The 243,793-nt window shown below is 48.3% G+C and overlaps 1 protein-coding gene and 1 long non-coding RNA gene across 4 annotated transcripts; one reads left to right on the forward strand and one right to left on the reverse strand.

Annotated features, from left to right (window-relative positions):
• Positions 1 to 74,829: 74,829 nt before the first annotated feature.
• Positions 74,830 to 95,779, reverse strand: LOC111179117 (uncharacterized). Of its 2 annotated transcripts, XR_016393399.1 has the most exons (4): positions 91,952 to 95,779; positions 91,203 to 91,395; positions 89,006 to 90,052; positions 74,830 to 80,956 (listed from the first exon to the last, which is right to left on the reverse strand). It is a non-coding gene; the product is annotated as an uncharacterized LOC111179117 (long non-coding RNA). The 2 variants fall into 2 exon arrangements; XR_016393398.1 differs by lacking the exon at positions 74,830 to 80,956 and having other exon boundaries at positions 85,391 to 90,052.
• Positions 95,780 to 105,902: 10,123 nt separating this feature from the next.
• On the forward strand, positions 105,903 to 243,443 carry PPP2R2C (protein phosphatase 2 regulatory subunit Bgamma). 2 transcript variants are annotated; one of them, XM_022582451.3, is made up of 9 exons: positions 105,903 to 106,437; positions 189,503 to 189,600; positions 191,778 to 191,943; positions 194,431 to 194,543; positions 199,869 to 200,046; positions 217,629 to 217,793; positions 226,746 to 226,915; positions 232,201 to 232,292; positions 240,683 to 243,443. In XM_022582451.3, the coding sequence occupies exons 1-9, from the start codon at positions 106,410 to 106,412 to the stop codon at positions 240,972 to 240,974; spliced, it is 1,302 nt and encodes a 433-aa protein (XP_022438159.1). In that variant the 5' UTR covers positions 105,903 to 106,409; the 3' UTR covers positions 240,975 to 243,443. The 2 variants fall into 2 exon arrangements, with proteins under 2 accessions (XP_022438159.1, XP_022438158.1); XM_022582450.3 differs by having other exon boundaries at positions 105,903 to 106,360.
• Positions 243,444 to 243,793: the final 350 nt, after the last annotated feature.

Raw genomic sequence — 243,793 nt, forward strand, 5'->3', positions numbered from 1 at the left:
TTTAGAGCTTCACTTCTTATAATGTACATAGAAAAAGATGAATGGCTCCATCTCGATTGCTACCAAATTTTTATTGGCAAGTATCAGATTTTGCAGGTATCAGTATCATTCTGATATTGCAAGTATCAATGCTTCCAGCTTCAGGAAGCCTAAAAACCTGCCTCAATATAGCTGAAGCAATAAAGATTTACTGTCTCACATAACAAGAAGTGTTGAGTGACCCTGGAGTTGGTTAATTCTAACCAACTTTCTGTCTTTCTGCTTTGCAATTCTTAGCAGGTCCGGTTTGCCCTGAGGGCCCAGTTCACCCTGCAGTCACAGCATGGGTGTTACAGTTGCAGACATCACAGCCAGATTTGGCAACATCTAGTGGGTGAAAAGGAAAATCTCTTGTATGGTCCCTACCATGGAGGAAACCTAGACCAATCCCTTGCAGGGCCATGGGGGCACCATGATTACCTGAGGGAAGCTTACTGCTGTGTGGAGAAGGACGGAGGGCCTGAACGAAGCTGGGATTCTCCCAGCAAGGAAGAAAGGAGAAAAGACAGTTGGGTTGACCGCTCACAGTGTCTGCCTCTTCTTCGTCACAGGTTTTGTCTTATTTTCTTCAGAGAAGAAAGGAAATAGTTTCTTCAGATACATAAATGGATTTTCTAATTAATCAAATCAACTCCGAGAATTCTCCAGTGGCTGGTGTGGGAGAGAGTTCTACAAAGATACATTTAGGTCAAGTTTAAAGGCAGTTTTAAATGTTTAGTTTATTCATTTATCTCACAAACAGCCATGTGATACAGGTACTGCTATCATCCCATTTTAGAGAGGGAAGAACTGAGGCATACCGATGTTAAGTAACTTGACTTGCAGTTAGGTAACCCGGTCGCAGAACTCACAAGGAAGTGGCAGAGGCAAAGCATGAAGCCGGGCAGCTGGGCTCCAGGCTGCTCTCCTAACTACACTTATGGGAGCTCCTCTCTCCTCCTGCCCTTCACTTCTTCATGCTCTCCACAGGGTAAAACCAACTATTAGTATCCTTAGTCTAAGTCTTCTTTCCCTTGATCATTTGCTTAGCCAGCTAATCGACTGATCTCCCAGGCCCCATCCCTCCTCGGTCCAATCCATGCGATACTGAAACGGAGTGGGGCCCTGTGGGGCTCCCGGGCCTGGAAGCCTTTTTGTCCCCCGTTTCTTGTAGGCAAGACTCCAGCCTCCGTGACCTTCCCTGAGTTCCAAAGGGCAGATTCGAACAGTTGCTAATCAAGGGAGGAGCAGCCAAGAAACCACCTGAGGCCAGATTACAGGGACCAGAGAAGCCCATCAAGATTAGGAGACGGACCACCTGAGACCCTGCACACACCCTCATCCTGTCAGCAACCCCGCCCCTGAACTACCACCATAAAACTCATCACATCCTCCCAGGTTGGGACATATGGTTTTCTGAGGCAGTAGCCTGCTGTGTCCCCCTTTGCCTGGCAAAGCAATAAAGCTATCCTTTTCTGCTTCACCCCAGACTCTGTTTCTGAGGTTTGATTTGGCACCGGTATCCAGAGAAGCTGAGCTTTCAGCGTATCCAGACCACCTTCCTGCAGTTTTGCTCTCATCACCTTCTGCCCTGACCCGGAACTTCCACCCCCTCTGCCTTGATTCCAGTTGTAGCTTCTCCACCCCATCTTATTTCTCATTCCTCACCCCCACCACGTGCAGCTCCCTCAGTGATGAGGTTTCACTGCCTCTCTGTGGTGGCACCGGCGAGGGTCATGTGATGGACGGGACCTGGGCTCTGCCACTGTCCAAAGGACAGCGGGCTTTAGACTGCTGTCTAGCAAACGTGGATAACACCTGCTGCACAGGGTTGCTTGGGGATTGTAAAGATTGAGCTTTTGCAGCCCCTCCTCCCTCCCTGAGCTTCTTCCTTCCCCTCCAGTCACTCTCACTGCCTTCTTGTCTTTAGAAATGCCAGGCTTGCTCCAGCTCCCCTCTCACCTGTGCGCGTCTTTCTCCCAGATCCACGTGGCTCCCTCCCTCGCCTCCTACAAGTCTTTGCTGAAATGCCTTCCTTGACCATCCACTTAAATTACAGCACCCTCCTCTCCGCAGCATCTCCGAACCCCTTTACCCTCCTTTCTTTTTCTCCAGACCACTTTCACCTTCTAACTTACTATATAATTTCATTATCCATTATGTTTGTTCACTGTCTTTCTCCTCTCTCTAGACTATCAGCTCCAGGTGGGCATGGATTTAGTCTGTTTCATTCACTGATGGATCCTTAACATGAGGCACATAGTAAGCACTCAATAAACTGAACGGGAGTCCACAGATTGTAATGTTTAAGAGAGCTTTCGTAATCATCTTAGATTGAAATCCCAGCGCTGCCATTTCCCAACTGTATGATAAAACCTCTTTATGTTTCAGTTTCCTTACTTGTAAATTTACATTAATAATGATACCTTAAAAAAAAAAAGATTGAGTGCTTGACCCATGGAGCAGACTCACTAACTGTGTCCTTTCTGCCTTGGAATGCCACCTTTGGGGGGTGGGGTGTGGAGGGGGCAGGGGAAGCTGGCCTCACTCTTCATGACCTGCCCTCACTGCCCCCCCCCCCGCCGCTTTTCTGCACCCATGGACATCACGGGCCACACTGTATTCTCGATTGTTTAATGAGTGAAACATCTTGCTGGCCTCCCCCTTAGATGACAGGCTTCGGGGCCAGCAAGTGTGTCTTTCTGGATGCATACAAAGCATTCTCCAAATACTTGATGTAAGAATGACTGAGCTGGAGTGTCGTTTTAAAAAAAAATCATTTTCTCGGCTTGCTCATTCAATCAACACATATTTCTTACCATGTAGCAGTCACTATTCTAAGCCATTAACAAATTGGCAGTGAACAAAAACAAAGTCCCTGCCTCGTGGAGCTTACGTTTTCATGGCGACCCTGATCATGAGCCAGCAATGGCTGTAAGTGCTATGGAACAAGGCAAGGGGTGTGGCGGTTAGATGGGGGACCGCACTGAGGGAGGGAGTGCAAATCGGGGGGTCTGGTAGGGTGGAGGCCAGGGCTGTAAGAAGAAAGGGCCGGCCAGGTGCTGTGCTCAGAGGGCAAGCAGGAACCCAATTCTATAGGGGCCCCCAAAGCCATTTTAAGGACTGGGTTTTTAACTCAGAGTGGATGGAAAGTCAACCGATGACATGAACCACTTTTGTGTGTTTTTAAAAACAAACCAGCTTTATCCAACTTAGTTTCCTGAAGGTTCCAAAAACGCTGTTGAAACCGTAATTGCCGTTAGGGCTTCAATTGGAGGGCTCTGAAGGGAAGAGTGATAAGACTTGCGTTACTTGTGTGACAGGCTCACCTTGACTGTTCACAGGGTGCAGAATAGCCTGGAATGAGGGGGCAGGGAGTGGGGTGGTGGGCAGGTGGAAACAGGAAAAACAAGATGATGGTGGTTGGGACACAGGGGCGATGGCGATGAGTGCTTGAACTGGGGCTACACCATAAAGGCAGAGATAGTAGGATTTGCTGAGATGTGGGGTAGCCATTTTAAGGTGTTGGTCTTATTATTTCTCAGGTACAGGGAGGCCAACAGATCAGTGCCGTGGAAGGAAAAGAGAGCTCATTACTCACAGTTCCCAAGGGGAGGGGACACCAAGCCACAGGGGCCACGCAGGGAAGCGCCAGGGTCGGTCAGGAGGCAGAGGGAACAGGCGAAAACAGGGACAAGAGGCTTGATTATGCTTTCTGGGGGAAGAAACAGGCAGGAAGGTTTAGAATTAGCTTGAATAATTTCAATGGGCTCTGCGGTATAGGGGCTGCTTTTAGTCACCTGGTACCTGGCCTTGGGGTGATAGAGGCCTGGGCTCTTCTTTTAAGAGCCCTGAAAGAAGCCGGTTGCAAGATGGGCTCTGGATTGGTTGGTTTGCGTATGAAAGGACGAGTTGTTTGCTGTCTCAAGGAATTGGTGGCCCAGGGTCAGCAAGGCCCCAGATGGCAAAGCATCAGAAGAGAAAGACAGGCTTAATTCATTGGGAAGTAAGGAATCAAGCACGACTCTGATCTTTGGTCTGAACAACTAAAAGAATGGAATAATCACTTGTGAATATCACTCCTGCCAATCCTGATGGTTTTACCCTGAATCACCTGCACTCTCCCAGTTTTTATTTCTATTTCCAAAACAACCCATTAATTTCTTCGTGGTCCAGCTCCCCCTTGTGGTGAGCATTTATTCTCATACTGTTTCTGACAGGAATCCGAAAGAACTTTAGCAAAAGGATGATTTGATACATTTTGAAAACAAACATGAAAACTGGGCTGATGTCTATTTATTCCCATTATCAGGTTGAACTTTGTATAGACAAATGAAGACACAATTTCCAGGGCTTTTTTTAGTTTTTAAATAAGCCCAAATTTCCAAAGGTCTAATAGCACTTTTGGAGCTTGCAATAAAACTAAGTTGAACAAAGCTTGGTTTTCTTTTAAAACAAACCGGAAAAAAAAGCATTTTTAGGTCATGTAGCTCTTTAAAAGCACAGTTTTCTGCAAAACATGGGTTATGAGTTCACTAGTCCTAAATCAATCTTATCTTGTACTTCCCTGACCTATCATTTTATTTATTAATTATTTTTTTTAAAATGAGTCACCCGTGGGGTGGTGAAAGGGTCATGGATCACCAGGGGAAGTTATCTCCTAGTTAACCACATGCATGAACTATACAGAGTAAATGGAAGCGTGTAGATACCTTCACTGACAACCAGCTTCCTGAACTTATTCTAAACTCTAGAATCTACTCCTGACTGGGGCAGAAGAATATAGTTTCTCCAAAATAAGGAAATCTTAAGTAGCTTGAAATAAAAAGAGTCGTATTCAAGCTTACCATGTGAGTGGAATGCACACTGGGGGGGGGGAGAGTATGAATGTTTATCTCATAACTACTGAAATTGGTCCCTAAAAGGAAAATATTGGGCTGGCCAAAAAGTTGGTTCGGGTTTTTCCCATAACATTGAATGGAAAAACCCGAATGCACTTTTTGGCCAAACCTATAATTTATCCCAGTAGAATTGAGATATTAGAGAAATTTCTCAAAGTTTTGTTATATAGTAGAACCATTCAAAATATAGCACTCTAGAAGCATATGATCCAGCAATCCCACCCCTGGGCATATATCCAGAGAAAACTGTAATTTGAAAAGATACATGCACCCCAATGTTCACAGCAATACTATTAACAATAGCCAAGACGTGGAAACAACCTAAATGTCCATCGACAGATGCATGGGTAAAGAAGATGCGGTATATATATATATATATATATATATATATATATATATACAATGGAATATTACTCAACCATAAAAGAGAATGAAATAATGCCATTTGCAGCAACATGGATGGACCTAGAGATGATCATACTAAGTGAAGTAAGTCAGACAGAAGAAGACAAATATTTTATGATATCACTTATATGTGGAATCTTATAAAAAAATGATACAAATGAATTTATTTATAAAACAGAAACAGACTCACAGACATAGAAAACAAACTTATGGTTACCAAAGGGGAAAGGCAGGGGGCTGGGGGGAGAGATAAGTTAGGAGTATGGGATTAGCAGGTACACAATACTGTATATAAAATAGATAAACAACAAGGACCTACTGTATAGCACAGGGAACTATATTCAATATCTTATAGTAAGCTATAATGGAAAATAATCTGAAAAAGAAAATATATATGTGTGTGTATAAATATGTGTGTACACACACACACACACACATATAATGCTTGAATCGCTTTGCTGGACACCTGAAACTAACACAACATTTTAAATCAACTATACTTCAATTTTAAAAAAAAGCAAATCTAGCACTCTGCTTGTGTGTGTGTGTGTGTGTGTACAGGAACACCACTTACCTAGGTAAGACTTATAGCACCCACAGTTATGTGGGACACAGGCGGAAACTTGAAAGTAAGGGACTTCTGAGCCGCCAGTAGCTATTTCAAAGTTCATGCACTCTGCCCTGCAGAACTGCCTTGACACAGCCAGTGAGGAGCACGAGATTCCAGCCTCAGGTCCTCTGAACCATGAGGTGTGACAGCCAGCGACACAGGGAAGTGGGAAGTATCAGAGAAATGCAGCTGGTTTTCTAAAAATCTCTTCCAGGTTTTTAGCACCATGGCTTGAAAGCTCCGTACCTTAGCAACCTCTGACAGTGTTCTCAGCCAGTCCTCCTCCAACCTCAGGGACACAATCACCTGGGAAATTGTTACCTATGCAGATTCTTGGACCCCACTCCCAGAGACCCTGCATATGGATCACGTCGCCTGGGCAGAGCACAGAAGCCTGGCATTTCGGCTTTGCAGTGTAGCCCAGTAAGTGATGCTCAGAGTGATATTCCTGAGTAATTAAGAAAAGGTAAAAGTAAGTGGAATGTACCCTGCCTAATGATAATGGTAACTGTTTTCAGAACCATAGGCTTCCCTCAAGAACTTAAAAATCACTCTCTGGGAGCCGTTTTTTTAATTTATTTTTGACTATGTTGGGTCTTCGTTGCTGTGCGCGGGCTTTCCCTAGTTGCCTGAGCGGGGGCTACTCTTCATTGCGATGTGCAGGCTTCTCATTAAGGTGGCTTCTCTTGTTGCGGAGCACGGGCCCTAGGTGCGCAGGCTTCAGTAGTTGTAGCATGAGGGCTCTAGAGCATGGGCTCTAGAGCATGGGCTCTAGAACACAGGCTCAGTAGTTGTGGCGCATGGGCTTAGTTGCTCCACTGCATGTAGGATCTTCCCGGACCAGGGCTTGAACCTGTGTCCCCTGCATTGGCAGGCAGATTTGTAAACACTGTGCCACCAGGGAAGCCCCCTGAGAGCTGTTTTAAGATCAGAGCAGAGCTACCTAAAGTCACCAGAAAAAGAAGAAAAATGGCGCTCAAACCAGCAGGACTTGATTCAATAAAATATCTTTAATAGCGATCAGGATGGACAGGCCAGTGTACATAGTTTGGATTTTATTCTAACTGCAATGGAAAGAGATTCCATAGAGCAATGGCATGATCTGAGTCACTATTTTTTTTAATAAATTTATTTATTTTATTTATTATTTTTGGCCATGTTTGGCTGGGATTAGCACATACACCCTAACATATATATAAAGTAGATAATCAATAAGGATCTACTGTCTAGCACAGGGAACTCCACTCAAAACTCGTAATAACATATATGGGAAAAGAATCCAAAAAAGAACAGATATACGTCTATGTAGAACTGAATCAAGTTGCTGAACACCTAAAACAACACAACGTTGTAAATCAGCTATACTCCAATATAAAATAACAATTAATTAAATTAAAAAAAAAAAAGAAATGCCTACTATGTTCCCGACAGACCTCGGTGACCTGGGCTGGAGTCACATCCCTGGAGCCTGAGCAGGCTTGGGTTCCAAGGCTGGATTGTCCTGGGACTGAGGGTACGGGGAGAGATGTGCCAGCAAATGAGCCCTTCTTGGACCTGTAGTGCCTGGTGCCCTCTTCATGGGACCACAATCTCCAGATCCAGGCAGACTCTCTGGGCTGGAAGAGCTTTGAAAAGTCAGCTGGTCTCCAGGTCTCCTGCTGGTGAGTTTCCCACCTCTAGCCTCCTCCCTTACAGTCTCCTCGCCTCCAGAGGACAGCTCCCTCAGCAGAGTGGTTTTCCGGAGGTTGGAATTTGCCCCAGGGGTAAAGAGTAACGGGGAAGAAGTAATGAGAATCAACCCTTGGGTTGTTTGTTTGTTTTTGGCCAGCAGCACATGGGATCCTAGTTCCCCGACCAGGGATCTAACCAGCGCCCCCTGCATTGGCAGTGCAGAGTCTTAACCACTGGACCGCCAGGGAAGTCCCCTTGGGTGTTTGTTCTGGCACATAACACTCGAATTTACAACCCATGAGCACAACTTTCTCTAAGGCTCTTGTTGCCAGAATAACCAGAGATGAGTATGAAGAAATCCTGTTAACTTGGGGCCTCTCATAACATGCTTACGGGCACTTCATATTCACAAGGCCTGGGGGGCTGTAATTGACACCTACCCTCTAGAAATGTCCTGCCATAGGGAATGGAAAAAGAATTCAAAACAGGGCAGACTGTCAAGAAGCCAATTTCAAGAGGTCATTTTTACTCACACTGTTTTAAAAAAAAAGCACATGACAAGATGCTCAACATTCCTAATTATCAGAGAAACGCAAATCAAAACAACAACAAGGTATCCCCTCATACCAGTCACAACGGCCATCATCAGAGATGGAGAAAAGGGAACCCACTTATGCTGCTGGTGGGAATAGAAACTGGTAAGAGCTATTATAAAGAACAGCATGGAGGTTCCTTAGAAAATTAAAATAAAGCTATCAGATGATCCGGCAATCCCACTCCTGGGGGTATATCCAGAGAAAACCAGTATTCGAAAAGACCCACGCACCCCAACGTCCATTGCAGCAGTATTTACAACAGTCAAGATGTGGAAGCAACCAAAATGTTCACAGACAGATGAAAAGATACAGAAGATGTGGTACGTATAGACAATGGAATATTGCTCAGCCATAAAAAAGAATGAAATAATGCCACTTAACAGCAACACAGTTGAACCCAGAGGTGATCAGACTCAGTGAGGTCAGGAAGGGAAAGACAAATATCATATAATATCACTTATAGGTGGAATCCAAAAATTGGTACAAATGAACTAATTTACACGGGGCTCCTGAGCATCCCCCATGGGGAACAGCACCCCTCCCTGGCTGTCCCCCAGGGGGAACTCCCATTGATTCAATCACTGCACTCCCATTGATTCAATATGCCTTCTTAAATGGGTGACCCTAATTAAATCAATCATCCTTCTTAATGAGTGTAGGGAGAGTTAAGAAGGAGGGTTGATTTAATGGGAGTCAGGAAATCTAAGGCATTTGATTGGTTTAATGAACCTTAACAGATTTTCGGAGGACGATTGATTTAACAGGGGTCCCAATAGTTAAAGGAATTGACTTAATCAATGGGAGTGAGGCTATTTAAGGATCTGATTCAATCGATGGGAGTTGTGTATTTTGGGCGGCTGATTGAATCAACGGGAGCCTCTTGATACAAGAGTCCTGACTGAATCATCGGTAGTCCCATGATTTAAGAAGACTGTTTGAATCAAAGGCATCCCTTACAGGTCTGGCTCTGACTGCTTTGGAGGTGGGAGAAGGTGGAGTAGTGAAGCTGCTAATCAAGAGGCTTGGGTCTGGTCACCTGTTTGAGTTCCCTAGGTCTGCCATGACAAATTGACAGAAACCGGGTGGCTTAACACAACAGAACCTTATTCTCTAACAATTCTGGATACTATAAGTCCAAAATCAAGGTGTTGGCAAGGCTCAGGCCTCCAGAGGACAAACTGTTCCATGCCCGTCTTACCTTGTGGTGTTGCAGGCAACCCTTGGTGTTCCTTGGCTTGTAGATGCATCGCTCCAATCTCTGCCTCTGTGGTCACATGGCATTCTCCCCTGGGTCTCTGTCTCTTCTAAGGACACTAATCACATTAGGGCCCACCCTAATGACCTCATCTTAATTTGATTACATCTGCAATCGACCCCATTTCCAAATAAGTTCACATTCACAGGTGCCGGGGATTAAGACTTCTATCATCTATCTATCTATCTATTTATCTATCTATCTATCTACTGGCCTTGCTGCACAGCTTGTGTGATCCTAGTTCCTGGACCAGGGATTGAACCCACACCCCTGGCAGTGAAAGTGCGGAGTCCTAACCACTGGACTACCGGGGACTTCCCAATATATCTTTTGAGAGGGCACAATTCATCCCATAACATCACTCATAGCGAGGAAAAGGAGATAAAGCCTTAAGCCAGTTCAGGACAGGGAGTTAGAACTGAATGTTTTGCAAAACCCCAGAACCCAAGGAGTGCAGGGATCTTAGTCATCCTGGCAACTCCGCTGCCTGGAACAGGCCTGGCCCAGGGTACCTGTGTGCTCATTTGTTTAACTGGGCAGAGAAATAAATGGACACAGTGAAAAGAGAAGAGAGAGAGGAAAAGACTGAGGTAAGTTTGGAGAGGAGGCTTAAGAGAGAGAGAAGACATTCACTCCCTAGGTTGTCACAGGCCACACCCATCCCTCCTGTCTCACACGGGGGTGGGGCTGTGTGGTTCTCATATTTAGATTCCCTCCTTAGTCCCTAAGGCCTCTTAAATGTGTGACTTTAGCCCCTAAAGCTGAGGGAGAACTTGGTCCCTAAGGCCTCTTAAATGTGTGACTTTAGCCCCTAAAGCTGAGGGAGAGTTTGAATGGGTCTCCCAGAACTCAACAGGTCATCTTTTGTCCATAAGCCATCTTTGAGGTTTGTTTTCATTACTTTTTAAATAAATGTGGGATGAGGTATTCCCTCCCCTCCATACTCCCAGTTCAGGGTGCTCCAGTTTGCACCATGATGCTGAAATGAATCAGGACCCTATAGTCCTTTCCCCCCATGTCTTCAGCCTGCCTTTTGTCTGTGGAAAAGTTTTAGCCAAAGAATAAGTTTAATCAGAGAAGTGAGAAAATGCAGAAACAAAGGAAAACAGTCAAAGGAGACCAAATAATAATAGTTTAGTCATTAAGCATAGTCAAGGACCTTTAGTTCCTTCTCAAGGGCTACAGATAACATTCTGAGCCGCATCCTTTGAGCTGTCTTAGAGATACTGAAACCCCCATCAGGTGGAAGAAGTTAACTACATGACAACCAGAAGGTAAGCATGACATAAGCTGCCACAATTTGAGAATTGGCCTCAAAGAAATGGAACAAATCGACCCTGGAGCTGAAGATTAACCGTACTTAAAACAATCAAGATGACGCTGGTCAGACCACCGCATGACCAATTTCAAGACGACTGTCAGAGCGGACGGTGCTGTTTCTGCACGTAGCCCCCTCCCTCCGCCTATAAAAGCTCTTGCCCACTGGTTGGGGTGCGGGTGAGTCAGCCTTTGGGGAGGAGTCCGCCCCCAACCCACTGTCGCCAGTATCTGCAATAAAGCAAACTTTCCTTTCCGCCAATCTTGCCGGTTTATTGGCTTTTGGGTGGCAAGCAGCCGGACCCCACTTTCGGTTACAATGCTGTTAGTAAGTTTTAAATTTTATTTATCTTTTATAATCAAACCATAGTCTGTTCACTCAAACACCTGTAGCAAGGACAGGGGCTGGTCACAGTATTGGGCACTGTGGCAGAAACAAGGAGAAAACATGCATGGCATCTGCCTGATGGAGCCCGGTTAGAGAGGCAAGTATGCAGCAAGTTGTGTGAGTATGCTGAGGGCAATGGCCAATTACAGTCTTGCTAATCAGCGTGGTCTCGCCACCCCACCACGCCTGCATAGCACCATCTGGGAGCCTGGTAGAAATGCAAAACCTCAATCCACCTCCAGACCTAAATCAGAATCTTCATTTTAACAAGATTGCTAGCAGGTGATATGTATGCACACAGGAGCTTTTGTCCAGGAGACAGAAATCACTTCCCAGCAGGGTGTCCAAAAATGGTATCAACTCAACCATCATCACCAGAACAAGGCCCTGTGCTGGGCACTGGGGACCTAGAGAAGAAATAAATGTGTCCTTGCCCTCAAGGAGCTTGCAGGCTAACAGGGAAACAGACACATAACCACACAACCTCGTCCTACAGAGGAGGTAGCTCTGAGATGCTCTCGTGCTAGGTGGAGGCATAATTTAAGAAAACTCCTTATAAAGCATGAAGAGTTTATCCAGTGCACCACTCAATTTCCTGTAGGTTCCAAGTAACATAAGAGCTTTCCAAGGGGATCATCTCACACAGCTCTTTGTTCAGTGGCACCGTGCCTCTCTGAGCCTCCATTTTCTCAGCTGCAAAATGAGACAATTTGTAACTTTTTTTTTTTTTTTGGCCACACTGCACTGCAAGCATGTGCGATCTTAGTTCCCCAACTAGGGATTGAACCAGTGCCCCCTGTACTGGAAGCATGGAGTCTTAACCACTGGACTGGCCAGGGAAGTCCCTAACCTTCCTGGCTTTTATTAGAGCCACAAAGCCACCTTGTGAGAGAGAAGGGCAAGTAAGGACTAACATGAAAATTTACTGAATGGAAAAAAAGAATGCTGCTGGACAGTATGCGCACTGTGAAATCATGTTTAGAAAAAAAGTCCCACACATATACTATTTTTTAACGTGTGCTATATATAAAGCTATACATAGAGAAAAAGTTCTGTAATAACAATGACTTTCCTGGAGGGCGGAAGTAGGCCTTTATACACCTCAATAGCAGTTTATTTTCAAAGAAATGTACTACTTCTTAAACGAAAACATTTTAAAAGTATTCAAGTGCATTGGAAATTGGAAGTAATGTTAATCCTGATTATATGAGTGGCGTGATTACGGATGACATTTTCTCCTAATTATGCTTTCTAAATTTCCTACAATGAACTTGTATCCATCTGGGCCATTTGATTTGTGAGACGCCCTAACCTCCACCGCCCCCCGCCCCGCCCCACGCTCCCCCAGCCCTCTTTCTTGCTGAGTCTGCAGGTCTCTAGCGCCCTCTGCCGAAGCATCTCTACGTTTTGTCCTTTCCGGAACGAGAAGGTGTAGGTCAGTCTCCTGGGAGTCATGTTAAAAGGCAGATTCTGATTCAATGGGTGTGGGGCAGGACCGGGGTTCGGCGTTTTAAGAAATCCCCGGGGAAGCTGATGCTTGACCTCCCCCAGTGGCAAGGACTGAAACTGCTAGACCACGAAGAGTTATTCTACAACGGCTAGCACAGTACCACTGTCAGCCTCGGACAACGGTCCGGGAGGGCTCCCCGGAAAGCCTAAACCTAACCCGGCGGCGGCTCACCTTGGGGACAAGGGCAACAGGACCGCAGCCGGCGGCCCCGCCCCTCGAGGCCCTCGCAGAGCCTCCATTGGCCAACCCGCTGACGTAAACCTCGCGTCACGTGAGGCCACCGTCCAATGGCGGAGCGCACTCCGCCGGGCCGGTGGCTGGCGCAGGGGACCCACGGAGGTGTGGCGGAGCGCACCGTGGCGGCGAGGTCGCAGGCTGCTGGCGGCTGTATGTGTGCGCTACCCTCCCCGACACCTCCCCCCGATTCCCCCTGCGCCTGCAGGCCGGCGCGATGCGGCGCCGCTTCTGGGGCATGTTCAGCTGCCTGTGCGCCGGCGCCGGTGCGTTTGGGGCCTTGGCTGCCGCCTCCGCCAAGCTGGCCTTGGGCAGTGACGTGGAGTTGGAGCACGGCTGTGGCGGCCGGCCGGTGGGGCTGGGTGGAGGAGCGGCGCTGCGGGGCTGCTGGGCTCCAGGGTGGAGCAGGGCTGGGGGCGCCAGGGCCGCCTCACACCCTGTGGTCCTTTTGGTCCCCTCGGCTGCCGGCCACTACAGACAGCGGGGTTAGGAGAGCATCTCTGCCCTGGAAGTCACACCTGTCGACTCAAAAATATTTTTACAGCCTCAAAGTTGAAAGTTTTATTTGGCAGGAATTTTTAGGACTTCAAGCTGGGAGGCAGCACGTCAAGTAACCCTGAGAGAACTGCTCCGTGAGCCAGCATATACAGGAGTTTTGCGACAAAGGGCAGGTAGTCTGGATGTCAAAAGATTGTTGTTAGTTAAAGAAAGACAGATATGTCAAGTTAAGGAATTTAGCGCTTTTGTGTGTATGGGAAGGTGCAAGAGTCTGGGCGGCTCACTGAAATCATTCCTTTGATGTGCACCTCAGCTATCTGGGCCAGTATCCTGTGTTTTCACATCCTGAGATTCCTCAGGGCTCACCTTTGTGAGTGGCTGCAGTCTGATGGCTGCTAGATGTCAGGTATTCTTTTCCTTCCTGAGCTCCCTCAGGGTTCACCAGCTCACCATGAGGTGGCTGATGCCTGTGACATCTTTTGTTTATTGATATGGCAGGCAATATTCCATTTATCAGTTCCTCCTCTTGGTCTGAAATTCGACCAATATTTGGAAGACATTTCATGACCAATTTTTGTCCCTTGGCGCTAGGAGGCTCATCCCAGATCTGGCGAAAATTCGTTTTGATACGTCACTCCAGGTGCTAATTTCTGGGTTAGGCCCTGTTGATAAAGATTCTCTGGATCCTCTGTCTTACTAGTCTATTATGATCCAGGAGATATTTTCCCTTGTTGCTTGTTCCCATACCTCGGATCACACTATTACAATTATTCTATGTAGAGTTACAAATGTGATTTATTTCCTCAAGATGTTTAGCCATCAATTTTGTTGGAGGCCTGGTTACACATTGAGTACTGTAAGAGACAGCAAAATAGGCAGGGTATAAGTAATGTAGGTAGTAACACTGACAAGGTCATAGTGCAGCAGGGAGACAAATCATAAACAATTTGGAAACAAAGACCAAATTAAAACAATGATTAGTATAACTAGTTGTAATCCAGTTGTATTGGGCTGGCCAAAAAGTTCGTTCGTTTTAAGTTAAAACACTTTTTTCCTTTTTTTTTTTAACATTGAGCACTTACTTTGTGCCAGGCTCTTTTTTTTTTTAATTTATTAATTAATTAATTTATTTTGGCTGCACCATGTCTTAGTTGCGGCACATGCCTTCGTTGAGGCATGTGGGATCTTTAGTTGCAGCATGTGGATCTTTTAGTTGCAGCATGTGGACTTCTTAGTTGCGGCATGCAGACTCTTAGTTGCAGCATGCATGCGAGATCTAGTTCCCCGACCAGGGATCAAACCCCAGGCCCCCTGCTTTGGGAGCTCGGAGTCTTACCCACTGGACAACCAGGGAAGTCCCAAGACACGTTTTTCATTTTCACAAAGAACTTTAGTGAACGACGTATTCACTAGCCGAACGAACTTTTTGGCCAACCCAATAATAAACCATCAAGTCCACAAGAGAGCCAGCTGGAGAAGCCAAATTCTGGAAGGATCAAGTAGAGAGAAAAAGATAAATGTTTCATCTTTGTTTACAAAGGTATGCTTTATCAACTTGTTGTAGGTCATAGCATAAGAGAAAAGGTTTTTCTGGAAAACAAAAGTTCATTCAGTCCCATGTAATTAATTCCTGTTGATCTGGATGAAGTAATCAGGTTTTCCATTAGAGTTTTGTCATTTGTTACCCAGTTCAGTGGTATTATCTAAAGGCTATCAGAAACTTACATCTGTTTAAAAGTTCTTTTTATGAGTCTTCTTGAAAATCTTCATTTTATAAAAGCATCAGTGTAAAATAATGATTGTCTGTAAAGGACAAAACTTAAAAGAGCATGGTTAAAGATTTGAGTACAGTGCAATTATCAGGAAACTGGATATTTCTGTGACATATAACATTTTAGAATAACTAGGATTATGGCTGATGACATTATATTAGATGTTAGGAATTTCATATAAATTTTGGAATAGCTATATTAGTAACATCTATCCATACACTATAACCTAAGGTTCATCTCCCATCACTTGACAATGTTTTGAAGTAAGTTAACATACCAAATAAACTTAGTTAGTGTAACATTCATCTCTGAGCTGTCTCAGGATGCTCCTTAAAGCACCCCAGAGTCAGTTGGAGGCTAAAAGAGACTTAGTTAGATTTTGATATTTGGGAAGTTTGTTAAAAATATCAAAAAGGTTTTAAAACACAACAGGATCATAGGTCTCTATGAAACAATACTTATTTAACCAAAGTCACAAAAAGATTAAAAAAAAAATACAGATCACTTAAGGCCACAGAACCTCACGCAATCTGTTATCAAAAAGGAAAACTGTAAGAAATTTTGTTCAGCTTCCAGTCTTGTACTAGCTTACTAGTACAAATCCATGTACTTAATTAACTCCAATCTAAATTTAGTTAATCCCGACCATGCACAGAATTTTTTTTCCTCAATAAAATGTAATTCCATTCCTTGTAACTAAAAACACACATCCTACTTTCCTACTGTGTACTGAAATGTTTCTCTTTTATTCCTATTAGCTTTAATTACGTGTTTAAATTAGAATCCTCAATTCTTTTTTTTTAAATTTAAATTCCCTTCATGAGTAATAACATCTTATGACTCTTAAATAAGCATATTATACACTTATTGACCATTTTGATACCCTCTTTTGTGAAAGAGGATCTTTCAAATCTATTGTCCTTTTTTCTTTTTTCTTTTTTTTGGCTGCCGTGGGTCTTTGTTGCTGCGTGTGGGCTTTCTCTAGTTGCGGCGAGCAGGGGCTACTCTTCGTTGCAGTGCGTGGGCCTCTCATTGCGGTGACTTCTCTTGTTGCGTAGTATGGGCTCTAGGTGTGTAGGCTCAGTAGTTGTGGCACGCGGGTCCTAGAGTGCGTGGGCTTCAGTAGTTGTGGCTCATGGGCTCTAGAGCGCAGGCTCAGTAGTTGTGGTGCACGGGCTTAGTTGCTCTGTGGCATGTGGGATCTTCTCAGACCAGGGCTCGAATCTGTGTCTCCTGCACTGACAGGCGGATTTTTAACCACTGCACCACCAGGGAAGCCCTCTATTGATTTTTACTCTCTATTTTACTTATTTCTTTTCTAATCTTTATGATTTTTAAGAAAATTTTTACTAACTGAGCTTTGTTCTTCTTTTTCCAGCTCCTCCGGGTGGAAGGTTAAGTTGTACAGTTCAGATTTTTCTTGTTTCCTATGATAAGTTTGTATCACTGTAAACTTCTCCTTTAGAACTGCTTTTTTTGCATCCTGTAGATTTGAACTGTTGTGTTTTCACTTTCATTTGTCTCTAGGTATTTTTTTTTTTCCTCTTTGATTTCTTCAGTGATCCATTGGTTGTTTAGTAGCATATTGTTTAGCCTCCATGTGTTTTGGGGTTTTTTTCAGTTATTTTCTTATAGTCAGTTTGTAGTTTCATAGCACTGTGTTTGGAAAATATATTTGATGTGATTTCAATTTTCTTAAATTTACTGAGGATTGTTTTGAGGCCTAGCATGTGATCTATCCTGGAGAAAGTTCCATGTACACTTGAAAAGGAACTGTATTCTACTGCTTTTGGAGGGAATGTGCCATATATGTATATATCCGTCCATCTGGTATAATGTGTCATTTAAGGCCAGAGTTTCCATATTGATTTTCTGTCTGGATGACCTGTTCATTGTTATAAGTGGGGTTTTAAAGTTCCCTATTTTTATTTTGTTACTGTCAATTTCTCTCTTTATGTCAGTTAATATTTGCTTTATGTGTTCATGTGCTCCTATATTGGGTGCATAAATACTTAGTTTTTATATCTTCTTCTTGGATTGATCACTTGATCATTATGTAGTGTCCTTCTTTATCTCTTGTAACAGTCCTTATTTTAAATCTAATTTGTCTGGGAGTTCCCTGGTGGTCCAGTGGTTAGGACTTGGCTTTCACTGCCGAAGACTGGGTTCAATCCCTGGTCGGGGAACTAAGATCCCAGAAGCTTTGCAGCCAAAAAAAAAAAAAAAAGGCTCTTTTAAAAATCACTAAAATCTTGAAGACATTGGTACGTGGAGCCTGAAACACTTATTGGGGTATACTAAAAGATTTGAAAAACGAAAACTGGAACTACCATATTACCCAGTGATTCCACTCCTGGGTGTATATCCAAAAATACCCACAAAACACTGTTTCAAAAAGATGTACCCCAATGTTCATAGCAGCACTATTTACAATTGCCATGATATAAGAGCAACCTCAGTGTCCATGAACAGATGAATGGATAAAGAAGATGTGGTGTGTGTATGTATGTGTGTGTGTGTGTGTATATATATATATATATATATATATACACACACACACACACACATACATACACACAGTAAGTCCCCTACATACAAACCATCAAGTTTCAAAGATGCGAACGTGCATCTGGTTTCAGAAAGGAACCAGAACCTGTGCCATCAACGTCAGGAGCAAGTGAAATTGCAACTTGCCCTCCTCCATCTCCTATTGCTGACGATCCTTCAGCTCTACCATCTCCCACCTCCTCTCCCTCCTCCAGTCAGTAACTCTTCTTGCCTGTTCACTCGATGCCGGCCCCTGTAGGCCAGCTGTGGTACTGCACTACTGTACTTTCTAAGATACTGTACTGTGAGATTAACAATGTTTTATTTTTTGTGTTTGTTTTTTATGTGTTTGTGTGAAAAGTATTATAAACCTATTACAGTACAGTACTATATAGCTATTGTGTTAGTTGTGTACCTAGGCTAACTTTGCTGGACTTACAAATTGGACTTACGAACGTGCTCTCGGAACAGAATTTGTTTGTATGTAGGGGCTTACTATATATACAACACCATGCTACTCAGCTATGAAAAAATAAAATTTTGCCATTTGCAGCAACATGGATGGACTTGGAGGACATTATGCTAAGTGAAATAAGTCAGAGAAAGGAAAATACTGTATGATATCATTTATATGTGGAATCTAAAAAATACAACAAACTAGTGAATATAACAAAAAAGAAGTAAGCTCACAGATACAGAGAACAAACTGACCAGTGGGGAGGTGGGAGGGTCACTGTAGAGGTTGGGGGGAGGGAGGTAGAAACTCTTGGGTGCAGGACAGGCTCAAGGATATATTGTACAGCATGGGGGAAATAGCCAATATTTTATAATGAATGTAAATGGAAACTAACCTTTAAAAATTGAAAAAAATTTTTTAATAAAATTTTCAAAAGATTCAATATTCTCAAAGAATATTCGAAAAGTAGATATGCATTTCTCTAATTTTTACCTTAATGAATGCACTTTAAAGATGTGAGAAAGTATAAATATGTGACAAGGGTGGGGGGAGAACAAACTGTGGCACCACAATTTATAACACACACACATAGACACACACGCAATCAACAAAAAATTCTGATCTGTTGATTCAGTTATAATATGCTTTATTAACATAGATCATGACTTCCTTTGTGAATCATCAAATATGCATTCATGGCATCATTTTCAAAGGCTTCTGTCCATTCCCAACACAAAGTGTTAATCCACCCTCCACTGCTGCCTTTGATTTACTTTCAGACAAATCTGTGATGCAAACGACTCCATGCTCTGAATCTTTTGGGGTATGGGCTCTCAGCTCCCCTGAGGACAGGTGGTCATGCCCTCCTCCCGAGTACTCCTGCTGGTCAAGTGGGCCCTGAGAGGAGAGGGGGCTAAAGGACCTGAGGACTAAGGGTAGATTAAGGGTATCTTTGGGTAGATTTCTAAGGGCCACCCTCACACAACCCTAAACCCAGCATGTGATCCCCACCAACCCAGCAGCGTGTCCCCTAGGCAACAGCAAGCCCATACCTATTCCGGAAGGAGCTCAGCCCCTACGAATCAGGCCCAGGGAACCTGCACTTCTGGAAGTTCTTACCCCAGACCTTCACGCTACTCAGTGGTCTCAGGTGCCCTCTGCCATATAGCTCTAGCTCAGTGCTACTGAATACGGGTCTGACAGAGTAACATCGGCACCAACAAAAAGCTTGTTAAAGATGTCATTTCATGAGCCTCACAGGAGAATCATAATTAAGAGTGGGGCCTGGGCTCCCCCCAAATTTGTAAGCACTTTAAAGCTTTGGAAGAAATGTTTGCTACGTGGCTCCCATGCAGTTTCTCATTAGTATTACATGATGAGTATTTAGCAATAACATCACCTGTACCCTCCCCACAGAATCTATTGATCTGGGTGGGAGCATCTGCGTTGTTTTAACTCCAGGTGATTCAAAGGTTAGGCCCGGTTTAAGCATGAGGGCTGCTTGGGTACCTTGATGAGAGTTGCTTCCAGTCTTTGGTCCTTTTGCCTCTGGGGAGGTATCGGTGTCTGCTCTACGTGGGATTGGAAGGGGCAGGGCGGTGCAGCCCACTTGCTCTATGCTGTAGCAGAGTTTCTGGGCATCTGTGTGAGGGGAGAGCACGTGCAGACAGGAAAGAAAAAGCTCACAGTTTGGTCTCCACGCGGGAGCTCATTGTTCCTGAATCTCTCTTTTTCTGAAGGTTGGCATTTCAGCGTTTCAAGGTCTTTTGCCTGTGGGTATGGTGGGAACAGGTGAAGGAGCTGTGCTGTTGCCGTTGAAGGCATATTCTCAAGATGCTGATGGGATTCCTCAACATGATATCAATGAGAAAATGATCAAGAGCAGGAGGTAGAAGAGGACGAAATGGCAGCTTCTCAGGTAAATATCCTGTCCTGGGTCAGAGGCTGTGTCTTCTTTTCCTCCTGAAATGTCATGGATTGAGAACCTGCAAACCTTTCACTTTCTAATTCTGACGTTCCTCCCTAGCAAGGTTGTTTTCAACTACTTGTTTTTTTCCTTCTTATGATAGTCATAGTCAGCTCTTCAGAATATTTCTCCCCTGTTTTCCAGAGCCTTTTCCCCATTGTCTGCATCCAGGCTCCCTATAGAGCACGGAGAATTCTCACCATGAATTAATGACCTTCAACTATCGAAATTCCTATTCCTTTTGTGAAAGATCAACATGGGAAAGCATTAGTATCCAAACTTCCCTATGGGATAATTTCAGGTGTTGAGATATTAGTGAAGAAGGGGAAATGGAATGATTAATGTACATCTGAATGCAACATCAACTTATCACAACAGGATTAAGAAAATGCACTTTTAAATGGGATGGCATTAGTGCTCCAGATAACTCAAAGTTCTGAAAAAAAAAGTAATTAGGAGAGACTTGCTCTGTATATTGATAAGAAAAACTATTTAAATACAGCATTAGAGTCAGAGAACATGGGAGGTATATGTGGACTGAAATTTGCATAAAATTGACATTTTTTCATGTTAGTTTCAGATTATGTTTTTCTTATGTATTTCACCTAGAATACCACAGCAGTGATAATGTGTCTTGTGTGCTTCAGTCACCTGATAATCATTTGTCCCATTACTCCTGCTGTTCACTGGTTCAGGTGCTTTCTGCAAGATTCCTTTGCTATGAAGCTCATATATTTCTTGTATCTTTAGTAAGGATTTGGTGTGATTCGCTGAGAAATGTGCATAAGCCATCATGGTAGATCTGGAAACTCGAATTTCTTCTTAGTTTTCCTTTGCTTGTAGTTTGCTTTGAAAAATAAACATTATCACCTTTGTTTATTAAAGACATTGGCTTTTCAAGTGGAGTCTGTAGTCAGTCAAGCCTTGCTCTTGTAAGTTTCCATTATACTCCACACTCATGCAACAGACATATGGTTCTTTTTCACTTCTTTGTATTTTGAAGAAAGTTTACAAGAATCATTTTATTAATGTATGCTCAATTGTGTTAAATTTCTGAAATATAGCCCAACTCAAATGATAAATATTTTCAGACATCAAAGATTCAGAACCAATAGCTCTAACTTATTGTATATCGTTGAGTGTATGTCTCCCCAAGTAAATTTATAAAATGCAAAGTGTATCATCCACAAATAGCTTCGTAAGATTTATCCAGTTAAAAATAGTTAGTATTAATTCTTCTTTAAAAGTCTGGTAGGATTCACCAGTGAAGCCATCTAGTCCTGGTATTTTTTTGTTGGGAGGTTTTTGAGAACTGATTCAATGTCCTTAATAGTAATTTTGTCAGTTTGCGATTATTTTATTTCTTAATGATTCAGTCTTTTTATTTTATTTATTTATTTATTTATTTTTGCGGTACGCGGGCCTCTCACTGTTGTGGCCTCTCCCGTTGCGGAGCACAGGCTCCGGACGCACAGGCTCAGCGGCCATGGCTCACGGGCCCAGCTGCTGCACGGCATGCGGGATCTTCCCAGACCGGGGCACGAACCCGTGTCCCCTGCATCGGCAGGCGGACTCTCAACCACTGCGCCACCAGGGAAGCCCTATTTTGTATTTTTTAACTCTTTCTTTGGCCCATTGATTCCTTAGGATTGTGTTGTTTAATTTCCACATATTTGTATATTTTCCAGACTCTGTCCTGTTGTTCATTTATGGTTTCTTACCATTGTGGTTGAAAAAATACTTAGTAAATGAAGTAAATCAGAAAGAGAAAGACATATCATATGTTATCTCTTATGTGGAATCTAAAATATGACACAAATGAACCTACCTATGAAACAGAAACAGAAGCACGGGCATGGAGAACTGACTGGTGGTTGCCAAGGGGGAGGGGTTTGTGGGACAGTGGAGTGGGAGTTGGATTTAGCAGATGTAAGATTTTATATATAGAACAGATAAAACAACAAGGTCCAACTGTATAGCACAGAGAACTATATTCAATATTATATGGTAAACCATAATGGAAAAGAATATTAAAAATATAAAAATATTAAGAATGTGTATGTGTGTGTGTATATATATATATATGTAACTGAATCACTAAAAAAATACTTAGTATGATATCAGTCTTCTTAAATTTGCTAAGACTTGTTTAGTGACCCATCACATGATCTGTCCTAGAGAACGTTCAATGTGCAGTAGAGAAGAGCATGTATTCTGCTGCTGTTGGATGGACTGTTCTGTTTTTGTCTGTTAAGTCCATTTGGTCTAATGTATTATTCAAGTTCAATACTTCCGTATTGATTTTCTTTCTGGATGATCTATTCATTGTTGAATGGTGGGTATTAAGGACCCCCTACACTTTTTTTGTATTGTCTAGTTCTCTCTTCAATCTGTTAGTATTTGTTTAATACATTAAGGTCCTCCACTGTTGGGTGCATATTTATTTGAGTGTTGTCTTCTTGATGAATTGACAACATAATCATTATATAATGACCTTAAATTTTTTCTTCTTGCAGCTTTTGCCTTAAAGTCTATTTTGTCTGGTATTTTGTCTGGTGTAACTCTAGCTACCACTGCTTTCTTTTGGTTTCCACATGTATGGAATATCTTCTTCTAAACTTCACTTTGAGCCAATTTGTGTTTTTAACCCTGAAGTGAATCTCTGGTAGGCAGCACACAGTTTGATCTTGTATTTTTATCTATCTAGCCACTCTGTGGCTTTTGACTAGAGAATTTAATATATCTCTGTTTATAGTAATTATTGATAGGTAAGGACTTACCACGGCCATCTTATTGTTTCCTGGATGTTTTGTTGTTTCTTGTTCCTTTTTTCCTCTTTTGCTGCCTTTCTTTGTGAATTAGTGATACCCTGTAGTGGTATGTGATGATTTCCTTCTCTTTATATTTTCTGAATCTACTGTAGGTTTTTGCTTTGTGGTTCCATGAGGCTCATGGAAAATGTCTTGTAGATACACCAGTCTATTTTATGTTGATAACAATTTAACTTCCATCAGATACAAAAAATCTACTCTTTTACTCCCATCCGCGAATTTTTGTATATGGTGTTACAATTTACCTCTTTGTATACTGTTTACACGTTAAAATTATTATAGCTGCAGTTATTTTTAATAATCTAATTCTTTAACCTTTATATACTAAATTTAACTGTTTAACATGCCACCATATCACACTATTAAAGTATTCTTACCTAACTATATACTTACAAGTCTATTGTGTATCCTCATATGTTTTCATGGTCCTATTTAGTGTCCTTCTATTTTAGCTTGAGGAACTCTTACAATTTCTTCTAAGACAGATCTAGTGATGATGAACTCCCTCAGCTTTTGTTTTTTGAAAAGAGTTTTTAATCTCTTCATTTAAGAAGGATAGTTATGATGGATAGAATATTCTTGGTTGGCAGGGGGTTTTTTGTTGTTTGTTTTTTTAATTGAGCAATTTGAAAATATCATCCCACTCTCTCCTGGTCTGTGAGGTTTCTGCTGAGAAATCAAATTTTAATCTTATGAAGGTTCTCTTGTAAGTTATAAGCCTCTCTCCTCCTGATGCTTTTAAGATTCTTTGTTTTTGATAGTTGACAATTTTACTATAATGTGTTTTGGAGAAGAATTTTTTTTGAGTTAAGTTTGTCTGGTACCCTATGAACTTCATGAACTTGGATATCCAAATCTATTCCCTGACATGGAAAGTTCTCAGCCACTATTTATTTAAATAAGCCTTCTGTCTATATCTTTTCCTTCTAAAACTCCATAATTTATAGGACGTTTCTTTTGATGGTATCTATAGATCACATAGTCATTCTTCACTCTTTATCTTTGCTCTCCTCTGAGTGTATACTTTCAACTTACTGTCTGCTAACTCATGGAAAATTTCTTCTGCTTGATCTGTTTTGATATTGATGATGCTTATTGCATTTTTTTCTTGTAATATATTGAACACATAATATTATTTGAATTTAAGGCGTACAGCATGGTGATTTGATACATTTACATATTATACTATGATTGCCATTGTAGCAATATTTATCACCTCTATCATGTCACATAATCATTATTTCTTTTTTTAAAATTTTTATTGGAGTATAGTTGCTTTACAATGTTGTGTTAGTTTCTGCTGTACAGCAGAATGAATCAGCTATACGTATACGTATATCCCCTCCTTTTTGGGTTTCTTTCCCATTTAGGTCACCACAGAGCATTGAGTAGAGTTCCCTGTGCTATACAGTAGGTTCTCATTAGTTATCTATTTTATACATAGTACTGTAGATATGTCAATCCCAATCTCCCAATTCATCCCACCCCCCCTTTTTCCCCCGTAGTGTCCATACATTTGTTCTCCAAGTCTGTGTCTCCATTTCTGCTTTGCAAATTCGTTCATCTGTACCATTTTTCTAGGTTCCACATATATGTGTTAATATACCATATTTGTTTTTCTCTTTCTGACTTACTTCACTCTGTATGACTGTCTCTGGGTCCATTCACGTCTCTGCAAATGGCACAATTTCATTCCGTCTTATGGCTGAGTAATATTCCATTGTATATATGTACCAGGCCTTCTTTATCTATTCCTCTGTTGATGGACATTTAGGTTGCTTCCATGTCCTGGCTACTTTAAATAGTGCTACAATGAACATTGGAGTGCATGTACCTTTTTTAATTATAGTTTTCTCTGGGTATATGCCAAGGAGTGGGATTACTATGTCATACGGTAGCTCTATTTTTAGTTTTTTAAGGAACCTCCATACTCTTCTCCATAGTGGCTGTATCAATTTACATTCCCACCAACAGTGTGAGAGGGTTCCCTTTTCTCCACACCCTCTCCAGCGTTTATTGTTTGTAGATTTTGTTTGTTTGTTTTGGCTGTGCTGGGTCTTCCTTGCGGCATGTGGGCTCTTCTTTGCGGCGAGTGGGCTCTCTAGTTGTAGCATGCGGGCTCTAGAGCAGGGGTCCCCAACCCCCAGGCTGCACTGATCTGCAGCCTATTAGGAACCAGGCTGCACAGCAGGAGGTGAGCAGTGGGCAAGCAAGCAAAGCTTCATCTGCCACTCCCCATTGTTCCCCATCACTCGCATTCCCACCGGAACCATTCCCCCCTCCCCCATCCATGAAAAAATTGTCTTCCACAAAACCACTCCCTTGTGCCAAAAAGGTTGGGGACTGCTGCTCTAGAGCACGAGCGCTCAGTAGTTGTGCTGTGTGGGTTTAGCTGTGGTATGTGGGATCTTAGTTCCTCGACCAGGGATTGAAGCCGGCCCCCTGCATTGGGAGCATGGAGTCTTAACCACCGAACCACCAGGGAAGTCCGTTTGTACATTTCTTGATGGTGGCCATTCTGACCGGTGTGAGGTAATACCTCATTGTAGTTTTGATTTGCATTTCTCTAATAATTAGTGATGTTGAGCATGTTTTCATGTGCCTCTTGGCCATCTGTATGTCTTTGGAGAAATGTCTATTTAGGTCTTCCGTCCATTTTTTATTTTTTAATTGAATTGTTAGTTTTTTTGCTATTGAGCTGCATGAGCTGTTTGTATATTTTGGAGATTAATCCCTTGTCAGTTGCTTCGTTTGCAAATATTTTCTCCCATTCTGAGGGTTGTCTTTTCATCTTGTTTATGGTTTCCTTTGCTGTACAAAAGCTTTTAAGTTTCATTAGGTCCCATTTTTTTAATTTTTGTTTTTATTTTCATTACTCTATGAGGTGGGTCAAAAAAGATCTTGCTGCAATTTATGTCAAAGAGTGTTCTGCCAATGTTTTCCTCTGAGAGTTTTATAGTGTCTGACCTTACATTTAGGTCTTTACTTTTTCTTTTTTTTTTTTTTTAATTTGGCTGCACTGGGTCTTAGTTGCTGCATGAGGGATCTTCATTGCAGCATATGGGATCTTTAGTTGCGACATGCAGGATATTTAGTTGCAGCATGTGGGATCTTTAGTTGCGACATTCGGTCTCTTAGTTGCGGCATGCAGGATCTAGTTCCTTGACCAGTAATCGAACCCAGGGCCCCTGTATTGGAAATGCAGGGTCTTAACCACTGGACCACCAGGGAAGTCCCCTACATTTAGGTCTTTAATCCATTTTGAGTTTATTTTTGTGTATGGTGTTAGGGAGCGTTCTAATTTCATTATTTTACATGTAGCTGTCCAGTTTTCCCAGCACTCCTTATTGAAGAGGCTATCATCTCCATTGTATATTCTTGCCTGCTTTATCATAGATTAGGTGACCATAGGTGTGTGGGTTTACCTCTGGGCTTTCTATCCTGTTCCACTGATCTATATTTCTGTTTTTGTGCCTGTACCGTACTGTCTTGAGTACTGTAGCTTTGTAGTATAATCTGAAGTCAGGGAGCCTGATTCCTTCAGCTCCATTTTTCTTTCTCAAGATTGCTTCAGTGGGGACTTCCCTGGTGGCACAGTGGTTAAGAATCCACCTGCCAGGGCTTCCCTGGTGGCGCAGTGGTTGAGAGTCCGCCTGCTGATGCAGGGGACACGGGTTCATGCCCCAGTCCGGGAAGATCCCACATGCCATGGAGCGGCTAGGTCCGTGAGCTATGGCCTCTGAGCCTGCATGTCCGGAGCCTGTGCTCCGCAACAGGAGAGGCCACAACAGTGAGAGGCCCACGTACCGCAAAAAAAACAAAAAACAAAAAAAGAATCCACCTGCCAGTGCAGGGGATACGGGTTCGAGCCCTGGTCTGGGAAGATCCCACATGCTGAGGAGCAACGAAGCCCATGTGCCACAACTACTGAGCCTGCTTTCTAGAGCCCCTGAGCCGCAACTGCTGAAGCCTGGGTGCATAGAACCTGTGCTCCACAACAGGAGAAGCCACCGCAATGAGAAGCCTGCCCACCACAATGAAGAGTAGCCCCCGCTTGCCACAACTAGAAAAAGCCCACACGCAGCAATGAAGACCCAACACAGCCAAAAATAAATAAATTAATTAATTAGTAGTGTTCCTCCCTCTGCAATTTTTTGTATGAGTTTGAGAAAGATGCATGTTAGCTCTTCTCTAAGTGTTTGATAGAATTCGCCTGTGAAGCCATCTGGTCCTGGACTTTTGTTTGCTGGAAGATTTTAAATTACAGTTTGAATTTCATTACTTGTGATTGGTCTGTTCATATTTTCTATTCTTCCTGGTTCAGTCTTGGAAGGTTGTACCTTTCTAAGAATTTGTTCATTTCTTCTAGGTTGTCCATTTTATTGGCATATAGTTGCTTATAGTAGTCTCTTGTGATCCTTTGTATTTCTGCAGTGTCAGTTGTAACTTCTTTTTCATTTCTAATTTTATTGATTTGAGTCCTCTCCCATTTTTTCTTGATGAGTCTGGCTAAAGGTTTATCAATTTTATTTATCTTCTCAAGAACCAGCTTTTAGTTTCATTGATCTTTGCTACTGCTTTCTTTGTTTCTGTTTCATTTATTTCTGCTCTGATTTTTATGATTTCTTTCCTTCTACTAGCTTTGGGTTTTTGTTCTTCTTTCTCTAGTTGCTTTTGGTGTAAGGTTAGGCTGTTTATTTGAGATTTATCTTGTTTCTTGAGGTAGGATTGTATTGCTATACACTTCCTTCTTAGAACTGTTTTTGCTGCATCCCATAGATTTTGGGTCATCATGTTTTCGTTGTCATTTGTTTCTAGGTATTTTCTGATTTCCTCTTTGATTTCTTCAGTGATCTCTTGGTTATTTAGTAGCATATTGTTTAGCCTCCACCTGTTTTGCTTATTATAGGTTTTTTTTTCCTGAAATAGATTTCTAATCTCACCGTGTTGTGGGCACAAAAGATGCTTGATACTATTTCAATTTTCTAATCATTGTTTCATTATTGTGGTTGGAAAAATTAAGATCTAGTCTATTAGTAAGTTTGATTATAATACAATACCATTGTTTATATTCACTATATTGTGCATCGATCTTTAGGAATTATTTACTATTAGTTAAAAGTTTGCACCCTTAAACATCTCTCTTATTCCCCACATCTCAGCCCCCTGATAACCAACATTCTTGTGAGTTTGGCTTTTTTTTTTTTGGATTTTACATATAAGTGATATCAGGTAGTATTTGTCTTTCTCTTTTTGATTTATCTCAGCATTATGTACCCAAGGCCATCAATGGTAGAAAATGGTAGAATTTTCTTCTTTCTAATGGCTTAATAATATTCATTGTGTGTATGTATATGTAGATAAATATATAGATATAAATATCACATCTTTCTTATCCATTCATCTGTTGATAAGAACCTAGGTTGATTCCATATCTTGGCTATTGTGGGTAATGTTGCTGTAAATATGGGAGTGCATATATCTTTTCAAGTTAGTGCTTTTATTTTCTTTGAATAAATACCAGAAATTGGAATTGCTGAATCATATAATAGATCTATTTTTACTTTTTTGAGAAACCTTCATATTGTTTTTCATAGTGGCCGCAAAAATTATATCCCCACTAACAGTTCCTGTGTTCCCTTTTGTCCACATCCTCACCAATGCTTATCTCTTGTCTTTTTGATGATAGCCGTTCTAACGGGTGTGAGATAATGTCTTATTGTGGTTTTGATTTGCATTGTACTGATGATTACTCATGTTGAGCACATTTTCATATGTCTATTGGCCATTTGTATGTCTTTTTTGGAAAAACAAAAACCATTTCCTTTACCCATCTGTACATTGGATTAGTTGGTATCTTGTGGCATTTTATGAGGTTTTTTTAATGTACTTTGATTGTATGCCCCTTTATTGAATATATAGTTTGCATTTTTTCCTATTTGGTAGGTTAACTTTTCATTTTGTTGATTGTTTATTTTGTTGCACAGAAGCTTTTAAGTTTGATTTATTCTCAGTTGTTGATTTCTGCTTTTGTTGTTTGTGCTTTTAGTGTCATATCCAAAAAAAAAAAAAAAGTCACATCATCAAAACCAATGTGGAGGAGTTTCTTACATTTTCTTTTAGGACTTTTATGGTATCAAGTCTTAGGTTCAAGTCTTTGATCCATCCTGAGTTAATTATTGTGAGTTGTTCTATATAGGGGTCCAATTTTATTTTTGCTTACATTTATCCAGGTTTTCCAACACCATCTATGGAAGACACTATTATTTCCCCATGGTTGTTCTTGGTTACCTTGTCAAAAATTAGTTAGTAGTGTTCAATGTAGAGACTTTTCACCAGCTTTACTAAATTTATTCCTAAGTATCATATTATTTTTGATGCTATTGTAAATTAGATAGTTTATTTTTTCAGATGTTTTACTACTTGTGTGTAGAAATACAACTGATGATGTATGTTGATTTTATATACTGCAATTTTACCTACTTTGTTGATTAGTTACAACATTTTGGGACTCCTTTGGATTTTTTGTATACAAGATCATACCATCTTCAATGAGAATTTTCTTCCTTTCTGATTTGTGTGCCTTTCTTTGTCTTTCCTGATTTCCCCAGCTAATACTTCCAGTACTATATTGAATAAGAGTGATTCAGTGGACATCACTGTCTTGTTCTTGTTCTTAGCAGAATAGCTTTTACCTTATTACCATCAAGTATGATGTTAGCTGTGGGCTTGTTATGTATGGCCTTAATTATGTGGAGGTATGTTCCCCCTATACTCAATCTGTTCAGAGTTTTTAATCATAAAAGAATTGCATTTTGTCCAGTGCTTTTTCAGCATCTACTGAAATGATCATGTGATTTTTATTTTTACTCTATTAATATGGTGTATCCCACATATTTGTTTGTGTACCATTGAACTATTCTTATATCCCAGTGATAAATCCCATTTGGTCCCAGTGGATAATCCCTTTCAGGTATTGTTGAGTTTGATTTGCTCATATTTTGTTCAGAATTTTTGCATCTATATTAATCAGTTTTATTGGCCTCCAGTTTTCATTTCTTGTAGAGTCTTTATCTGGCTTTGGTGTCCCGGAAATCCTCCTCTCATAGAACAAGTTTGGAAGTATTCCTTAGTCTTTGATTTTTTGGAAGAGTTTGAGAATTACTGGTGTTAATTCTTCATAGGTTTGGTAGAATTCACCAATAAATTCATCTGGTCCTTGAGTTTTCTGTGTTGGGAGCTTTTTTGATTACTGATTCAATCCCTTATCATTGGTCTGTTCAGATTTTCTTTTTTTTTTTTTTTAACATCTTTACTGGAGTATAATAGCTTTACATTGTTATTCAGATTTTCTATTTCTTCCTGATTCAGTCTTTGTAGGTAGTGAGTTTCTAGGAAGTATCAGTTTCTTCCTGAGTATCTAATTTGTTGGCATACAATTGTTCATAGTAGTCTCTTATCATCCTATGTATTTCTGTAGTATGAGTTGTAATGTCTCCTCTCTCATTTCTAATTTTGAGTCTTCTATTTTCCTAGTCTAGCTAAAAGTTTGAAAATTTTATATTTTTGAAAATCCAGCCTTTAGTTTATTGATCCTTTCTTGTATATGTTTTATTTATTTATTTCCACTCTAGTCTTTATGATATCCTAACCTCTGCCAACTTTGGAATAAATTTCTTTTTCTACTTCCTTGAGGTGTAGAGTTAGATTGAGAGCTTTCTAATTTCTTGTCGTATGCACTCATCACTATAAACTTTCCTCTTTGAACTTCTTTTGCAGCATCCAATAGGTTTTGGCATGTTGTGTTTCCATTTTCATTGGTTTTGAGATTTTTTTTTAAAAATTCTCTTTGGCTTTCCTTTTTGACCCACTGAAGTGTACTGTTTAGTTTCCACATATTTTTAGATTTTCCATTTATGCTCTTGTTGATTTCTAGTTTTATATAATTGTGTTCAGATATTTGGTATAATTTTGATCTTCTTAAATTTGCTAAGACATGTTTGTGTCCTATCATATGATCTTTCCTGGAGTATGTTTCATGTGCACCTGAGAACAAGTTGTTGGATAGAATGTTCTATATATGCCTGTTAAGTCCATTTGATGTAAGGTATAGACCAGTGTTTTCCTGTTGGATCTATCCATTGCTGAGAAGGGAGTATTGAAGTCCCCTACTAATACTGTATTGTCTATTTCTTTCTTCAGATCTGTGTTTGCTTAATATATTTAGGTGCTTTGATGTTGGGTGTGTATATATTTACAATTGTTAATATTTTCTTGATGTATCGACCCTTGTGTCATTATATAATGACCTGCCTTGTGTCTTATTATGGTTTTTGGCTTAAAGTCTGTTTTGTCTGATATAAGTATGGCTACCTCCACATTATTTGGCTTCCACTTGCATGGAATATAGTCATCCATCTCTTTACCTTGACCCTAAGCGTGTCTTTAAAGCTTAGGGGACTTCCCCTGGAAATGAGGGGATTTCCCTGGTGGTGAAGTGGTTAAGAATCCACCTGTCAATGCAGGGGACATGGGTTTGAGCCCTGGTCCAGGAAGATTCCACATGCCGCAGAGCAACTAAGCCCGTACGCCATAACTATTGAAGCCCTAGAGCCCGTGCTCCGCACCAAGAGAAGCCACTGCAATGAGAAGCCCGCACACTGCAATGAAGAGTAGCCCCCACTCACCACAACTAGAGAAAGCCACGCAGCAACAATGACCCAACGCAGCCAAAAAATAAACAAATAATTTTTTTAAAAAAGTTGAAATGAGTGTCTTATATGCAAAATATAATTGGGCCTTATATTTTTTTATCCAGCCAGCCACTCTATGGCTTTGATTTGTGAATTCAATCCATTTACATTTAAAGTGATTTTTGATATGTAAGGACTTATTACTGCCATCTTATTAATTACTTTCTGATTGTTTTGTAACTCCATTGTTTCTTTTTCCCCTCTGTGTCTATCTACCTTTGTGAGTTGGTGGTTTACCGTGTCAGTATGCTGTGTTTAATTTTTTAATGTTTGTGATTCTACTAAAGATCTTTGCTCTGTAGTTACCATGAGGCATACATAAAACATCTCATAGTTAAAACAGTACATTTTATGCTAATAGCAACTTATCTTTGTATGCCTATAAGTGTTTCATTCTTTTATTCTTCTCCTTTCATATTTTTATGTCATGAGGTACTTCATTTTATCTGCATATTTGTTAAAACACTATCATAGCTATAAATTTTTCTGTTAATTTTTTCATTTCATTCATTTCAGCTCCAGATTTTTTTTTTGGTTCTTTTTTACAATTTTTGTCTGTTGTATTTTTCTTTTCTTCATGTTTTTTCTGATTCCATTGAATTGTCTTTCTGTCTTTCCTTGTAGCTCACTGAGCTTTCTTATAGCAGTGTTTTTTCATTATTTATTAGGTAGATTGTAGATTTCTAAGTCTTTGGGATTGATAAATGAAAGACTGGCAATCCTTTAATGTCATTAGATTACTTTGATTTTTAAAAAATATTCTTGGGGTTTTCTGCTACTGTTTTCACTTCTGAAGTAGTAGCCACCTCCTCCAGCATTTACTAATTGTCTTCAGGAGAGAAACACCTTCTGTCAGCCCTCTAGAGATTCTGAAGCTTTCTCAGACCTTTATGGATAAACCTGTTTCACGGTTCCTATCACATCTTTGGCAGAATTCTTGAGCTTATATGCTGTCTTTTGATCTTGCAACACAATAGGCTGGGTACTGACAGCCCCTCTTTTCTTCTCCTAAGGGTGGTGCTAATGCAGAAATTTATGGTCTGTCTCTGGCCTGCAGATGTGAGCCATCTACCTGTGTGTGTTCTCAAGCGGTGTGCCAAATCTTTCCCTCAGTGCCTTGGTTGGGAGCACACATGCTGAACTGACCACAGTGTGAGGATTTGTGTTGGTACAATTTACAGAGGACCGAGGGTGCCCATTGGCCAGTTGGGAGGATCTATGGGTGAGGCCTCCCTATTGGCTCAGGGATGGGCTTCTTGATGGAGTCTGTGATACAGCTAGTAGAGTCTGCAGCACATTAATGCCTTACCAGAATCCTATCTGCTACGTCTTCCCCACCCCCAGTCGTGCAGCTCATGATTCAGCACTCTGGAAGGGGCCAGAAAATAACAGGCCTTTTTGGCTGCATCCCACACAGTTGGAGAAGCTTCATGCTCACTCACATGCTTTCACTTGCCCCTGCAGGGGAAATCATGGGCCAGGAAGATCTCTCTTGGCCCTAAATTGTGCAATCTTGGTGGGGGTGTGATGTTGGTAAAGTGAAACTATTCCCTTTACTTTGTCCAATGTATCCAAACTCATATATATATATATATATATATATATTTTCCCCCTCCAACATTGTGCTAGCACTTCTCTACTAGAAACCTGGATATCCTCAAAGCCTCTTTTATTCATGAGTGATGGATTAAAATAGTATTTTCCAGGTGCCCCTGGGCTTTATCCAAGAGAAGCCAGTTAACAGATGACTGCCAAGTCCAGAGCTGGGACTGAGGTCTCTATGCCTATTACCCTGTGCACAGATGGGTGAGATTCCTCCTGGTCCCCTTGATGTATGGTGCTTTATACTACACCTCCCACAAAGACACTTGTCTGTGAATGAAGCCAAGTTGTTGTTGAAGGGGGACATGAAGCACATGTTATTCAAACTTAATGCTGATGGAACTCCTCCCTGAAATATATTCAAGTCAAATTGAGTAACTCAACCTGAGCTTCCTTTACTTTGCTTTTATCTTTTCTTTGGTCTTGAGACCTCAACCAGGAGGCCGTCTGGAGTCTTCCTCACTAAGGGAAGAAATCCTAGAGAGAGAGAGAGAGAGAGAAGCTTCCCTGAGACAGATTCTCACATGGAAAAATGATTAGACTCTTTGCCCTTCCTAATACAATCCCATTCTCTAAAAAAAACACCCACACTTTCTTGACCCAGGTCAAAGTTTCTTCCCATGTTGGATAAAGACCAGAACAAGTCAGGGAACTGTTTCCCTTGCTCTTCACCTATAGGAATTCTCAGACTTTGCCTCACATCATTATTACTTGGAAAACATTAAAAAATTCCCATGCCCAGGACTGAAAATGATTCCGTAAAATAGTATTTCTGGGCATCAGTATTTTTAAAAGATCACCATGTTATTCAAATTTGCTGTCAAAGTGAGAATAAGTATACTTCCCCTACTTAGTAAAAATTGTGCATGTGAGTCACCTGAAAATATTGTTAAAATGCAGTTTTTGTTCCAGGAGGCCTGAGTTGTGCCTAAGAGTTTGAATCTGACACAATTTAGGGACATAGACTACACTGAGACTACTAACATCCTCTTTTACACTCAAGTCAATAAAACTTGGTGACAAAACAAAACCAAAAAACCATACAAGACATGACTGGAAGTGAAAGTATCTGTACAATATGTAACATTGAGAGGATCTCATTATCATGAAGAAACTAACCAAATACAATTTCTAGTGAATTTTAATAACCAAAATTTATAAGATGAAGACAATATCCTCTATTATGGTTTTCAGTAGAACTCTCTCTCAGAGACAAAAATTCTAGGTTCAGGAAAGGCTCAGCTTAAAAAACACAGAAATTTTCATCCCCATAGGTGTCTATTTTATCCTGTTTCCCAAATTCCAGTCACTTGCACACTGAATACAAGTAAATGTTAATTAATTAATAGCTTCATACTGACATTATAACTTAATATTTTCCTATGTGTTGACTCAAGTTTCTTATTAATTTACTAATATTTTCCTTTATTTTTCTTTCAGTTCTATTGAGATATTATTGACATACAGTACTGTAGAAATGGTGGGTGTACAGCATAATGACATATGTTGTAAAAGGATCAGCAAACAATTTAAATTTTTAAAAAATTTACTAAATCATATGACAGTTTGGTGACCTCCATTTAAAACAAATTAAATTTACACAATTCATAACATTACATGAAATGGGCTGTGCAATTCTCAATATTATCTGGTGTTCTGAAATTTGTACATAAACCACAGCTGGGGAAGTGCTAATTCATGAGACAAATTCTGCTCCTTTCTTCTTTCTTTTACTCCAGTAGTCGCCTCTGAGCCCTGTTAGCCTGGAGGCTGAATCTTCCATGCCTTGGGGCAGGGCGGGTCACTCCCCTCAGAGGAGACCAGAAGGTCCTCCTGGAGAATGTGGACTGGGACATGGGTCAGTATCACCCAGGCTCCTCTAAGAGGTGAAACATCTGACTTGTAGGAGAAGGCTTCTTAGGAGGATGAAATGAAAGGTGTTCTGAACCTGGAGCCCTCCCCGCATCACTTGTCCCATCATGAAGACAATTCTGAGGGGTTGGTCTGGAACATGCATAGATGGTAGAGGTTGGGGGACAGTGCAGGCCTGGATTGGGCTCAGGTGAGGTGAGTTGGGTAGAGGCTGGGAGTCAATGCTTAGCATTGGGGCAGGTGTCCTTATGGTCATTTGGTGTGCCTGTGTGAATCCAAGTCCAGTTGTACTGGGAAGAGGATAAAGGCTGTGGATAATTCCACAGATCAGGTCTCTGAGTATCCTCAGAGGATAAAAGGGTCCTGAGTCTTACTTTTTTGTGAGAAGGGGGTAGGTAGGAGGGGAAGATCTAGCAAAACAGGATGGAGACCAAGGCAGATCTCTTGCCTGCTGCCTGAGTTTGGAGTCCTGATCACATTTATGTTTGAGATTCTCTGGTCTGCACATTGAGTCTACACTTCAGTGCTCTGTGGTTGGTGACATGGTCCAGACCAGATGTCTTGGTGACAAGCTGGGGAACATCATAGGAGAAGCTCCCAGGCCTGTTGGCAAGGATGTTTGAGCCTTGACCAATGTGCTTCGCTGTAGGTTGTGAGGTTTAACGATATCCTCATCCTGTCCTTTAACTGGTCCACAAGTTGAGAGCAAAGAGCTCAGTACAGAGCTCTTGATGTAAGGCTGTGCATGGCAGATGGCCCTCATATCAAGTGTCTTGAGTGATGGATGACCTGTGAAAACAAGTTCCTTGACAAATTTTTTAGTGACTGTGTGCACAGTAATTGGCTTGGAAGGATGTGGGAGAAGACACCACAACTATAAAGTATATTTGAAGTGCCTCTCAATCAAGAGAAAAAAATAGAAGCAAACAAATAAAAATATTTGGAACCTATGGAATTAAATTTCACAGTAAAAGAAATAAAAACGATCATTTTACATGTGAAGAGGACACAACCTCAATGATGGTCAGGGGAAAATACATTACAATGCCAATGTTGTAATAGTTTTTTCCTCCCCATTATATTGGAAACTTAAAGTGCCTTTGTAGCATCTCTTGTCAACATCAGTGGAAACGAGCCCCTTGATATACTCTTGCAGGTGGTATACATGACTAACGTCCTTTTTAAGTCAGTTTGTCCCCTCTTTTGCTTCCTCAGGTTCTTGGTTTTAGGGGTGCTCTGGGGCTGAAGTTTGTGTGATGACTTTGATATTTCTTGTGTCCTTGGGCCTCTGGTCAATCTCCTTCAGGCACTGATAACCTGATTTCCTGAAGTAGAATTAAAAAGGCAAAAAAGTCATATAGAGATTGAATCAAGATGGTGGAATAGAAGGACACGGTGTTCATCTCCTCCCATGAATATGTCAGAAAAAGCCTACATGTGGAACAGTCCTCACAGAATACCTACCGAACGCTAGCAGAAGATCTCAGACACCCAGAAGTGCAAGAAAGGTCTCCATGTAATGAGATAGGATGAAAGAAAAAAAGAAGAAAACCTGCACCCCTGGGAGGAAGCTGTGAAAGACGAAAGGTTACCTCACCCTGGGAAGCCCCTTCACCAGTGAGAAGATCAGCTGGGGCAGAAAAGGAGCTTCAGAGGGTTGGAGGAGAGCACAGCAGCGTTTGCAGCAGACAAAACAGAGACCTGCACAGAGGATCTGTGCTACCTTGTGCAGTCCCCAGCCCAAGAAGTGTGCCTACTGGTATGTGGGGTGGGGCTGGGTGTTAAAACTGGGGCTTCAGAGGAAAAACCAGGGGAGAGGACTGGGGTTGGCTGCATGAAGACAGCCTGAAGGGGCTGGAGTGTGGTACCGGCCCAACCTGGGTGTATGCAGAAGAAGCACAGGCCAGCCATAGAAGCAAAACACCATTGTTGGGGGGCGGGTGAAGGGAGGGGCAGAGCTGCCATAGCAGCCTCCTTCTTGGTGCCACCTCTATGAGCTCTGGGAGCTCACAAGCAACTCTTAACGAAAGTGGGTATTGAGGGAACATATCTCAACATACTAAAAGCTGTTTCTGACAAACCTACAGCCTATATGATACATAATGGTGAAAAGCACTTAGCCTCTGGAACACAGACAAGGATGCCCACTCTCACCACTTTAAGTCAACATAATATTGGAAGTCTATCCATACCAATCAGATAAGAAAGAGAAAGAAAATGTACGCAAATTGGGAGGGAAGAGGTAAAATTGTCATTATATGCAGATGACATGATACTATATATAGAAAACCCTAAAGACTCCACACAAGCTACTAGAACTGATAAACAGATTCAGCAAGGTAGCAGGATACAAGATTAATGTACAGAAAGCAGTTGCATGTGTTTACATTAAAAATGAAATATCAGAAAGGAAATGGAAAAAAAAATCCCTTTTAAAATTGCATCCAAAAAACTAAAATACTTAGGAATAAACCTGACCAAGATAGTGAAAGACTTGTATGCTGAGAACTATAAAACATTAATAAAGGAAAGTGAAGATGACTCAAAGAAATGGAAAGATATCCCATTGGACTGGAATTATTGATAAAATGGCCATAGTGCACAAAGCAATCTACAGATTTAATGCCAACCCTATCAAATCACCCATGACATTTTCCACAGAACTAGAATAATTCTAAAATTTGTATGGAACTACAAATGACCCAGAATTGCAAAAGCAATCCTGAGGAAAAAGAACAAAGCAGGAGGCATAACCCTTCCAGACTTCAGACAATACTACAAAAGCTACAGTAATCAAAACAGCATGGTATTGGCACAGAAACAGACATATGAATCAATGAAACAGAGCCCAGAAATAAACCCACACACCAATGGTCAATTAATCTTGAACAAAGGAGGCAAGAATATACAATGGAGAAAAGACAGTCTCTTCAGTAAGTGGTGTTGGGAATGTTGAACAGCTGCATGTAAATCATTGAAGTTAGAACACATCCTCATACCATGCACAAAAATAAACTCAAAATGGCTTAAAGACTTAAATATAACACATAACACCATAAAACTTGTAGAAGAGAACATAGGCAAAACATTCTCTGACATAAATCGTACCAACATTTTCTTATGTCAGTCTCCCAAGGCAATAGAAATAAAAGCAAAAGTAAACAAATGGGGCCTATTCAAACTTACCAATTTTTACACAGCAAAGGAAACTGTAAAAAAAAAATGAAAAGACAACCTACTGAATGGGAGAAACTATTTGCAGAGGATGCAACCAACAAGGGCTTAATTTCCAAAATATACAAACAGTTCATACAACTCAATCACACACACAAAAAAAAATCAAAAAAATGGGCAGAAGACCTAAATAAACATTTCTCCAAAGAAGACATACAGATGGCCAAAAGGCACATGGAAAGATGCTCACCATCACTAATTATTAGATAAATGCAAATCAAAACTGCAATGAGGTATCACCTTAAACTGGTCAGAATGGCCATCATTAAAAAAGTCTACAAATAATAAATGCTGGAGAGGGTGTGGAGAAAAGGGAACCCTTCTACAGTTGGTGGGAATGTAAATTGGTGCAGCCACTATGGAAAACAGTATAGAGGTTCCTCAAAAAACTAAAAGTATAGTTGCCATATGATCCAGCCATCCCTCTCCTGGGCATATATCTGGAGAAAACTATAATTCGAAAAGATGGATCTCCTGGGTGGAGGGCTAGATAGTCTGGTGGGACAATCCTTCATCCATCATCAGTGCCTGCAACCTCTGCTCCTTCACCTACTCCTGCTGTGGTCAGCAGTGGTCTGAATGACCTATTGGACCTCTCCATGAGGATAGGCATGGCGCCTGGTGGATATGTGGCTTCAAAGGCTGTCTGGCTGCCTGCAGTAAAGGCTAAAGGAGATTTCGGGAATATTTACTCACCGCCAAGGGCACATCTATATGGAAATGACCTTCACCAACAGAGCTCTGCAGCACATGACAGACTTTGCAATTCCGTTTAACAATAATAGGTTTGGCGTCATCCCCAGCACTCCTCTGGCCATCCCTACACCACTGATGCCAAACCAGAGCGTTGATGGCTCCCTGCCTCTCAGCATCTTGGGCCCATTCATGAAGATAGAACCTCTGAACAACCTGCAGGTGGCTGTGAAAAACAACACTGATGTCTTCTACTTCAGCTGCCTCATCCCACTCAACGTGCTTTTTTGTAGAAGACAGCAAAATGGAGTACCAGGTCTTCCTTGCAACATGGAAGGATATTCCCAATGAAAATGAACTTCAGTTTCAGATTAAGGGATGTCATTTAAATGCTGACACTGTTTTCAGCAAGTTGCAAAACAACAATGTTGATACTATTGCCAAGACGAATGTGGAAGACCAGGACATTCTGTATCAATCCGTGAAGCTCACTAATGGCATTTGGATTTTGGCCAAGCTCTGTAGACCAGCCAGGAAACCCCAGTTACACGCTGTCACTAAGTGCAGAGCTCCTGACGTCTTCCAGTACATCTTTCAGGTCTACAACAGCGTTTTGAAAAACTAATAGACTGGTCCGGTGCCCTCCAGCTACCGTCATTGGTGCAAGCCAAGAACTCTTAACTGGAAGAAATTGTATTGCCATGTACAATCTGAAGCCAAAAATACTGAGGCCACGCACCAAGGTAGTGACTAGTCTAACCTGTACTAACATTAGGGCACAATCTGTTGGATAGTTTTAGCTTCTTGTGAACATTTGTAACCACTGCTTCAATCACTTCCTACCTCTTGCCACCTGCTGCTATATGTCCTTACTTGTGGGCTTCTCCATCCTGTGCCAGTGGCTGGCATTTTTAACTGTCATTTTTGTTTTGTTTTGTTTTTTTGCGGTACGCAGGCCTCTCACTGTTGTGGCCTCTCCCATTGCAGAGCACAGGCTCCGGACGCACAGGCTCAGCGGCCATGGCTCATGGGCCCAGCCGCTCCGCGACATGTGGGATCTTCCCGGACCGGGGCACGAACCCGTGTCCCCTGCATCTGCAGGCGGACTCTCAACCACTGCACCACCAGGGAAGCCCTTGACTGTCATTTGATATTTTGTAATCAAGAACTCACTTCAAAGGCAGAAAAAGACAAATATTAAAGCAAAGCAAAGTGTCATTGAAAATAAAATCAGGTTATTTGTTGTTTTTTTCCTACTCAGTTGTTTGAGCATATTATGTATTTTATCTATTAGATATGTTTTTCAAATGTTTCTTCCCATTTTGTAGGTACACTCTTCTCTCTGTAAATTGTTTCCTTTGCTGTTCAAACCTTTATAGTTTTTTTAAAAATAATTTCCCTGGAAACTATGCGATCTTTTTTTAAAAATTAATTTATTTTATTTTATTTATTTTTGGCTGCATTGGGTCTTCGTTGCTGCGCATGGGCTTTCTCTAGTTGCGGCGAGCAGGGGCTTCTCACTGCGGTGGCTTCTCTTGTTGCAGAGCACCGGCTCTAGGCACACGTGCTTCAGTAGCGGCGGTGTGTGGGCTCAGTAGTTGTGGCTCGCGGGCTCTAGAGCGCAGGCTCAGTAGTTGTGGCGCAGGGGCTTAGTTGCTCTGTAGCATGTAGGATCTTCCCAGCCCAGTGCTCGAACCCGTGTCCTCTGCATTGGCAGGCGGATTTTTTTCTTAACATCTTTATTGGAGTATAATTGCTTTACAGTGGTGTGTTAGTTTCTGCTTTATAACAAAGTGAATCAGCTATACATATATATATATATATATATATCCCCATATCTCCTCCCTCTTGCGTCTCCCTCCCACCCACCCTATCCCACCCCTCTAGGTGGACACAAAGCACCGAGCTGATCTCCCTGTGCTATGCAGCTGCTTCCCACTAGCTATCTATTTTATATTTGGTAGTGTATATATAAGTCCATGCCACTCTCTCACTTCGTCCCAGCTTACCCTTCCCCCTCCCCATGTCCTCAAGTCCATTCTGTACGTCTGCATCTTTACTCCTGTCCTGCCCCTATTGTTCTTCAGAACCTTTTTTTTTGTTGTTTTAGTTTCCATATATATATGTTAGCATACGGTATTTGTTTTTCTCTTTCTGACTTACTTCACTCTGTATGACAGACTCTAGATCCATCCATCCACCTCACTGCAAATAACTCAATTTCGTTTCTTTTTATTGCTGAGTAATATTCCATTGTATATATGTTCACATCTTCTTCATCCAGTCATCTGTCGGTGGACACTTAGGTTGCTTCTATGTGGCAGGTGGATGCTTAACCACTGAGCCACCAGGGAAGTCCAAACCTTTATAGCAATCTATTTTTCAATTTTTTTTGTTTTTGTTTTTGTTGCCTGTGTTTTGGGGGTCATATCCAAAATTACATTGCCCATACATACCACTGTAAAGAAGTTTTTTTCCCCTATATCTTTTTCTATTAATTTTACAGTTTCAGATCTTATATTTAATTCTCTAAACCACTTTGAATTAATTTTTGTGTATAGTGTGAGATATGGGTCTAATTTCTTCCCTGTGCTTGTGAATATTCAGTTTCCCACTAAATTACTGAAGAGAGGATCATTTCCTAATTGTATATTCCCAGCACTTTTGTCAAAGATCAATGGATTGTAAATATGTGGATTTATTTCTGAGGTCTGTATTTCGTTCTGTTGTTCTATATGTCTGTTTTTATACTACTACCATACTGCTTTGATTACTATGCTTTGTAGTATGGTTTGAAATTATGAAACATGATGCCTTTAGCTTTGCTCTTTGTGCTCAAGATTGCTTTGGATATTTTGGGTCTTTTAAGGTTCCATATGAATTTTAAGATTTCTTTTTCTATTTTCTGGGGAAAATGTCTTCAGAATTTTGACATGAATTGCATTAACTCTGTAGATTGCTTTGGATAGTATGGACATTTTAACAGTATTAATTTATTCAATCCATTAACATGGGTGATCTTTCCATTTTTTTGCGTCTTCAAATTCTTTCATCAATATTTTATAGTTTTCAGTGTATGGGTCTTTCACATTCTTGGTTAACTTTATTCATAAGTATTTTATTCTTTTGGGTGCTACTGTAAATGGGACTTGTTTAACCTTTTCTGATAGTTTCTGTTGTTAGTGTATAGAGCCACAAATGATTTTTGTATGTTGATTTTGTATCCTGCAGCTTTATTTATTTATTAGTTTGAACAGTTTTTTGGAGGTGGCATGTTTAGGGTTTTGTAGCTATAAAATCATGTCATCTGCAAACAGAGAAAATTTAGCTTTAATTTTATGATTAGGATTTACTTTCTTTACTTTTCTTGCCTACTTATTCTGGTTAGGAATTCCAGTACTATGTTGAATAGAAGAGGCAAGAATAGGTAACCATGTCTTGGTCCAAAACTTAGAAGAAATGCTTTCATGATTCATAATTCAATATACTGTTAGTTTTGGCTTGTCATATGACTTTTAATGTGTTGAGGTATATTCCTTCTATAACTAATTTCTTGACAGTAATTTTCATGAAATGAAGTTGGATTTTGTCAAATAATTTTTCTGTATCTATTAATATGACCATATTTTCCCTTTATTCTCTTAATGTGATGTAACACATTTATTGATTTGCATATATTGAACCATCCTGCATCCAGGCATAAATCCCACTTGATCATGGTGAATGATCCTTTTAATGTGCTGTTGAACTTAGTTTGCCAGTGTTTTGAGTATATTTCATCTGTGTTTTTCAGGGATATTGATCTGTACTTTTCTTCTAGTGCCCTCATCTGGTTTTGATATTGGAGTAATGCCTCATAAGATGGTTTGAAAGTGTTCCCTTCTCTTTAAATTTTTGGAAGTATTTAAGAAGTCTTAGCTTTAATTTCTCTTTAAATATTTGGCATAATTCACCAGTAAAACCACCTGGTCCTGGGATTTTATTTATTGAGAGGTTTTTCAGTACAGTTTCATTCTCTTTACTCATTACTGGTCTGTTCAGATGTTCTCTTTCTTAACTACTTAGTCTTGATAGGTTGTATGTTTCTAGGAGTTTGTCCATTTTTTTCTATGTAATTCAAGTTGTTTGCATAATACTTAGTAGTCTTTTATTGTCCTTTGTATTTCTGTGGCATCAGTGTAATGGCTTTATATATATATATATATATATAAAAAATATATGTATATATACTCGCTTTTTCTTAGTTATTCTAACAGTTCGTCAATTTTATCTTTTTCCAAAAAAACTCCTTAATATTATTATCTTTCTACTATATATGTGGTCTTTATTACTTTTTTTTTTCTTTTTTTCTTTTTTTTTTTTTTTGCTGTACGCGGGCCTCTCACTGTTGTGGCCTCTCCCGTTGCGGAGCACAGGCTCCGGACGTGCAGGCTCAGCAGCCATGGCTCACGGGCCCAGCCGCTCCGCGGCACGTGGGATCTTCCCAGACCGGGGCACGAACCCATGTCCCCTGCATCAGCAGGCAGACTCTCAACCACTGCGCCACCAGGGAAGCCCTTTATTACTTTTTAAAAAAAATTTATTGGAGTATAGTTGATTTACAATGTTGTGTTAGTTCCATGTGTACAGTAAAGTGAATCAGTTATACACATATATATATATATATCTCTACTCTTTTTAATATTCTTTTCCCATATAGGTCATTACAGAATAATGAGTAGAGTTCCCTGTGCTATGCAGTAGGTCCTTCTATTACTTTTATAACTGCTAATCCTTATTTATTTCATTCTGCCAATATTGGGCTTAGTTTGTTCTTTTTATAGTTCCTTTTGTTGTAAAGTTAGGTTCTTTATTTGAGATATTTTTTCAGAGACAAAAGATTTTATTACTTATGGCACAGCAAGCGTGAGCACAATATTGTATTGGGTTTCCCTCCCCCGCCAGTTCCAACAAGGATGACACAGAGGGATCCAGTTGAGTGTTATGTGTACTCAGTTGTGTCACATTGATGAACTCCACTGAGTTTGAGGACTCCATTGCTTTTAAAATGAGAGGTTAGCAAGCTTACTGCTTGTCTGAGGGAGACACATAACCTCACTCCTCAAGGCTGTTTGTTACAAACACACTCCCAAGAAATGGCTCCGTTAAAATGCTGTCAGGCATGCATTCCTTTTCTTTTTTTTTTTTAATTGAAGAATAGTTGACATACAGTAGTTATGTTAGTTTCGGATGTACAACATAATGATTCAGCATTTAAGTTTATTACAAAATAATCACCATGATGAGTTTAGTAACCAACTGTCCCCATCCACAGTTATTGCAATATCATGAACCATATTCTTTATTCTGTATATTAAATTCTTGTCAATTTTTATTTTATAACTGGAATTTTGTACTTCTTATGCCCCTTCACCTGTCTTGTCCAACACCCACTCACCTCCCCTCTTGCAACCACCAATTTTTTAACTCTGTCTATAAGACTGGTTATTGTAGCTTTGTAGTCAGGGAGCATGCTATCTCCAGCTTTGGTCTTTTTCTCAGGATTGCTTTGACAATGTGGGTATTTTGTGGTTCTATATTTATTTTAGGCTTATCTGTTCTACTTCTGTGAAAAATGTCATGGGTATTTTGATAGGGATTGCTTAAACTCTATAGGTTGCTTTGAGTAATATGGCTATTTTAAAAAGATTAATTCTTCCAATCCAAGAGCATGGGCTATCTTTTCATTTATTTATGTCATCTTCAATTTCCTTCATCAATGTCTTATAATTTTCAGTATATAAATCTTTCACCTCCATGGTTAAATTTATTCCTAGGCATTTTATTATTTTTATTATAATCATAAATGTTTTTGCCTTAATTTCTCTGATAGTTTGTTATCAGTGCAGGGAAAAATAACGGATTTCTGTATATTAATTGTATATACTTCAAATTTACTGAATTTATTTATCCTAATTTGTTGGTGAAATCTTTAGGGTTTTCTTTACATATTATCAAGTCATCTGCAAACAGTGACAGTTTTATGGCCTTTACAAATTAGATCCCTTTTTTTTTTTTTTTTTTTTTTTTTTGCGGTACGCGGGCCTCTCACTGTTGTGGCCTCTCCCGTTGCAGAGCACAGGCTCCGGACGCACAGGCTCAGCAGCCATGGCTCACGGGCCCAGCCGCTCCGCGGCACGTGGGATCTTCCCGGACCGGGACACGAACCCGTGTCCCTTGCATCGGCAGGCGGACTCTCAACCACTGTGCCACCAGGGAAGCCCCCAATTTTAATTTTTATTTTTGTCTTCTTGCTGTGGCTAGGACTATTAATACTGTGTTGAATAAAAGTGGTGAGAGTAAGGATCCTTGTCATGCTCCTGTTCTTAGAGGAAATTCTCTCAGCTTTTAACCATTGAGTATGATGTTAGCTCTGATTCTGTCATACATGCCCTTTATTATAGAAATGTATGTTGCCTTTATACCCACTTTGTTGAGAGTTTTTATCATAAATCAAAATTTGAATTTTGCCATCTGCTTTTGCTGGAGGTATGAAGATGGTAATATGATTTTATCCTTTGTTCTGCTAATCTGGTCTGTCACTTAAATGATTTGCATATATTGAATCATTCCTGCATTGGCAAGATAAATCCCATTAGATCATGGTGTATGGTTCTTTTAATATATTGTCGAATTCAGTTTACTAATATTTTGTTGAGGATTTTTGCATCTATGTTCGTCAGGGCTTTTCACCTGTAATTTACTTTTTTTGGTAGTGTCTTTATCTGGTTTTCATCCATGGGTGATGCTGGCCTCAAAATAAGTTTGGAAACAATACTTCTTCAATTATGGGGGATAGTTTGAGAAGGATAGATGTCAACTTTCCTTTGAATGTTTGGTAGAATTTATGAGTGAAGCCACCTGGTCCTGCACTTCTGTTTATTGGGAGTTTTTCGATTACTGATTCAATTTCATTTCTAGTAATTGCTATGTTTAGATTTTTTATTTATTCCTGATTCAGTCTTGGAAGATTGATGTTTCTGGGAATTTATCCACTTCTTCTAGGTTGTCCAATTTATTGGTGTATAATTGTTTGTAGTAATCTCACGATACTTTGTATTTCTGTGGTGTCTCTTGTAACTTCATCTCTTTCATTGCTGATTTATTTGGACCCTCTCTCTTTAAAAAAAAATACTACTTTTGTCTTTTATTCTTTACAGAAGCTTAATAAGTGTTTGATCTACTACCCTTACTATATGTATACTTTTTCAGTGAGATTTTTACTTTTGTGTGTTTTCTTGTTACTAATTAATGACACTTCTTTTAAGCTTAAGTAAATTCCTTCAACATTTCTTATAAGGCTGCTTTATTAGTGATGAACTCATTTAGCTTTTGCTAGTCTGGGAAACCTTTTTTAAAAAAAATATTTATTTATGGCTGCCTTGGTTCTTTGTTGCTGTGCGCAGGCTTTCTCTAGTTGCAGCGAGTGTGGTTACTCTTCGTTGCGGTGCACGGGCTTCTCATTGCGCTGGCTTCTTTTGTTGTGGAGCACGGGTCCTAGGCGTGTGGGCTTCAGTAGTGGCACGCAGGCGTCAGTAGTTGTGGTGCACAGCCTCAGTAGTTGTGGCTCGTGGGCTCTAGAGCGCAGGCTCAGTAGTTGTGGCGCACTGGCTTAGTTGCTCCGTGGTATGTGGAATCTTCCAGGACCAGGGATCAAACCTGTGTCCCCTGCATTGGCAGGTGGATTCTTAACCACTGCGCCACCAGGGAAGTCCCAGGTATAGGAAACTCGTGATCTCTCCTTCAATTCTGAATTGTAATCTTGCTGGTAGAGTATTCTTTTTGTAGGCTTTTTTCCTTTTCGCCCATGGAATATATCCTGTCGCTCCTTCCTGGTCTGCAAAGTGCGCTGAAAAGTCAGCAGCTAGTCTTACAGGAATACCTGGCACATAACTAGTTGTTTTCAGTTCAGGGCTTCTATGATCTCTCTTTATCTTTAATTTTTCATACTTTAACTATAACGTGTCTTGATGTGGACCTGTTTGTCTTCACCTTGTTTGGGACTCTGTGTTTCCTGGACCTGGATGTCTGTTTCCTTCCCCCGGTTAGGAAAGTTATCAGTTATTATATCCTCTAATAAGTTCTCTGCCCCTTTCTCTCTTCTTTTCTTTCTGGGACCCCTATCATGCTCATGTTAACATTCTTGATGTGACCTCACATTACCTATTGTCTTAATTCTTTTTTCTTCTTGCTACCCAGCTTGTGTGATTTTCACTACTCTGTCTTCCAGATCACTGATCTTTTCTTCTGTATTATATAATCTAATGTTGCTTCCCTCTAGAGTGTGTGTTTTTATCTCAGTTACTTTATTTTTCAGCTGTTTGGGTTTTTTTGATATTTTATTACTCTTTGTTGAAGTTTTCACCATGTGCATCTATTCTTCTCCTGACTTGAGTGAGCATGTTTAGAATCACTACCTTGAACACTTTTCTTGGTGTGTGTGAGGAGGGGGTAGAATGCTTATCTCTGTTTTATCTAGTTCTTTTTCTGATGTTGTGTCTTGTTACTTCATTTGTAACATACTCCTCTCTTTCCTTATGTTTCCTAATTCTCTGTGCATTTCTATTCATTAGCTCCAGTTCACTACCTTTCCTGGTCTTGGAGAAGTGGCCTTATACAGGAGATGGCCTATAGGGCCCAGCAGCACATTCTCCTGTGGCCAGCGGAGCCAGATGTTCCAGGGGTGTCCCCTCTCTGGGCTTCATACACCTTTCTGTTCTGGCAGAGACAACTACTGTGGACAAGCTGGGAGGCAGTGTTGGACACTGACCTAAACTGACGTGAGGCCCAGCATTATGTGATTGCCGTGGGTGCTGGTAGGAAAGGCACACCTCCATTATGGGTGGCTGTGTGGCGCTCCAGGTGCACAGGTAGATAGGGTAGGCCCCCAGTGTGTCTGGTTGTGAGGCCTGGTGGTGCAGAAGTGCTGTAGGCATGGTGGTTGATGGGGCAGGCCTTTGATACTAATCAGTTAGAGGGAAGACTCTAAAATGTTGCCTGCCAATGTCTCAGTCCCTAGCAAGAGTCCCAGCTGCCTCTTGCCTTTCCAAGAAGCTCTCCGAGATGAGCAGGTAGGTCTGACCCAGGAGTCTTTCAAACCACCAGCACTGCACAGGGACTGAGAACACGTGAGATTTTGTGTGTGCCCTATAAGAGCAAAGTCTCGGTTTCCTTTAGCCTCCAGCTCTCCTGAAAGTAAGCCCTGCAGGTTTTCAAAGCCAGACCCGCTGTGTTCTTTTCTTCCCAATGCAGGAACCCTGGGCTGAGCAGCCTGGTGGAGGGCTCAGACCTTGCCCTCCTTGTGGAGGACCTATGCAGTGGTGAGATCTTCAACTGTGGGTCACTGTGCTGCAGGTGTGGGCTCTAACTAGACTGTGTTGCCAATCCTCCTACCCGCCTTGTGGTTTCTCCCTCTTTATATCTTTAGTTGTGGAAATTTTTCTCTGCTAGTCTTCAGGTCATTACAGAGGTAATTTCTGTGTAAGTTGTAATTTGGGTGTGTCTGTGGGAGGAGGGGAGCTCAGTATCTTCCTACTCTATCACCTTGATCCCCCGTCAAGAACTCTTTTAAAATATATGCATTTATAACTGTAAATACAACTCTTTGAATGGAATTGTTTTTTCTGTATTCCATAAGTTTATGTACTTTGTGTTTCCAATTTTGTTTGCTTTATCTCTTTTATTTCCCTTTTGATTTATTCTTGTTTCCAATTTTGTTTGCTTTATGTCTTTTATTTCCCTTTTCATTTATTCTTGTATGCATTGGCTCTTCAGAAGCTTGATGTTCAATTTCCAAGTGTTCTTGAATTTTCAATTATTCTTCTTAATATTGAATTTCAGCTTCATACCGTTGTGGTTGGAAAAGTTACTTGATACGATTTCAATCTTCTTGGATTTTTGAAGACTTCTTTTGTGGCTTAACATTTGATCTATCCTAGGAAATGTTCTATGTGTACTTAAGAAGAATGGAAATTTTGCTGCTGTTGAGTGGCATGTATTATATATGCCTGTTAGGCTCACTTGATATCAAGTGTGTGTTCAAGTTTCTGATTGATAATCTGTCCGGATGATCTATAGTGTTGAAAGTTGGGTATTGACATTTCTTACCATTATTTCATTTCTGCACATTTTCCCCTTTATATGTGTTAATATTTTCTTTATATGTTTAGAGGCTCCAATGCTGGATACATACATATTTATAATTGTCATACGCCCAGGAGTGGGACTGCCAGATCATATACTAGCTCAATTTCTTGATGAATTAATCACTTTATCATCATATGTTAACCTTTGTTTCTGTGAGAGGTTTGACTTAAAGTCTTTTTTGCCTGATAATAGACTAGTCAGGTAATTATCATTTGCATGAAATATCTTTTTTCCAATCATTCAGTTTTATCCTACGTATGGCCTTAAAGTTCACACGAATCTCTTGTACCCAGTATATAATTGATCTTTTTTTAATCCACTCAGCCACTGTATGGATTTTTAAAATTGAAGTATAGTTGATTTACAATATTACATTAGTCTCAGGGGTACAACATATTGACTTAATATTTTTATAGATTATGCTCCATTTAAAGATATTACAAAATAATGGCTATGTTTCCCTGGGTTGTACAATATATCCTAATTTGTTTATTTTCTACATAGGGGTATTGGATTAAGAGAAACAAACTACCATCATTCCCTCCCCCCTTCACTCTCCCCACCAGTGACCACTAACTTATTCTCTGAGTCTATTTCTATTTTGTTGTATACATTCCTTTCTTGCATTTCTTAGATTCCACATACAAGGGAGAACATAGAGCATGTGTCTCTAACTTATTTCACTAGATATAATACATTCCAGGCCCATCCATGTTGTTGCAAGTGGCAGAATCTGATTCTATTTAATGGCTGAGTAACAGTCTATTGTGTACACATCTTCTATACCCACTCATCTGTTGATAGACATTTAGTTTGCTTCCATATTGTGGCAATTGGAAATAATGCTACTATGAACATTGGGGTGCATGTATCCTGTCAAATTGGTGTTTTCATTTTCTTTGGACAAATTCCCAGCGGTGTAATTGTTGGCAAATATGATAGTTCTACTTTTAGTTTTTTCAGGACCTCCGTATTGTTTTCATAGTGGGTGTACCAATTTACAATCCTACCAACAGTGTACTAGGGTTCCCTTTTCTCCATATCCTCAATAACATTTGTTATTTGTAGACTTTTGGATAATAGCCATTTTGACAGGTGTGACGTGATGTCTCGTGGGTTTCTTTTTTTGCCATTCAATAAAATTTTGTTTACAAAAGAAGATGGTGGGCTGGATGTGATCTGCAGGTTTAGTGTGCTAATGCCTGGTACAGATTAATTGGAGGAGAATAAATACCTTTACAATGTTAATTATTGCTTATTTTTTTCAGGTTGACATTTAATGACCTGTAATAGATTTTTAAAATTTTCTCCCTAAAGGATATTTGAAGTCTGTGAGTCTCTTTCTGTTTTGTAAATTAGTTCATTTCTATCATTTTTTAGATGCCACATAAAAGTGATATTGTATGATATTTGTCTTTCTCTATCTGACTTACTTAGTATTATCATCTCTAGTTCCATCCACGTTACTGCAAATGGCATTATTTCATTCTTTTTTTATGGCTGAGTAATATTCAGCTGTCTGTATGTACCACTTCTTTAGCCATTCATCTGTCAATGAACATTTTGGTTGATTCCATGTCTTGGCTATTGTAAATAGTGCTGCAGTGAACGTTGGGGACCATGTGTCTTTTCGAATTCTGGTTTTCTCCCAATATACGCCCAGGAGTGGGGACTGCCAGATCATATACTAGCTCTATTTTTAGTTTTTAAAGGAACCTCCATACTCTTCTCGATAGTGGCTGTTACCAGGCTACATTCCACTAACAGCATAGGAAGGTACCCTTTTCTCCAGGTCCTCTGCAGCATTTATTGTTTGTAGACTTTTTGATGATGGCCATTCTGACGGGTGGGAGGTGATAACTCGTTGTAGTTTTGATTTGCATGTCTCTAATAATTAGTGATGTTGAACATCTTTTCATGTGCTTTTTTTTAAAAAAAAAAACAGAGTAAACTTTACCTCATGAAATTGGCCTCTTGAAAGTCTGCCCTGTTTTGAATTGTTTTTCCATTACCTACCCCAAGACATTTATTGGGGGCGCCTGTCATTTACAACCCTGAAATCTTTGTGAATATTAAAGGACCCAAAAGCACTGGTTTTAAACTTGCTGTTACAGTAAATGGCCACAAGGTGGAAGGATTTCTTCATACCCAACTCTGGTTCCTGGGGCTCAAGAACCATAGTGAAACTTGAGTTCCTGGGTTATAAAATAGAGTGGAATGTGCCATAAAAAACACCCCAAAACTTGTCTCCTTACTTCTTGTTTTTTTAATATATTTAGTTTTTTTTATTGGAGTAAAGTTTATTTACGATGCTGTGATTTGTAGGTGTACAGCAAGTTGATTCAGTTATACATATACATATATCCATTCTTTTTCAGATTGTGTACCCACGTAGGATATTACAGAGTGCTGAGCAGAGTTCCCTGATCTGTACAGTTAGTCCCTGGTGATTATCTATTTGATATGTATTAGTGTGTATATGTTAATCCCAACCTCCTAATTTATTCCTTCCCCCCACCAGTCAGCTTTGTTAACTGTAAGTTTGTTTTCTAAGTCTTTAAGTCTGTTTCTCTTTTGCAAATTAGTTCATTTTTTATCACTTACTAGATTCCACCTATAAGTGATATCATATGATATTTGTCTTTCTCTGACTTACTTCACTTAGTATGATCATCTCTAGGTTGACCCGTGTTGCTGCAAATGGCAGTATTTCATTATTTTTTTATGGCTGAATAATATTCTATTGTGCCCATGCGCCACTTCTTCTTTAGCCATTCACCTGTTGATGAACATTTTGGTTGCTTCCATGTCTTGGCTATTGTAAATAGTGTTGCAGTGAAAGTCGGGGAGTAAGTGTCTTTTCAAATTCTGGTTTTCTCTGGCTATATGCCCAGGAGTGGGACTGCCAGATCATAGGTAGCTCAATTTTTAGCTTGTTAAGGAACCCCCATAGTGGCTGTGACCAGTTTACATTCCCACCAACAGCATAGGAGTTTCCCTATCTAGCATTTATTGTTTGCAGACTTTTTGATGATGGCCATTCTGACAGGTGCAATGTGATACCTCCTTGTAGTTTTGACTTACATGTCTCTCATAATTAGTGATGTTTAGCGTCTTTGCACGTGTTTTTCTTTAACAGTGTAATATTTACCTGTTGAAATTGGCTTCTTCAAAGTCTGTCCTCTTTTGAATTGATTTTTGATTGCCTACCCCAAGACATTTCTTCCGGGCAAGTTCATTTACAGCCCCACAGTACTTGTGAGTGTTACATGCCCAGAAGCGCTGGTTTTTAACTTGCTGTTATGGAAAACGGCCACAAGGCGGCAGCATTTCTTCATGACCAACTCTGGTTACTCAGGCAACCAGAGCTTTAGTGGGATTCACGTTCCTGGGTTGTAAATTAGCGTCAACTATACCAGAACAAACACCCAAAAGCTTGCGTCTCATTACCTATTTTTTAATTTTAATTTAATTTTAATTTTTTGTTGGAGTAATGTTGATTTACAATGTTGTGTTCCTTTGTAGGTCAACATCAACTTCTTCAGTTCTACATATACATATGTCTATTCATTTTTGAATTCTTATCCCACATAGACTATTACAGAATGTTGAGCAGAGTTCCCTGTGCTACAGTAGTTCTTTTTGATCACCTATTTTATATGTCTTAGTATGTATATTTAATCCCAACCACCTAATTTATCCCTTTACCCCACCTTTCCTCTTTGGTAAACATAAATATGTTTTCAAAGTCTGTGATCTGTCTTTTGTAAATCAGCTCATTGGTATTAATTTTTAGAATCCACCTACAAGTGATATCATATGATATTTGTCTTTCTCTATCTGACTTACTTCACACAGATGGACCTAGGGATGATTATACTATGTTGCTGCAAATGGCATTATTTCAGTCTATTTTATGGCTGAGTAATATTCAGTAGTCTCTATGTACCACTTCTTTATTGATTCATCTGTCGATGGACGTTTTGGTTGCTTCCATGCCTTGGCTGTTGTAACTAGTGTGGCAGTGAACGTTGGGGTGCATGTTTTTCGAATTCTGGTTTTCTCCAGGTATACGCCCAGGACTGGGACTGCCGGATCATATGCTAGCTCTATTTTTAGCTTGTTAAGGAACCTTCATACTGTTCTCCAGTGGCTGTGACCAGTTTACAGCCCCACCAACAGTGTAGGAGGCTTGCCTTTTCTCCACACCCTTGCCAGCATTTACAGTTCGTAGACTTTTTGATGATGGCCATTCTGGCTGGCGCGAGGTGATACCTCGTTGAGATTTCGCTTTGCGTGTCTCTAGTAATTAGCTAGCTATGTTGAACAAATTTTCACATGCTTTTTTTTTTTTTTTTAAATGGTGAGAGTAAAATTTACCTATTGAAATTGGCATCTTGAAAGGCTGCCGTCTTTGACTTCTTTTTCAATTACCTAACCCAGGACATTTCTTGAGGGTAGGTGTCATTCATAGCCCCGGAGTGCTTGTGAATATGAAGTGCCCAAATGACCTGGTTTTTAACTTGCTGTTAAAGAAAATGACCACAGGGTGGTGGAAGGATTTCTTCATGCCCAACACTGGTTACTGGGGCAACCAGAGCCTTAGTTGCACTCCTCTGTGCGTTGTAAATTACAGGGGAATTAACCAGAACATACACCCAAATGCCTGTGATAATCGCTTCTTGTTTTTTTTTAAATTTAATTTTTGTTGTTTTCCTGGAGTAAAGTTTAATTACAATGTTGTGATTTGTAGGTGTACAGCAAGTTGATTCAGTTATACATATACATTTATCTATTCTTTTTCGGACTCTGTTCCCAATAGGTTATTAAAGAGTGTCGAGTAGAGTTCCCTGAACTATACAGCTGGTCCCTGTTGATTAGCTATTTCGTTTGTATTAGTGTGTTTACATATATCTCAACCTCCTAATTTATCCCTTCCCCCCAACGTTCTCCTTTGGTAACCATAAGTTATTTTTCTAAATCTGTGTCTCTTTTACAAATTAGTTCCTTGGTATCACTTATTTGATTCCACCACTAAGTGATATCATATGACATTTTTTTTGTCTCTATGTGACTTACTCCACTTAGTGTGATCATCTCTAGGTCTATCCACGTTGCTGCTAATGGCATTATTTCATTCTTTTTTATGGCGAATAATATTCATTTGTCTCTATGTACCACTTCTTCTTTATTGATTCATCTGTTGATGGACATTTTGGTTGATTCCATGCCTTGGCTGTTGTAACTAGTGTGGCAGTGAACGTTGGGGTGCATGTTTTTCAAATTCTGGTTTTCTCCTGATACACGCCCAGGAGTGGGACTGCCGGATCATACGGTAGCTCTATTTTTAGCATGTTAAGGAACCACCCTACTGTTCTCCCTAGTGGCTGTGACCCGTTTACATTCTCACCAACAGTGTAGGCGGGTTCCCTTTTCTCCACTCCCTCGCTAGCATTTACAGTTTGTAGACTTTTTGGTGATGGCCATTCTAACTGGTGCAAGGTGACACCTCTTTGTAGTTTTGATCTGCACGTCTCTAATAACTAACTTTGAGTCTGTTTCTCTCTTGAAATTAGTTCACTGGCGTCACTTTCTAGAGTCCACCTACAAGGGTTATCACATGATATTTATCTTGCTCTGTCTGACTTACTTCACTTAGTATGATCGTCTGAGATCCCTCCGTATTGCTGCAGATGGCATGATTTCCTTCCTTTTTATGGCTGAATAATATTCTGTTGTGTCTGTGTACCAGTTCTTCTCTATCCATTCATCTGTTGATGGACATTTCGGCTGATTCCATGTCTTGGCTATTGTAAATAGTGCTACAGTGAGGGTTGGGGTGAAAGTTTTTCAAATTCTGGTTTTTGCTGTTTATACGCCCAGGACAATGGAATGTTACTCAGCCGTTAAAAAAAAAAATGAAATAATGCCAGTTGAAGCAACAGGGCGGACTTAGGGGTGATCATACTAAGTGAAGTAAGTCAGAAAGGAAAGAGAAATATTACATGATGTGACTTAAAGGTGGAAACCAGACATTAATAAAAAGGAACCAATTTACAAAACATAAACAGCCTCACAGACCTAGAAAACAAAAGTATGGATACCAAAGTGGAAAGGTGGTGGAAAGGGACAAATGAGGTATAGCATGTTCCCCATAATATATGTGAAATCGATAATCAACAAAGACCTACTGTATACCACAGGAAACTCTACCCAACACTCTTTAATAAACTATATGGGGAAAGAATCGGAAAAAAAACCAGATATATTTCTATGTAAAACTGAATCAACTTGCTGAACACCTAAAACAATACAACATTGTTAAACAATCTACTCCAATATAAAATAAAACAAATTCAAACACGAAATGCCTCCTACGTCCCTCTCAGCCCTCGGTGACCTGCGCTCGTGTCACATCTCCGGCATGGCTTCCAAGGATGGACTGACCTGGGACAGAGGGACCTGGGAAGGATGGTGCAGGAAATTAGCCCTCCTTGGACCTGTAGTGCCTGGTCCCGACGGCATGGGACCACAGTCTCCAGATCCAGGTGGGCACTCCTACCCCTGAACCAAGCCCAGTGCACCCAGAGGATGGTGGACTCTCTGGGCTGGAAGAGCTCTGAAAAGTCAGCTGGTCTCCAGGTCTCCTGCTGGTGAGTTTCCCGCCTCTAGCCTCATCCCTTACAGTCTCCCCACCTCCAGAGGACAGCTCTCTCTGCAGTATGGTGTCCCAGGGGTTGGAATTTGCCCGGGGGTGAAGTGTAAGGGCAAAGAATTAATGAGACGCAACCCCTTAGGTTGTTTTTCTCTTTTTTTCTTTTTCTTTTTCTTTTTTTTTTTTTGGCCACGTGGCATGGGCAATCCAATTTCCCAGACCAGAAATTGAACCGGAGCCCCTATACTGGAAGATCAGAGTTTTAACCATTGGACCGCCAGGGAAGTCTCCTTGGTTGATTGTTCAGCCCCATACCACTCGAATTTACACCCAGAAATAACAACTTTCTCTCAGGTTCTTGTGGCGAGAATAACCAGCTTTGGGGATGAAGAAATCCTGCCACCTTGTGGCCGATACCGCAACGACAGCTTTAAAACCAGTGCTTCTGAGCACTTTATATTCGCAAAGCCTGGGGGGCTGTAAATGACACCTGCCCTCAAGAAATGTCCTTGGGTAGGAAATGGAAAAAAGAATTTAAAACTCTGACTACCGTGAAGAAGCCAATTTAAAGAGGTAACTTCTACACACACGAATAAAAGAAAAAAAAAAAAGCAAAAGTCAAGGTGCTCAGCAGCCCTACCTATCAGAGAAACGGATATCAAAACTACAAGGAAGGGGGCTTCCCTGGTGGCGCAGTGGTTGAGAGCCCGCCTGCCGATGCAGGGAACACGGGTTCGTGCCCCGGTCCGGGAAGATCCCACATGCCGCGGAGCGGCTGGGCCTCGGACCAGTCACAATGGCCATCATCAAAAAGTCTACAAACAATAAGAGCCGGAGAGAGCGTGGAGAAAAGGGAACCTGCCTACGCTGCTGGTGGAAATGAAACCTGGTAACTGCCACGATAAACAACAGTATGGATGTTCCTTAAAAAATTAATAATAAAGAGACCAGATGACCCATCAGTCCCACTCCTTTGGAGATATCCAGAGAAAATCAGCATTCGAAAACACCTGCGTACCCCAACGGCCGTAGCATCCGTATGTTCAATGGCCAAGACATGGAAGCAAAGAAAATGTTCACAGATCAATGAATGGACAAAGAAGATGGAGTACATGTAGACAATGGAATGCTGCTCAGCCATAAAAATTGAAATAATGCCACTTGCAGCAACACGGATGGACTTAGAAGTGATCATACTAAGCGAAGTAAGTCAGAAAGGAAAGGGAAATCTCACATGATATCACTTATAGGTCTAATTCAAACACTGATACAAAGGAATCAATTTATAAAACAATATCCGGCTCATAGACTTAGAAAATAAACATGTGTTCACCAAAGGGGAAAGGTAGCAGGAAGGGACAAATGAGAAGGTTGGATTAGCATATATGCCGGAATATGTATGAAATTGATCATCAACAAGGACCTACTGTTTAGCACAGGGAACTCTACCCAACACTCTTTAATAACCTATATTGAGAAGAATAGGAATAAAGAACATATATATGTCTATGTGCAACTGAATCAACCTGCTGAACACCTGAAACAACACAATATGATAAATCAAGTAAACTGCAATATAAAATAAAAATTAAATTTAAAACAATGCCTCGTGTGTTCCCCTCAGGCCTCAGTGACCCGGGCCGCTGTGCCATCCCTAGAATATGAGCCGGCTTGGGTCCCAAGGCTGGGCTGACCTGGGACAGAGGGACCTGGGAAGGATGGTGCAGCAACTGAGCCCTCCTCGGACCTGTAGTGCCTGGTCCCATCTGCGTGGGACCACAGTCTCCAGATCCAGGTGGGCACTCCTACCCCTAACGAAGCCCCATCCCCCCAAAGGACGGTGGACTTTCTGGGCTGGAAGAGCTCTGAAAAGTTACCTGGTCGCCAGGTCTCTTGCTGGTGAGTTTCCCACCTCTAGCCTCCTCCCTTACAGTCTCCCCACCTCCAGAGGATAGCTCCCTCAGCAGAGTGGTTTTCCAGGAGTTGGGATTTATCTGGGGGCGAAGCGTGAGGTTGAAGTAATGAGACAGAACTATTTGGTGGTTTGTTTTTTTTTTCGTTTTGAACTCCACGTCCTTCTATTCCACTGTCTTGTTTCAATGTGTATATGATTTTTTTTGCCTTTTTTCTTCTACTTCAGGAAATCAAGTTATCAATGCCTGAAGGAGATTGACCAGAGGTGGAAGGACATAGCAAATTTCCAGATCATCACACAGACATCAGCACCACAGAACCCCTAAAGTCCAGAACGTCTAGAAGCAAACGAGGGGACAAACTGCCTCAAAAGGGATATTAGTTATGTATACTCCCTGCAAGAGTACATCAAACGGCTTGTTTCCACTGATGTTGACAAGAGATGCTACAAAGGCACTTTACATTTTCTATATAAGAGAAGAAAAATGATTACATTGGCTTTGTAATTTATTTCCTCCTGACCATCATTGAGGTTGGGTGCCTCTTCATATGTAAAATTATCATTTTTCTTTTACAGTGAAATTTAATTTCATAGGTTCCAGATATTTTTGTTTGCTTCTATTTTTTCTCTTGATTGAGAGGCAATTCAAATATACTTTATAGTTGTGGTGTCTTCTCCCACATCCTTCCAAGCCAATTACTGTGCACACAGTCACTAAAAAATTTGTCAAGGAACTTGTTTTCACAGGTCATCCATCACTCAAGACACTTGATATGAGGGCCATCTGCCATGCACAGCCTTACATCAAGAGCTCTGTACTGAGCTCTTTGCTCTCAACTTGTGGACCAGTTAAAGGACAGGATGAGGATATTGTTAAACCTCACAACCTACAGCGAAGCACATTGGTCAAGGCTCAAACATCCTTGCCAACAGGCCTGGGAGCTTCTCCTATGACGTTCCCCAGCTTGCCACCAAGACATCTGGTCTGGACCATGTCACCAACCACAGAGCACTGAAGTGTAGACTCAATGTGCAGACCAGAGAATCTCAAACATAAATGTGATCAGGACTCCAAACTCAGGCAGCAGGCAAGAGATCTGCCTGGGTCTCCATCCACTTTTGTTAGAACCTCCCCTCCAGCCTCCCCTCTCCCCCCACAAAAGTAAGACTCCCCCCACAAAAGTATCCTCTGAGGATACTCAGAGACCTGATCTGTGGAATTATCCACAGCCTTTATCCTCTTCCCAGTACAACTGGACTTGGATTCACACAGGCACACCAAATGACCATAAGGACACCTGCCCCAATGCTAAGCATTGACTCCCAGCCTCTACCCAACTCACCTCACCTGAGCCCAATCCAGGCCTGCACTGTCCCCCAACCTCCACCATCTACGCATGTTCCAGACCAACCCCTCAGAATTGTCTTCATGATGGGACAAGTGATGCGGGGAGGGCTCCAGGTTCAGAACACCTTTCATTTCATCCTCCTAAGAAGCCTTCTCCTACAAGTCAGATGTTTCACCTCTTAGAGGAGCCTGGGTGATACTGACCCATGTCCCAGTCCACATTCTCCAGGAGGACCTTCTGGTCTCCTCTGAGGGGAGTGACCCGCCCTGCCCCAAGGCACGGAAGATTCAGCCTCCAGGCTAACAGGGCTCAGAGGCGACTACTGGAGTAAAAGAAAGAAGAAAGCAGCAGAATTTGTCTCATGAATTAGCACTTCCCCAGATGTGGTTTATGTACAAATTTCAGAACACCAGATAATATTGAGAATTGCACAGCCCATTTCATGTAATGTTATGAATTGTGTAAATTTAACTTATGTTTTAAATGGAGGTTACCAAACTGTCATATGAAGTATTTAGTAAATTTTTTTAAAATTTAAATTGTTTGCTAATCCTTTTACAACATATGTCATTATGCTGTACACCCACCATTTCTACAGTACTGTATGTCAATAATATCTCAATAGAACTGAAAGAAAAATAAAGGAAAATATTAGTAAATTAATAAGAAACTTGAGTCAACACATAGGAAAATATTAAGTTATAATGTCAGTAGGAAGCTATTAATTAACATTGATTTATCTTCAGTGTGCAAGTGACTGGAATTTGGGAAACAGGATAAAATAGACACCTATGTAGGGATGAAAAGGTCTGCATTTTTTAAGCTGAGGCTTTCCTGAAACTAGAAGTTTTGTCTACGAGGGAGAGTCCTACTTAAAACCATAATGGAGAATATGGTCTTTATCTTGTAAATTTTGGTTATTAAAAATCATTGGAGGGCTTCCCTGGTGGTGCAGTGGTTGAGAGCCAGCCTGCCAATGCAGGGGACACGGGTTCATGCCCCGGTCCGGGAAGATCCCACATGCTGCGGAGCGGCTGGGCCCGTGAGCCATGGCCGCTGAGCCTGCGCGTCCGGAGCCTGCAACGGGAGAGGCCACAACAGTGAGAGGTCCGCGTACCGCAAAAAAAAAAAAAAAAAAGGAAACACAGCAACATGGTAAAGCACCAATTTACAAAGGTAGACACAGAGGGGAAAAGGAAACAATGGAGTTATAAAACAATCAGAAAGCAATTAATAAGATGGCAGTAACAAGTCCTTACATATCAAAAATCACTCTAAATGTAAATGGTTGAATTCACAAATCAAAGCTATAGAGTGGCTGGCTGGATAAAAATGTATAAGACCCAATTATGTTCTTTATATAAGACATTAATTTCAGTTTTAAAGACACACATAGGCTCAAGGTAAAGAGATGGATGATTATATTCCATGCAAGTAGAAGCCAAATAATGTGGAGGTAGCCATACTCATATCAGACAAAACAGACTTTAAGCCAAAAGCAATGACAAGACACAAAGAAGGTCGGTATATAATGATACAAGGGTCAATAAATCAAGAAGCTATAAATATACACAGCCAACATCAGAGTAACTAAATAGATTAAGCAAATACAGGTCTGAAGGGAAAAATAGACAATATATTAATAGTAGGGGACTTCAATACTCCACTCTCAGCGATGGATAGATCATGCATATAGTAAATCAACAAGAAAACACTGGTCTATATGCTACACCAAATGGACTTCACAGGCATATATAGAACATTACATCCAACAACTTATGCTCAAGTGCACATGGAACATACTCCAGGATAGATCATATGATAGGACACAAACATGTCTTAGCAAATTTAAGAAGACCAAATTATACCAACTATCTGAACACAGTGATAGAAAACTAGAAATCAACAGGACGACATCTGGAAAATCTACAAATATATGAAAACTAAACAGCACACTTCCAAAAAATAAAGTAGGTCAAAAAAGAAAGCCAAAGGAAATTTTTTTTAAATCTCAGAACCAACGAAAATGGAAACAACATACCAAAACCTATTGGATGCTGCAAAAGCAGTTCATCGAGGAAAGTTTATAGTGATAAGTGCATACAACAAGAAATTAGAAAGCTCTTAAACATCTAACTCTACACCTCAAGGAAGCAGAAAAAGAAGAAATTTATTCCCAAGTTGGCAGAGGGAAGGATATCATAAAGACTAGAGTGGAAATAAATAAAACATATACAAGAAAATCAATAGAAAGGATCAACAAACTAAAAGCTGGATTTTCAAAAATATAAAATTCACAAACTTTTAGCTAGACTAGGAAAATAGAGAAGACACAAAATTAGAAATGAAAGAGCAGACACTACAACTGATACTACAGAAATACATAGGATCACAAGAGACTTATGAACAATTGTATGCCAACAAATTAGATACTCGGGAAGAAACTGATACTTCCTAGAAATTCACTACCTACAAAGACTGAATCAGGAAGAAATAGAAAATCTGAACAGACCAATAACAAGGGATTGAATCAGCAATCAAAAAATTCCCAACACAGAAAACTCAAGGACCAGATGACTTTATTGGTGAATTCTATCAAACCTATTAAGAAGAATTAATGCCAATGATTCTCAAACTCTTCCAAAACATTGAAGAGAAAGGAATACTTCTAAGCTTGTTCTATGAGGCCAGCATTTCCATGACACCAAAGCCAGACAATGAGTCTACAAGAAAACTAGAGGCCAATAAAACGGATTAATATAGATGCAAAAATTCTGAACAAAATATTAGCAAATTCGACAATACATTAAAAGGATTATACACTGGGGCCAAGTGGGATTTATCACTGAGAGATAAGAATGGTTCAACATACACAAATAAATATGTGGGGTACACCACATTAACAGAGTAAAAATAAAAATCATGATCATTTCAATAGATGCCAAAAAAGCACTGGACAAAATACAATTCTTTTATGATGAAAAATTCTGAATAGATTGAGTATAGGGGGAACACACCTCCACATAATTAAGGCCATACAAAACAAGCCCACAGCTAACATCATACTCGATGGTAAAAAGGTAAAAGCTATTCTGCCAAGATCAAGAACAAGACAGTGATGCCCACTTAATCACTCTTATTCAGTATAGTACTGGAAGTATTAGCTGGGGCAATCAGGAAAGACAAAGAAAGGCACCCAAATCAGAAAGGAAGAACAAAAATTCTCATTATTTGAAGATGGTATGATTTTGTATATAAGAAATCCCAAGGAATCCCAAAATGTAACTAATCAACAAAGTGGGTAAAATTGCAGTATATAAAATCAACATACATCATCAGTTGTATTTCTACACACAAGTAGCAAAACATCTGAAAAAATAAACTAATTTACAATAGCATCAAAAATAAGATACTTAGGGCTTCCCTGGTGGCGCAGTGGTTGAGAGTCCGCCTGCAGATGCAGGGGACACGGGTTCGTGCCCCGGTCCGGGAAGATCCCACGTGCCGCGGAGTGGCTGGGTCCGTGAGTCATGGCCGCTGAGCCTGCGCGTCCGGAGCCTGTGCTCCACAATGGGAGAGGCCACAACAGTGAGAGGCCCCCGTACCGCAAAAAAAAAAAAAAAAAAAAAAAGTAACTATCTCAACGCCCGCCATTGGTAGATTCAAAGAAATCTCTCTAAAAAATCCAACAGCCCAACCACCTCACTACAAATAACTCAATTTCGTTTCTTTTTATGGCTGAGTAATATTCCATTGCATGTATGTGCCACATCTTCTTTATCCAGTCATCTGTCAATGGACACTTAGGTTGCTTCCTTGTCCTGGCTATTGTAAATAGAGCTACAGTCAGAAAGAGAAAGACAAATACCATATGCTAACACATATATATGGAATATAAAAAAAAAAACAATGGTTCTGAAGAACCTAGGGGCAGGTGTTTATCCTGTTCTGGTATTTATCCATCAACAGATGAATGGATAAGAAAGATGTGATAGCTATACGTATATATACATACACACAATGAATATTATTCAGCCATTAGAAAGAAGGAAATTCGACCATGTTTTATATTGATGTACCTTGGGTAAATTATCCTGAGATAAGTCAAAAAGAGAAAGACAAACACTATGTGATATCATTTATACGTAAAATAAAATTTTAAAAAAAGCCAAACTCATAAAAACAAAGAGTAGAATGTTGGTTACCAGGGCCTGAGGTGTGGGGAATAGGAGAGATGTTGTTTAAGGGTACAAACATTAACTAATAGTAAATAATTCTTAAAGATCTGATGTATAGTGAACATAAACAATGGTATCATATTATGATCAAACTTGCTAATAGACCAGATCTTAATTTTTCCAAACACAGTAAAGAAATAATGATTATGTGACATGATAGCTGTGATAACTACTGCTACATTGGCAATCATAGTATAATATGTAAATGTATTAAATCACCATGCTGTACACCTTAAATTCAAATAATATTATATGTTCAATATATTACAAGAAAAATAAAAGAAACACAATAAGCATCATCAATATCTAAACAGATCAAGAGGGCTTCCCTGGTGGTGCAGTGGTTAAGAATCCGCCTGCCAATGCAGGGGACACGGGTTCGAGCCCTAGTCCGGGAAGATCCCACATGCTGCAGAACAACTAAGCCCGTGTGCCACAACTGCTGAGCCTGTCCTCTAGAGCCCACGAGCCACAACTACTGAAGCCCACGCACCTAGAGCCCGTGCTCCGCAACAAGATAAGCCACCGCAATGAGAAGCCCGCGCACCGCAACGAAGAGTAGCACCCGCTTGCCGCAACTAGAGAAAAGCCCGCACGCAACAGCGAAGACCCAATGCAGCCAAAGATAAATGGATAAATTTGAAAATAAATAAACAGATCAGAAGAAATTTTCTGTGAGTTAGAAGACAGTAAGTTGCAAATATACACTCAGAGGAGAGCAAAGATAAAAAGAGTTGAAGAATGACTATGTGATCTATAGATACCAACAAAAGAAACATTCTGTGAATTATGGAGTCTTAGAAGGAAAAGATAGAGATGGAAGGCTTTTTTAAATAAATAGTGGCTGAGAAATTTCCAAATCTCGGGAGAGATTTGGATATCCAAGTTCATGAAGCTCATAGGGCACCAGACGAACTTAACTCAAAAAAAAAAATTCTTCTCCAAAACACGTTATAGTAAAACTGTCAACTCTCAAAAACAAGGAATCTTAAACGCAACTAGAGGAGAGAAGCTTATAACTTACAAGAGAACCCTCATAAGATTAAAAGTTGATTTCGCAGCAGAATCCTCACAGGCCAGAAGAGAGTGGGATGATATATTCAAATTGCTCAATAAAAAAGAAAAGACAAGAAAAACTGCCAACCAAGCATATCCTATCCACCATACTTGTCCTTAAATGAAGAGATAAAAAACTCTTTTCAAAAAACAAAAGCTGAGGGAGTTCATCATCACTAGATCTGTCTTAGAAGAAATTCTAAAAGAGTTCCTCAAGCTAAAATAGAAGGACACTAAACAATACCATGAAAACATGAAAATACACCATAGAGTTGTAAATGTAAGTACACAGTTAAGGTAAGAATACTTTAATAGTGTGATATGGTGGTGTGTTAACCAGTTAACTTTAGTATAAAGGTTAAAGGATGAGATTATTAAAATAACTGCAGGTATAAAAATTGTAATGTATAAACAATATTCAAAGAGGTAAATTGTAATACCATATACAAAAATTCACAGAGGGGAGTAAAAGAGTAGGTATTTTTGGATGTGATGGAAGTTAAATTGTTATCAACATAAAATAGACTGTTGTATCTATAAGACATTTTCTGTGAGCCTCATGGAACCACAAAGCAAAAACCTATAGTAGATTCAGAAAATATAAAGAGAAGGAAATCATAACATACCACTGCACAGTATCACTAATTCACAAAGAAAGGCAACAAAAGAGGTAAAAAGGAACAAGAAACAACAAAGCATACAGGAAACAATAAGATGGCCGTGGTAAGTCCTTACCTATCAATACTGTAATCATAAATATATTAAATTCTCTAGTCAAAAGTCATAGAGCGGCTAGATAGACAAAAATACAAGATCAGCCTACATGGGAAAAGAATCTTAAAAAAAAGTGGATATACGTATACGAATAACTGATTCCCTTTGCTGTACACCTGAAACTAACACAACATTGTAAATCAACTATACTCCATAAAAATTAGGAAAAAAAATACAAGATCAAACTATATGCTGCCTATCAGAGATTCACTTCAGTGGAAAAAACACAAATTAGGCTCAGAGTGAAGCTTTAGAACAAGATATTCCATACAAGTGGAAACCAAAAGAAAGCGGCGGTAGCCAGAGTTACACCAGACAAAATAGACTTTAAGGCAAAAGCTGCAACAAGAAAAAATTTAAGGTCATTATATAATGATTATGTTGTCAATTCATCAAGAAGACAACACTCAAATAAATATACACCCAACACTGGAGGACCTTAATGTATTAAACAAATACTAACAGACTGAAGAGAGAACTAGACAATACAAAAAAAGTGTAGGGGTCCTTAATACCCACCATTCAACAATGAATAGATCATCCAGAAAGAAAATCAATACGGAAGTATTGAACTTGAATAATACATTAGACCAAATGGACTTAACAGACAAAAACAGAACAGTCCATCCAACAGCAGCAGAATACATGTTCTTCTCTACTGCACATTGAACGTTCTCCAGGACAGATCATGTGATGGGTCACTAAACAAGTCTTAGCAAATTTAAGAAGACTGATATCATACTAAGTATTTTTTTAGTGATTCAGTTACATATATATATATATATATATATACACACACATACACATTCTTAATATTTTTATATTTTTAATATTCTTTTCCATTACAGTTTATCATACGATACTGAATATAGTTCTCTGTGCTATACAGTAGGACCTTGTTGTTTATCCATTCTATATATAAAGTCTTACATCAGCTAAATCCAATCTCCCACTCCATCTGTCCCACAAACCCCTCTCCCTTGGCAACCACCACTCAGTTCTCTATGCCCGTGATTCTGTTTCTGTTTCATAGGTAGGTTCATTTGTGTCATATTTTAAATTCCACATAGAAGTAATATCATATAGTATTTGTCTTTCTCTTTCTGACTTACTTCACTTTACATAGTATTTTTCAACCACAAGGGTAAGAAACCAGAAGTGAACAACAGGACAGAGTCTGGAAAATTACAAATATATGGAAATTAAACAACATTAAGAATCAGTGAGCCAAGGAAAAATTTTAAAATACAAAATAAAAAGACTGAATAATGAAGAAAGAAAACAATCTCAACAGACCAAATTACTGTTAAGGAGATTGACTACTGTTAAGGAGTTCTCAAAAACCTCCCAACAAAAAATACCAAGACTTGACAGCTTCACTGGTGAATTCTACCAAACTTTTAAAGAAGAATTAATATGAATTATTTTTAACTGGATAAATCTTATGAATCTATTTGTGGATGATACAATTTGCATTTTATAAATACACTAGGGGAGACACAATGATATAAAAGCAGTTAGAGCTATTGGTTCTGAATCTTTGATGTCTTTGAAAATATTTATCATTTGAGGTGAGCTATATTTCAGAAATTTAACACAACTGAGCATACATTAATAATATGGTCCTTGTAAACCTTTTGGAAAATGCAACGAAGTGATGAAGAACCATATGTCTGTCGCATGAGTGTGGAGTATCATGGAAACTTACAAGAACAAGCCTTGACTGATTACAGACTTCACTTGAAAAACCAATATCTTTAATAAACAAAGATGGCAATGTTCACTTTCTAAACCAAACTACAAGCAAAGGAAAACTAAACAGAAATGGGAGTTTCCAGGTTTACCATGATGGTTTATGCATATTTCTCAGCGAATCACACCAAACCCTTGCTAAAGATAAAACATAAAACTTCATAGAGGAGGAAGCTTGCAGAAAGCACCTGAACCAGTGAACAGCAGGAGTAATGGGACAAATGATTATCAGGTGACTGAAGCACACAAAACATTATCACTGCTGTGGTATTCTGGGCAAAATACATAAGAAAAACATAACCTGAATCTATCACGAAAAAAATGTCAGTTTTAAGCAAATTTCAGTCCACATATACCTCCCATGTTCTCTGACTCTAATGCTGTATTTAAATAGTTTTTCTTATCAATATACAGAGCAAGTCTCTCCTAATTACTTTTTTTTTCAGAACTTTGAGTTATCTGGAGCACTAATGCCATCCCATTTAAAAGTGCATTTTCTTAATCCTGTTGTGATAAGTTGATGTTGCATTCAGATGTACATTAATCATTCCATTTCCCCTTCTTCACTAATATCTCAACACCTGAAATTATCCCATAGGGAAGTTTGGATACTAATGCCTTCCCGTGCTGATCTTTCACAAAAGGAATAGGAATTTCGATAGATGAAGGTCATTAATTCATGGTGAGAATTATCCGTGCTCTATAGGGAGCCTGGATGCAGACAATGGGGAAAAGGCTCTGGAAAACAGGGGAGAAATATTCTGAAGAGCTGACTATGACTATCATAAGAAGGAAAAAAACAAGTAGTTGAAAACAACCTTGCTAGGGAGGAGCGTCAGAATTAGAAAGTGAAAGGTTTGCAGGTTCTCAATCCATGACATTTCAGGAGGAAAAGCAGACACAGCCTCTGACCCAGAACAGGACATTTACCTGAGAAGCTGCCATTTCGTCCTCTTCTACCTCCTGCTCTTGATCATTTTCTCATTGATATCATGTTGAGGAATCCCATCAGCATCTTGAGAATATGCCTTCAACGGCAACAGCACAGCTCCTTCACCTGTTCCCACCATATCCACAGGCAAAAGACCTTGAAACGCTGAAATGCCAACCTTCAGAAAAAGAGAGATTCAGGAACAATGAGCTCCTGCGTGGAGACCAAACTGTGAGCTTTTTCTTTCCTGTCTGCACGTGCTCTCCCCTCACACAGATGCCCAGAAACTCTGCTACAGCATAGAGCAAGTGGGCTGCACCGCCCTGCCCCTTCCAATCCCCCGTAGAGCAGACACCGATACCTCCCCAGAGGCAAAAGGACCAAAGACTGGAAGCAACTCTCATCAAGGTACCCAAGCAGCCCTCGTGCTTAAACCGGGCCTAACCTTTGAATCACCTGGAGTTAAAACAACGCAGATGCTCCCACCCAGATCAATAGACTCTGTGGGGAGGGCACAGGTGATGTTATTGCTAAATACTCATCGTGTAATACTAATGAGAAACTGCATGGGAGCCACGTAGCAAACATTTCTTCCAAAGCTTTAAAGTGCTTACAAATTTGGGGGGAACCCAGGCCCCACTCTTAATTATGATTCTCCTGTGAGGCTCATGAAATGACATCTTTAACAAGCTTTTTGTTGGTGCCGATGTTACTCTGTCAGACCCGTATTCAGTAGCACTGAGCTAGAGCTATATGGCAGAGGGCACCTGAGACCACTGAGTAGCGTGAAGGTCTGGGGTAAGAACTTCCAGAAGTGCAGGTTCCCTGGGCCTGATTCGTAGGGGCTGAGCTCCTTCCGGAATAGGTATGGGCTTGCTGTTGCCTAGGGGACATGCTGCTGGGTTGGTGGGGATCACATGCTGGGTTTAGGGTTGTGTGAGGGTGGCCCTTAGAAATCTACCCAAAGATACCCTTAGTCCTCAGGTCCTTTAGCCCCCTCTCCTCTCAGGGCCCACTTGACCAGCAGGAGTACTCGGGAGGAGGGCATGACCACCTGTCCTCAGGGGAGCTGAGACCCCATACCCCAAAAGATTCAGAGCACGGAGTCGTTTGCATCACAGATTTGTCTGAAAGTAAATCAAAGGCAGCAGTGGAGGGTGGATTAACACTTTGTGTTGGGAATGGACAGAAGCCTTTGAAAATGATGCCATGAATGCATATTTGATGATTCACAAAGGAAGTCATGATCTATGTTAATAAAGCACATTATAACTGAATCAACAGATCAGAATTTTTTGTTGATTGCGTGTGTGTCTATGTGTGTGTGTTATAAATTGTGGTGCCACAGTTTGTTCTCCCCCCACCCTTGTCACATATTTATACTTTCTCACATCTTTAAAGTGCATTCATTAAGGTAAAAATTAGAGAAATGCATATCTACTTTTCGAATATTCTTTGAGAATATTGAATCTTTTGAAAATTTTATTAAAAAATTTTTTTCAATTTTTAAAGGTTAGTTTCCATTTACATTCATTATAAAATATTGTCTATTTCCCCACGTTGTCCAATACATCCTTGAGCCTGTCCTACACCCAAGAGTTTCTACCTCTCTCTCCCCACCCCCTATAGTACCCCTCCCACCTCACCACTGGTCCCCACTAGTTTGTTCTCAGTATCTGTGAGTCTGATTTTGTTTTATTGTTATATTCACTAGTTTGTTGCATTTTTAGATTCCACGTATAAGTGATATCATACAGTATTTTCCTTTCTCTGTCTGACATTTCACTTAGCATAATGTCCTCCAAGTCCATCCATGTTGCTGGAAATGGCAAAATTTCATATTTTCATAGCTGAGTAATATTTTTTTTATATATATATACACATACCACCTGTTCTTTATCCATTCATTGGTTGATGGACACTGAGGTTGCTCTTATATCATGGCAATTGTAAATAGTGCTGCTATGAACATTGGGGTACATGTATCTTTTTGCAAGAGTGTTTGGGGTATTTTTGGATATCAACCCAGGAGTGGAATCACTGGGTCATCCGGTAGTTCCCTTTTCAGTTTTTCGAATCTTTTAGTATATCCCAACAAGTGTTTCGTGCTCCACATACCAATGTTTTTAACCTTTCACCCACAGGAGCTGTGCAGCAAAGTGGCCTGTGGTGCAAAGGTTTGGAACTGGATGTTCTGTTGGCACATCAGAAGCATTTGGGCACAGGGCTCTGAGTCAGACAGACTTGGAGTCAACACAGCTCTGCTGCTGATGCTGTGTGGCCTCAGACTAGTTACTTAACCTTTCTGAACCTTACTTTCTGAGCTTTGTGCGTTTCAGACTCTGTAAATTGAGGGAGTTGAATTTGTTCCTTACCCGAATTTTGCTCCATCAGGACAAGGAGGTTTGTAAACCCCAGAGGTCCCCAAGGTGACAGTAAGAATACTGCAATGACATTTCTGGAGGACTCGCCAGGGGCCAAGTAAATTCTAAAACCTTCATGTCATCTCAGCCAGTCTGCACCAAGGCACAAGCCACAGAAGTTGCCCTCGTTAGGCCCATTTTACAGATGAGGAAATGGAGGCCCAGGGAGGACATGTAACTTGCCCATCGTCTTCACCTGTATGTGGTGAGGTCAGGATTTTGACCAGAGCATGCAATCTCCCACCCTCTTCTGCCTCCTGTGAGAGACATGGCAATAACATCTAACATTTGTGTAATGATTTTGAGCCTCCAAACTGGTCTTGTGGGTTCCTTTCCATTTAAACTTGCTCTTCTCAGAATGACCTTATAACACAGGCTCAGCCTCCCCATTTCACAGATGAAGAAACTGAGCCTGGGTGAAATCAACGTGGTTGTCAGAGGGAGGCAACAGAGCATTGTACAAAGAGTGTGGAAACGGGGCATGCTTGGATTTCCCTTTCGAGCCGTGGGTCATTAAGAGATGTCCTTTCCCTCCCATGCCTCAGTTTCTCTATGTGCCCAGTGCAGCTGGGGGGTGGGGGGGTGCAGGATGTGTGCCTCCTCATAGTAGAGAATACTCCACACACACCGGGGCACATCATGGCCCTTCCTAAAGTGGCAAGTCTTCAGGCTCCAAGTCCAGCGCATCTTGCATCCCGCCCGCTGCCCTGACGTGGGGGTGAGGAGTGCCCTGGTGGTGGGTGGATGGTGGCTCTCACTGTGTGCCTGTCAGACTTGAATCATGAGGCTCAGCCGAGCATCAGGCCAGAGTCTTGCTGCCAGGTTCTATTTGTTGGGGGCTGTGCTTGGCACTCCAGGACGGCCTTGTCATTATCTGTTTCAGGCAGCCCCTCATCTGTGTGTGGCCGGGTCGTTTTTCACCAGGATGGTATGGCAGGGCTGTCGCGAATGTGGGACAGAGAGATCTTGTCCAAACGGAGGGGTGGACGGTGACACACACGGACAGAACTGCTCTTTCCCTGGGGCTTGTAGACCCATCACCTGGGTCTCTGCCTCGTCGTCACATGGCATTCTCCCTGGGTCTCAAATCTCCCTCTCCTTCCTCTTGTAACGACCTCCCCACAAGATCCGTAACTTAATTACCTCTCACAGACCTCCTTCCCAGGTTTCAGGGTTTGGCACGAATGTATCTTTTTGGAGGGTCACCACTGACCCTGCAGCAGGATCTGACACCAGCTGCCAGTCTCCCCATTCGGCTTAAAACCGTGCAGCTGGCTCAGAGCTGGGAGCTGAGCCAGGTCTCGAAGATTTGGGAGTCCAAGCTCTTTTCCACTCCCGTCAGCCACCTCCTTAGCCTAAGGAAAGGGCGTGTGATGTGCTGGGAAAGAAGCCGGGCAAAGGGCTGTGGGAGGGTGTCTGTAGGGGGATCTGTGCTGAGCTGAAGCTGGAGGCGCCTCCGGAACACCCAGAGTAGGGCCGCACCTGGGACAGTTTGTGCGCCAGAACCCAGCCTGCAGGGCTGGAGTGACAGGAAGCCGTGGGTAGCCTGCGGGCTGAGGGCAGGGGCGAGGGCTGATCAGCACTTTCCATCCAGGTACTCCAGGTGAGGGGAGACGCCTGGGGGAGAGGCTGCAGCGGAGATAGGAAGAGGAGAGGAGGGAGAATGAGGCTAGGCTGAATTCCAGGGTCGTGGAGAGGGAAGCAGCTGAGGTGCCCTCCAGGGAGGGAGGGAGGACAGGCTCCGGAGGCCCAGGTTTGTTCTGGGCAGGTTAAGTCCATGCCTGTTGGCTGTAGGTTTAAGAGGGAGTGGAATACCAGGGGCCAATAAATCACCTGTTTGCCAGGTTTGGAGCCAATTAAATGGCACACACAAAAAGGGGGCAGAAGGGACATCAAAATAGCAGCCTTGTGACCAAGGAAACTGACAATGGAAAATGTGGTTTATGTCTGAGGACAAGCGGCTCCCCAGACTGAGCCCCAGAATTGGCTGGACTCACCCCAAGCCCAGGCAGCCCTGGACCGCAGGCATCCCCACTGTGCCGGGACACCCAGGGCAGGGAGGGGCAGAGGCTCAGTCGTGCCAGGAGCGCAGCAACTGCGATCCGAACACCGTCTGCCTGGTTTTCACACCCACGACTTTTCCCTCCTTCCCAAACCAGGGGTGCCTGCTAAAATGATGAACGAAGGAAAGGAGGATAGGGAGGGATGCGTCTCTGTAGGAGAGCTTCCCAGGTAGCCTGTGAGGTAACACCTTCTCTCTCCTACTTCCTAGTGATGCAGAACCTGTTTCCTCGTCTGCAAAATGGGGATGATATGTACTGAGACTGGTCGTAATAGCAGTGCCTAACACATAAGCAGGGCTTTCTGTGTGGTAATGTTTTCCCTTGTCACATGTACTCTTCATATGATCCCTGGGAAGTAGTCACTCTCGTTACCATTTCATGGAAGAGACGGCGAGGTTCAGAGAGGTTAAGTAAGTTGCCCGGGCTCACCCAGCTGCCAAGTTGCCTAGCCTGGCTTTTGACGACATGACGTGGGCTGCTTCTAGGGTACCCTGCTGCGTGGAGATCAGGTGAGCTGTGTTTGCGGCATGGTGCCTGTCACACAGGGCAGGTACCCGGCAGTAGTCCCTGGGGGTGGGCGTCATCAGGGAGGGCCAATCCCACCCCTGACCCAGAGGGTCTGCCCACCTTCTGCCAGGTGAGCCACCTGGTGGCCTCACTGGGGAGGAGGGTGGGTATCCACATCGTGCTCTCTTTCTGGCCACCAGGTCCTGGGGAAGGGGAAGGCCCACCAGGTCGTTTTCCAGGAGTGTGGGGAACTGTGGAGGAGCCAGCTGCGACAGAGCTTTTTAAAGACAACTGTGCTTATCTATAAATAGCCCCTGACTCCTTCTGAGTTCCTGACACTTCTGGGATGGCGAGATAGGTAGCGCCCTGCCTGTGCACTGCGCACCATGGCTATTGGGTGATTGTACAGTGGAAAGGAGTCCGGGGCCAGCTGGGGCAGGATCTCATGAACCTGACACATCTTCCATGGAAACTCAAGGTCCAGCCATGTCGCCAGCTGTTCCTTTTGTCAAGTAAGGACTTGTACAAACAGGATTACTTATTATCACCATCGTGTCATAAAAGAAACACTCTGTTAATGCCAAAAAAAGAAGAAATTGCATAATCTCAGAATGAAGGGCCGGCCAGGAAACTGAGTACATTTTTAAATGGAAAATTCAGTGCAGGGTCGTAGCTGTTCTAATCCTTCCAGAATCTGATGAAAACAGTGATGGACAACACGTGCCCCTGGGGCCTGGTGGTGGGGAGTCCCAGGCCCTAAAGCTTTGAGGTGCTGACCACACCTAGGGCAGAAGGGTGGACAGAAGGACAGACGGCCCGAGATCGGGAGGCTGGGCATTATGCTGGGTCCCGTGGGTGTGGGGTGAAGAGGATACCTAGCCCCTCTCTGAGATGCAGCTGGCTTATCTGCAAATAGGGATGCTGCCTCCCACCTCGCAGGATGGTACTGAGGGTGAGGCGGGGCAAAGGATGAGAATTTGCAGTAGCTCTGTTGTCCGGACGAGAAGTCCTCGTCATGATCCCCTTTGCAGGTTGCACAGTTAGGGTGGTCCTGGGGCCCCTGGAGTTGCCTGGGTCAGGGTTCTGGGGGTGCACTGGAGTTAGTGGGCAGCTGGGAGCACGCAGAAGTGTGTCCTAAAGAGGCCTGCCAGAAAAAGAAATTACCAATGCTGATATGAATTGAATGGAGTCCCCTCAAAATATATATTGAAGTCCTAACCCCTGGTGCCTTGGAATGTGACCTCATTTTTATTTATTTATTTCTTTATTGGCTGTGTTGGGTCTTCCTTGCTGCGCGCGGGCTTTCCCTAGTTGCGGTGAGCGGGGGCTCCTCTTCGTTGTGGTGCACGGGCTTCTCATTGCGGTGGCTTCTCTTGTTGCAGAGCACGGGCTCTAGGCACCCGGGCTTCAGTAGTTGCGGTACATGGGCTCCGTAGTTGTGGCTCACAGGCTCTAGAGCACAGGCTCAGTAGTTATGGTGCACGGGTTTAGTTGCTCCGCGGCATGTGGGATCTTCCCGGACCAGGGCTTGAACCCGTGTCCCCTGCATTGGCAGGTGGATTCTTAACCACTGCGCCACCAGGGAAGCCCCATGACCTCATTTTGATATAGGGTCCTTGCAGATATAATTAGTTAAGATGCAGTCATACTGGATTAGGGTGAGCCCCAATCCAATATGACTGGTGTCGTGGTAAGAACAGACACACATGCAGACGGCCATGTGACAACAGAGACAGCGATCGCAGTGCTGCAGCTACAAGTCGAGGAAGCCAAGGGTGGCCCAGGCGAAGGCCACGAAGGATCCTCTGACACCTCTACTTCAGACTTCTAGCCTCCAGAATTTTGTGGCAGTACTCCGTTACGGCAGCCTTGCAAACTGACACAAACGCCTAATGCAGGTAGGGCACAGAGTGGGAGCTTGATAAATGTTTGCTGAAGGAATGATGTTTATTGAGTGCCTGCTGTATAGCAGGCAAAGAACTGAGGATTTGATGAGAGATGAACTTCCCCGTGTGTTTGCTCCGTGCCGTGTGCTCCTGTGAGCACTATAGGGTACTCATTCATCGATGCACAGGACAATGCTTTGAGGAGGGTACTACCGCTCTTCTCATTTTATGCAGGAGAAAACCAAGACACAGAGTGACAAGCCACTTGCTAGGGTCTTGTAAGCTGCTCTAAGTCCAGAGCCCTGGCTGGTCAGCACTGCAATACTGCCTCCCTGCTGGTGGCACGGTATACAGTAGGTGCTCAATAGATGCTGACTACCCCATATGTGTTCACTGCTTTTCCCCAGCTCTGCTGAGAAGGTTCTGGGATTCTACGACAGTCCTTGGTTTTCAAACAAGAGAAGGATTTCCTTTCCCACCTCAGGCTGCCAGAGCCTCTGGTTTGCTGGTTGAGATACACTGAATAAGGGCTGATTTGATTCTGTCTTTAAAATTGTCACTTCCTCCAAGAGGCCTTCCCTGACCGGCCCTCATCTCTATTAGCATCCTGTTGTAGATTGAATTATGTCCCCCCCAAAAGATATTTGAAGGTCCTAACCCCTGGTATCTGTGAATATGACCTAATTTGGAAATAGGGTCTTTACCAATGCAAGCAAATTAAGAAAAGGTCATGTTAGATTAAGGTGGGCCCTAATGCGACATGATGGGTGTCCTTATAAGAAGAGGCACAGAGGGCTTCCCTGGTGGCACAGTGGTTAAGAAACCACCGGCCAATGCAGGGGACATGGGTTTGAGCCCTGGTCCAGGAAGATCCCACATGCCGCAGAGCAACTAAGCCCATGCACCACAACTACTGAGCCTGCGCTCTAGAACCTGTGAGCCACAACCCCTGAAGCCCGGGCGCCTAGAGCCTGTGCTCTGCAACAGGAGAATAGCCCCTGCTCACTGCAACTAGAGAAAGCCAGCGTGCAGCAACAAAGACCCAATACAGCCCAAATAAATTAATTAATTAAATAAATGAAGAAGAGGCACAGAGATACACAAGGAAAATGCCATGTGATGAAGGAAGCAGAGATTATAGTGATGCATTCAAGAACCAAGGAATGCCGAGGATTGCTAATCAACACCAGAGCTAGAGGGAGGCCTGGAAGAGAGCTTCCCTGGGCCTCCAGAGAGAGTGTAGCCCTGCGAGCACCGTGATTTCACACTTCTGGCCTCTAGAACTAAGAGAGGACATATTCCTCTGGTTTTAAGCCACCCAGTTTGTCGTACTTTGTTATAGCAGCCCCAGGAAGTGAATATATACCCCAAGCTTTGCCACAGGCTGACTGTGCCCATCCTCCTCTAACTTCTACCCCACGTGCTTCCAGCATATTCTAGAACTCAGGTATCTGACCTTCCCCAAGTTAATAGTTCAGATGACACGAACATTCTCCCCTCTGTGCATTACATGTCTGTGTATGCAGGGCAAGGAGGTGCAGTTCTAGAAAAATCAAGCGCTCTGGAGTCAGCCAGTAGTGGATTCAATGCTCAGCTCTGTCACTCACCAGCGCTAAGAACTTGGGCCCACCAGGTAACACCTCAAGCCGCCTCTTCCAGAAAAGTGGCCACAATGGCACTGCCTTGAGAGATGTGAGGACTAAGTGGGACAGATGTGCAAACACCTGGAGAGTACCTGATTCTACCTGATCTTCAACAAACGTTTCTTGAATTGAAATGAATACAATAAAAAAAACCCAGTGGGGTGGTTCATTCAATAGATGAAATTAAATTTCTGTTAATATCATAGGCTCACAAAATTGAAAAGATTAATTGCACCATATTTTCACCTGCAATTTAGATACATGGGGAAAGAATAACTCAATTATACCAGGTTTTGTACTTTCTAAAAAGAAAAAAATGTGAAAGGGAGGTAAGTTATTCTTTCTCTACATAAAGTGAATTCACTGCTCATTAACATGGCTCTGCTTTTGTATTCTTCAGCTTCCTAAATAAGAGGCCCGATTTATACACCCCATTTGAACACTTTTAAAATGCCTCAAAATTAGTGTTGATTTAATTTATTTTCACCAGAGATTTGCAAAATATTTGCCTATTTTGAACTGTAGGTGATTCATTCGGGGAGAGAATAGGTGGTGTCTGCAGGGCGGGTACTCCCCGATGCACAAAACCGAGCAAGCGGGGAGGAGATGGGGGCTTGCAGGGACCCTTCCCCAGCCTCCCGCCTCTAGGTGCACCCTTCCCAACCCGCCAGGGGCTTCTCCTGGGTGCAACCTTGCCCTGAGTCTGCATCACCCAGAGCAGAAAGCTGAAGCTCCTTGGCTCGGTTGGGATGCCCTTCATGAACTAGCCCAGGCTTGTCACACAATGCACCTGTCCCCTCATGGTCACCTGCCTCACTCCAGCCCGCCACCTAGTGGCTGAGAACCGCACAAACAGGCATCAGTCTGCGCAGCCTGGTTACCAAAGCCCCGCCCTCCAAGTTCCTGTGGAGCATCCCATTTCCTAGGAAGGCATTCATTTGCTCACCCCTCCCCCTCCTTCCCAGCCCAGGAGGGCTCCTCTGGGCTGACACAGCCCCCCCTCTTCCTGCTGCTCCACAGCTCCTGGAAGGCAAAAAACCTTCGGACAGACCCCATCCCAATCCAGTGCCTGTTCGTCCCACTGAATTGAAAAACAAGACCTCCAGTAACACAATCGATTCATTAATATCTGAGGTCCTCGAAATTGAGCATATTTTTGAGTGGAAGTTTATTAAATGTTTGTGAATGAATGAATGAGTTAGTGGGTAAGTGAGTGACTGAATCAGGTGTTCTCCTTCGGAAGATTTTTCAAGCCCTAAGATGTAATCAAATTATATTAGCTGCAGCAAGTCTTTTTAAAACCCTCACATTGAGAGCAAATTTAATTATATTATTTTAAAAATTCCCCAAGATGCAATAAAGTGCAGTGAAGTCCTTTCCATAATCCTGATATGACCAGCTAATGCTGTTAAATCAGAATTTTATAAGCATGGTTATATTGGATCTGATTTCACTGAATTTTATTATAATTTGTTTTGAACTGAATGGAATGGAACTGAAGTCTATAGTTCTTAGGCACTTACCCTTCGTCAAGCACCACGCTGGGCACTTTTATATACATTCCATCATCGTACGGAATGCTGGGCCCAGGTGATCCTTCATCCTGAACGTTTTCTTCATTAGTCATCACCATCACCATCAGCACCACCACCATCATTACCATCATCACTATCATTATCACCACCACCATTACCACTGTCACCACCATAATCAACACCATCATCACTGTCACCACCACCATTATCACTATTACCATCACTACCAGAACAACTAATATTGGGCACTTACTCCATGTCAGGCACTTGCCTCAGTATTTCACATGTTTTTTCAGGTAGACCTCACACACCCCCCATAAAACAGACACAATTATTATCTCAATTTTTAAGAGAAGAGGAAAGTAATATTAGGATAAACTCAGGGATTTTCTCAAATACCCAGCTAGTGAGTGAAAGAGCTGAAAATCAAATCAGATGCTCAGTCTCATTCATTCATTCAGCAAATACTTTCTGAGAGGGTCTCCTAGTATCAGGCACCAATCCAGGGGCTGAGAGGTACAGAACTAAGAAGACAGAGGCAGGAGGTTTACATTCCACAGTGCATGTGTATGTGTGTGTGTGCATGTATGTGTATGTGCATGCCTTCAAGCAAGCATGGGTGTGTACATCTGAGTGAGGCAAAGACACAGACAATGAAGAAGTAAACAAATAAATGAACAAAGACAATTTCAGAGAGATACAAGTGCTGTGATTCAATTAAAGCAGGGTGATGCGACAAAGGTGACGAGGCAGGGCTACTTGAGACTGGCTGGTCAGGGAATACCTGTGTAGGTGACATTTGAATTGAGGTTGAAAATACAAGAAGGGGTTGATCTGTTGGCGGAATTCCAGGGAGAGGGAACAGCAGGTGCCAAAACCCCACACCAGCCGCAATCCAGCCATGTTTGGAAGAGAAAGAGGCTAGTGAGCCTCCAGGGTCCTGAGCAGGGGAGAGAGTTGGGAGTAAGGTTGGGATGAGGGGCAAGGCCAGGCCATGTGGGTAAGGGTTGGAGTTTGGGTTTATTCTGTGTGCAGTGGGAAGGGTTTTGAGTAGGTCAATGGCATGGTCTTTCTTATGTGTTAAAAGGCCATTCATGCTGCTGTGTAGAGACAGAATTGAAGGGAAGCAGGATTAAAGATGGGGAGACCAGTCTGAAGGAGCCTGTGGTCATCCAGGCAAGAGACGGTAGTTGTCCAGACTGTGGTGATGACCATGGAAGTGGGGGAATAGAAGCATTTGAGATCCATTGGGGAAACGGAGTCAACAAGAACTGATCAGTTAGACATGGGGGGGTGCAAGAAAGAAGGCTAAAGACCCTGATGACAGCGAACACTTACCCAAGGCCAGACACCGTTCAGGTGTGTTGTTGGAATAGAAGAAAAGAGAAGGAAGGTACTGCTGTTGGCACTGTGGAAACAAAAGGAGGAACTGAGGTATGGAGAGCTCAGCTCACACAGATAGAAGGGAGCAGAGACAGATTCAAGGGCAGGTGGAAAAGTGAGTCCAGGGTAGCCTTGTTCACACCTGATGGCTGTGAGCTCCTGGCAGGGGTGGCTTCATCAGATCAGAGGTAGGTGGGTCCCTTGAATGCAATTGGAATTTGTGTGGTTGGATTTCTGGGTAGATTTATTGAACGTGCCATTTCCTCTAGTGTAAAGGTTTATCTCCCATTTACTTATGCCACAGTCTGAATTGGTTTTTTTTTCATTGCACTTACTGATTTCTAAATTTCCCATTTCAACTTTCCCTCTTGAACATCTCTTGTGTTTCAGCTCACAAATCCTTGACACACTGCTCTAGCCCTGTCTTTGGATTGTTATGGGAAAAACAGAGATGCAGACTAAGTCACCATCTCTCAAGAAGGTCTCCTGTTTGAGCCTTTTGTTTTCAAAGTTAGAGTGTTGTAACTTTGTAATTGTCCTTTCTCAACCACAGGAAACCTAGTTTCACCTAGCTTCCTGTCTGAAAAGTTTGAGATGTTTTCAACACTGTGGTTAAAACAATGGTTGGCTTTATCCTTCTTAAGAATTGAACACTACGTTGTCGTTGTTTTCACACCCTGACGTTCACTCTAACTTTGAGTCAGGTCTTTCAGTGTTATCGAATTTTCAGAGCTGAAATGTACTTCAGCAACTATGATCAACCCTACCTTGTGATAGATGAGGAAACTGTGCTCTAAGCAAGGAAAGTGATTTTCCCAGAGAATGAGGGCTGATCTTGAACAGGACCAGTTTAGGATGGGACACGGGGAGTGGATAGATGGGCCTTACTTAGTGTGTCAGTTAGATGTCACTGTTTAACAAACCACCCCAGAATCTAGAGGTTGAAAACAACAACCATTTATTTGCTCATGATTCTGTAATCTGGGCAGGTCTCAGCTGGGTGGTTCTTCTGCTGGTCAACCTGGGGTTGCTCAGTGACCTCCAGCAGTCATGTGGATGCTGACTGGGTTTCAAGATGCCCCAGCCAGGCTGGTTAGAACAGCTGGAGGCAGACTGGGCTGCTCTCTTTCCAAGGGAGAGTCCAGCAAGGTAGCCAGCCCTCTGCAACCTCATGAGGAAAGTCAAGAGGAACAGCTCGGCTAAGCCTAGTCAGTCTAAGAACCAGGGAAGGTGAAAAGACACAGTTATTTAAGGAAGAGCTTGTAATGCAGCAGGAGCTGACTGGAACACTTACCCAAGATCTTCCCTTTTCTGTCTCCATGTCTGAAAATTCTTTCCTCAGATCTTTCACAATTGACCCCTTCCCCTCAATCATCTCTTCAAAGGTCACTTCTCAAAGGCCTCAACCAGTCCTGTGTGCTGGTTGCCTCAGTAGCTGCCTTGTGCTCTGAGTTCATGGGAACAGGATCTGGTGTGGACATTGGTGGAGCTGTGTTACAGGTGGGGCTTGTGTCAGCGGCTTGTCTTCTGCCTAAATGCCAAAGTCATAACACAGAGATCCATGTCAACATTTGAAATAAAAAAATTTTTATTAAGGTATAATTTCATGCAGTAAAGTGTATCCTGAGAGTACAATTTGATGAGTTTTGACAAATGTGTAACCTTTACCCAAATCAGCTATTGGACACCCCGTCACCTCAAAAAGATCTCTGGCTCCCCTGTCCAGTCAATTGTCCTGTTCTTGAGACTTTGGTTGTTATTACTTTAAATTTCCTCCTCTATTCTTCAGATTGGGTAAATTCTGTTGATCTCTCTTCAAGTTCACTGAGTTTTTCTTCTCGGATTTGTACTGCTTTTTAGTACATCTAGTGAATTTTTTATTCCAGGTGCAATATTTTTCAGCTCTAGATTTCCCATTTAGTTCATTTAGTAGTTTCTATTTTTCTGCTGAGATTATCTTTTAATTCACTACGAACTTATTTTCCTTTACATCTTCGAGCACAGTGATAACAGCTCTTTTAAAATTATCAACTGCAAATTCCAACATTTGGGGTCAGTCCCAGTTGATTCCTATGTTTCTTCTTATGTCAAGTGATTTTGGTTTGTACCCTGAACTTTGTGAGCAAAATGTTGTAGACACTCTGGATTCTATTATGTTACACCTAAGAGTGTTGCCTTTTTTTGTTTTATAGATAGTTAACTTCTGAATTCAAACAGTAAATGTGTCCCTTGCAGAACGGAGCAGCTAAAATCTCAGTTTAGTTCTTCTAAGCTTGTCAGAGCCGTTTGGCATCTGCCCTGTGAAGCCGCCTTCTCCTGCAGGCAGGAGAGGGGAAACCCTGGGAGACCCAGAAGAGGGACTGGACAGGTGTAGGGGCCAAGGGGCCAAGGGGCTGGAGAGGAAGGAAGGGAGGACCCTGTGCCCGTGTGACAGGGGAAGCTCCAGGGCTCACTGGTTCCAGTGCTGAGAAGCTCTGAAGGCAGGAGTGTCATTCTGACGTGGAAAGAAGCCCTCTGTCCCGTTTGTCCTCTCCCCAGAAATCCACCACACCCAACTCTGCTCATCCCACTGCTCAGGCAGCCCTTCAGATCAGAAAGGACAGAGATGGTCCCTAGCCATCTCCTTTCCAGGCCAAATCCCTCTTGATTTCTGGTTTAGATTTAGGGGCACCTGCTGCAATACCAGCCTCATGAAGATAGATAATGAGGTCCCTCCCAGGATGGAGAAAGATGACAAAAGTAACCAAGGCTCAGGGAAGAGACCTTTCCCTTGTTGGTAACTGTTGGAGTCACCCTGTGTCCCCCCCACTGGCCCTCGCACAGCCTGGGAGCATCTTGGGCTCCACAGGTGTCTCTTGCACAAGAGAATGAGCCATCTGCTTGGGTGGCTTCTGCTGCCCTGGTTTCCCAGGCTCTGTACAGTCATCTGCTCCTATGCCTTGGAACGAACACTGAGGGTGTCACCTCTCACAGCCCCCTTGGCAAACTGCTGTCCCTCATTAATATTCCACAGCAAACCCAGTGAATCATTCCCACCTCACTTCTGTTTTAAATCCTTGGCACTTTTAGTTTCTATTTTTATATATTTTAAAATTAAGGATTATTTGATACATACAAATAGATATACCATAATGCTGTGTAGATCATGAAGCAGAACAATAAGTAAAAACAGCTGTGGGGTTTCCCTGGTGGCACAGTGGTTGGGAATCCACCTGCCAGTGCAGGGGACACAGGTTCGAGCCCTGGTCTGGGAAGATCCCACATGCTGTGGAGCAACTAAGCACGTGCACCACAACTACCGAGCCACGTGCCACAACTGGTGAAGACCGTGTGCCTAGAGCCCGTGCTCCACAACGAGAGAAGCCACCGCAATGAGAAGCCCACGCACCACAACGAAGAGTAGCCCCCGCTCGCCACAACTACAGAAAGCCTGCGTGCAGCAACGAAGACCCAACACAGCCAAAAATAAATAAATAAAATAAATTTTTTAAAAAATATAATAATAAAATTAAATTAAAACAGCTGTGAACCCTACCCTGAGCCTAGAACATACTATTCTACGTGATCCTTCCTGCCCAAACCCTCCCCCTCCCCCTCCACAAAAGTAACCACTCTCTTGAATGGTATCTCTACCATCACCTTGTTTCTTTACAGTTTCATCACAAAGCTGAAGCCCTAAACCATCTAGTGCTTAGCTGAGCCTGGCTTTTGAACTTATGTAAACAGAACATTCTGTGTGTGTCCTTCAAGGAGTTGCCTTTTCTACTCAAGGTTATGTGTTGATATGTGTAGCGTTCTGCATTTCACTTTTACTGCTGTGCACCATTCCCTTATATGAATGTGCCAGACTTTATCCATCCTCTTGTGAGTGGACATTTGGGTTGTTGCCCATGCTTTGTTCTTAAGATGATGCCCTGTGGCCGTTGCTGTACGTATCTCCCAGGATATGGGCTGTAAGAGTTTCTCTAGAGTGTTGACTAGAGAGAGATTGCTGGGTTTGGGGTGTCACGTCATCAGCTTTATTCATGGAACACTGACAGTGTTCTGAATCCATTGTGCCAGTTGACTATACCCAGCAACGGAAGACCTCACCAACTCTCCATATTCACAGACCTTCTAGATTTTGCCAGTCTGGTGGGTGTTAATGGTCTTGCCTATGAATTTAATTTAATTTTCCCTGGAGATCTTTTCATATGTTTCCAGGCACTTCTCATGGTCTCCTGTAGGAGATACCTGTTCCTGGTTTGGGCAATCATTTTTATCACCTTCTTTCACTTCTTGTTGACATTTACAAGTTCTTTGTATATTTTCTGTATTAATCACATGTTCATCGCATATGTGGCAGATGCATTCTCCCTGCATGTGTCTTGTCTTTGTTTATGGTGTCTTAAGTTCTCGATTTAGTGTAGTAGAATGTCTTCCTCTTTTGACTTAAGAAATTCCATCCTACCCCAGGGTCAAAAGGATACTCTTTTATAATATCAAATGAAAGTTTCAAGTGCAAAATGTTTTTCACATTTAAATCTTTAATTTGCTTAGAATTGATTTTTCTGTAGGGTTTGAGGTAGGGATCTAAATTATTTTTTTCCAAAGGGAGAACAAATCTTCCAGCACCATTAGTGAGTGGCCTACTCTTTCCCACTGATTTATAACATCCTCTCCACATTACATCTAGTCTCCTTACATGTGTTGTCTGGATTCTATTCTGTTCCTAATTGTCTACCCTTGCACCAATATCACACTGCCTTAAGGTTTATAATAAGCTTTATAATGTCTTGTTATCTGATCGTGCAAGTGCCCCTCCTCCTAAATCCATTCCTCTTCTAAAGATAAGTAACTAGCTACTCTATTCCTGCATTAGTGAACACACTCAACTGTTTGTCATACTGCCTTTGCACTGGTGCTGTTTCACTTCTCTGGGGCTCCCCTCTCCCTCTTTCCTCTGAGTAACTCCCGCTGGATCATAGGCTCAAATCAAGCCTCATTGCCTGCAAGCCTCTGGAACCATCTTGCAAGACGAGCCAGGTAGTTATTCTTTTGTTATAACCCTCCTGCACTGAGTTGTTCTTGCTACTTTCTGCTCCCTCCCGCCTTGCCTCCCACTAGCCCTGACTTGCTTCATTTTCACACACCCATCAGGAGAGAGCTGGGAAAACTAGCCTAGAGCCTTCCTCCCTCCTGGACAGCGGTGCTGTTCCAAAGCCTTTGATCCCTTCTCTTGGAGCTGATGTTCTCCGCAGCCCGAGGAGAAAGGCTCGGGGACCTCTATCTCTATTTTCCAGGCAGAGGAAGTGTCCTCACCCCTCTCCCCTCCCCCCACCATTGCTTTCCTTCTGAATCAATGCTAGAGCCTGGGATGAGCCCAGATGGGACCTCAAGCCTGTCCCCTCACTGGGAGGACATGGGGGGCAGACAGAAATGTCACTCAGCCCACATGGGATCAGTCATCTCTCTGCACCAGGCCCTAGGCCTCCACCATGTGCCAGCACCACGCCCGGCACTGTCCCTTCTCTTGGGTCTCAGTTAGTGGACCTCATGTCCAGCCCATCAACTGCCTTGGCTGCCCCTGCCACCATGTCCCGGGGCCCAGCCTCCTCGCTGGTTGGTGTGGCCTTCACTTCGCTGACACCGACCTGCTGTCACTAGGGTGGGCTCTGGTGAGGCGGCCGTGCCAGTGGCAGAGGGGCAGGCTGTGTGGCGGCCCCTCCGTAGCCTGGTCCAGGCTCTCACACCTGGACCCAAAGAGCTGCTGGCTGGCTCAGCAACACCATGGCCTCGGCTAGAGGACTCTTGTCCTGGTTGTGGAGGCCACTTGGCAGGCGGGCTGGCAGCTGGAGATAGGGCCCTCGGCCGGTGGGGAGCTCGTGGGCGGGGCCAGGCTCTCCTATGCCTCTTCCCGCATTTGCTCCCTCGTGCCCAGCTTCCCTCGTTGCACAGGCACAGGGTTCTCCCTTCCTCCCCCACAGCCCCTCTGTCCCTGCACCAGTCCAGTCCAGCTTCTGGGACTTTCAGTGTCTCCCCTCCTCTTGCCTGCAGCGAGTCACCAAGCCAGGCCACCAGCACCCCAGGCCCTGCAATTGCAACATCCCGGTCAGCAACCTGCCTCCGTCCTCACCCCCACGGCAGCCTCTGCTCCCAGCAGCCAGAGAGAGGCCTCCGGATCAAAACTTTCTGCTCCTGTCTCCCACCGGCTTCAAACCCTGGTGGCAGCAGCTCAGCACAGCTCTTCTGCTGGAGTCTGCACTGCGGGGTCAGCCCCTGATTCTCCAGCCACACTGGATGGCAGGCAGCTAGGGAGGGGCCAGGTGCACCGTGCTCCCCTGTTTCCCATGCCTAGAGGCCAGCTGATGCCTTCCCACTCCTTCAGCCTCAGTGCAGGCAGCCCCCACTCCATGAAGGCTGGTCTGGCCTGCCCAGTCATGTGGCCCTTCTCCAACCCACCCTGTGCACCGTGAACATCTGTGCATGGTGCGGCTTGCCACTCTGTCGTGCAAGCATCTAGAGTTTGGTATGGGGTTTGTCTTGTTGCCTCTTGTAGCCTGAGTGTCTGCACTGAGTATGGCCTCAGCCTGGGAGATTGTGTCGCTTCTGCATTGCTGTGTTCCGGTCAGCTCCTCCCCAGTGGAATGAGAGGTCTTTGAAGGCAGGGACCAGGCCTTATTCCTCTCTGCCTATAGAGGCCTAGCATGAAGGAGGTGCTCTGTAACTGTTTGTTGAATGACTGAATGATTGAACGAACGAATGAGTGAATGCAGGACAGACGTCATTGTGAGGGTACCCAGGGGAGGGACTTCACATCCATACCAAGCCACTCAGGGTACCATGTGGACAGGCTATTTGGGGACCTGCAATAAGGACCGAGATCCCCTGTGTCCAGACACTCTGCAGGGTTGATCCAGGTCCCCTGGCTGCAGGGCTGAAGTGCAAGCATGCAGGCTGGACAGACAGGCCTGGTCCCATTCCTGGGCAATGGCCAGAGTTCTGAGAAAGCACAGAAGATTCCTGCTGCAAAATCAGACTGGGCATAAGATAGTTTAAAAATATACAAACCCAGGCGCTCTGTGAAGCCAGTGGTGGAAAGGTGGGTGCAGAAGAGGCATGGTGGCAAATGAACATGTTTGGGTTTAAAAACAGCCGAAGCGTCTAACAGCCGGGGAGGTTGGCTTGAACATTCCAGCATGTTCTGTTGATTTATGGCTGTTGCTAGGTAACAGAGTACACTGAGGCGGGTGTGATTTTAAAGCTGCGGCTCCTGACGAAAGAAAAAACCATTAATCGGGCTGCGGGCTGGGGGGGGACTGTAAATGCAGCCCAGAGGACAGGAACGGTTAGCAGCAATTAGAGCAAAGCCAAGGGTAGCCAACCCTCCATGTCTGCAATCCTTCCCGGGTGCGTTCAGCTGCGAGGGTGGAGAGCCAGATGCTGACATGGCTTCTCCTTCAGAAAGACACCAGCGTGAATTTATCTTTTAGTTTGCAGTAAATTGATTTAGTACGTGTCCGATTTCTAACACAGCACTGCTAGTGTGCAAAACTAGCAGTGTGTGTGAAGTGTGTCATCTTGATGGTCAGGATTCATTGTCCTCACTTAGCTTACAAAGGGCTCCAGCCTCTCAACAGCTCTGTTCACTTTCTGAGCACTCACTGATACTTCTGTGTACCCTGTTGGGGTTCCAGGGTGAGTGAGACAGAAGTCCCCACCTGGTGAAGCTGACATTCGGAGGAGGGGTTGGGGGGAACAGATACTAAATAATAGTCACACTTAACAAGGAAAGTGTATTTTATGCTACAAAGTAAAAAAAGCAAAGCCAAGTAAAGGGGTCCAGGAGTAGGGGTGAGTGTCTTTTGTGTGGGGGTTGCAGTCATAAATAGGAGAACCCTGGTTGGCCTCACTGAGAAAATATTTGAGCAAAGTCTTAAAGGAAGTGAGAGACTAAGCCTTGGAGATAAAGGAAGAACAATACAGGTGGAGGGATAATCCAGCAGGTGCAAAGGCCCTGAGGCAGGTTGGAGAAACAGCAGGGAGACCAGTGTGTCTAGAGTGGAGTGAGGTGGGAGGAGTGGGGAGAGGGAAGCAGATCATGTGGGGTTCTCAGGCCACTGGGAGGACATCGTGGCAGGAAGAGGGGGGCACTTGGTGGGGAGGGGAAACCGCAGTTCACTGGACCATTCTGTGCCAGGTCCTGTGCTGGGGGTTTGTGCATCTGAGAGGGGTGAGACTCACTTACTTAGTTCATGGACAAGCAGGCTGAGGGCCCTGGGGAAGGGCCAGCAGGAGGTCCAAGCTGCTGAGTGGTGGAGACTGAATTTGGGCCTTTACCTGCTGGCTCCTTACCTGCATTTTCCTCCCACAAACTCCTACTTATTCTTCAAGCCCCAGCTCAAATGTTCGCTCCCTCTGAAGCTTTTGCTGAGCCCATCTGTACTCCTTGTGTTTGGTGTCCCTGCAGCCCCAGGACCTCCCCCCGACACACACACTTATATTAGGGCTTAGGATCCTTCTTCTGGACCATGGGCCCTTCAGGGCCTGTCCCCAGGCTGATTTACACCTGGTCCCCAGAGCTCACTCAGCAAGTGGTTATTGAACAAATGAATGGGAGGGAAGGGGAGAGGGAGCAGGTAGAGGGGGTGGATGGACATGTGCAGAGCAGCCTGTGAGAGAGAGGGAGAGAGACGAGTGATGTATGGGGCAGGGGGTTAGCTGGGAGGAACGTACACTGCAGTTTGTGTCTCTCCCACACTCACACGCTCTTTGCAGGCCCATGTGTGTCCTGTGGCTCCAGGATTCCATCTTTCAGATGGCAGGTGCTGGTCCCAGTCCTGGAGAACTGGGCTCTGTCCCATCATACATATACATACGTACATACATACATACTTACATATGTACATGCATCTTCACTGTGTACACTGGTAGCTGCCCCTGGGAACCCTAACCTTGTACAGACCCCTGCAGGCCCCCCTTGTCTCTCTATCCCACCTCTATCACCAATACAGGGACTTCCCAGGGGCCTGGAGGCAGCTGGGCTGAAGGGCGGGACAGCACGGCCTCCAAGAAGCTAGGATGTGCCTTCTGGGGTCTCAGCCCAGCTCCAGTTCCTCTGGCTGCATCCTCTCTGACTCAGAGCCCCCTTCAGTCTCTGCTTGGAGGGGGGATTGCAGCAAATGTGTAGGACTTGGCACCTGGACGCTGGTGACTGTGGGGAAGTAGGAGAAGAATGAACTCTACCTCTGTTCATTCATTCATTCAGTCAACCCCTCAGAAACGATTGCACACTTACTATGGCCTAGTACTGTTTTAGCTGTGAAGCCCTGTGCTCATGAAGTGTATATTCTAGAGACACAGATGGAGAGTGAATAAACAAACAAGGAAATGATATTTTGTCAACTATGTTCTTCTAAATTATCACATAATGCTAAGTGCTGTGAGAAAAATGGAGCAGGGAAGGAATCGGAGAGTGACAGAGCTGCCATTTGCAACGGCGTCACATCCAGGAAGGCCTATCTGAGAAGGGGATATTTGCACAAGGACCAGAGGCAGAGAAGGAGGCTAGGGAGAGCCTGAATCCGCCCGGGGAACTTACGGCTGCGTGGACGCTCCACTTCCTCAACTGCAAAGAGGCTCCCGTGACACCCACCGGGTCTATTGCCAGCAAAGCACCTAGCGCCATGCCTGGCACGCAGTAGGTGCTCATCATACGGCAGAGAGGACAGCTGTGAGAGCCTCCAGTTCTGGGAGTGGCCATCCCTCTGGCTCCCTGGGCGGGAGCGGCTCATGCAGCGCCCCAGCCTCAGCGACCGCTCGGTGCTCCTCTCATGCTGGTCGCAGGTCAGAATCCCGACCCCGAAATCCAGTCCCAGACCCGAGGCCCGTGCCCTGCACACAGGCCTCCCTGCCGCGGGGGGGGGGGTGCGTCTTGCTCCTTGTGTCCACGTTTCAGCGTCTCCCAAATGCCCTGGGCCCTCTCGGTGATGTGGCTGAGTGTGAGGTCCTGGCAATCAGAGCCTGGAAAGCATGTGGGTGCAGGCAGTCTACCTGGGAGGGGATCCCAGGGCTCATCGCTTGCTCCCTGCTGTGGGGAAAGGGGGTTCCGGTCCACTGAGACGTGGAAGGAAGGTTCTGGAACTGATCCCTGAAGGAGAGGGGCAGCAGCAATTCTCCAGGGATTCTTCTTCAAAATAAGTCAGGGGTGCCCAGGTGGCACTGACTCCCCGCACTCCAGGTTGCATGGGCTCAAGACCCAGGGGTGTTGGTGAGGCCTGGGAGCAGAACGCAGCATGACGCCAGAATGCTAGAGGGGACCTGGCAGCCGGGCGAGTCGGAGCCTGGCCAGTGGTCCACCGCAGCTGTGGCTAGAACCAGAGGACGGCGGAGGCTGTCGTGGCGTCTTTCCCAGCACCAGTCTCATTCTTCAGCACCATGACCCTGGGCAGGCCAAAGATGGGACCTCCCTGGCCTCAGGGACTAGTCCAGGAGTGGGCAGGTGTCCAGGCTGGGGTCTGTGAGTGCAGAGAGCGGGGACGGCTTTCCTGCTCCAGCAGAGATGCTGTGAGATGTGAGCTGCTGCTAGCCGTGGTCTCCCCACACCCAGAGAAGTCCGCCTGTAGCAGGCGGAGAACGAGGCCAGCCCCTGGGAGAAACAGAGAGGAGAGGCGGATGAGGTCCGATGAAGTTCACGCCCCAGGGGCCATGTGTCCCCCAGGTTGGGTCTGCTTTCTGAGGCTTGAATTCATGTCCCCTTTTTGCTAAGGCAGTTTGGACCGCCTTTCTGTCACTTGCAACCCGAGGGTGCTGGCCAACTCTTCCCATCATCCCTGGCACCATTGGGCCCTCAAGGACCCTAGTTCTCAGGCTCTGCAGCAAGGTAGTAGGTAGATCCCAGCCACAGTGACAGATGCCCCAACTCCAGCCCTGCTCCGTGACAGGCCCAGCTGCCCTCCCGTATGAATCTGTTGCCTCTGCCTTGGCTCTCCAAGGCCCCCTGGGTTCTGACAGCCCCACTGGACTTGCCTCTCTGGTTCCCTGAGGGATGCTTGGGATGGTCCTGCCACCCAGCATGGCCCCTGGCTTGACCCACCAAGACACCTGAGCCAGCCCAGCACCATCGGCCCATGGCAAAAACTTTGTGGGGCAGCCTGCACCACTCCCTATGGGAGCCACTGTGGTGGGAGGGAAGGAGAGGGGCTGGCCATCTGCGTTGCTGACAGCCTTCCCCAATCATCCATTCATTAATCCATCCAACAAGTACTGCATGAGCTTCTACTTCCTGCCAGGCACCGGGGGTGGGGGTGGGGTGGGGGGGATGGGGCGTGGTAGGTGGGTGGGAACACAGCACTGAACACACAAGCAAAAGTCCCTGCAACCGTGGAGCTGACATTCTCCAAGGTTGAAATGGGGGAAGCGGGGGAAACAAACAACACTAAGATAAATTGTTAAAATATATGCTATGTTAGTGATAATTACTAAAGAGATAAAAAGTAAAGCAGAGCAGGGGGTATGAAATGATGGGGCTAAGCCTGCAATTCTAGACGGGGTGGTGCCCGTTTTTTAGCATGGGGAGAGGGTGGAACCCAGTGCTAGAGCCAGGCTGCTGGGCTTCACCTCCCATCTGTTGCTCATGAGTGATCTGACAGAGATTACTCAACTGCTTTAAGCCTCAACTTTCCCATCTGTGAAATGGAGACACTAATAGTGCCTACCCATTGAGGTTTTGGAGGTGGAGTGAAATAATGCATTTAGAGCATTTGCACAATGCCATGTGAGTGGTTCCCCAATCTTACCTTCTCTTCGTGGCCTGAGATGTGTAGATTCCCTCATGCTCCGTGTTCAGGAATGTTACGCTCAGGAGAAGCGAGGAGTATGATCCTCATTTTTGAGGTTTAAACGCTAATGTGGTCTGTGATCATCTGGATGGCTCTCGTCCATCTGTCCGTCTGGTTCCCCATGAATCTGTCCCTCGAGTTTACTTGAGACCTTGAAGTCAGGAATGTGGGTTAATCATTGGTCTCTGCTCCAATGTCCATTGCAGGCCTGATACTTAATGGTGATCAATAATTTCTAATTAAATTAATGGATGGTGAATAAATGCTGTAAGGACTCAGCAATGACTTCAAGCATTGAAGTAATCAATGAAGGCTTCATGGAGGAAGTGTCATGAGAGGGTGGCTTGGAACTGCCAGTGGGAAAGAAGAACCCCGTCTCACTGTGGAAGGCTGGGTCCTGGAGCCTCCCCTTGAAAGATGAACGTGTGTCCCCAGATGAGGGTCTGGCTCTGGGCTGCTGCACCGATCTCCTGGGAGCCTGCCCTCAGGAGACTTGGAGTCTTTTTCCCTGATACCGCCAGGCCTGGGTGGGACATGGGGATGAGCATGGGGCCTTCAGGACCCTCTCGCAAGGTCTGGTCAGAGGGGAGGCTGAGTGGAGGCTGCACGCTCGGCTGGCAGTGCTGTGAATTATTGATCACCAGAGAGTAATGTGTAGGCAAGGTCATTTCCCTCCTAGGCCAAACTGCTCCATCGTGCCTAATTACCTGTTTTCCAAATTTCCCTAGGGCTGGCCTGGTGTGTGGGGATTAGTTCTGTGCCCATTTATTTTGCTTGAATCCAGTCTGTGGGGTAAAACGGGATGCCGTCCATTTCTCTTTGGTATTAAGTTTGAAAGCTGTGGATGGGATTAATTCAGGTGCTTAAATGGGGGGAGGGACTCTTGCTTTACCTGGTACTGCAAAGAGGTGTTGCTCTGAGCACCCCATCCCCTCAAGGCTTGACTTACTTGTTTGAGCGGTGGGCTGGCAGAATCTGAGAAATGAGGGGCAATCTATACTCCCTGAGCACCTGTGATGTACCAGGCTCTATGTATATCATCTTCTTTAATCCTCACTGAGATATCCAGATAAAATAAATATAATACACCAAAGTGGGGAACCAGATGAAAAACGGGTTTTCAAAGAAAAATGTTAAGAGCAGGTTGCAAGGATTGTTCTACCCCTTCCTAACAGGGTAGGGTGCTGGGTAATGATGGGAAATTGTGAGGAGTGTTGCTCTGGAGGGGGCTGTGCTGAGGCTCCTAACACTGCTAAGTGGGAGGAAGAGGAGGTACCTGCCCATTCTCTGGAGCCAAGTGTGGATGGATGACTCAAAGCTTAAAATGTACCTGATGGGTTTCCAGCCAAGAAAGAATAACAGGGACCAGATTTACCTTCCCACCCAAAACAACTGAAAAATAAGACACAACATTGGAAACAGTGGTTTTCAAGAGACTGGACAATAGGCAGTAAAGGACAGTGATCACTGAGAAATGAAAACACACAAGGAGAGCCCATGATTGCTCCAGCTTATGCCTTGAGAGTTTCCTGGCCATGTGTCAGGGAGACATTGTCCAAGCTGAGTCTGGTAAAATCCTCAAGCTGAGGAGACTGAGCTGAGATTCTGGGGAAATCAAGGAAGCTAGAGTACCCAGGGCAGAACAATGTAGAGGAGAGAGCTACAAAGAGAGTTCTGGAGGTATGGAGAGGTCCAGCATGAGCACTCAGCTCAGAACTGTTCAGCCCATACGTGGGAGGAAATTGCCCAAAGTCAGGGAGAGAACCACCCAAAAGGACCAGAGGGAACAGTGTTTCGAGCACACACAGATTTGGGAAGAGCGCCTGCTGGAAAAATTCACATTTCACAGGGCATTGGGCAGCCTACTCAGGCAAGCCTTGGAGAATAATTTGTCCCAGATTGAGAACTGGTCCAAATGTGCTTAGCAAATCACCAAAGTAAGACTTGAAAGGATCAAACTGTCTCTGAGTTAACAACAAGCCAGAACATAGCTCAAGAATAGCTATAGAACTACAAACATACCCAGCATCCCACACGGTAAAAGTCACAATGTCTGATATTCAGTAAAAAATTACCTATAATGGAAAAGAATCTAAAAAAGAATCTATATATATATATATATACACACACACATATATATATGAATCACTTTGCTATACACCTAAAACTAACATAACATTGTAAATCAACTCTATTTCAAAAAACTTGTTTTCAAAATTAAAAAAATAAAAGACAGAAAACAATGTAAAAATTACCAGCCACGCCAAGAAGCAGGAAAATACAGCCCATAATGAGGAGAAAAGTCAGTAAGTTGAAGCTGATCCAGAATTGACACAGATGTTAGAATCAGCAGACAAAAATGCCAAACCAGTTATTATAACTCTATTCCATTTGTTCAAAAAGTTAGAGGAAAGATGGAACATACAATAAATATAGGTTTGGATATTAAAGATATTTGGTTTAGGATATAAAAAATCCTAAACCAAGCTATTGCAGATGAAAACTACAATGTCTAAGATGCAAAACACAACGGATGGGATTAACAGCAGGGTAGACATTGCAGAAGAACAGATTAGTTAACTTGAAGACAGCAGTAGAAACTATCCAAAAAGAAACAGAGAATAAAAAAACAAAAATAATAATTTAAAAGAGAGACAGAGCTTTGGTGAGCTGTGAGACAACTTCAAGATGCTTAATATATGTGCAATTGGAGTCCCTGAAATAGTGAACAGGGAGGAATAGAAAAATATCTGAAGAAATAATGACCAAAAACTTTCCAAGTTTGATGAAAACTATACACTTACAAATACAAGAGTGTCAATGAACCCAAGCACAACAAAAATGAAGAAAACCCACACTAAGGCATATTATAAGTAAATTGCTCAAAATCAATAATAAAGATAAAATCTTAAAAGTAGCTGGAAAGGATGAGGGTGGGGGGAGAAGAACATGTTACATACAGAGGAACATAGATAAGGATTACAGTAGATTTCTTGTAGAAAACAACGCAAGTGAGAAGGCAGTGGAGCAACATCTCTAAAGTACTGAATAAGAAAAAATATGTACTGTCAACCTAGAGTCCATATCCAGAAAAAAAAGGTCTTTCAAGAATAAAAACAAAATAGGGCTTCCCTGGTGGTGCAGTGGTTGGGCGTCCGCCTGGCGATGCAGGGGATGCGTGTTCGTGCCCCAGTCTGGGAAGATCCCACATGCCGCGGAGCAGTTGGGCCCGTGAGCCATGGCCGCTGAGCCTGTGCGTCCGGAGCCTGTGCTCCACAACGGGAGAGGCCACAGCGGTGAGAGACCCGCGTACCGCAAAAAAAAAGAGAGAGAGAATAAAAACAAAATAAAGGCTTCTCAGGCCTATGAAAACTAAAAGAATTCACCTCTAGCAGATCCTAAATATAATATGTTAAAGGATGTCCTTCAAACAGAAGGAAAGTGATACTAGATGAAATATGGATCTACACAAAGGAATGAAGAGCATTACCATCAGACGTGGTAACTGCACAAGTAAATATATAATATTTTCCCTTATTATTTTAGTCTCTTTAAAATATAATTGGCTCTTGAAACAAAAATAATGACAACAGAGTTGTGGTTTATGGCATATATAGCACAATGTGTCACAATCTGTGACTAAAATAATACTTAGAGGGAAATTTATAGCACTAAGCATCTATATTGGAAAAAAAGAATGTTCTCAAACCAATTATCCTAGGCTCCACCTTAAGAAACTAGTAAAAGAAGAGCAACTTAAACCCAAAGTAAGAAGAAGAAAGGAAATCATAAGGATCAGAAGAGAAATTAACAAAATATAGAACAAAAATAATAGGGAAAATTCATGAGGTCAAAAGCTGTTTCTTTGAGCTTTTGTATCAATAAAATTGATAAACCTCTTGCCAGACTTATGAGGACAACAAGAGAGAAGACAGTATTACCAGTAGCAAGAATAAGAGGGTGACATCACTACAGATCCTACAGATATTAAAAAAATAATAAGGGAATATTATGAACACCTTTTTGCTAATAAATTCAGTGACTTAGATAGAATGGATAAATTCATTGAGAGACAAACTACCAAAGCTTACTGTAGAAGAAGATATCCTGAGTAGTCCTATAAGTATTAAAAGAAATTGAAGTGATCATTCAGAACCTTTCCACAAAGAAAACTCCAGGCCCAGTCACTGATGACTTCTATGAAATATTTAATGAGTAAATAATGCCAATACTACACAATCTCTTCCAGAAGATTGAAAAAGGGGGAACAGTTCCCAAATCACTCTGTGAGGCAGCATTACCCTGGTATCAAAACCAGACAAGGACATTTTGAGAAAAGAAAACTACAAACAAATATCAATATCCCTCATGAACATCAGCACGAAAATCCTTTTTTTTTTTTAACATCTTTATTGGGGTATAATTGCTTTACAATGGTGTGTTAGTTTCTGCTTTATAACAAAGTGAATCAGTTATACATATACATATGTTCCCGTATGTCTTCCCTCTTGCGTCTCCCTCCCTCCCACCCTCGCTATCCCACCCCCCCAGGCGGTCACAAAGCACCGAGCTGATATCCCTGTGCCATGCGGCTGCTTCCCACTAGCTATCTACCTTACGTTTGTTAGTGTATAGGGGGAAGGGTGAGCTGTGACAGGGCGAGAGAGAGGCATGGACATATATACAATACGAAAATTCTTAACAAATCTAATCCAACAACAGGGAAAAGTGATAATACATCATGACTGAGTGGGTTTATCCCAGGCGTGCCAGCTGGGTTTAACATTTGGAAATTGATCAATGTAATTCATCATATTAACGATAAAAAATCCAAACTATACAATCATCTAAACAGACACACAAAAAGCATTTGGCAGTACCCAACCTCTATTCCTGATTAAAAAAAAAAAATTCTCTCAACAAACTACAAATAGAAGTGAACTTCCTTAATTTGATAAAGAACATGTCTGAAAAACCCACAGACTTAATGGTCTTAAATATGGAATAGCTCCCCACAAGACAGAGGACAAGGCAAGGACAGCCACTTGTACCATGACTATTCAACATTGTACTAGAGGTTAGAGCCAGTGCAACAAGGCAAGAAAGAGAAATAAAAGGCATTCAGATTAGAAAGAAGGGAGTAAAACTGTCTTTATTCACAGATGACATGATTGTCTATGTAAAAATCCAATGAGATCTACAAAAAACTACCAGAATTAATAATACATTTAACAAGTTTGCAGGATATAAGATCAATCAGAGTCTAAATTTTAAAGATATCACTTACAATATGAAGTATGGAGAAATAAATCTAACAGATGTGAAAAACCTATGCACTGAAAATTATAAAACACAAGATAAATTAAAGAAAACCTAAATAAGGAGAAAGTGTTCTATCGGTTGGAAGACTCAATATTGTTAACATGTCAATGCTCCTCAAGTTGATCTATAGACTCAACACAGTGCAAATTAAATCTCAGTAGGCTTTTTTTTAACTGACAAACTGCTTCTAGAATTCATATGGAGATGCAAAGGATCTAAGATAGTCAAAACAACTTTGAAAGAAAAGAACAAATTTGGAGGACTAATATGATCTAACTTCAAGAACTTATTATAAAGTTTCAGTAATTGATATTGGTATTGGTGGTATTATGTCAAGGTAAACAAATAGATCAATGGAACAGAATAGAGAACCCAGAAATAGACCCACACATTTATGGCAGCTGATACAGCTGATTTCGAACAAAAATAAAAATGTAGTTCAGTGGAGAATAAATAGACAATTGGTGCTAAAACAATTGTGTGTGTGTAAAAATGAACTTCTATACTTCAAAAAAAATGAAACTTATCTCGCATCATACACAAGAATTAATTCAAAATGAACCATAGACCAAAACGGAAAACCCAAACCTATAAAATTTCTAGGAAAAGTTAACAGACTTTTCTGAAAAAAACAGATTGTAAATATTTTAGGCTTGTGGACATTATGGCCTCCATTGCAACTATAAAACTCTGCAATTAGTGGCCATAGAAAATGCATAAATGAATGAGTATGGCTACGTGTCAGTAAAACTTTATGACTATGTTGAGTCCACTCTGGGAATGCAAGAATGGTTTAAAGACAAACTATTAATTTAACTCACTCCATTAATAGATTAAAAGGAAAAAGCCAGATAATCATATCAATAGATACAGCAAAACAAAGCAACTAGCCAAACAAAAAAAGCCCACATTAGACAAATTTTGACAGTAATTCTTGATAAACTCTCCCAGAAAACTAGGAAGGGTGAGAAAGGGCACCTATCAAAACCCAACAGCAAACATTTTTTCATGTGGAAATTTAAAAGCATTGCTAGACCAAAGACAAAGATGCCATCTGTCACCACTGCTATTCAACTCTACCTTATACTGGAACCAGCTGAGCCAGACATAAAATGGGGAAAGACTGGCAAGAAAAGGCACAAATTGTCTTTAATTGCAGACATGATTGTCTACATAGAAAATCCAAGGTAATCTCTCAAACTATTTAAAATCATATAACAGTTCAACATAACTGCTGGGTACAAGACAGCACACTAAAGTCAATAGCACTTCTCCTGAACAGGAATACAATTGAGAACATATAAGAGAGGCAAACTCCATTCACAAAGGCAGTAAAATCTATAGGGTACCTAAGATGAAATCTAAGAACAGATGTACAAGCCCTGTATGGAAGCAATATAGCAGCACGGGTCAGAGAAGAGCCTCCAACTCAGAATGCCTGGTTCTACATTATAGCCCTACTGTTAATTGGCTTGGGTAAAGTACTTGACCACTCTCTGCCTCAGTTTCCCCATTTGTAAAGGGAGACAATAATATGTACCTCTGAGTTAAATATAAGAGTTTAGAACAGTAATTGGCACATATAAATGTTTGCTATTATTGTTGGGAAGAAAATTACAGCACAATTGAACATGAAAGAATATCTGAATAAATATAGAGATAGATCATGCCCATGGATGGGACAATTCTGCATTAGAAAAATATCATTTTCCCCTGGTTAAATTTATAAATTCTTTGCTGTTTCAATGAAAATGACAACGGGCTTTTTAATGGGATCTGATAAACTGAAAATTTCTATAGAAAAGCAAAGGTCCAAGAATAGTCAAGACAATTTTGAGAAAAACAAAGACTATACCATTTGATCTACTTGATACTGGCTTATGATAAAACTATAATATCTAAGGCACATAGGCCAGATAAAAAGACCAATGGAAAAGAATAGAGAGTTCAGAAATAGACCCACACATATACAGGAACTTGGTATAGACAAGAGCTGGCATTATAATCAGAGGGAGAAAGATGGATTAGTCAATAAATGATTTGGATATTACGTACTTCATGTGGAAAAAAAGTGTATAATTAGATCCCTACCTCACCCCAAACAGAACATTATGTATAGATGGGCTAAATGTAAATATAAAAGAAAGACATTCTATAGCTCACCTTCATAACTCAGCAGGTAGAGAAGTCTTTACTGAAGAGGACACAAAAGGCAAAATACTTAAAAGAAAATATTGATAAACTTCACTACATCAAAATCAGCAACTTCTGAAGGAAAACAATACCATAAACAAATTTAAGAGAAAAGCAACAAATTAGAAGAGAATGTTTGTAACACACACGATGAGACAAAGGATAGGTAGTAAAATTATATAAGAAGGGCTTCCCTGGTGGTGCAGTGGTTGAGAGTCCGCCTGCCATGCAGGGGACACGGGTTCGTGCCCCGGTCCGGGAAGATCCCGCATGCCGCAGAGCGGCTGGGCCCGTGAGCCATGGCCGCTGAGCCTGAGCGTCCGGAGCCTGTGCTCCGCAGCGGGAGAGGCCACAGCAGTGAGAGGCCCGCGTGCCGCAAAAAAAAAAAAAAAAAAAAAATTATATAAGAAGCTCCAGGATATCAGTAAGAAAAAAGCCAAAGGAGCAAAGGAAGATCAGGCAATTCTTAGAAGAGGAAATGGAGATTCTCAGCCTCACTAGTCATCAGGAAATGCAAATTAGACAACCATCATCTATCAGCTCACCCACCAACTTGAGGTGCATTTACTCAGTTTCAAGTGCTACTCAAAATTCGATACACTGCTGTAGGAGTGTAAATTGTTTCTTGCTGTGGCAACATGTACGAAGTTAACTATATACATATACCATAACCCTGCCTCCAGGTGTCCATACTTGTTATGAGGAACCAGGTAAAATGATGTCACTGTATTGTTGTTTGAAATTCCTACAGGTTGGAAACAACCTAAATATGCATCCAAGTGGGTGGAGAGGATGGGAGAAATAATAAATTAATTGCAGTCACTGCTCATAAATGTTTAACAACCTACTATCTAAGGGAAAAAGCCTGAATCTGTAGCATTTGCTGATTTCCGGGCTGTAAATAACTCCCACCAGAGCTGATTCCTAGTTACCACCATGACATCACTGAACACAGAGTCTGGAAGAGAAACACACAATCCGTTCCTGCAAGAAGGTTCTTGGGGCAGGCTCCGGCACACCATTGTTTGTTTTCTCCTAGCATTCGAGATCAATAAAGAAACTAGGAAGAGCTGAAAAAATAAGGCTTAGGGAAAAAGCAATTTGCAATATGGTGCAATCAATGTGATAATGTTTGTATAAATTTTAAAATTACACAAAATGATATAATGCATGTACATGTGTTAAAGAACAGAGCATGGGTGAGAAGAAAACATAAATTTGGGGGCAGAATTTGGAAAGAGAATGGGAGGATTAAGACTAGGAAGGGATGCAAAGGAGCTTCAATATCTCTGATTTTATTTCTTACATTAAAAGATTCTAACATATTAGATGTCAGAATCTATTTTTTTTTTTTTTTTGGATGCATTGGGTGTTCGTTGCTCTGCGCGGGCTTTCTCTAGTTGTGGCGAGTGGGGGCTACTCTTTGTTGTGGTGCACGGACTTCTCATTGCAGTGGCTTCTCTTGTTGCGAAGCATGGGCTCTAGGGCACACAGGCTTCAATAGTTGTGGTGCGCGGGCTCAGTAGTTGTGGCTCGCGGACTCTAGAGTGCAGGCTCGGTAGTTGTAGCTCACGGGCTCTAGAGTACAGGCTCAGTAGTTGTGGCGCATGGGCTTAGTTGCTCCGCGGCATGTGGGATCTTCCCAGACCAGGGCTTGAACCTGTGTCTCCTGCATTGGCAGGCGGATTCTTAACCACTGCGCCACCAGGGAAGCCCAGATGTCAGAATCTTAATACTGATTCCTTTGAATCGATATTCAAAAGGTGGGGGATTGTAATAATATACTCTAGTCTCTGTTTATTTACATCTCATTAAAATAAATACAATACAAAAAATAAAGTATGATCATGATTGTGTAAAAACAAAACTCTCTCTTGAAAGGCCCCAGAATCAGACACTCCAAAAGGTTTCTGGTAATTATGTTTGGATTCAGGACAACACTCTTCCTATTTTCCTTTCTTTCCACATTTCCTATCATGAGTGTTACTTTTGCAGTGGCAGAAAATCACTAAACTTTGAGTGTGTGGCCAGATGACAACCCTGGGTCCTTCCCTGGTAACATTGCTCTTTGATGGGTCTTAGCACATTTCAGCGTTCTTAGACATTCTCTATCCAGAGGCACTGTGACCTAGACTAAGGTGGGTGGGTGGGTTTTTGTCTAGCCTTTCACTGGAGAAAAATCCATCTGGGTACTGCTTCAGGCCACCTCTCCAGGGAAAACAGATAGTTCCCAGTGGCGAAAAGAACCAAGAGACCACCTTGAACTCCCTGTGAGACCTGGGTAGTCACAGAGGGGAAAGGTGGCAGAGAGGTAGTTACATTAGTACCAGCTAGTATGGGCTGACTGTACAAGATTTGGATTCACACAGACCTGGGTAAATCTCAGCTCGGCCACTTACTAGTGGGTGACTTCGGAAGTGACTTGGTGCCTGTTTATTCATTTATAAAATGAGTACTGTTGTAGATTCTGCTATAGTGCAAAATATTTGTAGTCCCTCCTTGGGGGAGGATTGTACTTATATGTGCCCTTGAGGTCATGTGGTCATGTGACCTATAGTGTCCCTCCCTGCCCTTTGAACCCATGAGTCGTGGTTATGTGACTTACTTGGGCCAATGAAGTTGTAAGAGTGAGCTCATGACACTCATCTCTTGTTCACCTCTATCATGACCCCAGCAACGCCCAAATGTAGGGCTGCTTGGTCAGCCTGGCTCCCAGAGTAAGGATGACGATGATCAGAGCTGCAGCCAACTTGTGATGGGCATGTGGCATGAGTGAGAAATAGATTCTATAAGGCACTGCATTTCCAAGGGTCATGCATTGCTGCAATACAACCTAGTCCATTCTGGCTGATACAGAGTCCTCATGTTTTGAGGACAAAATGAGATAGCACCTGTAAAGTGTTTAACTACAACCAGCTGGCATACAGGGTTGGAGCAGTCGGGATAAGTGAGGTTATGTTACAGTAGCAAATAACCCACAAATCTCGGTGACCAAGCACAGCACATGTTTATTTCTCACTCACACTACACATTTAATGTGGTCCCTGTTCTTTGTAATCATTCAAAGGTAAAGCCATCATCAAGATAAAGATCATGGTTTTATCTCGACATTTGCTTTTTCAAGACCCTAAGTCAGGAGGGAAAAAAAAAATCTGGCAAACCATACTCAGGCTTTTAAAGTTCTAACTCAGAAGAGACACCAGTCACTTTCTTTACATTTCACTACACCTTCTTATGACTATGCCTAATTTTTGAGGGGACAGAAAGTGCAGATCTATCCAGTACGCAGGAGGAGGTGGGAAGCAGGACATGTGAGGTCAGCACGAAGACCTCCCTGTGGCCATTCGATGAATGGGAGCTGCTGTTAGAGTTACTGTTCATGATGACATTTAGGTTGATTCCAAATGGGGACAAATGGATGTGGGAATGGCATTCTAGGCAGGGGACAAGCATGTGCAAATGCACAGAGTCTTGAAAGGGCCAGCCTTGTTCAGAAAATTGCAGAACAGTTCGAGCATACAGAGAATTGGCTAGAGATGCAGTTTGGGACCACATTACAAAGACCTTAGAATTTAGACTTTAGCGTGTAGAAACTGGGAGCCTTGAAACATTTTAAGCAGGAAAGTGAATGGTCAGCTTTCAGTCCACATGAGGGAGGGGTGAGCCCCTGAATGCTGGTGGGGTGGTGAGGCTGGCATGAGAAGGGGGAGGGTTTGAGAGCTCTGAGAGCAGGTCAGCAGGACTGAAAGATGGACAGGCTGTGAAGGCTTAAGGGTGAGGGGTCGAGGATGACTCCAGCTCATCCCGAGTGGGAAGGAGGACGAGGGCCAGTCTCGGTTTCTGGAGAGGATGCCTAGTGCAATGCTGGAGGTAGTGAGTAGCTAAAATCACAAACAACGGTAATATCTTGTTTGACAAGGTTGTGGAGCAACAGGAACTCTCTTACATTAGTTCTTTGGTAAATTCTTTGATATCAGTTACTGAAGCTCCACATACACAGATCCCAACATTTGGCAATTTCCTAATGAGCATATACGCCCAACGGAAGTAAGTCCAGGCAGACCTTTATTCATCATAACCTCCAACTGAAAACAAGCTAAGTGCCCATCACAAGGAGGGTACATTGCAGTGTATCTGTACAATGGAATACTATAAAACAGTGGAAAATGAATAAACTACAGCTGCATGTATATAATAATGAGTGAAACTCAGACACATAATGTTGAGCAGAAGAAACCAGCTAGAAAAACATTCACACTCTATGATCCTACACAAAGACACCCACCAGCAAAATTATAGTGTTAGAAGTCGAGATGGGGATTATCTTTGGGGTGGAGAGAGTGGGTCATGAGAGAGGCCTTATGAGGATGGCAGTGGCCTCTTTGCCTGATGTAGGTGGTAGTTACACAATTTCACTTTCTCAGAGAGGTCCTCTCCACTCACCCTTTATAAAATAGACCCCTCCATCCATCTCCATCCCTGCGCCCTGCTTTCTCTTCTCACTCATCATGACCTCCATGTTATACGTTCACATTGTCTTGTTGACCTCGCCCCACTAATACGTCAACCCCATGGGAGCAGAGAGTTTGGTCTGTTCTGTTCTCATTACCCCTGTGCTGGAAATGGGCCTGCACATAGTAGATGCTCAACAAATAGTCTTCGTTAATGAAAGACAAGGGAGGAGGCCGTACAGAGAGAGAGGTTGGGGTCAGGAGAACAGAGGGGCAGGATGTGCCGGGGGCAGGGATGCCTGCAGATATAGGAGAGGAAGCGGTGGATGGCATGAGTTTGAGTGGGGTGGAGGTGGGCACGAGCAGGGGATTGAGGGAGGGGCCTTGGCTCTGACGTAGGGGTGCTTCAGGAGAATGGAAGAGACAGTCCAGAGGAGCCCTGAGGGAGTCAGAGGAGACTGCATGGGGGTACAAGGGGCTGAAGCTGAGCCTTGGGGCCCAGCAAGGTTCAAGACCACCAACTCCTGGGTCCCCAGCCTGGCTTACAGGTTGACGAAAGGGATGGATCCTTGTGTTTGGCCAGGGCAAGGCCCTTTTCACTGTGATCCAGGGCATCCTGGAAGACAGGGTGGGTATTTCAGCGGGACTGCCAGATGGGGAGGCTGGGGGTGAGGGGGTCTCCCCAAGATCAGAGAGGCGAGGGTCAGCATGATGATGATAATGTCTAACATTCCAGAGCACCGATGAGGCCAGGCCCCTGCTAAGCGTGAACTAGGCACACCAGCCTGTGATCACGTCCATTTAACTGACAAGGTTGTGCTTGCCTGGGGCCCCTTCGCTGTTAGGACTTGAACCCAAACTGTCCGGTTTCCAGTACCTGAGGCTGCAGCCCCTTGCTATATGAGCTAGAGAGGTGAGTGGGGAACAGACAGACAGTGGGGTGCTGAGTTCTGCTGTTAGGTGCGGGACACTTGAGCAGATCAGGCTGGTGGGTGATAGAGAACTGGATGTCAGCCTCTTTCACATTCTGAGGGTCCTTGCGTTTACCTGGCCTTTGAACTGGATCTGCACACCTGTGCTATGAGGTGGACCTTGTGAGAAAGCTGAGGTGGGGACAGGTGCGGGACCTGTCCTGGCTCACTCAGCAACCAGGTGGTGGCGCTGGCAGAACCCCAGGCCCTTCCTGGGTCCTGCCCTTTCACTTATGCCCTCCAGGGTGCTGGGGCGGGAGGTGGGGGGGGTGAGGGGGGAGAAACTTTCACCTCCTTATAGGTTCATTCTGGGCATTTCTATGGAATAAAAGCTCATATCTAGCTTCAGAAACTCCCTCTCACCTCCCAGCAAGAAACCTCAGGTGGCTTCCACCTTCCCCAGTCTCTCCCACAAACCCATCCTCCTACCCCAGCCCCTTCTGGACTCTCCTGTCCCCACTGCAGTTTGGGGAGATGCCTGGAGTCCCCAGAAAGCCAGTTGAGAAGAGGAAAGCATCACAGAATTGCAGGAGTGAGAGAGACCAGTGGCACCTCCCTCCTGTGGCTTGAACCACCCCCCAATCTCAGGCCAAGGGCCCCTTCAGCTTTGGTACCCCTTGGAGGCAGTCTGAACCTTTCCTACTCTCCCTTTCCAAACTGGTTTTGCTGAGCACCTAGGAAAGCCTGCTGGTGTGTGTGTCGGGGGAGGGTGCTGGGGGGGGGGTGTTGATCCATACCCAACACCTCTGACACACCCACTGGGGGCTGGGCTCCCTGCAGGCAAGGGGTCAGCTTGGAGGAGGTGGCAGCTCGCCAAAAGAGGGAACAAATAGCTTTTGAGCGCCTGCTCTATGTGAAGCACTGTGTAGGATGCGAGGGGGTGGCGGGTACACTTATGACTAAGGGAAGGGAGGGGGTAGGTTCCTGCCTGGCAGAGGGAGGAGGGACCCGCACTTCCCAGCCTGTTTTTGGAGTGTACCCAGCACTGTTTCTCCACTTTATCTCACCAGTAAGTAGAGAGGTGAGCATGAGAAGAGATCTCGGCGCTCTGCCTGGAGGAGGCCTACTACCTCCAGCCATCTCATCCAGAGTTTTGCCTTGTTTGTAGGGTGCTGATTCCCCCCGCCGCCCTCCCCCAGTCCGTCCCCTAGCTTCTTCCCACGGGTCCAGTTTTGCGCTTAGGAGGTTCCTGGAAGTGCGTCTGCCTACCCTCTTTTACCAATGAACGGGGGCTCTTGTCTCTACTCCCCACCCCCGGTCTTCCGCCGCTGTGAAGTCTCCCATTCTCCAGATTCGCCTTCAGCCGCGCCCCGCTCCCTTCCCTGTTCTTCTGGTCGCCGCGGCCCTCGGCCTTGTGAGGCTGCCCACCTGTCCTCCCCTTTTCTAATCTCCCCACCCATGGGCCATACACAACTGGAGTACCTGGGCACGCAAGGTGACCCTCAAAGGCTCAGCTGACCGTGTGCCCCCCAAGCTGGCCATCTCCTTCCTCCCTCCCCCGCTGGCAGACCCAGGGACCAAAGGTGCCCACCCGCGAGGCCGGGAGCGCGGAGACGCAGCCTCTGCCTGGGCGCCGCCGCACCTGCAGGGTGCCGGGCTGCCCGCGCGCGCGGCGGGCTGCGCGGGCCATGGGGGCGGAGGAGCGGGCGGCGCGAGGGAGGGGCCTGCGAGAGTGGCGGCGGCGGCGGCGGCCCCAGCCCTAGCAGCCTGGCTCGGCCTCGGCTCGGTCGGCGCAGCGCCGCGCGCGTCCCCTCCCGCCGCCGCCGCCGCCGCCGCCGCCGCCGTAGCCAGGCGCACCGGCACCAGGCCTCCGCCGCCGGGCGCACCGACGCAGCGCGCACCGCCGGCCGGGATGCGCTCCCGGGCCCCGGTCCGCCCCCACCCGCGGCCGCCGCCCGCCCGCCGCGCTCAAGCCTGACCGCGGCGCCCGTCCCGGCCGCCCTCGCCCGTCCCCGGCTGCCCCCGGTCGCGATGCCCGCCCCCCGGGGCCCCGGTGGCCCGCGCCCCTGCTAGGCTGCGGCGGCATGGCCCGCGCGCCCGGCGCGACCTCTGCGGATTGCAACGGTGTGCGGCGGCGGGGCATGCCCAGGGCACCGGGCACGGCCTTCAATGGGCGAGGACACGGACACGCGGAAAATTAACCACAGCTTCCTGCGGGACCACAGCTATGTGACTGAAGGTAACGTACGTGTTGTCTGAGGCCCCCTCCGGCCGGCCGCGGCGTGGGGATGCCGTCGCACCGAATGCCCTCCGAAGGTTTGGACCGCGCGCTGTGTGTCGTGTCCCCCCACCCTACCCTACCCTACCCTACCCCGCCCCGGGTCCGGGAGGGAGGGAGCCTGAGGGCGCCGGCCTCCGCTGCCCAGCAGCCCGAGAGCGCAGCGCCCTCCTCCGCGCCGCCCTCCGGCAGGCAGCTTTCCGCCCCCAGGCCTGGTGGCATCCTGAATCGGCCCTGGCCCTCATTTTTAAAAAGGCCACCTCTGCGGCTAATCTGGTGAAGAAATACCGGGGAAATTTAGTGGCTTAGAATACTGGGTTTGCCCTGTCCAGAGCCCGCAGAATTTTCTAGGCTGCCCACTCCCTGGAGACGAAGTGGGACCCGGGGGTGGGGGTGGGGGTAATCCATTGCCAGATTCCCCTAGAGGCTCGCGGTCTTCGGCCCCTCCCTGTACCTCGAGAAGCAGGGCCCCTTAGTGGGTGGGAGAAGGTGTCTGGTTTGGGGTTCATCTTTTATTCCTGGCGAGTTGAACTAAGACAGGAACAGCTGGCCCTAAACTGTCAGAATTTTCCCCCAAAGTGGGACATGCCACCCCAAACAGGCCCTGCATTTGAAATCCCCTAAATTGGCCCTACAGCCCAAGCCCAACCGCCACTCCGAGGCTGGTGGGATCTAGAGGGTCAGCGGCCCTCTCTTATAAGCCTGTAACTTCCAAGGGTCCCTCTGCTCCACCTTGCCCAGGGAACGGTGGGGACAGCTCCCGGGCCGCAGCCGGGGGCCCGCGGAGTGGAGCCTCCCTTGAGGATGGGGAGAGCTAGCCGCGGGGTGTCAGCATGCAGCGGTGGGGACACTTGTGCTGGAGACCTTCCCGGGTGAAGGGGCCGTCTGCATCTTCCCTGGGGGCTGCTGGACTGGCTGCAGAAGTGTTTGTGGGTTTTTAGCAAGAGGTCCCCTGATGGGTGCCTCGGTGGGAGGGGCCCTGGGCATTGCGTGCCGCGGGACTGGTGCGCGTGGGAGCCTGTGTCAGGAACCCGTGTGGGCTCGGAGCGGTGACTCGACTCCAGGGTGCTGTCCGCCGCGCTGATGCCTGGCTCCGCCGGAAATGAGGCCGAGGAGCCCGTAGCCCGAGCCCTGAGGAGGCCTGGGGAGCACTGGGCCAGCGCGGGGTCGGCTCCTGGGCGTCCTGACCCAGGGGAGCAGAGGCTGGGTGTGTAACCTGGGCGGACATATGCTGAAGAGTGGCGCTCCCCGCTCCCCGGAGGAGAAGTGCTGAGTCACGCTTTGCTGATGGGTGTGTGTGTAGGGAGAGGGGGCAGGGCTGCTCAGGCCGGGTGAGGGCTCTGCCCCAAGCTAGGGGTTTCGGGGTGGGGGGTGTCCCCAGGCAGCTGAAAGCGGTCTTTTGTCGCCTGCCTTGGAGAGGCTGAGGAAGGATCAGCGTGTTTCCTGGTGTTCTTTCTGCTGGCAGCCTGCTGAGAGGCAGAGGTAAAAAGGCTGCTGGGTTGCTGGCAGGTGCCCCAGTGGTCTGGCTGGGGCCAGGAGAGAGAGGGGATCTTGGCAGGTCATTGTGGTCTGGTTTTCTGGAGGAAGCCTCCGTTTTCCCATCTCTACATTGAGGATGATGGGACAGGGCACTGGGCGCGGTGATTTAAAGTATTTAAAAAGCACTGCCTGACTCATAGCGGACATTTGCAAACCCTAATTCCTTCTTTATTCTGTCTCCCGCTGTTTCTCGCACAAATTCAGCAGCTCTTAGAAGGGAGGAACAAGGGAGAAGTGCATAGTTATCAGAGTAAGAAGTGATGATTTTAATTCTTCATTCATAGAATGCATATTTACCGAGTACCTACTATGTTCTGGTCAGTTTTAGCCCTGGGGACTGGACACAGTCCCCACACTGTCCCGTGGGCAGCCTGTATTCTAGAAGGGAACGCCGTTACGTGGATGGATCTCTTTTCCCCATCTGTGAAATGGGAGTGAATAATACCATTCTGCCTAGAGGTATTAAGGTTTCTGTGAGGGTCAGATAAGATGGTGGATGAAAGAGCCGCCTCGGAACTACAAATTGTGAACTGGCAGCCCAGGTATGTGGAGGACCCATTATGTGCTGAGGCCTCACAGGAGCTCCACATACCCCGCATCCCTATTTTATAGATGAAGAAACTGAGGCGTGGCCTTTGTCCATGTCCCAGATTGAATGCCAGAGTGTGGAAGGCACAGAGCTCAGGTCCTAGGGAACCTAGGACCAAGATCTGAAGTTCCCGCCCTTGAGAAAGCAATAACAATAATTATTAGAATTATATGAGATTTCTGGCCTCCCTGCATGAAAACAGACTTTCACACTGTTGCATCTTGCCTGCATTTTGTGCTCAGAGCACAGAGTAAGTTACAGATTTGGATGTCAGACAGACTCGTATTCGAATCCTTCTGACTCTTCAGGTGCTGTGCAACCTCGGACAAATTACTAAATGTTTCTGGGCTTCACTTTCTCCCTTTAAAGGGAGGAGTAATAGTGACTCATCTTACAGGGCTGTTGGAATGATCAGTGGTTTTGCTAATTTAGGAAGCACCTGGTACAGTGTTTGGCCTGTTGGAAGCACTTAATAAATGGCATTGTTATCATTTAAAAGTATTGTTCCTGGAGGAGCTTCACAAGCAAATAATGGATGCTGGGAGTTTGTAAAAGAACCAGGTGTACAAATTCCTGTTCCACCTGGTCACTTGGTCACAAACACTCACAATACCCCAGTGGCTCTGATCTACTTCCTGTTCCTTAAGCAGGAAGTTTTTTCTTTCTCTTGGGGTATTTGCACTGGTTACATCCACTACCTGGAACACCCACTTCCTGCTCTTCCTTCTCATCCTTTAGGTCTCAAGTTAAATGTCATCTTCACCAGTGCGAGTCTTGCTTGAGTTCCTCAATTTCTTCTTGTAAAATCTCAAATACCTCGGGGAGAGTTTAGGTTTTGTTAGTCATTCACACCTTAGTGTGAATTAGAGCAGCTTTTTCCCCTCTAACTCTTAGCTCAGCTCAGCTGATTGAGGGCTGTTGTGATCATAAGGCATGAGTGCATGTCACTGTGGGGCACAGAGAACTTGGCAAGGATGGGTGAGTGTTGGGGAGAACAATACAGTTGACAGTGGACAGTAGAAGGACCTGAGCCCTAGGGAAAGGGGCCCCAGGGATAGGAGAATGCCAAGGAGTCTCTGTTTAGGCTTTTCTCAAGAGCCAGATATGGCTCTTGGAAGGACTCTTCCTAGCTGTGATCTCTTGCTGCAGCCCCAGGACTCAGCTTTAGGGTGGTTAAATAGACATTTTTAGGCTAGATTGAATCTACAAAATACATTCATCCTCCTTCATGCAGTAGCATTTACCAAGCACATCCTTTTCTGAGTCTGGCCCTGGGCAGGCAGTGATGGACCAGTGTACTCCCATCCCCCTTGCAGTGACTGGTCCCAGAATGGACGTGGGAGTCATTTCTGGAGGTTGAGTGGAGAGTAGAGTGAGCTGCAGGAAGCTGGTCCCTCTCTTGTGATGGAACACAGAAGCCTCCATTGCTGCTGGCGGCCGCCTTGAGACCATGGAGGGAGCCAGTATGAAGCCAACAACACCGTTGCTGGCAGAGCAGACAGTGAGTGAGAACTGGGGACGTTGGTGACATCTGTGACTCCTGGATTAACCAGGCCTGATGTCCACCCCACCTCTGGGCTTCCAGTTCCGTGAGCTGTTACATTTACTCATTGTTTCAGACTTTCAACCAAGCCTCCCGACGCGTACAGCCTTTACTGACTATCTGGAAAACAGAAAGACTGCCCTGTCACTCACGAACGAGATGCGAGGTACAGAAAACCAGGAGGGATGCTGATTTGTTTGCTTTTTGTTTTAGAAATCCTCTTTGATTTCTTTCACGTGCTCAAGTCCAAGCTGCAGAGTTCTGATTTCCCCTCCTCGCGTTTACAGCCAGATGAGGTATCCCAAGATCTGGTGTCAGGAGATCTGCGTTCCTGGTGGGGTCTGGAGACCTGCCTTCCCAGTGGGGTCCGCTCTGGGTCTGTAATCTTGGGCAGGTTTCTCTGAGCCTTAGTTTCTTCTCCAGGTTGCTCCTTAGATCACTTGAAACAAGGGACGTGCAGCTATTTGATGCTGTAGCATCTTCTCTGTGGACTCCCCACCGTGCTTCATGAATGGAATATGTTCAGTGAACTCATGGCATTAAATGGCTTGGTGTGTGTGATTGTGCCCAGCCCAGGGCCTGGGGCACAGTCAGTACTTAATAAATATTGTCCATAAATAACTATGTCTATTCTTTAGGGGTTAGAGTTAGACTAGCCCTTAGAACTGTCATCAGACTGGCTAACCTAATTCCATCTCCACCCCCAGAGAAATTGTGCTGAGAGGGGAGTTATGTCTGGCAGGGACCTGAGCCAGCCCAGTAGGAGAGCGGAGAGCCAGCCTTTGATTTTTGAAATATTTGTTCCCTTTGCTTCCACTTAGGAGCACCCCTTCCATAAGTTTGCCTGGGTTTTCACGAGCTCATGTTGTCTCCACTTCAGGGAAGGAGGCTGCAGTGGGACACCGGTGGCTGTCCCCCATTAAGTCACATCACCTCTCTGAGCCTCAGTTTCCCTGCATTGCTTCCTGCCCTGGGTTGTCACAAGGTTCTGAGGAGTAAAGACCATGTGGACTCCAAAGGTCCACCTTTGGGAAGGGGTTATTGTTATCAGTTTCCCCAAACTGTCAAGGAAGCCAGACCTCACTTAAAGGTTGGTGCAGTAACCAAGTAGGGGTTTTCTCATTTTCTTGCTGCAAGATGGAGATCAAGTGCTAATAAAATGTTTCCGCATCATCTCCTGGTTTTTACTTGCTACAGTTTTGGGGTTTTATCCTTAAAGTCAGCAGAGCTAAGGGATGTTTCTCTAAGGTGTTTAGGTCTTGACACCTGAAGCGTGGCTGTATGAAATACTGGGGCTTAAAGGGGAGGATTACAGAGTAACAGTGCAGATGAAGGGGAAAGACCAGCCTCTAGATACATGTTGTTAGCCATTTGCCACAGCCCCTGCCCATCTCTTTTAAATGCCCATGTCTGTTTTTAATAAAAGCTTTAATCTCTCCATATAAACCATTTGGAAGGGTACTTTTAAGTGTGAGGTTATAAGAATTTTCCAGTGCTTTGCTGCAGAGCTGGTGTCCTGAGTGTGCAACCTGTGTAGGTCCCATATTCGGAAGGACCAAGAACCCTGCGCTCCGTTTAATTCTCTGCTGTCCCCATCTTGAAATTTTTAATAATTGTATCTTTGGACCCGTGTTTTGTAAGTGACATCTGATGGGACAGTGGAGCACACCTGTGAACACAAGTGACACATGCAACAAGCGATTCCGCTGTTCCTTGTGTGGCTTCCGTAACATGCTTACCTTGTGTCACTTTAAGTGTCATGGAGCTCCCCAGCGTCCTGGGGCCACCAGAATTCTGTGCATAGGCACTGATCAGCATGTCTGTGGTTGCGTAAACAGGGGCACTGACAGCTCGAGAGGCCACGCTTTACTTTTGAATCAGAACTTGTTTTGAATGCAGAAAGGAGGCAATGACATTCTAAGAAGCATAAGGACCAAGGAACCCTATCATATCCTTTGTTACTCGTGTGACATCCTTGGGCTAGCTAATCAACGCTTCTGAAAATGGCGGCACCAAAAGAAAGGGAAAGATGGACAACCATAGTTCCTGTTCCCTTCAACCGTCATTCATCGAGGGTGGAGGTGTGTGCCTAGAACGTGCAAGCGTCAAAAGGTGAAATAAAACGTGCAGTGTTCCCACTGCTCTGGTAAGAACAAGCTACGTATGCCTGTAGGAGCTACCAGATACGAATTGTGTAATTCAGGGATTCTGCATTCGAGTTCAGTGATCTTCTGTTTGCATTTAAAGCTGGAATTACACAACAGAATGAGCGATACAATTCATGCTAATAATTTAAATTTTTTTTCAATTGTCATTAAATAGCAAATAACTAAGACAAGTCATGGGAAAAAACTGAGGAAGCTTTATATTTTTGTACCTTTAATGATACTTTTCCCTGCTTTTTATCCTCTGCATTTTCACTTTGCTCCGGGCTCCGCAAATGCTATAGTTGGCCCTATTTTGCTGTAGGGAGGAGGCTGGAATTCCTGGGATGGTGGAATCCTTGGCCCCGCCTCTCACCCCCTTGGCTTTTGTGATTGGTGGAACTGGTGAGAACCTGTCACTCATTGGACAATTTTTCTCTGTTGGGCGGGGCTGTAGTATTGAAAGTCTCTGCTTCACCTCTACCCGTGGGGCCCCAAGAAGAAGCCTATGTTTCCCTCATTTCAGAGTCCAGCCTTTAGACCTATCTCTCCCCACAGGCCCAAGAGGAGGGGCAGTGGAGTAGGGTTCCCTAGCTCATTCCCCGCCGCGAGTTTACCATCAAGGAAGAAGAATTTTTTTGATTTCCTTCTTGTCCATCTTCCCTGTGTGTTCTCAAGTCCTAGCAGGGAAGGGGTGTGTAACTGGTTACCTCGGCCCCGCCCCCAAATTCCACCATTTTATTGGCTGCACACTCTTCCTGTGATAGATGTCATAGTTCAACTCTTCACGCCCGATTGATGGATAACTAGGTTGTTTATTTTCTTTTATAGCTAACACTGAGGGAAGGAATGCTATGTGTGTAGGAAGACACCCTATTCCCATCCCTCCCCCCAAATCTGGAATAATTTTCTTCAGAGAGAGTCCCGCACATGCAATTTTACCTAAAAATCATGAACGTGTTTAATGTTCTTGACACACGTTGACAAATTTTACCTCATGCTGATCAGCATTAGGTATTCTAATTGGTTTGACCTTTGCCAATATCAAAGGTGAAAAATATTTGTTTAAATTCATGTCTGAATACCAGTGAGGTTGAACATTTTTCCCCTTTTGTTCAACGGACATTTACTGATCCCCCTTAAATGCCAGGGGGAGGTTAGATGCCAGACGTACAACATTGAAGGACAAGGTCATTCATTCATTCGTTCACTCAACAAACATTTCTGGAGCACCCACTACGTGCTAGGCAGAAAAGAAGCCCATGTCTCTGGGCAGGGAGAGTGAAGTGGGGGTGAGAGGAAGGAGGGAAGAGAGCTGAGGCCAGAGCCCCACGGTTCACCAACATCTAAGGCACAGAGAACGAGAATTCTTGGTGGCCACCCAGGTGGGAGATAAAACAGGAAGGCTCTGGAGTCACAGAACGAAGAGAATCCTGGAAGGGAAGGGAGAGAGAGGGGGCTGGCAGGAAGAAAGCTGGATCACCCAGCCTTAAATGCTGCCAAGCAGCCAGGACAGCGTTGGGAAGCATCTCTCAGGTGCCCATACCCACCCAGCACCTGGTTCCCTTGCATTCTATTTGGTGATGCCATCTCTCCATGAGCCTTTATAGTCTGCACCCCTAGTTCTCCCCGTTGGCACGCAGAATAGGTTGCTCTCCAGGATGTCTCCTCACGCACCTGACACCCCCGCCCCAGTCTTCCTGACCTGGGACAAATGCTCCAGGCCCCAGAAGGCACCATTTCTAGAGCTCCACGCTCCTGGTTTCATTTCGTGGACACAGGCCAGGCTGTGTCTTTGAAACATGGGCTCATCTCTCCCAGGATCTTGGATGCCAGTGAGAGAGTGGGCTGCCTCAGGATGGAGTCTGGAGTTGCTGAAGCAATCTGCCAGCCCCACAGCACCCTGGGGTGTCCTGTTAATTAACCTTGGTCTCCTCACCAGTCAGCCCTTGTGCAAAATTACTCACCTGGTCTTCAGCATTAAATAATTATGAAACGAACATAATAGCCATTATTATGATTGACCATTTACTGATGCCAGATGTGATACTGAGTGCCTCATATTATTGGATCCTCACAAACCCCGGTGTGTGTGTGCACGTGTGTGTGTTTTACCCCATTTTACAACGGAGAAAACTGAGGCTTGGACACTTGCCCAGGGTCACATGGTTTGTAAGGGGCAGAGCTGGGGTTTGAATGCCGGCCATCTGCCTGCAAACCCATCCTCCTAACCTCCACATTGCCTGGTTGTTGGACCAACAGGGAAGGGACAGGTGGCCCATTCAGTTCTGGCTCTGCACCCAGCTTCAGAGGGTCTCACAATTTGAACCCAGGACTGCCTGGCACGGTGCTAATGCTGGACATGTAGCAGCACGGCATCTCTCCTAGCCACACGTGGTGAAGGTAATCCACGTGGGTCAGTGGAAGAAGGGATCCCCTCCACTGCATCAGTGGGGGGATGATCACAGTTCTATAGAGGACGGGTGCTTTGGCACTAAGGGGAGTGGCATTCACAGGGTCGGGAGTGATGGAGTGCTGAGACACAGATTTCTAGTGCATTCCAGGCAGAAAGAACAGCATGTGCAGAGTTACACGTGCTTGTCCCTTGACAGCATCTAGGCTCCTCTACCTGAGCCCAGGTTGTAGTTGCCAGCCTGCCTGGGGACCAGGGCCCACCTGGGGCCTCTGTGCTGCCCAGGATGGCATTGCCTCCTTGCACAGTGGGATCCATTGTCCTCCAGAACCCTGGGCTGAATGGCACATTGAGGCAGAACAAAGGCTGCTCAGAGGTTCCGGCTGCCCCAAGCAGGGATGGGATCTCCAACTGCAGACCAGGGCCTCCTCTGAACCAGCCTGGCCTCCTGCATCCTCCCGCCCCCACGCCCTGCAGAGGTTGCAGCCCTGACCCCCGGGGCTGCCAGCCCTGCGCTCTGCTCCTGGGCATGGCTGTGAGCCTTTGGCAGGTTCTCCAGCCTCTGAACCAGTCGACTCATCCCTAAAGGAGAGGGAGAACTACTAGCCACGTGGGCTTTTTGTATTAAGGGCAACAATGTGCGCATTGCACTTACACCTCAATAAAAGGGAGCTACTTGTGTTGTCATTATCAGCTTTTGAATTTCCTTTTATAATTTCAGTAACGTTTTAATGAAAACTTTCAAACATGTACAAAAGTAGAGAAAATCGTATGTTGAATTGTTCCTCATCCATCCCCTCGCTTTTCAGCTGCTCTCAAGATTTTGCTGTACTTTCTTCATTTACTTTCCCATCCTTTTGGCTTAAGAATATTTAAGTAAATTCAAGACTCCTGTCATTTCACCCCTGCGTCAGCAGGCATCTCTGAAAGTACCACTATCTCACCAAACAAAATGAGTACAAATTTCTTTCAATCTAAATTCTGGTCCATCTTAGCAAGTCAACTATACTTCAGTAAAAAATAAACAAACAGGTTGATTGATTCTGGTTCACCTTAGCAATGTCTCCAGTTATCTCAAAAATGTCTTTTTAAAGTTGCTTGGTTTGACCCAGGATCTAAAGTCCTGCATCTGCATTTGCTTGTTCTGTCTCTTAAATCTTTTCTGATGGAGATCAGTCCTCCATCCTGACTTGATAAAGACATTCGTTACTGTTTCGTAAGGATTACAGTTTCATCCCCACAGTCTGTAATCCCTTTCTGAGTCCCAGTTGCCTGACGGGACCGGAAGCTGACAGGTGTTTGCCTGGATCCTGGGAATCCCCTGGGCGCGCCCCTCTCTTTTAAGGACCCCTCCTCACCACTGATCAGCCGAGAGATCCTGGGCAGGTTGTTCAGCAGTGTACACCATCTCCACCAAGAGCTACCCAAATTGCAGACTCAGGAGCAAAAGGTTTCTGTTTGAAGACATTGAGTTATAAGGTTATTTGTTACACAGCGGTAGGTAACTGGAATAGTCATAGATCCCCGAAATTGAATTCCCAGTACTGTCCGGCTCCTTCTGAGGCCCCTTGTCCAGCTGCTGTACTCTCTCCTAGATTCTGTGGCTCCCTCAGGACCTTCCAGTAACTTCCTTCTTGCTTATGTTAGCCTGAGTCAATTTCTGTTCCTTATAACTTAAAAAACCTTAATTCCCAGTCCCAGCCAGGAGGGGTGACTCAGCTCAGATCATAAGACAGGACTGGAACCTGGCCTTTCTGAAACATTGGACCCGGAGTCCTGCCTCATGAAACATCAGCGGATATATATCTTGGACATGCCTGTTTCCTCTGTACACAGCTCAGCACCTGGTACCCACCTGGTGCCCAGTAGGTGCTGGATAAATGTGTGTTTGAATGACTGAGTGAACAAATGGCCTGTCTTCAAATCTGACCCCGGAATAGTCCAATTGTTTTCCCAAATGCCACACCTCCACCCGGCGATCTTCACTTTGCACAGTTCCAATGTGTACGGATTTTCAGTCACCACAGTTTTGTTCAGTAATGCCAGTCCCCCAATCACATAGCCCAGATTCCAGCTACCACAGAATGGTAACTGTGAGTAATTGCATAAAGTAGAAACTTCGCCACTTGCTCTCTAGCCCACAGATCACTAAGTAAATAACAGATGAGTATTGTGATCTGAGACCAAGTCACTTCTTTCAGTGTCTGTCTCTGGTTGGTCCCTGTGTATCTGTTGGTTCACACATAGACAGCAAAGCATGTGGTGATGTTGCCTCCTTGTTTCCTGGTGATAAACCCACATGACATTTTACAAAAATGGATAGTCAAAAGAGGAAATTTGGCCCACAAAGATGATGCTCAGCAAAAAAGAAATAAAAGGAAGAAGAAAAGTAATAATGCTGGCAGAGAAATTTGGATTGGATGTAAATGGAGTTATAGAGGAAACTGCTGATCCTGGGAATGTTGAAGCTGTGACCATTCTAGACTCTTATATGCAGCCAGCGGAACTAAGTAACTAAGTCAAGGTGAACTTATTGACATAAATGAGAGAAGTGCCTGTGACAGAAAAAATGAAGATGTCCCAGGGGAGGTGACACTGGCAGCACACTTCATGTTAAAGGAACTCTTGAAGCTATTCCACAGTGTTGAACGTGCAGAGGATAGAATCTTGGAAGCGGATCTGAACTTAGAAAGGCAGTTCTTCAAGGCATAGAAAAGATGTTTGCCCAGCATCGCAAGTTATCCAACAAGCAGAGGAAGCCAGCACTGTTGAAACTAGTCTGGATACATTTTTTACAAAGAAATAAAACACTTGAATTCTCAATGTTTCTAAGGTTTTACATGAATGTGTACTAAATAAAATATTAGTTTTACTCTTTTTTTATTACCCTCTACATTTATAACCATCAGTAAGAGAGTTTTTCATGTCTTTAAAAAGTTTTTTTTTAAGATCGTGGAACTTTTGTAATTTCCACATTGATTATTAAGATCACTTTGAGTGTTTCAGCTTGCACGGTCATTTTTAGGGTTCCACACAGTCGTGCAAAGTGAGGTCTCCCTGAACTCATGCCAAATGGGCAGTGTCTGTCCTGTGTGGCCCTTCCACATGTCAAGGGCATGGTGATGTTGAACCATGGCTGGAGGATTGGAGTTCATATCCTCCTTATTGAAATCAGCAGCTCAAGACAATTAGATAACTCAGATTCCTCACTGCAAAAATGGTTAGGCAGCCAGTAGATCACTGGGAGAGAGGCACTTCCGTCCACTGTTTTCACTGTGCAGATCGCTAGCCAGCCTGTCTGCTTCGGGAACAATCCGTCATGGAATGAACTGGCTGAAGGAGTCAAGGGCTGAGTGATAGTGGTTCCTATACCAGCTTTCAATGTGAAAGGTGATTAAAAAAAAAAACAAAAACCTGAATATTTTCCCCAAGGAGAGGTAAGCCTCTTTATTGAAGCTGTGAAAATATAATCCATCATCATAAGGTGTCCCATATTGTCATACTCTGGGAGCTAAGGTGCATGTATGTGAAGATGCTCCTTGCAAGACTTTAATTTTATTTTATCTCATTGCAGAAACGTTTGAAAATGCAGAAAGTAGAATAAAGAGGGGGAAAAAATAACATCCTTGACTCCATTGCCCCAGAAACATTGTTCCCATTTTGTTATATTTCTTTCTTACTGCCCCCCTGTAGATTGTAATATAAATACAGTTGTTTCTTTTAAAATATTTAACGTGCTGAAACATTCCCCTCTATTATCACAGACTCTGAGTAAACAGTTTTTAATGGCTGCATAATAGTCCATCATGTAGATTTAATTACTTATTCAGTAGCTATGTAGGCTTCATCCGCCAGCCTGGGGTTTGTTGCCTACAATGGGTATGTGGGTGGGGAAGGAGGATACAGGAAAGAGCAGGAATAAGGCACAGCCCATACCTTGAGAACCTCTGGAGCCAAGGAGACATGAACAGGTGATCATAATACAGTGTGATGGGAGCTGGGATGCAGTGGGGTCCTGTCGCAGCCTGGGAGCAGATGGGCGGAGAGGCTGAGTCCAGAGCAGAGGAGCGGCTTGTCCAGCAGGGTAGTAGCGCGCAGGGGAGAAGGCATCCCAGGCAGTAGGGGTGTTATGGACAGAAGCTCGCAGGTGAGAAACAGTGTGGCTCTAGGGTTGCCGGAGCATTAACTTGTGGGTCTTGGAGCTCCTGGGCAGTCGTGGCGGATGAACAGACAAAGGGGCCTTGGTAATCTGTCCAGGCAAAGAAGAAAGAGGGAACCGAGAGTGACCAGAGGTCTCTGGGAAGATTAGAGAGTGAAGTGGGGGAGTGAGGGTCAGAGGGGGACGAGAGCACTTCCAGGAGAGGCGAGAAAGCCCCAGTGAGGCGCCCAGAGCCGGCAGTGGAAGGGGATGGAGGTGAAGGCGGTGGGAAGGAGGGTTGTCGAGGCAGGGCTGGGGCAGCATGCATGGTGGAGAAAGGAGGGTTGAGCCTCCTCTCCTCGTCTCTGGTCGATACCAGCGTGTTCCCAAGGCTGGTAGGTGTGGATGACAGTGTGTAGAGAGTGGAGAGACCTCCCACTCTCGGACACTCATAGCCCAACTTTGGGTGTTTTTTTTGTTTGTTTGTTTGTTTTGCGGTACGCGGGCCTCTCACTGTTGTGGCCTCTCCGGTTGCGGAGCACAGGCTCCGGACGCGCAGGCTCAGCGGCCATGGCTCACAGGCCCAGCCGCTCCACGGCACGTGGGATCTTCCCGGACCGGGGCACGAACCTGTGTCCCCTGCATCGGCAGGTGGACTCTCAACCACGGCGCCACCAGGGAAGCCCCCAAGTTTGGGTGTTTTAAATTAAGATATGTTGAGCATCCTTGAGAATGTACATTTTTTCTGTATTTCAGGTTATTCCTATCTCTGACTATATGGGAATGCAATTTCTTCATGAAAACATAGGAGTGTTTTTAAAGGGCTTAAATAAGGATTTGAATATCATGTCTACTAAACTAAAAATAAAATGTATCAAAATTTTTCATGTGGTGATCTTTAAAAGAGTCCACATGTATAATGCAGCTCTGGAGTAATCTGTAGATTATAGCAAACCCCTCAGTCTCTGTCTCTCTTGCTTTAAAAAAAAAAAAAAGGATCAGTTTCAGCTCCAGTACATCGTGACTTATGGCTGTGATCATTGTCTCTTGATGTGTGTCTGATGGGTGATAGGGCTTTGACTGCACAGGAGAGGAATTGTGCTGTGACCCTTTTCTAGCGTGTACAGGTATCTCGTCTTCATGGTAGAATAGTAATGGTGACGGCCATGACGAGGGAAGCTGCCGTTTCTTGACTGCAACGATATCATGAGACACATGTTTTTGATCTCATTGGAACTTTATACCCACTATGGGAGGTGGTGGGAATGACCCCCTTTTATATCCCAGGAAACGGAGCCCCAGAGAGGTCAGGTCACACACCTAAAGTCACACGGTGGTGTCATGGTTACTACAACTACGCAACAAATCGTTCTAAATCTTAGTGGTTTAAGACAACAGCGGTTTTATTATGTGCCCTGGATTCTGTAAGTCAGGAATTTGGGCAGATCTGTCCTACATGGCAACTGCTGCATCTTCCTTCTAGGCTGCTGGGCAGGCTGCTCTGGGGGCGCGAGGGTCCAAGACGGTTTCGCTCACGTGTTCCGTGTGTGGTGGGGCTGGTTCCCTGGGGACCATAGACGTGGCCTCTCCAGCATGGCGGTCTCAGGGCACTGGTTTGCCAGATCAGGTGTCCCAGGATCCAGGTGCGAGACCCGACTTGCTGACCTCCTCGGAGTCTCCCATCACCAGTTGTGTGACTTTAATTCAGTCAAGTCACAGGCTGGCCCGGGGTGGAGGGGAGTTAGATTCTGCCTTTGGATTCGGGACAGGCCAGGTCACACTGTGGAGAACAGATGGGATGGGAGACAGTGCTGGGACCCGCTTTGAGAAGCAGTCTGCTGCAGACAGCCAGCTGAGCCAAAATCCGTACTGGGATGTGTCTGACCTTGAAGGTGCTGCACCTCCCTTGTCTCCCTGACCAGTAACAGGATGCAGAGGCCTTGTCCTCTAGACCATTTCTCTGTCCAAAAATATGAAAAGCATCCCATGCTTTTGCCTATTAAAATACAGAATTTGTGACAATGTAGATCAACCTTGAGGTCATTATGCTAAGTGAAGTCATACCGTATGATCTCACTTATATATGGAATCTAAAAAAAGCCAAACTCAGAGAAACAGGGACTAGAATGGTGGTTGCCAGGGGCTGGGAGTGGAGGAAATGGGGAGATGTTGGTCAAAGGGTCCAGTTATAAGATGGATAAGCTCTGGGGATCTAATGTATAATCTATACATTATATAATCTATAATCTATAGTATAATCTATAGCATGGTGACTATAGTTAATAATACTATATTATATATTTGAAAGTTGCTAAGAAAGTAGATCTTAAATATTCTTACCACAAAAAGAAATGGTAATAATGTGCTGGGATGGTGATTCAGCTAACAACATGGTGGTAGTCATTTTGTAACATGTAAGTATATTAAATCCACACATTGTATACCTTAAACTTATTCAGTGTTATTTGTAAATTACGTCTCGATAAAGTTGGAAAAAATAAATACAGAAAACAAGAGGTGAGTAAAAGCTTTTTTTAGGAGGTAGAGTAGATTCCCACAGACCCGCCTCCCTGTGTGCATCAGGCTGAAGTTATTGATAGAAATGGGGGTCACGGGGCTTCCCTGGTGGCGCAGTGGTTGAGAGTCCGCCTGCCGATGCAGGGGACACGGGTTCATGCCCCGGTCCGGGAAGATCCCACATGCTGCGGAGCGGCTAGGCCCGTGAGCCATGGCCGCTGAGCCTGCCTGTCCGGAGCCTGTGCTCCGCAACGGGAGAGGCCACAGCAGTGAGAGGCCCGCGTACCGCAAAAAAAAAAAAAAGAAGAAGAAGATGGCTTGTTCTGCGGGAGGGAGAGGCGGGGAGGAGGGACCCCACCGTGCACCAGCCGCAGCCCCGTCACACACGGTGTCCTCCTGAGTGGACAGCTTCCCAAAGACCCTCCTCTGCCCCAGCCAGGGGACACGGTGGGGACAGATCCACCACCCACCCCTGCCAACCATTGCATCTTCTTGTTGTGCCTCATCTCACTGAACTGTGAAGAGCCCTAGAGGAGGGGGTGGTTCTGTCCATTTTACAGATGAGGGAACTGAGGGTCCCAGAAGTTAAGACTTCCCTCAGCCAGGAGGCGGCAGAGCTGGGGTACACTGGGGCTGGTTCCCGATACCGCAGGCACTCCGATGCCTTCGAACTCCACTCCTTCCCTTTGGGGGCCCCTCCCCCCCGTGCTTTGTCCCTGGTGCGTGTACCTCTGTAGAGCGGACGGGCACCAAGGGACTCAGGTACCCACTGCCCATGCACAGTTGACCTGCCTTGGCCCCCCTCCTGCCTCCATATCTTCAGCTCTAAATCGGGGCCAGAGGACTCTTGGGGTCTCCTCAAGGGTGGTCTGAGATTACATGTGCACCTGATACTCAGAAAGGTCCCATCAGATGTTTGTCTTTCTGCTGAGCAGTGGAACCAGAGGAGGGAGCCACACCCAACACATCCACGCCTATCAGCATCCCAGGAAAGGGTGCTCCAGGGTGGCTCCAAAGGCCTTGACCCTTGACTCTGACCCACCAGAACCCCAGTCCTACCTTTTAACCAAGCGAGGGTGACCTGCAGCGTGGCCGTGAGGAGCTGGAGCCGGGCATGGGGGGGCAACCCATACAGGCGGTGGGTGGCAAGCCTGCCAGGGTGGCAGCCTGGCCACCTGAGCCTCTCAGTCTCCTGCAACCCTGTGGTGGTCTAAGAGGGTCCTGATCTGTGCTGGGCCAGAGGGTGAATTGGACCTCCAGGAGAGCTTTGGGCCAGGACATCCACAGGACAGCAGGACCCCAAGGACCCACATGGCTTTATGCCAAGGACTCAGTTGATAACTTTGCTTCCAAATGCTTTGGAGCATTTGTTGGAGCTGGGAGCCCCTGTGGTCCACCCTGTGAACCCCAGGCATGCCTTGTTCTGGCATCTTCCCTACGAGTGACCCAATTTTCATTACTCCAAACTGGGACACTTTTCTGGCTACATGTGCTTGTCCATATGGGGACAGTGGGACGGCAGGTGATAAATTGGGGCAACGGCTGAAAACTGTGGGGTTGGACTTGTATCCTTGTAAGGGTCTGTGCAGCATGGTGACAGGTGACGACGCTGGGCCTAGAGACCCCTACACAGGCCCAGGCTGTGCTGCTGATTGGCTGTGTGACCCCGGGGGAGCCGCACAGCCTCCCCGGGCCTCAGTTTCCTCATTTGTGGAATGAAGACTCTACAGTGAGGGCGTAGATGCCAGTGTGTTCTCTGAAGCAGGCGCGTGTGTCGAAGGAGGTGGCATATGGGTACGAGGCACACTTGCGAGCAGGGTCCCATGCAGACCCAGGGAAATGACCCAGGAGGACTTAGATGGGACGAAGGGGAAACGGGATGTGCCCCAGGAGCTGGGAAGTGCGGAAGAGCCGGCTGCACCCTAAGGGTTAAACTTCCATGTTCATAACGCTGGGGATCTGACTGGCGGATGGATCTGATCGGGGGACATGCAAGTCATTCTGAAGGGACAGATGGCCCACGGGCCAGCAGGAGGTGGCTAGATCCATTTCTGTATCTAAGGAAGGCACAAGTCTGGTTTTGCAACAAGCAGAGAGGGATCTGGTCCCCCCTGTCTCCCATCTAGGCTGCTGGGGACCCCACTCCCCAGCCCTCATTCTGGGGGGAGGGCGCTTCCGGACCCCCTCTACCCTCACTTGGCTACTGCTGGGCAGTGGGGATGGGGACTTGACTCTGATTTGTGGGTTTAGGATGAGTTGTGACATGAAGTACAGGCCTGGGTTGGGTCAGTGCTGCGTGCTGGGTGAGGCCCTTTCTGGGTTCTGGGAGAGCAGGTCCCACTGGGGTTTGCATGTACACCCCGTATGCCTGATGTATGCCTGATTCTACGTACCTGACTCTTCTCTCCCCCTTGAGGCGTTTCACACTTGGACAGGAACAGGGGTGCCATTTACTGGGTCGCCAAAGCAATCCAACCAAGTCCCTCAGAGGACTGGGGATGGAGGTGGAGGTGGAGGGGGAAGGGTACTTAATACGGTTGATGGGGCGCAAAGGAGAGAACATCCTTTGTCCTCCTTCAGCCTGGCCACCCCAAACCTGGCTGCATGGGACAGCTGGCACTGCGGGAGGTGGCCGAGAATTAATTATGCTTCGGCTTTGTAAACAGGCAGCTATAAAAACCTATCAGCAGTGGAGCACCTTCTCCATAAAACAGGCTCAGCTGGATTTATAACCTGAGGCCTCTTCTCCAGGGCTGCGCACAGAGAAGGAACAAAAGCCACAGCCCCCCACCGGCCAGCTGGCCTGCCCCCTCCCACTCTCCCTGCCCCTCCCCTGACTACTCAGAGGTCCGATACTGTCCATTGCAGAGAGCACAGAAATCCAGGAAATGGAAGAGAAGGCACATTTGCTGTTAATGTTTTAGATGGAATTCATCACAATAAAAAGTTAGATTTAGTTGGAGAGCATGGGATGTTTAGGAGAGGAACTATCCGGAATAGGAAAACTTAATCATGCTGAGAAGGCTGGCCATATAGGAAGGGAAGGAGACTGACAGGTTTGAGAGAATTTACAGATGTTCAGGAATCTTTGTTTGTGGATTCACCCAGACAGCCCACAATTTATTAAGCACATACTATGTGTCAGGCGCTTTGCTGGGAGTGGGGAATATGGCCATGGACATGACTGACAAGGTCCATGCCCTGAGGAGTCCCTAGAACAGACCAGATGGACAAGGGGTCAGTGACCGGACAGTGGCAGGGAGGAACCTAGGGGCTGGGCCGCCCAGAGTGGGGCCCGGGTGGTGGGAAGTCAGGGAAGCCTTCCTGGAAGAAGTGAATTCATTCAGTGCATATTTATCAGTGCCTGCTTTGCACCGCCATTGAGATTGGTGTTGGAGATACAGGACCCCAAGCAAGTTCTAGAATCTAAAGGAGGAGCATGAGTCGGGGGAGAGGGGAAGAGGGTTCCAGAAGGTGAGGAGGGATCAGTCAGTGTGAAGGGCGAGGCAGCGACAAGCCTTGTTCAAGCCCCCCCAGGATGTGGAATTGTTATCTCTAATTGACAGACAAGGAAATGGAGGTGAGGGCTTCACAGCTCCTAAGTGAGTGGGCTGGGATTTGAAGCCAGGTCTTCAGATGCCAAATCAGCCCTCACTTAGGTCTGCACGGACCTCCTTACACTGAGGGCTCGGGGATGGGTACCATGTCCAGGATGGCACATGGGTTCGTTGGCCGGCTCTGCCATCAGCCTTCCTTCGTTACTGGCTGGGCTGCTGAAGGGCCGGAATTCCCTGAGCTGACCCACTGTGCAGATCATCTGGCGTTTCCCTCCAGCGCTTGGCAAGTGTTGAGAGTGCAGCTGAGCCATTGCTTGATCTTTCTTGGACCCAGATGAAGAACTGGGTAGCCATTCACCTGTCCTTTGTTTAGCTTAAAGCTGGGGATGTTGATGGCAGGCAAGGGGAAGCCAGTGTTTGTGGAATAGGTGCTAGACACTGGCCAGAGGTACCCCGATGCTTATCTCAACAGGCCTCTGCAGTTGGTACTGGTACCACCCACCCCCATCCCCTAGATAAGAAAACCGAGGCTCAGAGAGGTCAGGCTCCTTGCCCAGGGTTGCACAGCCAGCAGGGTGGTGGAATTGGGATTCAGCCTCAGCCTTGCCTGACTCCAAAGCGAATGCTATTTCCACCATACCCTGCACCTCCCAGAGCTAATTTTGCTGCTGCAGGAAACTCCACCCCCCAGAGCGATCTAGGACAGGCAATGTGATGAAAGAAAATTAAGAGAGGGCATCGCACAGAAACTCGGCTCAGAGGTTCCCATGGCAGCCTCTGTGGGCAGATTGGGATCGGCCTCTTTTCAGTCCTCGCTGGCCCTGGGAGCCCCATTCCCGCGTCCAGGACTGGCCGTTTCTCTGGAAATCATAGCCCACCAGCATCTGGCATCTGGTGAAAGGAGAAGAGAAAATTCTGGCTTCTCAGACCAGGGCCTGTGGGGGACGTCATGCGTTTCCAGAACTCTCAGGCAGGGGCTGGAGGGAGCCTGCACGTGCTGCCCCGGTGACACGGATTTCCAGGACTTAGAGATTCTCCTCCCTGCTGAATATATTGCTGTCCTGCCTGTTTTGTGCACAGGGCCCAGATGGAGAACTGGGTAGCCAGAGGAAGACCTCCTGCCACGCATGGAGCGGTGGACATCGTGACCCCGGGGCCCCGACCCACGGAGTTGGGGGCCAGCTGAGGGGCACGGGGTCGGGGAAGGGGCTGCAGGGTCGCGATGCCTTCCGTCCGTACGGCTCTATGTTTTACTTTCTCTCAAAGACATATTTCATGGAATTTTATTAGCCATTGCTTTTATAGTCATTAAAAAATCAAACTCGTTTTATTATTAAAAACCAAAGTCATGTATTCATATGGCAACAAATATTTAGAGTAGCAGAGTGGTATAACGTGGCAATACGGTTCTTCCTGAATTGGCGCATGGCGTTTGCACCGTTCTCTTTAACAGATGCAGAGATTTCGTTGTGGGAATGGAGCACAGTTGCTTAAACAGTCACCTAGAGAGACTTTAGGTTGTGTCTAGTTTTTTGTTGTTGTTGTTTTTCCTCTTTCACATGATGCTGCAAATTAACACCCGTGCTGTGTATCTGAGGACTAATTCCCACAAGTGGGTACTGGAGGGTCAAAAGGTACATGTATTTTTATTCTGATTAACGTCACCAAGTTTGCAGTGCCTGTTTCCCCAGTCCTCACCCGCACAAAGCCTTTCTTTCTGAAACAGTCTCGGGACCTCCTCGGTGCCCCCGGCGAAGTCCCCGGCTGCCCATGTGGGAAGACGCTGAGCCGAACGTTGTGCCCCGTCCCTGCCCTCAGGTGCCCTCGGTCACAAGAGCTGGCCAGCTTCTGCAGGGATACCTCTTAGGGGTGCTGGTTGGCTGGTTGGTTAGTAAGGCCGAGCGTGGGGGCATCTGCAGGGGCCGCGAGGGGCTCCCTGCTGGAAGGATCGTCGTCATGGACATTTCAGCCATCTGCCAGGATGAGCACTGAGCCCCCATCCCAGGTTTAGCAGGACCTTTTGGGTTAACCAGTGGGCAGCCTCCCCTTGCTGATGCAGGTGCCTCTTAGTGGAGCACGGCCCTCTGGGGTCACGGCCATTGCTTTGTGGTCCCTTTGCTTGTCTGGGACGAGGGACCAGCCAGGCACAGATGAAAAGGGCTTGGAAGTGGCAGTTCTCCAGGAGTTCTGCTCCAGGAGTTCTGGCTAAAGGCCCTGGGGAGGGTCACTTGGCTTCCACAGCCCCAGCTTGCCCCTCCCTGGGAGGGAGGAGTGGGCCCTGGGACCAGGGGGAGGGACGGGGTGATTCAGACACAAGGAGACAGAGACGTGGAGCGGCGTGCTCGGAGGGCCTCGTTGGGACCCCAGCCTGAGCCTTTATCTCCACAGCTCGGTGGGCTGGGCCAACCCAGGCAGGGCAAGGAGGTCCCGGGACCGCTGTTAAGAGGGCTGCCTGCAAGGCCAGGTGACCTGGGCCTAGGTCCTGGCCGGCCACCCGTCTCTGTGTGACCTCTGGGGCCTCAGTGAGCCCATCAGCAAAGCAGGGATAACAGATCTCACATTAAGGGTGGCTGTGAAAACCACGTGGGAAACAGTGGAAAGGGCTTTGGAGGTGTCTGGTGCAAAGTGCCCGGTGTTTGCAGGAAAGACTTCTCAGCAGCTGGCGGTCTTTGGAGACCCTGCTGAGGCAGGAGTGCTCTTCTCATATGACTGTGCGTGACGGCCCACTGCATCCCACAAGGGCGTGCAAGGAGCCGGCCACTCTCCTGCCCCCAGGAGGGCTCGACGGGTATTTGCTGCATGAACCAGAGAAACTTTCCATAATATTTTAGGATTATTAGACAAACGCATACAGAAACCAGTGCGAGGAGAGGGAACCAGTGATTTCGGAGCTGCAGGGGGTGTGGGTGCTTCTGTATCCCTCTGCTGTTACCCAAGGCACTTGAGAAAAGGGGACTCTAAGTTCAGGGGCTTGTCCAGGTCACGCTGCTGGATTTGACCCCGGGCCATGTCCCTGCAAACCTGGGCCTTCCTGGGCCAGTGTGAGCCTTCTCCAAGGGAGACAGATGGACGTTGTTTTAGATGCAATTGCCAGTCTTCTCCTTGTCCTTCAGTTGCCAAGGAAACGGTCTTGTTGCCCCCATAGAGGCGGGAGTGAAGGCCAAGTCTTCCCCGAGGCCCTGGTCGTCTCCGCTGGGGAGAGTGGGTAGGTGGCGTGGGGCTGGGCCTTGACATTTCCATGGCGTCCTGAGCGCCAGCGAGTGCCTGCCTCCCTCCGTCGCATTTATCCTGAGCTCTTCCGCTGCAGAGAAGAACAACAGCCGTTATGGGGTTATTTCAAGGGGATTCCCATGGAAACGGAGAGTGGAAGGAGGCTCCTCTGAAGGCTTGTGCAGTGGGAGTTGCCACGGCTGCGTGTCCCCCCACCGAAGGGTGTAGGCGCCTCTGCCGGGACCTTCTCTGCACCCCCCTGCGTGCTCTCCTCGGCCAGCAAGGGTGAGCCCAGCCAGCACTGCCCACCCAGGCCTCCAAGGCTCCTTCACATGAGACCCCAGCCGGCTCTCAGGGACCTCAGGACCTGGCTTTCGCCTGCAGCTCCCTTTTCTGCAGCGGCTCTTGAGCTGCAGCCAGCAGCTTCCCAGCGTTCCTTTGGAGGGCCTCTGTGCTTTGAGCCCATTAACCAGCCATTGCCTGAAGAAGTCTGTACACCCCTTGGTTTTCTCCTGCAGCCCTCATGCATTCATCCACTCACTCCTTTATCCGGCAGATTTGTTTTTGCACCAGAGAATCCTTTGCTCAATGAAAGAGTGCTGACGTGGACTGCATAACCTCTCTGAGCCTCACTTTTCTCATCTGATTAATGGGAACATGGGTGCCTGCCCTGCTTGCCTCATAGATGACTGGTGAGGGGCAATGAGAAGGTGGGCTGTAGGAGGGGAGTGCTGTGCAGGTGTCATCAGTATTTCTATGGCCACGGGATCGTGGCTGATGGACAAATCTCCTGGAGGCAGGGAGACCCCTGGGAAGTGCGTCAGGGTCTCAGACCCCTGCACAAGAGCCCTCAGGATGGTGAGACTCTCATAAGCCCCTGCGTGGGCACAGCGTGCAACGGGCTTCCCACCTGTGGTTTTCATTGATCCTTGCACCAGTCCCATGAGGTGGGTGATGTTAATTTCCATTTTACAGATGAGGAAACTGAGGCTCAGGGAGGCAACATGATCTTTGCTCACACCTGGGACTCAAGCCCGGGTCTGACTCCAACTCCACTGCTCTTTGCAAGGGTCCAGTTGCCTCCCAGTGGCCTGGTTGCCAGTCCTGCAGTGGAGGTGGGTTAAGACCACACTGGGGGGAATATGAGTCTCAGCATGTGCTTAGAAAGGTCTCTTGTGCCACTTGGATTAGTGATGCTTAGAACTCTGTTTTTCTAAAACTTTACCATCTCCGCAGCCTGTTTACAAAGCTCTGCTTTTGTGGGAGATGAGAGCAGTCGCTTCACTTGTTCTTGGAATATTTGGTTAACAAGTGTACAGGCTGAACTTCCTCTGACAGTCTGTCCTTTTACAAACTTAGGTAATTAAATTCCCCTAAATTGGTTCCAGTCGGATTAATTAAGTGCACAGTTGCTGACGCAGACATGCAAATCATCTTGGCGTGTCCTGTCTTACCTGGGGAGCAAACACAAGAATCTGGAATATTCTTAGGTGTTACAGAGAGATTACTAGGAGTCACCCTGAAAAGGCTTGGGGAGAGGTTTTTGATGCTGCTGGGCAAGGGGTGTGAAGGTGCCGCACAGAAATGACCCTTGCAGCCTACTTATCGGCTTAGTGAACGTTCTCTGACCTCTGCAGGATTGTCACGTGTGTCACAGTAGAAACTGCTGAGTGCAAAATCATCTGCCCAGCTAGTCATCGCTTGGAAACATGGAGACGTCTTGTCTTTTTGCACCATGATTCTCCTTCCATATGCAGCTTCCTTGTAGTCAAAGAAATTAAGAAACTCAGCCTCCAGCCCCATTAGTAGCCTCTGAATTGCAGAATCATTGGTTTTTCTGATCGGGTGTTTGGGTCCCAAACTCCATCATAGGCAGAGAGCACAGGCAGTTAAAATATGTGGCCGGGCATGGTGGCTTGCACTGCTGTTGGATTGGGCGGACTCAATACCGGCCTCATCACACCGCCTTCAAGCCTGCGTGGGCCGAGCTAGGCAGCCGGGTAGGATGCACCCAAGGAGCCATCTGTTTGCAGCCCTTGGACCAGATGGTCTGCAAGGACTCCTGGGAGGTGGAGTTGGGAAGGAATACATTAACTGAGCACCCAGAATCTTCCAGAGCCTCTTTATAGCCCTACAAGCTGGGCATTGCCATGCTGTTTATACAGACCAGGAACATGAGGCTCAGAGCAGCTGAGTCACTGGCGAAGGTCCCACAGCTAGGAAGTAGCAGGGCGGGATTTGAACTCCGGGCTTCCTGACCTCTTAGCTCATGTTCTTTTCACCAGTCAGCTAAGGTTCGTGATCACTGTTCCAGCTAAGTGCCGCGGTAGTGACTTGTGGGAAATATCCATAAATAGAGAGTGACTCACACAAGAGTAAGGTGGCTCCTCTCAAGGTGCCTGATGACCCCCAGGTCCCAGGGTGCCCTTGGGCTTTTGCATGCCAGTTTGAACTGCTTCCTGCAGCAGTATTGGTCAGCCAGAAGGGCAGGTTTGGTCGGGAGGGCACCCTGTGTGTGTGTCGCAAGATGCCTTTGCCTATAAAAAACCTTTGTAATAAAATCAGTAGGAGATGGAGAAGCCAAATTCAGTTTTGAGAGATGGCAGTGGTCCTGTTAATGCTGATCCGGCTGGAGTATAGAGTTAGTCCTGGCGGCTGTCAGGTGCGTGGCTGGGGTCATTGTGAGAGTGGGGCCGAGGAGGAGAGAGGCAGGGACCTCATCTCTGCTGGAAGTTTAAAAAGTTGGGGCCACCGTAGGGCTTTGTCCTCCAGGATCCCTGGGGGGAAAGCAGGGATTCCGACAATGTGTGGAAATGGATGGTGGATGACAGCAGGCAGGGGGGCCGCCAAGCACAGTGTGATTTAGGATGTGGGCTTCAGAGCCCAGCAGACTGTGGCCCTGGGCAAGTCATGAGAAATCTCTGAGCCTCAGTCTCCTTTCTGGGTTAGAAATAATATAGGTGCCTCCCTTGGGTGAATTCTGGGGACCCAGAATGCATCACGGAGAGCACTGGGCCCAGCCGTGCAGCCAGCAGCTGCTCCATGCTGGGGCGGCAGTAGGAGCCTAGACTCTGGAGTCAGACAGACCGCATGCATTCAAAGCCCCGCCCCTCTTATCGCTGTGTGGCCTGGGGTGGGTGGCTTAATCATTCTGTGCCTCCATTTCTTCATCTGTAAAATGGGGATAATTAAACTGTACTCAGGCCCTAGGGTTGTTGGAAGCTTAAAGGAGCTAATTCACGTAAAACACTTAGGGAGTGCCTGGGACACAGCAAGTGCTCAGTTTATGTTGGCGGCTCTGATCCTGGCCGTGGTCATGATCATCCTCACCGCATCCTCTCCGCTGGGGCCTTGCTGTTTGTGGTGCACAGTGGGGCCTGATGCCGCCTGAACGAAATTGAACTGAATGGTCAGCAGAGCGTCATGATCACGGATCGGTGGCCCGCTTCCTGGTGTGGGTTCCGGAGTGTCCAAGTAGGTTGGTCCTGAGCCCGAGCCTCTGCCCACTCGCCCACCTTCCTGCCAAGAGCAGGCAGAAGCTGATGCTCTCACCTCCCACCACCCCAGGCAGGAGAATCGTCTGCAGTGTGACGCTTGCAGGGGAGCGCAGGCCTTCTGCTGGGGGCGGGGAGGGGGGCAGATGGCTGGGAGTGGCAGGCCAGGTGCTGGGACCCAGTGAGAGAGATGGCATGTTAGTCTGGTGGCCTCCTTGCCCTGGGTCCACCTGAGCCGCTGTGGCAGTCTCATCGCTTGCCAAGATGCCACGTGTCACAGCCTCCTGAGTCAAATCAGAACATGACAGCCTGGGCTCAGCCGCTCAAGGAACAGGATGAATCCGAGAGCGAGGTGTCATCTTGGCCAACTGGCTTCTCCCACCCACAGTCAGTGTGTGCCTCAGACGGGCTGTGTACTGGGTCCGACCAGGTGGTTGGGCGCCTTCTGCCATGGGCTGTGAGCTGTGCGGGGAGGAAGTAGGGTGGAGAGGGAAGAAGCCACATTTGACTGAGAGCTGTGAGCACCAGACATTTACCTCCGGTAGTGCTGGGAGCGTCTGTGTCCCTGAGTTACAGATGAAGACATTGAGACTCAGGGGCTGGGTCCTTGCACGGAGACATGGTGCCAGGTGGAGTCATGATCTTTCCTGGGTGTGAGGGCCCCATCTCCTCTCTTTCCACAGCACCACCCCTTATGACAGATGCAGTTCACCTCTGAGGTCCCTTTCCTCCTCTCTGAGATGGTAACGAGGGGAGCAGAGGCCTGGCTGAGGAATGGAGGTCTAGGCTGGGGCGAGGGGCAGGGACCCGGGCGTGCTGAGTGGGTAACACAGCTGCAGAGCAGGAGGTGATGCCCCGACCGTGAGCCAGGCAGGCATGCCTCGGGGGGCGCTCCAGGAGGGGGTCACAGCCTGAGCAAAGGCCAGGCAGTGAGAAAGTGTGTGTGTGTGGGGGGTGGATTGCAGACCATTCAGTAAGCAGGGTTGTAAAGTGCAGGGTGGGCGTCGAGGTGCAGGTTGTGGAGGCTTTGAAGGGCAGGCTGAGGGGCTGGATTTCCCCTGCAGCCAGCAGGGTCAGGCAGGGCTTTGAGCTGAGCAAGAGACCGGAGCTGGGTTGAGAAGGACCACTGCAGTGGTCAGTGTGGAGAGGGGCTTGAAGGTGAGGAGATCGGAGGTGGAGGCTGTGGCCGAGGTTGTTCAGCCTCTGCCCATGTCCCCTCAGACCCCGGCACTGTTTTCACGCAAAGGGCTCCCAAAGTGCTTTCTCTTCCAGGAGCCTGCCCCTGGGTCTCCCTCAGGCAGCTGGATCCCCCTTTGCCTATGCGCCGGGGAGCCAGAAGCTCCTGGGGATCTCTGTCTTCCAAGGGGCAGCCCTCACCCAGTGCCTGACAGGTGTGGTGGCACAAATACCCCAGCCCCCTCTCTCCTGATCTGGACACTCTGATGGTGACCTACGGCGGTCCCTAGAGCTCCCCACAAGATTGAGCCGAAGTCGCCCTCCTTGGGACTTTTCTTGGTCTCACTCCCCTCTTGGCCTCCTTTTCGTCCTGGTCACATACCCCACACCCTTCCTGGTTTTTCCTGGGAACACTTCCTCATCACTTCCTCGCAAATCCTTGCCTCAGGTCTGCTTCTGGACCCAAGCTAATACAGGACAGCGAAGAGGCCAACTTCGTGCTCATTCAGAAGGAAGTTCAGGGCTTCCCTGGTGGTGCAGTGGTTGAGGGTCCGCCTGCCGATGCAGGGGACACGGGTTCGTGCCCCGGTCCGGGAAGATCCCACATGCCGCCGAGCGGCTGGGCCCGTGAACCGTGGCCGCTGAGCCTGCGCGTCCGGAGCCTGTGCTCCGCAACGGGAGAGACCACAGCAGTGAGAGGCCCGCGTACCGCAAAAAAAAAAAAAAAAAATCTTTAAAAAAATAAGGAAGTTCAGGGACATATCAAGAGACAGGACCCAGGAAGTGGCTGTCAGCCGTGCCAGGAGGCTCTGAGGTAATGCCAGGTGGGGAGGGAAGTGCTGGGGCTATGGGCTGAACCCGAGGCCGGGAGTCAGCACCATGGACAGAGCCAGGAAATGCCGTTGTGTTGCTCTGCATCGTGGACAGCTCCAGGGAAGCCCCACCCGCTGCCTACTACCTAGGGTCTCTCCATTGGCTGGGCCCCAGAAACCACAGTGGGGTTTAAAGAATCGAGCGTGTTACATCCAGCCTGTTTTCCTACCCCTGAAAGCCAGGTCATCTTCTGGTCAGTACCATGGTGCCCAGGGCCTTGGGCCTCCCTTAGAGAGTGGCTGTTCCACCCTCCCGACACCCACCCTGCAAATCCTTGGCCCAGAGGGACAGGAGCTGACAGGACTCTGGGTTTCCCTGTTTCTGCTTTCCTGTTTATAGGATTGAGATTCTGGCTTGAGCTTGGCAGGGCATAGGACTGATTGTTTAGGCCTGAAGTTCTAAAGGTAGGTACCCTTTTCTAAGATCTTCCCAGACAATGAATCCATGGGGCATTTGCTCACCTGTCCATCTGTCCATCCAACTTGTGTTGCTTTCCAGTTTTTGGCTGACCCCCTGCTAGGCACTGGGGACCTAGAGATCGCTAGGTCCCTATAGTCATGCCCTGGGGAAGTACCTGTGGAGAGAAGGACAGTTGGACAAAGAGACAACTACAGTGTCATCTTGGCAATTTCTAGGAAAGAAGGGGCCACGGGGCTGTGAGACCTCTGTGTAGTGATGGAGAGATGGACAATGGTGGGGCAGTGGTCCTTTAGCTGGTCAGGGATCAGTAAGAGTTTTCCAGACAGTGAAGTAAAAATAGAGGGCAGGCTGGGTGGAGGTGTTGGCCCCTAAAAAGTGTGAGATGGCACAAGGAACAGCAGATAGCAAGGTGTGGTTTAAGCTCAGGCTGGCCAGGATGGGGCTGGAAGTGTGGATTTGGCTAGTAAGGACTCTGAGAAGTGTGTGAAGGCTCTTGGACCTGACCATGGAGGTAACCTGGAGGGAAGAGTGGACAAGATGGGGGAGTCTGGAGGGAGGAGGGCGGTGGGGAGACTTGCAGATTTTCCAGGGGAGGGGAGTGGGTCCAGGGCCTGGTTGTGACCAGAAGTGTCCATCAACCCAGATCATGTCTCCCTAATTTAGAAGAAAATGAGAAGATACTTTTCATCTCTGCTCTTCTGGAATGGAAATGAGCTATTTTGAACCATGCTAAAGTTAGAGTTCTAATTTTCCTTTTAATCCATGTCTCATTTAGAGCATTAGAAACTGGAAAAGCAGCCCTGTATGAATGTAGTGCCATAAATCAGTGCACGTCACGAACTGCAGAACAAGTCATTTCGACAAGAGTGCACACCCTTGAATTTATAATAAATCTAATTCTTTATGTTTTTAGGCTTCAGACTAGAGTAATTAGTCATTTCTGCTGATCCTGGCAAACCAATGCTTATGCAGGGTTAATGGAAAGCAAATTTGTTTGAACTGCTTTTGCTGTTGCCGTGAATGTCACCACGGGCTCTTCTGCCTGTTTCTAGAGAGGAAGCATCCTATTTATTTCACTCTTGCCTTTTCTTTTTGGCAATCATAGTAACAAACACCATTTATTGAGGTCTAACCACATCCCTGGCACTGTTCAGGGATTCAGTGTGAAAGGGTCCCTTGTCCACAAGTAATCTGCCCTGTGTGTTCTGAGGTCCTCTGACTGAGCACGTCACATACTATGTTTTCTCTGTGCCCACATCGCGCCATGTCAGGTTTCTACCCCCTAAACTATAGTGAGTCAGGGATCACCTGTATACCACTCATATATTCACTTCGTACTTTTCGTTAAAAATTGGCCCTCTATCATAAATGGAAGCCAGCAAATCGGGCCAAAAACAAAAAGTAACTACGAAGATAAGTGCAGGTGTTTCTGCCCAAGTAGGATATACGCATTCCTGAGAAACCTTTTAATCTGCAAAATTGCGTGCTTACCGCCATCCAGGCTGATGGGCAGAATAAGGCTGGGGCAGACCACCGGAAACCCGTGCAGCTTCTAACCAGAACTAACAAAAATAGTAACAACCCTATAAACATCTAGCACGGTTCTAAAAAAAAAAGTTAAATTCCTAATAAATATTCCAGCAAATTATACAACTTTATCTCGAAAACAAGCCAAGGGTTGTGTGATGGAAAAGGCTATAAAGAAGGGAGCTGAAGTACAGATGGTAACAAGTCCCAAGTACAGAAGGGGGAATGGCCCACCAAACACTTCCAGACTGAGCCATAAGGAAGAAGTGCAGTGAAGGGCGTGGTTTCCTATGCTGGGTTCCTCTGCAGCTGCTAGGTAGGTTCAGCCCTCGTGTGTTTCACGTTCAGCGGCTTCCACTGGCTGGCACAAAACACACTGAGACAAATTGTGTTTGAACCAATCCGACTTTCACATTAAACTGACAGCATTCTCCTGTTTGCAAATCATGTATGACCTAATTTGCAGTGGTTGTAGCAGAGCTGGCTGTTCCGTGGCAAGCAGCATGACTCAATGCAGGCTAGAGATGGCTGTGACAGAGCTGTGATTCGGGACTCTTAATCCAGTTTCTGGGACGAAAAAGGACAGGAAAGAGAGGTTTTATGGGATTTCTGGCACAGATCCATGAAATGCAGTCTGTTTGCCTTCCAGAAAACCTCGTGAAACTGCAGCTAAGCCAACAGCAGGACTCTTTGGTCCAGAAGCTTGAAAGAAGAAAAATTAGCCCAGAATTTCTATACCCTCCCTGCCAAAGGTCCATGGTTCTGTTATGGTGGGAAAACTTACTTATAGAGACAGGAGACCCCGGTTCACTTACACAAAAGTGAAGGCAGTTTATCTGTATGGGGTTGTTGTGAGGATTCAGTGAACACGGTGTGAAGGAGAAGACAGTGGAGGTGGGGACGATGGCATTGAAGTGGTAAAGGAGATGCTCTCACATGCCTCAAGTGACAACGCCTGTTGTTTCCATAGGAGGTTGGGAGAGGATGACACACACCATTGGCCGCTGCGCCTTTCTCTGTGCACTAAGTTCCAGGGCCTATTTATGAGTCTTTACAAGTACATTTCAGTAAACACACAGAAGACAGATGGCAAGGGACACAACTCCTTCTGCTTCTCCTCTTTGCCACAATGGAGTTCAGTTTTGAAGAAAGGGCCCCAGCAGATTTATAAATGACAGAGTCCTGGATGAGCTCTGTTCCCAGCTTCCTCTGGCTCTGGTTAAGTCCTACTCCTCTCTGAGCCTCAGTTTCCCATCTTTAAAAGAAAGGGTTTGTGCCGGATGGACCCAAGAGGTTTTTTCAGGCCTTACGTCTCAGTTCTCCTATTGCCGGCAGAGTACAGGGATGGCTTAAGCGAGAGATACAATTTACTTCTGAGCAATTCCAGTTGCATTTCTTAACAGCCCAGCCTAGCACTTCACCGGCTTTTTTTTGAGGAAATAGAGCAAGATGCTTGTCCTTCACCTTGGTGACCACTAAACTGGGATGTCCAAAGAAACCAGGAGGGGCATGTCAATGAGCAAAGTGATGCTGGGAGAGGCAAGGTGACATCCAGGCCTCGGAGTGGTGGGGACTGTAGCATGGGGGCGAGCATAGCCTTGTGGGGCTCTAGAGTGGTCAGCTCTTACAATTTCTGAAAAGAAATAAGAAATTTGGGGTTGTATATCAAATCTTTCCATTTTTAAATGTTCCCTGAGAAGCTTTTAAGCATTCAGGTGTGGGCTGAGTCACCAAAAGACAACTTGGGCATTTGCACTCTGCTCTGTAGTCTATATAGAGAGATGTTGGTAAACTGTGGCCCACTGGACTGCCTCCTGTTTCTGTGACTGAAGTTCGAAGGGGACACAGCCACACCGATTGGTTCAGAGATTGTGGATATTTTCATGATGTAGCGGCAGAACTGAGTAGTTGCGACAGAGACAGTGTGGTCTGTGAAGCCTGAAATGTTTACTGTCTGGTCCTTTATAGAAAACGTGTGCTGACCCCGGTCTATATTATAGAGTCTTTATGGGGCAAGGGAAATATTCTGGATTTAGAGCCCGGATGACCCAAGTTCAAAGCCTGGCTCAGGGAATTCCAGTTGTAAAATGACAGAGTAAAGACAGCATTTCCCTTTTCTCCTTTTGGAAATTATCCTGAAGCAACAGGTGGAAATGCAAATGCCATCTTTGATGAAACCAGAGCATCTGGAAACTCATACATGGGGAAGTCCAGTAAAGGTCAAAAATGGATGCAGGAGACGTCCAGAGGGAGAGGAAATTCACAGCTGCGGAAGAGCTCAGACAGAGCAGGAGAGCAGAACGCTCTGCACCCCGTGTTGTGCACACAGAGGGCAAAAGCTGCAGCCCCTTTTGTGGAGCAGGACTGAGTGCATCTGCTAGCGTGGGAGACCCCCCCCCATACCTAGGGTTTTGTTTCTAATTGAGGTATAATCGCCATACAGCATTTTATTAGTTTATGACACAATGATTCAGTATTTGTGTACATTGGGAAATGATCACCACAGTAAGCCTAGTTAACATCTGTCACCACACAGTTACAATTTTTTTGTGTGTTGAGAACTTTAAAGAACTACCCTTGGGGCTTCCCTGGTGGCGCAGTGGTTGAGAATCCGCCTGCCAATTCAGGGGACACTTTTCGAGCCCTGGTCTGGGAAGATCCCACATGCAGCGGAGCATCTAAGCCCGAGCACCACAACTACTGAGCCTGTGCTCTAGAGCCCGTGAGCCACAACGAGAGAAGCCACCACAATGAGAAGCCCGCGCACTGCAACAAAGAGTAGCCCCTGCTCGCCGCAACTAGAGAAAGCCCTCATGCAGCAACGAAGATCCAACACAGCCATAAATAAATAAATTAAATAAATAAATTTATATAAAAAAAGAACTACCCTCTTAGCAAATTTCAAGTATACAATACGGAATAATTAACTATCGTCACCATTCTGTACATTGCATCCCGTGACTTATTTATTTTATAGCTGGAGGTTTGTACCTTTGAACCACTTCATCCATTTTGCCTACCCTCAAACCTCTGTCTCTGGCAACCACCAGTCTGTTCTCTGTATCTCTCAGTTTTTTGTGTTTTTAGGTTCCACATATAAGTGAGATCATAAGGTATTTGTCTTTCTCTGTCTGACTTATTTCACTCAGTTTAATGCCTACAAGGTCCATCCATGCTGTCAAAGATGACAAGATTTCCTTCTTTTTATGGCTGAATAATATTACATTGTATCTCTCTCCATATATACACACACACACACACACATATAGGTACACACATATATATATATCACATTTTCTTTATACATTCATGCATCAGATCTAGTTTTAAACAAAGTAAAAGCAGAGAAGTTTGGACTGAACATGGTCTCACGTGGACAAACCATAGTTTATAGGAGCATCTCCTGGGGAGACAGGGTAGGGAAAAGAGGCTTTATATGGGGTACAGACTTGCAGCCTCTGTTCCTTGCCCAGAAAAAAAGTAAAGGCTGAAAGAACTAATCCTCACACCCTAGATCATAAGAGCTGTCTCACTTTTTGGACTATCTTACACGTGACTCTTGTATAAACTGATGGCTCAGGAAGAACTCACCTCATACAAAGATGAGTCATAATCTGTAAGAATTGGCACAGGCTCTATATTAAGTTACCATAAACAACCAAGAAAGTAACAGGTGAAGAATATGCATAAGAAAAATATTGCCACAACACGGATGAACATTTCAACTGTACATAATGTCTTCAATTAATGAAGACATGCTGGAGGCAATCCCACCTATAAAACAAAAGTACAAAGTTGAGATACAAGAACTCAGGAGAGGTGGCAATGTGACAGAAGAGGATGAAACCTGATACAGCAGAGCTCAGTAAAATAGATGGGCTGAAAAATAAGCCCAACAACAAGTGAAGCCCACAGTGGAATTTATCACAGCAGGAAATGCAGGAAACACAGCGAGAGATCTGGAAGAGCGGGTGTTGGTAAAAGCAAGGCAAATTCATGTAAGTAAAGAAGGGGTAAAGGAGTAGAAAAACAGTGATACAGAAGGTAGAAGGGGATCCAACATCCACATAATTGGTGTCCCTGAAGATGAGAATGGAAATAATTAAATTTTAAAATATCTATACAATTCAAGAAAACTTTCCATACATAAGATGTGAATTTATGGATTGAAAAAGAATATAGTAAGTGACTGAGGATATATTGATATGGTAAAGTCAACACAAAGACATATCACAGAGAAAGGACTAATTTCCTTATAAATCAAAAAGAACACCTCCCAAAACTTCAATAGAAAATAAAGGATATAAGAAGACTGTTCAAATAAAAGGAAATATAGATATCTTTTACATGAAAAGATGTACTCAATCTCACACATCATAAGAAAATTTCAAGTTAAAATGAGATACCAACTTCATCTATCATATAGACAAGGTCCAAGATATCTGATAATATATCATGGTGGTGAGGATGTAGGGCAAGCAGGAACTCTCAGGAACTTTTGACTCAAAAATTTCACTTCTAACCATTATCTAATAGAGATACACAAGTGAGAAATGACATTTGTCCATGAGATTCATCATAGCATTGATGGTAATACAAAAGGAGGGAAATAGCTGTAATGACTGTCAATAGGGAACTAGTTAAATCAATTATTCCAGAGTATGATAATGTACAGCAATGAAAAGAATGAAACACATTGATGTACGCCGATACAGAACAATGTGTAAGATTCTTAGGTGAGTTGAGCAGGGTGCAGAAGTGTGGATGAAGTATGACACTGTTTATGATTAAAATATGGTATCTTATGATCGCTTGTGCATCGAGTATTCCTAATAGGGTAATGCACTTGAGACTGTTAACAGTGGTTGCCATTAGGCAGAAGAGCTGGGTACAGAGGGAGAAGGGTGTTAGGGAAGCTCATTTTCACTGTCAGTTTTGTTGTACCCTTTGCATAACCAAAGGCTACACAGCTTAGAGAGCTTCTGACCCTAAGCTGTTTGAGTCCAAATGCTGGCTGGTCCACATACTAGATGTAACCTTGGGAAAGTTACTTCACCTCTGAGGATCTCAGATATGTATAATGGAGTTAACGATAGTACCTACTGCTATAGACTGAATGTTTTTGTGTCCTCCCAAAATATGTATGATGAATCCTAACTCCCAAGGTGATGATATTAGGAGGAAGGGCCTTTGGGAGTTGATGAGGTCATGAGGGGAGAGCCCTGATGACTGGGAACAGTGTCTTGTCCAAGAGACCTCAGAGAGCTAGCTTGTCCTTCCCACCATGGGAAGTTATAGTGAAAAGACAGCTGTCTATGAGGATGTGGGCCCTCACCACACATTGAATGTGTGGCACCATGGTCTTGGACTTCCCAGCCTGTAGAATTGCAAGAAACAAATGTTTGTCATTTATAAGCCACCCAGTCTAAGGTATTTTTGTTATAGCATCTCAAGTGGGCTAAGACACTACCTCATCAGGTTGTTGAGGATTAAGTGAGTTTATTCAAGTGAAATAATTAGGACAGAACCTGGCAGTAACAAGTATAGTCAAATTAACTATTCTATTACCGTGTCCATGGTTGAACCCAGGGTCTGGATTTGGAGCCCATAAACCTCTTGGCCCAGTGGAGATGGCTGACCTTCCAACAGATCAGCCACAGCCAGGCAGTAAGAGGTCTGGAGAGGGGTGCTAAGGAGGGGACCACCAGCTCATGCTGAGGGAGGCAGCCCAGGAAGCCCATCTTGCTGGGTCTTAATGAATGAATGGGAAAATGGGGCAGTACCATTTCACACCCCTCAGATCTGCAAAGAGACCTTGAAGTCTTGTAATACCAGGTGTGGGATGGGGGTGGAGAAATGGAGGGTCACATACACTTCCATCGGAAACATAAATGAGAGGAAACCACTTGGAAAGGAATTTTCCAACATGTAGAAATGTGAAAGATGTCCCAGGCCTACAGCCCAGCTAGTCCCTTTCTGGGTAAATAGGATAGAAAAACTCTTGCAGCTACACACATAGAAATCCATTCAACAGTATTCTAAAATCCCAAAAGCTCCAAAAGCCAAAAGATATTTTGTAACTTGTTTGGCAGGAAAACATGACTTAAATTGATGTCTTAAATTGATTTAAAGTCTTTATTTATCTTTTTAGTGTAAATTTTCATGTGTTTTGCTACCAAAATAGAAGTGCGTTTGAGTATGGAGTGCTGGCACACCCCAGATCCTCCCAGGGTGTGATTGTGGTATACAGAAGCAGGGCCGGGACCTGGTCTGACTTGTGCTCGGCAAGGTCCCTGGAGGATGGCTCAGAGCAGACAAGTGTGGAAGGGGAGCGGGGAGACCAGAAGGGCCAGTTGGTTTTTGTTTCGTTTTGTTTTGTTTTGTTTTTAATTTAATGGCTGCGTTGGGTCTTTGTTGCTGCGCGCGGGCTTTCTCTAGTTGCGCCGAGCGGGGGCTACTCTGCGTTGCGGTGCACGGGCTTCTCATTGCGGTGACTTCTCTTGTTGCAGAGCACGGGCTCTAGGCGCGCAGGCTTCAGTAGTTGTGGCTCGTGGGTTCTAGAGCGCAAGCTCAGTAGTCGTGGCGTACGGACTTAGTTGCTCCACTGCATGTGGGATCTTCCCGGACCAGGGGCCGAACCCGTGTCCCCTGCATCAGCAGGCGGATTCTCAACCACTGCGCCACGAGGGAAGCCACCAGAAGGGCTAGTTAAACGCTGGCCCATCCTCCACCCTAAGACTGCACAGCTGGACAGTGTCAGGGGCACGCTTGAGATCTTGGGGCTCCAGGCTCTCTCAGCGGGTTCCCCAGAAGCTGACCCTGAGTTGAGGGTGGGAGCGCAAGTGATTTGTTAAGGAAGTGTCGCCAGGGGAGACCAGGCAGGAGCAAGCTGAGGGAGACAGGCTGGGGGAGGGTGTGGCTGCATGTGAAGGGAGTTTCAGCCTGAGCTCCGCAGATGTGCCCTGAGCTTGTCCACACTGCTGTGGGCCTGGAGTGTGGAGGCCTCTGGAAGCCGCTGAGGCCCTGCCTTATTTTACCCGGGAGGTGGGCCTCATCCAGGGGCATTCTAGGAGGCTCATACTAGCTGTTGAGAGCCAACTGTGAAAGCTTTGATTCTGTGAGCTGGTCGTCATCTGGCTGGTAGTTTGAAATTGGCTGTGGTGGGAATATTCACACCATGGACGTGGGCAGATGCTACAATTCAGGGCCCAGCCAGTTGTTAAACTTTTGCCAGCGCGCTCCTGCCTGCCTTTCAGACCTTCCCCTCCCTCAGAATTCCTCTCCCCCTTTGCTAGATTGTGCTGACTCCTGGCCTTGAAAACCGAACTGTATCTGTCATCCAGAATCTCAGGCACCCTCCCCTCATGAGTGGGTTCCCTTAAGGCCACTCTTCTCAAAGTAGGGCAGGTGGCTGGGTGCCCAGCTATAACATCCGCCTCTTCTAATATTTACATTAAATAAAACAATGATAAGTATCTTCAAAGTTGTAATTTGGTGAAAGAAGGAATGAATAGATTACAAAATTGACCTGAATTTTCTAAATGAACGTATCAAAGACATTTTATAGTGGCCAATGGCCACGATTTTTCCATCCCCATCTGCAGGAGATTCACTGTGAAGTTAAGAGTGTTCAGTATAATGGGGAACCTCTGGCTTTGGGCCTTTTCTCACACTGAGACTTTGAAAACCAGTTCTCCCAAGCACCCTGGGGGCAGGGATTGTCACATACGGAATTCACCTCTCTCTTCCAGGACCTGTGGGCCCCTTGGGCATTTCACTGATACAAGGCAGTAGGGGTGGAGCAGAGGAAGCATGGCCTTAGGAGCCAGACCACTGGTGCAGGCTCTGTGACCTCAGGGTACTTGCTTCACCTCTCTGGGCCTCAGCTTCCTTCTGGGAAATCTGGATGATCCTCATGGACCCCCAGGGTTCAAGGGAGTCAGGTGAGACAGTGCAGGTGGCTGCCATGAAGCACTGTACCCATCAAGGATATAGTTGTGGCAACTTTCATTGATTCTGGTGCAGGGGAAAATGCAGCTCATCATGGAAAAGGACACAGATTCACACGGCCACTTCTTGGGAAATTCACATCCCCAAGTTTGATCCTGGCCCGGATACAAGGTGGTACGACCACCTAGGCCCTGGGTAGCATACTAAGATTACGAAGGATACTGGAGGATACAGGTGGGGGTCAGGCTCCTGTGGCTGCAATATATGACCTTAAGCAAAGCATTTGGCTTCTCTGGGCTTCTGCGTGGAGCAGGCCACCTCCATAGAGGGTCCTCAGACCTTCTCGGATGCAGTGGAGGCACAGCTGGCCCTCATTCCACGCCCTGCTCTTCAAAGGCCGTCCTGCACTCTCAGACCCTTGCTTCTTGGATGTGACTGGGTATTTGTTTATCTCCCACCAGGAGTTCGATCAAGAATCGATGTCCATGGTGTCAGCACACAATAAAGCTTCAAGGAGCTAGTTAAAGAGTATGAGGCGGGTCATAAGTTTGGCTTTTCATTCCTGTCAGAGCTTTCTTAGTACAGAAAGCGAGAAGCCAGACAGAGCAGCGTGGTATATTCCGCAGTGTGTTTGATTTAGAGCAATGGTCAGGCCTGCCGAGCACTTCATGCTGTTTGTAACTTCAGACTCTCAGCTGTAATTCTGATCCACTGTGTGGGAATTTATCATCATTCTCAACTGCTTACTTTTAAGTTTCTTTTGAAAATGTGTTGTTGACTTCTTTAATGATTTTTCTTCTTTGCTGTCTTCAATTAAAACCCATCTTAGTGAGGCTTTTGAACTTCGTTATTGTCTTCCTACCAGGGGCTGGGGCCTGAGATTTACTGTTAATTGGTCATTGATTATCTGATTTGAGCCACACATTAATTATTTTAAGGGATGTGAAAAATTAGCTTAGAAATGAAAATTCAAATGGGGTGCTTAAGTTAGAAAAAAGGTAATGTCGTGGTCAGAAATTAAGGCTGCTTCTGCGCTGTTGTGTGGTTTAAAACAAGGGTGGCAACAGCAGCCTGTGAGCCAAATCCGGCTCACCACCTGTTTTTGTAAATAAAGTTTTATTGGAACCCAGCCATGCCTGTTCATTTACATATTGTCTGCAGCTGTTTTTTCACTACAAGGGGAGAGCTGAGAAGTTGCAACAGAGGCTGCATGGCCTGCAAACCTTACATATCGACTATCTGGCTTTTATAGAAAGACTGCCAATTGCGATTGTTAATTTTGTCTGTCAACTTGGCTGGGCTGTGATGCCCAGTTATTTGGTGAAGCATTATTCTGGATGTTTCTGTGAGAGTGTTTTTGGATGAGATAATCATTTAAATCAGTAGACTTTGAGTAAAGCAGATTATCCTTCATAACGTGGATGGGCCTCATCCAATCAGTTGATAGCCTGAATAGAAGGAAGATTAACCTCCTCTGGGCAGAGGGGAGTTCTGCAGCAAATGCATTTGGACTCAAACTGCAGCATCAAGTCTTTCTGGGTGTCCTGGCTGCAACTTTGAGCTGATCCCTTCACCTCTCAGGGCTCTGTTCCTGTACCTATAAATTTCAACCAGATACCGCCCACTTTGCAGGGCTGTTGTTCGTGACTGACACGTTTAACAAGGGGCCCAGCACCTGCTGGGTGCCAAGTTCCCATCATTGTCAATTACTGTGAATGAATTGTCTGGCTTATTCATCAGTGTCTTGTGCGTTTGGCCCAAATGAGTCAGCCCTTCAGGCCTGCTAAGCTCCAGCTGCCCTGACAAGATGTGGTTTCTGAACCCGAAAAATGGTGGCCCTGACCCTTGTCAGCAGTCACAGGTGGCTCTGTGACATTGGTCTCTTCCCTGTCCCCGAACCCCCTCAAGAGAACCAAATAAGCCCCTGGACTGTGCGGTCACCCAGGCCCAGTGGGAACCCATGGCTTGCCTGCAAATGACAGCACCAAGGACACGGTTGTTGAGTTAGTTGGGAGGAATTGTCCTGCTAGGATCTCCCAGGCTTCATTTGAGCTCCGAGGTGCTGAACTTTGAGACTTTGTTCTCCAGCTCAGTTCTTTCATTCATTCAACAAACATTTATTGAGTACTTGCTGTGTGCCAGACACTGTTCTAGGCATCAGGTATACAGCAAGGGCCCACCAGACTGGTCCTGGCCCTCCAGGCTCCATGCGTGCAAAGCATAAGTACCAGGGCTTAGAGTGTTACCCTCACCCAGTTTGGCACACATTGACACAGACTGTTTCCAGGTCAGATTTTCTCTTCTTGGACTGCAGTTCTGCTCTGTCCCTGCTGGAGGTGAAGGTGCAGGTCAAGGTGGAGCAGACCTACCGGTGTGAGCCCCACCCTACGAGTCATCTCCCTGTGGCAGCAGCTTACTACGGGACCACAGACCACCCCCCCGCAGACGCACCCTCTGTGGTGTGTGCCAGGTTCCAGCTCACTTTCAGACCCATGGAAAAGATTATTAAAGTTAGCTTTTGAAACTGGCTTCTCCCCTTTGGGGCTCTCAGGGACAGTGCAGCCCGCAGAGGTGGGTGAGCAGGAATCGCTCAAGTGTTGTGCCTGGTGGGCACTGTTGGACCAAACCTGGGCCCAACCCAGCCGTGTGGGTCTCACGAGCAAAGAGAAGGGCTCTGGGCCAAAGAGGGGAGTGGGAGTGACCTGCAGTGAGGTGGGTGAGATGCAGGCTTGCAGTCAGGGCTGGGCACAAATCCCACTCTGCCAGCTGACCGCTGGATGACTTTGGGCAGGTGGGCCAACCTCTTGGGGCTTGTCCCTCTTTATATAAAACTAGGAGGCTGAACGCAATTTTTCGATGGTGCATCCAGCATCCACTTTCCAGAATGCTGTTCCAACGCTGCTCCACGGTAGTCCATCCTGTGTCTTCTAACCTGACACTGAGTGTTTCGGAACGCTGGCAGGGTGCACGGAATGAAGTGGGAGCGTTGCAGGCTTTGTGGGGTGATACTGTCCTCGTGTCTGAAACATAAAGACCGCCCTCGTCGCGTACGTGTAAATGGCCGCAGCAAACTTTTGCATGCTTCCCCGAGCAGACTGAGCAGGCCACCGCCAGTCTGGGTCCCAAACCCTTTGAGGACATCTGTCCCGCCTGGCCTGAGGTCACAAGCACTAGGGCAGGACCCCTTCTTGTGTCTCTCCACCCCAGTCCTCAGCCTGGAGCCTGTGGCACGCGGTAAGCAAGCAGGAGGTGCCTGCAGAGAATGCGCATGTGGATGGAAGGATTCTCATGGTGGGGATTTTTTGCAGCTGACCATGGAAGTAAGCTGGACCCCAAGGCCACCTTCCCACCCCTCCCTCCCTGGTGCTACCAGGTGATTAGTGTGTACTGCAAGGGCTGCAGGCTCCTGGCCACTGTCTTATCCAAGTAGCTGCTTCCTGACACTCCCAGGCTGGGCAAAGAGACCCAGTTGCTCCCCAGGACTGAGCCAGTCAGAAGGGGAGGCGATTGGCGTGGCCCTGTGGGCACCATAGCAACAACTGGGTGCCGACTGGGTCCTTGGATCCGAGACGCAAGGGCAGCAGGGCCTGTCTCTGGGAAACGGCACATCCCACCCCCACCCGACCCGGTCCTCATGGGCTACAGAGCTCCCCAAGGCGTGCCCAAGCATTGATTCTGGGGCCCTGTCCTCTGGGCACACCAGCTTGCCTGAGCAGATGCCCTTCCCCACTATCTCAGTCTGCTCGGGCTGCTATAACAAAGTACCATAGCCTGGGTGGCTAAACGACAGACATTGATTTCTCACAGTGGTAGAGGCTGGAAGGCCAAGATCAAGGTGCCAGCAGATTCGATTCCTGGTTAGAACCCACTTCCTGGCTTGCAGACAGCCACCTTCTCACTGTGTCCTCACATTACCAATGGAGAGAGAGGAAGCAAGCTCTCCTGTCTCTTCTTATAAAGGCACTAATCCCTCATGAGGGCTCCACACCCATGACCTAACACCCCCCAAAGGCCCCACCTCTAAATACCATCCCATTGGAGGTTAGAGCTTCAACATGTGAATTTAGGGGGACACAGACATTCAGTCCACAGCCCCTGGGTTCCAAAGGTAGAGTGGATTCACAAACATCCAGCTTGTGCTGCTTTGCTGGGGACGGGGAGGGACATGCTTTCCCAAGGGTCCTGTGTGTGCCGAGTGAGAAATCCCAACTGCTCAGGCTGCCCTGTCCTCTGCTCCCACAGAAAGGCAGAGGGGTTCGCTTTTGCTCAGAAACCAAAAGCCACATGTTCACACCTGGGCAGGCGGCAGAGGTGAACATACGCTCCTGAGTCTCTGCTTCTGCACATGTGCTCTGAGCCCCACGGAGCTGAGAACAGGCTGCTTCAGGGAGAGATGGCAGGAACCCCCGGGCTTCAGGCTGCACCTTTGTAAGACCCGGCTGACCCCAGGTCCTCACCAGACTCCCGGGCAGGGGCTGGCATGACCCGATATCCAGGTGACGCCACTGCCCCCAGGTGGTTTAGATCGGAGAGGTTATGCATGAGTCAGGGACACACAGCAACACGAAGAGCTGAGTGTGGCCAGCATCAGGCTCCTGAGCCTGTTCTTAATTTGTGGAATGGATGTCGCCGAGTGCCTGCCCTGGGGGCTGGCTGTGTCCTGGGAGGGGCGGACAGTGAAGGGATCATTAGGGAGCAGCTCGGGCTGCTGTAGGGACACAGCAGTGAAGGCCCTTGACCTTCATGCAGCCTCTCACACGGGGCACTCAGCACTGCCACTTTCTTCCTCTCATCCTCACGACAAGCCCACATGAATGAGGATAAGAATAACAAATGCTTTCTTGGTACCTTTTGGGCACCAGGCTCAGGCTGAATTCTTTGTCCATACAAACCAATTATTCCTCAAGACAATCCTAAAGGTGGAGGAGACTCTTGTATCCCTATTTTACAAAGGAGGGAACTGGGACACAGAGAGGCCACCTAACTTTCCCAAGGCCACACAGCTAGGCAGTGGTGGAGTCAGGATTTGAACCGGAAAGTCTGGCTCCAGGGTGTTTGGTTGGCCATTTACAGGTGAAGAAACAGAGTCTCCAAGGTGAGGTCCTCGTGCCAGCTCTCGTGGGAGGTGTGGGAGCTGGTCCCATACAGTTCCAAACACAGGGATGTTGTCCTATCCCCACACCTTTGCACCCCTAGCCCTCTGCCTACACTGTCAAAGCCCATGAGCAGTGAGGAACCTGCAGCAGGGCCTGCTCTGAGGAGGCCTTTCCTGGTCTCGTGCAGGTGCACCTCACCGACACCGCCTACCTGTTCGGGCTCTGTCTCCCCCACTAGAGTGAAACTTCCTAAGGGCAGGGACCATGTGTTGCATGCTTACTAAACTACCCCCAGGGATAACGCAGGGCCTGGCATGCAGCAGGCTCCATGGATATCTGTGGAAGGACTGAGTAAGTGCTGGGTGAGGGCGCTGCAGTCCCTTCCATGCAGGGCCGTGGCAGAGAGCGAGTGTCCGACAGGCCTGGGACAGATGACGAACACAGGTTGTTCCCTGGATTAGAGATGGTGCATGTAAAATGAACACTGTGTGGCTGGCACTTAGCAGGTGCTCAGTGGTAGTTTTTATTTTAAAAACTCCAGTCGAGCACGTGTGACATTTCTTGAGGCCCTACTATGTGCTAGGGCCTTTGCATTTGTTACTGTGTGAAGACAGCATTGTGTCCTCCCAAATTTATATGACAAAGCCCTAACCCCCAGCACCTCAGAATGTGACTGCATTTGGAGGTGGACCTTTAAAGAGGTGATTAAGGTAAAATGCGGTCACTAGGATGGGTCCTAATCCAATCTGACTGGGATCCTTATAAGAAGAAGAGATTAGGACACAGATACACAGAGAGGGATGACCATTTGGGAACACAGAAGGTGGTCACCTACAAGCCAAGGAGAGAGGCCTCTGAAGTAATCAGCCCTGCCGACACCTTGATCTTGGACTTCTAACATCCAGAACTGTGAGAGAATAAGCACCTAAGTTACTTCTTTAAGCTCTGGAAGGGGAGTACTTTTCCCATTTTTACAAATGAGGATGCTTAAGCTCAGGGAGGTCACAGTACTGGCTGGTAGGTGTTGGTGCTGACATTTGAACCCTGGTCCACTTGTCTTTCTCCAAGGCTGGTTCAGGCCAAGTGGGTGCTAAGCTCAGAGGTGGCCATTGAAATCTCAGTGTCGTTATTGGCTGGTTGCAAAGTCACACAGTGACATGAGGGTGTAGGAGCCCCATCAGCTTCCCAGACTTAGGTCTCAGTTTCCCCTTTGGGTCTGTGCCTCTTCAGGGTTGTAAAATATTTGTGAGACACAGGTTTTACCACTCAATCCTCTACTGAGTTTAAAAAAAAAAAAAAACAGAATTCCACCAATGCCGCATCAGGGCTGTAGTCTCAGGGGCAGGACTCAATTTATGCAGCCTGAAGCCGTTCCTGAAACATGAGGAATTCTGGGTTTTTTTCTCCCTTCAAGTTGACTCAGCACCCTGCATTTAGCTCAGCACATGGTGGGCATCTGGTTACGGGGAGGTGAAGTAAAATGATGGTCCTTCTGTAGACTGTCTGTACCTGGCCCGTTCACCACGCCCTTTTACACCCCATCTTTCATTTGATGCCGTGATCCCTGTAAGTGGACGGGGAGGGACTGTAATTTTTCATCCTCCGGGTCTCAGCAGGTATGGAGGAGCTACCGGCAAGCCAGGCGGCTCCCTCCCTGGGCAGCCCTGTGCCCGGAGCCCTCTCGTCTTTACTCTCAGCCCCCTCCCCTTGGAAGTCACCTCGCTGGTTTGCAGTTTGTGGCCCATCTGCCTGTGAGCCATGCCAGCCAGGTCTGCGGCAGCCAGTGGGGACCTGGCACAAAGCAGGTGACGCTGCCCAGAGCTGTTTGTCACGGTGATCCACAAACACTTACAAAGCACTTAGATGCCAACTGGGGTGCTCTGAACTGCCAGGAACGGGACGGGCCTGGTCTCCAGCTGGGGCTTGAAGACTCGGCGAGAACTGGAAAACCAGAATTTTAAATGGCAGCCTGGGAAGCAAAGAAGCAGGAAGCACGTGACTGCCTTTCAGTGGGGCCGACCAGCCGCTCGACCCCACAGTTGCCTCCAGGGCCACTGAGTCCCGGATCGAGTCGAAGACTGATTCTCCCTCGGCAGCATTCCTGCCTGAGTCCAGGGGAGTATCTGATTGGCCCACGTCAGTCAGGTGCTACCCAGGAAGCACTGTGATTGGCTGATCGCAGGTCACATGCCCTGTATGGGGGAGGACGGAGGGAAGGGTCTGACACCTTCATTTCTGTGGACCGTATGCAGTGAAGATTCGCCCCAAATAACAAGAGGGTTCACGCAGACCAGTTAGATGGAGGATGGAAGCCCACCACTGCCACTGCATGCCCCCCAGCGCGTTTGGGGTGAAGGGAGACAGGAGGAGGTCAGACTTTAGATAGAGCCGTGCTCTGTCATGTGGTGCCGACGTGGGGTCGTGCTTCCTGCCTTTGATCCCAGTGGTCCCTCTGCCTGGAAGACCTTTTACCCTTTTAAGAGCCCAGCCCCTGCACCTCCTCCTCCAGGAAGCCCTCCCCAAGCCCACCAAGGAGAACCAACTGCCCCCCCACTGCAGGCAGCAGCAGCCTCTCTCCCAAGGCTGGTTGGTGGGCTGGGAAAAGCCGGGGCTTGCTAAACATGCTGGACATTCGCCTGAAATATCCCGTCAGTAACATTCAGCACATATTTTAAGAGTGCAAGCACAGTCCTGGCCCCTGGCGTCAGATGCTCATTTGCGTCACCATTGTCAGGGTTTGCACTGAATGGCCATGCCATCTCATGTTTACCAGCTCTCTCTTCTCAGGCGTTAGGTTTCTGTTTTACTCTGTTTAATACCATCTGCAAGGTCCCAGAATCCATCACTTCCGTCAGCACGCCCTGCAGTAGACTGAAGAACACGGTCATGCAGTCTGAGGGTGACCGTGTCCCCAGCAGGTCACCAGCCACCAGCAGGTCCCTTTCTGGACCTGAGCAGGTGGGAGTGAGAGGTGGGTGATGGGAAGCAGTGAGGGGCCTACCCCTGGGGTTCACAGGCAGGGGTGTGGCCGAAGCTCTGTAGAAAACATTGGTCCCCGGTACCAGAAGCCACATGGGCAGCTCCGAATCCCAGCTGGGCCTTGTGAGAGCCTTGCTGCCTGTTCACTGGGTGGGAGGGAGGGGATGCTCTTGATTCAAGCACAGCGAATGAGCTTATCCTCACCTTTACTGCCAGTGGTAAGTTCTCATGGAAGGAGACATTGGCAGTGGGGCTTCGCAAGAAACAAGCCATTTGTCGTGGCCATGTGCCAGCCTGCATGTCGTCGCACAGCCTGTCCTTGGGAAGTCTTGCCCGCCTGTCATGTGGGGTAGAGCATCTGTGTGCCTGCCTGTGTGTGTGTGTGTAGGACAGAAGTGTCCTTACCCCTGATGATACAGTTCCCCAGAGGAGGCAGTATTAATGGGTGGAAAAAATTGGAAGCTCTATACTATGGTGGGTTGGATATTGTCTCCCAAAATTCATGTCTACCCAGAACCTCAGAATATGACCTTGTTTGGAAATAGGATCTTTGCAGATGTAATTACTTAAGATGAGGTCATACTGGATTAGGGAGGACCCTAAATCCAATGACTGGTGTCCTTGTGTGAGGAGGAGGGAGAATGTCACGTGAAGACAGAGGCAGAGTCTTGAGTGATGCACCTGTAGACCAAGGAACACCAAGGGTTGCTTGCAAACACCAAAATCTGAGAGAGACAAGGAACGGCTTCCCCCTCAGAGCCTCTAGAAGGGGCGCACCCTCCTGACACCTTGACTTTGAACTTCTGGCCTCCAGACTGTGAGACGATACATTTCTATCGTTTCCGGCCTCTCCATTTGTAGTGGGAAAGAAAATGAAGACACAGCCCCAGCCCCTAACTTTCTGACTCCAATTTTCTTCATCTGCAAAGTGAGGTATTGGACTAAAGCAGGGGTGACACACCTTTTCTGTAAATGGCCAGATAGTAACTATTTTCGCCTTCGCGGGCCTAAAATACAGTGTCTGTTGTATATTTTTCTTTGGTTTGTTGTTTGTCTTATTGTACAATCCTTTAAAAATTCAAAAAACCATCCTTGATCCTGGGCTGGATTTGGTCCATGGGCTACAGTTTGCCAGCCTGGAACTCCAAGCATTAATTCTGCCCTGGAACTCCAGGCATTAATTCTGCCTGTAGGGAGACCCAGTCCCTCATCAGGCCACATGGTCATGGATTCTGCTGTTGGGCCATGTGCCAATGAAGAAGGAGCCAGTCTGGAGCCCTCAGGGGTCAGTTTTCAGAATTGTCAGTGGGAATGATGACTGGTTTTCCCGAAGGAAGGCCACAGGGGACGGTGCTGGGCAGGGACATGCCTCCCTGTGTCCATCCCAGGGCTTGTCTCTCTTGTTCGACTTCACTCCCTGGTGCTGGGCACAAGGCCTGGCATATCGGGAGCTCAGGGGAGATTTGTTTGAAGGAATCTTCTGGAAGCCCTCTCTGGTCTGGGTACTTGTCCAAGTTCCCTCTTCCATAGCAGTGACTTCCCTGGTGTCATTGTCGCTTTGGGAGGGCAGGTGCTCTGGCTGAGTCACCTCTGTACATTGTTTGATGGCGAAGGGGTGAAGAGTCAGCCAAAGTGAGGTACCTCTGACAGGTATCGTTCGGGCCAGTTGGAGCCCCACTCAACCCTAGCACAGCCAGAAGTTCAGTCGAGGAGTTGCAGAATGTAGAGAAAAGGGAAATGATCTCTGAAAGCAGCATGAGCTGGTGTTGGGAGCACGGAGTTTGGCATTAGACCCGAATTTGAATGCTGGCTTTGCTGCTTGGCAGCTGTGTGACTGTGAGTGAATGTCTTAACCTTGCTGGGCTTCAGCCTCCTCTCCAGGAGAGTACAACAAGCCCTCCCAGTCGTGTCTATCCTGAGGACAGGGTGAGGTATGCGCAGCCTGGCACACAGGGTGCCTGCGCTTAGCGACAGCTCTGTTGTTAGGTGGCTCTGACTGATAAAGTCTTGCGTTTTTGTCAAGGCCTCTCTTCCTCCAGAGTGGGTTTGTGTCCCCTACCCCTTTGGCTACTTCCCATCCTGGCTCTGTCCAAGGATTGCCATGGCCACCTCACTGTACAGATGAAGAAACGGGCTCAGCAAGGGAGGTGACTTACCCAAGGCTACAAGGCAAGGCAAGTGGCAGAATGGGGACCCGGCCCGGTCTTCTTCCTACCCTCTTCTCCCCCGTCCGAGTTACTGCCTGCTCAAGGCATTGTCTAAGCTGTGGACGGTCAGGCACATGGGCCAGAGCTAAGGGAAAACTCCATCATCTCAGATCATTGGACTGAACGGCAGAAATCTGCGGGGAAGGCTGCCGTTTGAGGCGTGGTGACCCCACCGAGCACCCCCATGGTGGCTACTCCAGGCACCCACCCTCCCCTCCCCATGCATGCACACACAGCCCAGATTCCATCCTTAGTTAGATTCTCCTGCCTTAATCAGACTGTGTCCTGAGAAGGCCTGTTGCTTGCCCTCAACTAGAAGCATCTTTGAATTATTGCTGCAGGGCTGAAGCCATGGACTGGGGGTCTCTGGGGCCTCCCCTACCTGAGAGCCTCTGCAGGAGAATCTGTTTACCCAGAAGCTAGAGCAGCAACCAGAGGGAACCAGGCAGGCTGGGCCCTGGAAATGAACCCACTTGAGGTGCCCTTGGGATTCTAGGAGCTCTGAGCTCAGCACGTTGCAGGGAGGGGGATGGGCACTCCCAGGAACACCAAACCCAGGTCACAGAGAGGCAGGGGCACCAGGAGCTCCAGGAAGGGTGGTGCTTTCTAGCAGAAGATTCCCCAGGAGGCCTGAAGCCTGGGTCAACAAGCAGTAGAATTGGGGGAAGGGCCGTGCCCTTGATGAATGTCACCCAGAGGAGGATCCAGGTGAAAATCTAGTCCGTGGGGCCTAAGGATCTCTATACTCTTCTTGTTTTCTTTCTTGTTTTCTCAGAAGCAGCATCACCACCAGCCTCGTCCCGTCCCCGTTCACTTAGTCCCTCCCGCTCCTCGTCCTTTATGATGTCCTTACAGGTGCCCCATCGAGACATTGGCCAAAGGGGGTGGCATAGAGCAGCACAGTATCACTCCTGGCACCTTGTTGTGGACACTGGAGGACCTGGCTTAGGTGTGCTGGCCAAATGGGCTTCCTGCTGCTGAAGCCCAGAATTCACTGGCACACCCACACATCTCTGGATTCTGGCGGCGTGCAGGGGCAGAGCAGAGCAGGCTTCCCATGGGCACTGGGCTCCCAGGGAGGGGAAAGGAGGGGCCACGCCCCTCACACCCAGCCCTCCTTCCAGATGCACTGATCAGAGTGGGTCACCCTCCATCCCAAGGAGGGGAGAGGCCGGGTACTTGCGGTGGAGGACACAGCAGGAGTCAGGAAGAGGTGTCTTTTGCTCCCCCAACCCTGTCAAATGGTCCCAGCCCTCCTGCAGGGTGGTGACAGTGTGGCCCAGTGGTCAGAGCCGAAGTCTTGAGAAACAGAAGGATCTGGATGCAGAGCCTGGCTCTGCTATTAGGCATCTGTGCAGCCGGAGGGCATGTTGGCAGCCCAGGACTGGCCAGAGGGTCAGTGGAACTGGAGCAGAGGTGAGAGAAGGCAGAGCGGGATGACAGAGAAGCCCGGACCTGGTGACCAGCCTGGCCAGGGCTCCCACTTCGTCCTGGAGAGAGCAGCTGAAGAGGGGTTGGGGTGGGCGAGACTGGAGGCAGTGGTGGGAAGTGCTAAGCTGGGCCGAGGCTGGAGGTCCCAGAGGAGCATGACAACGGACATGAAGATGACAGAAGAGACAGGCTGTGCTGCTGGATTGGCTGTGGCATTTTTGTCGGGTGGTAGAGGCAGACCTGGGTTTGAACACTGGCTCCCATTCTTGGGAGCTGGATGACTGTCAAGTTGTGTGACCGCTCTGAACCTTAGTTTTCTCATCTGTGAAATGGGGATACTCCCTGCTGTGGGGTTGTTGTGTGCATGTAAAGCACGCAGCCTGGGGCTGGGCATACAGGTAGCATGTCCTGGCCCATATGTTATCACAAGGGAGGTGGGAGGGGGCACTGAGCTGACTTCAGCTTTAAGGGGGCTGATGGGTGGAGGTAGTGGAGGAGTGGGTTTGTTTTGGAAGACGGTGGGCTCAGTCCTAGACATCTTGTGTTTAAACTGCTGGTGAAAATCCAAATAGAAAGACTCAGCTTGACAAGCAGGGATTGGAACAAAGAGTTGGACCTGAGGTCCTTATCACTCGTCCTGTGGATACAGGAGCTGGACGCTCTGTGTGGGCTCAGCTGGCAGACCTGGGACAAAAGGGGAAACCATTAGGGGGAGACCTGAGGGGAGTATGTTCTCACCACCACAGCTGCCTTAAACTGGAATGGGTTGTGCAGGGAGACAGTGAGTTCCCCATCAAGGGAGGTATGAGAGTCTTGGCTGGAGATCTCCTTGGGGGCCCATGGAGAGAGGACACCAGAGAGGGTTGGACTGGATGGCCTTCAGGGGCCCTTCTGAGCATCCACAGCTCTTCAAAGCCCTTGACGGCTGCCTGGCCTCTGCACAGCGTTTGGGACATAGAGATCCTTTCCGAAGTGTCACTGTCACCGTGGCCCAGACACTCTTGGGCCTCAGGCTGGGCAGAAACAGTAACAGAGGCACAAAGTTACCTTTACAATAAGATGCTGAGCATCCGCCAAATACAAATGGATTTGAACAGCTGGAGGTCTCACCTTGAGATGTGTCGTTGGTAGTTTCACAGGGGCTCAGAGACCCCGTGTGGGCTGTAACAGTGGCCCCGCCGGCACTGGCGGGTTTGGGCCTCCTTTTTGGCAATTGACTGGCAGCATGGCGTCGACTGCAGAGCCACTGATTCTGATGAAGGGAGTGTAAAGAAGCGACCGGGGCTGGGGCCGGGGCTGGAGGAGGAGAATGAAGCCCCGGGGGAAGAGGAGGGCATGAGCTGCAGCTTCAGACGATGGTGAGGGGCTGGGAGGTGGCCGATCCAGGGTGGGGACTCCAGCCCTGCCACTTGCCAGCTGTGATCCTGGGCCAGTCACCCCGCTTCTTGGGCCTCAGTTTCTCCACTTGCCAACAAGAGGGTTATTGGGATGTTAAAATATAAAAGTGGGGCTCATGCGCCGGCTTGCAGTGGAAATCTGAGTTTGCTGCCATCATCCCAGGAAACAAGGCCCGTGCTCTTGTGTAGGCAGAGAGGACAGCCAGGGTGTTCTCACCCAGCAGGGGTCAGGCCCTGGCTCTGATGACCACACCAAGGCAAGTGCTCGTGGCCTCCTGGATAGGCACCCAGCAGCATCTCTCTGGCAGATTTAATTATGGGTTGAGATGGGTTGTGCTGGCGTCGCCGATGGGGCTTCATCAGCAATAAAATTAGATCAAGTGTGGAGACTCTGGCTTTGACCCCAAGTAGCTGAAAAAACCGAGGGTTCAGCTTCAGCTGGTGGAGTATGTGTGCATGTCAGTGAGTATGAGTGCTTGTGCGTGTTCACTCTGTTTATTCTCAGGGGAAAGAGCAGGAAATTTTAAAGAAATGTTTATGTATCAGTTGCATAAGTGGGGCGGGGCGGGCGGTCTGTGACTCTCTCAGTCGCATAAGTGGGGCGGGGCGGGGGGCGGCCGGCGGTCTGTGACTCTCTTGGAATCATCTTTGGTGCTTGGCTGACTTTTCTAACACAGGGCTTTAGATGAGGATGCTGTCGGACGTCGAGAGAAGGCAAAATTGTCAAGTTCCAAGTACACAAAAGCTCTAGGTGGGGCCTTCTGAGGTACTCGGGTTGGGATCCGAGTCCTGACTCTACCCTCAGAAGTTGTGCTGCTTGGACATTTTTTGTTCAAGCACACAGTCGGCACCTAAGGAGTACCTACTGTGTGCCTGGGGACATAAAAATAAAGGTGCAGGGCTTCCCTGTTGGCGCAGTGGTTGGGAGTCCGCCTGCCGATGCAGGGGACGCGGGTTCGTGCCCCGGTCCGGGAAGATCCCACATGCCGCGGAGCGGTTGGGCCCGTGAGCTGTGGCCGCTGAGCCTGCGTGTCTGGACCTGTGCTCCGCGGCGGGAGAGGCCGCAGCGGTGGGAGGCCCGCGTACCGCAAAAAATAAAAAAAATAAAAATAAAGGTGCAAATTATCATAATATTTGGCAGGGGACTTAGCCTCCCTAAGCCTTATCTTCCTCACCTGCAAAATAGGGTAATACCACCTACCGTTTGTGTTATTTTGAAGGGACAGTACAATGCGCAACAGCAACATCTAGCGTGACACCCGGCACGTTTTTTATAAATAAATATTATGTCCCATCTCTTCACCTTCTCCTGGCTGCTTTCGACTGGCAAATAATTATCAACTTCTGAAGTCATTAAGAGAACGGCTTTTTTATTATTATAATATCATCAAAACTGACCTTTTATCCAAGGCAGCTTTTTAAAGTCATCCAGTGAGGGTTTACCCTGTGTGCTTCTCACTGGGCACAGGCCCTGTCCAAGCCATTGCTGGGAGGTGTTGGCAGCTGCTCTGAGGCGCTCACGTGCAGGGTGGGCTCGGGCTGAGAGTCTCAGAGCCAGAAGAAACCCAGTGCCTAAATGATGCTTCAGTTTCCCTCCACAACATTTTCTACGAGGGAACCTGCCCCTTCTGTTTGCACACCTCTGGTGACAGGGAGCCCACCACCTCCCTGCTGTTCTACCTTCCGCTGCAACTGGTAGTTTCTCTCCCTGAGTTTCCACTCACTGGACCCGTTTCCGCTCACAGACCAGGCCAGCTCACTCTTAATCATAAGAACCTCCAGGAGACCTAGTAGTGAGCCTTGTCTTCCCTGAGTTTTGTCTTCTCCTGGTTAAACATCCCACATTTCTTCAAGGGTGCCTTTTGCAAAGGGGTTTGGGACTCCTTGTACCCCCGAGTGCTCAGCTCAGAATGCACTTGGGTTTGTTTCTGTTCCCCCAAAGTAGCTCGGCTATGATTGAACCCAGCTCCCCAGCAGACGGCAGCTCAGACCATTGTCTGCCCCGGTCCTCATGGCACTGTCCAAAGTAACACTGGAAAAATCCCTAGAACACCCTCAGTTTCTTCATCTGTAAAATGCGAATTCAGTGAACACTTCCTGGTGTTGCCATGGTGATTGCGAGAGGAACAGCGGGTGTGCAACGCATGGAGATGCTCAGTCCACGTGGCTGCCGTGATCATTATTCATTTATTATTGGCCTGGACCCCTGGAGAGCTCCTTTACTGAGCTGGGCTGGCGGATGTGGCCCAACTACATCACCAGTCTGATGTAGGGCCTGTCACACCCACTGCCACGAACAGGAAGGGCTAAGGGGAAAATAAGGAACCTGCGACTGACCTTCTTTTTATTAATGAACACTTAAGTAACCCTTACTGGAGAACAGACTTGTGGTTGCCAAGGGGGAGAGGGGTGGGGGATGGAAGGATTGGGAGTTTAGGATTAACAGATGCAAACTATTATATATAGGATGGATAAACAACAAGGTCCTACTGCATAGCACAGGGAACTATATTCAATATCCTGTAATAAACCATAATGGAAAAGAATTTTTAAAAGAATGTGTATATATATATCTGAATCACTGCTGTACAGCTGAAATCAACACAACATTGTAAATCAACTATACTTCAATAAATTTAAAAAATAAATAAATAGCCCTTACTGTTTGCCAGGCACTGTTCTAAGTCATTTTCAACTATTAACTCATTTAATCCTCAAAACAATCCCTTGAGATGTTATTATTCCCATTTCTCAGATGAAGAAACTGAGGCATCATGAATATTAAGTAACGGAGGTAAGTGGCAGAGCCACCAGGATAGAAGGCTGTTGGAAAAGTCCAGGTGGAGAAGAGACACAAGCTTGAAAATTTACAATTGTGTGGTTGGTTTGGGGAGAAACACAATTTGTGTGGAGCAGAGGGAGAGCATAAGGAGGAAAGACGGGAAGAAGGTTGAAAGGGTCCGGGAGAAGGGAACCTCCTTCATGATCCTCTTTGCTGTGTGCCAGGCCCCAGGCCGGAGCATCACGCCATCAGCACTCATCTTCACACCAGCACTGGAGGTAGGCACAGGCAGCTGGGCTGTAATCCTGGCCCTACCACTTCCTGGCTCTGTGACTGTGGGCACCTGACTTGCCCCTCTCTGACCCTCAGTCTCCTCATCATTAAAATGGGAGTAAATAATAGTCCCAACTCCACAGGGCCATCGTGAGGATGAAATAATCAGCGTACATGAATGACTTGGATCGTGCGTATTTCTAAAAAAGAGCGACTTGTGCAGACTCACTCGGATGGTAAGTGGCCAGGCCGGGTTTCATCCTCACCTGTCCACACACCAGCCAGGATGGTCACCTCCATGGCCCGTTCCTTTCCATGCCAGACACACTCCTGCCACTGCACCACATGGTACCTGTCACCCAGCGTGCCCCGCCCCCATTATCTTTTTGATATCTTACGTAACTTCTACCTAAATCTGAACTCAAATCCCAGACCCCCCAGCGGGTGCCTGAGCTCTCCTCTGCCCTACAGGATCTCCCTCTAGTGAACACCCCCAATTATTGTCACTACGGCTGCTTCCGGAGTTGGGGTGAGGTCTCCTCCTTCGCGGTGGGTGGCCAGGGCACACCCGGAGCGGAGGGTTAATTAAACCATGCAGCGAGGTTTGTAGAACACGGGATGCTTCATTAGGCCCTGCGTGAACAAGCACGCCCAGCCCGCTCCCGGCTCATGTGCAGCTGTAATTACAGCTTACACGTGGCTTCATTAGCTCCGTGAGGCCACCAGGCGGGCTCCTGCCTTTGGGCCCCATAGAAAGTGGCCCTGAGGCTCAGAAGCCCAGTTCTAAGCAGGCATATCCATCTCTTGCCAGCTTGTTAGTGGTGCGGAGCTGGGGCCCTCTGTTTAATTAAGGGCATCCGAGGGACACATGTCAGGTTTAGATGGTGACGCAAGGCTGGCTCCTTTGTATAAACTGTGCTTCCTGAGAGAAGATTTCCCCAAACTCTGAAACCAGAGAAGGCTTTAGGTGGAGGTGAAAACGGAGGTTTTATCAAACAACTGCCAAGTGAAAGACGGGAAGGGCATTTCAGGTCCCTCTGCTCCAAGCTAGTGAACTGCGTACCTGGCACTCACTGGCCAGTTTTCCAGGAAGCTCACTGAGGCCACATCGGATGGGGGCTTCATGGTGAGGGTGCCCTGGGATCCTCTTGGGGCCTCTGAGACAGCGATGCCCCCAGCTGGCTCTGCCCTGCTGAATTGGACCCAAGGCAGCCACCCCTGGTCTGCTTCTGGTCTACCTCCTCCGTAGGTAGGCCCCTCTACCCACTGGCCTCCGCAACCTTTGCCCTTGGGACTTCTCACAGTGTGACCCACAGACCTTTAGCAGACGCACTCGGGGGCTTGTTTAAATCACAGATTCACAGGCCCCACCCAGGCTTCCTGGGGCAGGAACCCGGAATCTGAATTCTTAACAAGCACTGATGTAATTGCCATGCCCTGCTCTAGACTACAGCCATCCCTTGGTATCTACGGGGGGGATGGTTCCAGGGCCCATGAGGTCCAAACTCAGCTGATGATCCCTGATATAAAATGGCCAAGTATTTGCTTATAACCTATACACATCCTCCTGTATACTTTAAAGTTGTCTAGATTACTTGAAATACCTAATATAATATAAATGCTGTGTAAATAGTTGCCAGGCTCGGGGGGGAAAATTCAAGTCTTGCTTTTGGGAATTTTCTGGATTTTTTTTTTCAAATATTTTTTCAGATATTCCACTGAGGACCAGCTCTATTTGTGCTTCTCTGTGACCTCAGCCTGCAGGTCCTGCAACCCCTAGGAATCCTTACATTTCCTGAGCTCCCCGCTCACGCCTGGTCTGGGTTCCACTCTGGAGAGAAACGTGATTGGCTCAGCTCTCTGGGCAGCCTGGTGGTTGGCTGCCTGTAAAAGGGGATGTCTACCTCTTGCTCCAATCAGCTGAGGCCAGTGTGAGGGTGTGGTCATATGGTAAAGAACCCTGTTGCTGCTGGTGCCAGCTGGTGGACAGGGCTTAGGGGCAGTAATGAAGCCACTGCTGCTGTTAGTTTATCAGCTTATCAAACATCTGACCCCTTTGGGGTTCCTAGTCTTTTCCGCCATTTAAGTGTTTTTTTTTTTTTGCGGTACGCGGGCCTCTCACTGTTGTGGCCTCTCCCGTTGCGGAGTACAGGTCCGGACACGCAGGCTCAGCGGCCACGGCTCACGGGCCCAGCCGCTCCGCGGCATGTGGGATCTTCCCGGACCGGGACACGAACCCGCGTCCCCTGCATCGGCAGGCAGACTCTCAACCACTGCGCCACCAGGGAAGCCCCATTTAAGTGTTTTTTAACCAACCTAATGACACACACAATTTTTTAGTTCCCAATAATTATTAAATTTTCACCATACTCTAAATCAACACTGAGCAGTAGAAATGTAACAGGAGCCACCTGTGTAAATTGTGATGTTCTAATAGCCACATTACACAAGTAAAGAGAAGTAGGTGCGATTAGCTTTAATAGTTTACCTACTTATCCCAAATATGACCAATACGTAATCCATATAGACATTGTTAATGAGATAGTTCACATTCTGTCTTTCATACTAAATCTTGAAATCTGGTGTGTACTTTACACTGACACCACATCTCAGTTCAGTCTGGCCACATTTCAAGGGCTCAGTGGCCAGATGTGTCCGGTGGCCACTGTATTGGACAGTGCAGCTCTGAATGATGACCTTGCTTTATATCCTTTTGAATGTATTTTTACCCCCTTTTGAATAGTTAAAAATAGCTTAGGGACTTGACAGCCCATTGGTTAAGAGTATTTGACTTTAAAATGTTGGCTTTCCAACAGGAAGTGCTCATAAAATCTGCTGGAGTCTTGGAGGATTAAGTCCATCCATCCTGACTCACTGTGTCCTGTTTATGTTGGGTACTTGCTGACCAGGCCAGGTAGCCCGTCATCAATGTGCATTTCTGATCAGTGAGTGTATTTGTTTTCTGGGGCTGCCATAACTTGTTACCACAAAGTCAAGGGCTTAAAACAACAGAAATTTATTTCTCAGAGTTCTGCAGCCCAGAAGTCTGAGATGAACTTGTTGGGAAGGCTGTATTCCCCGCTAGCCTCTAGGGAAGAATCCTTGCTTCTTCCAGCTCCTGGAGGCTGCCCGCATTACTTGGCTTATGGCCACAGTGCTCCAATTTCTCCTTCCTTATCGCGTGGCCTCCTCTTGTCAGTGTGTCTCTCCTCTGTGTGTCTCTCTCTTTTTTTTTAATTTATTTATTTATTTTTGGCCGCGTTGGGTCTTTGTTTCTGTGCACGGGCTTTCTCTAGTTGCGGCGAGCGGGGGCTGCTCTCCGTTGCGGTGCACCCACTTCTCATTGCGGTGGCTTCTCTTGTTGCGGAGCATGGGCTCTAGGCGCGCGGGCCTCAGTTGTTGTGACGCGCGGGCTCAGTAGTTGTGGCGCACCGGCTTAGTTGCTCCGCGGCATGTGGGATCTTCCCGGACCAGGGCTCGAACCCGTGTCCCCTGCATTGGCGGGCGGATTCTCAATCACTGTGCCACCAGGGAAGCCCTGTGTTCTCTTATAAGGACACTTGCCACAGGATTTGGGGTCCACTCAGATAGTCCTGGATGATCTCATTTTGAAACTTTTAACTTTATTACATCTGCAAAGACCTTTACAAGTAAGGTCACATTTACAGGTTATGAGAATTAGAATGTGGACACATCTTTTGCGGGGCCACCTTTCAACCCACCACAGTGTAACACTAATGTGTGACAGTAAGAATGAAGAAGCAAGGAGGACGAGACAGCGTTTTATTTTTCTAAGCTTTGAAATACATACAATAATAGTGGGTTATGAAAAGCCAGCTATATTCGGCATCATTTCCCACATAACGGGATGTGCTGGTCCACATGGTCTGGGGTTCAGATCACTTTGGCCAGGACTGGATGGGGGTTAATTTGATAAACAGGTATGTCAGATGCATTCAGGAAAGCAAATTGAAAGACAGCAGAAAGGCAAGAATGTCTTAAATTGTTCAAAAGTAGACATGATGATGCTTGTAACATGCTCTGAATAGGGCCAGGCTTAGCACCAGCACTTTATAAATGCTAAATTTCATCATCATAATTGTAATTATCATTATTATATATTTATATCCATATCATATACCTCTGTATTATTAATGAGGCCGATGGTAGGTAAAATAAGGGAAAAAGAGACCCCTGCAAGGATACAAAGCAAAGAATTGAGCTGAATCCGTAAGTCATCAAATGGGTTTTGATGACAAAAACCTTTGTTTATGAGCTCTCCCAGCTCCTCACTGATGCCGTTACCCACGGTCATGCTTGTTCATGGCTTGCTTTATATTCCCATCCTTCTTTTATATGATCATCAGAATGGCAGTAATTTGGGTTTGCAAATGAGGTTTTCTTGATGCTCTCATGTCAGCATCTGGATTCAAGACGGGCTGCTTCCCAGACCCGGACCCTCCAGTGTGGCCCCGGGAGCAAGCCCAGCCCCTCCCCCTTTCTAATCGCCCCCAGGAGCCTGGAGGATTTGCTAATGGGCTCAGGAAGCTATAAACAGTAATGAAAGTGCTTGTATTACTGCTGGCATGGGATTGCCCTGGGGGTCCCATCCCCGTCATTAAATTGGGGATCCTCCTGCCTTTGAGAAGGCTTATCCTCCCTGTGGCATTCATTCATCCTTTCATCCCCGCTCCCAGCCCCTTCATTTGTTCATTCATGTATCCATCCATTCGTTTGTTCAGAAAACCACTGTCAAGTGCCTGTTCAGAGCCAGTTTGGAGCTCCGTACTTCCATTCCCCGCAGGCAGGGTGGGAGGTGGCCAGGCTGCGGTAGGAGCAGGCAGGAAGGGCTGTGGGAGTGCCCTGACCTGGCTCTTCTACTCAGCAGCCTCTGGACCATGGGAAGTTCCTTTCACCCTTCTCTCTTGGCTTCCTCATCTATAAAATAGAGAGACTAGTGTAATAGTAGCTACCTTACGGAGTGGCTACGAAAATTAGAGGAGGTAGTGGATGTAATGTGGTGCCTGTCACAGGGCAGTGACAGCCAGAACCCCTAACCCTTATGTAGCACTGCTTTTGTGCCAGATACTCTTCTGAACACTGTTCATCTATTAACGCACCTCATTCTCCCAGGAGCACTCCTCTGCTTGCCTCTTGGCTCGCGTGGGACCCCACTCTCCTGGGCTGCCCACTCCATGTCAGAATCTCCACTGCAATTGGCTGGGGCCCTGAATCCACCTCGCTTTCCCATACTCCCTGCTTTCGTGCCCGCTGCAGACCCTCGCTCCCCGTGTGCTCTTGCTTCCCCCAGGGAGACTGTTAAATACTGCTTCCTGGGCTCTACCCCAGTCCTCCCCCCAACTCAGAAAGGTCATCCCTCCACGTGTCAGCTCCTTTGTCTCTAGGATGACAAGCTGACAGCTTGGATGTCTCACAGTTGATGTTCCAAATGTTCAACTAAACACACTCAGAGGACGCACCTTGGATCTGCAAAGTGCCACGCAGAGGGACTAGTTCAGGGGCATCCCTTCCCTGTGGGCCTCGGTGGCTCTGGTAGAATGGGGTGGAAGGATCTACATGTAGCTGCTTTCCCGGCTATGGAAGAGCAAGTTCCGCGTGCATTTGTAGGGCACCTTCTGTATGCCAGCTCCTTGCCGGGCCTGGGGAGCCTTGGTGCCCTGGAGGAACTTGAACTTCAGGGAGATTAAGGCACCTTCAGCCTGGCCTTGGATGGGGACCCCTGCCCCACCGAAGACCCACAGGAGCTTTCCAGAGGCCCATTAGGTGCCCAGCACTCTCCCACTAGCAACTCCACCTCTTGGTTAAGGAAGGAAATCCCCACAAGTCCCCTCCCAGGGATACCAATTCCTCAGAGTGGACAAACTCTGATAGCCTCCAGGAGGAAGCAGGGACCCGAGACACCACAGGTGGTTTCTAGTCTCTGCCAGGTATGAGTTACTTGATCTCTCTGAGCCTCAGCTTCCCCATCTGAGAAGTGGGTATAATAATAATCTACCTTATAGGAGGTGGGGGAGGGTCAGTGAGGCAAAGCCTGACATGCAGTGAAAGCTGATTAACCTTAGTAACCATGTTAACCAGAGACAGTGAGCAGCCGGGGGAGGCGGGGGGGATGACTAACTCCCAGGAAGACGGCAGCGGGCCTGCCTGCTGCTGGTATGTAGCAGTGGTCCATGATGGTCAGCCGACCGGAACTCAGTTGAAAGACATGAGGAAGGGCAGCTTCAAAGGAGGCCCTGTGAGACCTGGCTAGGGGCAGCTGCAGAAACCAAAGCTCAAACCAGCATCTGCATGGGACACGTGACCTGGACATCCTCCGGGTGGGCCTGGGGGCCCAGTTCTCAGGGCGGTTCTAGCCTTGGGCCAGCCGTGAACCTGGGCAAGTCCCTCCACACTGTAGGTCTCCCTTTCCTCATCTTTACAGTGGGAGCCTCCGTGCCAGGCCCCTAACCCCCTCCTGGGCTGTCATGAGAAACACACGGCTGGGGAGGCACATACCTGACTATCCCGAGCAAGGTGTGTCCCCAAGAGCTTCAGTTTCCACTCGGAAATCGTAGGCTCTGCTTTTCCCGGCTTGGTGATTCTCACCAAAGGGGGCTGATCTGGAGCGATTCTCTTGGGAGGTCCATCCCCTGTCTCCCCTCCCTGCCCTCCTCCCACCCTGTGGGAATCACTCCAAGGATACAACTTAGAATAGGTTGTATCCCTGACAGGGATGCCACGTGCGGCAAATAAAAAGACAGACTGCACAATTAAATCTGATTTCAGGAAACGATTTTTTTTAGGATAAGTATGCCCCATACAATATTTGGGATATACTTATACTGAAAAATGATTATCTAAAGTTCAATTTTAACTGGGTGTCCTGACCTTTTCTGGCAACTCTAGTCCCTAGATACACTGGGAAGTTGTAGAGCTGCAGAATTTCTGATCCAGCCGCCACTGCCCACTTTACAGATGAGCAAGCACCAGAGGCAGGGTCAAACAGCGAGGCGGTGGCCAGCTGGGAGGGAGCTGGGTCCCTGACCCCCACCCAGTGCCTCCCTTCCACTGTGACAGTGTTGGGGGTGCAGTGACACAGTACAGCCCCGCAGATAAGAGGGGGTTGCATTTTTAAGCCCCGGGAACCAGAGGAAAGGGTTCTGAGCTGAGAGGGCATCGGCTGCTGCCTGAGTAACGACTGTGATGCTTCTAGGAACCGGGACCCCAGCAGCCTCACCTCCCACCCGCGTTTCTCACAAACTTCACACACTCGGCAACAGAGCTGCGATTTAAGCGCCATCTCATTTCTGCCTTTTTTTTTTTTTTAATCAAATGAAACATTGGGGAGGGGGAGGGGAGCAGAGGAGGAGGAAGGACCAGAGTTCTTCTTTTTCTCGTCTGCAGACCGATTCCTGACGTGGGCTTTGCCCTGGTGTTTCTGGGACCCCGCCTTTTTTTAATGCATTGCACTGTGGGTGACATCCCGGCGGATTTAATCATCCCACAGATGTGGGGATGCGCCTTCCTGCCGAGAGCGGTAATTGAAGTCCTCAAACTGCTCTGCGGTTCTAATTAGCCCAAAGCGGCTCCTTCTGGCCTTGGTAGAATTTACAGTGCCTCTTCCTCCTGGTTTACCAGCCGGTCCTAGAACGTGTGTGTTAGACAAGAGACAGCAAGAGGACACACAGATTTCCTTGATGGGCTGGTCACCGCAGTGGGCCATTCAGGGCCTTGCAGACGGGTGGTACTGGAGGCCCCGTCTGCCTCCCTCTGCCCCACTGCCATCGTCCATGGGACGGGTGCTCCAGCCGTGCACATGCACGCCCCTTCCCGCCGGAATGCCTCCCCACCAGCAGTGACCTGTCAGGACTCAGCTTGGGCACCTCCTTCTCCAGGAAGCCACCCCAACATGGAAGCACTGGCCACCCCACGTGGTGCTTCTTTACCGCTCCGACTCCCCCATGAGACTGGGAGCTCCTGAGGGCAGGGGCCTCAGCGTCCAATTCACCCTTGGCCTGGTGTGGTGGCACAGCACATGTCTGCTGAGATGGAAGGCAGGAGAAAGGAAACAACGAAAAGGAGAGGAGAGAAGGAAGGAATGGAGGGAGGGTGGGCAGCGTTTTAGCCATTCTGCAGAGGAGAAGGCCAGGGACGTGTGCCTGGAAAGTCGCCGAGCCAAGCACCCCACCTGCTAGTTCATCATGCTTTCCATCTTGGGTCTAAAGGAGCAAGGATGAGTTTCTCTTTGATTTGATGAAACAGGAACAGCTTTTGAGAGAAGCCACAGGTAAAGCAGAAAGCACAGAGGCTTCAAGTGAGGCAGGTGTGGGCGCAAAGCCCAGCTGCACCTGCCGCAGGACCTCGGGCGGGCACTTCCGCCTTCCAGCGTGGGTCTCCTCAGCCGTAAAGTAGAGACCATAAGCCTCACCTCCCTGGTTGCTCGGTGGACCGGAGGGGATAAGAGCGGCAGTATCTGCTTCCCACATGTTACTATTTACCCTCCAGCAGCCCCGTGAGTTACTCGATGCCCTCATACCATTACTCCCAATGTGTAGAGGAGGACGCCAGGGCACAGCGAGATTAAAAAGCTAGCCCGAAGTCACACAGCTAGTGAGTGTCAGAACCAGGGTTGGAACCTGGGTCCCCAGGCTCTGACATTGGTGCCTCTGACTGTTCTGCTCCACTGCCTGAGGTATGTAAGCTTCTAGTACCGCGTCAGGCATCCAGTAGGTACTTAAGTGGCAGCCACTATTGTCATCATCCCCAGCACCCTCTTGAGCACTGTTGTCCCCCACCGTGGTGTCCGGGTGGGAAATGCCCCCTCGTGGATTCTGCTGTTTGAGCTTGTGACTTTCCTCCGAGGGTTGACCGCCAGCGCACTTGGAGCTGATCTGTGGTCACCACTCCACGGTTGTGGCCCCCCGGAGCCACTTAGATAAAGTCACGATGACAGAGGGCTCTCAGGCTCACAGTCCTGCAGAGGAGAATGGAGTCCTCAAGCCCAGCTCCAAGGGGATCTCAGGCTAGGATGCGCCAGAGCTTAGGGCTTTGCATGTGTTGAGCCCCTGGCTGCTGTTCCACACTTTGGCCTTGCCCTTGGTCTCTGGGAGGCTGCATAGCTGCAGCTTTTCATCCATGAGCTGTCTGGGATCAGAGGTCCTAGGTTTATGAAGATCACCCTCATAGCCAACGCGTGAAACAACTTACAGGAGAAGCACGTGTAAAAATACTTAACTGTGGAGATGAGGGAGGCAGCCTAAGACCGCTCCTGGAAGTACACAGAAGCACCTTCGTTAAGCATTGCTGCAGTGTCCATTTGTGGGGTTGCTTCATAAAACTGCATCCTTACCATCAACGGAGCCTCGGAGATGGAGAGAAAAGTCTCCATCAGATTTTTCTAGAAGGGCAGGCAAGCTGAATAATTTCTAACAAGGTTAATAATTCAAATGTTAGATACAATTTCAGACTTACTCCCATAATGCAGAAGTTTTCTCTGTGGTGATAATTATCTTTGGCCAAATACCAATTTCATTTTATTTTAGTTTTTTCAAATACCAATTTTAGTACCAGCCATGTGCCATTTGGCCAAAATGTGCATTGGAAACGTGTGTACTTTCTTTTTTTTTTTTTTTTTTTTTTGCTGCGTTGGGTCTTCATTGCTGTGCACGGGCTTTCTCTAGTTGTGGCGAGCGGGGGCTACTCTTTGTTGCGGTGCGCAGGCTTCTCATTGCGGTGGTTTCTCTTGTTGTGGAGCACAGGCTCTAGGCGCGCGGGCTTCAGTAGTTGTGGCGCGTGGGCTCAGTAGTTGCAGCGTACGGGGTCTAGGGCGTGAGCTCACTAGTTGTGGCGCGTGGGCTCAGTAGTTGCAGCGTGCGGGGTCTAGGGCGTGGGCTCAGTAGTTGTGGCACACGGGCTTAGTTGCTCCACAGCATGTGGATCTTCCTGGAGCAGGGATTGAACCCGTGTCCCCTGCAGTGGCAGGCAGATTCTTAACCACTGCACAACCAGGGAAGCCCAAGGAAACCTTTATACTTTTTTTTTTTTTTTTGCAGTACGCAGGCCTCTCACTGTTGTGGCCTCTCCCGTTCCGGAGCGCAGGCTCAGCGGCCCTGGCTCACGGGCCCAGCCGCTCCACGGCATGTGGGATCTTCCCAGACCGGGGCACGAACCTGTGTCCCCTGCATCGGCAGGCGGACTTTCAACCACTGCGCCACCAGGGAAGCCCAACGTGTATACTTTTGACAGAGTGTCTATGTGGGTTGAGACCCTTTTTCCCCTCGAGATGTTCTCTTGGCCCCTTCCAGCTCAGACTCCTTCACACACACCCTTGACTGTAACAACCCCGTGAGCAGAGGCAGCGAGTTATCCGAGACATGGGAGCCATGAGCTCATCATCATGCCTCATTGACTCACCTTAACTTCTCCTTTAGGCTCTGGGCATTTTGTGACAAATGGCACCATCCTAGGAGCATGGGAGAGTCCTCCATGGGCCAGGAGCTCTAAGCACTAAGGAATGTTGCTCAGACCAATAGATACATTAATAGGTCAAATACCCAAATTGCCCAGCTACTTTTAGGGCAGTGATTGTCAAACATTTTGATGTTAGGATCCTCTTAAACTCTTAAAAATTATTTCAGATCCCAAAGAGCTTCTGTGTATGTCGGTTGTATCCATTGATATCTACCATATTAGAAGTTAAGACTGAAACATTTAGAAATATTTATATATTAATTCATTTAAACATAGAAATAACAAACCATCACATAAATAATATTTTTTCTGAAAAATAACTGTTTTCCAAAACAAAAAAAAATTAGTGAGAAGAGTGGCATTTTTGTAAATCTCTTTAATGTCTGGCTTAATAAAGGACAGCTGGATTCTCACATCAGCTTCTGCATTCAGTCTGTTGTGCTATTTTGTTTGGTGGAAATGTGGTTTCCGCCACACAGATACATCACATGGATACGTCGTTGGAAAAGAAGGACCCCAAGAACACCCAGGGGTCCTTGGACCACAGTCTAAGAACTGCTGATTTAGGTGATTGATGAGGCTCAAGATGAAGGTGGAAGAGAAAGCATGTGATCCCCAGGTCACTTCCTGCATTAACAAGGAAGCTGCATCTTAGGGCTCTGACAGCATCCAGCCTGGAGCTGGACCAAAAGAGAAATAACAGCAGTGATTGGCTTGTCTTCAGGTCCCCAGCCAACACCCTTTGGCTCAACTGTCCCCAGCAGTTTTATTTTATCCAGCTACAGATATTGTCTGCAGCTTCTATCATGCCCCTGGACTGGACATTTCTGGAAGAAGCCTGCATCTGACCCCATATCAGCTGCCCACTGATTTTCAAATTTCTCTGCTGTGTTGCGTGGTCACCCCACCCCCTAATGCCACATCAGAATGGTCCTGACTTTGCCTTTTCTCGCTGTTTCAAGCCTCGGCATCTGAGCGTGTCCTGGAAAGGGCTTTGTCCGTGGAGGAACGCAGCCTTGGGTTTCTCCCAGGGTCAGCTCAGGCTGCCCACGCTGGCTTCTGGCTTCCGGTCGGCCACTGACGAGCTGTGCGCACTTGGAAAGGCGGGACAATTATTAATTCATTCAACATGCAATTAATGAGATTCTACCACGTGCCTGGCACAATCCATTTCTCATGCCCAGCCCATGGTGGGTCAGACCTCCTGGGACAAATCTAGATGAATTAGAAGCTTGATAAATATAAATGATCTCAGTTGATGAAAAATGCACCAAATGATTGTTTCCCTTGATGTAATTACTCGGGTGGTCGCCTTGCCCATGGAGCCTGTAGGGTGTTAAGTCAGCAGTTTTCTGGAGGCTTCAGAAGAGAGTAGGTGGCCGCTGCTGCTGTTTTTTCCCCTTTACTGCAAACAAAGACTTTTAAAAAATGTTATTATGAGGCTTCCCTGGTGGCTCAGTGGTTAAGAATCCGCCTGCCAATGTATGGGACATGGGTTCGAGCCCTGGTCCGGGAAGATCCCACATGCCGTGGAGCAACTAAGCCCGTGAGCCACAACTACTGAGCCTGGGCTCTAGAGCCCGCGAGCCACAACTACTGAAGCCCGCACATCTAGAGCCTGTGCTCCGCAACAAGAGAAGCCACCGCAATGAGAAGCCCGCACACCGCAATGAAGAGTAGCCTTCACTCGCCACAACTAGAGAAAGCCCGCGCGCAGCAACGAAGACCCAAGACAGCCGAAAATAAAATAAATAATTAATTAATTAAAAACATGTTCTTATGTGCGATAAACTGCATCTACCTAAAGTGTAGAGTCCCGTAGTTTTGACAGCTGTATGTGCTTGTGAGACCGCCAGGATTAAGAATCAGAGCATTTTCCATCAGCCCCCAGAATTTCCTTGTTCCATTGCGTGGTCCATCCCTGACTACATTCTGTGTCCTGGTGACCACTGATTGGCCTGCTGACAGTATATATTAGTTTGCACTTTCTAGCATTTCATGTAAATAGAATATAATACAGGGCGCACTCTGCCTGGCTTCTTTTACTCCACATAATCATTTTGACGTTCATCCCATTGTTGTATGTATCAATAGTTTGTTCTTTTTTATTCCTGAGTAGTCTTTCATGGTTTGGATCTATCATAATTTGTCCATTCCCCTGTTGATGGGTATTTGGATGGTTTCCAGTTTTGAGCAACTGTGGGTGAAGCTGCTGGGAACAGGTGTGTACAAGTCTTTGGGTGTTCGTGGGCTTTCGTTACTCCTAATGGGGAGAAATGGCTGGGACATATGATAGGCATACGCTTAACTCTGTAAAAAGCTGCCAAGCTGTTTCCCAAAGGGATGATATGGTTGTGCGTTCCCACCAGCAGTGAAGGAGATTCCTGGTTGTGCCACATCTTCACCAACTTGATATTATCAGTCTTTTAAATCTTAGCCACTCTGATGAGTGTATATACTGGTATCTCACTGAGATTTTAATTTGCATTTCCCTGGTGACTAATGATCTTCTGAGCATCTTTTCATGTGTTTCTTGGTCATTCATATGTTTTGCTTTGAGAGGTGTCTGTCCACATCTTTTGCCTGTTTTTAATTAGGTGGTTTGTGTTCTTATTATTGAGTTGTATGAGGTCTGTATACATTCTGGCTACAAGTGATTTGTCAGATGTATGGATTGCAAATATTTTCTCTCATTCCGTCCTTGCCTTTTTATTTTCATAACAGTTTCTTTCAATGAGCAAAAGTTTTGAACTTTGATAAAGTCCAATTTACCCATTTTTTCTTTTGTTGTTGATGCTTTTTATGTCTTGTCTAAGAAATCAAAGTTGCAATGATTTTCTTTGATATTTTCTTCTAGAAGTTATTTAGCTTTAGCTTTTATACTTAGGTCTCATTTCAACAATTATATTTTGAGCCTTTTCCACATAATTTTATATATGGTGTAAGGTAAGGGCAGATTTTTTCTTTTTTTAATTTTCTTCCCCATTTTATCTATTTATTGAAAAGACCATCCTTTCCTCATTGCTTGGGTGCTTTTAACAAAAACCAATTGACCATGGATTGGAGGGTCTATTTCTGGATTCTCTGTTCAATTGATCTATGTGTCTATCCTTTTCCTGTACCACACTGGCTTGATTCCTATAGCTTTAGAGTGAATCTTTGAATCAGGTTGGCTAGGTCCTCCAACTTTGTTCCTTTTTTGTAAAATTGTTTTGCGAGTCTATGTCCTGTTCTAATACGAGCACATATTCACTCATTCAATCCTTGCAACCCTCTGAAGCAGTATTATTTAATGAGTATCGAACCCGTTTTACAGGAGAGGGAAACTGAGGTTCAGAGGGGATGAGTAGCTTTCCTAGGTAACTGAGAGGTGGAGGTGAGGTTTGAACCTGGAGTGTCTGGCTGCAGCGTCCTGGTCTTAACCACTAGGCAGTCCTGCCCTCTATTTTGGGTTCTACCCATTCCCTGTACAGACCTCCACCCCAGCACCTGGGCGGCTGGAAAGAGTTTATCAGTTTCCTTGTCCATCTCCCTGTAAGCTGCAGACTCCATGAAGACAGAGACTGTCTGGATATCCACCACTGTGACTCAGCCCTGGGGGGACCTGATGCAGAGCGGACATTTGGTGAATGTTGGGTGAATGAATGGATGAGTGGGTGGACACCAGTCAGCTCTGGCTGGAGGGCCAGGTCCCCGCCAGCCCAAGACCTCAGTTGGGAGCTACTGTCCAGATGAAGAAGTAGAGGCAGAATCCTATGGCCTGGGCTGGCAGCAGGGATGGGGAGGCTGCAGCTTTCCTAGGGACACAAGGATCACCAGCTGTAGGGCTGAGCCCCACCTCCAGGTCGCCCCGCACATGCTGTTGAGACAGAGATGGTAATATGCTTCTAGGAGGGGAGAGGGGAGGGTGGAGGAGGAGGGGAGGGTCCAGGGCCTGCAGGCACCTCCTCCCGGCCAGTGGCCGGTGCAGAGTAGACTGGGGTGGAAAGGGGCTCCGCGAAGCTGCAGGAACAGGTTTCCCTCGAAGAGGGGCAGATTGAGGGGAGGGGCGGCTGGAATGGATGCTGCTGTGCCCACCATGCTGCATGCCCGCCTCCTCTGGCTCCCATATACCCTCCCCCTCCTCCTCCCTCCCAAGCCAGCGAGGTCGGTGGAGGAGACCCACGTGGCACCGGCTGTCACCGTCACCGAGGCCCAGTTCCCTCCCTCTGCGCCCACAGCCTCAGACTCGCACAGCACTGACAACATCACCCGGATTTTTTTCCCAGGCAGTAAACTTCTGTTTTCTGAAGCTGGGCCCCGGCATTTCCCATGGGGGTGATGGTTGTTCGCAGCTAGGGGGGAGCAGTGGGTGGTGTACGGGGGCGTCTGGTCCTGGCATCCATGATGCCAGGCCAGGTGGGGGTTTGCAAGGGATGGGGAGGGTCCTGCTGACGGAGACATGGGGTTTCCAGGGGCAGGCTGCCCTCGGGGTGCCAGCAGTGGGGCTGCCGGAAGAGTCTCGCTCAGACGCCGAAGGCTGGGACTTAGCCCTGAACCAGGTTGTCTCTGCCAGTGTGGACTTGGGACCTCACTTCAACCAGGGTGTGTCAGGGCCATCTCAGCTCAGGAACTATGTGAGCTGGTTGTTCAAGTTTTAGGAGTTTCGTGAGCCGGTCGTTAAACCATGGGTGGCTTGAAGCCCACAGACTCAGCCACGACTCCAAGTTTTCTCCTCCACACCCCCTCCCCGCCCCCGCAGAGCCAGTGGTCAGTGTTCACCAGCACACCGGAGCCTTAGTTTCGCCATCTGGAAGTGGGGTCACAACCTGTAACTGAGGTCCTGGGTGTGAGGTGCTCGAGATGGAGCGTGAAGCCACATAGAAGGGCGGTTACCACGCTGGCCGACAGCAGTCATCCACTCAGCAGTTGCTGAATGGCATGCTGGGAGTTTATGTCTCCAGGAAAAAACCCAGGAAGGGAGCCCCAGAACCCACAGCAGACGGGGCAGAGGAGGGCTCCAGGCCTGCCCGGCCCCGCAAGTCCTGCCTGCGGGTGCCTCAGTTTGCTCATCTTTATAATGGGTGCAGGCATCCCTGGGTGGGAAGGGGTGTTGGTGTGGTCGGGTGCAGGGCACCAGGCACGAGACGTGGCCTGGGAGACCATGGCACCATCACATCCCGTGGAGGTGCACGTGGTGAAGGCACCTGGGGCCGGCCTGACCCACTTTACCGTGTTAGGAGCACAGGCCCTGGGGTCCACCTGGTGCAGAGAAGCCACCTGTTCCCCGCAGGAGGACAAGTTCAACCCTCAGAGCCTCGGTTTCCCCACGTGGAAATGGCAGAATGCCACAAACTCCTCGGTCTGCCGCGGGCTAATGCACATGGTGGGTGAGGGTCCTAGCTGGTGCCCAGTGAATGTGACCTCCCCAGGACCCAGCTCCCACCAGGCGCTCAATGTGTAACCAGGATGGGAACACTTCCAAAGCCACTCCTTGTCCGCTGCCCGGTGATCCAAGTGGAGCGGCTGTGCTAACGGCCTCAAGGCTGGAGAAGGGAGCCGCAGGAAAGCTGGGACTCTTCTGCCAGGGACCTAGGCAGCGAGCCTGGTGGCCTAAGGAGCTCCCACCAGCAAAGTGGGTCCCTTGGAGATGACAGCACCAAAACAAGTGGGCCTGCTGTGTGCCGAGTTCCATGCTCAGCCTCCACCCACAGCATCTCATTTCAGATGCACCCTTGTGCCCATTTTACAGGTGAGGAAACCAAGCCTCCAGAGGTTGAGCCAGCTATGGTCTGCAGCCAGTGCAGAGCTGGAGCGCCCCTGCCCATCTGCCTGTCAAGCCCATCCCAGGCTGTTTCAGCCCCTCTCAGGGGGGTGCCTCAGCCACACCTTAACAGGATGAACTGTCACCCTCTACCAGACTGTCACCCAGAGGCTGGAACACGGGGTCTTTCAAGAGGACGGGCGAGGTGTGCAGCAACATGGATAGACCTAGAGATGATCATACTAAGAGAAGTAAATCAGACAGAGAAAGACAAATATCATATGACATCACTTACATGTGGAATCTAAGACATGATACAAGTGAACTCACTTACAAAACAAGAGACTCACAGACATAGAAAACAAACTTATGGTTACCAGAGGGGAAGTGGAGGGGGATAAATGAGGAGTGTGGGATTAACAGGTACACACTACTATATATAAAATAGGTAAACAACAAGGTCCTACTGTGTAGCACAGACAGTTATACTCAATATAAAATATATATAATTTTTTATATACGTATAACTGAATCACTTTGTTGTACACCTGAAATAACACAACATTGTCAATCAACTCTACTTCAATTAAAACAAAAAAATTATTTTAAAAATAGGAAGGGGGAGGAAGAGCAGGCTGGTTGTCTCCCCCAGGACACGGGACAGACTGGTGGGCGTGGGAGGGGCTGCGAGGTGCCCATTAGGCCGCCTCTCAGTTCCCGCCGCCTAGCATTAGGGCTCAGTAAATACTTCTTGAATAAATAAATGACCCCGCTGGGGTGCCTAAAGGGTGAGGGTCGTGTTGGGAGTGGAGAGACAGAGGGCTGGCGAGGGCCACGGGGAGCCACATAGGGCTCTAGGGAGGGTTGGGGTACGATGAGTTTTCAGTTTCAGCAATGTCCCTCTGGTCACCGGGTGGCCTAGGCCAGGATAAAGGCAGGAAACCCAAAGGGGAGGCGGCCGCAGTTGTCCAGGAGAGAAGTGACGATGGCCCAGGCCAGGGCAGAGGCAGGAGAGGCAGACAGAGGACCCAGCCGGCTCTGCCAAGCATGACCTCAGCACCCAGCTCAGCGCCTGAGCCCCGTCCGCCTACCTGGCGCAGACACGGGCCTGGCGAGGGGACAGATGGACACACTGATGTGACGGAGCCTGAAGGGTGTTCTTGTCACAGTGGCATTTGGCCCCTCTTGCCCGCCTGCCGGCTGGGGCCTGAGGAACTGATACAGAAAGGATGGGGCCCTCGGGAGCCAGGCACTGGGAGGGCAGAAGCCGGCCCTGGCCAGCTGGCCCGGCCCAGACTCAAGCCATCAGTCTAGATCAGCATCAGGCCTCCATCCCCCTCCTCGCATTGCGTTCCCTGCCCTGGCACGGGACAGCATATTACGGTTTGCAGAGCCCTCCAGCATGGGCGGCTCTTACCATCACCACTGCACAAACCGGAAAACTGAAGGATGAAATGACAGCCAGAACTGGGTGGGATTCAGAGCCAGGTTGCCCCCAACAGCAAATTCTCCATATCTTAAACCTCTCTCTTTCTCTCTCTCATTTATTAATTCTGCCCCACCCCGCTTCCTTCTAAAACCCAGACAGCTCTCTGACTTGGTTTGCATGTGTAATAATAATATACTACTAATTGCAGCTAGTGATTTTTAAGTAGCCTCTTGTTGCCTCATTAAATCCTCCCGATCAACCCTGAGATGACAGTATTATACCCATTTTAGAGATCAGAAAACTGAGGCTCAGAGAATGTCTGTAACTTGCTGAGAATCAGGCAGCCCCACTAAAGTGAGTGCTCTCACTCCCAAACCTCTTAGCACTTTACCAGTGGCTCTCAAACCTCAGTGCATCACTGAAGAACCCATCAAAATGCAGATTCCAGGTGCCAGCAATTCTGATCCGTGGGTCTGAGCAGGGCCCTGGGAATCTTCATCTTTAGGAGAGAAGCCCAGGCAATTGTGCTGTGGGGCCTTCAGGAGCTTGTGCTGAAAGCAGGCAGGCTAGGAGCAGGTGGTCTTCTCTCTGTCCCTTTCACCTTGACCCTGTCCTGAGGCCAGCTGCTGGCCTCAGGCCACCTGGCTGCTTTGAGGGGCCTGGAGGGCCATGCTTCAGTCTGATTTGGGGAGTCATCCCTGCTGTGAGCACAATCCAACCTGGCCTAGCGTCAAACCCAGCAGGCTGACCGGGTCTTGCTGACCACAGGCCAATCCACAGCTGCCCTGCACCCCTGCCAAGCCCATCTGCCTCTGCGCCAGTCAGGCCAACAGCTACTTAGCAGGGGCCCGTCTGGGCTGGCGGGGAGGAGGTGGCAGCCATGGTCCGTGGCCTCCCTCGCACCCTGACCCTCCTGGAGCACCCACTGTAGGGGCAGCACTGTCCCACCCTTACTCTGGCTTCTGCAGCAGCCCCTCAGCCTGCAGAGCTGGGAGCAACCATGGGTCAGGGTTCTGGGGACACAGGGCCATTCTTAGGTGCCCAACCCCCTTCAAGCCCTCTTCAGGGGCCTGCCTTCAAAACCATCATGATCACAATGGAATATTATTCAGCCATGAAAAGGACTGAAGTCCTGGTTCACACTGCAACATGGGTAGACCTTGGAAACGTGATGCTGAGTGAAAGAAGCCAGACACAAAAGGCCACACACTCCATGGTTCCATTTATGTGAAATGTCCTTAAAGACAGAAAGCAGACGAGTGTTTGCCAGAGGCTGGGGGGAGGAGGGAATGGGGAATGACTGCTGCTAAAAGGTATGGGGTTCCTGTTTGGGGTGCTGGGAATGTTCTGGAATAGATAGTGATGATGGGTGCATAACACACTGAATATACTCAAAACCCCTTAAGTATACATTTTGAAATGGTGAGTTTTATGTTACCTGAATTGCATCTCAGTTTTTTAAATGGTAAAGTAAAAGCAACGACAATAAAACCATCAGGTTGCCAACGCCTTTCTTAATAGACGAGGAACCAGAGTGAGGCCCAGAGAGAGGAACTGCGTTAGGCAAGTGAGTGGCAGGGATGACACAGAGGCCCCTGCTGTCCCCCACATGCCTGGTGAGCATCTGCTTCTCTGGTATTTACTTAACAAACCCTTCCCAGCAGTCGCCCATGTGCCAGGCCCTGGACAGGGCGCAGAAGGGAAGAGCCCATCTGTGTTAGCGAGGGATACACATGAGGATAGGAGTGTCATTAAACCCAAGTTGGATCATGACTTCCCAGCTCAAAATGCTGTGTGGTTCCTCTTTCACTTAAATAAAATCCTAAGTTCTTCTTTGCAAGGTTCAGGGACCTGGCGCAGCCCACCTCTCTGAGCTCATGTCCTGCCCCGTCACCATCACACCCTGCCCTCCTTGCTGAACTGCAACAGACCAAACTCTCTCCTACCTCAGGGATTTTGCATGTGCTGTCCCCCCAGATATCTGTGTGGCTTCCTCTCTTGCTTCCTGCAGGTCTCTGCTCCAATGCTGCTCTTCCAGGAAGTCTCCCCTGACCTCCCCAGCTAAAACAGCACCTCCAACTCTCCCATCCCTTATCATACTTTAGCTTTTATCTTAGCCCTTTTCTCCTTCCCAGAAATTTGCTTATTGTCTGTTTTCTCCACTAGAGAGTGAGCTTCTTGTGGGGTGTGTACACTGCTGAGTTCCCAGCATTTGCAACAGTGCTTGGGATACAGTAGGTCCTCAATTAATTTTTTAAATTAAACTTCTTATTATGATAAAATATACATAAGATAAAATTTACCACTTTATTTTTAGGTGTACAATTCAGTGGCATTAATTAGAGTCACAGTGCTGTGCAACCGTCACCACTATCCATTTCCAAAACTTTTTCATCATCTCACACAGAAACTCTGTACTTTTCTTTTTTTTGAGTCTTTTATCCAAAGTCCACATTAAAAACATCACACTCTAGCCAACATTTTCCCTTTAAACTATAACTTAAACCACAGCTCCCCATTAATATTCTTTTGAATAATAAATGGACAGTGAACAGATTTACTGAGTGCCTGCCACATGCTAGGTGATACGTGGGTAAACCTTCCAGCAGCCTTGGAGGGTGTGTATGACCATCTCTGTTTCACAGACGATCAGATCGATTCAGAGAGGTGAAGTGCCTTGTCCAAGGTCATGCAGCTCTAAGAGTGAGATCTGAACACAGATCTTCCCCCTTACCAGGCAGTGCCAGAACCATGGAGTAACTACACTTTAAGGACCTAACTTCAACCAGCCACAGACCCTCTGGCTGTTCCGTACCCAGGCTTCCCTCTGCTACCCCTCTCCCCAAAGGTCATTATCTGAGCCAAATATTCCCAAGCATACTCAGCTCTGGCTGACTGACTATATTTTATATATATATACATATATACATATATATATTATGGGAACCATAATTCAAGGTTCCAACATTCCATTTCACCTGGAGCTCTTGGAGCAGGTGCCGGGATAATGGAAGTGTTTTTCTCAGCCTTTAAGATTAATCAGTACTAGGCCCAGTTTAAATGTTTACATAACTTGTCATCCACTGGGTGTCCTGTTTGGGTGCACTTTCCTTTAAAAAAGCTAGCTTGACGGGGTGCCGTTGGATCCAGGACTCACCCAGTTGGCCCTGTGGGACATGGAGAAGATGAGATGTGGCACCGTGGGCAAGTTCCCAGCACAGTGCTTGGCCCTCAGGTTCTTGGTCTGTGTTCCCATTGCCTCTCGTCCTCAGAAAAAGAGGAGGTGACCTGCCCCGAGTCACCAGTCAGAAAGAAGTGGAACAGGCACTAGATCTCAGGTGCAGGGTGAATGTCCCATCCGTGAGCTGGGACCATGGCTCCTGTGTGATTCCAGGGGGCAGCGTGGCCAGGTCCATCTCCCACCTGTGGGCAGCTGGGGCTTGACACCCCCTTCCTGCCCTAACGTGAGAGCTCCGGCCCCTCACAGGCAGAGCCGGGGTCTTGGGCCTCCGGGGTGCATGGGTGGGAGGTGGAGGGTGCTATGTGCCCCACACAAACCCTCCCAAACCTCCCACCAGCCGCTTCACATCTACCTCCATCCAGGTGACCCAGGCACTGTCCAGGGGGACTTGCTTTGGCCCAGCCACGGCATCCCAGCTGTCCCCACCCCGCCTCTGACCCCGGCCCGGGAGCTGCCCTCACCCTCCACCAAGTTCAGGCTGCAGGAGGGAACTTCTCACCAGACCTGCTTGGGGATCGGGAACTCAGGCAGGTCCACGCCTTTCCCATCACCCTCGGAGAGCTAAGTGGCCCCCATCCAGCGCTGAATGTCTGGTCCCAGCTAACGGTCCAGACTCCGAACCAGACACGGCCTTTCTCCTTCTGCACCTCCACGACAGGGCCTGTTTGTGCTGGAGGCCAACAGTGGGGAAGGGGACGGGGTCCTGCAGCTTCTCGCTCACCACTGGCCGCGAGCCTGCTGGTGGCTCTCCTGCTCTGGGAGGGCCTGACCGGTGGATATAGCTGCCCGTTTCTCTCACGGGTCCTGCATCGGGTGGTCTGGAAATTTCCTGCCAAGCTACGTCTTGCAGAGCCCTTGACCTGGGCAGTCAGAGCTGTACGTCCAGTGGTTTTCCTCAGCCCCTGGGCACAGTGGCCTCCCTCTGCCGCTTTCTCTTTGCCCGCAGGGGAGCCAGCAGGCAGGACTAAGATGACATAAGCCAGCCTGCTCTCTCCTGTCCCCGGGAAGCACGTGGATAAAAGCCATTCGTCTTTCCACATCCCGGGCGGAGTCAGAGTCCAGACCCTAGACCCCTTTTGCTCTCCGAGTCTCAGGCTGGGGTCTCCTAGCTTCAGGAAACATACTTTGGAGCTCTGCGAGGGTCTCACTAGGCTTGGGGAGGGAAGGTGGCCCCCTCCCCCATTCCCCCCAAAAGGTGTAAGTGGAAACCTCCCTTAGCATCTGCTTTCTCCTGGGAAATGTCCTCACCAATCCCCCGCCATCTCTCTTTTTTTTTTTCTAATTTATTTATTTTATTTATATTTATTTTTGGCTGCATTGAGTCTTCGTTGCTGCGTGTGGGGGTCTACTTTTCGTTGCGGCGCGCGGGCTTCTCATTGCGGTGGCTTCTCTTGTTGCGGAGCACGGGCTCTAGATGCACAGGCTTCAGGAGTTGTGGCCCGCGGGCTCTGGAGCGCAGGCTCAGTGGTTGTGGCGCACGGGCTTAGGTGCTCTGTGGCATGTGGGATCTTCCCAGACCAGGGCCCGAACCCGTGTCCCCTGCATTGGCAGGTGGATTCTTAACCACTGCGCCACCAGGGAAGCCCCCCAGCCATCTCTGATTCCTTTAAATGTCTTGAGAAGCCCCAGCCTGGGGGTCAAGGTCAAGGGGTAAATCCCAGCCCTGCACACACCAGCTGGGCAGCTTTTGGCAACTTATTAGTCCTCTCTGTGCCTCAGTTTCTTCACCTGTACAATGGAAAGAGCACTCGGGTGGCTTCAGCAACACAAGTTGAGACCAGAAGAGTGATTAGGGTTGCCGGGGTGAGCCGTGAAGGGGCAGTGCTGCCGTCAGAGCACAGCGTATACAAGGCACCTTGGTTGGGTGGGGATGGGGTGGGGTGTGGGTGTGAGTCCTACTGAAAAACTAGGCTACAGTCAAGAGCTTTTTCTGATCAGGAAAGTCTTTCCTTTGAAATGACTTCCCCGCCTCCAAAAAAGGGTGATCTACAAAGCAGAGCTGGGTGGAGTGGCCACGCTCTACCCAGCAGCCCTTCTGTCTCAGTCAGCTACTGCTGCGTAACAGACCCCAGGGCTCAGTGGCTTCAAACAACAAGCGTGCACTTCTGCCCCTTAGTCTTTAAGTCGACTAGCCATCTCCTCGTGTATTGGCAGTGCTCATTCTGACGTGTACAGTAGCTATGGGTCAGGAGGTATCTCTGCTGGGCTTGCTGCCATGTTCGGGGGTGGACTGGCTGTGGGCTGGCCTAGCATGGCCTCAGCTGCACTGGCTTGCCCACATGGCCTCTCGTCGTCATCCGGCAGGCTCGCTTGGGGTTGTTTCCGTGGCAGAGCAGGGGTCCCAGAGAGAGCGGAAACTGAAGGCCTCTTGAGGCCCAGGCTTGGACCGGCACCCCCTAACTTCCTCTGCCTTCTGTTGGCCAAAGCAAGTCACAAGCCAGTGCAGAGTCAAGGATGGGCGAACAGTCTTTGTCGCTGGACGGGAAGAGCCCCGGAATCACATTGTATAAGATGTGGATACAGGAAGCCGCTGATGGGGCATCAACGTTAAGTCTGCCACCTTTCCTTGTTCTGCAAGACCCCACTCCCGTTTTACTGTTTCCAGGAGGCCCTCTTGGATCTCACCTCACCCCATCCTGAAGTGGTCACTTCCCCTGGCCACCTCTTCACCTCCTGTGCATCTCCCTGGACCCAGAGCGGCCCTTGAGGGCAGGCTCCTTATCCCCAGGGTCCAGCCTGGCCCCTTCTCTCCAAACCCAGAGAGGATGCTGGGTAAGATGCTTGCTCACAGAGTCCCGTCCCGGGCGGACGCTGGGCACACGGAGCCTCCTTCCTCGCACCGAGCTCTTTCATTCAGCAGCAGACAGAACCTGTTTCCTCTCCCACCTCCCTCATCAGCCCCGATGCCTCTGACAATACTAATTAAACGCAGCAATGCCATCAGAAGGATGAAGCTGGGCTTTCTGAGGGCCCTCACTCTGCCGTGAGCTGTGATGCTGATGGACCACTGATGGTGGCGACAGCACTTAGAGTGAGGAATGGTGAGATGAGCGGGGGGGCGTCTCCCTGATGAGCAGCTTAATCTCCTCCTCGAATTTGCAGGCCTCTGCCACGATTTCCAGGGAGATTTCCAGTCCACGGAATCCTTTGAATTTCACAAAATCCCTAGGAGAACTGTGACCAGGCAGGGATGACACTTCCTATTTTATGGGTGAGACAGTTAGGGCTCAGAGCGTGATTTGGATGCGGTCACACAGCTAATAGGTACCGAGGCTGGGACTGGAATACCTTCCTCTTGATGAAAAAGACACAAGGGGCACCTGTGAGATCCAAGGGCTGATCCTCCCCACGTGACCCCAGGAGGAGCCGCAGCCCAGGGTGCGGCCTGGGTCTGCAGAGCGTTGCCCGCACAGCCTCTCGTTTCTGCTCTGTTCTCTCCGTATGTTGGCTGGGGAAGCTGCGACAAACTACTCAGTGGCTTAAAACAACAGAGGTTTCTTCCCCCGAAGTTCTGGAGGCCGCAAGTCTGAAGTCAGGGTACCCAGCAGGGTCGTGCTTGCTCTGAACGCTCCGGGGAAGGATCTGTCACAGGCCTCTTCCAGCTTCTGTTGGCGGTCAGCAATCCTTGATGTTCCTCGGCTTGTAGATGCATCACTGCAGTCTCTGCCTGCATTGTCACATGGCCTTCCCCCCATGTGTCTGTGTGCCCCTGTGTCTTTCCGTGGCCTTCTTCTCGGGACACCAGTCGTTGACTTAGGGCCCATAGAATCCAGTATGACCACATCTTTGGCCTTCCCCCCATGTGCCTGTGTGCCCCTGTGTCTTTACGTGGCCTTCTTCTCGGGACACCAGTCGTTGACTTAGGGCCCATAGAACCCAGTATGACCACATCTTAACTTGATCAGCTGCAAAGACCCTATTTCCAAATAAGGTCACAGTGACAGGTGCCAGGAGTTAGGAAATCCACATATGTTTGGGGGACCCAGTTCAACCCACATTATGGTCTTTGCCCGTCTCTGGCTCTGGCTCTCACGGTGCACCTGTCACTGGGCTGGTCACTTGGGACAGCACTCCTGACTTCTTCCTGAGCCCATGCTGGACCACAGTGTGGCTTTCTGGCTCCCAAACCAGTTGGCTCTGGGCTTGCACTGATAGAGCTGCGCCATACCCAGTCCCAGGGGGTTGACTGCTGCCTCTTTGTCCAGTGGTCCAAGCTGCCCCTTCCAGCTCTGCCTTGCCATTTGGGGGACTCCCAGAGCTGCAGCAGAAAGAAAAGGGACCTCACAAGTAGAAGGGCACCTTGGGTTTTCATGGGGCTGTCATCACCCACAACAGGGAGGCTTGGAGCACCCTCATACGTGGGCCTGGCGGACCTCTCCCAGTGGCTGAGTTGTGACCCTGAGCCTGAGGCATCAGCTGTTTGGCAACTCGGCCCTGTGGTGCAGGGACCGGGACCTGCCAGGGGAATACACTGCAAAAGCCCTGCCCTGAATGGGACTTTGGGCCAATGCCTCACCTCCTGACCAAGTTCCTTATCTGTAAAGAGAGAGTGATGGTAGGGCAGTGGGCTTGTCCTGAGATTCAGTCACTGGTCCGTGGAGAGCTTTCACCAAAATGTCTTTATTTGCCCTTTATCCTTGAAGTATAATTCCACTGGATACAGAAGTCTGGGTTTACAGGTTTTTAAATTTCCCTTCATCACTTTAAAAGCCTTCGGAACTCTGTTATTTCTGATGAGAAATCAGCAGTTATCTGAGTCTTGGAGCCTCTGAATATAATATGTGGTTTTTGTTCTACCTGCTTACAAATTTTCATTTTTGTTTTGGTTTTCAGCAGTTTGACGGTTAGGTGTGATTTCTTGGTATTTTTCCCACTTGGAGTTAGCTGAGCTTCCTAAATTTGTAAATTAAAGTCTCTTACCATATTGGGGCATTTTTCAATCATTACTTCAAGTCTTTCTTCTACTCTATTCTCTCCTCTCCTTCTGCAACTCCAAGTACACATAGACATTGGATGTTTTCCGGCAGATCCCCGAGGCTCTGTGCTTTATCTTTTTAAATTTATTTTCTCTCTGTTCTTCAGGTTGCATAATTTCTATCGATATATCTTCACGTTTACTAACTCTTTCTTCTGTCATCTCAAATTTCCTGTTAAGCAATTCAGTGATTTTCATATGTGGTATTTTTCAGTTATGGATTGTCCATTTAGCTATTTTTAAAATAGTTTCTATTTCTCTGTTGAAATGTCCTTTCTTTTCATGCAGTGAGAGCAAATTTTCCTTTATATCCTTGGACATAGTTATAATAGCTACTTTAAAAATCTGCATTTGCTAATCCCAGGATCCAGGGAACTTCAGGGTCTCTTTCCTTGATTATCTTTTTATTCAGTATGAGCAATATTTTCCTATTTCTTTGTATATCTTCGTATAATTTTGGAGAATATCCTGGGTGTTGAGAATGACCATACCGTAGAGACTCTAGATGTTTAGTGTGTCCCTCCAAAGAGTGGTTTTGTTTTGTTTTGCATTTGTAAGCAGTTAACTCGGTTGAACTCAACTTCGAACTCTGTCCCAGCACAAATCCTGGTTCATGTCTTTTAACCTTAGCAGCTCTGCCTGGAGTCTATCGTGTGTACGTGTGCAGTTTGCAGCCAGCCAAAGATTGGGGCAGAGTTTATGGGTTGCATTTGGGGACTGCTCTTTAGACCCCATTTCCAGGATTAAATACCTCATTTTGCAGCTACTAGGATTTCCCCAGATTCTGTCTTCTGGTTTATAGAGCCTAAAGTATGACTTTCTATCTGAGTTTCAGTAGCCACGTGGCACAGACTGAGACCTGTCCTCAGGCTAAAAGCCGTGAAAATAAGAAGCTCACCCAGTGTTGCCTCTTCTTCCAATTGCTGTCTCCCCTGCAGGGCCTGACATCTAATGAGGGGCACATAGTGGGCATGAGACCACAGTTGTAGGAGAGACTACTGTACTGGGGGACAGGAGGGCTCTCCAGGAAGGCTTCCTGGGGGAGGTGGTATTGAGGCTGGAGATGTGTCAAACATTCCAAAATGAGAGCATGGACTTTCCAATTGCATGATTTTACTGATGACAACTTCCAGCTCTCAGAGGAGGTAACTTTTCCTAAGGCAAGCTCTAGAAGACACTTACTGTAACAATGAATGGATGTTAAATACCCACCAGCCCCTTCCTGGGACGGAGGAAGCAGTGCCCTGGCCTGAGGTCTGTAGTTGCTCTGTAGATGTCTGCAGAAGGGGACTGGAGGGGCTGGTGGTCAGGACTCCCAAACGTGTACAGTGAGGTTGAATCTCAGATTTATCTGGCACATTTCTGAGCTCGCAGGCCAGAAGCAAAGATGAGAAAAAACTTTGACTTTCTGTCTGGTAAATTTTGGTCATTCATCATTCCTTGGTGTTACGGTCCTTCAACCCTCCCAAACCCTCTCACCTCCAACATCTCTCTTGAGTTTCTAATCACGGGAAGACTGTACTATAGCCATGCTCCAGATGACAACACTGTCTCAGAGCAGTGAGGTAGCCCACCCGAGGTCACGTAGCCCAGGCGTTGAAGCCAGGACTCCAACCCAGGACTTCAGATTGGTCCATGAACAGCTCAGGGGGTTGTCACTGTGGATGGGCCTCCATCCATCTTCTCAGTTGCCAATAGAAATGATAGTCATATCTCCCTCAGGGGCTGGCATGAGGTTCAGAGGAGGCAGTGGATATAAAACTGACATATAAATTGTAAATTCCTGCAGGTGTTATTGTCTGTTACTGTGGTAGCTGCCCAGCATTTATGGACCACGTTTGCTCTGGATACCAGTGGTTACATTGGTGTTTTAATTTAATAACATTGTTATTTTTCCATCATAAAAATAATATATATTATGCATATGTCCAAACTCATTAAATTGCATACATTAAAAATGTGCATTTTTGTGTATATCAGTTACACCTCAGTAAAGCTATTAAGAAATATAGATTCATTACAGAAGATCTAGAAAACATGGAAACATAGAAAGAGAAGGAAAAAAATATTTTCTTTCAACCGCCCTAAAGCAATCTCTGTTTAACGTGGTAGAAAAGTCTCTTCCAGCTTGTTTTCCCTCTGCCCAGTTTGTTTGCTGTTCAACATGGCTGTGATCACTGGTCTATATAATTAAAGACATTTTACATACAGTTTTATATCCTGCTCTTCTCCCCTAAGGGCGTGCTGACATGAAACAGCAAGAACCAGAGCCACGGGCAGGAACGCGGCACTGCTGGGCTGTGCCTCCGGCTGTGGCTCTCCTGTGTCCCTGGGCCAGGCAGGCTGCCCACACAGGGACAAGTGTCAGGCAGCCGGGCCAATTCCACACTCAGAGAGCATCTCCGTGATCCCAAAGAGCGGCTCTCCTTGTTTTTTATTCCCTTTATTTTCAAGTTTAATGAAACGTGCTCTTATCCTGATCAGTGAGTACATCCAGCCCATTATCCTGCTTCTGAACCACCTTCCCTCTGGCCTCTTTCCTTTTGCCGTCAGAGTTGGCATTTACCTGTGGCTCAGAGGCCAGTGCGGGTCAGGAGCTGCCTCTGAAGGCACGTGATTGGAAAAGGAAAAGGCATGTATGGAATAGCAAATAGGACTGGGAAAACCACTGGAGGCTGAGAGAGCAGTTCTTGAGACAAAAGGTAGCTGTTATTTTGAGAATCAGCGAGGAGCCTGAGTCGGAGTGGGAGAGCAGGGCTGAGCGTAGTAGGAATTGGGGTGGGGATCCGTTACCTTTCATTGAGTTAAAGCACGGGGCATTCAGCACTAACATTTTTTGTCACGCATCTGCCAGCCCTGCTGATCTAGGCTTGGTTGGACTGGGTGACCAGGCAGCTCAGCTGGGCGGCTTTGCTGCGGGCCTGGGCAGGTCCTCCTCCGGGGCTGCGGCAGAAGCGCAGGACGGCGGCTTGTCTGCTGGCGTCCCGCAGGCCAAAGCCCATCACAGGGCACGGTACCCGGCCCAGGGTGGGAGGCAATGCCAAGTGCCAGGGGCAAGTGCGGGACAGGGTGAAGTTTTGGGCTCCTGACGTGGCCTGCCTCGGGGGGCCACAGGTCGCTCAAGGCTTTAGATACTCTGAAGACCTTCGCTTTTCCTCTGTCGGTGGGGAGCCTCTAGAGGGGTCCGAGAAGGCTCCCTGTGGCTGCTCTGTGGAGGCCAGCTTGCATCTGGGCCAGGAGAGATGGAGGGGATCGGATGGGAGACTGTTGCAGTCATCCAGGCGAGAGGCGGGAGAAGTGATGGAATCTGGATGTATCTTGAAGGTTGAGACAATAGGACTGGATGTGGAGGGTGAGAGAAAGAGAGGAGAGAGTCACGGTGACCCAAAGGCTCAGGGCCGAGCCAGCGGGAGGATGGAACTGCCTTCATCTGAGGCAGGGAAGGATGCAGACGAGGGGGTTTGAGCAGAAATACCCCATGCGTCAGGGTGGGGGAGGGGTGACCCATCATCCTGGCGGCTGGAAGGAGGACACAGTATGAGAACCTGCGTGGGGCTGCCGGGACGAGTAGTCAGATGTGTGGTTTGTTTGAAAGTAGATCCATTGTGCTGAAGCCTTTGGTGCCTACAGGGTCCAGGCCAGGAATGGGAAGGTTACAGGGGCGCCATCCATGGGGAGCTCAGTGGAGGCAGGGAGGGGCACAGTTGGTCTCTGTGGCCCCCCAGAGTTGGGCTAGTGTCAGATTTGCATCCCAGTCACCTGGTCAGCACACGAGGAAACCCCAGACTGCTTCAGGAGGAAGGGGAGCAGGAAGGAAGGAAAGACACCCGTGAACAGGTCTCTGTCCCACGGCCAGCGGGGAGGGGGCCGGGCCCCTGGTCAGTGCTCTTGCTATCCGATGGGGGCCCTGGGGCTGGACGCGCAGCTCTGGCCACCTGCACAGCACTGGGTCCTAATGAGCCACATCCTCCTGTCTCTGTTCCACCACAGCCGATATCATCTCTACCGTCGAGTTCAACCACACGGGGGAGCTGCTGGCCACCGGCGACAAGGGTGGCCGGGTCGTCATCTTCCAGCGGGAACCGGAGGTGCGGCGGGGCCTGGTGGGAGGGGGACTACGGCTCAGCCCGGGCTTTAACCCACAGGGGGCCTCTGGGCATCCTGCCGGGATGCCTGGGCTGGATGAAAGGGCGCCGCGGCATGCAGGGATGGGACCGGGCAGGCCCAGGGAAGGGAGTCCACCGGGTCGACTCACAGCACCATATTCTGAACCCCCTCTGCTGAGTGGAAATTGGTCACTGTGTCCTAGACCCTGGAGAAACAGACTCCTGATTAAACTGCCCTCTGCCTTGGAGAGCTGGTGCTGTGCGGCCAGAGCCGGGTGGAGGGGAGGACGGACCCTTCTGCAGCTGTGGGTGGCCCTCTGTCTGGGGTTGGCGCTTTTGCTCAGCCCCGGGTCTTGCCCCAGTGAGGTCTGCTGTCTGGAACAGCCTACCTGAGGCAATGTTTCTGAACCACTGGAAGAACCTGGTGCTTAAAAGGCCCCATTTGTTGAGCACCTACTACATGCAGACTCCTCACTTTGTTCTCCACGTGCTTTTCCCAGTTACTCTTCACTGCCCACCTCTGAGGGTGGGGACTGACACCCCGTTTCATAGATGAGGATGCCTGCACAGTCACCCAGCTAGTGAGCAAAGACCAGGGATGGAAACCAGGACTGGGTGTGGTCTGTCACTCACACACCACCCTGCCTTTCAGGGCTGGGATTAGATGCTGAAGACAGGATCTAAGGTGACACCAAGGTGGGGGGAGGAGAGGAATGGGGGAGGGAGGATAGGGGAAGCAGGACGAGGAACAGAAGGAGAAGAGGGGGCAGGAGGGAGGATGAAGGGGGGAGAGGAGCTGCAGTATCATCCTCCCCACAGCTGACGTTCCCTGAGCTCTGACTTCACCTGTGTTCACTCCCATAACCCTCCCTCATGACAACCCTCGTGGTGCCATTAGGTGCTATTGTCATCCTCATTTTACAGATGAGGAGATCAGAGCTCAGCGGGTTGCAATAACTTACCAAGAACACAGAGCCAGAAAGCAGGTAGCTGAGAAATTGCTTATCTAATGAGCCCAGTACTGTGGCTGGAGCACTTTGATTCATGAGAAGGACCAGAGGATCCCACTGGGGATTGCAAAGCCAAGTCTTCTTTTTGCCAAATTGCAGAAAGAAATTAAATTGGTAGATGCGCAAGTTTCTCAGTTTTGAATATTTCTCCTTTAATTTTTTTCTTAATTCTGGTCCCACTGACCTTCTCCATAGCCAGTGCTTACAGGAGATGAAGTGAATTAGAGGCAAAAATATTGAAGAACTTTAAAGCTTTCCAAAAACACAGCAGGAAAAGAAATATATAAATAGATACTTTTGAAAAACCAACAGAAAACTTGAAATTGTGCTTGGTTGACTACCTTTGTTTTGCTCCCAGGCAGTTTTAGTTGTAGTTTCATGTTGTCATATAAACTTGAATTGTCTACCAGGAAGTGGTCCCTGGTACCTGCGATGGACTCACCACCTCACTATGTTGGGGGCTCCACCGGGAGGTCCTTACTATAATGAGCTTGGCTGACCAAACCAGAAGGGGACCCACTCAGGAAAGCTGGGGGGAGGATACCCTATCCCAGTCTATCCCAATGTCTGTCTGACATTGCAGGGTGTCTGGCCCCAATGTTAAATTTGCTCCAAAATGCATTCATTCCTCGAGTCAGACCCAAGTTGTACACAAGGATGTGGGAGCAGATCAGAGCCTTGGCCTTGGTGCCAGACAGACCTCAGTGGAGTGAGTGACAGCACTTTGTGGACATGTGGCTTTGGGGGAGGGGCGCGGGGGTCGACTCACCTCTGAGCCTCCGCTTGCTCATCTGTAAAGTGGGGGGAGTCATGGTGCCCATCACAGAGGGGCGTCGAGGATAGAATGAGAGGAGGCGTGAGCAGCACTTAGCTCAGTGTCCTGTGTACAGTAGGTGCTCAGTAAACATGAGCTGGCGTGGTTGCCCTTGTTCTTGCTTACTGGACGGAGGAGGTGATGGAGCTTGGCCATGGCTGCACAGCAAGGTACCGGCCATTTAAAAAGCAGAGTTTCCTTGGACCCTTTCTCGGATGCCTGGTCGCCATGGCTGTTCCAGGCCCTGTGTGGGTTGGACCAGTCCCGTCCCTGTCCCAGTGCCGGCTTCCGCCCCGCCCCACCATCCTGGAGCTCAGGGTCTGGTTTCCTTGCAGAGTAAAAATGCACCGCACAGCCAGGGCGAGTATGACGTCTACAGCACTTTCCAGAGCCACGAGCCGGAGTTCGACTATCTCAAGAGTCTGGAGATAGAGGAGAAGATCAACAAGATCAAGTGGCTCCCTCAGCAGAATGCCGCCCACTCCCTGCTGTCCACCAACGGTGAGGCGTGTGCGTGTGCACGTGTGTGCACGTGTGTGTAGGCATGCATGCTCTTATGCACACATACTGTAGCAATTTGTCATCAAATGCCATGTTTCACCTCACTTGCATTGTGAGCTTTTTCCTAGGTCTTTAGAACTCCTGAAAAATAGTATTTTGAGCAGCGGGTAAATTCCATGCAGCGAATACACTTGCTCACCGTCTCCTGGTGGTCGGCTGGGGGCTTATTCCCTCTGCTGTGACTAGCAGCTCCTTGAGCATGTCCGTGAATACTTTAATTTGGGGACGGACGAAGGAGGCCAGGTCAGGGAAAACAGTCAACACTCAATTCAGACTCGCCTCTTTATCCACAACCCCCAGAATCCCAGACCACCCCAGAGTGGAGGGTGTCACCGGGTGATCTGGGGTCCTCAGTGGATGGTACAGGAGGAGCGCTGGTTGCCCGGCCGCTGGCCATCTGCCTCTGGGAGACGGTACGCATCCCCAGGGAAGCCCCCAAGGAGGCTGCCGGCCAGACCCCTGCTTTGCTGCGGTCCACTCAGACGCTGCGGTTCCTGGGGCCATCTGGCCTCTGCCGGCAGTGGGCCTGGAGCCAGAGGCCCCGCTTCCCACCTTCACGTCCACCTGCTCATCCTCCTTCACCTCTCAGCCCCATCATAAAAGGCGCCTGGGGTGGGAGCTAGGAGGGTCCTGGCTTCTGTCCCAGCCTGGGGACCTTGGGGAGTGGCCTTGCTTCTCTGAGCCTCAGTTTTCTCACCTGTGCTCCCTCTGGAGTTGCAACAAGGGTGGAGGGAGGTGTTGCCCACCCAGCACCCCAAGTCCAGCCAGTACTGCTCCAGGGTGGATGAGTCTTATAAGATGATGCCACCTGCCTACCAAAGGGAGTCAGACTCCTTAGGGCGGTCTTCACTGCATCCCTTAAACCGGTCAGACTCAAGCCACCACCCCATCTCTGTGTCCGAAGGCCGGCTCTCCCTGCCCTCACCTGGCCAACACCCCGCCTCACCCCTTAGGCCTCCGCTGGGTGTCAGCTCCCACTGAGCCTTCCCTGACCGCTCAGCAGAGCGAGGTGTCCCTCCCGTGGGCCTTCCCACCCCTGCCGACCCTCCAGGGCTTGCCCTATGGAGCTCCTGCCATTCTGATTGTCTGTGTCCCCTGAGGGGTGCCTGGCACGGAGTCATGTTCAGCAAACCCCGTCTCAGAGGCAGAGGGGCCCTTCCCAGGTGCTGGAACAGAGGCAGTGAGAGGTCCCCCACCACCAGAATAGGTCACCCAGGGCAGGAGCCCCTAATGCAGTTAACACCCTGGCCCTGCCACTTCCTCTTCTGAACTTGATGGCTGTTCTTGCCTCACAGGGTTTTGGCGAAGCTGGAAGGAAATGACATCGTAAGGAGCTTAGAACAGGGCCGGCATCTGAGCCTCGTTCACGTGTTGCTTTTTTGTTTTTAATCATTTAACAGAGTGTCGTTCTCTGCCTGCCTCTTCAGAGGAAAGGGCAGCTTCAGGAATTTCCTAACACCCACACCCTCAAAGCTTCCCACCCCGTAATTGATAGCAGTTTCTCCCCTTCCTCCTCAGGAGCATGGAGGCGATTGTTTTGGGTGCTGTACTAAGAACTAACAGGATGGGTGTATGTGTGTGTGTGAGTGTAGACAGATACGGATATAGACGTAGACTTAGATATAGATATATAAGCAGAGGTTTATTTTCAGGAATTGGCGTGCCTGATTGTGGAGGCTGGCAAGTCCGAAATCTGCAGGGCGGGCTGGAGACCCAGCGAAGGGCCTGGGAGTCTGAAGGCCATCTGCTGGCAGAGCTCCCTCTTCCTCAGGGGACCTCGGTCTTTTTCCTCTAAAGCCTTCAGCTGATTGGAGGAGGCCCACCCACATGGTGGAGGATAATCTGCTTTAGTCCATGGATTTAAAAGTTAATCTCATCTTAGAAAATACCTTCAGAGTGACATCCACACATTTGACCAAATATCTGAGTAGCGTGGCTTAGCCAAGTTGACATCTAAAATGAACCGTCTCAGCTGGTAAAGGTTACTCTTTTGCTGTTCTTGGCAGGATTCCAGAGAAGTGAGGCTTCCGCAGAGCTGAGTTTCTGGATGGGCGGGATGCATCTCAGGAAATAGGATGCCAATGAAGTGTAAAAAACAGGAAGCTTTGTTAGTACAGTTTTTGCGGAAATTAGTTGGAAGACTGATAACTGCCCTTGAAAGGGTCATGCCCTTTGACCCAACAGTTTCACCTTTGGGATCCATTGTGAGGAGCTCGAGCATGACGACAAACGTTCCCTTTGCAAAGATGTTTGTAGCATCAGTTGACAGAAGGAGTCAAATTAGAAAGAAACTTCACGTCCAAGAACAGGATAAGGTTAAGGAACTTGTGGGTTGATGCACCCTTATCTAGCAGACTCGAGTGGGTACTCCATTCTCCATGCTGGTGTTCATCATGTGTCTTGTTTCACTTTGTTCTATTTTTAAAGATAAAACTATCAAACTATGGAAGATTACCGAACGTGATAAGAGGCCCGAGGGTTATAACCTGAAAGATGAGGAGGGGAAGCTTAAAGACCTGTCCACGGTGACGTCACTGCAGGTAAGATGTGGCACACGGACAGTTCCGGCAAGCGAAGAGCAGTTTGTGCTTTATTTATTACACAGCGAGGATTTCAGGACTGGAAGGGCCATGGCGATCTGAACCACGGTCAGGTTCCGATCCAGAACTTTAAGAAGCCGGGCTGCTTACTTGCTGGGTGGCCGCCGTAATTTTCCTGCTCTGTGCCTCAGTTTCCTCCCCAGCAAAGCAGAGAGGATCCTCTTTCTTCTGGAAGTCCCGTGAGGATGAGGCAAGGTGATGCGTGTCCATGAAGCCCTTTTCAGCTGCACCCGAGGCTGGAGAGCAGGTTCTCTAATCCCTTTTTATACAAATAGGGAAACCGAGGCCCAAAGAGAGGCAGCAACTCTCCCAGAGCAGCTCAGCTGAGCAAGTGGCAGAGCCAGGAGGAGAACCTGTGAGCGGAGCGTTGTGGGTTCCCGGCCCTTTGCCGAGGGTCAGAGGGACACCCAGAACTTGTGATTCTTGCAGCCTTTATGAAGGCTCAGTGCAAAGATTGCCTTGATGTAAGAGCGGCCTGGAAGGGTTAAGTGGCAGAGCCGTGTGAAGGCAAGCTTTTGCTCCCAACGCGATGAAAAGCAAAAGGACTCATGTTTCTTCAGCGGGGAGGCTGGGAGATATGAAAGAGTTCTGGAGTCACAGGACCCGGGTTCAAATCCTGCCTCCACCGCATCCTGGTGGTGTGACCCTGGGCAGGGCTCTTGGCCACCACGAGCCTCTGATTCCTCATCTGGAACAAGAACAGACACTTGAGCATGTGTCTCCCAAGCACTCTGGCTATAAAATCATTCAGTCCTCAGCAAAATCCTATAGTGGGTATGTGATTGTCATCCCCATTTTACAGATGAGGAAACTGAGAGCTGGATCCAAACCCAGGGAAGTCTAGCTCCACAGTCAGCATCAGCATCCAGTCTCCTCCGTGAAGTGGAAGTGAAGCTCCTGCCTCCCAGGGGAGCCATGGGGATGGTTAGCGGCTTCTTGCAGGAAGCACACTGAAGCCGCCTTGTCCGTCCCTGGCTTCCAGAACCGGCCTGGAAGAGGGTGGGTGCTTTCAGCCACCCATGTGTTTGCTGGAGGTGATGCCAGATTTATTCATTCAGCCACACTTACAGAGCACCTGCTGTGTGCCGCCCAGCCCTGCTCTAGGCACCAGGAGGCCACAGTGAATGAAGAGTCTGGGGGCAGATCCGGTCTAAGCCTGGGACAGGCCCTGCTCAGGGAGGGGGCCTGAGTCCCAAGACTGAACGAGGATGAGCGTCAGGAGGTGACTGCGCTCTTCAGATTTGAAAGGTCTGAGTTCACATCACACGGAATGCTGTCTCCCTGGGTTCCTACCGTGGCTGTGTTTGCTGCTCCGAGCGGGCAGTGGTGCTGCCTGGTGCCGCGGTGGTGCTAAGTCCCCTCCAGGCTCCCAAACTGCTCACAGACCCACCACCGCTGGTCAGATGGCTGTGGCCGTTTCCCTTCTCTGTGCCTCAGTTTCCTCACCAGCAAACAGGAGATAACGATTCGTTTTCTCTGCAACGGCTTAGCAAGCACCCCGCACTCAGCACCCAGCCGACTGTCATAAATATGAAATGGCAATCAATGTTGTTCCCAGAAGGAGGAATAAATGTTTAAACACATTGGCCTCTAAATGACTGGCAAATTGCACAAATAAATTCTGAGAAAGCAGGGGAGCCAATTAGCTTTGACATTGAATAACGGGAGTGAGGGTGCCCCCCGCTCCCCCCACCTCCAAGCCCCAAGAAAGTTTATGAGGGTTTCATCTGGTGGGAGGAGGCAATTATCACCTCTTGATTGGCCTGGCATTTGCGGCAGAGCCAGTGGCCCATGGGAATCTTGTTTATTTCCCACCCAGCGTCTGAGATTTTTCTCTGTATGTCACACACATCCCGAAATGGCACTTAACTGTAAACTAAGGCTGAAGGAGAAGAAAGGGGGAAAGAACGTGGGTGCCTGGGTCTTTCCTCATCCAGCCTCTCACCTTGTCTCCTCCCCAGTTCACCCAAGCCTCCCGAACCCTGGGAAGCTCTCTACCTAATCTGGGCCATTTGTGCTAGAGGTAGCTTTTATTTACCGAGAACCTGCTCTCTGCTAGGCCCTGTGCTAGGTCTCTGGAATCCCAGAGCTGAGCAAGGTGAGATTGAGTGCCTACCCCCAAAGTGCACCCAGGCCCCCAAGGAAATAAGACGTGGAGTCACCCCCACACTGGAGGTCAGCTCTGTGACACAGGGACACACAGGAATGGCTTTCTCTACTTTGTTTATTTGGTGAACTCCTATTCATCCTTTAAAACCCTATTAGCCTCCACCTCTGAAAGTCTTTCCTACACGAGCCAGATGAATCCTTATCCTTCTCTGTCCCCTCTAGCCTTTTGCATCCCACACTGCTCTGTCCTTAGTGTTCATGTGTCTGTCCTCCTGGCCTTCATCTTGACCATACTGTACCTTCTGGAAGAGCGCGGGTACGGGGAAAGTTTTATTCATGAAACCTCCAAACCTTCAGGGCAGGTTTCTCTTCCCTCTTCCTCTCCTCTTTTTGCTTTCTGGCTTTGAAATATGGCCTGGGGATGGCGGTGCATGGCTGGAGCACTGGGTGAACAGTTCCAAGGCTGCCAGGGGAAAACAACGTTGCCGGAAGGAGGGGGGAGCAGACTGAGATGCTGAGACTTTGCTAGGCCAGCGATGCCCTGACCTTCTCTCCAGGAGCAGGTGTGGCTTGAGAGAGACTCCAGGGATCCCCAGGGCAGGTGGTGGCCACGCCCTGAGGGAAGGGAAGGCAAGATTCAGAGCTGACGTAGAATATCTGACACCGGCGGACATGCGGAAGGCCCCATAGAGGGGCCCAGACACACCAACACTGACACGCGAGCAGACAGTCCCGAAGCACAGACTCAACACAAGAACCACCCAGAGCCAGGTGCATACACACACATGCACACTCGAGCACATGCATGTGCACACTGACACACTCATGCACGCATACCCAGGCTCACACACCCACACAGGCTCACACTGGGCGCCCTGGTACATGAGAACATCTCACCGTGGCTGCAGAGCTGCCTTGTACCAAAAGGAATGCTTAGTGCTTGCCCACCCCGACTGCAGCACCAAAGCTGTCACCTCCCATCTCAGCTGTCCCCCAGGGAGGGACATAGCTCATTTGTTCATTGACTCACCCATTCACTCATTCACCTGAAGACCTGTCTGTGCTGGGCCCTGGGCTGAGTACCAGAGATACAGAGATGAACACAAGAAGACACACAGCGCCCCTAAGTGCTGCCCAGTCCATTGGGGAAACAAACAAGAAGACAACAACTTACCACGTGGTCAAGGCCATAATGAGGGATTACAGGGCCTTGGGAGCCCCAGGGAGCCCCAGGCCCAGCCTAAGAGTAGGTGGGTTTGGGGGAGGTCCCCTGGGAGAAGGAGATTCTCTAGGGTCCCACGTCAGCCTGTTTCAGCCCCTCCCCATATGTCACCTCCTGGTCACTCTTCCAGCCAGGCACCAGCCCCTGCTTCCCTGTCGCTCTGTCCCCTCACCTGTTTTATTTTTCTTTAGAGCACCTACTGCTTCCTGAGACCACACACACACACACACACACACACACGTGTATCAGCCTATTGTCTTCTCTCCCACATGAGTGCAAGCAGTGGGTCCCCCATCACCTGCTGCCACCCAGTTCTGAGTGGATTCATGCCATTCTACCTGGTGCTTGCTGCCCGGGGCTCAGGAGCCCTGCAGGTAGCTGACAAAGGTCTGCATCCCCCTTCACCGGAATCTGCTCTGTTCCTCACTCCGAGGATGGCCTTGCTGCCTCTCTCCTGGGCACAATTCCCACTGCCCCTGCAGCACCCCCCTCCCCCCACCCCCGTCCAGGCCCACTCTGGAAACTGTGTCTGTGTAAGCCCTGGCTCAGCCACCCCTAGTCACCCCCCGAGGAGGGGGAGGAGGGCACTGTGGACCGAGTAATGTTCCAGGCGCACTTGACCTGCATCAACTCATAGAATCCTCACAGAAGCCCTGAGCAGGCACCAGCATTACCCAGTGTACAGATAAGGAAACTGAGGCCCAGAGAGGTGAAGGCCACAATGGAGGTAACACTAGTAGGCGGCCGGGCAGGGTTGAAGCCGAGTCAGGTTTCAGGTCTACACCTTTGCGCCGTGACGCCCCGGGGGCAGTCACACCTGGCTTCCGGTCCTGGCTCTGTCATTTCCTGCCTCTGTGACTTAGGAAGCCCAGTTCATCTTGGCATCCAGTCTTCTCATCGGTCACATGGGGATGGCAATGCCAGCCCTCATTTTCTGGGGCTGGGCCAGGGAGAGATCAGTGAGGCCATGTCTGTCTGTCTGTACCTTTGAAGACTTTACAGTTTACTGGAACGGAGAGTCGTGCCCAAAACACCCCACAGTGCACACCGAGAGCCCTGATAGCAGTGTGTGCAGCGTGCTGGGGGTGAGCAGGGGTGTGGCAGGCTGTACATCCAAAGGGCTGTTAACTCCAGATCTTGCAGGAGGAGTTGGGGTGAGCATTCCAGGCAGAGGGTGCAGAGAGAAGCAAAGCCATGCTATCTGACACTGTCTCTGGGAGTTTGTACGAGTTCCGCTAACACCAGCGGCTGTAACAGCCCCAGGGCAGAGTACACAGAAATGTATTTCTCACTCAAGGAAAGCTCCGGTGTAGGCATCCTGGATGGCACACGGCTCTCCTGCAGGGACACAGGCTCTTTCCATCCCATGTGCCTCCATCCCTAAAGCCTGGATCCTCACCTTCTGGCTGTGGAAAGGGAAGGGGGTGGAGAAGGCACAGCTGCCTCTTAACCGTTAAGCCTTGGCCCCCAAGTGCCGGGCATCAGTGTGCTCACACCCCAGTGGTCAGAACAGTCATGTGGCCACACCCAGCTGCAAGGGCAGCTGGGAAATGTAGTCCCTGCCTGGGCAGCCACTTCCCCGTGACAAGGGGACACAAATGTTTGGTGGAAAATCTGGCTCTGCCTCAGTACCTTCTCCTTCCATTTTAGAAATGAGGAAATTGGGGTGCAGAGGGGTTCAGCCATTCATTCAAAGTCACGCAGTAGGTTCAGAACCAATCCCAGGAGGCCAAGCAAAGGAGGCAGGCTTCCCTGCAGGGCTGGTGCCGATGGACGTGGCCACGTGGCACTCCTTACTTCTGACACGGGCAGGATGGACACCCACTGGCGCGCTCCAGGCCTCTCCTTTTGATCACGTGGCCCTGGACGTTTCCTGCCAGCACCCTTCCCCCATCACCCCTCCCCTTGCTCTGACCGCCCCTCCTCCTCCGCAGGTTCCCGTGCTGAAGCCTATGGATCTGATGGTGGAGGTGAGCCCCCGGAGGGTCTTCGCCAATGGCCACACCTACCACATCAACTCCATCTCCGTCAACAGCGACTGCGAGACGTACATGTCCGCGGACGACCTGCGCATCAACCTCTGGCACCTGGCCATCACCGACCGGAGCTTCAGTATCCTTTCCTGCCGTGGCGCGGCCCCACGGTTGATGCCGCGGGCCGGGTGGCTCCCGGGTGGGACGTCAGTTGGCCTGCTGTAAGCCAGCTGGCTTGGGAGCTTCTGCTTTGTTCAGCCTCTTCAGCGGGGTGCCTCCTGGCTCACAGTGCGTGAATGAGGCCGAGGTTTGGAATCATGATGAGTTTACGAAAACTTTACAACTGTGGCCGCTGAGGGTTACATTTGACCCCTCGCCTCCTCCAGGGTGGCCATCATCCCGTCATCTGGAGGCCTCACTGGGGACCATGGAGGGGATGGAGTCCTGGGTCAGCCCTCCTGGGCAAGGGGTGGCCGACCACCCTGAGACAGTCGACTGAAGGCTTCCCTGGACCTTCCTCCCTGGGCCTGAGGCAGGTGCATCAGTGTTTGATGCACAACCTTGGGGTCCCGCCCAGGGCTTAGAGGGACAACTGGGGTGTCATAAGCCCAACTGGATGGGGTCAAGGTAGGCAGCCCTGCTTGGTGGCCCCATGTGTCTGGGCAATAGGATTATAGGATTGACTCGGGCCCCCACTGACTGGTGAAGAAAGAACGTGGGCCTGAAGAGGGGCCCAGGCTGAGGCTTGGTCCAATGAGGGCTACAGTGGACAGAGCAGGCAGGTTACTACCTACAGGTATCACTACTCTACAGACAAATAACAACAACAACAACAACAATAATAGCAATAATGCCCAGTGAGGCTCTGTGCCTGATAAATACGTGTTAAAGTGAACTCGATTCATCCTTACAGTAATTCTGGGAGGTAGGTTCTTTACGATGAGGAAACTGAGTCACAGAGAGCCCGGGCTAACTTGGTTAGAGCTCACAGCAGCCAGTGGAAAGCTGGGTTCAAACCCAGGCCCTCCAGCCCCAAGTCCTCATTTCCAGCCTTTCCACCCAACTGCCCTTTGTGAAGGATGCTGCCCAGACGTGGGGTGGAAGAAGGTGGGATGACCCCCGCCCCCAAGAGATGTCTCTGACTGTCCACTTGGTGCTGGGTGCCGGGTGGCCCTGGACAACCAGAGCTGAGACCATACAGCTCCTGCCACGAGAAGCTCCCAACACAGGGGGTCGTGCCTGCTGTGCTGTCCTCTCACAGGTCAGGATCGGGCTGTGTCCCTTGGAGCAGAAGCCAGAACTGGCGGGGAGGGAGTGGGGCAGAGAAGGGAGCAGTCGGTGGGGGGAGAGGTTAGAGGAGAGAAGGAGTGACAAACGGCTTCTGGGGGGCCAAGAGCCAGAAACTGGCCAGAGACCACAGGGCAGGGAGACCTCGGAGCTGGGAGGGCTGAGAGCAAGCATCTGATGTTCCCTGAGCCCAGCAAGAGGGTGCGGGGCAAACGCCTGGGCTTCGGAGGAGCCACTGGGAGTCTCTGGGAGTCTGCTTCTACCACGTTAAGCTCTGTGACCTTGGCGAGTCACTGCACCCCTCTTGAGCCTCGGTCTCCTCCCTAACCCTTCCCCCATAGGACGGCAGCCTTCAGCGAGCCCCTGTGAGACACCCAACACCACACCGGTGCTTAAAGCGTGTCAGGAAACGTTAGCATCTGTTTGCTTCCTCCCTCCTTAGTGCTCGGGGCCTGGAAGGCAGAAGTGGATTGGGATGGTCGGGAAGGTTCCAGGAGGAGCTGGGGCTGGAGCTGCTCTGAGGGGTGGGAACTCAGTCTGGCTGCATGGAGAGGGCCGGGCTGGGCTGGTCCTCTGCTGGACCCTCCATTCAGGCACAGACCCCAGCAGGTCCCACCCCTTCCTGGTGCTTAGACACCAGCTAGTCAGGGGTCAGAACACCCCTCTCCAGCTGGCTCACGCAAAACAGACGTTTACTGACTTATGGAACCAAGAGAGCTGCGGATACAGGTGGATCCAGGGGCTCAGACAGTGTCCTGGGATGGCTCTCACTGCTTCTTGCTCCTGATCTCTGCTCTGGCTTCAGCCTCCACATGGTGGTGAGTTGACACCAGCAGTTCAGGCCCCGCCCTCCCAGAGTGAAGTCCAGGAGAAAAGAGACCCACTGTTTCTGAACTGTCCCACCAAGTCCCCAGGTGGCACCCCGTGGGCTCTGCCTGGACCTCAGGGGCACCCCTGAACCCACTTCTGTTGGGGGTGCAATGCTCTGGTTGGCCAGGACCCTCCCTGGTGCCGGAGGGGTCAGCTCCACCTCCAGCAGTGTCTGAATCTGGGAAGGGTGGTCTCCTTGGGAGAAGCACTGCTCCAGGAGCTGGGGGCCCCTCGTGGTGGGCGGCACAGACAGACATCCACTGCCAAGTCTGAGGTGCTGACCTGCTTCCCAGCAGAATAAAATGAGGAGTCACACAGGAGCTCCAGGTCTGCAAACGGGGCAGGCGTGGGACTCAGCTTCCTGCACAGCACTCTACAGCTTAGAGAGCAGCTTGCCATTCACAATCTCACTTGGCGCTCACAGTGACATGAAAGCCGCCCATCAGTGGCAATGTTATCATCACCCAACTTTATGGATGAGGAGATGCAGGCTTGGGGAGACCGGGGCTTGGCCCAAAGTCCCCCCGCCGGGGACAGAGTCCCGTGGCCTGGCCCAGTGCTTCTTGCCTTGCCCTCGGGCTGCAGCCTTGGGACAGCGGCACCCACCCTCCTGGAGCCTGGGTTTCCTTATCCTAGGACTGGGGTGGGGACCGTAAGCCCTGACCAATTTATCTCCCTGGGCTATTATAAGGATTCAATGACACCGTGAATGCTGAGGCCCTTTAAAAATTTCAAAGCCCTGCAGCTGTGTAAGGGATTGTTTAATTTCGTTCGTTTAACCATCAATTTCTCTTCTGTCCCAGGCTCCATGCTGAGCCCTGGGGACACAGGGACAAATAGAAGAAACTCAGCTTCTTCCTCAGGCCTCATGCACTGCTGGGAGACCCAGCCCTGACCTGGGTGGTACCAGCCGTGCCATCCTTGCTGTAACTCAGGTCTCCACACTGTGCCTGGGCTACCAGGGAGGACTGAGAAGGAGGCAGGGTTAGGATGCTCCAAGTGGCTTGAGGAGGCTACCGCAGGGCCCAGGGCGCGCGGGGGTGACGTGATGAGGCAGGAAGGTGGGGGGTGGCCAGGACAGCTGCAGCGGGCCTGGCTGATGGTGTCAGTGGGGGACTTACTCCTGGGGGCCACGATCTCCAAACATCGATCATTTGCAAACCTCCTTTGCAAGTGTTACTAAGTCTGTACACCGTGCGTTCTCTCATTTACTTTTCCAATCTTTTTCTAATTTGTATTAATTTTCTTTAGGTCAAGTAGCTTTAAGTTTGCCTAAATAAATGCATTTTGAAAGGGACTTTAATTTTACTACCATAAATGAAAGTAAAACGTATCACATACCATAAATAGGAGATAGCTGTAGAGATAAATGCCGTGGAAAAAAAAAAAGGGAATAAAATCCTTCTTCAGCCCTGTCCAGTAGAACTTTCTGTGATGCTGGAAAAGATCTCTATTTGCACTGTGTGGTATGGTAGCTTCCAGTCACGTGTGCCTATGGAGTACGTAAAATGTGGCTAGGGTGACTGAGGAACAGAAATTTTTATTTCATATAGTCTGAATGAATTCACATTTTGAGTTAAATAGCCACATGTGCAGACCCATAAATGCTGCGTGTTAGACCCCCAGGCTAGTTCTTTCTGTCGGACGTGGGGGATGAGGAAGTACTTCAGGTGTTAGAGATATGATCGCGCAAACAGAGAGCTTCTCCCTCGTTCAGCAAAAGGACTAGAAAGTATCAATAACTGAAAGCCTTGCTTGGTGTCTGAGTCTGTGTTCTGAAGACTGTCCAACTCCCTAACTGCTGTCAGGTAATAAGAAGCTATCGATGCGCTGTAAGCAGGGGAGCAGTACTGGTCACCTTGCAGGGGGCCCCCTGGGGCTGTGGGTGTATGTTTTGGGTGGAATGGATTCCAGCAGACGAGTCTGGAAGCCAGGAGACCGAGTAGATCCAGGGAGACATGGAGATGGGTAGGGTGGAGCGTGGCCATGGGCAAGAAGCCGGGAGGTAGAGCGATAGTTAAAATATAGACTTCGTAGATATGGGGCTGTATCACAACTGACTTTTGGACTAAGGTGGCCAGGGGACATTGGAACAGGTTAGTTGTTATTAAGAAAAGAGGACTAATCCATCCCAGGACTGCAGGCAGGCCTGCCCAGTCATTACTGTCAGCTTCACCTCCTAACACAGATGGTGCCCTGTCCACACATCGGAGGGTACACCGTTCACCAGTATATTTAGTGAGCACCTACTGTGTGCCAGGCCCTGCGCCCAGTGCTTGAATTAAAGAGACAAAGATCCATGCCCTCCTGGAACGGACATGTAATTTAAGGTTGGTAAACCGTTAGTATAATAGACCAAGTATCCAGTGCGTGAGCAGGCGATAAGTGCTGTGCGGAATGAGCGGGACCAGTGAGCACAGCCGTGTGAGTTTTTCTCCAGCCACGTTTTGCTGCATGGCTGCAGGGGCAGAGTAGGTGGAAAGGGAGCCAGGGTAGCGGGTTTGCAAAGTGAAGATGCAGACGTGGGGCTGATGGCATATGCAAGGGAGTGAAAGTAATGGTTGGCTCCAGACTCTAAGCCAGGTTGAGGAGGTGACAGCTAGTGACAAGAGGGGAGCATCAGTGGATTGGGGGTCCCCGTGGGATGCCAGAGGGGCTTCTCTGGCTGCAGATCTTGCCACATAACTCTGTTGAACCTGTGTGTAGCCTTTAATTTTGTGAAAATGAATTGTTAGTTGATCAAAATATACAAATGTTTTGGCCCTTAGAGATAGGAGAGCGTGAGCGTTACAGAATGCTGGAGACACCAGGGCCAGGCTCACAGCAGCCCTGGCCTGTAGAACCTAAGTACCAATTAGGCAGGCAGAAGCAGCTGAGTGAAATCTCCAGGGTATGTGGTGGCTGTGGAAATGTCCCTTCATGAGATCAGTTCATCAGGGAATGATGTTGCACGAGGCGCTCCCCATGGCCTGCTGCGGCTTGGTGACTAGAGTGACAAGACACGGGGACCCAGAGCAGAGACACCTGGCACCGTCGCATGGCGTTCAGCCTCCCCTGGCAAGAAAGGTGTCAGGACTGTGGGTCGTAGGTGTGACGATGGGTCTGATAGCAGCCAAGTAATTAGAAAAGGCGTTTCATTTCCAACGTGGGAGGAGGCCAGAAAGGCAGCTGTGACTCCACACTGAGCTGGGGAATTGCTCTGAATTTTGAAACACCTTTTGAGCAAGTACCTCCTGGGGGATTCTGGACCTAGGGGTTCACATTCCTTTAACTCTTGCTCTTCAATGTCTTGATTTGCCCTGGTGCTGCTGTTCAGTCCTCAAGGCCACTGGGAGTTTTCTGCTATGTTACCATCTCCTTGTGTCCAAATAGTAACACTTTCTACTTAGGCAGAATTGATTTTTTAGCAAAGGTTTTTAAGAGAAAGGAAAACCTTTTTAATAAAGGAGAAAAAGTGTGCATTGTTTTCACCAGTAAGAATAGTGATAAAGCTGACTCAGAGGACCTTTCCTCTTCTAATTCTAGACTTGGCTGCTCTGAACAGAGGGAGAGGAGCCTGGTACTTCCTGAGCCTCTGCCGTGTGCCAGGCACATACACGGTGCAGCGCCTTTGTCTGTCACCGAGGCTTCCAGCCTCCTTCCTCTCTCTCACCCACAAAATGGAAAGACGTGCCAAGCACTTTCCATTCTCCTCTGATGGCTCTGGAATCATGCCCTCCTCTCCACTCGAACCAAGGCCCAGCTCAGGTCGTACCATTCCTGCCTGGACTGTTGCCTGAATCCCACCTTGCCCAGCCAGCTGGCCCTCTACAGAGCTTTGAGAGTGGCTCATCAGAGCCTCTGGTCTGACCACATCAGTCCCCTGTGTAGAGCTCTCGGTGGTCCCCAGCAGCATCTAGAGAATGTCCAGATCCCTCAACAGTGCCCAGCAGCTCTTGGTGACCAGCCTTTGCCCACCTCCCCAGAGTCCTGTGCGTCAGGCTTGCCCACACCTTCACGTCACTGGGTTTCCCTTCGTGTTACAGGGGTGGGGGCAGTGCTCTGCCTTCTGCTGATGCTTCTCTGGAGGAGCCTTTCTCCCTCCTGTAGCCTGGCTGGCTCCCGTTTGCCCACATGCATCACTGACAGCCCCCTTTGCCTGGTCACCTCTGCTCTGTCCACTCTGCACCCCTCCCAGGCTGGTCCGAGTCCCTCTGGGCCCACACTCCCTGGTCACAGTGGGCTTTCATCCTCTGTTAGTATGAATGCCTCCCCCATTTTCTGCTGAAACCCTTGGGATTAAGAACCCAGGCTGAGCCCTCTCTGTGTCCCCACGCATAATGCAGGGTCTGGCACATCGTAGGTGCTTATGAATGGTTGTAAATGGTGACTTTGGAGGGAGGAAGCTCAGAGTTTCCATCTGGTCTTAGGATATAGATGCCTCCTTGCAAACCTGGGCTCCAGGGTCGGGGGCTCCGAGACCCCAGACACTAAAGAGAAGCGCTCTGGGCTCCGGCAGAATTGGGCTCAGACTCATTGCTTTACCTCCTTTGTCATCGATTTCCATGACTGCAAAATGGGCCAAATTCCTTATCATATGGATATTTGTAAGGAGTAAAGGAATCATTCACATAAAGGGGCCTGGCAGTTGGCCGGTATTATTTTCTCCCTTAGACGGTGGCCCCTCAAATACTTAAGGCTGTTTCTCATAAATCCCTACATCTTCTCTGGTCGTCGAAGCCCTTTTTCCCCAGTGCCATCTCCACATCTGTTTAAACAACCTCTCAGTCCTTTAATGCCAACATTTTGAGGCTCTTAGGCGGCACTGGGTGATTTTTCTTGAGTTTGAAGCATCTTAAAGGTAACAGATTGCACAGGAGGCCTCAGCTGACGGACCTCTGCTTTATTTTTAGCACCCAGAAACTTCTAAAGATGGTTCAGTTGATTTTCCTCCCCACTGAGCGATTTCTCACGGTGGAAGCTGGCATCACCCCAAGGTTTAGCCTGGAACAAGCCCCTAATTCCCGTTTATGGAGCAGGTGCTGAAGCTAGGCTGGATGTTGAAGCGGTTCCAGATCTTGGTCAGCACTCGGCCACCTGTAGACTGGGCTTCTTTTCTGCACAGGGAGCTAAGGAGGGGACCGACCAAGGCCCCTCCATGTACCAGACTCTGTGCTGGCCAAAACCCTAGAGCCTGGGGTTCAACCCTGCCTTCAACACTCACGCAGCAACCCTGCCAGTCACTCAGGCCTTCTGAGCCTCACTTTTCTCCTCCATTCAAAGGGGTGTGCCTCCTGTGCTGGGGGCTGTGAGAGCAGCACAGCAGGTGAGCATAGGGGCTGATAGGCTATAAACACAGGACCTATACCAGCCCATGACCACCGTCAAGCACCTCACAGGCTGCCTCTTTTCATCCTCCCACAGATAAGGAAAGTGGGGCGAGTCTGCTTAGAAATGCTCTGAGTCTGAATCTCCAAAGTCAGCTTTTCACCCAGAAAGCATGTTGTTAAACTGTTATCAGCACCACTGCTTTGGGGGCTCAGCAAGGCCAGGCGGTTGGGTTCCAAGGCGGCCGATGGCTCCTGTGCGCTGTCCATGGTGCTGACCCCATCCGAAAGCAGAGCTGCATCCCACCATCACCCTCACCACTTCCCACACCACCTTCACCTCTTACTGAGCGCTTTCTCTGTGCCAGACAGCACTCTGTCACCGTGCACATATTCACCTATGTGATCCGCCCGACATCACTGTGGAGTAGACAAGATTAACATCCCCCTTTTACCGGGGAGTAAATTAAGCCACAGAAAGGTTAAGTAATCTACCCAGAGTCACCCAGCTGGCAAGTGGGTGGGATTCAGACTTGGGGCATCTGGACGCAGAACCCATGCACGTCACTGTCACGCCACACTGCCCCTCAGTCATGATGGTAACAGCCTCCAGGACAGCCACTGTTATTGCACATTTATCGCAGGCACTGAGCTGAACGCATCGCACTTACTACACTTAATCCTCACGGCAGCTCGCGTAGGTGGTGCAGTCATTCTCCATTCTGAGAAGTGGGTGCACCTGCCCATGGCCCTCCTAGCCCTCAGTCACTCAGATTGTCCGTCCAGTCCTGTCAGTGCAATAACGTTTCTGGCTCTTGTTTTACATCCTAAGGGAAGCAGGTGCTTTTTGCACTGTTGCAGGACAGAGTGGGGATTGATTCGTAACATAAGTGGCCGGATGCATGGGCTTTGGCGGCTGTTTGATGTTTCTAACATTTCCTCTGGGTGGTGGGACATGCAACTCTATGGCGCTTCCTGTCTCTTCCTGAAAGGCCTCTGTGGCACTTCTGTAACACACTCCTGATTAAACCCCCCTTGACCCCAGACCACAGCCCTGTCAGCTGCCCTGTGTCCCTCCGTCTTGGGGCTCCAGCAGCCTGACCCTCTGCCTGGATAACTCCTGCTCACCCTCTGGCCTCGGCTTAATGCCTTTGCCTCGGAGGACCCTTCCCTGACTCTCCAGACCAGTCAGGGCCTTGTTATAAATCTCATCACATTCACCCTATATGTCTCTCCTGGAGCATCCATCGTGGGGCTAATATCTGGTTTCACTGCTGGGCTAGGAGCCCTGAGAGGTTGGGACAGGGTCTGGTTTGCCCCTTCTTGGTGCCATGAGAAGGTAGCCACCTAGGTGTGTGTCCAAGCTCTGTCCCACCTTGGGTTTCCCCTCCCAACTCTGGGTTGGATACAAACCCAGGCATGTAATCCAGCACAAACCCTCACTGTCTTTCCAGAGTGTCCTTCCAGGCAACAAACATTATACCTTTTGCACCCTGCTTAATTTCATATTTGTTTCAGAGGAAGAGAAATACTGATTCTGATTTAACTCACTTTAATTGCTGCTAAAAGTACCAGCCATGTGCTAGGACCTTTATCTCCTTGATGAAGGAGATGTCATCTCCTTAAATCTTCATTACAGCCCTGCAAAGCAGATGGTATCCACTCATTCTACAGATGAGAAAAGCAGGGCACAGAGAGGCTGAGAAGTTTTCCAGAGGTCACACAGCTGTTATTCAGTGAGGCTAGACTGTCAAGCCCTGGTTTTTGTGACTCAGAAGTCATTTCTTGCCTGTCTAAGCATTTGGGAATCACATAAGCTGGCTTTTGGAAGAGGTGTGCAGTCTGGCTCATCACACAGAGAAAACACTCCAGGGTTTCAGTGGGCTTGCGCAGTGAGCGGTTACTCAGAACAGCCCTTCTCCCACGGCCCAGCATGGCCCCAGCGACCTGGTTCTTCTGTTTGAGTGAGATTGCACCATCATAGTTAATAAGGTTCTGAGTAGAGAAGGGAAGGAGACTGTTGTGGGGTGAATTTTGTCCCCCCAAAATCTGTATGTTGAAGCTCTAGCCCCCAGCGCCTCAGGATATGACTGTATTTGTAGATGGGTCTTTAAAGAGGTGATTAAGGTAAAATGAGATCATTAGGGTGGGTCCTAATCCAGTATGACTGGTGTCCTTATAAGAAGAGGAGATCAGGACACAGACATATACAGAAGGATGACCACATGAGGACACACGGAGAAGATGGCCACCTGCAAGCCAGTGAGAGAAGCCTCAGAAGGAGCCAACCCTGCTGACACTTTGATCTTGCACTTTCAGCCTCCACAACTGTGAGGAATCATTTCCTATTGTTTAAGCCACCCAACTGTGGCATTTCGCTATGGCGGCCTGAGCAAACTAAAACAGAGGCACAGGTAGCCAGGAACCTCCAGTAGGATCTGACTCGATGAGGCCGGATTGTTCACAGTTCATGTTTGTAGCCAGGTCATCTTTTGGAGAAAATTTGCTGAAAAAAAGCAGCTTTGCTGGCCACACCCCAGCGAGACTGCCTCCCTGTGCAGGAGGCCTACAGGCCCCTCCACACTAGCGTCCTTGGGGGGCCTGTGTAGGGCACCTCGGGCAGTGTGGCCTTTGGCAGAACCGCCTCCATCCTTACTCCGCAGCTGCCTGGTCACCATGGTAACAGGCCCCCCGCCCCCCCCCGCCCCCGCTCCTGAGCGTGTGCTCCTACCAGGACATCTGGATAAACCACACTTTGCTCAGTTCAACCAGTGGAGCTCAAGGCCACATCCTTCTCCTCATGGAGCCCTTGCCCACTCTCAACATCCAGCTTGCCCAGGATACAGCCAGTCCAGCGAGCCCCAGCAGCAGGGCCTTTGCGGGTGCTGACCCCGTGGGAGAACTCCACGTTGTGTGGAGGTGCAGTCACTCCAGGATAGAGTGGGCAGTGGGAGGAACACCGGCTGGAAGTTCGGAAGCCAGGATTCCATCCTTGTTCTGCCTCCACCTCTGGCCCTGTGCCGGTCACCTCCCCACCCTCATCTCCCTCTCCTCCTTTGTGGGATTGGAGGGTGGGCGGTCCCTTCCGCAGGGACATCCAGGTCCCTGACCTGAAGGGGGCTGCCCTCACCAGCCCTCCAAGGGTTTGACTGTGTTTCAGAGCTCAGTTACTTGCTGTGTCTTTACAAGCATTTGTCGTGGCGTAGCCGCTAAACCCCGTCACAGTAGTTGATACTTGTGTAATTCTTTGGCATATATGGAGTGCTTTACATACCTATTTCTCGCTGGAGCCCCTCGGTGGAACGAACCAATGATGTTTATTCATTTCACGTGCCTGACTCATTTTATGGTCAGCGGAGATTTGCCCAGGAGATGAGTGATGGCCCTCGTACCGGTGCTCCTGGGATAGGTAAGGGAGACCAAGGCTCTGAGAAGTGCACCTCAGACCTCAAAGGAGTGAGGGCCACAGCAGCATAGCCACCTTCTCTCCAAAGTTTCAGGACCCTCCCAGTGGGATCCCACAGAGCGGTGTGGCTTGGAACTGATCGGCCATGGTGCCTGGGGCTGGTGTCACCCCACTGGTTTCAGGACACCAGGCGATGCTCTTGGCAGCAAGAGATGAAGGAGTTTCTATAAAAATCTCTGCAAACCTGATGACTCTGCAAAGGCTCACCTGGATTACGTTCCTGTGTCCTTGGCAGTAAGAACCACAGACTTCCTTCTGGAATGGAACAGGACAAACCCGTTTCTGCGCTTTACTGACCCCCAGGCGTCTTGCACACTAGCAATAAAGGGGGACTTCGGTTACAACAGCAAGACTGCAATCCCTCTTCTAAACCTGGGCTACTTCTACACCAGTGGGGAGAGGTGGGAGCATGAATCCACCAGTTTATAAAGCTTGATGGGAACACGGCCACACCCATTCATTTCCATATTGTCTGTGGCTGTTTTTGCATCCCAGAAGCGGAGTTCAGCAGCCTGGACAGAGGAGATCTTGTGACCTGCTAAACCTAAAATATTCCCTCTGGCCGTTTACAGAAAATGTCTGCCAACCCCTGGTCTTGAGGGTTGCATGTGTGCTCGTTCACACTTGGCCACTGAAGGAAAAGGGCTGGAGCCAGACAGCTGCCCGAACCAGAGCTATCTTCCCAGGCCCCCGGGTGCCCCAGGGAGGCGGCAGCCCCTCCTGCCCACTTGTCCACGCTCCTGCGGCTGTGTTTTTCGTCTCGTGTTCCTGGAGCCTCAGCTCACACTGGTCCAGAGAAGTTGAGTGACTGGCCCAAGGGAGGCGCCGCATGGATCTAAGGCAGATTTAAGCCACTTGCCTGCAGTGTTATGCCACATGCCTTCTTAGGAGTTCACTTCCAAAGCACCTACTCCTTTCGGCCCTGTCCTCAGCACATCACGTGCACCATCTTAATTAATCCTACCGCTACCCTAGGAGGTAAGGCGTACCATTGCCATTTTGAGCTTGGGGTAACTGAGGCACAGAGAGGTTTAGAAACTTGCACACACAGCTAGCAAGCAGACAGAGCCCGGATTCAGCCCCAGGCTGTCAGGGGCCAGAGTTCTCGTCCCCACTCTGCTTTGCCTCCCAAGTCACAGCATACTGCATACTGCATATTGCAGGTTCCGGAACTCAACTTAGTTCCAGTCCCAGGCTGGTCCCCCTCTGCCTGGCCCCGAGCAAGTGGCTTCTCTTTGCGGAGCCCCCATTTCCTCATCCGCAGAAAGGGGGGGGCACCTCACTCACACGTGGAGAGGATTGAACAGACACAGATGTGAAGCTGTCTGATCAGCCCACAGGGCATCTCAGGTGGGCACAGGTACCAGTCTGGTATAAACTGGAGCTTGGGGTATAAACGATCTTGCCTGCACCCAGATGAGTGAAACAGATCAGCCAGTATTTGCAGCCTGAACAGAAGGCCTTCTCTTGTGGGTGGGGAGTAGGGGAACCCAACCCCCATTTTAGGGAGTTCACTCTAGCTGAGACTGGGGGGCTAACCAGAGGCGGGGAGCCCCACTGAGGCTTAGGCAGCCTGGGCTGAGGGCCAGAGCAGAGGGACCTCCAGGTGGACGAGCACAGGCCACGGAGGCAGGTTGGATGTGATGGAGGAAGAGGGAGGGATCCAGAAGCTGCCCTGACTCCTGGCTCTGCGTTTCAGGGCTGGGGCTGCTAAAACAGGGAACTGCAGGGAAAGAAGAGGTCTGGAATGGAGGTAGAGGAAGCTGTCCGTGATAACTAGCATCGCACCCGTGTCTTTTCCCCAGCTTCCAGGAAGCAGACTGGGTGTCTGAGTTCCCAGTGGATGCCATAACTTCCCACAAACTGGGCAGCTTAAAGCACCAGAAATCTATCGTCTCACGGTTCCAGAGCCCTGAAGTTTGCAGTTAAGGTGTTATCAGGGCTGTGTTCCTCTGAAGCCTCCTGGGGAGGATCCTTCCTTGCCTCTCCTAGCTCCTGCAGCCCAAGGCATCACCCCAGCCTCTGCCTCAGATGCCACATGGCCTTCTCCTCTGGGTGTCTCTGTTTCTCCTTCGGTGTCTCTTATAAAAACACTTGTGATCAGATTTAGGACCCACCCAGGTAATATAGGAAGACCCCATCTTGAGACCTCAACTTGATCATATCTACAAAGACCCTTTTTTCCAAATAAAGTCACATTCACAGTCTCGGGGGGTTAAGATGTGGACATGTATTTGGGTTGGGGGGGCAGAAGGGAGGCACCATTCAACACACTGCACTGGAGGAAAATACATCGCGCTCAGCCAAGGGGTGTGGACCGGAGCTAGTCTACCTTCTCCCTTCATCCTCTCAGCGTGACCTGCTCCCCTCTCCGCCTACCTGTGTCTGACAAACTTTCCTAGGAGGGAAAATCATTCTTAGCTGCCAAAGTGTGATTGAAAGTTAAGCAAAAGCCATCAGACACTTGGAGTACAACTAGATGGAAAAATAGAACATGAATAATTCATCCAGCTTTGCCAGGGGGCGGGGGGCTTGTAAAGGAGTCTAACTATGCTCCTTCCCAAGAGAGGTCAGTCCTGCCATGAAAAAAGCACTGGCTACACGTGGGATTCATGCAGCTGATTCTGAAGTGGGCGTGGGGGAAGCCACCTCTGGGTTAATCCTCAAAATGAAAGCGTGCTCCAGGGTCATACTCAACCCCTGATTTTGCAGATAGGGGAAACCGAGACTTACAGATGGAAGTGATTTCTGCATGTGGAACTGAACATTCCAGAGAGAGGTAAAACCAGACCCTGGCCCAAGGCCCCCAACTTCCAGCCCAGCACTGGTCCTGCCAAAGTCCAGGCCACTGTGTATGGTCAAGTGTCTCAAAGTCCACAGGCATGTGGCCACTCAGGTGGGAGTCCCGGAGGAGTGTTTGTGGTGTCTGTTTGGGACGTAATTACCGTGCTCTGGAGGCTTCTCCGCACCTACTTCGCTGGTCAGGAGTCCGTCTCCAGGCCCCTGCTCTGTGATGTGGCCATGGGGATTCAGTAGGGACAGCCCCTCTCGATAATTTGGCTCTCACACTCCCGATGGCCAGTGAGGAGCTGGGCACCCACAGGGAGATCCTCGTCCTGTGACGAGCGGAGCCAGAGGTCTTGGAGAAGCCGTCCCGGGACTGGGTGATGGTGGACCCGCTTGGATGGCCACGCCCTGAAGGACGCTGTGCTGTCCTGGAGGTGCTGGGTCAGGCTGTGGGCCCTGGGATTCAGAGGCACACATTGGCCATGACTGTGCTTTTGTCTTCCTCCCCCAGCATCAGGTGGAAAGGAAGCTCTGTGCTTCACATCATCTTTCCCCAGCACCCACTGTATCCTGTCCTTTGTTTGAAACAGCAAGAGAGATTCCCCGAGTGATGCATAGGCTGTAAGAGCCGTGGCCCACGGCTGTTGATGGGACCCAGGCATTGGAGACTCTCTCCTCAGCCCATACACAGGGTCCCCGGTCCACGTGGGTTCCCCCCATGGCCGGCTCTGTGTAGCCCTGGTTCAGGCATGTTAGCTGTAGAGCCTGCAGACATGACTGAACCCCGCAGACTTAGCCATCATGGCCTCGTTCAGAGTTCTAGCAAGTGTTTGCAGAAGGCAGGCCAAAGCTGAACATGGTGGTTGTGAGGCGGTCAGGGGCGGTTGGAGTGCTGTGGGTCATGGGAAACAGGAAGCAGGAAGCACGTGGACTATAATCAGGCAACACCCATTTGCTTGGCTTTGGCCCCTATGTGAGCCTGGGACCAGCGTCTGGGGGCCTGAGAGAGGAGGCTTCACGCCACCACACTGCCCTCTCTCTGGCCACTGGCGTCCACAGCCTCCCAGGTTAGAAAGATGGTTCATAAACCCCAGTTTCGGTCTCCAGGAGCCAGAGTTCAGACATCATACCTCTGATCCCTTCTCTGTTGGGCTGGATTCCAGAACATCTTGAGGCCGGGAAGGAAAGAGTTTGGACACTGACGCAGTCAAGAGGGTTAGATGATCCTGCAGTAATAATCAGAAAGTCTCAGAGGTGACAAGAGCCTGCTGATTGTCCCTGAGGCTCACGGCACAGCATGTGCTGGCTCTCAGAACTTCAGCCTGGAAGTGACACGCATCACTTGTCACTTCTGCCCTCCATTCATTGGCAAAAGCAACAAGTCACAACGGCCTGAGCCCCCTCAGGCCGGGTGACAGGTGTCCCTGGGATGCTGAGGGAACCACCTGCAAGGCGAGGCATCTTCGCTCCCTGAGGAGGGTATAACCCCGGGAAACACGGTAAAAACCCACGTCCCCTGACAAGCGGCATAACCGGGACTCAAACCTGACCTGCGTGCCCTAAGGCCTGGCACTTCTGTTTCTCCCAGGCCCTCTTCGGCTTTTGTGTCCCAAGTCCTGTGGGAGAACCTCAGTCCCTGTTTGCAGAACACCTGACAGGTGCTGTACTCGTGTATTTCTTAAACGACGGCACTTTTTCTCCAGACACCATTTGAAGTTCAGTAGGAAACGAAAGCCGTTCTAAGCAGGCAGAGCCCATGGAAAGTCATCAGCGGGGGCTCAGGCTGAGAAGGATGGGGCTGCAGGTTGATGTTGACGGAATTCACATTCCAGAAGTCTTGGCTCTTTTTCTCTCTCAACCTTTAGTCTCACTTTTTCATGATTTAATCTCTGCTGCTTATCGTACCAGAAAACCACAGTTTCCTGGGAAACCAATTCAGGCACTGACGACATAGCTCCTTTTTTCCCTCTCTTTCTATTTTGATGTGATTCTAAGTTTCTGGTTAATGGTGTGCTTCTAGCAAGCAAGATTTGAGCATCTGCACAGAGAGCCTCCTCTGGTTGCACAGATTCAACCATCTTTTCTGATGTTTTATAAATTCTACTGTTTATAGAAGTCAGAAAATGCCTCTTTCTTACTGAGAGAGGAAGCAGCCTGGGGCAGGTGGAGCAGGGGGTGCTGACAGCAGATGAATGTCAGAGTTTCAATCAGTATTTTCCAGATAATTAAAAATAGGGCTTCCCTGGTGGCGCAGTGGTTGAGAGTCCACCTGCCGATGCAGGGGATGCGGGTTCGTGCCCTGGTCCTAGGAGGATCCCACATGCCGCGGAGCGGCTGGGCCCGTGAGCCATGGCCGCTGAGCCTGCGCATCCGGAGCCTGTGCTCTGCAACGGGAGAGGCCACAACAGTGAGAGGCCCGCGTACTGCAAAAAATAATAATAATAATCATAAGAGCAACTGACATTCGTTGAGCTCTGCGATGTGTTAGGCAGTTGCCAAGGGCTTTGCCTCTTCTCATCTTCACAGCAAACCTATGAGGATAGAACTGTTAGCCCATTTTACAGATGAGGAAACTGAGGCATGGGGAGCTGGTTGGATGGTGGGGGGACTCACCCAGGATCACACAGCCAGGAGGTGGCAGAGCTGGCATTCTCTGAATCCAGAGCTCACATGAAAAGAAGAGGGAGGAGGGGGCATTTCCATAAGAGGGAACGGGCTGTGCAGAGCCCCCAGGGGACTGGAGAGACCAGAGACCGAAGGTGTCGCTGTTCTAGAGGAAAGTGCCTTTAGGGCAGAGCGACTAGTAGGATCTGAAGCCAGAAAGGTAGAGAAAGGCCAGGGCATGCCAGGCCTTGGATGCTACAGCAAGGGGTTATGATTTGCTGTTGTAGGCAACAGCGAATGGCCAGGAATCCAGCCTCACCACTTACTGCTGAGCCACCCTGGACAAGTTGTTTACCCTCTCTGGGCTCCAGCATTTCAGTCAGAGATACTTCCTTTCCAAGCAACAAAATTTTTGACGCTAAACAGAAAATGGACTTATTGGGCCCTATATTTAACCGTCCAGGGGTTACCGTTTTCGGATGAATCCTCACCCAGGATTCTAAAGGTACTGACAGATCTTTCTCTCCATCCACTCTGTCTTTGGGGCGGTCTGCCCCAGCCCCAGGCTCCGGGTTTCCCCTTGTCATGGCAGCAGATACAGTCCCTTCCTTTCCACACCACCCAACCCGCAGAGATGACAGAGCTGCATCCCAGCGTTCCCAGTATTCCAAGTCTGGAGCCCCTCCCCTGGCACATCTGACACCAGATGCTTATCCCTCGTGGTGACTGTGAGTGGGAATGGAAGGCACGGATTAGAGCTGAAAACCCAGAAAAGCAGAGAACCTTTTCCCCAAAGCAGAGTCTTGATGCTGTGGGCGGAAGGGAGTGGGTGCGGGTGGGGGTGGGGTGGGGGGAGGGGAGAGGGGAGAAGGGGGAGGGCGGGGCGGGGGCGGAGGGGAGCCAACCGATACCTGTCCACTCAGCTCAGACACGATTCACAGAGTGACGAGGAGAACTGCAGTTGTTCACCTAGTGTGTCCACAGCCCAGCATGTAGTAGGCACTCAACAAACGCTCCTGGCCTCCTGCTTGGCAACTGAAAGAGGAGGGGCAGAGGGGAGAAGCCTCAAGGGTTGCCCTGCGTGGGGCCGGGCGGCGGATGGGCACTGGCTGGAGAAAGGGCACAGGTCAGGGAGGAGGCGGCAGTCCCGCCTTATGGGAACAGTGGGCGGGCATCCAGAAGGGACAACCAGCAGTTGTTCGACGACAGTCAGGTCTGCAGCTTGGGGACTGCGTGGCGGGGTGTTTGTCCAGGAGTCTCAGGAACGGAGCCAGCTCAGATGCGGGGTAGGTGGGTGTGCCGACGAGAGGCGTCGGGAGACCCGAGGGTCTCTGAGCTGGGAAAGGCAGAGCCGCGAGGGCGCCCTTCCTTCACCGCCCCTTCCTTGACTCGGCCACCCAGACATCGTGGACATCAAGCCGGCCAACATGGAGGACCTGACGGAGGTGATCACCGCGTCCGAGTTCCACCCGCACCACTGTAACCTCTTCGTCTACAGCAGCAGCAAGGGCTCCCTGCGCCTCTGCGACATGCGTGCGGCCGCCCTGTGCGACAAGCACTCCAAACGTAAGTGCGCATGCCCGGCGGGGCATGTCTGGGTCTGCACTTGTTGGAGCTGCAGTCCCCCGTCCACGAGCCCCAGGGCTCCTCCAGCGGAGCCCTGGGAACAGCCCCTCTCTGTGCGCCGAGCCTTCTCCTGAGGGCTGAGGTGTCAGCACTCAGGGTGGCGAGGGCAGATCTCCCTCTCTGGGTGGAGCGAGGGCCAGCAGGGCACACACAGCCATCCAGGCACTATTCTTGACACAGGGATGCAGCAGGAACCAATGGACAGACAATAAACTCCTAACTAGGTGATGTGATGTCCAGAGTGGTGATTGGTGTAAACAGCCACCAAAAAAGCAGAGTATAGGGAGGGTCGTGTCCGTGCCACTGACTGAGGAGGTTACAGTGGAACAGCCTCTCTGAGGTGCCGAAGAAGTGCGCCATGCAGATCTCTGGGGGAAGAATCTTCTAGAAGGGGGACACTGCAGGGGGCAAGGCTCCAAGATGGGAAGGCACCAGTGCGGCCAGATGATGATGTCTGTATAATGGAATATTGTTCAGACGTTTAAAATACTGACTTAGGAGGTTTTTAATGACATGAGGGAATGATGTTTAAAGATTCCATGGGGGAGAAAAGCAAGGCAATGGCTACTTCACTGAAAGAATGGAAACAGAAAAGCATGGAAAGAAATACTTCCAGAAATTGTCCCTGAGTGTGTGTGCAGGAAGGATGGAATTTAGGGAGAATAGAGATGGTTTTGTGTCCGCCCACGCTGCTTGAATGACGTTCTTCGTGGGCTGGATGTGAGAGTCAGAGCCCCTCTTGGCTTCTGTAACTGTGTTAGCTGGTTCCCTGGGGTCTGAACAAGCAGCCACCCACCAGGGCGGCCACCACTCATACATTTCCCCAGCCCAGGCACACAAGCATAGATTCCAGGCACGTCCTCGTCATACGCCCGGTGGTGTGGAGCTGCATGTGAATCAGCCCACAAAGTCAAGTGCAAGAGCTGTGACTTTATTTTGATGACTCAACTCTGTTGAATTTCTCGTCCCCTCTCCTGGGGCTGTGATGACTATTAATTAACTATAGGGCCACGGAGGAGTCTGCCTCTGGAGAAGTTCCAGAAGGCTTTGGCACGGCCAAAGTATGAAGGGAGGGACATTGCACCTTTTGACTACCAGGGGCTTTTTCAGTGGCTGGTGACACTGAGGGCAGGAAATTTTTGCATAAATGCAAAAATGATGCTTTTGGCATAAATGTTCATAGATGAAGTTGGCCTTTAATTTTCTTTGCCTGCACTCTTTGCCCAGTTTTATTAAGAAGATGTTTCTCTTGTAAAATGAGCTGGCTGATTTCTCTTTTTTCCCTAGAATATTTAGTATAATATATCAGCTCCTTGAAGTCTTAGTAAAACTCAAGTGTAAATCTTTTTTGATTATTGGTTTATATAGGTTTTCTATGGGAGTTAATTTGCATCAAAAATGTATTTTAAATTTTTCTAGAATTTTCTTTTCATTCTCAAACTCAATACTCTGCACTTTCTCATTAATGCCAGTGGCAGGATTGTTCGTCAGTCTTTGTACAACACATTACAGCTTCTGTTTTCCTTCCCTCATTTAATTTGCCATAAGTTGTGAGTAGAGGAGATATCTGCCCTGCTGTTTGCTTTCTCCAGATCGCGTTTGTTCTTAGCCCTCATCTGGCAAGCAGACGATTGCCAATTAGGTAGTTATTTTTAATCAGATCAAATGGTTGTTATTGGAGCCAGGTATCTTTATAAAGAGACTTGGAGGTTAGGACCCATTCTTTGCATCTCACTTCTATATATTTACTTAGTTAGTACTCAGAACTCAGGGGATGGCTGATAGAGACACCCCCAGAGATGAATGGTCACAGCATGATTTTCTCAACAGATAAGACCGTGATTTTCTGTTCTCTGAAGGAAGGGCGTCCCGGATCACAAGTGGATCACGTGTTGACTTCTGCCGTTGGGCAGATGAGGAAACCGAGGTCAGAGAAATGCAGTGGCTTCCCCAGGCTCCTCCCCGTCAAGGGCAGAGCCAGGAAGCACGGGCTGCTGCTACCCAGCCCACAGCTTGCTGTCTTTCTCCAAAGCAGTAGAAATCCGGGTCTTTTGTCTGCTAGTCATTATGACAGGGTAACCATGGAAACGACTGTGCTTGAATCCTCAAAATAGACAGTTATTTCTGCTTTTCACAGCACAGAGTCTGCCAAAAGGAAGGGCTGTGCCGAAGCACGAAGATCCCCTAGAATAGGTGGTAATGACAATTGCTCCCCCTGGTGGAACCCCTACTCTGTGACAGCCCGATGCTGGTTGAAGCAGGAACCGCAGTTAACATTGGTCAAGGGCTTGCTACACACCAGGTGCTGCTCGAAGTTTACATCTCATTAAGTTCTGAGAGCTACCCTATGATGGAGGTACTCGATTATTCATTTTATAGATGAGGAAACCGTGTGTATTGGTTTCTTCTGGCTGCTGTAACAAACAGTGGCTGAAAACAACACAGATATATTCTTTTACAGTTCTAGAGCGCAGAGGTCTAAAATTTAGGTGTCGCCAGGCCTGCATTCCTTCTGGAGGCTTCGGGGAAGAATCTGTTTCCTTGTCTTTTCCAGCTTCTAGATAGAGGTCACCCACGATCCTTTTCCATCTTCAAAATGCATCACTCCAACCCCTGCTTCCATCATGCCATCTCTTCTGCCTTTGACCTTCCTCCTTCTCTCTTATGATTACAGAGGGCCCACCTGGAGAATCCAGGATAATCTCTGCAGCTCAAGACGCTTAACTTAACATCTGCAAAGTCTTGTCATGTGAGGTAACATGTACAGGTTCCAGGGCTGAGGATGCGGCCGTCTTTGGGGGCCATTATCATTTATCACACAGAGGCACAGAGAGGTTAAGACATTTCCCTAAGGTCACACAGCTAGGTGGAACCAGGATAGAGGCTCCAGTAGTCTCATGCCTATCAGCCTGTGTTCTTTCTCACTTAATCTTCACAGAAGCCTTGAGAACAAAGAACTCTTATGGAAACTGTGGATGAGCCAGGTTCATTTAAAGGGTCTGGGTGGGGTAGACTCCCAGGACTCATCCCTGGTAATGGATCTGGGATAGAAAGACCAGACCTAGCCCCCCTCTGTTGGAGAGGCTCCAGATATCTGGGGGCAGAGCCAGGGTAAAGCCCCCAACAGAGGGCACAGCCAGGGCCTTGTAGCTGGATCCTGAGGCCTGTGTGGCAGGAGCAGAGTCGGGGGAGGTGGGGGTGAGGTTAGAGGCGCACGGAGAGAGGAGGCTGCACATGTGGAGAGCAGAGGGTCCACATGCAGAGGACTTTACAGACCATGGTGGGGGCTCTGGGTTTACTCTGAAAGGACAGGAGCCACAGGGGGCTTTGCCTGGCTGTGTTTTAATAGAAGACCCCTGGCTGCGCAGAGGAGGGTGGAAGTGGGGGGCCAGCTGGGAGATTAGCCCAGTAACCCAGATGAAGGATGCTGACGCCCCGAGCGGGCTGGGTGCAGTGAGTGGAGGGGGTCAGGTCGTGCATCCGCACGGAAGGTTGGCTTTGCCCACGGACTGAATGGAGAATGGAGAGTGAGAGAGGGTGAGGGGTGGCTGCAGGCTTTGTGCAGAGAGAGGGCGCCTGGCTTTATGGAGCAAGCAGACTAGTAAGTAAATGGGAGCGTGACAGCGGGCAAGTCTCTGAAGGCTTTGCGGCTGCTCTGATGTGGTCAGCTTTAAATTAAGGTGGTCGGAGGAGGCATCTCTGCACCTTGAAGAATGAAAAAGAGTGAGCCTGGGACGAGAGGCGGCAGAGGGAAGGGGGTGAGGGGCGTGCCGTGAGAGGGGCTTGGCTGCAGTGGGGTGAAGGGACAGCGGGGGGCCACAGTTGGGGTGGACGTTATTTTGTCCAACGGGGTCCATCACACGGTGCTGAGCAGGGGACAGTCATAAGCAGAGAAGAGTTCATTGTGCCCACCGCCTTAGAGTGACTGCCTGTCCCGGCCCCGCTGCACGGCCTCAGCCTTCCCGGTGGCAGGGTGGCAGGGGCAGGAAGGTGGCCTCGCAGGAGGCATCTCCCCCAACAGTGGCATCGTGCGGGAGCAACAGGTACCCTGTGATCCACAACCCCACCGCTTCTCCCTCTGCTGCAGGGACCACCTCCCCACCGCAGCTCCTCCTGGAGCCCAAGGTGGGAAGGTGGGACTAGGCTGGATACGTGTGCTCGTCATTCAAGTGGAGGTTCTCATATGATATCAGAGCAGAGGAGGGACCCGTTACCAGGGCAGCCAGGAGCAAGGACTGGGCAGGACCCGTCTGCTCCTTCAGGCCCGTCTCCTCCTGTGCTCTCCACCTCCGCAGACTGCAGCCGCACTTCCGTATGTCCATGTTTCTCTCCAGGGTTTCACTGCCGTGCGCCATTGTCCCTGAGCGTGTGGCTCAAGCCAGGGCAGTTCTTCCATCAGCCCTGAACCTCCCTTCATCCCAGCCCCATCTGATCCATTCTGCCTGCTCAGTTTACCCCCCACTTCCCGACCCATGCCCAGAGAAGACCACCCACATGCTGACAATGAGGAGTGGCACATAGCTGGTGCCACTGAGAGGGACACAGAGCAAAAGCCACGGGCTCCCAGAGGCCACTTCTAGCAGATACAGGTTTCACTGCTGTGCCTAGATATGTAAGTGGCATCATACCAGGTGGGGAAAGAAATATGTCAGGAAAGGCACGGAGAAGAGGCCACATAGGCAGGCAGCACCAGAAGGTTCTGTCCACTCTGTGAGCAAGGCTGGGCTCTGAGCCTGGTTCCAGGCTGGGCAGGGATGCCGGGATGACCGATGACAAAGGCAGAACCCCCTGCCCCAAAAGCTCACAGCCCCATGAGGTGACCAGGCATCCTCACTGATGCCATACAAGAGGGCATCCCGGGGCTGTGAGGGCAGCAAGGGTGAGCATTTCATTTCTTTGGAGAACATCTGGACAAGCTGCACAGAGAACAGGATGTTTGAGTTGGGGTTCTGAAGGATGTACAGGAGTTGGTGAGAAAGACAGAGGCTAAAAATGGGAAAGGAAATTTCAGGGAGAGAAAACAATGTGAAAAATAACTATAAAAACAGTTATGCAGTTTTATTGAACAGCTACTCAAGTCTGTCACTGGGCCCGGTGCTTCTAGGTATTACCTCTGGAGGTCTAACCATGCTTGTCCTCCAGGTGCGGAAACTTGGGCTCAGAGAGGTTAAGGGGTTTGTCTGAGGTCACCCAGAGCTTGGCTCTGCCCTGCTGCCTGGTATATGGCCGGGCAAGGGTTAGGATAAGGCAAGCGAGATGCCTAAGTCACAACATTGAAGGAGGCATTCATTTAAGGCGACCCCAGAGTGACTTGTTCCGTGTGGTGCCCTAGGGGTCTTGCTTGTCTCACCCTGTTCGAGGCCCTGGGAATTTAGGTATGTGAAACTGGAGCAGCAGGGCCGGTTGGGGCCCAGTTAGGAAGGAGCTTGGCAGCTACATGTGGGATCTTGAACCTTGATCCTGCGGGCACTGGGAACAATGGAGGGCTTTAAGCAGAAGAGGGACACATCAGAGTTGTGTGCAAGGCTGGAGAGGAAGGCTGGCCCGCACCTCAGGCTTCACTTCTGTTTCCTTGGATCACGGGTGATCCAGAACCTCCCCAGGGTCCCTTCACTTCACTTAGGCGAGGGAGGTGGGAAGGGGTCTCCTCACCCTTCCCCCGTGTGTGACAACGGTGACACCCAGAGAGGAGGATGCCATTGTCAGGGAACCAGCTAGGGCCATGAGAGCCTTAATTATGCAAAGTTATTTTTTAAAAAAAAAGATCGGACAGAGATTTCTGCTGTTTCGGAGCCCTCCAACTACAAAATAATTAGGGCAGGCGAGAGAGGTGGGATAGAGCCCACCACGAGTGACAGGGGCTCTGGGATGCAATTCTTTGAACTCTCGGCAGCAATAATTACTGTGAAATGTCCTTAGTGATTCCGTCAATTAGAAGGGAGACCCTCTTATCTCTTATTAATGGCCTGGGGACGTGCAAGTTGTGTCTGGGGGGAGGGGGAGGGATTGATACGGAAGATTCTGCAGTCTTTTGACAAAAAATATTTGTATCAAAAATTTCATAGAAATATTTGACAAGAAAACTAAGAACTTCTAGGTATAACTTTTTTCAGGCTTGTTAATATCCTTCCCGCTAATCTTTTTCAGTTCTGGTGATTTTGTGCTTAAAGAAACAGAAGTGCCCAAGTACAGCCAGAACTGAGGTTGCAGTGGGCCGTTTGGTGCTTCTGTTTTCAACTATGGATTAGGTCATCCTCTCAGCCCTTGACCTTTGTGGTTTCCTGCTCCTTAAAGCTAGCAGAAGACGCAGCCCCTGGCTCTGTGACATCTGGTGCGGATGCTCCTCTGTGATTTTGGTCCCCATCTGCCTACCGAAACCCCACAAAGCGTGCCAGGAGCCCTGCAGGGTGCAGGGCGGAGTGAGCAGGACCAGCCCTAGTGGTTTGGGTGGAGGCTGGAGGAATCCACCGAGGCAGGCGAGGGGTACAGAGTCGGGGTGCAAGAGACAGATCCCGCTTTATGCTTTTATATCTTACCTTCTGTCTGACGCCTAGCAGCAGAGATGCTAATTCAGTCGAGAGAGAGTTCCTGCCACGTACCAGGGGAAGTGCTGGGGGCTACCCAGATCCCTGAAGAGAGTTTGAGGTGCATCTTCTTTCAAACCTTCTGCCCCATTTCTCCCAAGTATTAGGTCTATACCCCTGTTCATTTAAAGACAATACAGAATCTCAGTGCTTTAGTTTAAGTAAGAAATCAAATATTGAATTTGTCTTTATTCCAGGCATCTGAGAGAAGAGGGAAATGTCATTGATTTAAATTTTTTGGCTTAACAAAGAAAACTTACGAATGTTTATACCTGCAAAAATAAAGGTGTCAGTGTACCAGGGCACAAAACACGATTATGTGAGATGACCAATCAGAATGCAGAGGTTTTAGAGGCTAAAGGTGACCCACAAGGAGGTCTCCTCCCCACTGCAGGGAGGGGAATCCTGGAGAAAACCAAATCTTGCCATGCCCTTCCTCTCTCCGAGCCCTTCTGTGGCTCCCTGTTGCCTACAGGATGACGCCCTTCCTATGGCTTACAGCCCCTCGCTCTCGCCTTTCTCAGCCTACGTGGCCTTCGGCTCATCCCTGTCTCAGGGCCTTTGCACATGCTATGACTTCTGCCTGGAGTCCTACTCCCTGGTATCTCACTTCATTCACGTCTCTGCTCAGATGTGCTCTCCCACAGAGGCCCTGTCTATCCAAATCACCAGCCCCCATTTCTCTCTGTCTCCTCACTTACTTTATCTTTCATCCACCACGGCCCAACGGTATCACATGTCACTGAGTTTTACTGTCTGTCTCTGGGAGGAGATTGTGGGCTCCAGGAGAATGGGGGTGTTGCTCACTGCAGCATTCCAGGACCTCAAACAGTGCCTGGCTATGGTGGGCGCTCAGTATGGACTGGTTAACTGAGAGGATGAGTGAATGCATGTAGGCATGACCACATGAGAGCATCCGATCGGCATGAAATGTTTCCAGCCACCCTGGAGAGGGGAGCTGGGCAGGAGTTGTATCTCTGGGAAAGGCAGGAGCAGTGTCTACCTTGGACAAGAAGAAGAACGGGTTCCCAGATGGGGGTAAGGGGCTGGGACAGACCTAGGAAGTGGGATATGGGACTTTCCCACATAGGAGGGGCCAGCAGGAAGGGCACTCCTGTGAGCCTCTGGGGACATGTGATCAGCTCTCTGCTTCCCTGTTTTAAGCCTGGAGCCTCGAGACAAGCAGGCAGGGCAGCCACTCAGCCGGTGCCCATGGGGACAGCTGGACAGGTTGTCAAATGTTTAAAAGTCCTTCCAGACTGGCTGTAGATGGCTGCCAACCCACCACCCCATCCTCCTCCCTGACCCCCAGGCCCATCCATGGCCCAGGTCCTAAGTGGTCAGCAGGGACCCTAGTTTCCATCCTGCTGCAGCACCAGGGCCACTGTAGGATCTGATTGTCCAGTGAGGTGGGCAAACTACTGGGACAGCCAGCAACAGACATGGAACTTGGAAGAGCTTGTCCTGCTGCATGGGGACCTCCTTGTGTCAGGAAGCCCTGGCTATGGGGGACAGCAGGGAAGGGATGCTGCTTGGGGAGCCGCTCACTGCCCACTCTGGGATCTCTGGTAAAGGCAGCAAGCTGTTGCCTTCAGGGGTCAGGTAAGCAACTTCCTGTGTGGAGCAGCTGGTCTAAAATAATAGGAGGTGGGTGGCAGGCAGCAAACGGGACTCAGGCTGCATCCGTGGTGGCGAGGTTTGATTTTGCTACAACCCGCATGGCAGACAAACAGAACATACCTATGAGTGGTGCTCGGCCGTGTGTGCCCAGTGCACCATGAACAGAGGCCCCAGAGCCAGTTAGAACCACAGGCGGTGCCCAGCCTAGTCCAGGACGTGGTCCAGCACCTTCGAGGATGCCCGGACACCTCACAGTCCTGGCATTTGGCATCACCAGCAGGAGGCAGCAAAGAGCAGCACATTGAGTACAGCTCTGGGTTCAAATCCCTCCTCCACCACTTTTTCCAGCTCTGAGGCCATCCATGCCTCAGTTTTCTTGGCTATAAAATGGGAATATTAGTGGTACCAACCTGATATTTTTATTGTGGGGTTAGATAAGGTAACACATGGGAAAGGCTCAGCACAGAATCTGGCTTAGAGTAAATGCTCAATGAACACTGTTCCAAGAGCTGGTTCTTCCTTCTTTGGAGGATCCATCTGGGCCTGGGCCTGACCTGTATTTAGTTATAAGTTTGATGAATGAATAAATGACCTACCGCATGAACCCAGAGTGGAAATGGAGTCGTCTGTTGTTTGGACCCCACGGGTGGGAGCAGCCCAGTGACGGTGGTTGTTTTTGTCTCCGCAGTATTTGAAGAGCCCGAGGACCCCAGTAACCGCTCCTTCTTCTCGGAAATTATTTCCTCCGTGTCGGACGTGAAGTTCAGCCACAGCGGCCGGTACATGCTCACCCGCGATTACCTCACAGTCAAGGTCTGGGACCTGAACATGGAGGCGCGGCCCATAGAGACCTACCAGGTGGGCACTGATGCCTGGAAAACCTCGCAGCCCCTCTGCGGGTGGGAGACCCGCTGCCGCCTTCCCTGTGCTGAGAACTCATACTGAGGGGCTTTCCCAGCTATAGGGTGGCTTTCATAAGCCCATTTTGCAGGTGAAGACACTGAGGCTTGAGAAATCAGACAGCTCATAGCACATAGCTCAGCCAAGGACAGGAGAACTTGCTCAGCCCCGCCTCATGGGAAGCTGTGTGTCATCTGCTTGCTGGCTCCTGCCCTGAGGCAGGGCTGTGACTAGGTCTGCAGTCCAAGGTCCAGGGGACAAAGATGAGCATCAGGCTGGGCTCAGTTTGAGGGTGCAGACGATGGCTTCCCTCCCCTGGAGCCGGCGTCTGCAGTCCTACCATTAACGCAGGCTAAGCATTGCCCTCTCCCAGGGAGCATCCTTAGCTAGTGATACAGTGGTGAAGTGGGAGCGTGGTACATTTCTAAATCCTCAGTGCAGGCTTTTTCAGCCAGGCATACAGGATGAAGCATGGGACACCTTCCTGGAAAGTCGTTTATTATTTTTCTGTTATGATTCATCCATATATATTAGGGAATAGAAAACAAAATTCATGTGATGTTAAAATTTGGCGGAAATATTGGACTGTTTTAAAGCTGCGCCAGTTATGTCTTTAGCTGGGGCAGTCTGGGAGGCTTCTTGAAGGAGGTGACATTTGTGCTGGACCTCGTAGGATGAGTAGGACTTGGTTGTGCAGATGTGAGTGGGAAAACAGTACCCGCCCCCCAGAAAACCCAGCCAAACCCTCATAGTGTCACCAAGTATTGGGTGCACACAGAGTGCCACATATATTTTTCTCCTCTATTCCTTACTGGCCCTGTGAATGGGGTGATATCAGCCCCACTTGACAGGAAGGGAACCTGGGATACTGAGAGCTTAGGATATGGGGAGCTGCCTTACAGTTGGGCAGTGACAGCTTCGGGGCCCAAATGGGAGCTGCACAGCTCCCTTCCCTGCCAAGGACGGGGAGGGCTGTGTCCTGGGAGGCGGAGGGCCCCCACTGGGAGGGGGCACAGAGCTGAGAGGGGAAGACGGGGTACTCAGAGCCTGACCTGGGACACGTGTGCTTCTGGCATCTCCACACCCACAGGGACGTCTGGGGCGGCTCCGGTGCCCTTGCCCCGTCCCCCAGCTTCCTTGGGATGACGGATTCGTGAAAGGGCCCCTTTGTTAGCCACTTGTGTTTACTGCAGGCCTCCAGCTCCCACTGCACTTCCCAGGAAGGGGTCAGCCCCTCCTCTACTCTTGGGAATGGGAGGGGTCAGAGACTGGGGCGGGAATGACTTAACCCCTGCTCAGGCCTGTGGGACTGACTGTTCTGGCACCTTCCCAGAGCATGCCCTTCCCAAAGCCTGCCCAGGGACATGACTGTGTCCAGCCCTCTGAGGCCTCTCAGCCTTTCGTGTCCCTGGTGTCAGCAAAAGCCCCCAGACCCTGAAGCTAGGTGCAGTGTTCAATGTGAGCATTTTGTGGGGAGAGGGTCCAGAGCCTTCAGATTCCCAAAGCACGTGAGGACCCAATAAAGTGGGAGAATCACTGCTCTGGAGGACCAGGTCCAAAGCTGGGTGCTTGGCCTCTGGCCCAGCTGACCTATTGATTCTAAAATAGTAGTCTTTACATAAAACCAACATAACTAACATCTTTTAGCTGTTAGGTGCTAGAAATTGTGTAAAACAGAATTGTGTTTGGCTGACTTGCAGTACTGAATAGATAGGGGCTTTTCTCCCTTCACAGGAAGCCTGGAGTATCCTAGAATACTTAGTGGCTTTGTGACCTGCCCAGTGTCCCAGTAGCCACTTCTGTGATTTAGTTCACTATTGTTTGAGTGTTGGTTTTCTACCTTCATGTTTGATACCTCATGGTGGCAAAACGGCTGCCACAACTCCAGGAACTATGTTGACCTCCATTCAGGAAAGGAGGAAGTGTGAAAGGCTGTGCTGCTTGGATCTGTGGTATGTTTTATTATGAACACAAAAACTTTCCCAGAACACTCCTGAGAAGACCTCTTACAACTCATTGGCTAGAACAGGCCCATGACCCGGCTGGAAAAATTAGTAGGTTTACAGCCTCTGTGCTTGAAGAAGACAGGGAGAAAAGGGTAGGGATGGGTGTTGAGTGAGCCTTAGCATGTGCTTCATTGACCTAAGACCTTGGCACACTTTTCCTCTTCTAAGCCTCCCAGCTGTCCTGGACGGCGGGGACAGTGTTCTCTCTATCCCATTTTATTTGGAGAAAATTGAGCTAAAAGGCATATCTGTGGTGGTAGAGTAGCAAGCAGCCGACCTTAGATTGGTCTTTCTTACTCCATAGTCAACACCCTTCCTCACCCTGCCACCAGAGGGCAGGAGGCACTCAGTATGCGGGAGAGAACAGCACGTGTGTTTGGACGAGTGCATCAGTGAGGCCGCGTTGAGTGCAAGGAGCACACACGAACGTGCCAACCTGGAGGGGTGAACACGAGCATCTTAAAAATCTGTGTCCAGAAATGACCTCAGGCACCACTGATCCCTGTTCATCTTAGTCGCACACATACTGGGCTGGTGCTTTGTGCCCCACTAGACCCTGGGCTCAGAAGAAGGGAGGAGCCGTGGCCTCACCCTCAAGGGTCCCAGATGACAGGAACACAGGGAACCTGAGCCTGCTGTGGCCATGGGCTAGGAGACCTCTAGCCACAGACACACACCACGTGAGAGCCGCTGAGGGCTTTTGAGGAAGCAGAGTGGAGAAAGGGGAACAGCTGGGGGAGGGCCCTGCTATTTCTTCAGACAGGTGGCCCACCTGGGGAGCCCAGCCCCACCATCTCCAGTTGCCTATAACCCCACTCATTTATTTTTAAAAAATGTATTGAGGTCCTGTGATGTGCCAGGCCCTGTGCACCCCACTGGGAAATTGTTAGGGAACAAGGCAAGTAAGTCCTGCCTAGAGGGGCATCCGTTTCAGCAGGGAAGATGACCAGAAACCTAGCAAATAGGTGAAATAATCACAAGCTTCCAAAAGAGTGACAAACCAGGGGCTGAGGAGGAGAAAATAGGCATGCTGAAGCCTAGGGGAAATAAGGGCATGAGCCCTCTACAGGGAGGGTGTTCCCAGAGGAGGGAAGAGCAAGTGCAAAGGTCCTGAGGCAGGAACATGGTTAGTGCGCTCAAGAAATGGTGAGGAGAGACTTCCCTGGAGGTCCAGTGGTTAAGACTGCGCTTCCAATGCAGGGGGCGCTGGTTCAATCCCTGGTCAGGGAACTAAGATCCCACATGCCGCACGGCATGGCCAAAACAAAGAAATAGTGAGGAGCCAGCTGGAGCAGAGTGAACATATGGGAGAGAAGAAGAGCCTGAGGTCAGTGAGGTGACCGGGGGGACTTGTGTGCGCCGGAGTGTTTTGAGCAGAGGCATGACGTGATTCAGCTTGGTTTCAAAGGGATCCCTCTGCTGCCTGTAAGATAAACCAGGGCTGGGGATTGGGGTGTAGGCAGACACAGGGAGAGCAGCCAGAAGTCGTCTGCAATAAGCTGGGTGGTGGTGCTTGGAGCAGGGTGGCAACGTAGGACAGATGTGGTGAGAAGGGACTGGGCTCCGGATTGCTTTGGATCCTGGACAGGCTGAGTGTGGGTATGAGAGACAAGAAGTGTGTGGAAACATGCTGTCACCTTTGTCCAGAAAGGATGGGGGACGGTAGAGGGACCAGGGTTCACCAGCCTCGAGGGGTCTGGACGGTCCAGTGTGGGCTCTGGGGAGAGAGATTCTGGCTGGAGAGAAACATCTGGGTGATGTCAGCGTATGGACAGAATTTAAAACAGTAGTGCAGGGAATTCCCCGATGGTCCAGTGGTTAGGACTCAGCACTTTCACTGCCGAGGGCCCGAGTTCAATCCCTCATTGGGGAACTAAGATCCCATAAGCTGTGAGGCAGGGCCCCAAAATAAAAATAAAGCAGGAGTGCAGGTTGAGTGGGAAGAGAAGGGCGGTGGAGCAAGCTTCGCGGGCAGGGCGGTCAGGGAGCCCTCTCTGGGGAGGGGCATGCCATCCGAGGCCTGAGGAAGTCCTGTGTTAAGAACCTTCCAGCCTGCGGGGTCAATATAAACACATGCTAAGTCAGGGCAGGAGCCTCAGGTGCACTTGATGCTCTGAGGAGTCAGAGAGAGAAGTTCAGCCTGGGGGAATCCAGGGAGGCTGCCAGAGGAGGAGACCTACTCTAAAGCTGGGTTTTTAAAGATGAATAAGAGGTTCCCCGATGGAAAAGAAAACCCCCTTTTTCTTCCCCACCCCTCCCTGCACTTGACCCTTGGTTTGTGGCCAGTGTCACTGCCCAGCAGGAGTTGGACACTTCTTTCTCTCCATCCCTCCATAGTTAATCGGGGTCGCAAACACCTCCCTGGTTCTTTGCCCCATGGTCGTTGCCCTGAACCCTCATGCTGTTCTCCGGCAGGGGGAATCTCGTGACCCACTTTTCAGACGGGAAACCTGAGGCTCATAGCAGCTAAGTGACTCCCCTGGGTCACAAAGGGGCAGAGCCAGGAGTTCAGGCTTCATGTTACCCATTTACCTGCCCCTTCCGCCACCCAGAGGGCAGGGCCATGTCCCCGAAGAGAGCTGGCACCCAGGAGGCCCCGTGGTTATAGAGCTTGTGGGATGGGGCTACAGTCAGATGGACGCAGGTCATGGGGCATCAGCATCTCTCCTGTGGTGTCTGGTAACCCTGGGAGAGGACCCTGGCCTTCCACTTGTACGCTGTGTGACTTTGGGCCAGTTACTTAACCTCTGAGCTTCAGTGCCTCATCTATAAAACAGGACAGGTGACGTCTGCCGAGATCACGCCTGAGAGGCCTGTGTGACTTCTCCTTCCCCTTTTCTCCATGATGGTCACCAGTGTGCTCACGGTGACCACTTGTCCTCAGAGGACATGACCCTATACCAAATAGTCACTTACATTTGATCCTGGAACAGCCCATGAGGTGAGTGCTCTTATCACTTTAAGGATGAATAAACCAAGGCTCAGAGAGGGTGAGGTCACTGTCCAGGGTCACACAGCCAGGGAGGAGCAAAGCCAGGATTTGGTCCCCTCTCTGGCCACAGCTCAGGGGTCGGCCGTGTGCCAGGCTATGGACCCTTCCTGATGAGCAGGGCTGAGTTGGGAGTGCCATCCAGACCCCGGAGGACACAGCCCTGCTCAGTGAGACCCTCCTCGTGGACGGGAGCCAGGACTGTCGGGGTGCCCCCCTCGACTCACCCCGTCCCCTTCTCTCACCAGGTCCACGATTACCTTCGGAGCAAGCTCTGTTCCCTGTATGAGAACGACTGCATTTTTGACAAGTTCGAATGCGCCTGGAATGGGAGCGACAGGTAACCTCAGACCTTGGACCCCACCCACCTAACTAGGGACCTTCCACTCTGCAGGGCCGGCTGGTGACCTGGGCAGGATGTGTCAGGGGGACTAACTGTTATCAAGCCTGAGGAATCAAGGTGTTCCAAGGAGGCCCAGTCTTTCTTGTAGCAGGTTCGAGCTCTCAGCTCTCAGATTCAAGGGCAGAAAGGAAACTTCATGTTCTGAAACTATACCTAACATCCATGTGGAGCCCTGTTCTCCTGAGTGGTAGTGGAAACATCTTTAGTCAATTCCGGGTCCCTCACCGTGCAGCCCCTTCCCCACGTTGTCAGGACTGAGGGCTGTTCAGGTGCTAGAGCCCCGAGGCGGGGAGGGCTTTAGCCACCAGTCTACACCCGCCTCCACCCTCCTCCGGCCATCGTGGTTGTAGCTTCAGGCGCATTGGGCTCCGGGGAGCATGGCAGAGCTGCTGCACCTTTTGTGGCTGGGGGCTTCCACAGGTGCAGCCGCCTCTCACAGCCCCACCCACCTGGGAAATGGCTCTGAGCCTGACCTGAGTTCCTGCTTCCCCATCACCTGGCTCAGCCCAGGGCGAGTGTGGACAGGGAAGGCCCAGGGCAGGGACCCAGGTGACCAGAACTTGCAGGGCTGAAAAGCACTCTGGCCAGGATATCGGCCTGTTGCCCATCACACTTCACAAGCGGAGCGGGTTTGGCGAGGGAGAAGGCACGGAGTGAGAGCCGGCAGCCTTCGACTCAGGTGCCATCCCGGGGCGCGTCCATCCACGTGGACCCCGTCAGTCCTGCGTGTCCAGCCAGGAGCAGGCTGGGCTGTTCCCGAGTTCTGAGTGTGGCTGGCACTGCTGTGGTCGTGTGAGAGCTTCTGTGCTACCACCCTGTGTGGCTGTGAGCACAGACCCACCGGGACCACCAGGGAAGATGGGTGGGGACCCAAGGGGGGTCGAGCTGCTGTGTCCAGGAGTGGAGGATCCCCTAGAGCTTCTGCCAGCATCCTGGGGCTCAGGAGTCCCCACGTGGACAGTGCTCTCAGAGGGACCAGTATGGTGGGCACAGGGGGTCCGCTGAAGGACACTTAGAAAACCAGGTGGAGGCCCTGGCCCGAGGCTGGGCTGATGCAGCGGGGTCAGAGGGGACCCGCAACACTCCCTCCAGGGGCCTGCCCCCAGGCTGACACACTGGGGGTTCCCCAGGGATTACTGGCCGTAGGTCTGGGGCTGGGGAGTCTATTAGAATCTCAGAAGACAGCAAAAAGGGGATTCCAGTACTACTGCGTGTGTGTCTGTCTGTCTGCCTGTCTGTCTTTCTGTCTTTATGTGTTGGGCTCCCAGTGGTTGTGACCACTGCCCGCCTTTCCTTCACATTACCACCAGGGGGCGTCCATGAACGGGCACGCTGGGCTTCCAGAGACTGGAGCCGCCTTCTCTTCCTGGCTTTCAGGTGCCCAGCCTGGAGCTGCTGTCCTGCCTCTCACTGCCATGCACTTTACATGCCAGCCACCCCAGCCCTGGTAGTCCCTGCACCTTCCTCCACAACCCGCTCTACTCCCACCCCCTGGAACCCTGACCACACTGCACCTGGCTCACTCCTGCTGTCACCTCACTTTACTGACTCAACTTAAGGCCACCTCCTCCAGGAAGCCCTCAGGGTCCTCTGCATCTTGACACCCCCAGCCTCCTGGGTTTTCCTTCTGTGTCTTTGCATTTATTACATGTTTTCATCTTGCCTCTGTTTGCCTTCCCCACTGGTTGAGGTGTCGCTGGGAGTGTGACTGTAGCTCAGCCCATCCTGAGCCCCTCACTTGGGGCCTCAGGAGTGTCCAGGCAGTGGTTGTTGACCTTCTGGAAGGCATAGGGGTATGCCACCTCCTTCCACTTCAACACAAGCATCCCATGAGCCCAGCAAGCCCCATAGAGGAGGATCCCAAGGTAAATAAAGCCTGGTCCCAGCCTTCCAGGAGCTCAGAGGCAAAGGGGAGAAGCAAGTGCTGCCCTCCAGGGCCCCCACCCTTGAAAACCAAAGCAAACCTGAATCCCTCAGCTCAGCGTTTTCTGTCCTTCTCATGTTAACGGGAAGCTTCCAGCATGCCAGTTGTATAGGTAGCAGCACAGAGCGGGTGGACATTTGATAACCCTCACAGCGCCCGTTACCCAACTCTAGCGACTTAGATGGGCAGCCTGGGGGCGAGGAAGGGGCAGCGGTTTTGGGGTCAGACACCCTCGATTTCCAGACCGTGCTCCACCACTCTCCAACTGCATGCTTGAATAAGCCACCTGACTTCTCTGAGTCTGCTCACCTGGAAAGTAGTTCTAATAAATCAGGACTTTCAAGGGCTGCTTTGAGGATAAGACGCTGTATGTGAAACTCCTGGCAAGGCCATGGCTCCATATTGGCAGCGGATGGTCCGATGATTTGCACACACCGGTCTGTTGTTTGTCTTGTCTGAAAGAACCCTGCGGAGCCACCAAGACCCACCTCAAATGTCACCTCTTCTAGGAAGTTCCCCTTGATCTGTTCTGCCTGGGAAGAAGGTATTTGTGTCAACCAAGTATCTTCCAGTTGCAGGAATCAGATAAGCCTAAGCTTGTTCTGAGAAGTTCCAGCAAGGCTACCCCAGGGCTCATGCTGTACCTTTGGGGCCATCTCCTCTCTGTCCACTCCCATCTCTGAGCCTCCCTGCTTCTTCTTAAACACTAGCCTCATCCTCTCCTACTACAGATGGCTCCCCCTTGCTATTCGGGATGATGACCCCAAATAGTCCCCCTTCCATTGTCCTCCCAGCCCACAATCACCCTTCTAGGTATATGGAAAATTCTCATGGAAGGATCTGATTGGCTTTGTTTGGGTCACATGCTCACTTTTGAGCCAATCAGCATGGACATGATTTATTGCATGCCACAGTTGGCCAGCAGGGGGCAGTAGAGCACCGTGATTGTCACACTCTCCAGAACCACAGGGATGGGGCAGGAGCCTTTCCCCAGTGGAAAGAAGAGAGCCTGGGGACAAGGGCAGCCAGGACCTGTTAAAAGAACCTTCTAGAATGTTAGAGAACACCTAAGAATGGGAGCAATGGGCCATTCTGTCCCAATGTGGTTTGCAGGGTGCTGAGACCTGGTGTTCCCAGGTGAGAGAGACCCCTCCCTGCAGGTGTGGTGGGGCTCCCTCCCCTCCCCCAGAGGTGTCAGCTGGATCCCGCAGCCAAATGGAAGGAGGATTAGCAGCTGTGTGGGTTACAAATAACTTTAATGATCCCACTCTCCCTTCCCCTGATGGCTCAGGAGAAGGATGGGTGTTGTGTGAAAGCACCCACTGGGTTCTGTGAACTGTTCCCTAGAGAAGTGGGTGGTGGGAGGGCTGCCTTCTCTCTTCTCTCGCCCCTGCCAGCAGGGAGGGAGGGGGCGAGGCCCCCTGGTCGGGCCCCTTGGCACGCAGATTCCTACTCTCTCCTTCTGCTTCCCTAGTCTTGGGCTCCCAGTCAGACAGGTGAGTGGGGCTTCAGGCCACACGGATGGTTAGAATTCAGAAATACCTGTTGGCATTTAATACATAACAGGAGGTGGGATTTACTGAGCTCAGCACTGTTCTAAGTGTTTTACCTTGTTATCCAGTCCATTCTCACCAGGGGCTGGGGTCCCTCACCCCATTTTATAGATGGGAAAACTGCACGGGGAGCTAGGAAGCATGTCAGGGGCAGAGCTGGGATCTGGACGCAGGTGGCTGAGCCGACCCAAGCACTGTCCACACTGCATGTGCTTGTGGAGTGTGCCTTTGCCTTTTAGGCCCAAGTAAAGCAGGTGGAGAGAGAAAGGCTTCCTTCCCTGTCTTCCCCAGGTCACCCAGCATCGGGGCCTCCTGCCCGGCTCCTGACCCCGGTCTGAGCTGGTGGGCTCCACCCTTTCTGCTCCACAGCAGCTGCTCTGGGCCCAGGGAAGGGAGGCCTTGGCCCCCGGGACTCTCTCATTCCCCCGTCCTGCGTGCTGCACCTGCCCCCAGGCTGCCGAGCCCACCCCGGGTGGGGCTGGCTTGGGTTTTAAGAGCTTCTAGGTGGGTCTGTGCCCCTGCAGGCCACCCTCCTCCTTTGCAGGCTCCGGGAGGACCACCTCATAGGGTGGGGGTGAGGGACATCGCAAGGAGAGGGGCGATGAGGGAGGGGTGGAAGAAGGAGAGAATCCACCTTCTCTTGCTGCTGGCTTAGCAGTGTCATCCCAGCGTCACCCAGTGTCCCAGGGCCAGGCAGAGCGGGCGATCCGGAAGGACCAAAAGCAGGAGTCCCCTCATCATGAAGCCCGGCCCTCCTGCCTCCATCGGCACTGACCTCCTATGCCTAGGCCCCAGTGCCGGGGGCCACCCCGCGACCCGGCCTGACGTAGAGCCTGACACCAGCGCACGCCAGCTGTGGGAGGGACAGGGGGCGTCTGGCGGGGTCCCAGGCAGGCCCCCCTCTTGTCTGCTGAACCAGACAGGCCTGGTGGGCTTGCTGCCCCGAGTCGGGAGGTCAGCGTTCATCCCCACTGGTCACCCCCGACCCCCGAGGCCTGAGGAGTCCCTCGGCAGGGCGTGCACACGCATACACACACAAAGACACACGCACGGACGCACGCACACGCACGCTGGCAGCTAGCCCAGTGCACCCTCCCGCTCCCTGCCTCGGGGTCCTCCTCGCTCACCTTGCAGAAGGGGCTCCAGGCCTCTGTCCGGCCCTGCATGCCCATGCTTGCAGCCCCACTGCCTCTCCTGAACACGAAGACTTGGGCGCGGCTTCCCCGCACCCACAGTGGCCCTTGGTCGCTGCCACCTGCTCACCTGCCCTCCTCTCGCCCCTCCAGCCCTGCTGTGTCTGAGAGGCGGGAAGAAGGGCAGTGGAGAGCGCAGACCCGGGGAGTGGTTCCCCGGCATCACCTCCCGGGCTGTGTGGGAAGGCCAAGGTCAATGTGACGAGCCCTGTCCCTGCAGCACCCCCTGCTCCCCTCCGCCCATCCCCTGGCCTTGGGACACTTGGGCGCTGGCAGGCAGGATGGCCCCTCTGACCCCACCCCCAGCCTCTCAGAGGCCCAACCTCACCCCGCCCTCCTCCCTGTCTTCTGGCCCAAACAAGGGCGACCTTTGGCTGGCTGAGCCGCTGCACTCCGGTGATGACCCGGGCAAGGGTCACACTCTTGGACCCCGAGGGGAAGCCGCTGGCCCACACAGCAGCCCCAGGGCAGCCCCGAGAGACCTGGGCTTGGGCTCCAGTGATGCATGGGCGGTGGCACTGTCGTGAAGTCTCACGGGCCATAACTTAGGCGACATCAGAGCCAACACAGCCTTCCCTGGCATGAGCTGACCTCTGAGGAGAGAAGGGGGGCTTCTTTGGGAAGGAGGGAGCAGAGGGCACTGTCCCCCACCCCCGCACCCCCCGCCAGCAGCGCTGGGGGGCGCCTCACGCCCACCCAGCACCTCCGCAGCATGTCATTTCCTCTGCAGCACTCGGGTCTGTTCACAGCAGTTAAGGTTTCAGAACAGAAGAGACTAGAGCCAGAAAGCGCGTTAGAGTTCTCCACCACCCGCCCTTCACCTCCGGGGATTACACAAACCTCTTAAAAGGCAGAACCCTTTGACTGCCACGTGCCACCCCTCCCCAGATAGCGTCCGAGAAGCCCCCTCCACTCACCCCTGGCCTGTCCCCTGTCCCTGTGCAGGGGGGTGGCCGCGCAGCTTGTTTCGTGCCTTCCTAAGTCTTCCGAGGGTGACTGTGACTGTGTGTGACCCTGCCCCGGCATTCAGTGATCCATTCACTTGTTCATTCATTCATTCATTCGTTCATCATATACTTAGTGAGCCCCTACTGGGGGCAGGTACCTTCTGAACCTGCAGATCTGGCAGTGAATGAGAGAAGCTTCTGGCCCTTCAGTGCATTTGGTTTACGAAGCATTTACTGAGTTTTCGTTGTCCCCGGGGCATGGGGGCTGGGCGGCTCTGCTTGGTCTGTTCCTGTCCGCTGCTGCCAGGGGTTATCTTTCTTTCGAGGACCACTTCCCACATAGGTGGCCAAGCCAGGCCCTGGGGACTCAGACAAGACACACCTGCGCCGGGAGCCCCCCACCCCCACCGCCCCGCCTCTGCCGGAGAGGTAGAGGCACCGGCGGGCGCTGCTGGCCCACGGGCGATTAGCGCTGCGAGGTGAGCCCGGAGGGGTCCCCACTTGCCCCTCCAGCTCCCATCTCCACCCTCCTCCACAGAGACTATACCTGGAGGCCGACCCCATGGGCTGCATCCACAGGCCTCCGTGCCCACTGGCTTCTGGCCGGGTTTAACCACTGAGGACCCTAGAAGGAGACTGAGGGTGGAGAGAGAGGCCAGAGCGTTTATTCCCCCTTGTTTCCTGTCATCTTGGCTGACTGTGTCCCTTTGGGCACAGCTCCCTTCAGAGGACAGCCCCCTTCACACAGACCTCTCTGGCTCTGTCTCTTTCTCTCTCTCTCTCTCTCCTGTGACTCCTCCCTCCCCTTCCCTCTCAGGCCTGGGGGCAGTTTCAAAATCTCCAAATGTACCAGTCCCAGGGCACAGCACTTTCCCTGTGTTCCCTTAGAACCTTCCAGAACATTTGCGAACAGTCTTTCTATGGAGCGCCTCTCCTACCACCCAGTTGGCACATGCCCTCTGCCCCCTGCTGGGGCCCGGGTGGGCCTCACCCCCTTCCGCCAGGACGCCCCTGGAACATCTGAGGAAGTGCCACTTTATAGAAGGGGATTTCCATCCTCATTGCCCCCAAATACCTACCCATCCATCTCTGAACACAAGGTCAGGGAGAGCGGTTTGGGTGTTGAGGGGAGGTGGCACCAAGCGCTAACGTGCAGATTGTGGCTCTGGTGGGAGGCTGGCCTCACGGGCACACGGCCATCTCCAGGAACCGCACAGCCTGGGCAGGCAGCTGCTTGTGGGCCGGAACCTAAACGGGGTTCCTGGCCCAGACTTGCCAGGCCCCAAGCCAAGTGAAAGGTCCTTTCTGTGAAGGATCAGAGGCCGGAGGGGCAGACTTATCAGTGAGAAAGGAAACAAAGTGCTGTATCAATCACATTGGGAGACGGATGCCACTCTACCCTCTTCCCTCTGCTGGGGAGACCCCTCTCCTTGAGCAGTTTCAGGAACCAGGCAGCAGAGGGGCCTCCCCAACCCACACCCAGGCCATCAGCATCTAGAAAGGACCGACATTAAGACATGGTCCACAGGCGAGGTGACAGGTGACTTGTAATGACAACTTGTCCATTCTCATGTGGGCCCCGGGGAGGTGGGCTTCCCTGGGTCTCCCATGAAGATGCTACAGGCTGGGGCCTCAGGTACCACACTCTCCTGGTGTCAGCCCAGGTTCTCCCACAAGAAGGAAATATGTTACCAGGACATATGTCACTTTCAGCCTGTGGCTCAGCATCATTCGGGGAGCCTGAGCATCTGACCCTACACAGCCCAGTGCACGGGATTACTCCTGTGACTTGGGTGATACTGAAGACATGGCTCATGTGCATAACCCTTGTAAACCGAGGGGTCCTCGTGGCTCATCTTGGAGCAATGACACCATCAGGAAGCACAGTTCATCTCCTAAAGGGAGGAGGGATTCCAATCTGTCCGCATCTCTCCTGAAGAACATTGAAGGGGACCACTTCCTTACCCTCAGTATCGTTTTCTGGAATTCACTCCCACCTCCCCAGTTACTTTGTATGCCCTGCCCCCAGCTGCTCCAAAACCCAACCCCTTTCTCCAGGCCCAGGCCCATGTAGGTGGTATTCTTTTCTCTCCCATCTCTTACTGTGTAGATTAACATCCTTCCTCTGGTCCAAAAGGAATCCCTTCTCCTTAGGAGAGGTAGGGAGAAGAGGTGGGGAGTGGATAGACAAATATAGAATGCTCGTTAGGAGAACGGGGGAGGTCTGTGAACACCTGCACATTGATGGTGTGCAGACAGTGATCATTTAGTCACTCAACTATTCAGACAACAGGAGGGTCCTGGGTCCCCGCCAGGAGGCCACATCTGGCTGATTCAGGGGCCTGCCTTTTGTCAGTGCAGAGTTTGTAGCCCAGTGTCTCCTGTGTTTATTTCACTTTGCTCGTCTTCTGCTGTTGTTAGTCTTACTGAAAGTCTAGGGCTCTCTCTTTTGGACTAAAGGGCAAACAAAGTACAAGGGAATGTTTTTATAATGTTTGGGGCAGAGCATTAAACGGGTCTCAGTTCCTGGCCCTAAGTCTGTGTGCTGAGGCAGCCGAGATGTGAGGGAGGACAAGAGACCCTAAGAGAAGGTGGGAAGAGGCAGGCGTGTCCCCCGTCTGCTTCCCGGGCGATGGCCCTGCAGCCCCGGGAGGAGGGGCGGGCTTCTCTCTTCTGTTGCCCTGCCTGACGCCGCTCCGTCTCCCGCCAGCGTCATCATGACCGGGGCCTACAACAACTTCTTCCGCATGTTTGACCGGAACACCAAGCGGGATGTGACCCTGGAGGCGTCGCGGGAGAGCAGCAAGCCCCGGGCGGTGCTCAAGCCGCGGCGCGTGTGCGTGGGCGGCAAGCGGAGGCGGGACGACATCAGCGTGGACAGCTTGGACTTCACCAAAAAGATCCTGCACACGGCCTGGCACCCGGCCGAGAACATCATCGCCATCGCGGCCACCAACAACCTGTACATCTTCCAGGACAAGGTGAACTCCGACATGCACTAGGCGCCACACGGCCACGCGCGGAGCGGCCACCACGGGGCGCCGGGCCGTCCGTCCAGCATCCCGGGGCCGGACCGCCTTTGCTGGTGATTGTTTGAAAACAGGAAAAAGGATTCACAGTAAACCGACGTGATTGTCGGCCTTGAAGTTCAGTTCTTTCATCCCGTTCTTTAACCGCGTGCAGTCGTTCCAACCTTATTAGGATTTTTACCTCTGCGCGTTAATTTTTCACTCCAGAGGTTCCTTTCTGGGGACGAGGGAGCCCCGGAGCCATTTCTCTCGTGCGCCTCACTGGCCCCAGATCAGGGCTCCGGGGACAGAGAACGAAGCTCAAACAAGCCAGCCAGGGATTCTTTTGATGATAAATGGAGCAATTGCCACTGTTTCAGAGCCGAGGGTCTCACTGTTTTGCTTTTTGGATCGTGAATTCATGCTGAGAATTTGCAAGCTCTTTTAGGTTATTTTAATGTCTTTGAATATCCCAGGTCTGTTACAGTTTCTTGAGAGGAAGGGGAATGGAATCCCATGTGTGTGCCTGTTTTCTTCACCATTTAAACAACCCTTCGCGAGCATCTGCCCCGTGCTGGGCGTGGTGCCAGCCCCCCAGGCCCATGCGTCTGTCCCTGCAGCCGCCCTGTGGCTCTCCTGTCATCCTGCAACCGTCACTGACACCTCGTGGGAACTCGTACTGGCTCCCTCCATGATCTTTCTGCATCTTCATCACGACCCTGTGAACTGGGTGCCTATTCATTTCCTCCATAAATGCCAACTGCACACTGAGTGCCAGGCTCTGTGCCAGGTGCCAGGGATTAAAAGTGAATAACTTGTCATTCCCATTGTGCATACAAGAAAACTGAGGCCCAAGGCCTGCACCAACCAAGGGGGGAGTCAGGAATCCCATCCAGGCGCTCCCACAAGGCCCTTTATAACCCACCACGTTGGTGGCTTATGTTAAAGCAGCATTCTAGCCTGGAAGCTTCTGGAAACATCTCTTCATCTTGTGAAGCAGGACAGAGCAGGTGGGACAATGACGAGGGTCCGGGGAGAATCGAGACACAGAATGCAGAAGACCCCCAGGGTGCCCCTCACCTGTTGGGTAACGAGGAACTCCGCCCTCTCTCCACCCCACATCTGTACCCCAGCTCCTTTTCCAGATGCACTGAACTGCCTCCAAAAGAAAATTGCATGTTATGACCATTTTAGGATAAATTTTCTTTTATGACCCTCAGTCCCGAAGGACACTTACCCTCGGGCCACAGAGAATGCGGTATTTCCAGGACAGTTCCTCCCGCTGTCAGGACCAGATCGGCCCACCCACCCACCACGCCCACTTGTCTTTGCCCTTGGAACTGGCAGCAGAGCCACGTGGCTTGCATTTTGATTCAAAAAGCGGAGTTCAGAGGCCCAACCGAATCCGACATTTTTTTTTTACAAGATGTAACCTAACCCAGGAAATAGGCCCAACCCGAGATTTTTCTCAACAAATAATGGTCTACTTTTGTGTGTGTCAAAGCACAGAACGCGTGTGCGCTCACTTCCAGCCATACGATAATTACACAAGGAAATGGGTCCATTGATTTTTTTTTAATCAACATGAATGAAGAATGTTTGTTTATATATCACTGTAAAATCCAGGTGACCTGGACAGTATTATATGTACATATCTATTCTAACTAAAGTTAACAATCACAGGGATGGATTCCTCTTTTTCCCTTTGTAAAGAGGTTCAAAATGTGGTAAATTGTATAGAAATCTTGTTGAAGCCAAAATCCAGCGCTGAGGGCCTTACACAATTACTGGGGTATTTGGTGTGATCCATTTCCCTTTGTGATTCAGATGCTGAGAGGAAATTTGCATTTGCAGATAGAGGTTACTGTCAGATCATAGATTTAACATGGACCATTTCTACAAAGTGCAAATCTGTATTCAAAAGGAGGTCTTAATACAGTTCCTGGTTCCTTACTCTGTTTTAAACTTTGGATACCAAACCAGAAAGAAAAAAAAAAAAAGGGAAAGAAAGAAAAAGATCTCAGAAGAAAAAGCGTGCCTTTGGATCCCTGGAAGATAATGATGTCCAAAGCAAATTATGAATAAAATGTGTGTTGAGAAAAGATGCTGAGGGGGAGAGGCAAAACTAGACATGGCAGAAGGGCCAGTAACATAGTCACAAACTTTGCTTCCTTACCGTTTAAATTTTCTGCTCTTCTTGAATGTACGGGCGTTCACATGGTCATTGTGAAGTTGTTGAGTTGTTTTTGTTTTTATTTCAATACTCTCTGAGGACTGATCGCTCGGTGGCATCGGATAAGTGGTGGTAGAGTAGACAGGCCTGACCATTTTGGACTCTGTAACTCATAGGTGCATTCTTGTTTTCTTTGGTGTCTCACAAACTATCCAACTGTTGAATAAAGTTATAAATATGTTAATACCAGCTTTTTCCAATAAAATAACAAATGTTACATGGAAAATGAGGCTTGGAATGCTGTTTGTTTTTAATGGGCCGTGGGTCAGGAGGCACATATGGCGGATGGGGATACACGTGGGAAGCCTGGCTCACTTCCAGGCTTTCCTGCCTCCAGATTCTACGGCAGCCTTTACCCTTCCCGAGCTCTGATTTCAACACTGAGGAAATGGAGCTGATGATAGATAGTACTGACCTCGTGGTTTGGGGTCGTGAGGGGAGGGGTGAGATTAAATTGGATAAGGCCTGCAAAGTGCAGTGCCTGGCACGTAAGCGCTCAATAAATGACAGTTGTCTTGTTTTGTTTTGTTTTGTTTTGAAGCAAGGAAGCATAGCCCACCATGATTTTCAAACATTCTCA

The sequence above is a fragment of the Delphinapterus leucas genome, chromosome 5 (genome assembly GCF_059928025.1).
Source record: "Delphinapterus leucas isolate spDelLeu-1000000601 "Yukka" chromosome 5, BTC_Dleu_Yukka2, whole genome shotgun sequence".
Taxonomy (NCBI): domain Eukaryota; kingdom Metazoa; phylum Chordata; class Mammalia; order Artiodactyla; family Monodontidae; genus Delphinapterus; species Delphinapterus leucas.

Bases quoted from the DNA above. Each gene is read 5' to 3' on its own strand.
- PPP2R2C (XM_022582450.3), top strand. From the start codon at position 106,291: ATGGGCGAGGACACGGACACGCGGAAAATTAACCACAGCTTCCTGCGG. The intron at 194,544-199,868 runs GTAAGATGTGGC...CCTCCTCCGCAG, and splicing joins CCACGGTGACGTCACTGCAG to GTTCCCGTGCTGAAGCCTAT. The intron at 226,916-232,200 runs GTGGGCACTGAT...TTCTCTCACCAG, and splicing joins GGCCCATAGAGACCTACCAG to GTCCACGATTACCTTCGGAG.